The sequence below is a fragment of the Copadichromis virginalis genome, linkage group LG4 (assembly GCF_057382275.1).
Source record: "Copadichromis virginalis isolate Kocher_CV1m ecotype Utaka linkage group LG4, C_Virginalis_male_GT1.1, whole genome shotgun sequence".
NCBI lineage: Eukaryota > Metazoa > Chordata > Actinopteri > Cichliformes > Cichlidae > Copadichromis > Copadichromis virginalis.
The window spans coordinates 29,420,167-29,631,991 of NC_140621.1; the positions used below are offsets into that span (position 1 = coordinate 29,420,167).

The 211,825-nt window shown below is 40.0% G+C and overlaps 11 protein-coding genes, 1 long non-coding RNA gene and 1 other non-coding gene across 19 annotated transcripts; 6 read left to right on the forward strand and 7 right to left on the reverse strand.

The window, feature by feature from the left end:
* Nucleotides 1-3,619: 3,619 nt before the first annotated feature.
* On the forward strand, nucleotides 3,620-30,880 carry vat1 (vesicle amine transport 1). Its single transcript, XM_085454781.1, has 6 exons — nucleotides 3,620-4,262; nucleotides 10,506-10,713; nucleotides 21,759-21,929; nucleotides 23,065-23,154; nucleotides 24,898-25,139; nucleotides 30,201-30,880. Exons 1-6 carry the CDS (start codon nucleotides 3,837-3,839, stop codon nucleotides 30,495-30,497), a joined length of 1,434 nt encoding a protein of 477 aa, XP_085310907.1. The 5' UTR covers nucleotides 3,620-3,836; the 3' UTR covers nucleotides 30,498-30,880.
* A 5,453-nt stretch (nucleotides 30,881-36,333) lies between these two features.
* Nucleotides 36,334-42,339, reverse strand: LOC146711783 (uncharacterized). Of its 3 annotated transcripts, none has more exons than XM_085454778.1 (6): nucleotides 42,244-42,339; nucleotides 41,127-41,310; nucleotides 40,626-40,729; nucleotides 37,796-40,528; nucleotides 37,032-37,240; nucleotides 36,334-36,931 (listed from the first exon to the last, which is right to left on the reverse strand). In XM_085454778.1, exons 2-6 carry the CDS (start codon nucleotides 41,308-41,310, stop codon nucleotides 36,838-36,840), a joined length of 3,324 nt encoding a protein of 1,107 aa, XP_085310904.1. In that variant the 5' UTR covers nucleotides 42,244-42,339; the 3' UTR covers nucleotides 36,334-36,837. The 3 variants fall into 3 exon arrangements, with proteins under 3 accessions (XP_085310904.1, XP_085310905.1, XP_085310906.1); XM_085454779.1 differs by having other exon boundaries at nucleotides 41,127-41,313; XM_085454780.1 differs by lacking the exon at nucleotides 42,244-42,339 and adding an exon at nucleotides 41,814-42,144 and having other exon boundaries at nucleotides 41,127-41,313.
* A 1,116-nt stretch (nucleotides 42,340-43,455) lies between these two features.
* Nucleotides 43,456-48,759, forward strand: phb1 (prohibitin 1). Its single transcript, XM_085454782.1, has 7 exons — nucleotides 43,456-43,537; nucleotides 44,085-44,178; nucleotides 44,850-45,011; nucleotides 47,149-47,291; nucleotides 47,379-47,495; nucleotides 47,590-47,685; nucleotides 47,775-48,759. Exons 2-7 carry the CDS (start codon nucleotides 44,094-44,096, stop codon nucleotides 47,985-47,987), a joined length of 816 nt encoding a protein of 271 aa, XP_085310908.1. The 5' UTR covers nucleotides 43,456-43,537; nucleotides 44,085-44,093; the 3' UTR covers nucleotides 47,988-48,759.
* Nucleotides 48,760-49,384: 625 nt separating this feature from the next.
* Nucleotides 49,385-65,718, forward strand: znf652 (zinc finger protein 652). The gene is made up of 6 exons (XM_085454783.1): nucleotides 49,385-49,703; nucleotides 53,773-55,258; nucleotides 58,255-58,402; nucleotides 58,702-58,817; nucleotides 61,363-61,507; nucleotides 63,399-65,718. The coding sequence occupies exons 2-6, from the start codon at nucleotides 54,251-54,253 to the stop codon at nucleotides 64,016-64,018; spliced, it is 2,037 nt and encodes a 678-aa protein (XP_085310909.1). The 5' UTR covers nucleotides 49,385-49,703; nucleotides 53,773-54,250; the 3' UTR covers nucleotides 64,019-65,718.
* A 14-nt stretch (nucleotides 65,719-65,732) lies between these two features.
* phospho1 (phosphoethanolamine/phosphocholine phosphatase 1) lies at nucleotides 65,733-71,467 on the forward strand. 2 transcript variants are annotated; one of them, XM_085454784.1, is made up of 3 exons: nucleotides 65,733-69,004; nucleotides 69,350-69,423; nucleotides 69,745-71,467. In XM_085454784.1, the coding sequence occupies exon 3, from the start codon at nucleotides 69,858-69,860 to the stop codon at nucleotides 70,710-70,712; it is 855 nt and encodes a 284-aa protein (XP_085310910.1). In that variant the 5' UTR covers nucleotides 65,733-69,004; nucleotides 69,350-69,423; nucleotides 69,745-69,857; the 3' UTR covers nucleotides 70,713-71,467. The 2 variants fall into 2 exon arrangements, with proteins under 2 accessions (XP_085310910.1, XP_085310911.1); XM_085454785.1 differs by having other exon boundaries at nucleotides 69,907-71,467.
* An 867-nt stretch (nucleotides 71,468-72,334) lies between these two features.
* On the forward strand, nucleotides 72,335-86,844 carry eftud2 (elongation factor Tu GTP binding domain containing 2). Its single transcript, XM_085454786.1, has 28 exons — nucleotides 72,335-72,483; nucleotides 73,142-73,257; nucleotides 73,355-73,517; nucleotides 74,107-74,185; nucleotides 74,338-74,413; nucleotides 74,631-74,696; nucleotides 74,796-74,831; nucleotides 74,991-75,081; nucleotides 75,209-75,291; nucleotides 75,412-75,578; nucleotides 75,930-76,054; nucleotides 76,679-76,742; nucleotides 76,833-76,923; nucleotides 77,079-77,214; nucleotides 77,469-77,596; nucleotides 77,841-78,034; nucleotides 78,118-78,229; nucleotides 78,325-78,465; nucleotides 78,670-78,771; nucleotides 79,107-79,189; nucleotides 79,476-79,562; nucleotides 81,789-81,915; nucleotides 83,143-83,230; nucleotides 83,416-83,534; nucleotides 83,852-83,946; nucleotides 84,063-84,216; nucleotides 86,259-86,366; nucleotides 86,469-86,844. The coding sequence occupies exons 2-28, from the start codon at nucleotides 73,153-73,155 to the stop codon at nucleotides 86,562-86,564; spliced, it is 2,916 nt and encodes a 971-aa protein (XP_085310912.1). The 5' UTR covers nucleotides 72,335-72,483; nucleotides 73,142-73,152; the 3' UTR covers nucleotides 86,565-86,844.
* A 4,353-nt stretch (nucleotides 86,845-91,197) lies between these two features.
* Nucleotides 91,198-92,153, reverse strand: LOC146711788 (uncharacterized). The gene is made up of 2 exons (XR_014920203.1): nucleotides 91,473-92,153; nucleotides 91,198-91,265 (listed from the first exon to the last, which is right to left on the reverse strand). It is a non-coding gene; the product is annotated as an uncharacterized LOC146711788 (long non-coding RNA).
* A 6,369-nt stretch (nucleotides 92,154-98,522) lies between these two features.
* On the forward strand, nucleotides 98,523-144,979 carry gjc1 (gap junction protein gamma 1). Of its 3 annotated transcripts, XM_085454788.1 has the most exons (3): nucleotides 123,014-123,128; nucleotides 125,361-125,458; nucleotides 140,948-144,979. In XM_085454788.1, exon 3 carries the CDS (start codon nucleotides 141,002-141,004, stop codon nucleotides 142,457-142,459), a length of 1,458 nt encoding a protein of 485 aa, XP_085310914.1. In that variant the 5' UTR covers nucleotides 123,014-123,128; nucleotides 125,361-125,458; nucleotides 140,948-141,001; the 3' UTR covers nucleotides 142,460-144,979. The 3 variants fall into 3 exon arrangements, with proteins under 3 accessions (XP_085310915.1, XP_085310914.1, XP_085310916.1); XM_085454789.1 differs by lacking the exons at nucleotides 123,014-123,128; nucleotides 125,361-125,458 and adding an exon at nucleotides 98,523-99,272; XM_085454790.1 differs by lacking the exons at nucleotides 123,014-123,128; nucleotides 125,361-125,458 and adding an exon at nucleotides 134,598-134,785.
* trnac-gca (transfer RNA cysteine (anticodon GCA)) lies at nucleotides 128,601-128,672 on the reverse strand. The gene has a single exon. It is a non-coding gene; the product is annotated as a tRNA-Cys (tRNA).
* Nucleotides 144,980-154,005: 9,026 nt separating the features above from the next.
* LOC146711791 (alpha-2,8-sialyltransferase 8F-like) lies at nucleotides 154,006-171,468 on the reverse strand. The gene is made up of 7 exons (XM_085454791.1): nucleotides 171,387-171,468; nucleotides 160,694-160,768; nucleotides 160,484-160,558; nucleotides 159,432-159,573; nucleotides 157,150-157,262; nucleotides 156,974-157,066; nucleotides 154,006-156,484 (listed from the first exon to the last, which is right to left on the reverse strand). Exons 1-7 carry the CDS (start codon nucleotides 171,449-171,451, stop codon nucleotides 156,007-156,009), a joined length of 1,041 nt encoding a protein of 346 aa, XP_085310917.1. The 5' UTR covers nucleotides 171,452-171,468; the 3' UTR covers nucleotides 154,006-156,006.
* Nucleotides 171,469-176,245: 4,777 nt separating this feature from the next.
* On the reverse strand, nucleotides 176,246-193,948 carry LOC146711792 (alpha-2,8-sialyltransferase 8F-like). 2 transcript variants are annotated; one of them, XR_014920204.1, is made up of 8 exons: nucleotides 193,201-193,948; nucleotides 185,318-185,392; nucleotides 185,112-185,186; nucleotides 183,836-183,980; nucleotides 181,691-181,803; nucleotides 181,515-181,607; nucleotides 179,713-181,436; nucleotides 176,246-178,577 (listed from the first exon to the last, which is right to left on the reverse strand). XR_014920204.1 is itself a non-coding variant. In XM_085454793.1 (7 exons), the coding sequence occupies exons 1-7, from the start codon at nucleotides 193,299-193,301 to the stop codon at nucleotides 180,959-180,961; spliced, it is 1,080 nt and encodes a 359-aa protein (XP_085310919.1). In that variant the 5' UTR covers nucleotides 193,302-193,948; the 3' UTR covers nucleotides 178,831-180,958. The 2 variants fall into 2 exon arrangements, 1 of the variants encoding a protein (XP_085310919.1); XM_085454793.1 differs by lacking the exon at nucleotides 176,246-178,577 and having other exon boundaries at nucleotides 178,831-181,436.
* Nucleotides 187,833-192,399, reverse strand: LOC146711793 (zinc finger BED domain-containing protein 4-like). Its single transcript, XM_085454792.1, has 4 exons — nucleotides 191,350-192,399; nucleotides 189,327-190,387; nucleotides 188,865-189,181; nucleotides 187,833-188,656 (listed from the first exon to the last, which is right to left on the reverse strand). The coding sequence occupies exons 1-4, from the start codon at nucleotides 191,551-191,553 to the stop codon at nucleotides 188,301-188,303; spliced, it is 1,938 nt and encodes a 645-aa protein (XP_085310918.1). The 5' UTR covers nucleotides 191,554-192,399; the 3' UTR covers nucleotides 187,833-188,300.
* Nucleotides 193,949-202,014: 8,066 nt separating the features above from the next.
* On the reverse strand, nucleotides 202,015-205,223 carry rpl19 (ribosomal protein L19). Its single transcript, XM_085454794.1, has 6 exons — nucleotides 205,142-205,223; nucleotides 204,653-204,759; nucleotides 203,895-204,017; nucleotides 203,647-203,767; nucleotides 203,304-203,414; nucleotides 202,015-202,207 (listed from the first exon to the last, which is right to left on the reverse strand). Exons 1-6 carry the CDS (start codon nucleotides 205,144-205,146, stop codon nucleotides 202,084-202,086), a joined length of 591 nt encoding a protein of 196 aa, XP_085310920.1. The 5' UTR covers nucleotides 205,147-205,223; the 3' UTR covers nucleotides 202,015-202,083.
* Between the last annotated feature and the right edge of the window lie 6,602 nt (nucleotides 205,224-211,825).

Genomic DNA, 211,825 nt, shown 5'->3' on the forward strand with positions numbered 1-211,825 from the left:
ATAAAAGAAGAAGTGGCAGGCCTAAAAAACTATCTACAGCATTTCAAAAGTATCTAAATCTCATGTCCTAGAAACAGGAAAGAATTCAGCAAAGACCAAACACAGGACCTGAGAGATGCATGTGGCTCTTCAGTTTTCAGAAGCCTCATTAGAAATGGTGTCAATAGACGAGTGGATGTCAGGAAGCCATTCCTAAGGAAGAGAAACAGGAAGAAAGGTTGAAATATGCCAACATACACAGGAACTGGATTGAAAATTAGTGACATCAGGCCTTACGGTCTTATCAATCCATATTTGAACATTTTCATTCAACTTATCATCAATATGTATGAAAGAAGTCCGGAGAAAGGTAAAACTGTGATTGTCTACGATTATCTGTAAAACATGGTCCTCTTTCATAGTTTGGGGCTATAATTTAGCAGTGCTATTAAAAGCATACCTGAACAGAAAAACAAACAATGGATTGGCTTTCCGAGAGCTTGGACCTCATCTTGAGAGAGAACAGAGCAAAAGACATCCAACATCCAAAGAACAGCTTTGAATGTCCCTCAAGAGGCCTGGAGAACTATTCTTGAAAAAAGAAATGATGAGAAAGAGAGTTCAGGCTGTGCTGAAGAATAAAGATGCTCATACCAAATATTGACTTTCAAACTTGTTGGAATTGTACAATTTGTTTTGCCCTGTGTACTATGTATATTTATTTCAATTAATTTGAGTGAAATGAATCTTTAAAAAAGTAAATGCTTCATGTTGGAGTCATTAGAGCAGCAGGTGGCAGTATTCATTCATTTTTAAAGCAGGCTTTTGTTTTGTTTTACTCGGGGAACAAAGACCTGTAGCATGCAGAAATTTAGGATGTTTTCAAGATCATTATCAGTTTAAGAAAACTTGTGTACATTATAATAACTATATCTAAAGATTTCATGGAGTTTAATTTTACTTAAACAGCATACCTCTGTTAAGGGACCTGGAGACCTGGTTTGTTAAAATAGCTGAACACGAGGGAAACAATACCTCACACAAGAAAAAGAGACAGCCTTACTCTGCAGAATGCACAAACCACTCACATTACCCACATTGCATTTATTTGCATAAAAGTGTTTGTAGTAAAAAGTGGGAGATTTGCATTCACCGTAATGTTGACGGTTCAGTCTGCTTTACCTGCCATTGCCAGTTTATCATTATGACTGTGCTGAATACTGCTAAATGCTAAGAGATGCTTGACAGTCTACTCAGCCAGCAAATTCATTACACCCATGGATTAATAGTGCAGATATGGCAGTGGATCATTCGACACCAAACTATAACCAATTTTTGGAAATGCCCAGTGGGTGATCATCTTATTTCCAAGCTTTCAGTTTCTGTAAATGTGCCAAGTACAACTGATTGAGACTGAAGGCTTTACAGTGAAATTATTACAGTCTGCATTTTATTTCAAACCCAACATAAAAACTGAACCGTGTTGCCTTTTTGCTTTGAAATACTCGCATTTCGAACCTCCCTCCAGGTCAGCCTTTGTGGCAGTTGTACCTGTAATGCTAAGATCAAAAAGTTTTGGGTGGATCTAATGGATTAAGGCACACACATACACTTTTTAGCACAATTAGCTTCTTAACCTCCTCCCGTCACAGAAATTGCACAGATCATAGGTCTGTCACGGAGATTCTGATTCTTGGGGTTTGAACTGGTCAAGATAAAATCTTAAATAGTGAAAAGAATTTTACTCTTCAAGTCCCTGAAGAGAATCGATATGATACAGCCAGAGTAGGATAAATTCAAAGTAACAGTTTAACTTTTCACAATCCACAGTCAAAAATAGTTGCCTATGAACCTTATCTTAATGATAGGGTTCATAAGCAAAAAGGGCTGAAACCACAGATTAAGCAAGAAGCCAGTTCTGAAAATGATTTCCTCCTCAAGGATAATGTAACCAAACCATACAGGAAAAAAACTACCTTTGTTTTATTAACAAGGTAAAAAATTCACCAATAAGCTGATAAGTCACCATAGCCACACAGCTGTATTCATTTCATACATTTGCAGTAATAATTCATGCTGACAGCCACGTGGAGGGTTTAAGTGAGCTCTCATTGATTTTTTTTTCTCATAGATTTGTTGTTAGTCCCACAATTTGCCCAGTTTTAATGGAAATGAAAATATGTGTGTGTTTGTAGTTCACACACACACATCCTCGGTGACTAGCCAGACTCCCTGCAGACTCGGTCTATTATTTCCTGGCAGTGTGGTGACACAGTACTTTATTCAGGCTGAATTACACCACCGAGCAACATAGTGCATTCAGTAACCTACTTAGACAATAGAGAAAGTCTCCACACTACACCAGGTGTCCAGTACATCTTTGGTCCTACTTTCCTTTAATTGCAAGCCTATTCTGTGATGGACATGTTTTCGAAGCCCCTTTGTCGCTGCTACATGAAGCCATTTTCCTGACTTGTCATAGTTAAAGTGAAGAAAGGCCTCTCAGATGTGAGAAACCTGAACATAGCGATGTACAGAGTGGCTCAGTGCTGTTGGGAAACAATAGACATCTGCCTTATAACATTGTGTCAAAGTGACAGATCAATAATGCCTGCATCCTACATCATTACACTGCTGTGGGATATTGATTGCTGAGTTTGTGCTGAGTGGCACTTTACAGCCACAAGGTGTCTCACCACTCCTCTTGTGGTCACAGCTCTCTGAACACTGGGCTAGGCCCTCAACTCTAAAGGCATTGAGCTGATGAGTGGAAATGTTTCTGTTTGGGACAAAATATAAGCAGCTACGTGTGCTACTTGCTGTATGTTTTTGTTCGCAACAAGCGTCTAAAAAATTCTAAAATTATACAGCGAATAATATTCACAGTAAAGCTGGGAATGTTATGAGTGCCAGTGTTCCACTTTTGGAAGAGTCATCCTGCCCCGTGGCTCTGGATCCTCCTTTCTGTGGAAGGATAACACAAAGCAGGTTATATCGTTTCATCAAACACTGGCTTGACCTCAACACAAGCTCATATTTTTTTCTGAGCTGTCTGTGCAGGGAAGTTACAACAATGAGCAGTAAGCAGGTCCAAAGTTCCTGCAAATCCTACTGCAGAATAGGCAGCATAAACAGACGTTTCCTGTGACTCCTGGTGTTCCACAAACCTCACTGTTAAACAGGCTGCAGTAAACAGCCAACACATTCCTGCTAAAAGAAATATTAAATAAACATGTTTATATAATTCAGTGCCTAAAATGAAAAGCCTACTGAATCTATGGTGGTATTTTTGTGTCACATGGTGTAGTTAATCTTGTATTAATCTTTAACTGCAGCTTTCTTTGAAGTGCTTTTCTATTTTTAAAGCTACTTTTTCCTTTAACCACAGCACCTTAATATTCTTAAGAGGATTGGAAGGAATAGCAGGCTTGAACGTTTTTCCAAGGATTGCTTTACTTGCCTTTCAGTCTTAATTGACATTTTTTGTAAATCATCCCTCTGCTTAATGCAATATAGGCTCATTCTATAGTCAAAGACAGACAGCCAAATCCACCCAGTCATACAAGCCAATCCCCAAGCTTCATCAGCACTCCGTGTTTTCCAGACTGCCTATGTCTCGTCCCACTCACACTCTCTGTCAGAGCGCGGCGTTGACAACCACTGGCCACTGATCAGCCCACTTTGCACGGGTCGCGTCTCCATGCTAGACTGCTGAAAAAGGAGCTCTGTCCCTCACATTTTCTTTTACTTGCAAGTCAAGCATCTGACTGAAAGCAGCAAGCCCGTCCACGGCAACAAAAGCACAAGAAGTCAAAAAAACCTCCAAGTGATTTTCTAGGCTCATCACTGTCTGCACAATGTCTGGAGAAGACGCACCTGCTCAGCAGCAAAACGCCGTGGACCAAAAGCAGGAAACCAAACCTACCGAGGAGCCCAAAACCGAGCCACCCAAGACGGAGTCCCCACCCGCCGCCGCCGCAGAGGCAGCGGCCACCCCGGCGGCGACCACCGAGAAGGTCCCTGAAGAGGAGACCTTCACCTACCGCGCTCTGGTGCTCACCGGCTACGGGGGGTATGATAAAGTCAAGCTGCAGGTGAAGAAAGGCAAGCCGACACTCAAGGCTGGTGAGGTCCTGGTTCGGGTCAAGGCATGCGGACTGAACTTCGCCGACTTGATGGCCAGACAGGGGCTGTACGACCGGCTGCCGTCCCCGCCGGTTACCCCGGGAATGGAGTGCTCCGGGGTGGTGGAGGCTGTAGGGGAGGAAGTAACAGACAGAAAAGTAAGCACAAACTAGCTGTTGCCTTTTCTTTCTTTTACTGTGTCATATAAAAAAAACTTGCTGTGCTTGTTTTAATGTTTTGGTGATATGTATTTCATTCAGTTTGGGGCCGAACTGTTACATCTGGGCATGGGCGTGTCAGGCTTTTCTCCCTTCACTGGAAAAAAGTAGCGGTCGGGTTTCCATTTCCACGATTAAATTAATTTAACGTCATCAATCGATTGCAGGGCAATTCATCCAAAATACGGGGATAATATAAATCGGCTTTTTGGTTTAATATTGAGCTAATGTGGTTTCACATCCATTCATTCACTTCTGCGTAGAAAGCAGATGGCACTTGTTGTCTTAACGTGAAAAGCAATAAAGCATGTCAGTGTGCTCATGTTGATTTTTCATCTCTTTTGAAGAAGCCAAAAGTGTGTTAATGAGGCAAGTTGTGCACAATGCGGCCAACAGAGGCGTCGCCCCTCTTGTCTCCCCGGTTTTCGAATTGCGCTACCAGTGCGCACTTAGATTGAGCAACTTCAAGTACAAACTAGTTGCTGAGATTGAGAAGGATTCTCTGTTCACACCAAACATTCATGTTGAAAGTCTAAATCTATATAAACACATGTAATCTGTGGGATGCCTTCCATCCTTGCTGCACCTACGCTATGCTGCGCTTTGATGTGCGCCATGGTGCGGCGTGTTGCGTCAAGTTAGCTGGAGACACCGTGGACAAGACCGGAAATGAGTGTGTTCTGCCTTCAGAATTAAAGCTACTAACGCGTTCATGTGTTTATTAGCCTATCATATTTTGTTAAGAAAAAGAAGGAAGCAATTAGGTGTAAGAAAACGAGCACTTTTGATGGAAAATTATTTAAAAGAGTGGCTAATGGGTATACAAACATGGCTCTACTTGCAAAATGTTAGGCTAATTAATAGGCATTTTATTTTGGAGAATATGGAACGCTGTCACAGTAAATATTATGACTTGACACCGGTGGCGGAGACCGAAGTCACCGACGCCTTTTGTTACCGGGAGCGACGATGGCGCACACACGAATGGAAAGGGCGAGGCGCGACGCAACAGACAGCATGGTGTGAGAAACTGAATCAGTCGCACTATGTTCCAACAGATATCGAATCATATGTCCTGTGCTCAGAGATCTCTTTAACCCAGTGTTTCAACATCAAAAGTTCAAACCAGTGCGCTCTCAGACAATTAAGTAAATTAAACAGAATATTGAAGCCCCTTCCACCTTGATTGTCATCCACAAAGAACGATGCGTTGTGATGGCAGCAGGATTATTGGTGTCTGTCTTAAATTGCACGATGAGCCATATGAATCTATGTCTTGTCTCCTAGCAGCATGGCATCACCACGGTAACGCCTTTTAAAGGTTTTTAAACAAAAAAAAAAAGAACCCAAGCGTTACAAAGCAGCCAAAGATGACTCACGCTGCTTGTTGTACTAGTACCAGATTTTCTCACATCGTCCAGTTAATATCTGTGGACAACACCATGTGATGCAAGTGCAGAATCAGTCCATCTGACAGGGAGTGGCACATATGTCTGTAAGGTGTGGATCCCTAGATGGATGGCTAATCTATTGCAGGATAACAGTAATAGGGTTAATTAAATGATTGGTGATGGGTGAACTTACAGCAGCCAGACATCATAGAAAGCGAAGACCCCTGTGTTTCAAGAATACTTCATTGCTCCTTTCCACATTGTCAGGGATGTTGATTTGATTTAAAGGTCACAAAGCACACAGAAACACACAGCCTATCGATACGCTCCTACATCCCCTTGCGGCCTTTAGCTTATAGAATTAGGAGACAATCTTCCTAATGGATAGAGATCACTGCAATCTTTTGGCAGCTGACTCACATGGAATGTGCTGACCCCTGATGGCACAGAATTTTTGGGAGGCTCATCACCCACTGCTGCATTATTTGTCTGCCCTGTATCTCTCCCAGATAGACATATGCACACAAAGACATTCAACAGTGGGAGTGTCTGAGTGTCTTTCTTCCCATATATAATACATAAAGGCAATAAATTTATTGCTTCTTAATTAAATAAAGTAAGATAAACAGTGGTTAAGTAGAGTGCAATCCGTTTTATTTCATATTTCCAAAACATTGATATAGCATATTAGATATGCAATGCTTTAGGTTAATTTCTGAAATGCATGAGAACTGCTTTAAAATACAGAAAACTGTGTACAGTAGTGTTTTTGAGTCTTTTTAATGCTTCTACACTTTCTCCCCCCTTTGGCGAGTGCAAAGACTCGTGGGATTCTAAATTTCTCACTTCAAAGCATGACTTTAAAAGTGTTGTTGTGTTTAAACAGGTGGTTTTGTATTTAGACTCTGTTGCCGGTGTGTGAATGGGTTTTTGGTGTTTGTCTGGCCAAAGAGAGAGTTAAGGTTTATCTAGCTATGGGCCACCCTGACTAAGACACCCATAGCAATTAATGACATCTGGTCAGGATTCATCTTCAGGAAGTTTGTTAAAATGCTGAATAGGACAGTATTCACATACACATGTGGTGCAAGAAGTAGGGGAATTGCAAGAACACTGATGTCCTGTTATAAGAAACTTAAGTAAGGAAATGCAGCAAGGACATGTAATTATTCATTAAAGTAATAAACTGTGAAGTTATAGTTTAGAGCTCTCAGCTCTTTATTGTAGTTTACTAAAATTCTTGAAGTATAGATAAAGGCTATTAAACATTTTTAGATTATGTTCAAAGATTAAGCAATATTTGTTTTGAAACTCAAATCAGTACATGGATCAAACAGTCCCGTACGCTGGTTTTTCCTCTATCTTGACCTCCTTTTATTGATTTTTTTTCTCCTCCATTGTCTATCAGTAACTTTCCCTTCAAAGAACTATAAGTTGACTGAAGTATTACAGGAGTTGAGTCACCTGAAATAACCCTAGCAAGCAAATGTGGGGAAAAGTAAAACACTGAGTAAGATCAGAAAAATCATGAATCACCCTGAAGCTCCCGTGACACTAAACATCAGCGTTTTTTTTTTAATGTTTTGTTTTTTGTTTGTTTTTTTTACATCAGACCAGCTTTAAAAATGTTCTCCCTCGGTGAGGATCTCGCCCATATGTTCTCAATTATCTCCCTGGCCCACATTGTCAGTCTGGTATTTCCTCCATCAATCCTCCCCTGCCTTTATCTATAGCTTTTTTTCCTTTCATATAAGCTCTTAATTCTGTCTATGACCGCTGGGCTATCGGCGACTTGCTCTGTCGTGCTGCCTTCACTTATTCTGGCCTTGTAACAGTTGCTGGCTTTCTAAAGAACAGCTTTCTCTATTGTCTTCTTGAGCTTGTAACGCGTGCTTTCCTTTCTCTTCTGGAAATTTCTAAAGGTGAACAACTAGACTTTCTTAATTCATCTGAGGGGAAAAAAGATGATGGATAAAATATAGAGATGCAGCAAGTGAGTGCAAAAAGCAAAAAACAGCTTGCAGACCATCACGTAGTTTGCTGGATGGGAGCTGGGTGTGGCCTTAACACCATACAAACTCCATGTTGAACCTAACGCCTACTGATGCAGCAGAAATATGTATGCTTTAATTTTATTCACAGGAGTCACAAGAGCTGTGTGGGTGTTATGTTTAGCCTTTATCTTTCGCCTGAACCTGACTTTGTTCAACCTTTCTTTTTTTTTAAACTTGATAATTTTTTTGCCTACATCATCAAAGCTCCAAGCCACAAAGCAGCTGACTAGGAGGCTTGCATACCCCAAAATTGAATCACTATCTGATTAAGTCCATTCATATACAATGTCTTTGTTCAAGGTGCCTGCACTCCTCACCCTAACTACATCTGATGCAGCATGAAGGCAGAGAAAGGAAGTGCAAGAAGAGGCTATGCGTTTGTCACACTGTGAAGATGTTGTAACAGAAGTGTCACAAGGCTGGTTTATTTGGCCTTGAATGTTCCTACGCAGCTTCTGTGTGACTGACAGTAACTCACATGCTTTACATGGGCATGGAAGAATGGCTGCAAATGCATTTGTGAGTCATGTTTGTTTCCTGTAAACGCCTGAACTCCCCCGCGTATCGATTTGTACCACACTGCACCCCCAATTAAATCACAGAGGTTGATGAATTTGAAGATCCCAGCGGTAAGAAAAGACAAGGAGATGGAAATGTGAGAGAGCTGTCAGCAAGCCAAGGGAAGTAGCCCGTGGTAAAAAAGTGATAGTATACTCTGAAATATACCAAATGACTCAGCCTTTAGACAGAAAGATGAGGGTATGAAAAGAGAGAGAGATCTCTCTAATTGGAATGGATAGACAGCGAGGCGCATGGCTCCCTCCAGACCATTAGAGAAGCCCGGGTGGAGAGGGTTTGTTCCCAGGAGGCGAGAGCTTGTCTTATGCTCAGCCATGGGGAAGAATCTGGCAGGGACTGTGATGGGTGGAGAGAAGCCAGGGGAGAAGATGGGCCCCATTGTCCTGTCTCACTGATGAGGAAGAGGTGATACGGGACACTCCTCACAAGGGAAAGAAGAAAAAGGATGGTTAAGACAGAAAGAGACAACGGAGGATGAAAGAGGGGATGTCAAAGAAGTCACAGACAGGATGAGACGCGGGACTGGAGAAGGGGAAGGAAGACATTCTATAGTTATAAGAGGAAAAGGAGTCAGGAAGTGAAAGAGAAAGAAGGGAAGAGAAAAAGTGGGGAGAGTGGAAACGAGGTGGGAGGGTGAGCTATGTCAGGAGCTGTGGTTAGGGGGGAGGAAGAAAACAGGAAAAGATTTATAATGCTACAGTTGTCGTTGTTTCTTGTGTCCCTCGACTAAGTTCTCCTGATTGGTTAGTTAGCCCGCTGGGGGGGGGGGTAATATCATGGCTAATTGTGGCTTTTGCGAATTGGAGGATCCTGCTTTGATAAGGATAGTCTGAGAGCGGTAAAAGGACAAGATGGTGATTAGGATATGAAACACACATTGCACCTGGGACCAAAGTTGTTCTAAACCAGTACACTGGCAAAATTATTAAATGCTTCTCACATGTTTTCTCATATTAAGAGCCAAGAGGGCACTTATGATGTAGTGATTGTTTGGTTTTTTCCCCTTCTTGAGTGTTATTTCCTGATCGCATTTAATACTTTAATTCTTTCTCATGTTTTAATACGATGCATGTTGGTTTTTAAAGCTAACAAAATCTTCGTGCAAGCAGTTAACAACTTCAAATCTTTTTTTTCTTCTTTTTCTTTAACTGCATCACTGTTTTTCTTCCTTTATAAACTCGGCGCAGCTCTGGTTACTATTCTTATTCTGCTCTAGTTTATCGCTTTCCTTCTTTGCTTCCACACTTTAAAAGCAAAGTGTTTGAGTTTGGTGACCGAGGTGGCCGCATGTTTGTGTGTGTTGCTATAAGATAAAAATAAACCTTAGTCTAATTATTTCTGTTCTGTGGATTGCATCATTCACACTGCACTAAGGACTATGAGACAAAGATAGCAGGAGATGAACAGACCAGCGCCTCCAGCAGTGAAATGGGTTCATCTCAAGAACTCAGTCGGTTAAAGTATTGCAGAATTTAGACCTTATTTAAGAAAATTGTTTAAAAATCTGTTATACATACATTATTGTAATGTGTCACTCTGCAGTTGATACAATATTGACCCAGAGACAGAAAGGAGAGGTTTTTCCCTGGCTTACATCATTGCAAGGTGGTCCACGGGATTCAGATATATTTTAGTGGGAAACAGATATCTTACTGATTTTCCAGTGCTTTAGGACTTTGGTGTCAATCTTTTTTGTCAGGTGGGATGAACTCAAAAATCCCCTCATCGACACTACTCATCAATAATGCGAATGTGTTCAATTAAATGAATTTTAAATGGGATCTTATTTTAATTCTGCATGTTCCAGTCATTTGTAGAGCTGCAAGTTGCACTGGAAAACTTGTAACCATTTCAGTGATTTATCCATTCATTTTAGCCTACATTCCACTCATCTATACCTTTAGTTTGCTGTTTAAAGTATTGTCCATGATGCTAATTCACTCACTTGTTTTCTCTGCATCCATAATCTCTAATTATTTTTAATGCAGATTCGTTAAGAAAATAAATTGTTCACGTGTTAACTTAATATGTGCATGTAATGTAATCAGACCGTCTATAATAACTATTCATTTACCCCCTAACAAGCTCTGGCCCCCGGGTTACAAGAACTGAATTTACAATTTCTTTCCACCCATGTCTTGCTGTGCTCTTTGTTTCAGGTTGGTGATAAGGTTATGGTGCTGAACCGCTTTGGGCTGTGGCAGGAGGTAGCAGTGGTGCCAGCAAACCACACCTTCCTAATCCCAGAGGGGATGAGTTTTGAGGAGGCAGCAGCCCTGCCTGTCAACTACATCACCGCCTACATGATGCTGTTTGACTTTGGCAACCTGCGACCCAACCAGAGCGTGCTCGTCCATGCGGCTGCAGGTAAAAACTAAGCAGAAACCAGTTTTCAAAAATATAGAGAAATTTTTATGCCCATGTGGAACACACAGACTCCTTGTTTTCTGCTAGGCATAGGTTGAAGAGACATTGATAAAAGGGATTGTTACTTCAACCACTGTGCTTGCAGCTTTGAATAATTGCCTGCATTCCAAAAAGGTCATATGTAAATAAATGTAATCCTACAGCTATTTGTCAGTTTCATCTTAGTTTGCACCATCTCTGTGATTGTGAACTGTGTTTATATCAACCTCTTTAATAGAGTTAAAGAGACCATTTTACAGTTCATCAGAAGAACACAAATCAAAGATACAAAGCTGGTATTACAGACTAAAGAAAACACCCTTTGGCACTTTCACTTCTTGACTTTCTCCTTCTCTGCGTGCCCTGTTTATGCATTTTTCTTTATGAATTATAGCCAATGGAAAAGGTCCCAGACTTCATCTGTATGAGATATGGCTCAGTGTTTTACTCTCTCTAGGACTCCACTAATATAAGAGCACCTGCCACCTGGAGTGTAAACGGTCAACGTTCAGAGCGAGTGGGTGGGAGGGAGAGAGATGGGGATTGAGGGAGTAAAAGCACCTGTTTTGGGGTGTGATCCACAAAGCTTGAGAGCATTTAATTGCTCTGTTTACACAATCAGGCCAGCTGGAGAGAACTGAAGAACACTAGCCAAAATAAGACGCTCTCTCATTCTCCCTTCCCCTTTTCTGCTGTCTACCACTGCACATTTCTCACTTTTTGTCTTATTCCCACTTTAATTGTGTAGAGGGAGCAAGAAAGGGGTCCCTCAGCTTTGGGAGCAGTTTGTGGGTGAGGATTGCTAAGAAACCTGACTGCCAGGTGAATGCATCCCTTGACATTAACACTGAAAAAAGAATGAATTTGTAAACTAAACTGCGATATGCCCCGAGCTGAATGACAGCTAACGTGCTCATAGTTGTGGAACTGGTGGTCTACAGAGGAATCCCAAATGTTTGCATTAATCATATCATCTAGTTGATGCAATTCATCCCTGTGAATACAAAAACTGTATGGCCCAAGGGTTCCTGTGCAGAGTGTGTTGTCGATGAGAGGAATGCTGTGTGGTGTGGTGTAAGACACATTTCCCTGCTGGTTTGGTTGATGCGGCATCTCTGGTTTCTCAGGGCAGGCTGCCAATCCTGGCTCGCCAGCTGTCCGGACATCAGGATTGTAAAAGCACATTGCTGAGGCTATGACAAAAATATTTGCTGAACAGTCTTGCCAGTGCTCTGTCATTCCTTGCATGTGTAAATAATCATTGCAAATAGTGTACGTCCTGCTGCACCGCTCTAAAAGCTAGCAGTGTGTATATTAGTAGTGCCTTTTCTGAATAAGGTGTTAGAGCGTGAGAGCTGCGTGCATCCTTCTCTTAACATCATCATCGGCTGCGTGGCTCAAAGTGCGTGTGTGTGTGCGTGTGTGCGTGCGTGTGTGTGTGTGCGTGTCCCACCCTGAGTCTGTCAAAATTGTTCCTGATGTTCTCTGATTAGTGTGATCAAAGGTGTCTGCTGTGACAGGGTCAAAGAGAGATGGGGGTGGGGTAAGACTGAGTGTCTACAGACCTATCTGCGCTGTTCTTTCAAGTCTGTTTTCCAATAACAAGAAGGAGATTAAAGCCAGGGGTGCTTATGTTCCTTACAAAATGTATTCCACCATTCCAGTGCAACTGGTTATTTCAAATTAAGACCTAACAGGCTTGTCTTTCAACCATCAATGGAAACCGGAGTAACCAAGAGAACTCTCACAGACACAGGGAGAACACACAAACACCATGCAAAAAGCCACAAGCCAGCAGGCTTATGGATTCAAACACAGGACCTTCTTGCTGTGAGGTAACCGTGCAAACCACGGCACCGCTGTGCTCTTCCGCTCAGACAGTAATGAAACTGAACAATTTGCTGTATGTAAGTGTGCGGAAGCTGAAATTTCTGGCCCAGAGTAAGAGAGACAAGCTTTTTGAATACGCACTATTTTTATAAATATATAAAAAATAAAAAGTGGTATCAAAAGTATGCTAGTACATATTAGTCTAAAGCCTTTTACTAAATGAAAGTTTAGCTTGCACAAAAAGACTTGTTGCTTTTATGTCATTCATGTTATTGTAAATGAAATTTCTATAATTTCTGACAGAAAAAGAAAGTGATCTGATGATCATGGGAAACTTTCAGTACTTTCTAACATGTTTATAGACAAAACAATTACCACTTTGTTTTTAGATAATAAACAACTTAACTGCTAACACAGGCATTGCTTCTAGCTTTATAGTAAAGTAATCTAAGGCGATGGTTCCCTTTTTTGGCTAACACTGAAGCAATGTTTACCTGTGACCCCTTTTTGCAGTCCATGATTAAGCACATCACATGATTGAGTTCTGAGCACATCACAACTCAAATATCCCTGGTTTCATTTTGACATGGAGGGGGCAGGGGTTATGACTCTTAGTTGGACTTTCCATATTGTTCATACTCACAAGGCACTCTTATTATGTGTAGTAACTTTGAGAAGATTTATCTTTTATAACATCATTTGTTAGTGCTGGTGTTTGTTATCATCTGTTTCCACAGGTAAAATTAATCGATATGCAATTCCAAGGTACATGCATCTTTTATCCTATGAAGTTATGACACAATAGTGAGTTACAGCTAAACCTTTCTCACAGCTCCACCCATTTGACTAGCATAAATAGGCAAAGGGATTTACATTAGACTCATTAGACTGTCTCAAAATTTTGCAATTGCTGGGTGCATGTGGAAGTGCACCCAAACAAACAACACTGATCTTGTGTGTAAGACATGTCTGCATAACACCACGTTCTTGCAACATTTGTTTATGTTGAGCAAAGATAATATAGTGAGCTTTAAGATGAGATTAACTGGGCCACATAACCCAGGAGTAGCACAGGCAGTGATTGGTTTTTCAACCTCAGTGACAAAGTACAGTTGTAACTACGATATAAACTGGTTATTTTTTCTTTTTATTGAAGGCCAAGATCGACAGCTTTTTACCACATAGACTCTCTGTTTGAGTAATTTTCTTCATTCCTCACCTTCATGTCTTTCTAGTAAATTCTTTGACTCTGACTGACTGTTTTTCTTTCTTTTTTTTTTTTTCTTATAAGAATCTAATCCGCTAATTAATCGCTTTGGAAAATGATTAATTAAATTATATTTAAAGCGTCCCTGAAGGTCCTAAAACCTTTAGTTGAACAATAATTCCTAATAATGAACATCTAATCATATCATTTTTGACAGATTTGGGAGTTTTTCTTATATAAAGGTTACTAACATTGATGTATATCATAGTTTGGATAAGAAGAATAAAATGCAAAAAAAATCTTTAAGTCAGGGGACAAGTAGCAGAGTCCTGGAAGACCAACAGAAGAGGGATCTCCTCTTCTAGAATGGATTTACAATATAGAGAAAATTATGTCATTAAAAAAAAGTTGGTCCCTTTCAAGAAATAATCTGGCTCTTAAATGGTTAACTTGTAATTGTTCCACTTTATTTTAAGACCTGATGAATGAGCTGAAGAAATACTGGTAGGTATACTGGTAGGTTTGTATACTTTCGGATGGAGGAATTTTTTATGCTATTCTAACTCACTATATGTTTATTATAATGACATGAGGGTCATTCTAATTGTTAAACTGTGCATGTGAAATTTCACAGAATCCATCCATTCTCAGCTTCTTATCCTTTTCGGGGTGGCGGGGGAGATGGAGCCTATCCCAGCTATCTTGGACGAGAGGCTGGGCACACCCTGGACAGGTCGCTAGTCTGTCGCAGGGCTAACACACAGATGCAGACAACCATTTAGACTCACATTCACATCTATGGGCAATTTAGAGTTTCCAATTAACTTATCCCCACTAATTGCATGTCTTTGAAAGAAAAAGACATCCAAGTAACCGGAGTAACCAGAGAGAACCCATGTGAACATGGGGAGAACATGCAAACTCCACACAGAAAGACCCTGGCCTGATGGTGGAGCTGAACTCAGGACCTTCTTGCTGTGAGGCAACATTGCTAACCACCGTGCCACCATATTTCAAGATTTAAAGATCGTATGAAACTGAAGTAAAGGTTACCGGTAATGTCAGAAATAATAACATAACCCTTCGCAGCTGGTTGCTTTGAATCAGTGGCTTCTAAAAAAAATTTGCCAGGTCTCACTTCAAAAGCTGGAAAAAAGTTCACACCACACATGTCAAAAAGTTTTATCATTCTGTAGAAATAAAAAGGATTCAACAAGTATTTCAGTGTAATGAAGGCCAGCACTTATTTTTATATATTTTGGCCTCTATTTTCCCTATAAAAATAATTTATTCATTAGTTTTACTCCAAATTTCTCCCAGGTCATTTTCAACCTCATTTTGTGAAAAGTTGCATTAATGGTGGTGATAAATTTTAATACTCTTGCTGATGGAAAGCAGTGACAGATGTTCATGGGAATAACCTGCTGAACTCTGTTGTGAGCGTCTTCAGGGATGGATGCTTTTGTCTCCATGTTTTCTGGTAATGTCACATCAGCATGAAGAGCAACATTTCCTCAAATGTATGGTGACCTTAACCCATCAGGATCAGGTGACCAGATAGGAATGCCTGCCTGGTGTTTAGACTCTGTCTGTCAGTCAGGCCTTTATGTGCATGTAAGTAAACTCTGGTGAATAGTCCTCAGCTGCTTCTCTCGTGGGTCCGCTCCTGTCCTTTCTCTCCAAACAATGGCTTTTTGTATTTCCTCCCATCGTGCCTCTCTACTCCACTGCGTTTCACATCTGCATCCTCCGTTGTCCTCCTCCGCCTCCGGCACTCCGTGACCTCTGCTCCCTCTGCTTGACCTCTCCATATCCGTGCTCTAGTCTTCGTCATCGGGGAACGTACGCACGTTTCCCCTTTTGTTTTCCCCAGAGGGCTTGGGTGGGGACGAAGTTTAGCGGCATTAGGATGCATCTCGTGGGTTTTTCACTGTACCCAGCCAACTGCCTTTCCTCTGACCTCTCCCTGAACTGGCCCTAATGTTTATGAACCCTGGCCAGTCGTCGCCCCCCCCCCCCCCCCCCCCACCACTACCACACCCACACTACACATTCCTGCATACATATGGGGCTCCACTGCTTCCAAACATGACGTCTACCTCTGTTTTATTTATGACTGACTGCGGTCCAGCATTAGGTGTCACGCATTGTGTTGGAGATGTAGAATGCATAATAAGAATTAGGTGGCGCTGTAGGGGAGGATTCTGCTTCTGTGCTTCAGCCATGTCCCCCATGAATGCCTGGATTTCCAGCTCAATCTTTCACTGCTTAAAAAAAAAAATACTCTGCACACTAATAGCACTGTAAGGTGCTTTCGTCTCCATCATATGTTATCAATTATCTCGGCTCATAAAGTTTGAGGTTCGTGTTTTGGATTTTATTTTTCTCAGCGACCAATTATGGTGGCTGCTGCAGCTGCATCTTCCTGGAGTGTATAGGATAGCCTTACGCCAGGGTTACACTGAGGATTAGCTGGCAAGAGTTGAAGTGAGAGGCTTCCAGCTGCTGTATGTTGGTGAAATACACTCTTGACTGTGATGGGGGACAGCTTGAAAGCATGCTTTTAATCTCCATTGCGCCGTGTGAATTGTGAAAGCAATAATGAAACAACTGAAAGTTTCTTAGACCATTTTTTACCTTTGAATCCCTCATGCCTCTGCAAACAACTAATGTGAAGGGATGTTATTTTTAACTGCTTTCATACTTGTCCTGCTTTAGAAGCAGCTGTCGGACAGTTCTCTACATAGCACATTGAAAGGACTTGGGGAACTTGGGTATCTGAAATAATTACAACTTTTCCTTTTTTGTGGGGGGGGTTCTATATGCACCTCAGTATTGCAAGTGTACTGTCAGTGATCTCTGAATGCTTAGTGAGTGAAACAGGTGGCTGGATCTCTCGGGTTTGGTAAATGAGAACCATATCCTGGTATAGATCTTCATGACTGCTGTCAAACCTTCAGGCAATGCCTAAGGCATATGTGTAAGCCACCAGTGTGCAGTTGACTGCAGATGGGACTGGCAAAATGTGTGTTGTTGTTTTTTTTTGGTTTTTTTTGTTTTGGGGTTTTTTGGGGGGGATGTTGTATGATTCCAAGAAAGATTCTTATTTCAGTGTAATTTTCTCCTCCCAGGACTCCCTCACAGATTACTGTTCTCATTAATTATTTACCAGCTAACAAAGTCCCTTGCTGTTTAAGCATTAGCTCATGCGTACTTACATCTCTGGCTCTCACAGATTTGTTGCTCCTTGGAGTGATTACAAAAGTCTGTGTCTTTATAAATGATTTCCCTTCCTCTTCTTTCCAGTCTGTGTGCACAGGAGGTCGTACCCTAGTTTAGCAAATGCTAATTCACTCTGACCACTAAGCGGGAATCTGGGCTGCGTGGTTGAACCGTCTCTGCGTTCCCTGGGCCTGGCATTGCCGGCAGGCAGATCAGCTGCACAGATAGGAAAGAGAAACCAGGGCAACCTCCAACCTAACCCACCAATCACGTTGCTTGTTCGCGCTCTCATTGCTGTAGCCGTTGACAAATGACCCCATCTACCCTCATCCCAACCACCACATACAGTCACAGGTGTATGTGAAACCTTTTTCAGGACACCTGTTTGTGTGATCGTATCTGTATCTGTGTGGCAAAACAGAATAAGTGCACACCAGCTTGTGTTTCATTTTGCGACAAGAAAAGAAGGTCATGTCTATACCTTTACATGCATATTATTATTTGGTCTGTGCTGTGACTGTTTTTGTTAGTGCTACGTGAGAATCATTACTCAGGAAATTACAGGGGCCACCATCACATATGTGCAAGGGATGTTTTTTTTTTTAAATTCACTCACAGTAACTAAAAGTGGATTTCCTGTATGAAACACAGAATTTCAACATTAGAGAGAGCACATTAAACTGCTCTTCAAGCCCACAGTGCAAGTACACACACTAGAACAGTCATTCCAGAAAACACAGAGTTTGTATAATGTAGTATAATACCTCAAAAGTACACATTAACAACAGCCAGCCACAGCTCCTTTTGTCATTACAGGAGTTGTATCTGAAGTCAATTATAGAGCTGAAAAGAACAGCAAGAATCTCAACAAGTTTATTTGGTTCAACTTGTTGAGATTGTAACCCTGCCATGGTGACTCTGGGTAACAAGAGATTCCTGTATTTCAATCTTTGTTAGCCACTAATGATAGGTTAAGGAGGACATGAGTCCTTCTGTGAAGAAATCCCAGAAAAAGAAACAAGGACCAGGGACTAGTCATCTTCTGGTGTTGACAGTAACCGTACGGCCTCCATCCGTCCCCATACTAACACCTGAAATCACAGACTGACTCATACAATTGAGTAACACCGTGACGTGTAAGATGATCTTCATTTGGGCAAGTAACACAAAACGCTGACAAGGATATGGCTTTAAAGTTGATTGACGCTCGACGTGGATATTTCATTTATTTTTATAAATCTGAAAAATATTTCTCATGTCCCCACCCTCCCCTGCTGGTGAACTCTGGGTGTGGAGCAATAATAGTGGCCTCAGTGTCAGTTTGGATTCCACTGTGTTTTGGGGAAAATTCCTCTTCACTCCTAACTCATATTGTGGAAGCCAAGTGCAATTTGTGCCAGAATGTTAGAATGTACGGATTCAGGGAAAGACAAAAACCCTACTGTTTATCCAGCTTCTCCGGAGAGGGAGAGGGAAGAACACAACAGATAGGTGGATGCTTTTTGACATTTCCTAATCGCCGAGTGTAAACAATTCAATTGAATCTTCAGGAGAAGAAATGTAATTAGCAACAAAAATGTACTTAAGCTGCTTTTTGCTTCCCTGAGCAAATGGATCAGTGTTTGTGGCTGGTTCTAAATTAACATGAATTCACACTCTGCTCCTGCCAAGAAACATTATTTTAGTTAAAAGAAATAGATATAAAGGGAAGACTTATAATTCAGGAACACAAGCAAAAGCACTAGGTTAATAAGAGGTTAATATTTTAATCTTGGCATATTTGTGAAGATTAGCAGATACCAGCAGCCATTAAGAGCTGTTCAAAGCTATGGCCCCGCTCCTCTCTCCTTTGTGATCTGTGCATGTATCAATGTGTGTGTCCGTGTGTGTCTGTGTGTGTGTATTTGCGAATCGAGATGGGGTGCAATAAGGGGTTCTGGCACAGCTCAGGAGTCTTGTGATGGAGGATCAGGAGTTTGTTCTCATGGGATTCAGAAACAGGTACCGTTCTCCTCATTGGCCACAATGTTTCTTTGACTGGAAACATTTGTAACCAGCCAATATGAACTAATTTTGTCTTCTCTCGTTATCAAAATATGGGTGTACAATATCATTAAAACAGACACTTATTGCTACGTTTTCCCCTCACTATGTATTACTGCAACAGAAGGGGAAAAAGCCATTGACTAAAAACAGCTCTTAAACCTCCCACATGACAGGCGATGCATATTCAACAATTTCTCACTTTGTCTGCCTTCCCCTCTACCTCACGCAAACTGTTGCGTGTGCACTAGTGCAAAAACTCAAGTCAAGTAGGCATGTTTGCGCTGTGTTCGAATGTGTGGAAACATGCATGCAGCTTTGTGATGAACTGTTTGTTATCACATATTAATTATAACGTAAGATATGATACTAATGACAAACTTGCCCAAAGCAAGAGCAGTTATTGAAACAAAATGGCTCCCTCTGCTCAGTCATTGTCGGCAATTTGGCCGAGGTTTCCTTGGCAACGCAAACTTGGTTTCTCACTGAGGACAAGGAGAGACGGTGCTGTTATAACGCAGCCGTGACGGCACTCACATCCAACAGCAACAGCCTCGATTTTGTTTTCTCGTCAGTTGTACCCTCGGTGTCAGCAGGCGTGATTATAGTAACGAAGAGCGGCTGATTCATCTCTCCTGGACTCGGGCTCTTACATCAACAAAACAACACAGAATACATTTCTTTCTTTACACTGAAATGAAGGTTTGTGAAGGAAGCAAATTAAAATGATTTGGATTTGTCTTTACAAGTTTTTTGACCCTTTTTTGAACCCTGTGAAAGATTCAAATCTAACAGAAAATGAGATCAGAATCATTGCTGTGAACCATGAAGTGTTTGTTTTAAGTCTTTTGAACTGACTAAAGGAATTATTGTGATTTTAAATATGCCGTTCGCTGTAACTACTTTTTTTTTTTTTTTTTTTTTTTTTTTTTTTTTTCTTTAAAAGACGCTCCTTGAATGATTTTGGTGACTGTGTATCAAAAAACAGTTTATTGTTCACTTTCATTTTTACTTCATGTCCAGCAGCAAGAGCTTTGATTCTCATACCCTTCAATAACGTTGGTGTCAGTAGGCTTGATAACACCAATGCAGAGTGATTGATTCACCTCTCCTGGTCGAAGGCTGTCAAATTAAAATCACAAAATAAAAAGAATTTCTTGTCGTCACATTGAAAATAAGGCTTTTGAAGCAGTTGAATTTTAAAAAATTCGGCTTTTATTTCCTGGTTCTTTCTCCTCTATAACACATTTTAGTTACAAAACTTTCATTTATTTTTAACACGGGAGTAAAAGCAAACCATTTTATTTTTCATGCTGGTAAGAGAATGGGGCCTAATCCTATCATTAAATCTTGGTTCAGTTTATTTATTTTTTGCTGTTTTTATGCAATAGTGCATCCGCAGAGAGGAACTGCTGAGACGTTGCTCTGAAAAGACTGGTTCACTGGCTCAGAATAATCTTTACGTTTATATGAAGGGACCAGAGGTGCATCAGTGTCATCTGATGCACAACATTCGCTCTGTGCATCACAAAAGAAACGAAAATTCCAACGTTATCGAAAGCACTGAAAACAACACATCCCACGGCATGTTCAAAACACTTTGCTACTGTGTGCATTTTATCACTGTATGTAAAGATAACTTATTGACAACAATCAATTCCACAAGTCTAATCTTTTGCACAAGGGCAATCAAATGTGTGCTTCTCATGCATGTGTCTGTCTTCCTGTCTTTAAGATGATCTTGCTCTTGATCTTCCATAGTCTACTAAATATTTAAGTGTAGATGTCTATGTAAGCATGCAAATTATTCATCTACTCCAAACCTTTCTAGCAGACAGGCAGCCCAACTATGCAATTAAAAATTTGTTATTTAAATATGTTTTGCTTTACTCTCTGATTCAGATAAGATGCACTCTTTACTTGGTCAGGCATGAATGACCTTTATGGATGCCTTTCAGTTCAAGTCCTCAAGTCAGGCCCTATTTCAAACAAGCCACTGCTTATCAGTAACCTATTACTTCTTGCGCTGGCTGCCTTTGCAAACACTGGCAGAGGCTTTTGCCACAACTATGTACACACTTTGGAATACAGCACACAAAAAACACAGATATCCAAAACATCCAATCTGTCTTTAAAGTCTTGGACAGTGGAGCCCTTTTTGTTTTCATCTGACATGATCATAAGGAACTATTTCATTTGTAATCCAACTGTCATTTTCCAAATGGTGGGGAAAAAAAGACTTGAGCTACTTTTTTTTTTTTTTTTTTTTTTTTTTTGACTTTGGAATTTTTGACAGGTTGTTTCAAATAAGAGAACCAGAAATTCGATGTCATTTGAGCTACAATGGCTACTTTCTCCAGACCTGGATGTGTGTGGGTGTCTATTCACCCCAGGCCAGCTGGGTTAATGTGATTGTGTTTAATGCGCTCCTTACATACCCCTGAGCAAAACACATTCACACTGATATTGACTTGCTTGTTTGGGAGAATTAATAATTAAAATCACATTTACCTGCCATAAGTATGTGTAGAATGGAAATTCCTAGATGCTTGTGTTGAGGTATGTTTTGTTCAGGGTGTTGCCTTGAAAGATTAAGTTGGTTATAAATCCATGCCAAATAGAGTTTGCACTAGAATTCATTACAAATCGTGTTTTTTTGCAGTTCATGATTTCACACATCAAATTAACTCTTGTCTTCCTTCAGGTGGTGTGGGGATTGCAGCTACTCAGCTGTGCAAGACAGTGAAGGATGTGACTGTGTTTGGCACTGCTTCAGCCAGTAAACATGAGACCATCACCCAGGGTGGAGTTACGCATGCCATTGACTATCGCACCAAGGACTATGTGGAGGAAGTCCGCAAGATCAGTCCAAAAGGTAAGAAAATTAGCCATATGCACTGTTAAAGCTGCCTAAATTCATATTGAGACTGTTTCATATTTGAAACTGAAACAATCTGAAATTCAGATTGATATTTTCCCCTGGCAAGAACCAGTACTGTGTGGCTGCAAACACTGAGATGATACATTTTCAACCACATTGTCTTTCTCGACAGAGCTGGCTGCAATGTGCACTAGACGGATAGCATGTAGGGAGTCATTTTCCCTACCCAGCAAACTCATTTCACTAAACAGTGACTGTTTGGATTCTCACTGCCACAAACAACGTATCCACACAGTTTTATGTAGATGGACTCGCCAAGATGAGCACAAAAGAATTCAGCTTTTCAGTAAAATGAAACAATGTTCAGTTCCTGTTTCTCCTTCCAACTACTGCTGTGATCCTAGCAGGATGGAGACTGTTATTATGCTGGTGGCTCATTTCATAGTCCCCTCTTCAGGCCGTCTCTGTTCTTTGTAACATAGAGTTAGACAGACAGGCATTACAGAGACAGATAGCAAGAACTGACACTTTGGACACAATGTATCTAATTAGAAGCCTGGATCAATGTGCAGTCCTGCTCTCTACCTTTCCCTCTGTGTCTTTGGCTGCCTGTCAATTTATGTGTGCTGTGGTCAAGGCGGAGTCCTGCTGTGAGCCTCCCACAACCAATAAAAGCAGGGTTTAATAGAGCAAGGAGGGGTAGCCCAATTTGAGGAGTCCCCTCTGGCGGAAAGGAGCATCATTAGGCCTGAGCTTATATAGTTCACCATTAATAAGCCACAAAGAAACCTTCATAGTTAGATTGCCATCCTTTACCATCTGTTCAGAGGGTAGGTTATTATTCTATCCTCCAAGGAATGGACAGCAACAGAAAGTCATTTTATCCCTCTGGTCTGATCAGTGACAAGAATGAAAGAACATCAAACAAGCAGGCCCTTACTCGACTCTTCTTCTTACGTCTCTTGGAATATATGGGCTCGTCTCTGTGCAAACATGGTGCGACTTGGCCACACTTGCTACTCCCAGTGAACTCTGCCATGCAGAGGTGGCTGCTGAGGAGACTTGGCAGGCTGTTCTCTCTGAATTCACACCAGTGATGACTGTCCCTTTCTTCTCTATTCTGCTCCAGGGATGGACATAATACTGGACCCTCTTGGAGGATCAGATACCCATAAGGCCTACAACCTGCTGAAGCCTATGGGCAAACTTATTACCTATGGTAAGTAGAAAAACAAGGCCAATGCTTGAGAGTCAGTTGGTAATTTTCACGAGACAGCCATCCACAACATTGCTTTGGAAGAACAGGCCAATAATTTGGGCTGTAATTTTTTAACTATACTATTAAGTGGCCACTTTTTTTTTTTTTCTTTTTTTTTCTAAAACTTAAGGTCTAAACCAAAATGTTGGCCATTATAATTGTTGGTGACCTTATTATAGCGTCATGTAACATTAGTAGGAATGCTAAGGCTTCAATTTACTGCTTCATTTTTTTTTAACTGCAACTCTACAGCTTGAAATAAAGCACATCAACAAAAGACAATATACCCAATATAAGACCGATGATGTCAAACCTTTAATTTGTAGCAGACTAGTAGAGTGGTGGGCAGAATAGAGGCCCATGTCATCGGCATGCTGCATGTCATTCGTGGGAAGCCCTTTACACTAGCTGTGTTGAGATGCCAAACTCGAACCAGTATACATGCAGTGGGTGGGGTCGGCATCCATGGAGAACAGGGTGCTCCCTTTGCATGTTGCTCAGAAACCTACTACCCAGCATGGTGCCCTCCACCCTCGCCCATTCATCCATGTCACCCCCACAAAACCCTCCAGCTCCACCCCACCATCCTCTCCCTCAGCTTCTTTTCCAGCTTATCAGAAGTATGCATAGCCGAACAATGAGTGTTTTATGCGCAAGAAACCTGGAATGTGTCTGAATGTAGCAGACTGGGTCCCTCTTTCTGTCAGAGCATGCTTTGTGTCCCCTGTTTCCCTTGAGAAAAGCTCACACAGTGAGGCCATAGGCTACATGAACGCAGGATGAGGGGGAATAGGGATGTGTTGACAGTGACAGCTGAAGTGCTAAAGAGGTTGTTTTTTTTAGGGTGGAAGGTGTAGGTGAGAGTTTGAGGACTGAGGGGAGACAGAAGGGAAACAACAAACTCGATATAACAAGGTGCAGCACTTGACGCTTGACAGAGATATTCAATTTACAGTGACGTAAAACAGCCAAAACGGCAAATCTCCACACTAAATGACCAGTTAAAAAGAAACATTTGTGATCTTTTTGTGTACATTACTTGACAAAAAATTACCTGTCGTCCAATTTTCTGCTCATTTTTTAATACATTAATAGAGTGGGTCTTTCACCACTAAGATGAAAATAGGTTATCAGGAAATGAAAATAGGTTATCAGGTGGGTAAAGCTGTTGCAGATGAAAAAAAACTGAGAAAGTTGGTGGGGGACTGGGAAATTTCATAATTGAATCTCATGGCAAAATTTTGTCCTGGAGAAAATACTGTATTATTACTACCACAAAGAAGATTTAGACTATTTTGGCAGGCGTGCATGCATGTTTCTGTCTGTGGAAAAATAAGTATTAATCCTCACCACTGAGGATGAGAAGTTGAGATCAAAACTGAGGTGTAGTTTGAAAATGGGTGTGGTCTAACAAAAGAGTGCAGAATAAAGGGTTCCAGTTCCTTCCCCATCTATTTACAACTCCCCATATTATATATCTTAATATCTATAGACATATAAATTTGCCAGCCTCAATAACAGTTCAATGGTAGGAGCCAACACAAAGAGTTTTGAGTAGTCTGTGTTTCATGAATTTAAGGTAGTCACAAAACCTTTGACTGCAGGTGTGTAGCTGGCCTGCTCTAAGTTAGTTTCTAGTTGAAAGTCTTTCTTAAGCTTTTTATTCCAGTGATAAGCGATTTAAGCTCTTACTTTTTCTGCCAGGAGCGGCTAACATGCTGGCAGGACAAAAGAAGAACCTGCTTGCTGTGGCAAAGAACTGGTACCACCAGTTCTCCATCCACACACTCAGCTTGATTCAGGGAAACAAGTCGGTGTGTGGCTTCCACCTTGGCTACCTAGATGGGGAGACAGAGCTCATCACCGAGGCAATGAATACCATTCTGGATTTCTACAAGGACGGCAAAATCAAACCCCGCATTGACTCTACTTGGCATCTTGAGCAGGTTTGTGTCTCTGTGCTTGCCTATTTATGCCAGTAATTACTATTAGTCTCATGTGGATTATGTCTTGGTGGATTACGTTCTTTATTCTCACATAAAATAAATTTATAAGTAGAGGCTATGATCGGTTAAATACTATGAGATTATATCATTGTTATTTTTTTTGTTTTTTGAAATTTTGCTTAAAGTGGTCAGTGTAGTTGAGTAGATTAGGTCATTGCAGGGACTATTACAGTGTAGCCTTAGAATTTTTGACATTACATTAATTTAGTATAAATGTAATGGCTTGTATTTATTTAGTTCATTTGTTAATCTAAATTCTATTTTAGATGAATTTCTGCTAATCTTTACAATTTAGCAGAAATTCATCAAATTTTTTTCAAAACTTATATTAATAATAGAAAATCTTCTGTATTTTACAAGATATATGCAGTAGTTTTCCTTTTTAGCTGAATTTGCCACTAAACAGTTTCCATTTCATGTCCTTTATATCTTTTTTTTTTTTTTTTGTAAGACCAGATGATTTATCACAACACGGGTGCATTTACACCTCTAATATATATGCTTATTGACTCACATTTACAACCCCCCCCCCCTTTCTTAAAATGGATGTGAATGCCAGGTGGGCCTGTGTCTGTTTATGCATTTGGTGGTAGGATCTGCAGAAGCTGGGTGTGGCCGTGATTCAATAGGCCTCCCATTCAACAGCCAAAGTTTGTGCAGAAGAAGCGCTCTGTCTCAGTCAGACAGACAGACTCAGATTGTTGCTGACAAAATTAACGCTGCTAACAGATATGAATAGAGATGGTGTGAAAAACACAGATAGACGGAGAGAGAGAGAGTCAGAGGCTGATATCTTCTGTTAAAGTCAGAGCTGGTCAGTATTTTGGCTGTGTGACTGGGACCGGAGAGAAACACCCGCTGCCTTTCTCCGCCATCTGACGCTCTTTCTCTGCCTCTCCATCTGTCTGCTCTTTCTATCAGATTCTTTTTCTCTGTCTTTAGGTTATTGACTCCCTCTCTGTCTCTCTCTGTCTCGCTGTATTCTCTCCTTCTCCCTCCTCACAGTGTATCTTTTTTGCTCTTTCTCTCTTGTTGCTATGGTGACATCCTTTAGTCAGCGTGTGCCTCTGTCTTAGGGAGGGGCCCTGATGTATGAGAAAGAGACTTGGAAGGAGAGTGGAAATACACAGAAGAGAAGGTATAATCTCTGTCTGGCTTGGAGCAAGTTTTTGGACAAAGTCTGCAAACATGGGTTAGATTTACATGAAGCCTAATGATTCTGAAAGGTTTAAAAGCTCCATACAAAGAAATATGAAACGGCTGAAACTGACTGAAATTTAAAATGGTTGCATAGGGTGGGACCTTTTCATAAACTGATCAGAATTTAAAAAGAAATTATAGCACATAAATGATTCCTTTTTTTTTTTCTAAACAAAGGTTGTAAACACTTTTTACGATTTTGTAAAAATGGTGGTTTGAGCTGAATTGGCCCTACGTGGAGTTTGATTTTAAAGAAGATAATAATGGAAACTGCTTCAGATCAGAGAGCTGCTCCAACACCCATCAAAGGGATAAGAACTTTCACAAGAACTTAATGCTAGGAGAAACCAGTTGGATCATTACTTGTACTTGGCATGAAGCAGGTTATGGTCTGCTTTGAATGCCTTCTCGCTTCTGGTAATACGCCTGTAGGAAACTTGACAACCACTCATTTGCTGTACATTCACTCTACTTTTGGCTATGTCATCTTACAATGGCACAGTGAAATATCACAGGACCAGGGAGCTGGCAGGTCAAATTCCGATTAATGTCCAATCCAACTCTCCAATGTTCTTTCCTGGGTAATGCCTGTAAAAATTCAGGGCTGCAGTTTGAGTGAAAATGACTCTGTTTATTACTCTTATGCATGTTACACTGTCCCAGTTTAGTGTTTGTGCATCCATGCATGTAAAACTCAGACCATATTAAATCACATTCCATGTAAACAGCTGACCTGAAATCTTCAGTCAGAAGATGTAACCGTAGCCAGTCACACTTCTGCTAGTAGAAGTAAAAGCTGTGGGTTAATAGGGTTATGTTTTAGTGTACTTTTCAAACGCAGGCACCAAGGCAGAAGATGCATTGCAGAGTATATAATTAAGTTAATTAATTTACAGATGGAGGGAGAAGACCATTAAAGTTAAGGTTTGGGGCAAAGAAATCGATACAGCTTAGTATCCTGATATTTTATGTGGCAATTACGTGGCGATACAGGGAATCCATTTATTTTATTAGATAAATAAAAATACTCTGGGAAAACGATGAACAAGAGGGCTCACCTCATGCGCCACCATCCCGTGATCATGCAACCCGAGCAAATTTACATTTAATCGGCTCAGCAAACTAATGGCTCAGTCATACAAGTTAAAATTGTCCAGAGCTTGGAGGTGTTACGGCCAGTGATCGTGATTACACAGGTCACTTGATAGGAGGCAACCTTTCTGCAAACAGTTGCTGTCAGACTTGGACTGACTGCAATCACTCTGTGGTTGTCAAAGGTTTCATATATTTGCTTAAATAATTTATAAATGCGAACGCACAACTTGAGAGAACTCGACTCAAATGGCTGCCAGGTTGTAACCAGGTTAAACTCATATAGAACAGGTTGCTGAGTTCAAATGTCAATTTATTTCTGGAGAAGAAAAATTAGGGGATTTTTATGATAATTTATCACTGTTAATAACAACAACTTGACCACATGGCAACATTTATGACAGGTTTTAGTGACACTGTTGGTTTGCTTCAGTCTCATTTTGCAGCAAAAAATAAATAACTGAACTGAAAAAACTTTTATCTTATTGGATAAAAATTTCCAAACAGGAGGAGAAAAGAAGGGGAGTCGCCGACAGAAATGGGGAGGGAAAAGTCACAAAGACTAAGTAAAACAGGTCTAAAAGTACATAAAGTAGAGCAGGATGGCAATCAACAGGCGAGGGGAAAAAGGCAAATCAGACCATAAAAATATTGGAAAAAATAATAAAGGCACGAAATAAAATGGACACATACACAACAGAAACTTACAAATAAGAGGAGTTAACTGAAAAAAAGAGACATGGAAAAACTAATGACACAGCAGACCATGACAGATAGTTGATCGATTTTTATGACCTCGGTTGAAATGCCACATCTTGACCCCATTCATCACATCCCATCCCCCCCACTGTCACTCTTTGTTTTTCCTCCAGTAATCAATGAACATGCTAGGACCATGTTTTTTGTAAATTAGACTGTTCCTTCCTTTCCTGTAGTTCCTCAGGATTCATTATCTACATCTGCACCGATTTCCAAGAAGATAATGGTCATGTAAGTAGCCACAAATAGCACACCCTTATCAAGATGCCTGGGAGTGAGAGAGGTTGGCAGATCTTAGAGAGTGAAGCCTAGAAGTCGGTGGAGTCGTTAAAAGGAGGCAGTCTGTGACTTTCATTCACATCGAAGATGATTCTTATAATTCCTGGACTCACCCCTCCCTTTCTTTCATTGCCTGTTCTTCATTTGTGGGATACCAGTTGCTCCCTCCGCCTCCTCCTCTCCCTTTCCCATGTGTCTAAGTCGTCAGGGCCACGTTTCAGCCAGGCTTTACGTTGCTAGGAGATGGCCCTGTTGCCGTGGCATTGGTCGTTAGGTGGTCTGCCTGCCTCGCGCAAATAGCGAGATTTGAGGAAGGAGGGAGGGAGATGTGATGGAGACGGGAACAGACAGTGGACAGAGCCCAGTGGTCAAGAGGAGGGTGGGGCCAGTCTGGCTGGGATTCTCCACTCATCATTATGATGAAGGAGCAGTAGGACCAACATCACCCATCCATCAATATGGAAAGGGGAGCCTGAGGGTTGTAATCTCATCTGTCCCCAACGTGAAATATTTAGTTTTTGGAAAGAAAATCTCATAAATATCAGATTTGCCACTTCATACTTCTTCTTTTTTCTAATCATTTTAACCCAATAAGCACCTCAATAGGACGGTGTAACATTTTTCCAGGCCAACCTTTCAATAAGAATGACATGCCAAATTCTACAGTACCACATATTTTGGTCACTATAATCCTGTTCATTCTAGCCAGCAAAGAAATCTCTTCTTAAAAGAAATTTTACTTGAAGTGATGGAGCATAAAATCCTCAATCCTTGGTCTTAGGAAAGAAAATCAGTTCTTAAGTTTAGGCTTAACGCTTCAGCAATCTGAATTACACAATACTTTGAAAGTTTTACTGCAAAATGTATTTTTAGTGGAAAGTTTCCTTGCACAATATTTCCAAGCTGAGCTGTAGTAGAACCATCAGCTATTATGAAGCTGATGAATGTTTATAAATGTAGATTACATTTTAAAAAGCAATACCTAAGTTGTCATCAGTTGAAAGCCAGTGGCTTCAAGTTTGCATTTCAGCAAAGTATTCCCTCTTTTGCTTTAAACACAAACTACTTACTTCCATGTAATCAACACTCCGTCTTCTTGAGGAAATCTGTTACTTCCTTCCTAATGCGTAGTGATTAAAACATCTTAATATTGTGGGGGGATGTCTGTTATTTGATAGAATGGGTGAATTTGATAAAATGAAGCAAAAAGTGATTTTGATTTTAGTTGGCCCATCATTAAAACATTCACTATTTTTATATTTAAGACACACTGATATTAAATAATGCATGTTTGAAGTGTTCATTATTCCCTCCATTTGCTCCGTTATCCTGTTACCACTTCTTATTTGCTGTGTACTGCTGCAACAATCTAATTTCCCCTCAAAGATTATTAAAGTCTCATCTAAACAAATATAATTTCTCATATACTGCATATTAAAGTCATATTTGAAGAGCAAGCTTGCAATATTTGTTTCCAGGCTGTGGTGTCAAGAAGGGAAATTGGAGGCAGATAATGTAAAGAAACACATATTGCTGTGGAAATGTTTTTGGAGGGATGATACTAGCTTCTTCTGTCTCAAAGAGAACTGTTTAAAAGCTTCCCTTTGCTCCTTTTCGCTATTTGCTCTTTCATCTCGCCTTAAATAATCAGCTTCTCCCTCTCTCCTCCAGGTGGGTGATGCCATGAGAAAGATGCAGGAAAGGAACAACATTGGCAAAGTGATCCTCACTACAGAGCCGATGCCCGAGGAAGAGAAGAAGGAGGAGACCAAGAAGGAGGATAAGAAAGAGGATAAGAAGAAAGAGGATAAGAAGAAGGATGACAAGAAGAAGGACGATGCCAAGAAGGAGGAGAAGAAGGATGACAAGAAGGATGACAAGAAGGATGACAAGAAGAAGGAGGAGCCCAAGAAGGAGGAGAAGAAGGAAGAGGAGAAGAAGGAAGAACCCAAGAAGGAGGAGAAGTGAGAGGGTTGAATGGATGGATAGTCAAGCAGACCAGCAGGGAGTTTGTGTCTTGGGATCTCGGGTGTGGTGTGGGATTGTGGGGATGGATTTGGCAATTTAGATGGATGGGGTGGGGTTGGGGGGGAAGTAAGAATGGGAATGGGTTAGAAGGATGGATTAGAAAATGATCACAGCATTGTCAGTCTTTCACATCCCCTCTCCATCACCTTTTGGGTCCACAATGACAGCGATTACTCAGACCTGGCTCCACCCACCTCCCCCTCCCTTCCTTTTCTTGCATTTATGTCTTAAAGATTCTGATCACATCGAAGCTCCGAACCTATCTTCCTCTCTGACATTGAGTGGAAACGGCCAAAAAACAAAAAAAAAAAAAAAAAACATAACGATAATGGCAGAGACAGAAGGACCATGGAGGATTGTGGGTACGGTCCAGGCCTGGGGCAAATTACTGTTTCCCTGACAACAATGATCCCCACTCTCACACCGGCCCCACCCTCGACCCCGTGCCCCTCTGCACCTCAACTCCCACTGTGCTAAATTGTTCTGCTCTGACTTCCACCTGCCACCTCTGCTTCCCCATCCCCTCACTGTGCTGAGTCCCCACCCTGCCCCCACTCCACACACACACCTCCCACACCACCGCCCCTGCCCACCCACCTTCAGGCCGGACCCACAGACAGGCACAAAGACGGGCAGTAAAATGAGGGAACCACACCCACCCACACGTTGCTCTCAGTGTCCAACGCTTAGTTATGTCACCAAGGATGAGTCAGAGATGCCTGTGATTGGCTGGTGCACCTCCTCTGGAGATATTTGCATCATGGCTTTTATCATGATGTTTTATGGCTCAGACAATAGTGTTAATACTGCAAGACCTAACCCTGGTTGTCATTTATGTGGACTTAGCTTGAAGCTTGTATCGGTGTTCATATAAAGCAAGGCGAAACCTCTTAACAGTGCATTCGTTCCCACCAAATTAAGTGAAGCTAATATAGAATCTGCAGTTTTGCACTAGCCTGAATATGAATTTGCCTCATAATGAGCCTTTCAGTCCAACGTTGAATAGAGAGGCAGAAATCATTGCTCAGCTTCCTTCTCCTTAGTTACAGATTTTTCTAGCTGACCAACTTTTGGCAAGAAGTGCACAGTGCCAATTAAGGGAGAATTTGTTTCTGTTTAAACAAGTACAAACACAAACATAGTGTGATGAATGAAGCACTGTCATGTTGAGATAGCGAATCGTCTGAAATGAGCAAGTTAAGAAGGTGAATACCAGTTTAGTTTTTAGTTCACTCTGGATAAGGCTTTCTTCCTCCTCACTCCTCCTTGAGGAATTCCATGGCTCCTTTCACAGCGACCACTCGCCTGTCGATCATTCTGACCTGAGAGAGGAGAATTCACTTCAAGCTGGCGTACATACTTTCTCTCTCTCTCTCTCTCTCTCTCTCTCTCTCTCTCTCTCTCTCTCTCTCTCTCTCTCTCTCTCTCTCTCTCTCTCTCTCTCCTCTTGCCACTTCCCTCTCTATGGTCGGCATAGCAACAGGCGTCAGGCTCGTCAGAGATGGCACTGTGGTTTGTTTCTCCCCCTCTCCCAGAGTCTCTCCTTTCTGCTTTCTTAGTCTACATTTGCCAACAGTTGGTGCTGTCGACACGTACTTCAACAGGTGTAAAATGTATTGAGAATGAGGAGCTGAAGGCTTAGGCCTTTAAGACTCTCTATATAGAGAGAGCGATGTCTGCCTCCTCTTGAATATGATGAAATTGGACAGCACTTGCTTTAAGGTGGTCAAACTATTTTCCTCAAACTACACATGACACTGTGCAAAAGGAAGAGTGAATCTGCCCATGACAAGAAGCTCATGCTCACAACCAAGTGGTTAGATTAATAGCTTCCTACTTTGCACAGCCAGCTGCACTCTTCTTTTAGTCGGTAGGCGTAGTTGGGTAAAAGGAGAAAAAGTTCCTCAATGAAGCTGTTCTCAAGTTTTGTGGATTTGTTTGCATAACTGGGCCATGATTCCTGGAAAAAGATACTGCTGCTGAGCTGTTCAGATGCATTTCATTTGAGCACCTGAGGCAAGTGCCATATAGTTTCACTGTGTTCAAGAGAAGTTAGACACCTTTACAGCCGGTCTCTTGAAAACTGGGCACTGAGACCATCTAAATAGAAAAGTGGCACTACGGGTCAGAGAAAAGACATTTGTTTCTTTTCATTTTTTTGGAGAGTGAATTATCCCTTCAAGGCCAGTCCTTCATATTTCATTGCACCAAATCCTTCACGTCTGAGTCAATCTACTTTAAACCTTGACTATTTATCCACCTGCCCGCCTCACTGCCTGTCTGTGAGTCTGGCCTCTGTGTCAAGACTCAGATGGTGACTAGTGACTTTGTAAAAAACAAAAAAAACAAAAAAATGTTTCCGAAAAAAAGTTGTTGTGTTAGCATGAGTGGCCTCCCTCATGTGCTGTGTGTGGTGTGCCATTATGTGTGAAGATGTGCGTGTGTCCTCAGGTCATTTGTCAGGTTTTAAAAGCACCCCCCCCCCCCCCCCCCCAACTCCTACCAGACGTTCCCTCCTTACACTACTCTGCTACAGTACGATGTAGCTCTGAAACCAACCAACCAACACATCTTACTCTATCTCTCCCTCCTGTCTGATAAGAGGCCTGTATTATGAGGACAGTTGGTATTAGTATTTTGCACTCTGCTCGCTGATCTTAATGCACTTGCAAGCATGGCGGTCTCACTCCAGTCCAGCACAGGCTTTGATTTTGCTCCAGGTTTGCAGCCCATTTCCCATCATGCGCTCCCACTGTATCTGCTAAAGCTCACTGAAAGCACAGGTGGCACACACACACACAGAAACACACAAACTCATGCAAAAGTCCCCTCATTTTCAGCTTGCCAACTTCTCCTGGGTGGCAGCTAAAATCAAAGCATTCATCCATCCTTGACTGTGGGAAGTAAAACGTGGAGCAGGTCCGAGCGACGTGGGCTGGAGTGCGACCGGCACGCTGGTGTGGGGAGTGATTGTGTCCTGTCAGCCTCTGGTTAGTGTTCTGTTCTAATCTGCTGGGCTCCCTTTGTGAACCTGTGGACGGTGCTTCTGTTCCGAGTGCCATGTGAGAAACAAACGCTTCAGTTTTGAAATGAGAAAAAAAAAAAAAGATGTTTTACTTACTATGTTATTTTGATTTACCTTTATATTTTTGTTTGTTTGTTTGTTTTTTGTTATCCAAGGGTTTAAAGTTCAAAGCTCATACTCTTATGTGGGGACTTGCCAACCTGCACTCCTCTTTAAATGTGATGAAGTCTTTCTGTTGGTTTAAACCATGTGTGCCAAATTGTATGTATATTCCTCTGTCCATGCTTTGAATATTAACAGTGCATAAAAAAAAATATGAAGAAAATTCTGTTGTTGGATGCATTTCCGTCAACCTTGAAGAAAAGAGAAAAAAAAAGAAAAATTCACACAAGTTGTCACATTGTGTCAGATTTATATCCCAAAATGCTCACAGGTGCTGACAGAATTTTGCTGCAGTTTATAAAAGGTTTAACACAATCTGTATTTGGTGATTGGTTGTAGTCTTGCTGAAGCATAGGCCTGCATTGTGCCTCTCTCCTTACCTCAATCTGAGATGTATTTAGTAAATGCTTTTCGCTGTGTTTTACCAGGTCTCACATCATATCAGCCCCAATAGGATGATTCCCTCTGTTGGTTTACAGCTATAACATCAGTATTACAGTGAAGAGGAACAAAACATGGTGGATTTAAGACTCAAAACTCCACCGCACCAAAAGACGGTCGTAAATCTGCAAATTTCCCCCAGCTCCAAAGCTCTGTGCTATTCCTCTCTATGGATTTCTTTTCTTTCAGTTTGTTTCCAAAATGGTTTGTATAACAAGTGAGGGACCAGATGTTTTTTACACAGCTGTGCAGGGAAGCCAGTACTGTAACACAGCTGAGCACAGCCTCTGCTTATTGGCTAATCATAGCTCAGTTCTGGCCTGCCCCAGACACAACATTTCCGCTTTGCAGTTGATCTCAGTTCACTCAAGGATTATTAAGAGTCATTCCTCTTTTCCTGTGCTGCATCTGCAAAACCTCTTGGCCGGTGCAACAGTTGCAGTCCAGCAGCCAGCCAAAAACTCCTCTCCATATCAGCCTCTTCCTTCTGCATACACATTCAAAGAAAATAGAGCATTACTTTGACATCTGGAATTTGAAATTGCATGCATTCATCTGCATGTGGAAAACAGATTAAAATCCCTTTTCTTTTTTCTTTCAACATTTTCCCTGGGGTACTTTTGAACTGAGATGCCTTTGACATGAACTCAATCAGCGGGGTGGGTGTTTCGCGTCTTGAATTCGGGTTCAAGTGGATCCGTCGGTTAAAGTAAAACCCTCCCCTTCCTACTGTGGCCTGCAGCCTGAGAGCTTTTCCACCGTGGTGAAGCTGAATTGTAATCTCATCTTGAAATGGTTTCCCAGTCATTCCAGACACTTATGCAAGAGTACTTAACAACTCAGAAATGCAAGGGAGGAACAAAAAAAAAAAAAGTATTTCAAAGTTTTCCAAAAAAATTAAAGTGTTTTGTTTTTTTGAACATTTTAGATTTGATTATACTGTCACTCATAGTTTTAGATCTAAAGAAAGTGAGTACAGTGAGTGTTGTATTTCCAGCAGCTACTTTTCTATCCGTCTTGGCTTGAAGCTGTAGTCCCCCACACCCACCCACCGTTTGCTTTGTGGTGATTTATTTCTTCTATATGGTTTCTCAGGTCATTCCAAACAGCAGTTTTCCCTATGTAGGAACCCACTTAAATCTCAATTTACTAACACACACATCATTGTTTCACTGAGTTAACTGCACAAACTGTCACACCGATTTTCCTTCACAGTACTCACATTTTAAGTAAGCTTTAGTGTTCTAAGTCAAAACAGGGAGGATGAAAGTGGCTTAGTTCCACATTCAGAGCCACTGTGTTCGCTACACTACGAACTCAAACGATCACATCTGCCTGCAGCTATTATCCTTAGCAGTCGTTTTTGAGATATTGCAATGCAGCTGCATTGCAGAGATGCTAATAATAATAATAATAATAATAATGGATTGGATTTATATAGCGCTTTTCAAGGCACCCAAAGCGCTTTACAATACCACTATAGAAATCAACCTGTTGGGTAAGGAAGTACAACCTGGCTGGGCATGTCATGTACAGTACTAGAATGCATGTTTAGTCAACAACAACAACAAAATAAGGCATGTGTGTATGTACCGTTCTGTGTCTTTCACATTAGTTTAGTAGTCATGTAGTTGTGTGGTGTGTGTGAGAGAGGAGAATGCCAGCCTGCTGCCCCCCTGCGTCACCTGAGACCCTTCAGCATGGGAACCTCCATGGCAAGCTGGTACATTTACAAGACATCTTAACCTATCTCTGGGAATGCTTCAGAAACCCACTTCACATCCATCCTACTACACACCTGTCAGTGACCACTGGTAACTTTCTACAAGGCATACCCAACAGGTTGATTTCTATATTTCCTATACTCTGTCCTTTGTCTTGTTTTGGACAAGAAAGGACAGAAACTCTGTCCTTTCTTTTTTTTTTTTTCCCCTTCTTTGTTTTTAAATGGTTGCAAACACACTTTCTCGTCTCAACTTTGTTTTTTAAACCCTTTGAATTGATGCTGCTTCTGTGCTTGACTCTGGGTTTACTGCGTGGTGCCATGTTCTCCACATGGCCTTTAGAGCTTGTAACGCTTCAGTGTGTAATGTTACCATATGCCTTACATGTTTTCCAGGACTAATAAAAAAAAGCATAATAAAAAAAGACAGGAAATGTGCTTTTTTATTTCTGTGCCCAGAAGCAAAGACAGATTTTTGACAATTAATTTATTAAATTCAGAATATTTTACAAATTACTGTCTGTTGTTCCTAAACTAAATGATGACTACAATCACACAGTGCGGTGCAAATTATTTGGTCTATACAGTACTGTGCATATTGAAGACTTTAATATTCATTTGTTCTGCAAAATAACCTGAAACGGTATTTTAAAAAAATTGTCATGTGAAATACTATAGGCCCTTCACTCTTGAACAACTTGTTAAAAGAAAATTGGTAAAGGACGTTACAAAATTAAAATTCAGTCTTCAATGACTCCATTATTTAAAAGAGACTACAATTAAAGGATGGTCAGATATCAACATCTCACTATAACAAAGTGTGATTGTCAACTAATCAAAACCGCAAAACAGTGCTGTAAACACAAAGATCGCCAATATACTGCTATTTTTATATATAAAACAAGGAAGAAATACATTTTTTACATGTTTTAATCATGGGGCTTTTCTGTTGATTCCTCAATTCCAAGGGAGGTCAAGACCTCAGACAAGCGCGTCAAGTAAGTGGAATCTGGGTACCCATTCCTGAGAGAGACAAAGAGAACATTGTTCAGGTCAGGTCCATGGACTGACTATGACCTTTAATTCTGCAGCTCTCTCAGACATCCTCGCTGGCCTCACTCACCCTGATTTGCCTCCCTGTAAGCTGGTCTTGTGTGGGATGCCGTCCCAGGTCACCCTTGCATCTGTCCCTTTGCCTGTCACTGTGAAGGTGAGTCCCTGCCTGAAGGCTTTCTCCAGCCTGGGCAGCAGCTTCTTTGTCGGCTGACAGTCTGGAAAGTAGGCTTCAAATAGCCCTCCCTTAAATGGTTTTCCAGGAGATGGATGCCCATCCTGATAAAACGCAACACAAAGAGCGCAGTCATGAACAAGGTCTCGGTATTGCAGTGTATAAGCTGAAAGGCAGCCTATAGCTGCATGCTATTTTGCAGGAGAAGGTCAGAATTGTAACTGCAGCCTATTTTATTTTAACAACAAAATAATGAATACTGGCTGATATCTGCAGATCTCAGCCGATCAAGAAACACACATATATGAACTCATAGCAACAATGTGAATCAGAATATGCCTCTGAAGTTTAGCTAATTCTTTCTTGACACCCTGTAGGAGTCAACTAAAACACAGGTAAAAGACAAACTAATGCTTAAAATTAGAGAAATCATAACTCAGAGCTTTAATATGTCTGCACACACCTGATGTGTAACAAGGGCTCTGTACAGAATTGAACTATTTATAACGGATTTAAGAAAAGGTCCTAACTGAGCAGCCTTTCTTATTCTGTCTCATTTGTAGTCTCTGAAATGAAAGCTTAGAAGGTGCGCCAGTGTAATTTCTCATTCAGAGAAAGCACAACAAAATATCAGCGAGAAATGTTTTTAAGCCACTCACCGCTTGGATACCATCAGGAATGCTGTAAGTGATCTTGATAGTACAGAACTTGTTGTAACCTGGCAAAGTGATGTTTAGTTTAGATTTTACAATTTTGCCCAGGATGCCCCGAGGTTTCTGCTCCGTCTCATGACAAACTCTGCAGCGGACATGTACCGTGTCCAAGCACTTTGAGCAAAAAGTAGTTCCACATTTTGTTCTCTGCACAGATATCCCAGTTTCTCCACAAACACAGATGTTCCCCAGCCTCTCCTGGCCTGGTTTGGCTTCCCCTGGGGTGTTCTGGATCTCTGCTTCTTCTTGACCTACACTGCCTATCTGCGTAGCAGGTAAGGTGGTCCCTTTCTCAGTGCGGGTTAATGTTGATCCGACACCATTCAGACCCCTCACACTATCATTTCCTGGTGTAGACTGACTGACAAATGACTTAGCCTTCTGTCCATCCATCTCCATTGGATCTATAGGCTTGACTTTCTCCTTAATGACATGATCTTGCCTTGCCAGACCAATAGATCCACTCACAATCTCCCTCCCACCAAAGTCACTTCTGTAGGTTGTCCTCCATTCCCGACTCCTACTTGTACCATCAGCATTGCCTGGTTGGCTCTCTCTAATCACCTGAGAGTTACTGTTAAAGTGCAAGCTAGTGCTTTTATCTTCATTCATTTGAAAAGAAGTTGGGGAATATTGGTATTTGTCAGGTATTTGAGCCGAGTCTCCAGAAAATACTTCCCGCAGGGTAGCACCTACCTGGGAACACAACTGCCGTGGACCAAGAAGATATAAGCTCTTGGCTAATATCTCGATAGTAACCTTCTTAAAGCGGCTCCGCACTTCAGAACAACAAGCTTGTAAGGTTTCATCTGCTTTGTCAGTGATACCCAGTTCAGACAAGGACACCTCCTGCACAGAGAAGTCTGAACTAACTGAGTCAACCAGCTTCTGCAAACCTAGATGACATGAAGTCACTTTGGATGAGTTTGCTCCTCTTATGGTAACAGTCAGCTCATGACTACCTAAGCTGCTCTCTTTTAACTGGACATCAGAAGCTAGATCTTCCACTCGGTAGCTGTATGATTCTTTTATATGTTTCCACATTATCCTGGATACTGTAAGATCTGCAGTATAGACTTCCTGCTTGTCCCTTCCTGTTTGGGTACTGAAGCTAGAAGACCTGCCCCTGGCTCTGACTGTGGACTTGCTGCTATCTTCTTGACTCTTCTGACTCATAACTTGAGCCTTCTGCTGAGGCGTTCCTGAGAAACTACTGGCTCGCTTCAAGGTGGATCTGGATCCAGCAGACTGAGGTGCAGGACTTCCTGACAAACTGGACTGTGTACCACTAAAAGGGGATGATGAATTCTTAGGTCGAGCATCTGTTAAATCTGGATTCAAAGAGGTTCTATTTTGAAGCGAGGAAGATGCCAAACTAGATCCAGTCTTGAACAAAATGTCTCCTCCTGTGTTTTGGGGTACTGCTCTGGAAACTGCCTCACCAGAAGTCCCTGCTGTTTCTGAGAGTACATCATACCCTAACATTGGCCCTTGGCGTGTTTGTCTGCTGGGAGATGAGTTTGTTCGTAAAGTGAAGTCAGCTGGTCGACTGCTTAACGCAGCTAGCCCAGAATCCTTAAACCGGGCAGCTAATTTATACCTTCTGGCTCCTTCAGCTCTTCGTTCATCTTCCTCTGACTTCAGCATCTCATCTAGCTTATCATCCCCCGATGCTACAGTGGAGGGTGTGGGGAGAGTGAATCTCTCCTCATCAGTCTGAGGGTATAAACTTGAACCATATGAGGGAAATCTCAGGAGACTAGCTACATCTTCCTTTTTATCTCGCTGGTTAACATTGTCCAGGAGAAGAAACTGCTTGGCCTCTGACACATCACTACTGCTTCCAATAATATAAATATTTTTTTCATCTTCATTCAGAATAAGTTTGGGAAGTCTGACACTTAAGTTCTCAATTGCCCTTTGCAGGCCTCCACTGGGGTGCAGGATAGCTTTGGGCAGCTGGGATCGACGGATTTTGGCCTCAATGTCCTCATGAAGCTGACTTATAGCCTTTCTGGCTATCTTCAAGCGCTCCTCCTCTAGACCATCCTCCCCAACTGCTGCTGTAACATGCAGAAACAGAGTGGTCAAACCCTGACTTGTTACATCCACCACTTCAACCCCATACTGCTTCAGGATATGCTGGTATTCCTTCCGGCAGTGTTTCTGTAGGTACTGAAACATGTCTCCATCCATAATTAGTGAGAAATCATCCGCAGAGGTTGTAGAATGCTGCAAAGCAGCTCCATCTGCCTGACCAGTGTCCTCCCAGGTATAACCACCTGGTGTCAGGTCTCTTTCTGAACTTAAACTGTAGTTGTCAGTTGGCCTGTCAATGTGATTTTTTTCTTTGTTGTCTCTTTGCTTGTTGGCTTTTCTGCTCTGATCTTCTGACTCCTGTGTATAATGCTTCTGTGCTTTTTGAACAGACCGGAAACCACTGGAAGTAGGCTGACTCAAGTCTTTTGAGTTTTCTGCTGAGTTTGAGCCTCCAGGATGACCCAGTAGTTGTGCCAAAGCTGCCTGCACTGTGGAGTAAGAGCCAAATATTGTAGAGCATTTCTCAGTAGCAGTATAGTTGATCTGGACATCGTGGTGGCTCTGAAGAAGGCTTGTCAATGCCATGATTCCCCCTGGAAGCTTGCTGTAGTCAATTGTTGCTGATAAGCTTAAGACGACCTATGATGATGAGAAAAAGAAAAGAGAAAAACAAATTAATTACTAATAATTTTACACTGTATCTGTTGAAATTGTGCAGAGCAGCAGCTAAATCTACCTGATCTGGAGCGAAATCTTCACAATGCTCAGTTACCGTGAGCTTATACTTCTTCCCATCCACATCCAGAACGTGTAGCCTGTGGTGAATAACTCTCTGTGCCACTGTGCGAGAGGGGTCAACAGAGAGAAATCAATCACAGTCTGTGAAGCATCCTGACTAAGTGTTTCTACAACTGGCCACTCCATTGACTTCAATGCCAACATTCCAGTTTAGTGTAAATCACTGGTGGCAGCAGACAGTGTAGTACAGTGCATTACTTTTGTAAATGAATGCCATCTTTGGTTGGTTTACAGTTGTTTAGTGTTAATACAGTCAGTATAATATGTAACTAATCCGCCCTATTTTCCTTCGGGATTAATAAAGTATTCTGATTCTGATTAATGAACAGTATTTTTGCAATGAAAGACCGCTGACACAGAACATTTAGTTATTCAGACAGTAATCACTCTGATCTACACAGCAGATGAGGAGACGTGAACATACACTGAACCTACTGACCTCCGCTGTCCTCGAAGGTGATGAGAGCAGCCAGAGGCGTTGCCTTGAGGAAGGTGACAGAGTCTACTTCCCCTCCTCCATTTCTTTTTCTAAGGAAGTAAATCAATAGCTTGTCTTTCAGTGTGTTATCCTCGATGTCTGTGGGCAGTCCACACACCTTCACAGTCCTGCCTGGTTCTGCCATCTGCTGGAAGAAACACAATCACTGTTGCTGTGAGAAGGAAAACTCTCGAAGCTGAATGCAAGGCTAAACACTAAAATGTTTTCATTTTGCATTAATGGTGAACATGAAAATCAAAATGATGATGGCTAAAATTTAGAACATGACATCTCTCAGTGAAAGACCCCACAACTGTGAATAGGAATTGAAACATATTTGATAGTCCAACTCCCTCTGTTGGGGGTTACCAGGAAAGTACATCAACACAGAAAACTATCCTCAGTTTCCATCAACAGAGAATATTTTTCATTAAATTGTAGGGAAAAAATGTCTAGACACTTTGCAGCTGGTTATTTGAAGCAACAGCAGGCTAACACCAAAAAAATATATCATTGTAATGTCAAAACTACTGAGATATCCAGACTGCTATGTGGAAACGAAAGACTAGAAAACGCGTAGACTTCGTGTATTGCGTACATGTTTGTCCAATATCAACAGGAGTGTAAATTTCGTGTGTAAAATTGTACCAGTGAGGTTAACGCCCCTTACTCCCCTTCTTCCTGCTTCCCACGACTAGTCTGTAACTAACTGACAAATAATAAGCTGCTCTAAAATGCCTTTTTAAACCATATGTTGCTTGTAATACACGGCAGATGTTACTGGATTCAAAGTTGCCAACACCTGTGCTAATTGTAAAATAAATCTGATCAAATTAATAAAAAAATTAATTCAACTTGCGAAAAAGAAGCGCTTTTGTGTGCTCGTGTCTACACGATGTGAAAACACATCTGCGAGCGTTAAGAAAAGCCACACTGCAGCCAGACGACTGTCAAGGAAGTAGAGAAAATCAAAAACATCTCGACTTAGCGCATATCGACAGATCTTCTATTTGCACCCGAGGCAGTTACGGTGTGTCGCATTCTTTGGATATCTTTCAGATTTGCAATCATCACTGACCTTAAAACGCTTCCACGACCGTTTCTTGCTTTCTTTCAAAGATCGTCACTCTTTACGAGCAATGGAAGAAAAGTGAAACTACCGGTTGTGCGATTTTTCTTCCCCGCGCTAGGGGGCGACAAAGTGTCATGTGAGTCGGTGCGTGCAGAAGTTTGCGGGTCTATTATCTGTATCATACAAATTCCCAAACTGTTCCTTTATACGTGGTTATTATTATGATTAATATTAGTAGTAGTAGTAGTATTTGTTTGTTTGTTTATTTGTTTCTTCTTTCATCTGCCTTTTTAGGGGTGGCTACGGTGGTTCATCTGCCATCTCAATCTGTCAGCACGATTTTTTGGGCTTAATTTGTGAAAATAAATTAATTAATTAATGTATAAAAATACAGGAAAGGTTCTGGTAGCCCACTGTCCAGATTTCCAAGTAATTATAAAACTGAAAGTTCTTGTTAATTCATAGAAAAAGTAGTTTTTTTTATTTTGCTGTTGACTCATTGTAAAAAAACTGAAACAAGAACTGTCATTTCTTTGCAAATCTAATACTTAATTACATTAATGTAGTATGAAAATGACATGGTCTTTATCAGTAGAAAGAACTGTAAGATTTGTGAAAATGCAGGTAAAAGTCCAAAATTTATGTCCTCCTTCAAGTTTGCCAAATCAGTCTAAGGGGGCAGATTGGAGTAAGGCCCCCGGGCCTTACATTTGACACATTTGACGCTCTGGAGCATACCTCTTACCTCTCTTTTCCAGTTACACCCTACTCTTATACTAGTATTCCTACTACTACTACTACTACTACTACTACTACTACTACTACTACTACTACTACTACTACTAATAATAATAATAATAATAATAATAATAATAATAATAATAATAATAATAATAATAATAATAATAATAATAATAGTCTGACCTCCCTGACATCCTCTAGTTACAACAAGAGCCAAAACGTTATTGTTTAAGGAATGTAAAATACAGTCTTGAGTCTGAGTCTTAGTAACCAGTATACTGATGCTATGTAGCAATATGTGTTCTGTTTTCTACATTTTAATCAGTATAAGCCAAGAGCGGATGATAATAATGTATTTTAATTATATTTAGGCGAGCCGCAGTCAGTAGGTGGCAGTAATTAGTTTGAATACTGACTAAGTCATAGAAGAAGAAGACTGTTTTGTTACGTCCAATCAGATGCTTTGTTGCTTCATCCAGTGCGCAGGCGCTGTGTAGCAGATATTTCATGTGCTGTACGTCGTGTCCGGTGGAGGTCACAGACATCCGAGCAAAGTGAGGTAAGTTATGACATACGTTATGTGTGTGACAGTAAAATTACTTAACTTTTTATCGAAATGTCATTGTATTAGCCATTGGAAGTGAAACGGAGAGACGTTTTATGTGCTATTTACAAGACAGGTAGTGTTACAAGATTAAACGAACACGAGCGACCACTTTGCATCAGCGTGGGATAACATGCGTGCAGTCACCCGGCGTGCAACTTGGATTTACCTGTCGCACGCTTTTTAATCGTTTTACGTATCTTATTGTCTTATCTGTAGTATTGCATCGGCCTTAAATCTAAGCTGCGGTGCTCTGTTTAGTTATATGTGCTTGCAAGATGTCTCAGTTCAGTTAGTAGATAAGCTAATGCTAGCTAGTTAGCCAAATTAGCTAACAACCACAGCCTTGGTGTCAGTCCAGCTCAAGGCCAAAGCCAACTGTTATTTGAAAGAGGGGATTTAGCCTGGATTTCCAAGGTCCGTCACAGGATTATGGTGCATTGCGTAGGTGTAGAGGTGGAGATGTGTAGAAAGACATTCAAAGTGTTTTCATTGTCACCAGGTTGCTGTCATGGCCAAGTTATTTGAGTCCATTGGGAAGTTGGGGCTTGCCCTCGCCATCGGTGGAGGTGTCGTGAACTCAGCCCTTTTCAACGGTGAGTCCTAGAAAGATCCATGGTCTAATGGAATTTTACATGTATAGGAAAACATGCTCAGTCATCAAGCATAAAAATGATTAATTTGGTAAAAATATATATTTTGTATAAACCACATTTCCGAAAGAATTCAAGAGGTTTGGGAAGGCAGCAAAAGCTAATGAATAGCTAGCTACCTGATAGTGTTGCATGCAGATGAGAAAAGCAGTTGTTTTAGTTTTACGAACATGTGTTATTCTGAAGTGAGATTTTGGTATTACACTTAGGGTTACACTTAACCTCTTTTGCTAATTTAGGATGCCTTTGGTCTACTCTGTGTAGCACCTATATTAGTTGCCTTTGTTTGGTTAAGCTGATGAATTCATCAGCATTCCAGATCATAAACGAGAAAAACTGACCTTGAATTTATTCCTATTTATTCTATTTATCCCTTTTGTATACTCTTTATTTATATATGTCTCTGTATTTATATATGTGTATATATGGTATTCTGCTCACGTTCTGTAACTTCTGTTGGTGCTGTGCTATTTGGAAACTGAATTTCCCAGAGGAATCCACCCGAGGGATTAATAAAGTTCTATCTTATCTCTTAATAAAAATAAAATTAAAAAATAAATTTTTCATGTTAAACTACTTTTTCTATATGTGATTCTCTGTCCTCCTCGTTGCAGTTGATGCAGGTCACCGGGCTGTGATCTTTGACAGGTTTCGAGGTGTTCAAGATGTTGTTGTTGGTGAGGGAACCCACTTCCTCATCCCCTGGGTTCAGAAACCTGTCATCTTTGATTGCCGCTCCCGTCCACGCAATGTGCCTGTTATCACAGGCAGCAAAGGTATGCAAGCACTCCAAGGAACTTTAGTTTCTGCAAATTAAGTGTTTGTCAAACTAAGAAGGCTTAGCTTTGTGGTGTGGCGAAGACTTGAATTAGCCACTCTTAAATGTTTAGTTTTTCTAACATTAAAAGACATGTAGAGGGTATGTCAGATGTTTTTGAACACTTAAATTTTCCAGTTGTTACTGAAATTTATATAACTCGGTGTATGCTGAAATAAAGTGTACAACAGTAACAAAAACATTTAGAATTAAAAAATAATAATAAATTAAAAAATCATGGAGTGCCATATTCTAAATTTGAGACACTCTTCAGATGAATCTTGCCATTCCTTCTACAGTGGCAGTGTAGCCAGATTTTTCCCTAGAACTGCGTGCTTTGCTCTTACAAGTTGTTTTGATTTCAACCCAGAATGCTGTGAAGTGGAATTAATGGGTTAGCAAGTTCTGTCTGATGGCTCAATTTTTAACTGGCTAGAATGCCATGGCAACTCTGCACTGAGATCTAAAATGTTCTAAAAGACATTATCATCAGTTTGTTCTAGCTGAAGTTATATTTTGTAAGAGCAATAAAGAGTCTTAACTGAGCAAATATGTTCATACACAAACCTCTTGAGCTGTGTCTTAGTAATATGAACAAAGAAAACCCATTGTTACAGTTGTGTGTGTTGTGTTGCATTCTAATGTAAATGCAGTAAAAAAAAAAAAAAAAGAAGAAGAAAGAAAGAAGAACCACCAACAGAAAGAAAGAAAAAAAAATATTCATATGGTAAAATAAGAATAGCCGTGGGGGCTTTCCATTAAGAATTCAAAAGTCTCTAAAGGGCATTACAAAGTGATGAATACTTTGACCACCTGTCAGTATTGTTTGCATTCTCACAAACCATGGTTATTTAAGTTTTGAGATCTATTATTCGACGTCACACTTGGGGTTGACCTACTTTTTAAATCTATCATCAGTTGTTTGTTGCACACTTGTTTGGTTAAGTTGGTGACTGTGTTTTCACAAGGTATGTGCTTATAGGGCTTTATAAATGTTTTTTTTTATACTTTGTCCTGATTTATGGCAAAGTCTCTTTCATTTGATTTGGTCAAGAACTTAAGTGTTTTCTACTTGACCTTGATTTGCTTAAATGGCCTAAATGGACTTTCTGAATGTACAGAATTAAATGGCAATGTTAAGTTTATTTATTTATTTGGTGAATTCATGACTACAATCATTCTAGTTCTTAGCTGTAGCATTAAAAAGCATTTATAGCTTAATGTCACATACGCCTCTTGACCACTGTTCCCTCTAAGCTGAGCCCGTGAGCAATCATGCACTGCTGACACAGTCTACGCGCACAGAAAATCAGCGAAATAAAATAAATACATGTATTTACTTTCATTCCAATTCAGGCTGGATTTTTTTTTTTTTTTTTTTTGTGCACAGCGCAGATTTTCTGTGTGGGGAGACCATGTTAGCAGTGCGCGATTGCTCACGTACTCAGCTTAGAGCGAACATTGCTCTTGACTAAACTAGGTACATTTTGTACAGAAGAAAAGTGAAATGATGCACTCCCCCCTTCTAGTGTTGCGCACACACACAGCCTGATGAAGAAAGTCTGCCATGATATAAGTTCACAGCCGCTGCATTATTTGTTTTTCCTGGAATTGTAGGTTTTGTTGAACTAGCTAATACAAAGAAAACATTCAATTGTGTTGAATGTCCTTTGTAGTTTTGGCCTCAGTGCATCCCAAAACAGCTGAGGGAATTTAAATCTGGAGACTAAACTTCCTGCCATGTTCTACCTTTTATTTATTTGATTCAGTTGCCCCCCCCCCCCCCCCCCCCACACTATTCTGATAGCTATATTATTGCCCTTATAATGTGTCAGAGGTTACTGTAACATGATTCATTGCAATGCTGCTTTTGTGTTATTTAAACTGTCACAGGTTTGATTTAAAAATGTGGAAAAATAGGAATGTTTGAACCCACAACTCTCATTTGATTTGATAACTGTGTAAACATTCCCAAAGGAGGAACTTGTTTGTTTGTATTTTACACAGAAAATTTTAGTCCATGAACACAAACACTTGTTTTAATGTGTAGGCCAATGTATACAGTGTGATTAAGGTCTGAACCATTCACCCTACAGATCTGCAGAACGTTAACATCACGTTGCGTATCCTCTTCCGGCCGGTGACAAACCAGCTGCCACGCATCTTTACCAGTATTGGTGAGGATTATGATGAGAGGGTGCTGCCATCTATCACCACAGAGGTCTTAAAGGCTGTAGTGGTGAGTAACAATCCATTAAAGGCCAAACAAATTGGCTGAATGTATAATGAACAGAGTGAAAAAGCGCTTAATGTTTCTCTCTCTCAGGCTAGGTTTGATGCTAGTGAGCTCATCACTCAGAGAGAGCTTGTGTCCAGGCAGGTCAGTGAGGACCTCACAGAAAGAGCCTCCACCTTCGGCCTAATCTTGGATGATGTTTCACTGGTATGAAGTTGATGGAAAATTATGCAGCATTGTTCTATACTATCCTTGGGTTGTGTGTTTAACTGCAGTAACCTGCTGTATTGTGTTCTTTCAGACACACTTGACCTTTGGCAAGGAATTCACAGAGGCTGTTGAGATGAAACAGGTGGCCCAGCAAGAGGCAGAGAGAGCCCGTTTCGTTGTAGAAAAGGTACTTCTAACATTGCATGTAATCCCTGTACTATGAGCGCATTCTAAAACTGTGCATACAGCTTTATCGTTTTCATTTTATCATTTTAGGCAGAGCAACAGAAGCAGGCAGCCATCATTTCAGCAGAGGGAGATTCTCAGGCTGCTTTACTCATTGCCAACTCTCTGATGGAGGCTGGTGATGGTCTGGTAGAGCTCCGTAAGCTGGAAGCCGCTGAAGACATCGCCTTTCAGCTGTCACGCTCCCGCAATGTCACTTACCTGCCCTCCGGACAGGGCACATTGCTTCAGTTGCCCCAGTGATAATGTCACACCCATGTCTACCACCTCCCCTCACTGTCTCCAGCCATTACATAGGCCATGGACGTGGTGGTTGGAGGATTCAATAAAGGATTCTCCCAACATCACACACATTCCTCCCACTATTTCTCTAACCAAATCAGGACTGGGCTCCGCTGATGGCAGTATGGTGGGAGACAAAGTGAGAGACCTATGATGGTTAAATTTATGAAGTCCTTTTATGTAAGGAAGTGAAGGGGTTTATTACTCTGTGATAACCTAAAATATATATATAGTACTCTGTTTTGAGAATTGTCAGTGCAGTAAATTCTGTCAAGATTCAAGTTATGTCAAAGTGAAAGCACTTAATGAGTGGAAAGCCAACAGTCACTTGTACATCAAAGAAAACATGTGATTTCTTTAAACAATAAATGTGAATGGTAAATGCCATTCTGTTGTGCTTGGAAATTTCATCAAATTGTGTTTCTGTTTTGAAATCTAAATGAATTGTCAATCTTTCTGATGACTGCAAGGTATGTGTCTTGACATTGTTTATTCATTTGGCTTCAGTCATTCAGGCTTACTAGAGAATTTTATTTTAATTTTTTTAAATGTCTGCCGCCTTCTTTCAGATACCTTTGTCACACTGATGTTACTCCGAATCAATTGGAATATGCTTAGCAAGTGGTACAGGATGGTACTTGATTCTTTTCTTTGCTATCTTCAGTTTGTATGGAAAAAAAATCTAAGCCCCGTGTTGCAGAAAAGAATGAGTTATTAAATCGCCTTTCTGCCACTCAATTGTCAGTCTTTTTGGCCAAGGCACAGAGATGTTTTACACAGGCATAACTGTCACTGGGGTGGGGGGTGGCATCTATTTTGTCTTGCTTTAAGAAAATAAAAGGTACACCATTTTAAAAAAAACTATATACTAAAAAAAGTGTTTCAAACTGGAAGGAATAGTATTTTTTTTAATTAAAGGGAAGATTTATTTTGTATTGACAAAAGTAAACTATGAAGATAATTTGATTCTTTAGAATGAGACATAGTTTCGACACTTTTTTTTCTCCTGTGTTCTTTATATACATCCATGCATTTTTTAAAAATGTTTTAATATCGCAGAAATATGCAGTTCAGTCATTTTCCCGAGAGTCTTCATGGAAATAAACTGGAGGACTTGAGTCAATTAAAACAACTGTTACCAAAAAAAAACCCGAATTAAAATAGAAAAGATATTAAAGTTTAAGAGTCTGTGATAAAAACTGCATTTATTGTAGTTTTAGAATTTTTCCTCTGGGAGGATTAAACGGCCATCGGGGTCTTCTCATTATGATTTCATCAATCAAGGATTTAAGCTCAGCACGTGCGCGCGCGCCGTGCCCTGTCTGCTTTGGAGGGGAGACGAAAAGAATCCAGACCAGACAAGCTGCCGCGCGCCCATCCAGACAGCGGCCTGGATGCCTGGGATGAGCGCGGGACGACGGTAGTACACGCGAGAGCTTGGCCGGGCCACGTAGCGGGGTTGAGGACACCGGTGCGCAGATATCTCCGCAGTCTATAGCGGACATAAACAAATAAGCGCCCACATTTTGCACACAAAGACCAGTGGCAGTGGCCCGTCTAAATGCATATCCGTGAATGAAAAGAGAGCGAGAGAGAGGGAGGGAGAAATGCGTGTGCAACCCTGAATCTGTGCAACTCTGATTGCACGAACGCAAGAAGAAGGTCGCCCTGACGGAGGTAAGCCAGCAAACCGACAACAAAATATCGCTGTTTTAGTTGATTTTAAGCACTTACATGTGTGACACGCATGACAGCTGTCGGAAACGGCAGCCGTGGTTCGCCGGTAGTGCGGGGCCGAAGCTACGGTGAGAGCAGTCTGCGAGCCCGGCTAGCGCTGACTTTATGACAGTGTCGAGTTGAGTGGGTTTACCAGTAGAGCAGTCTGGGTTTTGTTGAGAAAGCGGCATTTTTCATACTGCACCACAGCAAGAGAGAAACACTGATGACAAAGCATGACATCAGCTTTTCGTTTAGCTTCACGAGGGTCCAAAAACTGTCAGACTTTCCCTTCGGAGTGCAGCATCGAAATTAAATGTAACGTTAATGCTAAATATTGACGTTAACGCTAGCTTTGAGCTAACTAGCGCCAACCTGGGCGGTTTATGATTTTTTTTTTTTTTTAAAGTGAAACTACTCTTTTGTTGGAAGCTACTGCCTGTCTGCAAACACCAGCCTTTAGATTGTAGTGCTTGTGTATTAGTATGACTGTTATCCAAATGAAGTGACCTTAACTGCACTAAAACATCTAATGGCTGCACCTTGAGCTAATGTAGCCAAGTTAGCTTGTCATGTGTGTGCAGGTTAGTACCTATGGACTACTGCTAGCTAGCTAAGTAGCCTAAGTTGGCCTGGCCTGCACAACGTTACTGTTCGTTGTACAATGTTGCCTTTTTGTTTTAACCCTTTCTTTGCTTCGAACACACTGCAGCGTTAACAGCAAGTCTTGTAGCTGAATACGCTGCATCCAACCCGACGAAAACAAATTCATATGCGCATGTGATTTACTTTGTTTTGATGCATATGAAGCCCTTTTTTATTATAGTCACGTTTCGGTGTGTTTTCACAGTCTAAATCAGTGTCAAAGTAAGTGCTAAAGGCTACCATGTTTTCTTTCCTTATCCATAATAGAGATATCCCAGAAGTAAACAGCTCAGCAGTGTCTCCTAAAAAGCTGGTGTGGAAGAGATGGGAGCTGACATATTCCTTGACCACTTCGTGTAGTGCCTCAAATGATATGTGCTATATCAAAAACCCTAGGTACTGCTCTCTGACCTCGATTATGGGTTTGAGGGCCAAATACCTACCGAGGCATGGAGCACCCCTGTAGTGCACCACACAGTGAGCTGGTTAAGGTCTTATGAGTTTGGACAGAGTCAAGAATGTGAACCTTCACAAGGTCCTCCACAAGCTGCAAAAGGGAAAGCTCATTAAAGTCTAGACTCAAGAGGGTGCATGGATTTGAGTAGCACTGCTGCATAGTACGAAGCAAACGTGACACATTTTGACTTCAAAGGTCTCCTCTGCTTAACTGTCAAAGTTTAGCCAAGTACTTGTCAGCATGTGTACTATTTAATGCTGATGGGTTTTAAGTGTTGTATGCTGCCGTTGCAGTTACACTCCCATCCTGTGTCATACAAATATCTTAAGCCACAGTAGCATCTATCCGGTATGTGACTGGCTTTGTGGCTTACATATGAAATGAGTTCTGGCTTCTCTGAAACGTGATTGAGGACAGCTATGAATTGGCCATTGCTGAAAAAACTTTGATTTCTCTGCAACTTTTGCTGAGCATTAGTAATTCTCTGGCTGACAGGTCATTTCAGTAATCCAGACATTCATTGATGCTCTTTTTCTTTTTTTTTTGCATCAGGGTACAAAGTTCATCTTTGAAAGCTGTTAAAGCTTCAATAGGCAGTCGCAAAACGATCTACATTTCTAAAAGTTTGACCTCCCTATCCTACAAGGTGAATGTGTAAACTAATTACTCGTGATATTGAGAAGTCTGCGCTCTGCTTGATTCCCACATCAAAGGACTGCATTATTTCACAGAGAGTGAAACCCCAAAATGACTCATCGTTGATAATGATAAGCAATAGAAGGGTTATACTCAACAAGGTTGTATAACCACACTGTTTATGTGCTTTTTTATTTTTATTTTAAAAATGATCTTTTTAATCAGTTTTATATTGGTATAGTAATAAATTGGCTGTGTTGTTGTGCAAGCATGCCTTTTTTTCAAACGAGAATGTAAACCAGCATAATTGCATGTTTAGGCGTGGGGGTTCTCTTGCAGTTTATATTGCTCTGTCATCTAGACACAGGATAATCTATTAGGCTTTGTGTCTAGGACTACCATGTGAGTTAAGTTGCTCTGTCAGTGCCGAGCTTGCCCTCCCCTTGTGGTCTTAATGCTCTGAGCTCCTGTCCAATTCTCAGAAAGGATCAGAGTCAGCCTACACAGGAAGGCAGGTGTGCCTTATATGTGCATACCCAAAGTCTATATAAATGGCTTACTTTTTTGCATGCAAAATGAGGTAGAACCAACTGATTAATCTCTGGCTTAAAAAATTGCTTTAGTTCATCTTATCTCTGCCTTCACTGCAACATGCTTATCTACAGAGGATCAAATTCACCAGATATACGCACCAAGTCTTGAGGTGAAAAGACAATCTTTGGGAAAACGACCAGTGAATTAGAAAGAAAATGTTAAATAAGATGGCTTTAGCTCACATTAAGTTTGGATCACCAAAGTTTCATAGCCTATTTTTAATTAATCTGGTTTTATTCAAGATTATTTTCAGCAGGTGCAGCTTCTGTTGCCAGGTAGGATTAAATCAGTGGTAGTAAATGTAAGACACCACAAATTACACCAACAGTTTAACTGACAAATAATGATCTGGTTAAGCCTCAGAGAACTCATTATGATTAATATTTGATCATGGTAAAATAATTAGGCTTATGCCTTAATTACAAAGTGTGACCCATCGTTTCAGCTGCATTTCCCATTATTTGCACAGTAATGCTCCTTTTTCTGGCATTTACAGAAACTCTTTTCTAATGGTGACTTTAAATTAAACATCAGAACAAAGTAGAGTTCATGGGTGGAGTGGGGGTGTGTGTGAATGTGAAAGTACCTGTTAGCCTGTTTGTGATTTCTTTGTAGACGGTGGTGTGTCAGTTCTTGAAATTTAAGCATAAGATGTTTGTGAAGATTCTGAGGAGAGGATGTTTGCTGTCTCCTGGAAAGGAAATGTAATTTTTGTTTATTGCATGGGGGGAGGTTTTCTAGCGAGCAAACCGCCCTGGTGCACACTCAAAATGGTTTGTAGGGTGTAGGGTTGTTCGAGGTCAGCAACCTGTCATCCAGGGTCAGTTCCAGGATTACATTTACACCAAAGCCAACATCATACATAAGTAATACATTACTCTTTGATTCAATGTTTTTTGAGCTGTTACTTGCATGAGCACAGTGATAATACTGTTTGTTACAAGAAGTGCACTACTTCGGTTTCACTGAAAGGTTGACATACAGTTTCCTGTGGTTGTATTTGCAATACAAGCTCCTAAGCTGTGGTTACACTATACTCTCCAACAGTCAATGGGAGGTTTGTGCATGTGTGATGTTGAAGAAGATCTTGTGTTGTTTAATCAGTGTGCTTTAGAACTTGAATCTGGCTTTTGCTTTCTGAGAAGTATTTCTGTAAATGGTCTCTAACCACCACTGGAACACAGTTAGGACTGAGTGAGTACCAATTTATTTATTAAGTTTCAGATTGTTGGTAGTTTACAGTGATTGCATCTGTGTTTGTGCATAGACAACCGATGTTGTTTAACAAACAGGCTGTTTTCTGCTCTAGCATTGACATCGATCAGATCGTCTTTAAGAAGATATGTTACATATTTTCACTACTGAGAAGAAGTTGTGACTTGTTGCACTTTAGTTGATCTAAATATGTCCTTATTGCAAGCATGAATGTTGATGTGTCACTCTATAAAGCAAACTGTCTCTGCTTTATAATGAGGTGTTTCAGTTGTGGTTTAGAAATATTTAGACTGCTCATTTGTTGAAATTGAATTCACTCGCATTCATGTGTGAAAGCTGTGGTTTCCACTCCTACACACAACACTGAAACATTTGTGGCCAAGTGTGGCACTCACTGTTCAGAACTTGACAATATGGCTGTAGTTTCAGGTCACACGGAACACTCTCATCTATATTATTCTGTTTCTTTGTCTTATCTCATAGGTAATGCACAACAAATGGCTGTTCAAGCAAGACGCAGAGGTCCTTACAGCATTTCCGTTTTTGGTATTCAGCTCATCTTTACCTGCTCTGCTGTTTGAAGACTGGCGCTCTGCAGGGCAGCAGCCTGCAGCTCAACAACTGGAGGGGATAATTTTAAATGTTGAGAATCAACGTTAAGACTTTGGTTTTGCTTTCTGATTCTTAAGCACATGGTACAAAAGTTGGAACTGATTGTATGTCTATACAGCTGCAGTTCTTTGCTTGGACAGCATGGATGCTCTCTTTGAATCCGGTTGACTGTCTCTCACCTCATCCCCTCCTTCCTGTCTTTTCAGTAGAAGGAGGGTGGGGGATTAGTGTGGTGTCCCCTGCCTCTCCTTGTAGGATAGGCTAGTCTACCTAGTTACCACCGCTGTTACTCTTTTCCGTTGCCCTGTGCTCCTACTAACTGTACCCCCTCCATACCTTCTCCCTCTTCATGAAATCCTGTCAAAGCCTCAAGGAAGAGGTTTCCATCCCTAGTCTTGGCGGGATGTCACAGGAGGAAGGACGCAGGGCACCGGTGTCCCAGTCCTACTTTCACTCTCCTAACCCAGACCTGGACTTGACAGGAAAGATTTATAAGAGGGAGGTTGGTGGCAAGCCTTATTCTGTGTTAGTGGACAATAAAATGGCAGCCAAGACATCCATGGGAGATCAGAACATTGGTCAACACCAACATCAGCAGTATTTCAGAGAAGGGGGGGCTGGGCAGGAGGTGGGGATACAGGGGTCCCAGGCAGGCAATGATGGATCCTCTGATGATACTGAAGATGATGATGAAGATGAGGAGGAAGAAGAGGGTGAGGATGGTGAGGAGAGTTTCAAGCGTGAGCAAATCATTGTGGAGGTCAACCTGAACAACCAGACACTTCATGTATCCAAAGGGGACAATAAAACTGGAACCACAGTAGATGACTCTGAAAGAGCTGGAAGTGATGATGACGACGATGAAGAGGAGGAGGAAGAAGAGGAGGAGGAGGAAGATGAGAGCCCTGAGGAGGATGAGGAGGAAGATGAGGAGGAAGATGATGTTGAAAGTCAAAGAACGCGGTCAAAGAGAACCCGTCGAGGGTCTAGTAGTGCAGCTGCTTCCAGCCAGCCACGGAGGAAAAGTCTGCGAACAGCTCTGGGTGCTACCCCTGCTGGAATGACCACCAGAGGGCGACGGAAACGCACAGAGCCTCCAAAGAGCAAAGGCAGGTCAGCTAGGTCAGCTCCCTCCTCTTCTCCTACTGTACCATCAGGAGGGAAAGCAGAGGTGGAGGAGAAGGAGATGCTGGCATGTGAAAAATGTCCTCGAGTATTCAACACACGCTGGTACCTGGAGAAGCACATGAATGTTACACACAGACGAATGCAGATCTGTGACAAGTGCGGCAAGAAGTTTGTCTTGGAGAGTGAGCTAGCCTTGCACCAGCAGACTGACTGTGAGAAGAACATTCAGGTAATCCAAACCTTTATCTGATATTTGTGTAGTTACTCTTGTAAATGTTTTTCTGGAGAAAGAGGTTTAATATATTCTTACGTATAAAGATGTTTAGATAAATTAGAACAAGACTTTCCTCTAAGCCATGAGACTTGTGCACCTGTACTACAGCTTTATCTGATGCTCCAACCCCAGGCTCCTCTTTGACACCTGCGGACACAAATTCTTATGTATTAGTAATTATAATATTGTATTTTTCTGCATATATTTAAGTATATTTCTGGCAGGTTGCAGTTTATTTCTAAATTACATTTGAACTGAAATCAGTCATATTTAACTGATTAGAATTTGTAGTCATGTATTTAAAAAAAAAAAAAAAAAAAAAAAAAAAAAAAATAGGGGAAAAAAAATATATATATCCATCCATCCACCCATCCAATGTAACTGTAGTATTAAGTCAGGGTGCAGTTTTCTGCCACTAAAGGTGGCTGCTTGTTCAAGAAAGGAAAAAAAAAAAAAGGCAAATGATATGTAGTTATGTTTTTTTACAGAATTAACTGTAAATCATTTAGTGGAAGTAATGACCAAAAAATGACTTGGCTTTAAAGTGAGTTATTGTGGTATGTGAAAGCAATCACTTTGTTTAAAACTTTTTAATGTGACCAAACTTGTTACCTGATGACTATGATACCCTCTTGGTTGATGTTGGCATTTATTTTGTTAGAAAATCTAAAGGCAACATTTGACACTTTAAAAAGTTCAATTTTCAAAGAGAAAACAGTGATTGCTAAAAGTTTCAGTAACTTGCTAGCAGCAGCAGATTCGGAGCTCTCTCAGCTCATTTATGTGGCAGTTTGAATGTAGCGGCAGCTGAGAACTGAAAGTGGGTTTTCAGCTGTTAGCTCACAGGAGAAGAGTGTGGCTTTTTAATAACTAAGGTGGCCAACAGTCATTTCACGGGGGATGCAGCTTTCAAGGTGCTTCATGCTAGTGATTTTATGCAGCCATTATACAACATTCATCACTCACTAATTAAAACAGATATCAGTTATGAAATATGCAGAAAGGTCAGTAAAAAGCACATATAACAAGAAATTTAATTTAGCTGAATTAGATATTCCTGAATTCCAGAAGTGTTCGACTTGTCACATTAGCCATGATATTAACCTTGAAATTCTGCAGTATTTCTGTAGCTTTCTTTCTTCTTTTGATATTCATTAAGTTTTGAAAAACGTCTAAAGTTGTCATGGACTGCTATATTAAAAATTCTACCTAGACAATGGTAATTAGAAGTTATTACCATGAAAGTAAAAGCACACAAAAAATGCCATAACATTTTATCTCCTGAAACATAACTTAAGCTGCGGTGTGCTTTGAATGTTTTGAGGGCCATATTGTTTTCAGCCACCACAACAATACAGCTGTAGGAGTTTGTGTTGAATTTACTTCATAAGCTATTGATAACAACATCGTCATGGTTTGTGGTAAAATAGCACAGAAGATTTCTGTCAAATATGCAATCTAAAAATACTAATTGTATTTTGTTTGAAAAGTCATGTGTGCATTACTGGTAATGCTTAAGCAATATTTTAGATACAGGACATCTGAAACTGACGTTATTTAGATCAGCCATCTATTATCAAAAATATTTCAGTGAAAGAAGGTGCATTGTGGTTTTACTTCTCTAAAATTGAAAAAGGCGACTCAGCATCTGAATCCCCAAGGGTTATACAGCTGTTTTTAGCAGCTTTATTTAGCCCTTGGTTTGTTCTGCTTGATTTGCATCTGCAGTTTAAAGAAAATGTTATTTGAGCAGCTTCCTCTGAGCCACCTGAAACAGTTTGAAACAATTACAGGGTATAAAGAAACCTGTTCTCACGTCATGGAGATATAATATGTGTAATTGTGCAACTGTTTCTTTTTTTCTGTTTCTTTTTTGTTTGTTTTCCCCCCTTATTTTTTGTCCTTGAAGCAACTCTCAAATGAGTAATTTCTGTGCATGTGTACTAACAATCTAATTTAAAAGGCTCTGAATTATGAAGTTCAGTTTTTCCACTTTCATGTTTTCTGTCAGCTTTTCTGATAACCAGAGAGAACAGTAGTTATATTACAATATAAAACAAAGGGAAATTAGGAATCTTTTAAACATGTCTATACAACCATTTGTACTATGGCAAAATGTGGATCTTTTTTGAGTAGGCTGACGTTAAAACACGAACATCTGTATATAAACACACTTGTGATGCTACCAGCAGTACCGGTGGCAGCTGTGAAAGAGCTCCAGGGTGAGATGTAAGAGTATGTGCACACAACTGGTTCCACAGTGTTTCATTTTATTATTTGATTGATTTTTTTTAACATGGAAAAAAGGAACGCGTTGTTGGAAATGATTCACATGATATCTTGGCAATCACATGCTAAAAGGCAGCTGGAAGAAACTGTATTTTTTTTAATTTTTATTTTATTTATTTTTTTGGCCACTTTGTTTGTGTGGATACTTTTTCACAGTTCATCTGGTTGTTATCTTGTCACGCTGCAAGATATTTTATTTTAGGGAGACAACAGCCTAATCATAAAACTCATGCTAGACAGAAATTACTGCAACGCCCAGTTTGATGTTTGGTCATGGCCAAACATCAATGTATAGTACTTGTCTGCAACTGTCCAAGTACCACTGATTTATACTTTGAAATTAAAATGGTCTTTTGATCGGGTTGCATTATGTTCGATATGATTTAAGAAGGAAGTATTACTATTGAAGTTTTTTGTTGTTGTTGTTGTTGTTTTTTAAATCAAGAGTAATGATTTAGTTATGATGATTTGGCCGCTTCCGTTTTTACTTTGATGGTAGGATTTAGAGGGATTTCAGCAAGATAAACCCTTGCTGACTTTTTTTGCCCAGCAGAGGGCGCTGGAGTATAATAAAAGAATTCTGGCTGATCAAAACAAAATGCTTAAAATTAATATTTTTTTTTGTCTTCTCTTTATACATTTTTGTTGTTATTGTTCTTCAGTGTGTTTCCTGCAGCAAGTCTTTTAAGAAGCTCTGGTCATTGCATGAGCACATCAAAATTGTGCATGGCTATGCAGAAAAGAAGTTCTCATGTGAAATCTGTGAGAAAAAATTCTACACTATGGCTCACGTCCGAAAGCACATGGTTGGTAAGTTGCGGCTGCTGTCTGTTACTGTGATATCTAGAAGTGTGAGACACCACATGGCTTTCAATTAAATAATATTCACCTGTACAAGATCCATTTTTTTTCTTATAGATACTCAGCATAGTGTCTTTAGTGACAACATGCTGCCTTTTCTTTTTAAATATTGTGAAATGTAAATTCTTTTGTATGATCATGTCTCATCATAGCATTTATTCAAGCAATACCAATTTAGTTAAAACTTTAATTTGATTAGTTTGTTATGATTTAGCCATGTCACTTGCATTTTTTTCTCTTAAATCCAGCTCATACGAAGGACATGCCATTCACCTGTGAAACGTGTGGGAAGTCATTTAAGCGCAGTATGTCTTTGAAAGTTCACTCACTCCAGCACTCTGGAGAGAAGCCCTTTCGTTGTGAGGTAAGATGTCTAACAATAGACTTCAAACAGTGACCGAATCAGTATTTCCCCTACATAAACCATCCAAGTATATTTGGGTGTTATTATTTTTTGTTTGTTTGAGAGAACAATGCATCCACAGTCAGTTTACTTGTGGACAATCCTTTGACCTATATATATAAACTTCAGGGTCTGGGCTTTTCCATCTCCTGTTTTCCTCCAGTCTCCTGTTGTGGACTAGAGCTTATGGCTGTTGTCCTCCCACTCTGGAGATCCTGTGAGCTGAAGGGCTGTTGCAACCAGAACCTGTTTAGGGTGGAGAACAGATTCATGTGCCACTATAGCAAACTCATGGAGGCCTCAGAGGAGTATGGCTGCAGATGGTAGACCAGCAGTTCATCTGCATAATAAGAGACTTAGATGCAGCATTTCTAAGTTATTTATTTGTAGCACATAAAACTTAAAGGGTATTATTTGCTCATTGACTTATTTATTCACTTAATCCAGTGCTTTTGTGTCCCAGTCCCCACCACAACTAAAGTTTAAAACTGTGGTAAAACTTAAGAGGAAATAGATTATTGCTAATCCATGTATCTAGAGGATTTATGTACCTTAGGCACAGATTTCGTTGGTTGGCCTTCTTTGAGTTCCTACTTGTTATGGGAAAAAAAAAAAATTTTAAATCACATCGGGGCGATCATGGCTCAAGAGTTGGGAGTTCGCCTTGTAATCGGAAGGTTGCCGGTTCGAGCCCCGGCTCCTCGGTCGTTGTGTCCTTGGGCAAGACACTTCACCCGTTGCCTACTGGTGGCGTCAGAGGGCCCGGTGGCGCCAGTGTCCGGCAGCCTCGCCTCTGTCAGTGCGCCCCAGGGTGGCTGTGGCTACAATGTAGCTTGCCATCACCAGTGTGTGAATGTGTGTGTGACTGGGTGGATGACAGGTTGTGTAAAGCGCTTTGGGGTCATTAGGGACTAGAAAAGCGCTATACAAATACAGGCCATTTTATTTTTACAATTTCACAGGGTTTTGTTGCAGTTGAAATATTTGTGTTAAAGATCATTTACATAACATGGAGGGCATATAATAGTGGTGGTTTAATTTACATACTGTCTTCAAATACCCTTGAACAAATAAAATTATATAAGGATGAAAGTGCAGTGGCTTTAGAAATTTTTATATAAGCAAACATTTAAATTTCACCACCCCCCTTCTTATTTATTTTTGGTGTGAATTTTACTGTGGATTTTATTTATTTTAATTCAATTATATGTTTTAAACTAGTTTGATCACTTGAATGGAGTGACAGAATTTTTTTTGTGTGCTGTAAAAGCAGACTTACACCAGTAAGTTTCAGCTGGGAGACATCTGTGTCCTGTGGTTTGTGAATAACCTAAAATAGTCAGTGTCTTCCAGATGTTGACTGTGCACTGTGTGTTTTGCATTCAGTGGACAATGTTCTACAGAGGAGCTGAAGCCAGACCATGTCAAATATTAGAAAACCACACAGGAACACAGTTCACCTATTAACTGAAGCGTTAAATAGCTGAAGGAATAAATGTTCAATGTATGCATGTGACGTCTGTGAGAGAAGCGTTTTGTTATGTTGTGTGACGTGATCGTTGCTTTGTTTTGTTTTCCCTGTTCAGCTGGGTTGGGTACAGTTGAAACAGTGTTTTACTTCAGCCAAAGACCTTTACATTCCCCAACTGTTTAAATGGGGGTCAAACCAGAACTATGTATGGAGGTGGAGTTACTCTAATCAGATGTTTGAGGTTGTCATCAAATATTCAACTTTATCCTTAATAAGTATATAGGCTGTTTATAGAAGCAGCTTTTCTTTTTCTTTCTTTTCTTCCCTTACTGACATTTATTTGGTCAGGTGGTGCCACATTAAGATTATGAATACTTCACTTCAAGAAAACCCTGACCAGGAAAGAAAACAGATTGCAAATACAGTGTTGCTCCATGCACCAAAATAACCTGAGCAGTGGTGCTGGATTGTGGAACTAACTGCGTTTCTTAAGCGTGATGCGTCATAAAGCAGTCCCTACACAGCAGTGTACATATAACTCTAAATAATGCCACACAACAGTTATATTTAACAACAACAACAGTTATGAAAATGTTAAATAATAACATTGACATTTTCACAAAATTATCATTTGGGACAAAACAAGGAAGCAGCCAAAAGCAATAAGTGATTTATTGTCAGAGCTGAAGCAGCTTTTGTCACATCAAAAGCTGTTTTATGATTGAACAATGTTACAGTTCTGTCTTAAACCCTTACTGATTTACTTGGGTTACGGTTGTCAAAATAAACATTTCACTTCTAAACTATTTTCACATTAGAAAATGCAGAAAGAGTAACGCATGATAAATGTTTTATCTAAATCAGATTGTCAATTACTGTGTGTCAGCAAGTGTGCTTTTTTTTTTGTGTGTGTGTGTGTGTGTGTGTGTGTGTGTGTGTGCATGCTGTTGTACTGACTGTGTGTGTGTGTGTGTGTGTGTGTGTGTGGACGTGTGTGGACATGTTATCTGAACGCATCTGTTGTTTCTGCTGTAGAACTGTGATGAACGGTTCCAATACAAGTACCAGCTGCGCTCCCACATGAGCATTCACATCGGACACAAGCAGTTCATGTGCCAGTGGTGTGGCAAAGACTTCAACATGAAACAGTACTTTGATGAGCACATGAAGACACACACAGGTGAGAAACAAGTGTGGGTCTTTTAAGTTCCATAAGTGTTCTGGGAAAATCACACATGCCAATCAGGCCAGTGTCCTTTGGGATAATCCATATGGCTGAAACCTATGGACTTTCTGCAAAAATATGAGTGTCAGTATTAACCTGCTTTTTAAATGCAGGAAACCAATTCTAGTTTCAGAGCCCTTTTTAAGTGGTGAGGCATTTCTATGAAATCAGGAAGCTTTATAGAAAACTCATCACTTTGTTTGTAGAAACTGAACGAGGCTGCACTCAAATATAGTACCCTAGTTGTAGTTTCTCCACAGCAGGAGATTCCAGTTTCAAATAATGTAATGTCTCCACTGTGGATTCTTCAGTAAATAATGTCACTAACTGGTTACACACAACCCTCAAGTCTGATATATGTAAACAGTATTTTTTTTTTTTTTGGCATTGATCATAATCTATATAAAAATAAAACTCCCTTTTTTTTCTTTTTTTTTTAATTTACATTTCTTTTTCTGCAGTCAACTAAAACAAAGAAATGACTACTCAGCAGATACTTGCTACTTTAGTCGACAAATGTCTTGCCCTTTTGTTTTCCATGTTTGCATAGTTTCCTCCCAGCTTCTATTTAAATGCAGTCGTGCAGAAGCAAATTACAAAGACCAAGTTGGCCCAGCTGTTGAGGGGAAAATTACATTTCATACAGACCAGTTGTTTCCTAAATCTTTTTTGTCCTTTGCTTGACGGTTACAGCACTTTGTACTCTTATTGAAATATAACAAAAGTCTCAAATGACTATAGATTTATTTTACTTTATAAATCTAAAGTTTATCAAGCATTTACCATCCTTCATTGGCCTGCTTTACCAGCCACCCAGTCACCATACTCATCCTAAAAAAAGAATCAGATGGGGAGTTGCCAACAGGAACATTATAGTGGTAAGAGCAGGAGACTTTGCCCAGAATTTTTAATGAGAGGGATGTTCACATCAAAGAGGAGCCTTGCATATACTGTGGCTTATAATGACTACCCAAACACATGCTGTATTACACCCCTTTGATTTTCTGTCTCTGCTGCATTGCTATTTCTAAGACCACTGCTAAGCAGTGATGCTTGTATGTCCTTCACTGTTTTTCACCAGCCGTGCCTGTCGTGGGTGGACACACTGCACTCCATAGGCTCTCACAGTTCTATTTGTGATGTGTAATTATGCTACCCTCTCCTCTCCCTGCTGCTACCAACCAATTTAACCTCATCCAGGAGGAGACACACCCAGTCATGCTCTGTAATAGGAAGCATACACTTTCAACACCCAAAGTTTGGTTCACTGCATACAGATTTTTTTTTCCATGTGAATTCTCACGAGTGAATGTAAGGTAACAGTTACAGAAGACTAGCACATTAACTGTCACCTTTTGATATTCATTTAGTGTGGAGGAGCTTCACACATAACATGCAAGAATAAGGCATTTAGAGAGCCCTTCAGCAGCCTGTTAATAGATGGCTGTGTGGGTGGTAGCAGGCACATTCAGTGGCTCCATGGAGGGAGGTTAATGAGAGCGACAATCCAACGGAGCTGCTGTTGTTCACTTTCACATCTCCTCTGCTCAAAGTGTGAATTGTAATAGCTTCCTGCGGAGTGGGTGGGTTGACAGCAAAAACTTATTTACATATTTAAAAGAGAACTGTTGCTCTCTGCAGAGGGAAATGGTTAAAGGGGAGGGGGGAGGACAGTTAACTTTGTTGAATATTTAACACTTTCTAACCCTCACTTTTGACACCGAATGATTTTATTGTAATGCATTTTTTCCCCCTGTGCTCCATTCTTCTTGTTAATTGCTAAAAACTGTTCTTTTTTTTTTTTTTTTCTCATTCAGTGTTGTTGTTTTTTTATGAATCTATGCAGGGGAGAAGCCTTTCATTTGTGAGATCTGTGGGAAGAGCTTCACCAGCCGACCCAACATGAAACGCCACCGCCGCACCCACACAGGCGAGAAGCCCTATCCCTGCGAGGTGTGCGGCCAACGCTTCCGCTTCTCCAACATGCTCAAAGCACACAAAGAGAAGTGTTTCCGGGTCACCAGCCCCGTTGTTCTGCAGACTAGCGGCCCACCTGTGCCTGTCCGGATCTTTTCCAACACCTTCTCATCTTCCTCAACCTCTGGCCCTGGGCCCTCAACTGCCACCCTGGCCACCACCTCAGCAACCATGGGCCTCAACCCAACAGGAGGGTCTATTCCTCCTCAAGGCACTGTGGGGCACACATTTTCCCATGTGCCACTCCACTCAGCGCCCTCTCACCATCATCCCCACCCCTCATCAACCCAGCAGCACCTCTCAAGCACACCCCAACATGCCCAACCTCACCCCCACCACCACCTAGCAGTGCCCCCTGTCTCCCACCTCCCCCCACCTCCAGCTCTTTTTAAGAGTGAGCCCCTAAACCACTGTGGGCACGAAGACAGCAGCTACCTGCACCACATGGCCCCTCCCGATAAGGGCCCCGGAGCCCCGCAGCACCACTGAACTGTGCTGCTGGTCTGTAGGCCAGCACCAAACCGCGCCTTGTTCCACGTCTTCTCATAGTCCTGCCTCAGTTTTTTAGTTTCAAGGCCCCCAAAGCCATGTCTACAGAGAAGGCGTAGCGTGACCAGCACCGTTACTCAGTATGTGTCTACACAGGAGACTTCAGGCACTGAAATCAAATGTGTTTTATAAGTGCTCAGAGTCCAATAAACAGCACTGTAATTACGTGCTTTTGTTTAAAACATTTGTGTATATAGTGCAAGTAAAACACAATGCATTACACAGTTGTGCTAACTGTTATGAGTACTTATCTTTTTCCTTTTAGAAAAGGATGAGATGGATCGTGAAAAATGTGGTTGAAGCTCTTTCTGTGTGGACATAAAGCAAAGGTGCTCCTGTCGAACAGATTCATGTAACTCAAACTAAACTTTACACACCCCTGTGTGTTCTGAAGATACAGACTTATGTACCCTCAGTGTACACATCATGTAACACCTCTACTTTAATATCCTGCTCAACTGACAAATATTTTCTTCAACAATTTCTTCTACAGAAAACAATTTTAGTGCAAGTTCTCAGTCTGTACATTATTTTCATCAAAAGCTGCTGATGGAAGTCGTCTCATGTATTACCTGGGCTTCACTGATCAAAAGATCAGTGTCACTGATTTCTCCTTATGTCAACTTGACCATAGGGTTGCACATTGGTCAGGGCTTGAGCTTTCTGAGCAGGTCCTCCCCATAGCAATACTGCACCTGTCCTCCTAGTTGTACTGCAGAGCCTTGGGGCCCCACAGAAACGTTTAATGAATGTTGTAACTGGTTCTACCTGAGCCTTTCTCTGTCTTAAGGTCAAGTCCTGGCCTTTCTGTCAGAGGGGCAACAGAAGTTGTGCAAGATGCAGTGCCATAGGTTACAGTAAGGAAGGGGGGAGGAACTTTGTAAAAGGTTAATTGAATCTGGACTTAGTCTGAGATTCATTACATGATAAAATGGTGCTTTCCATTCCAGTACATGAAATGTTTCTTTTGTTTTTGCTTTTTTCTTAATTTTCAGAAGTATGAACTACATAATAGCATTGTATTGTGTCATACAGAACATGTCTTGCCAGTTGAGCTTTTCTACTGCGCATCCAAGGTTTGACTAGATATTTTGCGATCAAGACAACTCTAGTTATGCAGGACATTGCCTAGGCGCGCACACACTCATTCCTCACACTTTTTCAAGCACACGCATACACACAAAAGACCACATGGTCACTGATTTATTTACTTTAATCAGTGCTGCCTCAGCTTTCAATACTGTTGGCCAACAGAAGCTTTTAGATAACGGATGACTGTCGAGTACTGCCACTGTGAGGGGCCAACCACGTGGCCCCATCAGGATATATCCCACCTCCCTTCGCTGCTGTCGATGATACGGGTTATCATGTTAAAGGTCAATTGACACACACACAGTATACACAACTGGGACCTTTACTCATCAAAGTTCTTAATGGGAAATTATGCATATTCCTCTCAGCCTATATTCCACGGTTTGGTGTGGGGTGGCGTTACTTTTTTATTTTCTTTTGTACTTTGATCGTACTGACATACTTTGATCCACACAGGCAAATGCATGTCTAAAGTTGCTGAAAGTTGCCTACGCAGAATGATGGCCGATAACTCATATGTATGTTTTTTTTTGTTTTTGTTTTTTATTTTTGAGTTTTTTTTTTTTTTTTATTTAATTTTAATGTCTTCTGCTCAGTTTTAAGCTAATGAATGCTTCTGTCATGTAGATATACTGTTATTAGCACATGATAGGAAATGACAGGATAAGAAGCAGTGGTCATACAACTTCTAATACTTGGAATTCTTGTATAGATAAGCATATGTTTGATCAAATCAGCTAAAGAAATTACATTTATTAATGTAATAGCCAACAGTGTGAATGTTACTTGTGTAAAAGAAGAAAAAGGTTGGCTTGCGTTGGAATGAATTTGGGATTGCTTGGTTTTCCCCTTCATCCAGTCTGATCGTGTGTTTAGAGTGTGTCTGTGTGCAAGTGTGTATGAGTGCATGCAGTCTGTGTCTGTCTGATTGTCCCCAGTGCTCTTGTACCAAAAGCTGCTTTTACACAGTGTGCCCCAATGTACGCCTATTTTGGGATACCTGACCTGAACAATAGCAGTAAATCTACCACGACCCTCTTTGTGTCATTCTAATGGTGTTCAGTCTGAAGTGGTTAAGCTCCATTGTTTAGTCTCTTTTTGGATTTGAGACCTGCAATTATCCTGCCATTTCTGTGGGTCTTAATACTGCTGCATTATTTGCTTCTCATCCTGTCCCCTCTGGTTCACTGCTGTGATTCAGCATTTTGCAGTATGGATTTTTGTCTTTTTTTTTTCTTTTTTAAAAAGCCTTTTCACTTGTGTGTATTCTCTGCACTTTACTGCTGCGTGGGTGAGGCGCAGGGAAGGGAGGGAGGGGTGGGACTGACAATGCATTGTGGAACAGAGAGCAGTTGTGGCTGCACGGGAAAGGGCGGAGATGGAGGTGATTACTTTGAGTGGATGTTTTTTAGGCAAGGAAAGGAGGAGAATCCCAGGTGGAGGTGGGTAGTGTGAATTGGACCATGGCAAAATAAAGAACATTTTCTTTCAGTGTCTGCTCAAATCAAATCATTGAAATACACTTTTTGTTTTCTCCAGTATGGGCTCCCTTTAACGTGAAAGGGATGTTCCTCCTGCTTTGGCGACTTTACACTAGCCCCTCCACGCACTTCTTTGTTTTTATCAGTTCATGGAGTTTTCCCCCTTTTCTGTGTCATGTCTTGTTTTCTCGGTTTGCAGAATGATTCTCCTCCTCCTTTCTTTGTTATATAGAATGCACTTTCTACTAAATTTCTTGGGTAGTTAAGGAAAAATAACATTGTATATTCTTTAAAGATGTTTTAAAAAATCAATATACTTTTCCCCTTTGTATTTTTAACCACTTAATGTAGCATTGCGTATTTTATTATTGTATCTGGTACAAAATGTGCAGCTTTATGTCCTGGTTTGACGTCTCTTTTTTTTCTTTTTTTTTTTTTGTATGTTATCTGGGGATTGAGGAGAAGTTGGGGGGGGAAGTTGGGCCTTTTTTGATAATGTACATTTAACTGACTGCTAACTTTAAAAGTAAAAACAAGTAGCCATGATTATTACATCTGAGTTTGTTTGTTTTGCTTTGCTGGATGCAGATGGTTATGAAATGCAGCAGGTCTGTTTAACTTTCATACCTTACTTTCCTGAAAAGTGTAGCTTGCTGCCACTGCGGCTCTTACTCTACTATTTTTAGGTTCACTGGGTTCTTGGCACAACATGTTACCTAACAATGGCTGCGGGCTACACATGACCCTCAGGGTTCAACAACAGCTTTGCTTTGCTGAGCATTTATTTGACAAGAGAAGTTTTAGATCCTCTTCTTTGTGAGCACTTCCTGTTCACTTTAAAGTCACAGCAGGCTTTATTGTATTTGAGGGCAGTGATCTTGACAGTCAAGTACCCACATTGTACCTCTTAGATATGCAAATGCACCTTGAGGCCATATAACTACTTACATAGATTACAAGAGTGTGTTTAAAATCGACTTCTTGGATATCTCTTGTTGCATCTCAGCCAGGTTTATTCATGCATTAACAGCGTGCACCTCCACTGATGTCACATTAAGGCATTTATTGTTGCTAGAATACCTCCTAAAATGCTGTGTATCCTCCATCACCATAGGAGGTTTTAAGTGGTGCACCAATGAGTCACATAATCCTATAAGGTAGCAGAGCGGGCTGATGGGTAGAGAAAAGTGTGAGTGACTCACTGTTGGTGAGTGGGTGGTCAGGTACCAAGGCTCACTCCATGAGCAGGGGAGATAATAACACACCGTCTGTACATCTCCATTCCCATTTGGGCTTCAAAATAGTCGGCCTCCCCAGCTGTTAGTCATTACGCCTTGCGGTGTTGAGGAGGGAGGAGGCCCCCCCTCCGTCTGTCAGCAGGCAGATAAAGAGAGGAGGGCTTCATGCCATGTTTTTGTAGGCAAGTGTGCACCGCTCTGAAACTTGCAGTGCGGTTCATTAATCAGTATACTTGCAGGGTTTTATCTAGACTGCTGTCTCGTGGAGAAACAAGCAGGCAACACAAACTCCCTTGCTGCGATGCTAATGTTTCCCTGTAGTTAATAAACGAAAACACAACACTGCTCTCAGATGTGAAATGATTTCGTTCCAGTCATCCTCACAAATGTCTCGCATGTGGTACTTTGCCCCCGTTCCCTGTGCCGCCTTTGCAACAGAGTATTTATTGGCCGGAAATCCAGATCATCCTGGATGAGGGAAGGTGCTTGTTCTCTTTGTAAGAACATGAGAGAGCATTAAAACTGTTCTGTTTTAAGTGAATGTGGCTGAGTTACTTTAGCAAATTCAGATGAGATGGGGTTATTCAGATGTTATCCCTGATTCTCCACTCCAAATTGGAATTACACAAAGACGTATAAATGGGAAAACTTGAGAGCTTGACCTTGTCCCATTGACCTCCCACTGCTACCAGAAGTGCTTATTCTCCACAACTTTTCTTTTTTTTCGGTAAATGCTCCATTGTGTGGATGTGGCTATGCCACGTTTGGAGCCATGTATAAATACTAATGGGCTACATTTACGAGACTGGCGCACATTTCTTCTATGGTTATATTCAAGGAACGGACTATTTACTCTCGATGGGTTTTTCTTCTTCCTTCCTCCCTCCCCCTACTCCCACAATCCCCTCCCCCCTCCACCTTTTTATATCGTGAACGCGCGCAATAGGCTGCTATTAAATGGGCGGACTCGGAGGCGCGGTCACGTTCAGAGCGGCTCCGGTGGGTTTGAGTGGCACATAAAAGTGCGCGAGCCACCGGCCGACCGGCGGAACTCTACCTCTCCTCTATGAGACCGGATCGGAGCTGACTGACACCGGGGATCGGAACCAGAGCCGGTGACTCATCTGTTATTATTATTATTATTAGTAGTAGTAGTAGTAGTAGTAGTAGTAGTATTTTAAACCTCAATCCAGCGCACATCGCCTTGACTGCATGATGTTTGTGCTGCTGTTATGTAAAACAAAACCCTTCTAGATTAGCAGCTTGATAAGTAGCCATGGCTTTTCTTACTAATTATTATTTAAAGAAAAGTCTAAAATCCCTATTAATAGTTGTTTTGTTTTTTTTATGTGTGCTTTATGAGCTCTCTGACCTTTTTTCGGCATTTGTCTGCCTTTTAAGTTTGTCCCGTACTGCGTTTCCACTGATTCAGCATTCATTGTATTTTTCTTCCCATAAAGGAGCAAACCAGCTACAGTTTGAAGTCAACTGGTTTGATCTGGACATCCACTGTAGACATCCGGGAAAATCCAAGGTAAGCACACGTCCTGTGAAAAAGTTGAATAGGGCTGACCTGCCCGGATATGTAATCTGTAGCTTATCGTTTTGCTTGCTGCATAAGTGAGTCTTACCTTGTTTTTCGCTCTTCTACACAATACTTGACCCCCTCCACAAATCCATAATTTGCTGCCGCCTCTTGTCTGACACAGTTGTTGGTTGGCTGCTTTATATTATATTTATAGATTTTTTTCGTGCCTTTTCATTGAAATTATATTATTGCTATGAAATCTATATTTGACTTCTTTGCCTCCACCCAAACCCCCACACCCTCCTTTATTGCATTGATGTTTCCCAGAAGGTCACCCTCCACCTCACCGCGGCCCATTGCGTGGGATGCTGGAGAGCAGAAGAGCGGGGGTGGAGATTTGATGCCACTTGGCAATATTAAAAGTTGTGGCGTAGTAAATCATGGGGGATTCAATCTTCAACTGCTGTTATGTCCCACCCCATCCCCCAGGCGAGGAGGAACCCCAGAGACCCAGGCGCTCAGAGATCATGGCCTCCCACCCAGCTCACATCTCCCCTGACAAGCGCTTCCTGATCTTCTTTGACTTCGACGAGACCATCGTGGATGAAACCAGCGATGACATGGTCGTGCAGGCCGTCCCGGGTCAGCACCTCCCCGGGTGGCTGACGGACACTTATCAGCCCGGCCGCTACAACGAATACATGCAGCGGGTGCTGGCCTACCTGGCGGAGCAGGGGGTCACCGAGAGCGACATACGCAGCGTCATGGAGAAGATACCGGCCACACCCGGCATGCTCACCCTCTTCCAGTTCCTCCGCAACCGGCCCGCGAAGGACTTTGAGGTGATACTGGTGTCCGACGCCAACACTTACTTCATAGAGTGCTGGCTCCGGCGCGTCGGGGCCCGCCAGCTGTTCCACCGGATCTTTTCGAACCCCGCGACCTTCAACAAGGACGGGCGGCTGGTGCTGCGGCCCTTCCACTCTCACGACTGCCCCCGGTGCCCAGACAACATGTGCAAGCAGGTGATCGTCAAGGACTACGTGGCCCGCAGGACGCAGGAGCGGGGGCGCCCGTACCAGAGAATCTTCTACGTCGGGGACGGAGCTAATGACTTCTGCCCCGCGCTCTCCCTCGGTCCCCGCGACGTGGCCTTCCCGCGGAGGGACTTCCCCATGCACCGGCTGATCACCGAGACCCACGAATCCCAGCCAGGGGAGTTCAAGGCTGTCACGGTGCCTTGGGTGAGCGCGGAGGATGTGGTGCAGCGGCTCCGGAAACTGGTGGCAGATTAAAGGGCCACACACTTAGAGAGTGTAACACAGAGGGGGGGTAATCAAGGGGCCAGCTGACACTTTAAGTCATATTCTCAGGTAAAATATTCCCAGAAATTGTTGTGCACGGCAATAAGATATTTGTACCATCTGCAAGGGTCATTGTGTCTATCTGGCAACCAAGACGTGCCTCAGTCCAGAATCTCACGTTTTTGTTCCCCAGCCCTGAAATAGAAACCCGGTTTAATCATTAGACATCAAGACCTCAGCTGTTACCCAAAGTGGGGAATCAAATGTAATGATATAAGCATATTACAGCATATTTCAGTGTAACTATAAAGTTTGAGAGCATCTGATTAAATATCCTTCAGTGTGGAACATGGAGTGATCGTAAATGTTAAAGTGGGTCAGTGGTGTGAGGAATCACTGCAGCAGTCAATAAAAATCTTATAAATAACATGACAAATATATCAACCAACTGACTTGAGTGCTCCCGAATAGCAGTTATAACTGTTTTATTACAAACTGCACATTTTTGAATATGCAACATTAAATCCATTAAATAAAATTCAGACTTACACTGCCATGTGATGGCAAAGGGCATTGAAACTGACCAAACAGTATTTTCTACGTTCCCCAGACACTACCTTCTGTCTAATTGAGAACTGTATGAATGACCGTGTATCAAGAGTGTGTGTTTATGTTTATCAGTCTGTCTTTATTGTGTAGGCTTCGCCTACTGAAACTATCAACACCAGCAGGAATAAAGCCATCGACTGAAACTGTGTCTGTGCACTTTTTATTACATTGCCAGAATCCACGAGCAGCAGCGAACGCCCCCCATATCGTTCATAACGGCGGGACATAGTGTCACATTTTCTGTTGCAACGCTGACAACTGCTAGGATATCCCTCGTCTGAAATTTTTAGACTGCCTTAACTCCCATCACAAACTCACACGCACCCACAATTTGCATGCCATAACAATTACAAAGTCATTTGAAAGAGACTGCAATTAAAAACGGGCTTGAAATGACACCTGAAAGCTACATTAAAACACAAACCAATGATTTTTTTTTTTCCAGAATGACGTCTTATACGTTGATATTTGTTTAAAAAAAGTATTTTCATCCTTTATTAGAAGGCATGCCTGACTTTTAGTGTATAAAAATATTACAAAATGTCTTTACTTTCATCTCCTTTATCTCCTCACGAGCATATTCATTGCTGTCTAGTGTCCTCTTGTGGCTAAAGGGTGTAACTGCATACGCGATGTTGTTAAGGTCTTCATTCAGGTCACCGATTAAGATTTATGTCTACAACACGGTAACGTTTACATTTTCCGAGTCTTTCGGCTAATATATTCTAAAAGTAGTTATCAAAATAACTCTAAAAATAGAGGAAGTTGTAGTTGCATATGAGGATCACCTGAGGGCAACAATTGCACACGGACGTCAGTGAAGATATAAAAAAATAAAAACAAATCATTACATAAATGCTCTGTGAGTACACACGTTTTATTTTGCAGCAAGTGTCATTTGTGGATGGTGAAGCGATTTAGCAATGAACCCTTCGTTTTGAAAACGTGTGCAGTAGTGGCTTTGTAGCCCAAATGGGGGAAGTAGTGAGCTTTGACATTCATTGTTAACCGCCTTCATATTAAACAGCCGAAGAAGAAAACCGGAAGTGTCTGGTGCGCATGGCGCTCTTTGAATAATATTTTCTTCTCTGCTTATAAACACAACTCTCGGTTTGCGCGAAATCGATAATTAAGTTATTCCCACAGGATACAGGTACGTGTATTTAGCAGCATGCAGCACTGAGTTATCTTTAACTAAAATCTCTGAACAACAACAACGTAACTCAAACGTCGCTTTCAAGCCATTCATTTCTGTGCTTGTTAGCCGGCTAGCACGGTCGTCTTAGGATCGCTAGTGCAGTAATAGAAGAGCTGCTTATGTCAAACGGAAACGTCTTAGTCAAGATGCATTTTCTGTGCTGATTATCTGTGGACCGAAAACTCGAGTGAACTTGATAAAAGTACCTGAACTGCGACCCTGCATGCTATGCAGCGGTTAGCGTTAGCATTCGCTTTAGCGGTGACTTACAGTGACATATACTTTCTCATGAATGTTAACCGCCACTGGCAGACAGAAAACAAGCTAAAGCTAACTTATATTAAAAGTACATTTCATTTTCCAGTGAAGCATTAAAGTGAAGAAGTTACTGATGTGTTATTGATGACTCAGTGACACGTTGCGTTTTGGCTAACTTTAAACAGCAATAAGATACGTTATACATTTTAAATATCTCGTCTTTTCCCCCTCTCATATATATATATATATTTCTGCTGAAACGTTATGCGTTTTGTATGCTACAGTGGATCGTATTTATTAAATTAACTTTGCCACCAGATTCACTTGCTCATTGATATATCAACCCCTCATTTAGTTCTCTGCGATATGGAGGCTGATTTGTATGACGAGTTTGGGAACTACATCGGTCCAGAGCTGGACTCTGACGACGATGATGATGACCTGGATGCAGAGGACAGAGACGTCGACGAGGTATGCTTAACACTCAAGAACCAGCAGTAATTACCAGGTAGTACCGAAGTTCGTGTTTGCAGTGTATACATGAGTTTGTGGTATTTACAATTTGCAGGGTGATGAAGATGACGAGGATGAGCCAGCGGATGCTGATGATGATGTCCCTGGCATGGAGGTGGTCCTGCATGAGGACAAGAAGTACTATCCTACAGCAGAGGAGGTCTATGGGCCTGAAGTGGAAACTATTGTACAGGAGGAAGATACACAACCACTTACAGGTAGGGCTGCTTAAATTGATCTAAAGATGGAAAAAAAAAAACCTTGTTGACCAAAATCCAAGGTTTCTACATACAGAAAAGAGGTTTTTGCCTTCTCTCAACAGAAAATTACCAGCACCATGACTAACATTATTATAAATGTAAAGTCGGCATTATTTTAAAAATGGGCTTTAATTTAGTCAAAAATAAAAAAAATGATAGGAAAATGCTTAGACTTCTGTCAAGTAACAGATGCTCATGGCTTTAACTTTATGAGGACCAATCATGCTTACATGTGTAGTCACTAACGAGAAACCCCGAAGGTCTTGTCATCTTGGTCGAGCTGAACTTAACAGTGAATTTAGGTTTGTTAGGAAGCAGCATAAGTGGAAGAACATAGATGGATGAAAACAGGTGCAATAGTACACTGGGCAAAATTAAAGGAAAATGTAAATGTTTTGAAAACCCACAGATTCCCTCTCTGTATTTTCAGATACATTTTAACAGTAGACTGGATTTTTCTGTACTGTAAACATAGTCAAGGAGTGCAGTCTTAAAAATGCTTCTTTTCATAATCCTGTACACAATATTGTCTTTTTACTCCTTCCAGAGCCGATCATCAAGCCTGTGAAGAACAAGCAGTTCACCCTGATGGAACAGGAGTTGCCTGCCACAGTTTACGATATGGAGTAAGAAATTTTCAAGTGTTTCGTTGCATCTGAAAATGCAATTCAGCGTTTCACAGACTGATCTCGTGTAATATTCTTTACACATTAGTCCATCTACATGCATTTACAGTGTGTCTTTAGCAAGCAGCATTAACCCTCTTCTCCCTCGCCAGATTTCTCGCAGATCTGATGGACGGGCCAGAGCTGATTCGTAACGTCACCCTCTGCGGTCACCTTCACCACGGCAAGGTTAGAGTCTGCCTTATTCCTGCTCCGGGCTCAGGCTTCTTTAAATATGCTCTTCCAGTCGTGGTCCTCCTCCAGCATGTAGCCAAGCGAACATGTGTTCCTAAGATGAAAAATTGAACAGATTTGGAACATTTTGGAGCATATGCTAATAACATGGCTGCACTTTAGAGCCATCTGTGGCTCACGGGAATCTAATGAATGTGTTTATTCCATTCAGACCTGTTTTGTGGATTGCCTGATTGAGCAGACACACCCAGAAATCAGGAAGAGAGATGATGTGGATGTGAGTGTTGTGTACAATAATTCAAAATGTTTGCAGTCTGTTATACATAAATTCTGTATATGACAGCTGAGACCAACATGATCTGTTTTACTTTTTCAGCTCCGGTACACAGACATCCTCTTTACCGAACAAGAGGTGAGTGGCTTGGTTTAACTGCTGTAATGCTACATAGCATTCATTACTAAATAATTCTATCAATATTTATAAGTATCCAGAGTCTATTTAGCCTGAATATCTTCTTTAGAAGACTGTATTGATGTTTTCCTTGCTTTTGCCTGATCCATGTTTTTATAGAGAGGGGTTGGCATCAAAAGTACCCCTGTCACAATGGTCCTGCCTGACTCCAGAGGAAAATCCTACCTTTTCAATATAATGGATACACCAGGTATTGTATTCACACTGGATCCTTTAGTTGTTAGATGCATATTTTGAGATTTTATAGAATGAGCTAAAAGTTGCTGACAAAAAACATAAAAACTAACAAGTCTACTTTTGTGCTTGTCCTCCCATAGGCCACGTGAATTTCTCTGACGAGGTCACATCTAGCATCCGCCTCTCAGATGGCGTTGTCCTCTTCATAGATGCAGCAGAAGGAGTGAGTCAACTCCTATTTGCGGTTCTCCCAAACCAACACCATCTATATCTTTTTATGTCATTATACGTGTGTTCTTCAGCTGCCCATAGATCTCACAGATATTTGTGTATCTCTGCCCAGGTGATGCTGAACACAGAGCGTCTCATCAAGCATGCAGTTCAGGAGCGAATGGCGATCACCATCTGCATCAACAAGGTTGATCGTCTCATTCTGGAGCTCAAACTGCCGCCCACAGATGCTTATTATAAACTTCGCCACATTGTAGATGAGGTCAATGGTTTGCTGAGGTAATTAATACTGGGAACCCCTCGCTAACAGTGTCTGAAGTGTTTTATGTGATTTTTTTTTTTTCCCCCCCCCAAAGGAAATTACCATAAAAATATTTGTTAATAATAAATATTATTGTCTTGGTGTATGTTAAGTTACTACGTTTAAATATTTTCTAATATGATATCTTGGTGGTATGAGGTAGTGTGAAGCTTGCTAGCACTGCACTGCTGACAATAGCAGGATTCTTTATTTTGTCAGGCGGTAAACATGGTCGCAGCAAGAATTTCTTTTAAAGGAAAGCCACATTAATCTGGAACTGACCACCCAGTGACACTGGTTGCTGATTGGCTATTTCTCTTCCCTCTCAGCACATATTCTACAGATGAGAACTTGGTGGTGTCTCCTCTCCTTGGAAATGTCTGCTTTGCCAGCTCTCAGTACAGCATCTGTTTCACCCTGGGGTCCTTTGCAAAGATCTACTCAGATACCTATGGTGAGATGACTTTTGGGCTTATAAAGTAGTGAAATCAGTGCTTCACTACAGCAGTATTAATATATTGCTGTTTTTAACCATAAAGCTTTGTCTGAATATAGAACCATGTGTATTTCTGCTATTTTGACCCAATTTAATTCATTTAAAACATGTAAATGCATAAGAAACATGGCATCCTTATACAGTTTATCTATTTCAGTTTTTATGTGTTGTTTATGTTTTGTTAAATGAACCTTTTTTGTTTACATAGCATAGTTGATGGATTAAATAATTTCTGGTTTCTAAAGTACATTCGATAAGCTAAAACCATAAGATTACAAAATACTCTGAAGTTAGGGGGCTTTTAGGTTGTAAATCTAACAAGTGCTTATGGCTTTTACTGAAAGCTGATGTATAATATATCGTTTTGATATTTTTCTGTCTTGAAAAATAATCTTAACACACGTGATTTTGATTTTTAAAATGGTTCAGGAAGCCTGAAAAACAAATGTCAGAACTGAAGAATCTTAGTTCAGTCTGGGGGCTTCAAAGCTTCGACTTTCATGTGACCAGCCCTACAAAAAGCCATGACTTTATTTCATACACTGCACAGTATCCTCTTACCCTTTCTCTCTCTGTTTGTAGGTGACATCAACTATAATGAGTTTGCCAAGAGGCTCTGGGGAGATATTTATTTCAACCCCAAAACGTGAGTAGCTAATGTGGATACGCAGCTACGCTCTTAATACACCATTACTATTATTACTACTACAGCAGTTTTCTCCTCTTCCTAATTCAGTCGCAAGTTCACGAAAAAAGCTCCCAGTAGTAACTCCCAGCGCAGCTTTGTGGAATTTGTTCTGGAGCCTCTCTACAAGATCCTCTCACAGGTTCGATGCATTTAACGTCTTATTTATTTATTTATTTATTTATTTTTTTAACATATGCACAACCAGGTAGCTCGGTACATTCTGGCTGCAGGAAGGGTGGGATGAACTCGCAAAGCTCTGTGTGTAATCCTTACCTAAATCCTCTTTGTGCCTAGGTGGTTGGGGATGTGGACACGTCTCTCCCTCGAGTTTTGGATGAGCTTGGTATCCATCTGACTAAGGAGGAGCTGAAGCTGAACATTAGACCCTTGCTGAGGCTCGTCTGTAATCGCTTCTTTGGAGAGTTCACTGGTATTGCCCGATTTATTTATTTTGTTTTGTTTATATATATATATATATTATTATTTCTTTCTTTTTTCAACTTAAAATACTATACAGGCTTGTATGCTTGGCTGCGTAATCAATAAAGTAGTAATAATACTATAGACTATTAGCTTGTCTGTATTTTGTAGCTGTAATCTGTAGATTAATGGTCATTCTTTAGAAAATCTGAGTCTCATATCTCCAGTACATCAAATATTGAAATCTTGGCGCTTTTCTTGCAGGCTTTGTAGACATGTGCGTGCAACACATTCCTTCACCACAAGAGGGTGCTAGGAACAAGATCGAGCACACCTACACCGGAGGTCTTGACTCAGACTTGGGGGAAGTCATGGCAGAGTGTGATCCTGATGTAAGTTTAATGGAAGGTCAGGTTTGTTGTGTGCTGAGAAGATGCAGCAGTTAATTACTAAAGGTGGCAGTCTCCTTCCAGTGGAATTCTTTCAGGTCTGATGCAAAAAAAGTCAAAGGGCTCCTTGAATTGCTTGAAAAAAACAAATTGTTAATTGATACCTTTACTAAAAGTTATGTTCCAGTGGTTAAAACTTTCCACTTCTTCATCATTCCTCTTATGTTCTCATGTCTGTCGTCCTCAGGGTCCTCTGATGTGCCACACCACTAAGATGTACAGTACAGAGGATGGCGTTCAGTTCCATGCTTTCGGTCGGGTTCTGAGTGGGACCATTCAGGCAGGTCAGCCCGTCAAGGTCTTGGGAGAGAACTACACACTTGAAGATGAGGAGGACTCTCAGGTCTGCACTGTGGGGCGTCTCTGGATTTCTGTGGCCAGGTATACTTTTAAAGCTTGAATTCTTTGTTTTGTCACAAATCAGGGATTGGTTATTAAAATTTCAGTTCATCCCACTATTTTAGGTATCAGATTGAAGTGAATCGAGTGCCCGCCGGCAACTGGGTTCTCATTGAGGGCTGTGACCAGCCGATCGTCAAGACCGCCACAATCACAGAGCCCAGAGGGAACGAAGAGGTGGGAGATCGGCAGAAAAATATGCCCAACGTCTTAGAAAAATAAAAAAAGAGTCAAATCCAGATTCTCATGTTTTTTTTAACTCTGCCTTTTAGGCTCAGATTTTTAGGCCGTTGAAGTTCAACACAGCATCAGTCATCAAGATCGCAGTGGAGCCAGTGAATCCATCAGAGCTGCCCAAAATGCTCGACGGACTGAGGAAGGTTAACAAGAGCTATCCTTCTCTCACCACAAAGGTATGACATCACACATATTTCAATAGTTTTCTTCTTTTCTTTTTTTTTTAAATAACAGCCTGAGCCTGTTATTTTAAAGTCAGTATGTTTTAAAAGATTTCAGTGTAGTTTTACCTTTGAAAGGACAAACATTGGAAGTGTCACTGCTCCAGACTGTAATCTAAACAACAGTTAAATGAATTGACTGGTGTGTTTGTCTTTCAGGTGGAGGAGTCTGGAGAGCATGTCATCCTGGGGACAGGAGAGCTTTACTTGGACTGCGTCATGCACGACTTGAGGAAGATGTACTCTGAAATCGACATTAAAGTAATTTTTCCTCCGCATTGCTTTACTAATGATGTACAACTTGTGGCATTTATTTCACGTCTCGTAATGACAACTTTAGGGACCACGAGAATTAGTAAGAAAATTTAAATGATGAGATTTAGTTTTTGCTGCAATTTCCCTGAAAGTTATTAGGCTGTAGCTGGAATGTTAGTCTGTTAAAGGGGAGGAAACGGTGTGTTATCCACTCCGCTGCCAACCCAGATGTGCTTTGATGTTTTTGAAGAAGTTTTTTATTTTGTGGTTTTTATTTACTTTTTTGGTAGAAAAATGAAACATTGCTTTCTATTTGTAATTTCGCTCCTCGTCCCCCTCAGGTTGCCGACCCTGTTGTGACTTTCTGTGAAACGGTTGTGGAGACATCGTCCCTGAAGTGCTTTGCTGAGACGCCTAATAAAAAGTACGTGTCGAGGGTAATATTTTTAGATCTTATCCAAACAAACAACAGCATGAGGGCAGTCTGGGATAGATTATTAATATAATTTAGAGCACCCGGCTCTAAAATAATTTTCTTTTTAAGTTTTAAAGTTTCAAATCTAATGCATGCTGTTTTGCAGTTTGTAGTGTTTGATGTTGAGAAGTTAAATATGTGCACTGTTCAGAGTGTTTCAGTCAGTCTTTCCCTTGAGCTGAGTGTCTCTCCAACCCATAATTAGTGATTGATAGATGTATGATATGATTGACAGGAATAAGATCACCATGATTGCCGAGCCCTTGGAGAAGGGGCTGGCCGAGGACATCGAGAATGAAGTAGTGCAGATATCTTGGAACAGGTAGGTGAAGACATTACTCTTATCCTCACACGTATAGAAGATAGAATGAACTAAAATTATGTAATTTACTTTTTTATTTTAGACGTGTTAATTTCTTCCTTTTCCTTCTAATATGATACCAGGGTTATAAAATACTTAATACTTCAGCGCCATCCTGACCAATATTTTATTTTCATTTATCTTATTGTAAAAGTCTACAGTCAAGCGGCGCTTCACAAATCTAAATAGTTTACAACATGGAAACTGCTGGCAACACTCAAGAAACAGAAACAGATCAAATTTAGATTTTCCAGAAAAGACCTAAAAAGGAAAGAAATGCCCAGTTGATTAATGGTTTGGGGTTTTTTTTATTTGTAAATGAAAGTAAAATGAACTCATGCCAGAATGGTGGGCACATAGAATGAAAAAGGAAGGAAAGAAAGGGTTCATGATCCAAACAATACCACATTATCTATCAAACGCAGTGAAGGCAGTGTTATGTTAGCGGAATGCATGGCATCCAGAGGCACTGGGTCACCGATTGCTACTGATTTTGTGACTGCAGCAAGAAGTAGCAAGATGTTTTTAAGTTATAGAACTATAGTTTCTGCTCACATTCAGTTAAATACTGCAAAACTAATTTGAACATTACAAGAAAAGATGCAGAAAAACGCATTGGAGCAGCTTTTTAAGGTAAAAGACATGCACGTGTTCTTAGATGGCTAACTCGGTCACCTGACCTCAATACGGCCGAGTATGATTTTGGTTTTTTTTTTGTATATATATTTTTATTGAAGGAAAAAAAAGGACTTGTTACAATAAGGTGCATTGCTATTATTTAGTCCCCCCCCCCCCCCCCCCCCCCAAAAAAAAAACAAAGAGAGAGGAAAAAAAAGAAGAAGACTTTTTCTTAGTCCTTTTGTTTTACATTCAGATAGCGAAGAAATGAACTCGGTGGCTTGACAGTACATATTATGAAGTTGAGGGTCAACCTGACATTGTACGATACATGGGAGATACACCAATTCAGGGCTGGTCTTACCTAAATTCAGGGCGGATGGGGGACACAAAGCTAATCCATTTATTCCATATTTTGTAGAATTTGTCTTTTCGAATTTTTAAAAAGAATGTCAATTTTTCCATTTCAAATATTTCAAAAAACACATTAAACCAATCCTCAAGTGTTAGCGGAGTTGGATTTAACCACTTTCTGGTTATTGGTTTTTTGCTGGCCACTAATAGTGCTTGTAAGAGCTTTGTGTCCCCTCCCCGGACCGAGCCAGCAACCAAGCCCAAGTACAAATTTACAAATTTATCTTAAAAACCTCACACAGAGTTTTATGAATTCCCAGCCAGTAATTTTTTAAGTTAGGGCAGTCCCAAAAGATATAGTAATGATGTGCCTCTTCTGATCCACATCTTCTCCAGCATTCCGCTGTCCCATTTTTATATTTAGATCTATATATCTATTTATTTAGATTACTGAAGCCAAAACTAAAAGCACAAGGCCAGGAAAAGCATCTCAAGAGAGAGAACTATTTTTTTGTGCCAGACTTTATACAATCAATGCTGGTATTTTACATTAAGGTATTAAAAATAATCCATGCATTTAAAATTTGGACAAACATTTTACAGTTGGTTCTATTGGTTTGTCGATTTTTCTAGCGCTTGCACAAATGAAGGGACACTGTATTAACAAAAAAACCCTCAATGGTCAATGAAAGTCTATATTTTAGTCACATCTTAATTGCCTCTTATGTTTCTTTTTCTTTAAAATGTATTACTGGTATTCAAGACTATTGGGTGAAGGAAATGTGAAATACAAAAGCAGCTACTGTCACCAATATATCTATTTAAAGTGTATATAAACAACTTTCTGTATTTTAACATTAAGGCAATATGAAGAACAAACGTCTGTGCATTATGAATGTATGTCTTCATTTTTTTTTTAAATCCTCCATGCTATATTGATCAAGTCACTTACAGTAATTGAATCATTCACTAAAAGCATGGATGAATTTCTTCCTCTCTCTGACATGATTACATGCATGAGTGTGTATGGTGCTCGAGAAAGGCTTCCAGTCAGTACATGTCTGAGCTCATTGGTACCCAGCAGAGCCAGCATGGGATACTCTTCCTCTTCCATTAACCCCTTTACCCCCCAGCGAGCCAATATCTTTAATGTTACACAGTTGCACAGTGGTGCAGCCCTCTTTTCAACTGGGCTCTGTTCTTTTCTCATGACAGGAAGAAGCTGGGAGAGTTTTTCCAGACCAAGTACGACTGGGATTTGCTGGCTGCCAGATCTATTTGGGCCTTCGGACCAGACACTACAGGACCAAACATTCTTGTAGACGACACACTGCCTTCTGAGGTGAGGTTTTAATTCAGCCATGCAGCTCAGTCACAACAGTGTGTGCGCCTGTTTGTCTATGCAAAGATTTAATGCTAGACGCTTTTTCCTACTTGAGCACAGACTCTTCAAAACAAAATAAAACTCTTTGACAGTTTAAAAAAGCATCCAAAAACATAACAGAAAATGGGGCTTTTAAAAGCACAAAATTCAAATTGTTTTTATGCAAAAGAATTTGTCATTTGAAAAGCTGAAACCCTGTGAGTATTTGGCAGTTTGACTTTTTTCAGTCTTGCCGAAATTCATGCATTAACAATAGAAACCCAGAGGAGCATACTTGCACCAAATCTCAAAATCCCCCATATTCATATGAACATCTGGATCTGAATTAGTTTGTGATACTTCAAGGTGATGACACTATTTCTTCACTTTTCAAATTAACATTTGTGTATATGAGACATATGGTCTCGTTTTTGCTCGATTCCAATCGGGAATTTCAATCACTTCTAAACTGGTCCAAGGTCCACATCTGGTTTAAAAAAAAAATCATGCAAATGAGCACAGTTTTTTGAGTAGCTTAGAGACCGACAAACTGAACCAATCAGAACTTGTTGGCAGTGCTCTTAAACCAGGGGTCTCAAACTCCAGTTCTCGAGAGCCGCTGTCCTGAAAACTTTTCCATGTGTCCCTGTTGCAACTCACCTGAATACAGTTAGCAGGTTATTAGCAAGACTCTATAGAACTTGACTGCATGCTGAGGTGGCAATTCAGCCATTTGATTCATGTTACAGCAGCTCATGAGTGAATGAACACGGTGCAATAAAAGAACTTTTGGAAGTACATTTTTCCAAACACTTACATTTACTTAAATTGACTTGAGTAGGGTTTGGGGTTGCCACTTAAGCATGCAGTCAAGTTTTGTTCTCTCTGAATGACCTACTAATTTATTCAGGTGTGTTGCAACAGGGACACATGGAAAACTTTCAGGACACTGGCCCTCGAGGACTGGAGTTTGAGATCCCTGCCTTAAACTATGCCGTTATATGAAATTTGTGACAGTAGTTTAGTTATCGATGATTTATTTTAATTTTTATTCTATAAGATCAAAAAAATACATTTCAAAGAAACAAAAGTTTAGAACATCCACTCTTGGCTAGCTGTGCTTAGTTTCTACCCGTCAAATCATACAAGGATATTGAACTGTCAAGGTTTTAGCCAATCCTCCATCAACTTGTGTTTCACCTACAGGTGGACAAAGCACTGCTTGGTTCAGTCAAAGACAGTATTGTGCAAGGCTTCCAGTGGGGCACCAGGGAAGGACCTCTGTGTGACGAACGTAAGTTCTCTCTTTGATCCCCGCACCACTGAAACACGCTGCTTCTATGGAGAAAATCTTTGTTTTGTTTGGATTGCATCTGGTGCTGGAATTTCCTCCTAACCTTGTAGAAACTGTACTCTGTCAAAATGTGCCTTTCCTCATCAGTGTTATTTAACCATAATCGTGTGTTTTGCTGCCTTCAGCCATCAGAAATGTCAAGTTCAAGATCCTGGACGCGGTCATAGCTCAGGAGCCTCTCCACAGAGGAGGAGGTCAGGTCATCCCAACAGCAAGGAGAGTGGTGTACTCTGCTTTCCTCATGGTGAGCTCATTCTTCCCCCGATCCCCATTCTTCTCATCTGCCATTAGCTTCTCCAGTTTTTCCTTTCACCTGCACTTTCTTTAATGTTCCATTACCTTGATTAGAGTATGGATCTTTGCTGATGTGCGGTCTTTTTAATTGCAGTGTGACAATATTTCTCTTTCATGATGTTGGCTTCTTTCCTCATCTTCTTTGGCTTGTATGCTGCTATTTTCATAAATCTGTCAGTCAGCTGTACATGCCATTGCCGTATTTTTAATTTTTTTTTCTCCAGGCTTTTGTCCTTGCTTTAATGTATACTGTCCCTTATGTCTCAGGCCACTCCGAGGTTGATGGAGCCATATTACTTTGTAGAGGTTCAGGCTCCAGCTGATTGTGTGTCTGCAGTTTACACAGTGCTGGCTCGAAGGAGGTTTGTCTGTTTTCATTATATATCGATGTAGGGTTTAGTGCAAAGCAGTGCAAATATTAGTAAATACAAATTCCTTCTGCTTTTTAATTATTGGTGTCGTGTTTGTCATTAATCAGGGGTCACGTCACCCAGGATGCACCAATTCCAGGCTCTCCGCTCTACACAATTAAGGCCTTCATCCCAGCCATCGACTCGTTCGGCTTTGAGACAGACCTTCGCACGCACACACAGGGTCAGGCCTTTGCTCTGTCTGTGTTCCACCACTGGCAGGTAAGATTTAAAGACATTAACTTGCTTTCCAGCTCATGTTTGTTCAGTAAAGTCAGTAACAACATCAGTGAAAATCCAGGTGGAAATGCTAAGAAAACGCAGACATTCAAGGAGCTTTGGAGACGTCTAGAGGTGTCAGACTTACACATGGAGTTTGGTATGCGCTGTACTTTAATACAAGTAAAGAAAAAGCTTAGATTCATTGAGAATGAAATAATGGCCAACCCTCACCTGCTTGCACCTGAGGAGCGGAATAAGATTTTATCAAAAGAGACAAAAAAAAAACCACCCCAAAGATACGGTTAATTTGTGAATTTCATAGTGAATATTCACTAAACGACAGCGTGATTTTTGGTTCGTCTGCTGAAACCCATGCACTTACTTGCACGGACAAACTCTGACACCACATAAAATTATGGCAGCTTGTGCAGCAGAGTGACCCACGTCGTGCACATGTCTGCCACTCTGGTTAAAACGCTTTTGATGTGGAGTAGAGGGGAGTGTTGAGTCATTACGTTTTAAGTATAACGTGGCTGTCCGGGTATCTTTCTGCACATGTCTGACATGTGTTTGTGTCTGCACTCTGCAGAGCTGTGTCAGGGAAAATTAACTCTACTTAGTGTAGATTAATACTTTGCTGCTCTGAAATTAATCTGAAAGAAAAAAGGATTATCCTGGATGGAAATATTAAGTATTTTTATACTCCTAAGTTTTGTTTTATCCTCTTGAGGTGAAAATGAAAGTGTGACAAGAAGCTAGGCATGAATTATTTATTCATAAGCTTGTTGAAATACTGTAAAAAGATGTATTATAGGTACACTGATCCTTTGGGACATGAAAAATAAATGAAACCCACTGATGACAAATGCACACAGGGTTTTTTTTTCCTCCCTCGTAACTTATTTCAGTCAACTTGTTAGGTTCCAAAGTATTGTGTGTAGTTTTTTTCCCTGAGAATATAAATTACCCTTCATGTTTTAGGGCAGTTACCAACTCAGATTTCCCCTGGGAAAATTCCTAATTTTATTTTCATTTTTAAAACTGCAGCAGAAATATTTTGATATTTTGCAATTATGTGAACCAGTGTGATGAATTATTTCCACCTAGCTCAGTTGTAGAGTGTTTGGAGAAACCCTCCCTCAAAAAACAAGGGAAGTCCCCCCCAGCAGACTTCCAAGATGAAGTACCAATCACCATGACCACCTATCCTTTAATGACTCTTCAAAAGGCAGCCTCTCTTTCTGTAACCGATACAATCAACAGTATGAATGTTCACTGCTGACTAGTCCTGCCAGCACATATAGATTCAGCTGTCCCAGATAATAAGAATATAGCACAGTGAGCTATGCTGTTTGCCACATTTAACTCAAGAGGCTATATTGTGCCTCCCTCATTAGTTTGATCATGTAGTGCCAGTATTGGCATGCTATCAGTGCGCTGCTGACTTATTCTTGTTCGAGGCTCCCATCCATCTGTTGATTAGGCTTCAGCCATGCTATTGATGATATTTTTCCCCTTTTCCTCTACTTTTAATCTCTCCTCGAGGCTGAGAAAGTCTTAGTTACTTGCCTCACACTACTTACTTCAGATTCAAGCTTTCCTCTTCTTCCTGGATTTAAGAACTGTATCACATCTCACTAAAAACTTTCAAAGGTTATCCAATGAGTTAGTGGATTTAATAAATTGTTTAAAAACCTTCAAACTAATTTCTTCTGACTCAACTTGTTAACAAGACGCTGATGCCATGTCGGTCACAGACGAAAAGAGTGACAGCACTTTCACGTTGCGCTTTCCATCATGTTGATGGACGCATCCCTGACTCAGTAACAAAGGGACAGACTTGCAACTGAATCAGATATTTAATGAAATGCCCACTCAGCTTGTTAATGCTCTGAGTTTGATGTGCTTCGTGTTGTCAGATTATTTCACAGATTGTGCACAGTTGAGTAAAAAGGGGAAGAATTGCCATGTTGACCAGTCACAGCTGCCATTTGCTCTTTCTCTCTTTATTTTTCACCATGACGATCGTGTTTGTCTTTCAGATTGTGCCCGGTGACCCTTTAGATAAGAGCATTGTGATCAGGCCCCTCGAGCCTCAGCCTGCCCCCCATCTAGCCAGAGAGTTCATGATCAAGACCCGAAGACGCAAAGTGAGCCTTTTGACCACTTGTTCATCGATACTTCTATAAAATGTGCTTGTAAATTGTCTTATTTTCTTTATGCTATCTAATTATTTTTTGGGTTCTCCGAAGGGCCTGAGCGAGGATGTGAGCATCAGCAAGTTCTTCGACGACCCTATGTTGTTGGAGCTGGCCAAACAAGACGTGGTGCTCAACTATCCCATGTGAGATCACAGCATTCACTGCAAACTCCAGCAACACCACCAAGACCTCTGCTGCTCAATGAACAGCAAATCCTGCTTGTTTTAGAAGTTATGGGGTATAATGTTGCTACACCTTACCCATTGCAGAGCAGCTGTAGTTGTCAAACATCGCAGAAGTTTGTTGCTTCATCAATCTCTTGTATTTTTATTTTTTATATGTACAAACTGTCATTGTTTTTGTAGAGGAAAAAGAGACATATGGTGTTCGATCTAGCGTATGTCTAAATAAAAGTTTGTAAGTCAAAGGTTGAGATGTCTGGTTCTTTCTAGTGCTGCAATCTTTTAACTTAATTTTACATTTCAAAGTCAACGTATGGGTGTATTGGATTTGAAACACCTGGATGGGAATCTTCAGTGTTTGTGTCTGTGGGTGAAAATGTTGCTTAGTTGGACTTTTTGCTGATGGCTTGAGTGAGCGGTGCGTGTCTGTCTGGAACTCAGTGTGGGCAGTGACTGATAGGTTGTGGGATGATTTGAGGCAGCCAGGAAGGAAGCAAAGGTTAGGGTCACGTGACCAAATAAAAGGGGGAACAAAGGAATGATGGAGCATATCAAAGGAGACAGATGTCATTGGATTAAATGTTTGGTCTTCCTTCATCTTGAGTGTGTGCTGTAAACTTAAAAGGCCTGGAAGTGACACAACCCAACAAATGACTTCTTCCTATGGATGTAGTTTCAATGGTGTGTAGAGAATGTGGAGTGGCTCAGGTAATTTCAGGTAATTAGACAAAGGGGTAGGGTTATCCAAATTTGTGTCAGGCTAATCAGCAGTACATTTACAGTGAAATAAAATTGGCCCGCTGTGTAACTTTTCTGTAGCTGTGAAGTTGTGTGAATTCAAATTTAACAGGAAGGAGCTAAGAATGTAAAATGAACAATGCCAGGATTTTTTTTTAAAGGTGTCAATAACTTATATAATGCTGTCATATAAAATCCACTTTAATGATGTGATTGGGTTTTTAAGGATGCTTCATAAATCATAAATCCATATATAATAGTTTCTAAAGGCCTTGGTTATGAGTTTTCAGTTGCCCAAGTAAGAGCTCATCTATAGGCAGGATAAAATTTGGCAAACAATACAAACTGCCTTCTCAACTGATGGGATCACCAGAAGTCAGTTTATGTAACTTACAGAGTATAGCATTACTTAAATGCAGGTTTGATATTTTTGGGGGGGTTTTGTATGGGAATTGTTTTCCAAAAGTTTGGTGGTGCAGTATCCCAAATAACTCCTTCTGAAAAATCCAATAAAAGCATGAAGAACTGCCTGCAACTCAGCATTTAGGAGACCGTCTTTTTGAGCAGTTTAAAGTTACACAATGAGTGATCCTCCAGCCAAATCAGCAGCAGAGAAGTGGATAATGCTGCAGGAGCAGTTTGAGAGGCACCATCTGCTGTGAAACTTGATTTCAAACTGACCACAGCCACTGCTCTTGGTGAAAGATGAAACTTTCAAGCCTGTAGGGTGTAAGCATTTGAACACAAAACCTATATACTGAGTACATTATCACTCTAAAGAGCAGCTTTTAACTTCACTTCAGGACACATTGGTTGGCGTATCTTGTCACACCTTCGGAGCACAGCAGTGTCTGAACAGCTCGGTCCTTCATCACTCACCACTGACAATCCCTCAAACAGTCCCGGAGGTGATGGAGATTGGGAAGGTTAGCCCTGGAATAGGAAGAGTTGAAAATGGCAAGCTACTTTTGACATTTGGACTGAATGTCAATCCTGTTCAGGGTGACAAGTGATTTTTGTGTATTTATTTATTTTTGGCAAATGTGGGTAGATAGCAGGGGTGGGGTGGGGGTTTCTCTGCCCTTTACAAATGCTTCAGGGAAGGAGAATTGAAAGGAATTGGATATTTGTGAACAAGAACTCACTAATATGAGCAGCGAAGCTTCCTTTCTCATTGATGTATTTAGATGCAGGTTCTGTCAGAGGTTTACATCCAGTTACCTCTGTTCTAAAAGAATATGATCAACTCTGCGCATTTGTTAAGTAAGCGTGCACTCAGACACGGTCCCATCACTCCTCCCTTATGTGCTGGCGTGAGATCGTGCCTGGCCCTGGGCGCAGAGACGGATGGCAGCAGTTCTTGCCGGTCTGAACACAAGGCCCCGGAGCAGTCATTACAATCTGTGGTCCCTGTGCTAAATATAGACAGGAGCAAGGTTCTGCCGTGGTATAGGGCCAACTAGGGGCACTCTCCTCCTCCTCAGTCAGGCCTTTTCCTTTGCATCTTCATCTGATTTAAACATCTCATCAATCACCCTTTCCCACAGTTTGTCCGTCCTCTGCTCTTACTTTTTTATTCGTGCTTTCCTTTCTCACTGCAACTACACACCTCTCAGGCTCTGCCATGTGTCTATGACTCAATCACACTTGTCTCTTCCTGCTAACATCATGAGCGAATCTCTCCCTCTGGATTATCCGGCACAACGTGGACAGCTATAGGCACTGAGAGTCCAGGCAGACAGTTTCATAATAAGAATCTGTTTATAGCGAAGATGTAGCCACAATTATCTACTCGCTGAAGGAAGATGATGAAGGTTGAGTCAGCCTCCAAACAATGTCATGACTACAGCAACTACAAAGAAGGCATTTGATCTGGCACACAAAGAAACACATGACTGTGTGACTCCTGCACCCGCGGGCACCCAAAGAACCAACAGTACTGATTCATTTCCTATCAGGGGATCCAGAGGTTAGTTCATGCCAGAGTTTAGCTCACATACTCATTGAGGCTGCACATGCATGGGTGCCTGCAGAATCAGAGAGGGTGGATGGACTCGTGAGCCACCCCGCCTTTAGAACAATGAAGCTGCAACCTCAAAGCTGCTAGCTGTCTCAATTTGCCAAATGAACCATATGTGTTCCCATGCTTGAGGCCTTCTAAACAAGCAGATTGAGACCAGACGTGGGCCCTCACTCAGTGGTGCGATTGAGATGGTAATGAATGGTAGAACACCTTGAAGTGATCCAAATCATTTCACGAATTACTCATCTGTAAGCCCCTTTTCACTGTAAGGAATCGAAGAACCCTGATCCCTTCAGTCACTTCCTTGGATATCGTTTTTGTTTTTTGCCCTTCTCCCCCGTCCCTCTTCTCAGCTGTTTTTCTTTCCCTCTTTCTTTCTTTCTTTCTCCCCCTCTTTCCCCCAGTCAAGTCTGTCCCGTATTCAGCAAGTGAAAATAAAATAAACAATAAAAGGTGAATCAAATGGACCATTACGGCAAGGCTGGGATGGTCAATTTGGTAAAGTAAATCCGTTGGGCATCTTTCTTCGGCTTTAGACAATAATTCTGATGGCAAAAGAGCCAAACGGGACAGGCAAAAAAAAAAAAAAAAGGATATCATTTGCAGCCCAATAATTATTCATTGTTTTTTGTCAATGGTTAAATTAATTAACCTAGTTTTTTTTCCCATATAAAAAGCCAAGTACGTCAAATTGACACTTTATTTGTTCTTTATGGATTTGGACCACAAACGAAACTACACCAGACTAGACCAAGACTAATCTTGCTAAATAAAGACAGTTTTAACTTTGCATTTCTTTCTTTATTTTTTAGGGGTTTTTTTGTATTTCTCCAGTTTGCTTTTATGGGAAGAGAAGTGTCCCCCATTTGCTCTGAATTAAATTTCCTCTTGACTGCTGTAAATATTTTTATAATGTAAACAAAACATTTTTTTAGCAAAACATTACAAACATTCTGAGCATGTTTTGAAATTTTTTGATTTTATTTTTAGATTTATTTCATAAAATGTCTTCTTTCAGACTAGCTGAAAGAAAATTCACATCTACACTCACCGGCCTCTTTATTAGTAACGCCTTGCTACTACTTGCTCTGTTGGATCCTCCTTTGCCTTCAGAACCGCCGTTATTCTTTGTGGTATAGATTCACCGAGGTGCTGGAAACATCAAGAGATTCTGGTTCATTTTGACATCATAGCATCACAGTTCTGCTTTAGGTTTGTTGATTGCACATCCATGATGGGAATCCTCCTTCCTGTCACATCCCTAAAGTAGCTTATTTGGATTGATATCTGGTGACTGTGGAGGCCATTTGAGTACAGTGATCTAATTTTCATGTTCAAGAAACCAGACTAAGATGATTTCAGCTTTGTGACATGACCACCATAATTTACATGGTGGTCATAAAGGAGTGGTCATGGCAGATCCATGTTTTCATGCTGTTTAGTATAAATTCTGATCCTATTTAAATGTTGGAGCAGAAACTCAAACTTAGACCAGGCCACATTTTGAAGTTTTCTGTTGTCCAGGTCTTGTGAGCTCGGCTGCTGTAGCCCACTGGCTTCAAGGTTCAGCGTGTTGTACATTCAGAGATGCTCTGCATTCTCTGTAAATCCTCGAGATGGCTGTTTGGGAAAATCCCAGCAGATCAGCAGTTTCTGAAATACTCAGACCAGCCAGACTGACACCAACAGCCATGCCATGTTCAAAATAACATATGACATTGTCTCCTCATTCCGATGCTCAGTTAGAACTTAAGCAGGCCTTGTTGACCATGCCTGATTGCTTCCATGTGATTGGCTGTGTAGCAGCCCTTGGCATCAAGAACGACAGAAGAGTCTCTAACGGGTGCAGCCATTTATTTCCTCACCACACACGGCTCATTCTCTGGACGTTGAGCACCGTGAAAACTATAAAATAAGAAAAAATTGATACCCGTACAGTACCCTTTGAACTATAACAATGAGCTTAAGTTAATTCAGGCAAGTTCAAACAAGTAATTCTGAGATATACAGTCACAGATTAAATAAAACAAAAGGGGTTACTTCAAACAGCATCAAGGGATTACACAGTTCAGTTAAATAAAATATAACAACAGATCATCTCTCATCACATACCTCAGTCCGCTTGCCAAGGGTGCAAAACTCCGGTAAACACTTAAACACTTCGGCCCGTTTCTCATGGGGTGCTGCTAGCTTGCATGACACACATGACTAGCTAAAAAATAGCACATGGATGTAAGTAACGTAAATAAAGAATAAAAGGGTTTTCAGATAGCTCACAATACAAACGCAGCAACATACCTTACATTAGAAACACACTTATCATACTTATCAAAGTATTATCGTAACTTACATGGACTTTGTACAACTTATTCCTGCCGCGACAGACTGCTCTATACGCGTTACGGGGCATGCCTCTGATCACATCTGTCCTTAGTGCGACTGCGCATACAGTTCCGACAACCCCCGCAAGGATGACTTATGGTACAGATCAGCGGTTCATTACACTCCCACCAATCATGCTATGATTTACAAACTAGCTAATCATACATGATTTGAACAACAACAAAATGAGACCACTTCAACCAATATACAGGTGTACAAACATCATAGAGCAGGTGCCACCTGGACTGTTACATTGTTTATGTCAGTATGTCAGTTCCTCTCAGATAATAACATGGTTGTTATTATTCTCTTTCAACAAGAACCACCAGTTTTTGAATAGGCCGCTCGATGATGGGGGGCTTGAAAGCACGGTCCTGTTTCTTGGTCTGACTTTGGACTCCTACTTGAACTTTGACCTGACGGACTAAACCATCATCGCCTTCGATAGTTTCAACGATACGCCCCAGTTGCCACTGACACCTTGGTAACATATCTTCCTTGATGATAACAATGTCATTCACTTTTAGATTACGGCGGGTTTTGTGCCACTTCTGTCTTGTGGAGACATTCATGAGGTATTCTCTTTTCCACCTACCCCAGAACTGCTCAGTTAAGTATTGTACTCTACGCCACCTCTTCGCTGCATACAAGTCTTCTCTCACAAATTTCCCAGGTGGTGGTAGAGCAACTTTGGACTTCATCAGTATAAGATGGTTCGGAGTAAGAGGTTCAGGTGCCTTTGGGTCACAGATACTGCCCACAGTCAAGGGGCGGCTATTTACAATAGCCATGGCCTCATAAAACAAAGTTCTAAGAGAGGCATCGTCTAGTCTTCCTGCACACTGAGCAGTAGTGGCATTTAGCACATTACGAATGGTTCTAATTTGGCGTTCCCAGATGCCACCAGCATGACTTGCAGAAGGAGCATTGAAAACAAACTCACACTGTTTGTCTGCCAGGAAAGCCTCCAGTGCCTGCATGTCACATTGTTTGAGAGCCTCTCTGAACTCATTTCTGGCTCCTACAAAGTTTGTGCCTTGGTCACAGCGGAGTTGGCAAACAGCTCCTCTGAGGCTGATGAAGCATCTAAGGGCATTGATGAATGCATCTGTTGATAGGTCTTCTAGCATCTCGATATGAACAGCACGTGAAGACAGGCATGTAAAGATAAGCCCATACCTTTTGTACTCCTTACGGCCCCGCTTGATGGAAAATGGACCAAAGCAATCCATACCAGAGTACGAGAAAGGAGCGGAGGCTTCAGTCCTTTCTTTCGGGAGCTCTGCCATGCGTTGCTCCTCGGTGGGGCGCCGAAGTTTTCGACATTGCACACATTTATGTATTAACTTGGCAACTGCTTTGCTTCCCCCAAGCACCCAAAACCCATTTGCTCTGAGTTCTGCTAGGGTTTGACTGCGACCCTGATGACAGATGGTGGCATGGTAATGAGACAGTATTAGTCTTGTAATGTGACTTTCCTTTGGAAGGATAACCGGGTGTTTTAGTTCTCGACTGAGCGTTGCCTTTGTCAGTCTTCCACCTACACGAAGAAGTCCTTCATCTAAGATGGGATCAAGACAACTTAGGGGGCTAGAGCATGGAAGAGAGTTGCCCTTCTGAAGTGTCTTTATGTCTTGCAAAAAGGCTTGTCGCTGAACCAGACTGATTACTAGTTCACAAGCTTTTCTCCTAAAGCGGCAGAGAACTCCTACTAGAGAGTTTATCAGATCAGGGCCAGTCAATAAGGTGTCATTCAGAGAGATGCCCAGAAACTTGGCTGAACAGTCGAAGACCACCCTAAGTTTATCTGGTTTCCTAGGATGGTACACCCCATGATGTGGGATGTACCAAATTGTCTCTCCCTCATGTGCTGGGGGGGCTGGTTCTGCAACACCTTTGCTGATGGTTTCCTCCATGAATGCTGTGTAATGGTCATGGTACTGCCTGTTGGACCTTAACTTCCTCTTGAGGTGTTGCAAACGAGCTTCAGCCAGTCGCTTGTTGTTTGGCACCATAGGTGGAGAGCTGCCCTTGAAAGGAAGTGGCATCTCATAGTGTCCATCCTTCCTTTTTGTGATTGTGCTGCTGAGGAGTTTTACAAAATGAACATCATCTTGAGAAACATATTTATCTTGATAGTTTCTTTCGCTGAAATCCATTTCTAGGACCTTCAACACATCATTGACCGGAGGCAATGGCATTTCCTTTACTGCCACTCTGTGTACAAAGCTTTGATGTTCCTTTCTATCAAGATATGGATTTGCTGATCCTATGATGCTCCAGCCAAGCACGGTTCTTTGAGCAAATGGATGGTTTTCTGACCCTACAATGACTTCTAGAGGGGCCAGTGCTGATGGGCAATCATAGCCAATCAGCAATCCCACTTCACAGTCTTGAAGTGGCTGCAGCTTGTTTGCCAGTTGCCTCAGATGTGGCCACTGAAGTGCGGTGTCCTTTGTAGGAATGTGAGACTTATCGACTGGGATGAAATCCCTTGTATATGCCGGGCGTAGCTGAACATGCGACTCACTATGGAGCCCACGAACTTGCAATCCACAAGCCACTTTGCTAGCTATGACTGTGTCTACTGCTGTCATTGTACTGAGCCTTAATTGCACTGGCTGAGTCTTCACATTTAGTGCAGAGACCAGATCTCCCAAGATGAAAGTTGAATCGCTCTGTGTGTCGAGCAGAGCATATGTGAGAATCTCACTGTGGGAGTCTTCTGCCAATGACACAAAAACTGGAACAATGCTAGACGTAGCTGAGGAGTATCTTGTCAATGTGTGTGACATGACATTGCGGACTTCCTTTGTCTCATTTCCTGCAGATGGTGAATCACTGTTTAACATTTCACTGGCTCCCTCAATTCTCTCTATGTGCAAGCAAGTTGGATGATTTCGACCACATATAGTGCATGTGTGCCTTCTTTTGCATTCTTTACTAGTGTGACCCTTTCTTAAACAGCCAAAGCAAAGACGGTTTTCCCGAATGAAAGCTCTCTTTTCATCAGGAAGCCTTGTGGCAAAGGTTGGGCACTTGGCGACACCGTGTGTTTCATCGTTGCAGACGAAGCATGGTGGTCTTGGCTTTGAAATTAAGGTCCCTGGTTTACCTGCAGAGTGCTTAGCTTGAGCATTGGTGCTGAGTGCCTTGGTTCTCTTAGGAAGCCTTTCATCTGTAACTTTAGTGGTTAATAAGAAGGGAGAAGCAATGGGGTTGCAGGCTATTCTAGCTTCCCTTTGTAGAAATCTGGTGAAATGAGCAAATGGTGGATACTCTTGACATCTGTCTAGTTCATCCACAACAACACGACCCCATCTGCGTACCAGCCATTCGGGCAGTTTTTTGAGAAGTTTATGATTTTCTTCACAATCATTTAGAATTGCCAGCCCTTTAACATGAGGGATGGCCTCGGCACAACTTTGAAGGAAATCTGAAAACTCTCTGAGGGCTACTGGGTCATTGGGAGCTATTTTTGGCCATTTCATCAGTTTATCTCTGAAAGCCTTTTGGACGACAAATGAACTTCCATACCTCTCCTGAAGAATCTCCCAGGCACCCTGATATGCATCTTCTGAGTTTCGATAGAAGAATCCTTCGACCGCCTTCCGTGCCTCACCAGCAAGATAACTTTTCAAGTACAACATTTTTTCGCCTGCGGGGAGGGGTTTGTGGCCAATCAATGCCATAAAGGATATCTTCCAGTCTATAAACTTTAAAGGGTTACCAGTGAACACTGTGGGTTCAGGTGCAGGCAGACGGTTGGAGACGAACAAGCTTGCAAGCTCCTGTGTTAAGCTGACCTCCTGTTGCCTTTGCAAAATCTCAGGTGGTGCACACTGAGGTCGAAATGATTCAGCCTGTGGATTCAATGGATTCTGAGATTCAATGATTTGGCTATCAAGTTGTGATTTGTCATCTGCTTCATACTTAAGGCTTTCCAATCCATCGTAGTTGTTGTAAGCTCTCACTCTGGCTGCTGCTACTTTTACCTCATTTTCTGCCTGTAGCTGTTGCAGTTTAGTTCTCTCTTCCTCTAGCTTTGCTGTCATTTCTGCAATCATTTGTGCTTCCTTGATTTTCCACTCATGCTCTAAGCTACTCAACTTGGCTTGCTGTTCATGTATTCGTTGCATTGCCTTCGCCTGTTCTAGTTTAGCTGCAAGGTCAGCTTCGGCATCCACACGTTTGCTAGAAGTCGTAGATGTGGCTCCAGAGTATGAATCTGAGCCCTTTGAATGCTCTGAAATAACTGTTTCTGTTTCAGTTTTCCCAAAAACAGATCCATACTCCTCCTTACTTAATATCATCCTTACACGCTCCTTCTCGAGCCTGTCATTAAAAGTCTTATCTATATCTTCTAGTCGTTTACTAATGAGATCACAAATTTCTGTTGTTAGGGCAACACACGCATCCATTTTCTTGACAACATCTGGAGTAGAAGTATGATTACGTCGGATAGGCTCATACAGTTCATGCATTAATGCTTCTTTAGCCTTAATGTCCGTTTGTGTTCTAACAAGGTCTTCGTTTGAGCAGAAACCTTTCAGCCTTGTTCTAACTCCTCTTGCTAACTCCTTCCAGGACTCATATGTCTTGCTAAATGACCTTTCATTTTTCTTGGCCTCCTGTTCATGCATCTCCTGCCCCTTTTCTGTTAGTCTTCGCTCTCTGGAGCTGGACCTGGCCTTTTGTGCCTCTGTAGATTTGTCTATTTCTTCAACAGGGGACAACATTATTATTAATTTTATTTTTGGCTTGTTGCACCTGCCCTTTTAAGTGTATATATCTTAACTCAAATGGGTTGAGTGGTGGTTTCAAACTTATTAACACTCAACTTAGATATTTACACCTTTAACCTCACAGACTGGCAACAAAACCAAAATAATACTGATGATGCCCTCAAATCAGACAATTTGCCACTTAAGTTTTTACAGAAGTACAACTGATAGCATAAAGCCCAGATTCAGTCTTAGACATTCTGATGCAAGAAATGTGGGATATTCAGCATCACAACTTTACATGCTACTGTGTTAAATACAGAAGAGGTCTTTCTTTCTTGCATTACTTTAGACTGCCATGTTGAAGATCATTTGCTCACACAGCTTACAAGATGAAGGTGTGCATGACATTGTATTTATAATGTCCTTATTTTGAGTCCTTTACTGATCCAGTAGTCTCTAGATGATGCGATACACTCCTTTACTCACAGTTCGACGAAAGAATAAGATGAGTGTAGATGGCTGCAAGGCAGCGATGAGTTTTCACTGTAGCAGCCCTTGGCATCAAGAACGACAGAAGAGTCTCTAACGGGTGCAGCCATTTATTTCCTCACCACACACGGCTCATTCTCTGGACGTTGAGCACCGTGAAAACTATAAAATAAGAAAAAATTGATACCCGTACAGTACCCTTTGAACTATAACAATGAGCTTAAGTTAATTCAGGCAAGTTCAAACAAGTAATTCTGAGATATACAGTCACAGATTAAATAAAACAAAAGGGGTTACTTCAAACAGCATCAAGGGATTACACAGTTCAGTTAAATAAAATATAACAACAGATCATCTCTCATCACATACCTCAGTCCGCTTGCCAAGGGTGCAAAACTCCGGTAAACACTTAAACACTTCGGCCCGTTTCTCATGGGGTGCTGCTAGCTTGCATGACACACATGTCTAGCTAAAAAATAGCACATGGATGTAAGTAACGTAAATAAAGAATAAAAGGGTTTTCAGATAGCTCACAATACAAACGCAGCAACATACCTTACATTAGAAACACACTTATCATACTTATCAAAGTATTATCGTAACTTACATGGACTTTGTACAACTTATTCCTGCCGCGACAGACTGCTCTATACGCGTTACGGGGCATGCCTCTGATCACATCTGTCCTTAGTGCGACTGCGCATACAGTTCCGACAACCCCCGCAAGGATGACTTATGGTACAGATCAGCGGTTCATTACAGGCTGATAGATTAGATTTGCACTGATGAGTAGAAAACATGTTATTTTTATTGCACTATGACAGGCTTGCAAAACAGAAAGAAGTATAATTACTATAAGTCATTAATGGAGCAAAATCAACTGTGAGGACTATTTGTTGTTTGTGAAAAATGGATAGAATTTTCCCCAAAGCCCATATTTTCCCAAATCACGGTCAAAATACATTTTTTTTTTTTTACCCTTCTATTAAATTTAATAGGTAATAAAAATATATTTCCAAAACCGAATCTGTAAATCTTCCACCCCAGTGTGCCAACAAAAATGAAACGATGCCTTTGAAACTGGGTTTATCTAATATTGCCCATATAAGTGTTCCAGAGTGACACACATTTTATTTATAATGCCTCATTGCCATACTAAGGAAATACACTTGCAGTACAATAGCACATTCCACCCCCCACCCCCCCGTCCCCGCCCCCAATATATCTGAGACCCCACCAGCGTCTTCCGGTAATTGTGGATAAGCAGATTAAGAACATAAACTCATGGCAATACTAATTTGAATAAATAAATAAGTATTACCTCTAACATTCCCAGTGCTTTTTTATAAAAATATATTAAATGTTGTATTCAAATGATACCATAGCAGATAATTATCCTATTGATTATTCCATTATAAAACAGCAGAAATACGCCGAGCCTCTAACTGTGATATCTGAACGGCTGCACCACAAACAAAGACTACAAGTACAAACTGCCCTTTCCTTAGGCAGATGTTTATGGACCCGAGATGTGTGACCTGTCGGGTACGCGCACTACCAAAGACACGTACGCGCAACATCGCTGCTCCCCTCCTGCAAAGATGGGTCTCCAAGCTTACAGTCAGAGACTCCAGCTGTCACTCATCGATATCCGCGTTCAGCTAATGTCAGACTGCATGTGGAAAACGGCGAAGGCTCCGTTCCCGATAAATACGAGACAAGGACACCGCTGGATGGAGGTGGACCTCCAGTGATCAACAGATCAGCAACTCCACTGTTCACTCCCCCTGTGAGGACAAGACGAGGAACCCGAAAGACAACGCTGGAGCCAAATGGCACATGTGAGCCGCTGACGTATTTATTAGCAAATTCTCGAGCCGGTCATAGTGATATGGACAAACTAGCGCTGAAGATTTGGTTTTAAAAAGCCGATACAGCTGTTATCAGAGCTGGTGTGGGTTCGGTTCTTGTCAAGATGACCAGACTATTGTTTAGCATCGCTGTAATGGAATGGGCCCGCAGGAATTTTGGCACCGGTTTTACGCAACAGACCACATAGTTGAATCGACGTAGCTCGACCGAAGACAGAATAGCGTGGCTGGCATGGACAAAGACTGCTTACACATCTCGTAGTGATGCTCTGAGACTAAATTGAAACCCAATAGTGAAACATCCTGCTGGTTCCTCCCGAGAAGTGGAGCTGATAATCAACGTCGGGATTCAAGTTTGGACCTCACCAAGTCCAAAACGACCTTTCCCTCCCAAAAAACGGATCATCTTATATCTTAAAGCATCCTCACAGACTCGCATAGCGGTAAGAATACGCCTGTCAATTGCTGTAATAGTGTTACAGTGTCCCTCCTTTGTTCCTAAAGGGGCTAATTTAACCCAGCGGGCACCCTGCTAAGGTTGCTTGGGGGGTCATAGACGCACCATTTGGCACCATAACGCACAGAAGACGGTTTCAGCTTTTCGTTTCATTTCTGTTGGACCGAATCTCCTCTGTTGTTTGGCATGTGTAACAGAGTGGTCAAGGCCAAGCTGTGAGCAACAAGAAATCAACTTCTTTGTACAAGTGTGCTTTGGGGAAGGAGCTGCAAACGACACGTCTAATTAATATAAACTGTCAATTCAGAGACACATATCCGCACAACAGAAAACAAATATAGGTTAAAAATCCACGCTGTGTATGCTTTGAGAAACAAAACCAAACCCATTTATTCTCAAATCATATCAGCATGTAGATGATGTAGAGGGCGGTGCAGGGATTCTCCTCAGGGTTTCGTTAAATCCCGCAGGAGCTTTTGAGATTAGTTGAATCGCATGCAGATTCTATAATGGCATTATTGGTAAAATCTTTGTTTTGTATAATTAATGAATTGATTTCACAAGTATTGGACGTATATGTATAGCTTTTAGGAGGTTTGCATTGATTTAAATTTATGAATAGAATTTTGGCAACATTTGAATTATTTAAATTAGACCAAAAATGTTATCTGCATCAGTAAAGCTCATTATAATTCAGGTTTATTTCTTATGAAATGTGCTTAAACTAAAAGAATATAACAATAAGGTTGTTCATACCATTCCAGATGTAAATAACTGTGTATTTAAAAAATATATATTTTAATATAAAAAAAATCAATTCAAATCAGAATATAAAGACAGCAAATTAAAAAATAAATAAATACCTAAAAGCACTCCCCAGGTTTTTGTGAGTGTCTTTATCCGTGGTGCTCCATACCTACATATATTCGCTGATTCAGGGATTATTTCATAAATCCAGAAGTCAATATATCAAAAGTAACATTCCCACCACTTAAAGCTGAGAAGCAGCCAGCACCCAGCATTATTCACCATGATGAGAAACCCTTTCATTGTGCTGGACGTCTTTGAATTATGCCGCATTGGCTTCTCTGTCGAGCATTTGTCAATGCCATACGAGCAGTGTCTCACATATGAGCCTCCATAATGACTTTCTCCCCCTGTGCTTCAGAAAAATCCTCGCTATATGTGCAGCTATTGTGATGGATTTGGGATATTGCCAGTGAAAGAGCTTAGGGCTAGTGAGTGATGCTTACTTTGCACATAACATATGGATGCTATGTATTTATTTTGAATTTATTCCTTGGTAGGATTCTAAGAGCAACATGTCAACCTCCATTTGCCCTCCATTCTTTGTTCTATATTTCCATCAAGTAAATGCAGTTTTGGCATTTCACAGCCTTGCAAACTATAGATTTAATTAACATTTTCTGCATGTGAAACTACTCTGCAAGGCAGTCCATCTGTGCTGTTGGATTCTCCCCCCACCTTTTTACCCTTGTACCCCACTGGAGACCATTATTTAACTCTCACTGTGCAATGGGGGTGGAACCTACGCCAGTATGGGAGGAAGGGAAGGGAAGTCCCCCCCTGTGTACTCCAGCACTGCGAGAAAGATGAGGAGCACATTCTCTTTGGCAGCAAGAAAATGCCCCATCAGTTAGTATCATGATGAATGCGTTACTGTCCTCTTTTTATATTCAATACAATGCTTTTTTGCATTATTTCACCCCTGGGGACACTAAAGAAACTCATGACCTGGCAGATATAAGTGATAAATTGTGCATGGATGTTTACTAAATGACCAGAAGATGTCCCAGAAAAGTTGGAGATATGTTACATTAGGTGTCTGGTAAGTTGATTTATCCAATCGATCAAAGCAAAAAAAAGAGAAAAAAGCAAAAAAAAAAAAAGGAAAAAAATGAAGTAAGAAAGAAGAAAAGTGCTGAGCCTTTACAGTAATCCCCCCAAAAATGTAACTTTAAGTCAAGTCCAGAAGAGACAAACAAAAGAAAAGAAAAAGACCAAGCAGGCTATCCGCTCTGCTGAAAAAGCATGTGATGATTTCCAAATCGCAAGATCAAAGCTTGAAATTTAGAGTGTACACTACAGAATGTCACGTACCTGAAATGAAAGAAATGCACTAGTTATTGAGGACGTGTTAAGCTTAAGCTTTGATTATATATGCATTAAAATATGTATATTTGAATGTACCTGTACAAATATGTACATATGTAAGAAACATTTTACCTTTGTAGCTGGTGGACGTGGGGCTATATTCCTAAATACTTTAAAGCTGCACATTTTAAAAGCTCCATGTGTAAAAAATGAAAAAGTTAATACATGTTATTAGTCGGATTGTTTCAGTTGAATGAGTCTATTCCTGTTGCTTGGCTCAGGACCAAGCCACAGGATACAGTGTATTAAATGTTCATGTATAGATCTCATTATGGCTTACTATGAATGGTCAGTACTGCAGTATAATGTAGAATGCATTAGCATTGTCTTCTTTCAATTTACAGTTAAAATTTAGTATGATGCTCCTTAATTAAAATGAAGATGCATTCAAGTTTCTTGAGCCTTTGTAGGACTTTTGACGAAAACAATATTTTGCATAGTTTGAGGATCACAGCTCAATGGCGGAGAAGTCAATAATAATTTTTTTCGGATTCAAAATAAAATCTTTGATGCCAATATTACTACACAAGAGTGGAAATGTAAGAAAAGTTTATAGATGTCAGTTGGATGTTTGAATCATAAAGAAGTGAAATATGTTTGCTTCCGAAAGTCTACATACATCTTATTGTATGATTCATTATCTGTTTTGTAAAATTTCACAATGTATTTTTATTCTATGAAACAGGTTAAAAATTAGCAAAACATGTTTTCTTGTATTAAGTTATTTTGCATTAGTTTGATGCTCCTGCCCATTTTAGGTTTGACACCACAGTATTACATACTACAGTATTACATGTCTGTGAAGGTTCTCAGTCATCCAGGTCATCGTAGTCAAAGGAGCTTGCAAAGAAAAGCATCTGGACTTCTTTAAGTTACTTGAAGATGTTTTACTTCTCATCCGAGAAGCTTCTTCAGTTCTAAGGTCACTCCTCCAGATGGTTTGAAAGAGGAGTGAAAGAAGCCATCTATGTCCACTGTGAGCGACCATCTTTGAACAGAGGCGGTGGTTTATGACACCAACTGTCTGCCATCTATAATCCAGTTTTGAGTTCCCTCCCCAGACGCCTTAACGCCCACTCACATCCTGGGCCATCTGACCTCAGGAATTCACATGATAAGGTGGGGCCAGGTTTCACAATGAGCTCACCTGAAACCCTGGCTGATTGGGACCCACACCCAGATCATCAGGGGGTCCTTTTGTCCCTCTGTGGGGGGATACTCCCACTAGGCTTATATCTGGGACTCTCCACCATTTGACCTTAGAACTGAAGAAGCTTCTCGGATGAGAGGTGAAACGTCTTCAAGTAACTTATAGAAGTCCAGACGCTTTTCTTTGCAAGCTCCTTTGACTACAGTATTACAGTGTATTTTGTTAGGCACCCAAGATAACAGCAACAATGAAGCCCTGCAACTCTTCAAATGTAAATAATAGCAGTAAAGAATCATTAATACAAAGTAGTTTTAAAACCATGAAATTCCTCTTTTAGTTTCCACCGCTGAAAACTGCCTTAATCTCTAAAATATATTATGTGTATCAAATTATCTACCTTTGTGCTGTTATTCGAACGTTATTTTACGATAATCACTTGCAACTAAATCAGCCGTCTGCAATTACCATAATTGTCAGCTGAAATATCTGCGGGATGTGTTTAAGTCAATTACATGCTTTATGGCAGCTATCTTGAATAAATGAAGTAATTCACTTCCTGCTTTTTCCAGTTCTTTCCTTCAGAATGTGTGATGTGGAGCCAGTACAGTAAGAGCTAAATTTTATGCTTTCAGCCACTACTTCAAAAAAACCTATCCCTACTTGCATATTAGAAGCAGGTGTTGTGCAGCACAAAACCGTCAGTCATCAAAACATGCAATGTTACTGGAACCTCAAAGAAAACTGTTTGAGTGACGAGGGAGTGCAGTGTAGTAGATAAAGTGGGAAAAATGTAGAGATGTTGGGAGATTCTTCGCCACTGCAGCGTCTCCTAACTGGCTTTGCCCAACATGAAACATCAAGGTATTATGTCTATATCTTGTTTAGCAGACGTGAGCACACAGGTAGGCTTAATCCTCAGAGTGCAGCACACTGAGGGAAAAGTGTCTTTATGCCTGCCAACTAGTCTGGATTCCCTCTGCTTGACACTGTGTACTCTGCTCTGCAATTTCTGGTTGCCAGTTCCTGTAAATGACTTTAAAGTAAGAGCAGAAGGAAGGTGGCTTGCTCTCTTTGTAATTACCGAGCGTTTAGAATTTTAAGAAGTCACCAAATGCAAATGATAGTTAGAGCAGAATGTGCGTTTTGCTGCATTACTTCCATGTTTGCTCTATAAATGCACATTTGTACTTTGTTTATAACTTGGCTGTCTTTGGTAGTACAGTTGGGATCTAATTTACGGATTTGCATGATGTGGTGGAAATGTTTCTGCAATGAGCAAATGATTCTGGGAGAATAATTTCATTTAGAAGATTTAGTGAAAATATTGAAATTTGTTTCACAACACTGATATAAAAATAACTGGTAACTAACTGCATCTGGTCTCTTAAGATAACTTTGAAGATTTTAATATGTTTTGCAAATACTTTTCGTTAAGCTAAACTAAACAGATTTTGACCTTCACGTGCTTCCCAAATTAAGTAAGTTCAGTGGTGAGATTATTGTAGTTTGATGTGTGCATGTGAGTGCAGTTGAGCATGCTCTGTGTCCTGCGTGCCTGATATTTAAGGGGAGACCTTAAATATTGGGCATCAAAGAGTAGGGGAGGGTTGTGCATGCTCTCTGTGACTCAGGATGACTCTGGAAAACGAGCCCTGGAGTCGGCCCTGACCCCTCGCAGTTGTGTCGGTGCACGTGTCGCCGTGATGCCACAGCAGATCTCCGAATCTTTAGCTAAAAACAGGCGATGGGGAGTGTCTGATTTTGTCTAACAAAGGGAATCCTGAACACCAGGATTTTTGTGTCATCCTAGTTGTATTGCTGCAGCATGTCGTAGTCGTGCAATACACGTGTCCAGATCGCAAAGTCCCTGCAATGCAGTAGTGCTGTGTACTTTGATTTAAAACTGCAGTATTGCGATATAATTCTATGACACACTCTTTCCCTGTAGAGTTTGATTAATATGTTGATTAGTAAACAGGAAATTAAGTAGCAACAATTTTCATAAGTGGGCATTAATTCTAACTGTAGAATAACAAACTTAATTTATAAAGCAATTTCCCAATAAAGCTGCAAAGTGCTTCACAGAAAGAAAGTAAACACTTACAAAAACAACAAATAGGAGCAAAAAATAATATTAAAATATATATGCCATAAATCAAACATCTATAAAGCCCTTTCAATAAAAGAATTTTTAAAGTAGAATCTTTCAGGGAAATAAAGTTGCCATTCTGCTCTTAATTGGCAGATTGAAAACCAGCAGAATACTTTTAAAGATCAAGATAAATGCCCAGGTGGATAAGAGGTTAGTAGGTCTATGATGTATTCGGGAGCAAGGCCATTCAATATTTAATGATTCTTTTCAAATTAATGCTTTAAAATAATGAGTAGGATTTTATGAAGCAAAAAGCCAGTTCTCCATTGTGAGGATTTTTGACTTTTTCCCATTAACCCTCTCAAGGCAGGCGTTGCAGATTTGCAACAGTTAAAAACTAACAACCTGCTTACCCCACATACATATTTTATGAGTTTTTTTACTCAGAAGTACCACTAAAGGACTTGGTTGTGCATTAGCAACAAAAGGTTTAATTTGAGCCTGAGAGGGTTAAAATATAACTTCCATTTTTGGAGTGGAATAACTAATGGAATAACTAATAATTAGTCACAGCACTAACTAGGTATGTCAACAGCTTTAGCTTGTTGGATTTTATAGTTTTTGAAAGTGAATTTTTCTGCCATTCAATGTGATGTAAATGCTAAGAAGGAAGTAAATTTATTCAGCTTTAATTGAAATAAATGGCACAGTTACATCCTTAATTACTAGCACCCATTCCGGTATGACATATTCAAAACAGACCACAGGTAAAATCATTTATACTGATGTGAAACAGAGAAAACTAGTAAATGCCTCCTTGCAGAAGGCACAATAGGGGACATTTATTGTAAGAGAAGAAGATATAGGCAGACAGAGAGAACCCCCCGTGAGTGTGGATGAAATTGGATGTCACTTTCACCTACCCAGCACTCATGAAGACATACGGGCAGTCCAGCAAATGAAAACAGTCGTGAGGGACCTTCCCACTGGGAATGTCACTATGACATACTGGGATCAGCTTAGACATACATACCATGAGCCTGGAAACATACATGCAGATGTACCGAGACCTGCATGTACAGAGATGTTTGCGCTTCAGTCAGTGTTGCACATGCATATTCAAACTGATATGTCCTGCTCACGAATCTGTGTATGCTGACACATTTACATATGAGCATAGCTGTCATAGCCCAGGCTGTGATTTGGGGTGACAGGTCTTATGCCACTTCCCTCGGGTCATCGGAGGGGCGGAGTCACAACGTGACAGGGATGGGGGCAGAGAGATGTCTTTCATTCACTGTCACTCACCAATGACACAACCTTTCCTGTGGTTTACTCACATTCCCGGGTTCAGCAGTGATGAGGTAACGTTTGAGCTTCTGCACTGTGTGCTCATGTGACTCATACCTGTTGTTTTGGTTTTGTCTGCGGTTGCTCATCTTAATCTCCTCTTGTTGGTAAACTTGTATTAATGTAAAGTGTCAGTCTGACAATCATCAGAAGTTCTTTAGTATCTCAAATTATATATATGTGAAGGCATCTTTAATATATCTGACCAAACTCTCTTGGGTTTCTTTGCTTCCGATTATTAGAAATCTAACAATTACTGTGCCTGTGTATACTCTTAGTTGATTCATTTAATTTTTCTTTCAAAATTTTGGAAAATACCCATTATAACATTTTAAAGGCTGAGGGAATGTACCCAAAACAAAGAATTTAAATTAATCATCATATGTTTAAATATACTTGAAAAAAATATTGAAAAGCTCGACATTCTTCTTCTTCTTTGGAAAAAAGACTGAAATAAGTTTTTTGCAATTACCATAGAAAAATGTTCTATTGAGTGTGTTTTAAACATGTTTTAGTTTGATAGAATGCAGGTTAATTTTAAGGAACATTTCTTTATGAGAATGAAAAGCTTGTAATGTTTTATCTTAAATTTTGTTTCAAAAATTGCCATGGTTCCCCCTAAGAGTAGTCAGTAAAGAGTACAGGAAGTATTGTGGCCTGGGGGACCTCTGACATCCCTCACATTACTCTCCTGTCTGTTCTTTTTAACCTTTTTACTCCCCATTTGAAATATCATTGTCTTGGGTGTAATATTTTTAAGGACAGATGTCATCCATGATAAGAAGAAATGAACATTAAATTCAAATAAACTTAAAATAATGTTATTTTGAAAAATGTATTAAATACACTTCAATCCATTAATTAAAGTAAGTGGGATCGATATTGAAAGAGTAAATGAAAACAAATTTCTGTGGGTAATGGCAGATGAGAGACTTAGTTGAAAAGCACACATTAAATATGTCAATTTTGAAGATTAAAGAAGCACTGTAATAATAAAAGGACATTGCATCTACTTTTTCTTCTTCTTCTTAAAAACGCACAGTTTGGATTTTTTACTATGAGTGTTGTTGGGATTATACAAATTGACTATTTTTACAGCTTGAGACATTTAAATATGCAGATCTCGTGAAATTCTGAACAACATAAATTTGTTCAGAGGAAAAAATAATGAACTACAGGGAAACATTCAAGGCATGCTTTCTACAAGAATAAGCATCTCTTATGTAAATGTATAAGGATAGGATTAAAATGAATGTAGATAATAACAGGTAATGTAAAGGTTAAATTTAAGGACTGTTGATGTGACTTTTCTTCAGTAAAATTCTTTGCATGGCGTTTATACTGTTTCCTCTGCATGAAGTGATCTCATTTTTTTCCAAGACCAACATGAAAAACAGTCATTGATATGATAAACTATCATTGCACTCAGATGAACCCTAAATACTACCTCAGTGAATGAGTTTTTGCTATATCTAAAAATAGCCATGTACTATTTCAGTGTATAACTCATCTTCTTCATGTGCTTTGTTAAAATAAAATCTAAAAATCACACAAATGCATTTAATGTCCTTTATTTTATAAATAATACAAAATTATTTTGTGTACAATAGACAGTTTCCCATTCAATGAAAAAATACAAAATACCACAATGATTAAAATCATGTTTTTTAAATTAAATTTGGCAGAGCTGTATTTGAGGTTTCACAGAATGGGTTCAATGATGTCATCGTTATCAACTCTAATACATCAGCTCTAATCTACAGATTTGAATAAGTTCAAATTTATTCTAGTTTTCAGATGTCACTCTGACCTGGTGATGGAATTGTGGCCTCACAATGTTACAGCTGGATCTGACTAAATCTGGATGTGTTTCAGGTCAAAAGAAAAAAAAAAGAGAGCCCTGGACAGTCACACAGGCCCAGAGACCGGTTGACAAAAACGGTGTATTTCAAACAGTTGCAATTGGTTGCTTGCAGTAACTGTAAAAAGTGATTGCTAAAGCTCCGTTCACACGGGTAAGCGATTCCCTGGTCACAAGGAAAAAGTGCTTATTCCACGAACAGTCGGCAAGTGGCTGCTGTACTGTTTATTGCTGGCAGTCACCAGTATGAAATTCCTATAAAGAGAAATATATCTCGCTGCATCCAAAATGTGCTTATGATTACTTTGGTTGCCAGCATACTCCCGCAAACTCCCATAGTTTTGTAGAAGGTTCTGACTTATGTGTAAACAGTCGCAAACTGCTCGACATGTGTTTGTGAAACTTAAAGAAGTGCAATGCAAAAAAGAAACTGAGAATGTTGACCTTCAAAATAAAAGTTGTGTCTTAATTCAAAAGAGACAGCTTTTCCTTTAAAGGCAAACATTCTCTGTCTCCAGTTTACATTTAACGGTGAATTTACATTGAAATTGTTTCACTACAGCTGAAAAATAGGTGAGGCACCCTTTGTTATTTTGGATAATTTGGGAAATCCTAAAAAAAACCCTCATTTTTGACCCAAAAGGTCACTGATATCAGATTTTGGAGGGCCATAATAATCAAAATCAAAGTTTTCATAGCAAACGCACATACGGTTACACTAGAAGCCTGTTTTTCAGCCATGTGATCACATAATGCTGTTAAACATTATCAGCACAGGTGCAGTGAAGGAGGGCACACATATTTTTTAATGAAACACACAGAGTTACCTTTATTATCTGAGCAAACACATGCAAGTCATCAGCAGAATGCCACTACAACTGTGGAGAGCATGTTAGGGGATCTGTGCCACAGAGCTGCACATGGCAAAAGGCATGCGCTGATGTGACCGTAAGCGCTCACGCCCGATTGGCTCAGCTGGGGCAGCCACGGCTGGGTGATGTCCCCCTCGCTCTCTGTCACAGGCGGAGCTAAACAGAGCAGCCAGGTTCACAGACCGCGGCCAAAACCCTGTCACTGCCTTGCCTGACAGACTCTGCCACACTCTGAGAGGCACACACACACACACACACACACACACACACACACACACACACACACACACACACACACAGGCTAAAATGAGATGAAAGCTAGATGCAGGGCAGACTGCATGAAGTGCGATATGTAAGACGTTTTTTTTTTATTTTTTTGTTGCCTGCATGTGTAGTCTTAATGATTTATCCACAATAACCCTGTGAACATATTACTTCAATTTCATCCCACGCCTTCTTTTCACAATACCCCTGAAGGTCACCACCTCCATTACTGGGTCACAAAGCTCATAATCATTAGCTGCTGATAGACTCACTGAGGTGTCTCCAATCATCATTCATGAAATGCCTTTATTGATGCATTCTTACATTATAAAAACCTCCAGCTCCGTCTTTTTCTTTAACGTGTTTGAAACATAAACCAGAATAGTGTCCCTTTGATTTACTTTTAAAGGAATTTTGTTGAATTGAACAACTGCAGGGGGTTACACTAATAAAAAGATAGAAAGAGACAAGCTAACACTGGGTTATTTTTAGCCACTGTTCCATATACAACATGTTCCTCCTGACACAAAGATGCTCTGGGGTCATGTTCAGTGTTTATACAGCCTCCAATGGAGATGTCATACCTAAGACTAACTGGATTATTGGTTAAAACTCAGACAGAGGAAAGTAGGTTTTGAAAATATGCTGCAACCTGACTCCTGGCTTCCTCTAATACCTGTGAATATATATTCATAATGACTGGTGTTTTCTGCTAATCTTTTACAGACCATGTGGATCAGGTAAGTAATGATAGAAACTTTCTGTCCTGTCTTCTGTCCCGTTTCGTTAACCAGTTAAATCATGAGAAACTCTTCTTGATTTTTGGAGTATGTTTTATTGCTAGACTGTGATAGCACCACAGAACTTCTACTTACATTCAGATACTTTACAGTTGTGTGAGGAAAGCCCCACACACAACCTCTCAGCTTCTTCTTGTCTGCATCATTTTTGGGCACCAAAACACCGAGTCTTTTTTTCCTCCACTTTCTTGTTACATCACCCACACGTGACGTGTCTTCCAGGACATTCCTGTCCCGTCCTTTCCTCTCTGTGTCTTCTCCTGGAGTCATGTTTAAACAAAGTAACATTCATACATGAGTGGGTTTCTATGACTACGAGGCCCCAGGATTTTTTGAGCCGTAGACCATCATGGTGCGATGGGTATAGGAAAAAGCCCAAAGGCGAGCACAGATGCTCTCGTGCTACTAGTGTTGCCTTGATAATAGCCTTATGGGCTAAAATTTGAGACTCCACATCTAAAATGAAAGAAAAAAAAAAAGGAAAAAGCTGATTCACTTGACAGAAGTGCTTAAGGCCTAACTTTAAATAGCTCATTGCAATTTCTGTTTCCTCTTCTTCTGTTTGTTTTTTTTTTGTCCTTCTGTTGGACGTAGGACTGTCTTTAACTCTTATGAAGCCTTAGGGCGGCCTGTTTAAATAAAGGGTAACTCAGGTGAAGATCATGTTTGTTCGAAATGATAATGATTTAGTAAATGCATGCGCAGACGGCAGGGAGAGCAACATCAGTTTCCTCGACTGGAACAGTGCAGTACTTTCTGGATTTTATCACAGCTCCTGTCTCCAGCTTGGTGTGGGAAAAGATGAGCAGTCTAGAACCAGCTGTCTGCTCAAACCTCCAGAAGTAGTTCCCCTTAAGGTTTGAAAAAACATAATCCTTTATGTATGTACACATTCTTATTTGTGTTGTCTTTAGACTTGTAATCCCCACAGTTTCAGATTTGGCACATTTTGCATTACCACGATAGCAGCAGACAGCATAGTTTAGGACTGCTGCAGACAAAACAAGCCATTTCCACCCTGAAGGGGTCCCTGCACTGAAGCCAGTTTGTATCTGTTATTAAAGATACACATTGTGACCTTCTACAAATGGCATTTCTAGAGGGGTGCAGAGTGTGGCACGTTCAGTTAAGAGGCTGAATAGTACTAATATGATTCAAGTAGATACAGCTTTGTTATGCTTTAATTATGTTCGATCAATTTTGATGGAAATACAGATGAGACGATTGCATCAGGACTATATGATTTTAGTGATAATATAACGCCATTCAAAACAGAGATTACCCTAAGCTACTTGTGCAAATGCTGACATTGCTATACAAAGCTTTGATGGTGTTTAAAGTTTCCATGACTATAACAGCTTATATAAAAACAGGCAATAATAGGTCACCTCTAAGTGACATTGGTGAGTTGGCATGATAGTGTTTTCCTATGGCTCCTTTAATGAGAAGCAGATTGAGCCAGATGTTGCATTAGCATTAACAATCATAATTAGCAGGTGGACATCTGAATGCACACAATCACACACACTCATATAAAGAGAAAAATCAGAAAATACACTGTGTTGTTACTGCCCATAATAAACAGCTATAAAAACTTATCTAGAGAGTATTGTCTATGTATGAGTAGAAATCAAAACAACTCTGGTCTGTAACCCTTCTTACGTTTTGCACTCATCTTTACTTTATCGCTTATTATACCAGGAGCCGTTCATAGCACTAACAAGAAGAGACTTGATTCTGTTTACTTTATTCTTGATGTAGATACAAACATTGGGTTGTGTGGTCTTCAGAGTGATGAAGGAGATTTCATTAGGCCTTTGGTGGTTGTATAAGCAGGGTGCCTAGTCTGTGAGGTACCCTGAAGGATTTGCCTTAGGCAATAATGTATTTATGGAGTTAATATTTTTGGCTTAAAAAATATATTTTTCTTGAGCCACTCCTTAATAAGACACTTCTTTTTATAGGTTTACATACACATGTAACCTCAAAAGACCAATTTCTGAGGGTATAAAAACTGTTACTCTATTATTTTCTCTGTCCTTTCCCCCTTTTCCTCTTGTTGGGTAATTGTCGTTCGATAGTATCCACACTGTAGCTGTGAATGCAGGCTTTTCTTCTTTTACTCCTGGGTTTTAGATCCAATATCAGTGAGAGCACGATCAATTATTTTGCACAACCAGACCTGTCAGTTAGCATGGCAAGCCCGATTGCATCATTAAACTTGTATTGGAACAAGTGTAACTGCAGGCAAGAACATATTGCTGGAATAGGGCTCGTTTTGTTCCCCTTTCCTTTCAGTATGTTTCCTTCTCAGCTCTCCAATCCTCTTATGCCTTTTCAGTCTTTTCTCTTCTCCCCCCTTCTGCATCCATAAAGTGTTTTGTAGGAAATTTGATTGCCAAGTTCCGTTTACATTCACCCACCATCTGCTGAAATTGGCTGCAACTGTGAATCATTTCTTAATATTGGCCGCTTTGCATTGACTTGCCTCCTTATTTTTCCTCCATTTCATCTTTTCCCAATGTCTGGCATGCTTTGACCTATTAGTAGTGAGCAAAAACAACTGTCCAATCCGTAACTCTCAATAAAAGACAGCTCACAGGAACAACACTTGAACCATAAGTGGTTGGACTGTAGAGATAAAAGTTTTTTACTGGGAGTATATGCTAGCAGATCACACATGAAGTATGAAACTGTCTGCTTTTGAAGTGGTGCAGTCAATATTTTTCCAGCGAGTGATTCAAAGAACTCATTGATATTCATATAACACATTAAAACTACAGTTTGTTGTTTTTTTTTTTACAACAAATCCATGCTTAACTTTATGTTATTTATGTTATTTATGCTTAACATTTATATCATCGGTAGAGGATAGAGGATACAATTTGTGCTACTCTGTTACTATGTCACATGTAATATTACTTCCCTGAAAATACTATAAACCGCTGGGAAGCTTCATTTATCAAAAACATCACCTTTGAAACTCTTGATCTCATTTGTTTACATTTTTTAACAAAGCTAAAGTTGTACAATCAAGTACAACATTACAAGTACAACTATTATAAGATGCAGTTGAGTAGAAGTGGAAAGTAGAATCAAAAATGTAACTAAAGTTAACTCAAGGAAAGTAAAGAAAGCAATTACCAGAAGTACAGCCCTTCAGTAAATACTTTGGTATGCTTAAGTGCCACATCAGCATGCTAATATCCTTACACAATATTAATATGTGCCTGTTTAATGGCTTCTGCGTGCTATATGCCCACTATCTTAGATTACCAAATGTGCTAATGCTAAACAAACTAATCACAAAGTAGTGCCCTGTTATAAACCTTTGGTTAGAGTCATGTAGTTATAACTCAATGTACTGAGTGAAATTGTAATCGGTTGTATATGGATGCTGCTATTGCATGTCATTAATTTTATCCGCTCCCTCCTATAGATTGCGCTCCTCTTTCCAGCTTCTTTTCCCCCTTTATCCTCAACCCAAGGTTTCAACTGTTCACGGTCTCTTTGTTTTAAAAGAGGTTTTCCTTCCCCACAGTCATAAAGTGCTCGCTCACACCTGACCGTTTTCTCTGGAGGTTCTTTGGCTTACATTATGAAGTGCTTTGAAATGACTATTATGAACTGGTACTGTATAAATAAAATGGAGTGTTACTTAATGTAACGCCATCATTAAGTCTTGAATGTGAAGGAGTGTCTGACAAATTTAGAGTTCTCGATCCTGTAGAGATTGAGATGCTTCAGATTGGATCATAGTGGCTTATTAAAAACCGACCAAGAGGCCAACATTGCCATAGCTACATCTGCACTGGTATCTTGGGAACAATTAAGGTCATTGCCACTCACCGTTACACATTTACCTCTTGGGTCTCACCTGTTAATTTGGTATTTACAGTGACCCGAGTGTCACTGTGTGGTGGCAGTTTGTGAAGGATTTTTTAGTTTGAACTCTATTTCAACTCTGTCTCTGAGTGTTATCCTTTGATAAACCTTGGCCCTTCCTTTACTCCTCAAGGAAAATACAGTGACAGTGGAGTGATCGCATCCATGGTGCAGTCAGATGAAAGTGAATGAAGGCTGATGAATGCTGTGACACTGACAGAGACTTGTTATCTAGATATTAAAGTATAATAACTTGAAAAATCCGTGTCCTCTGCCAGTCAGTTTCCCAGTGCTGGCCTGTTATATTTATGACTGATGTCTTCTGGATTTGTCAGATGAAACAGGAACAGGGTCAGAGTTTTGTGTTCAAATGTTTTGGCTGGCTGGTGCATCCTTGAGCAAGACACTTGACCTCTAACAGCTCCTAGCACAGGGTGAAGTATTGCCTCGAAGCAAACAAGTCATGAAGAGAGAAGATGCAGGGGGAAAGCAAGAGATCAGTATTCAGGGCTTACGAAAGTAATTCTAAGATTTATTATCAAATTTAATTATTAGAAAATTAAGATGAATTAAGGATTTCTGTTCAAAAGCTATTTTAAAACACTGAAGATGTTGGTAGTCATTCAGTATTCTGGCTGCACACCACAGGTGGCAAGATTATCGGTGTTAACTAAATAATTTATTCTAACAGAAGATTCAGTTGCAGATTATCAAGGGTCCGTGTCATTAACTTAACCCAAATAAAATCTTAATGAGAGCACTGGGAGCTCCTCTATGCATCGTGTGTGCACATGCTCCCATGCATGTTTGTGAATGCACTCACATTTATGCCACCGTGAACCCTGAATGCAGCGGGATCCCTCCTCCTTTCTCCACACAAACTGAGCCAAAATCATCATCTCGGCGTTCAGTCACTGTGATGGCAAGGATGTCTCTACTTATCTGCAGTAAACAAATTCAACCGTGGCTGGCAGTGGCATTTGGCCTCTGTGTGCTCTCCTTCCTGGCAGCATGTGTGAGTGGAGCTGCTGCAACTGGAGCAACAGAGGATCCTGAAGCCGACGGTTTCTCCTCTAACGTGTCTGATTTAAACAGTGCGGCGCCGCAGGCTGAAAGTCACATTTCATTAAACAATGCTAATTAATTTTTGCGGGAAGTCATGCGTGTTTCAAACTGATTGACTCATTGTCACACCCTAAATAGATGAAGCATTAACGGTCCACCACATGTGATGCTTTGAGTGTCAATTTCACGCCAGCTGTAGGGGTGGAAGTTATGGTCTTAATGTTTGTAAAGTCAAATTTTGGGTATTAAGAAAAGGGTAGCTTCATAGGGCCGCTGCTAATCAGTCACTCATTAGTGTTGTTGCATTGTAATAATCCTCTGGGACCTGTTTGTGCTTTATGTTCCATTAACAGCGAGTCTGTCATCTGTATGGAGAGCGCTGACAGAGTTAGCTCTGACAGCAGGGGGGCGGATGAGCGCTGTTGGCAGGTATCAGGTCTGCTTTGGCTCGAGACAATGAGCTTCATGGTGAATCTGGGCTTCTGCACAGGAGCAGCCTAATGCTCTTAAGACTCCCTTCATCTCATTCCCTCTTTCCCACTTTACCTTGCTTAACCCATATGTCTTTTCCCCATGCATTCCCACTATCATTCCTCTAAGGTCAGTGTAGCTGAGCTCAGGGACCCATTATTCATGGTCAGTCATAAGCCAGCTCTTTAATCATATGACTGAGTGCAAGAAATCAGTTTCATCAATAAGTGGAGAATTTGTGCTTTCTGTGTGTGTGCATGTTTGTGTGTGGTAATTGACCCTTGTGTTGCAGTTGGCATATCTTTTTGCACTGTGGTGGATTATTCCTGTCTCCCTGGGCTTGTTAGTGGTTTGTTTCACATCGGTTCCATGTCACACTGAAAGCACACAAAGCCCCGCGTGGATAAGAGCGCGATAGTGTGTCTGCTCTGGGTTCCATCGACACAAAAAAAAAGAAGTTAAGAAAAAAAAGAAAAAGCCATAGCTAATTGACATTAAAACGGCATCATTTCAGCCTCATTTGTTCCTGAAAAACCTCAAGGCAATTTGTCTCCAGCAAAAAAAGTTAAGTTAATTGCTGCTTCTTTTATGCTTTTTGTGTGCATAGCTAAAGGCTTTGTTATCCCTCAACGATGCAACTTGTGGCTGACATCAAAATGAAACATTTTACAAAACAAGAAAGAGCTAGTGTGCCTCCATTTTCCTACTGCAGTGTCTGCTTTAAAAAAAATATCATAGCGCAGCCATTACTATTAAAATGTTGCCTTGAATCACGGTCCTCTGTGATGGTACAGCACAGAAAAGAACGATGGAAGAATCCCCTCATGAAAACAACATTTGATTTTGACAACTTTACATTCCCCACTAATATACAATGGCAAATGTGTACTCACCAGCCACTTTATTAGGTATGCTGTTCAGTGGCTCGTTAATGCAAATATCTAATCAGCCAAGTAGACATGGCTAACAAGACCAGCTGAAGTTCAACTGAGCTTCAGAATGCCGCTTTCAGAGTCACTTACTTTGAAAGAAAATGGAGAAGGCATGGGTTTTGGTGCCTGATGGGCTTGTAAGAGTATTTTAGAAACTGCTGATCTAATAGGATTTTCCCACACAACCAGAGAATTACAGCGAATGGGCCGAGTGGGTGAAAACACCTTGTTGAGGCCAGAGATGAGAGGAGAATGGACAGTCTGCTTCAAGCTAATAGGAAAACAGTAGTAACTCAAATAAACACGTCTTACAACGAAAGAATAAGAAAGCATTTCTGACCTTGAAGTAAATGCACTATGGCAGCAGAAGACCACACCTAGTGCCACTTCTGTTAGCTAAGAACAGCAAACTGAGGTTACAATTCACAAACACTCGCCAGAAGTGGTCAGCATATTTCTCGCACCTTGTTGAATCTATGCCACTGAGAATCAAGGCAGTTCTAAAGGTAAAAGAGGGTCCAGCCCACTGCTAGCAAAATGTAGTTAGCAAAGTTTCCAGTGAGTGTACATTAGAGATGAAATGAACACACTGTTTCATACCACTCTCCACTTTTATTTGAAATCTTAATTTACCAACACAGCAGAGAAAAAGGAAATATTGCCCTTGTGAAGCAGGTGGCATTTAAGGAGTCCCCTACATAGTTAGCATCTGGAAAAAACAACAGCTCTATACTCTTTTCTAAACTTCAATCACATTTGATTGAGTGAATGGTTTATAAGGATTAGGAGGTGGGCTGAATATTGGAATAAATAAGGATCCATAATGGGTCCAGAGGGAAAGTGTCTCAGTGAGCTTCAGCCACACCGTCCCTCTGTGCTAGCTGAAAGAGAAGGAGAAACAGTGTTTAGAGGAAGGGCTTTGAGTATTACCAAGCAGGTAAGTGAAGGAGAATTAATATGACATGTGGTGTTGTTCCAAAATTTAAGTTGTAATAACCTGATTTAATACTTTCTATATCTGTAACACGTTTGGCTGTCAGATTAATAAAAATCTCTAGCATGATGTATTTTTTCTTCTTAGCCAATCAGCTTGTGAAACCAATAAAAAAATAGAAAGAAACCTTATTACTAGCATAGAGTGGACTTGAAAAGAGAAGACTTGCTGGCTAATTCTCAACTTTGGAGTTGGAATCCCCTAAAGGAAAACAGGAGGTGGCAGGAGGTGAACTTAGATTTGTGATTGCTGTTGTTAAGTTGCGCAGAGCAAATGCAAGTGCAGCACAGATACCCAATAAATGTTGAAGAAGTCCAAATCATTTAGAATTGCACCTGGATTCTTGTGCTCTAATATTAAAGCTGATTCACCAAATTGATCGATTTGTTTTTATCTTATGGGATTACACACTACACTAAATGTCTTTTGCAAACATTCTTCAGACATAGTGAAACAAGCAAACTGGATATTTTTTGGGCTTTAGGAAACGGTGACATGTTTTTTTTTCTAATAATATATGATTTAAGGAAAAAGTGTTTTTTTTAAAGGAATTAATTTAAATAATTCATAGTTGAAGAGGCACATCACATGTAAAGTCAAATTTGGACTCTAGTGTGAATGCAGCTTTTTTCTAAACTTGTAGTATAATTAAATTGTCTATATAAGGGGCTGTTGGCTTCACGTGGACTCAGACTAATGGAATAAGCCATTATGCAAATCAAGCAGTGTATCTGATATGTAGGAAGCGAGAGTCAGTCCTTATGGTTCTTGATGGATGATGAAGAGAAGGAAGTGGAAGAGGGGGGGATGGAGATGGCAAACAGCAGGAAGAGTGACTGTATTGGGATTTGTGGGGGTGGGCAGTGAGATAGGGGGGATTGTGGGGGAAGGAAACACTAGTCAGCCAAGTCCTTGCATTTCATTTATTATAATACCTCTATACTTTGAGCCAGCCTTTGAGTAAGCTTCATTTTTTTTGCTGTCTGTGCATTGGCACTGACTGGGATGTTGCATGAGAGCGTTGTCTCTGCTCAGCTCTCAGTGCCATGAGCTGAAACAGGGGACTCCATTCATGCGCTCTGATTTTGTCTCATTAGCCTGTGGTTACCATAGTGGCTCCATAGTGTAGTAGCTTACAACGAGTGAAAGAGTCTCAGTTTGGATCTAGGAGGAGACATAAATCCCTTTGAGTTGCATCATCTCGCAAATCTGGCAAATCCAACATGCAGAGTTACCCACTGTGGCGGCCCCTTGTGAACACAGGTGGAACCTAAAGTATCTTAGACTGTGGGTGCCATATGTGCTGAGCTGCCTTTATGCATTTGTATGTTGTTTCTATAGAATAAGAGAATTTACATTGCTGGAAGTGTTTTCCAATTTATCATATTTGTAAACTGGACATATGTCAGCAACCATTATTTTTTAAGATGGCAGACAGATGATAGCAACGAATCAGGGAAGGTGGAAGGAGCTGGTGTACTCGTTTCAATTTCTGTCAAGATTTTGCCGCCCTCTGGTCAAGAGTTTTGAAATTGACCCTTGTGTTCCCCTTGTCCAAAAAGCCTACTTTAGCTCTTGATCCGGAAGAGTGGTTTTTGTTTTTCCTTTCACACTGATGTCAAATTACAAGCAGCAGAGAGGGAACAAGTGTGTTTGAAACACACCATCAGAGCTCTCCTCTGGTTCATCTCCATCACCATTCTGCTCTTTGTTCCTATCAGTCTTTCAGACAGCAGAATGGCCCCTACAGTATAGACCGAGGCTGAAAGCTGCAGCTGCTGCACACACTGAGCAGAGGCGAGGGACAGCACTCCCCCAGTTACTACACACACACACACACACACACACACGGATGGAGGAGAGAGCTGCTCCTCCCTGTTTGTCTGATGTTTTGCTTTGCTTTAATAGCAAGACTGATGCCATTTAAAACTTTCGCTTCATTTCACTCAATGCAAATCCAGCTGCATTAGTGGGTTGCCAAAGTCCTTCACTGACATAGGACAGTACATGCAGTGGCTCTACACAGCCAGCTCAACCTAATTAGTCCTAATGTTAGTTAAAAAAAAGTACAGCTATGCAGAGACTTTTTTTTTGCATATGACTAAAATCTATATTTAAAAATACCTTTCTTGCCCCCAGAATTATATTACATAATTTTAAATACATCACATCTACCACGTCCTGAATAAAGAATCATTAGTGTGTGAAATTAGCAGGGTTTTTTTTTCTTGCTGTTTGTTTTTCAACCAGACAAACAAAACTGAACATAAAAAACAAACAAAAAAAAGCTGTCTTCTAAGACCTTTTCCCCTATGTGCACATTTTGACAGTTGTTCAAGGTGACAAGTAATATTTATAATAGTTACTTTTAATAGAAATGATATCAACACTTAAATAAAAAAGAAAAAAACACTGACACTTAAAATGTTTGAGCAACTTTGCTGATTTTGTTAAAAGTTTAAAATGTTCTTATCATTGTCACACAACTTTGGATTTGAGGACCCAAATACAGACTACAGGGGAAAAAAGCCCCAAAAGTCAAAGTCTAAACATGAGGAGCCAAGGACGAAATGGAATAATCAGAATCAGAATACTTTATTGATCCCTGGGGGAAATTATTTTTTGTTACAGTGCTCCATTTTAAACCAACATTAAGACAAGACAGACAATACGCTAACTAAGAATAGTACAATATATACATATATATACATACATACATACATACATAAGTCACTTATAAATAAATATTTGGAAAAGAAACATGTGTAGCTGTAGCAGCAAACAGTGTGTTAAGTGGATGCGTTGTAGAGGGAGATGGCCACAGGCAGGAAAGATTTCCTGTGTCGTTCAGTGGTGCTTTTCGGTAATCTCAGTCTCTCACTGAACGAGCTCCTGTGGCTGACCAACATGTCATGGAGTGGGTGGGAGGTGTTATCCAACATTGTCTTTATCTTGGACAGCATCCGCCTCTCCGACACCACCTTGAGGGAGTCCAGCTCCATCCCCACAACATTGCTGGCCTTACGGATCAGTTTATTAAGTCTGTTGGCATCTGCGACCCTCAAACTTGGGCCCAGCTCCAGAAGACAGGTTCAACAAAGCCTGAGTCTAATCCTTGGTGGAAAACTCTTAGTTTTCAGTTGCAGAAAAGCTGGAAAAATGAAGCCATCATCACTGGATTTCTGATAGCATTCACCATGACAATGAGTAAATGAAGAACAGCGGCTTCATTTTTATGAAGCTATGTGAATGATGCCATTTGGGCGATCGTGGCTCAAGAGTTGGGAGTTCGCCTTGTAATCGGAAGGTTGCCGGTTCGAGCCCCGGCTCTGACAGTCTCGGTCGTTGTGTCCTTGTGCAAGACACTTCACCCGTTGCCTACTGGTGGTGGTCAGAGGGCCCGGTGGCGCCAGTGTCCGGCAGCCTCGCCTCTGTCAGTGCGCCCCAGGGTGGCTGTGGCTACAATGTAGCTGCCATCACCAGTGTGTGAATGGGTGGATGACTGGGCTTGTAAAGCGTTTTGGGGTCCTTAGGGACTAGTAAAGCGCTATACAAATACAGGCCATTTACCATTCATCATAAACACCAGGGGAGAAAAATGTAATTGTCATCTATGCAGTCATCCAAATTTACCTTTACAGGTAAAGGTGAAACCCGACCAAATTTTACTTTTGATCTTTAAGTTAAAACTATCCAGCTTCACCCTGACAAGGACAAAATGCAGGTCCTAAAGGACAAATATGAAATAATGAGATAAAAAAATAGATTACTTTGACATGCGATATTATTTAGATTCATTAAAATTCATTTAGTTTATTTTCAATAAAAACAATGGTTCAGACTTTGCACAACATAATTTGATGACTATATTTGAATATATGAAAATATTTCAGCATAAAATCCAGTGACACAGACTGCCTGTATTCAAAAACCTCACTTTGAACTACATTTAGTCTCACATTACAACTTTCAACTAAAATATTCACAAAATCTCCAACTGATAAACAATGACAGGTATTTATTCACCATTGTGACTGATACTACTACTTCTTCTTCTTCTTCTTCTTCTTAAAATGCTGATGAATACACTAATCCATGCTAAATGTTTTAATGTAGAGAAACTAGCAGACAACCTGACAACTGCCTTACTGACCCGAGTCATGGAGATACAGACTTCATATTTTATTTTGCTATATTTTATTCAGCGATCATCATCTGTGCCCTTGCATAGATGACCAATTAGTAAAAAAAATGCTAATTATTAAACACAACCAATATCTAACCAGGGTTTCAGTGCTTGTGAAGGTGCTTGGACATCAGTTACACAAATGAAAAAGCAGGAGTGAAGGAGTCAAAGAGAAACTTTGTTGACCCTGGCACCTGACACAGTTCTTGTGGGGCAGGGATAGCTCAGTAGGTAGAGTGGTGGCCCCATGATCGGAAGGTCGGGGGTTCGACTCCACTGAACGGCTACCCTAAGGTACCCCTGAGCAAGGTACCGTCCCTACACACTGCTCCCCGGGCGCTGCACTGGTGGCTGCCCACTGCTTCACTGGGTGAATGGGTTAAATGCAGAGGAACTATTTCCCTATGGGGACTAACACGCACACTTTACTTTACACAGTTTAAGTTTAAAGTCTCTTTCTAGAACAAAAAAGCCAGAAATTTCTCTCATGTGTCAACAAACTCAGAACTTTCACTAAACTTGCTTTCTGGAACAAAGCCTTGGGAAACACACTGAGACAAAAAGTTGGACTGGACTATATATACAGAGATCACTGATTAGGGATTAGACAAAGGAGGGGAATGAGATGCAGAGGAATGCAAATAACAACAGTTAATCAGAAAACAAAATAATCAGAGAATCAAGGCAGGCTGTCACAAAGCATCTTTAACTCAGGACATAGAAGAAAACGAACCTTCAAGCATTTAAAATCTGGAGAAAAAACCCCGGACAAAACAAAAGAGAGTACCATAGACTTGAATATTAACACTTAATAAGGGAACACAAAGGGACGAACATGGGAACAAAAAGAAAGGAAGGCAGACAGAAACAGAAACACTCGGGCAACTGCTGCTACTGACAGTAACAGACATGAACCAAAACACAAGATAACACAAAAATGAAGAAACAAAGCTCAAGAAAGGGATAAGATATAAGGCAAGTTTAACATAGACAAATTTCTTAGTTTCTTAGTTGTCTTCACTAAACATAAAACCTCAGAGATAATGAACATTTCCACACGGGCAATCGATCTTCTTTGTTTTCACTAGCCCAGCCTTTCTTCTTCAGGCTCTGCTTGCGCTCACATAGAAGGGACGTTTGATGTATTATTTGACTCTTCTTCTGCACAATGTTGACCAGTTGAATCTCTCCCCCCCCCCCCTCCCCCCCAACTCCAAGGCAGATGCATTATTGGAGGAATGTGTGACAGAGCTCTCTAAAAGAAAAGAAAAATATAGCAGTAAAAGGGAAGATTGCCATTGCAGATAGGACAAGAGAGTAATGCTGCAGATCAAAAGAAGCATGCAGAGAAGTTAGAAAAAATGTATATGTTAACTCAAGATAATATGCAATATTTATTTTATTGTGTGTGTTCTTACTTAATTCTGACATGACAGCAGTACATGAATTCTCACTGTGTCATATACTAATAAACAGGAGGTTGAAATCACTTACGCTTGTTGTCAGATTCTTCTCAAATTAATCTTACTGATTGGTGATAAACAGTCTACATGTTATGTGTTCAGCATGTGTTACCATGGTAACACCGTAAAAAGACAGCCATATTTGTTGTTCTGGCTGTTAGCTTCATAGTATGCCTCTCCAGGCCCGGTAATACAGAGCAACTCCAACACACCCAGGATATCTTTCCACCGTCTGGTTTCACTTACCCTGACAGCAGCAGTTGGGTTCAGGATCATAAGCAGGTTATTATCACCTTGATAAATCTATCATGGGATTCCAAATCTAGCAATCAGTACACTTAAAAAAGTGTTAAAAAAGTGGTGCTGACTTTACAAAGAAACTATAGTACTGTGGAAAAGTCTTGAGCCACCCTTCACTTCTTTACATTTTGTTTAAAAAAATGAGATTCTAACAATTCTAACAAAGTCAGCATTTGGTACGACCACTTTTATTCTTCAGCTCAGACTGAATTCTCTTAGTAAGTCATTCTTGTCATTTCGTTAAGTAGTCCTCAGGAACAGTTCTCAGGGCTTCTTGAATGACATTCGAAGCTCTTCTTTGTTGGGTGTCTTTTTTTCCATTCTCTGTTAAGACGATCCCACACTGCTTCCATAATGTTGAGGTCTTGGTCTGTCCAGGTGTGCTTTTACCACATTGGCAGTATGTTTGGGATAACTGTCGCCGTTTCCAATCAATTAATTTCTGGATCTGGCATCATGAATCAAAAGCTGATGGTACGTTGGAACACTTTTGTATTCATAATTTCATCAATTTTGACAGTATCCCCAACACCACTGGCTAAAATCCAGCAGCAAACCATTCCAGAGCCATTGTGTTTTACAGGTAGACACTCACTGTTATACCTTTTCTCCTGACCTCTGTAGATATTGATGATGGTTTAAACCAGATATTTGAAATTTGGATTCATCACTCCGTAAGTCCTCTTGGCACTGATTTTCAGTCAACATCAGCCTTTTCTCCCTGTTTCCCTTCATTAATAATAGCTATTTGACAGCCACTTTCCCACTGAGACCATTTTGGGGGACATTTTTCTCTGTTATTGGGTAGTGCAGCAGTGATAAATAAACAAGAAGGAAGGGGAGACATGCAGTGAAGTGCCACTGGTCAGACTTGAACATCTGCCTTATGGAATATGGTCGCCTGCTCACCCAGTGAGCTAAACTGGCTTTTTTCTTTCTTACTTTCTTTTTTTTTTGTCTGGTCATAGCTGAATTTTTTTCCTTTCTTAAGGGCATCACTCTCATACATGGTTTTTCAACAGTTTATTTTTTTAGGCTTGCCACTTCTTCTTTTGTCATCCACTGTACAGTTTAGACCCACACTACATGCCGTTCTGTGTATGTACTGTATGGGGTAGGTACAAAATTGGCTAGGTACAAGGAGTGGACTGTAAACAAGACATCAATCAGCCAATGTCCAGAGAACAACTTTGAAAGACCTTTAGAAAGATTGGAGAACTATTGCTCACACCACTTAAAAAAAAAAAAAGTCTGGCTTCTTGGATGCAAAATAAAGATATAATAAGGAAAAGATGGCGGGTTCAAGGCTTTTCTACAGTACTGCATACTACGGGGAAAGTATGAAGAAGTTAAACACAGGGGTTTTAAGAATTTTCACCAGTGGGCCTGAAAAAGATGGACCATATTAATAAAGTTTAACTTTAACCAGGAAGGAAAGTCAACAAAGATTCTGCATGGTTATATTTGAGATTTTGCATATTAGTCTATTTATATTGGCGTAATATATTATGCTTATTATGTGAACACAACTATGTTTAGAACTCCTTGTCAAAGACCAGTTTCCCCATGGGACAAAAAAGTTTATTTTTAGCTTATCTTAAAGTTCCCTCACTGTATCTGTATATTTACTACTAAGATATGTTCCAGGCAGGACCTTTTTCTTTTTTAAAGTAGCCTGTTGGGTAATATATTAAGCAAAAAGCCCGGCATACTTGACTCCAGACAATTCACCAGTCTAATGGGAGCTGAACCATTAAATTGCCTGTTAATTGGAATTTCAGCACTAACATTTAAGTATATATAATGTATTTAATATACCATGGCACAAAGAAAAAAACTGCCCGTGGCTTTCCTCAGTGTATCTGAAGTGTCAGATTACTGTGTAGGTTCTGGCTTTCAGAAGGCTTTACGGTCACAGTATACCTATATTGCGTATTTAATGCAGAAGTACAAATCTCTTGTTAGCATTTATTAGAGGTAGTCCTACTCCACTTGGAAGCTGTGACTCTTTTGTGTCACATAAAGCCATAAAAATACATGCACACATATTACCATTTGCATTAATGTGCAGCATGTTTTTGCCATCCCGCAAATTAAATTCCTATTTTGCAGCAATAGTTTGGGAACCAGTGGTGTGGTATTTATAATGCACTTCTATGTTTTATCATATTTAAAGAACTGTTCTCTTCCTTTATCTATCTTCCCTCTGCCCAGCTTTTCAGCTCCTGCGGTATTAAAGATACGCTGCTGTAAAAGAAGTCATCTGTAATCCTACATGTGCTGTATGGCCCCTCTAAAGAAGGCTCATCAAGGTGAAACTCTTGTATGATTTTTTTAGACACTAAAAGCATGATAGCAGGTTTTTTGGGATGAGAGGGAAAAGCACACACTGTGCATCCAGGTGTGTGATATTTAGCAGCAGCAATCGCCTCAGGAGCAGAACCGTCAAACAAGTGAGCGCACTGTAATGAAAGACTAGCCACTTCCCTGGAGAATGTGAATAATGTGAATAGGAATAAATGACATACAGTACTTTGCAGGAAAATACACACACACACACACACGCACACACACACACTTTTTCTGCCCTTAGAACCTGTCACCAGTGGGTAAGGTGCTCCGCATGCGCACACACAGGCAAGCACGCACACTGAATACATCCATGCCTGAAGACACAACAAGAAATAATAATTGTGAGTCAGCCTCACATATGCATACAGACACACACATACAGTATATACACAGACACCGCCAATAGCCAATCTGCTTTTTCCATAGGAACACATTTTGTTGTTACGGGAGACATTTCAAATTAACCACACATTTTATTCTCATTGAGTGGATATTTTACACACCTTTGATTCAATAATACAGACCCACAGATTCTTCCTCAGCTCCATCTGCCCTGCTCCTCTTCCTCAGTCCTTCTCTGACAGGTCTCTATATTTGCAGGTGAGCCCGAGGAGATGATAGCAGTGTGTTTTTGTGTGCGTGGGTGTTTTGGGGACTTGCTCTGCATGATTATGTATGATAACATACGCATGCTGAAGTATCCATTCAACTCAGGTTAACTCGTCTCCTCAACACTAATTACAGATGTTAATCTAATCTGCGGCCGATGAGTTAAATGAGGCTTTTTATGGCGAGGCATGAGATGAAGTGTGGCTCAGTGATGTACGTGTGATAGGAACACACAACCTAAACCTTTTAAGAATTTACTATCTCAAAAAAAAGCAGTTGTCTGTTTTACTCCAACTAATGGCTGCAGCTATATGAGAGTCAAACAGCAAATATGAATTTCTGCACTTTTTGTCTCTTTTCTATGCCATTTGCAGCATAGATTATCTCTTCTAAAATTAAAAAAATGCTGTCACTGGTTTGCAAAATCTTGTTCACTGTCACTGGCATTAGCTTGCTTTATAACTAATGCATTTAGAGTAGATAAATGCACGCCCATCTAAAGCCTTATTATCCACACAGCTATAACTGTGTGATGATAGCATTATAAGATAAAATACGTTTATTTTAAGATGTTTAAATGCAGGGTTTTTATGGTTGAATTCTGCTAAAAGAAGATATATGAAAAGAAACGAGCAGCAACAAAATGCAGATCTAAGGAGCACATTCAGAGAATATGTGGTATTAGCCTGTCTCCCCTAAAGCCTTTCCACAGAGCAGAAAGCTTTTCTATTGTCTGCCACCGTGTTGCCTCTGACATGCAGCAGAGCTTTATCACATGTGCAAAGATTCCTGTTTACATACAGCAATTGAAGAGGCAAAATGGGAACCTGTTGATCTACAGATAAATGTTCCACCACTGAGCTGTACTCCCTCATGATTTGTACGTGCTTTATCTGTGAATTCAGCTCTGTTTGATAATGAATTGTATCCACAAAGCCTGAGTCAAGGAGGCAGCCTCTCTCTGAACTGCAAATATTTAACAGCCCAAATGTGTTTGTTCACTCGTGAGTCTTTGCATGTTTGTGTATGATAATGAACCTGCGCTTGTAGCATCCATCCTCCCTCTATTAATTAATTTGCTCCATGGCACAGATAAAAATCAACAATAGTTTATTATTTCCCAGGATTTTTGCTTTTTATCGTGGAGGAAAAAAGGCTTTTAAACATTTCCACACATAAGATGAAGATACATGAACCTTACAGAGAACTCATATACAACATGCTCTATAATAGCCAATAAAAGGATCAGAAGTCACCTGAATATGAATGTAATTTATATAATGATCTTTAAAAGAATACCTGACACTATTATTTTTTTTAGCTTGAGAGATACAGTATGAACAATAATTAATTTATTTCTTTTTTTGGACATGGGCATTCTGTACTCTGGATTATATAGCAGGCTGGTCAGTTCATTACTGTTTAATGCTATTTAGAGTGTGCATTCATTTATGGCATGCTTTCTTAGGCTCCAGTAGTTGCCTGGAAAAAATACATACAAAGACAAATCTGAGTGCCCCCTGTGTTTACTTTATATGCCCATAAGTCCATGAGCGCTGCTTACGGTAGACTGAGGTTCATTTAATATTACCTCCTGTAGAGAGGCTGGAATGCCCTGAATGCAACAAGCAGGGGAAATTATTGTCGCAGAGCGAGAACTACTGGCATTGTTATACAGGACAGGAGATTGTATAACAACTCAGCCACAGGTGCCAAACTGGATCCTATCAACTTCTTAAAATCTGCAATTTTCTGTTCTAATTTCATTTATTCACTGGAAGGGTTTTTCACAGAGGAAATAGATTTTGCAGATGATCAAATTAAACAGATGACTATAATGATCAAGCATTTTCAGACAAAACTGATGAAGCCCAGCTGAGTGACCCCACCCCCTTTTTTAAACTTGTGTTTAAACATTCATGCGTGATAATGTCACATTATGTGTGATAATGTCATAGTTAGAAAAGGGCATTTTGATCCATAGTCTGACGCTTTATCTTTGTGCTGTTCCTCCTTGTTCTTCTAATTTAGGGTTCACATATAGTTCAATCCATGAATAATGTAGAAAATTAAATTTCCCTTTGCTCTCTCTGATGTATTTAATGTTTCTATAGTGGTGGCTGCCTATGTATCCAGCTCATTTCCTACAAATCTAAGAAAAAGAGTACTTCCTATGATAAGGGTGATTTCAGAAAGGCATGAAATGATTTTTCGCTACAAAGGCAGCATTGATTGACTGGTGATAAAGATTCTTAAAGGAACACTGCAGCCTCTATAAGCACCCATGATTTTAATTAATATAGGATTTTTTTTAAGTACAAATGATCTGTTCTGCTAGTCATAACTCTAACCCTTTGCACTGCAGATGTGCCATACAGTATATGCATTGCCAAACTTCATTACAATAACATATGCTACGTCATCATTTACTTTGCAGCTTTCGGATCGTGTGATGTTGTTACCATTTTTTCATACTACCACTGTAGTGCAAAAAGGGGGCACCCAGATTTGAACTGGGGACCTCTTGATCTGCAGTCAATTGCTCTACCACTGAGCTATACCCCCTTGGTGTTAGCCCAGGAAATGACCTGTATATAAAGGCAAATGTAGATCAAACAAATGACGGGTTTTTACATGTTCTTCATTTGTAAACAAATAAAAGTTGTTTACATCCATGTAATGAACCCACTGACCTGCTGTACTTCCTGATTGGTTCAGTGGGATGGTTGCATCCACTTAAACTTTGGTTGTGAATATATAAAACCTATTAATCCCTGTGAAGGGAGACGAAAGTGGTAGCTAAAGTTAAACTGGAGCAGTATAAACTACTCAGACCACAAGAATGTCTCTTGCTCCCTGATTAATGTTAATCAGGTGAAGAAACTCTGCAATAGCACTAGAATGGACACAGAAGGCAGCAAGTAACCCAATAAGAAGAGGGGCTGGTTTGGTATTTATTGTAGAAATAGATTGCAGCTGAAGTGAAGTGTAGAGTCACTGGAGATGCCGAGATTTGAACAGCAAACCATTAAATTTAAAGGGAAATATTTTGTTTAATACCACCTTCTGCACAAGACATGCAAACATGCTTTCTGATACAAACTGCTAAGCCAACCCAAACATTAAAAAATGATACTTGCTTCTGAGTTTCTTTCTACATGCTGGCCCCATTAGATACATGGCCTTTAAAAGTAAAATGAAATATATATAAGATATCAAAGATTAAATATCTTTAAGTATCCCTATCTTTTCACAATTTTCCTTACCTACACGTGAGACTAATGTAGTAAAACAGAGAAAATAAGATCCCGCCACATTTATTGACAATGCATAAGATTAGAATTTAGGGAATTTTAAGGTTCTCCGTTTGCATTTTATTCTAAAAATCTAAACATGAATTAGAAACTCAAAGAAACTCGATCACTGAAGCACACACAAGCAGTCAGACCAGCCTCTCCTCTTTTTATTAGAACGTCAGAAAAAAAATGACAATTTATTCCTTGTTTGGTATTTTTTGTTTGTTTGTTTACATAAATAAAAACATTTCCACTACTAATTGATGTGGAAACGGCATTAACGTGGAAAAAAAAAATAACTAAAATGAAATGTCAAACTTTCAAAATTTCTTTGAGGATGATCTCCTTAAATGTTTCCCTCCTGTTTAAACATCTGTGTGTCAGTGTGTCATCTCAAATTTCTGTTTGTTGATTCATATGTTTACAGCAACAGCCTGCCTCCACTCTGTGAGGTGTTCAACCCACCATTGAAGAGCTTAATTTGACGGCTGGCATTTGAAAAATTGTGGTACTTTAATTTGGTAAAATTACGACAGTCTTGAGAAAGTTTACCATCAGGAAGTCATCGATCAAATTTAACTTTCTTGTTTAAACTTGGAAATTCCACACTGCATATGCAAATGGGTCCAAAACACTCCACACATCTTGTACAATTTTTTCATAAAGCTAAACTTTTTGATGAAACCCATATTTTAAGATGACTCGGCTGTCTTGGGCTTCATGCATATTAATAGCTACTCATCAGTAGTGTTGTCGAATTTCCCAGAGGAACCCACCCGAGGGATTAATAAAATTCTATCTTATCTTATCTTATCTCATCATTCTACGGCTCTGAAAGAGAGTTCTTTAATGGCCCGGGTGGAAGTATGTTGCAAAAATACAGACAAGAAGCCAAATGACAACTTTGTCGCTTAAGCCTCTTCTTTAAGTGCTTCACTGTTTACATGGACGATACACAGTAAAATGAGCCAAATTAGTTTGGTTTATGCAAGCCGAGTGAGGGATTATGGGTGTTAAGCGGTCCCAATCTCCTCAATCCATCTATGAGCAGCCTGTGTTATGACGTGCTCATATATACACATTTTCTGAAGGCTGCTCATATGCGCTCAGAATATAAAATGCACACAGAAGACTTAGAAGAACCCAGTGTTGATGACTTGCCTCAAATGCTAAGCAGTGAAACTGTTGATTGTTTGCTTTGGTGCTGTATGGAAAATGAAAGGCTTTTCCTTTGCAGTATGACAAGATCTGCATGTTATCTAGCAGCACGCATGACTACTGCATATATATGCAAGCATATGCATGTGTGACACAGATGTTTGCAGTTCAAAAAAAAGGCATGTTATTATGGATGGTTTTTGCACATGCTATTGGTGTTAACAAATTCTGGTTTCTAGTTTACTCTTATTTGAGTAATTGTATAGTGTGCTTCACATAGGGTGCAAATGGAATTGCATTAAGGATCTCTTGATTTGATTTGTGTACTCACCTTACAGTATAATGTGTCATGCTGAGAGACGTTGTTGTCAATGTGGTGCTATTTAAGTAAATACTGAAATTAAAACGAAAAACTGTGGACAAGGGAAGCAGTTAAAGACAGTCAAAGTTTGTGGCCTTCACAGAGGGCAACCAGAGTTGAACTGGGGACATGTTGAGCTGCAGTCATATGCTGTAACCCACAGCTAAACCCCTCTGCGTGGCAAACTAGCACTGACAGTAACATGGAGTATGTCCATTTCATGTCAGCAGGGAAAAGAATGAAACCATCTCTCCCCCTCAATGTCTGTGTAATCACACAAACACAGATGGTATTTCAACAGAATGACTTACTGTGTATTACTTGAATGCTAAAGTTTGTCACATAGTCTGATTAGAAGTAGCTGTAAATCACGATAAGCGTGCTTAAAAAACTATCACAAATTTGACTTAGCTCCAGTTAAGGACTTGGGTGTTCATTCCCATCATTACTCTGAACTTCAGCATCAGCACCATCATTAAAAACAACTCAAATGAATTGACATCAAAGGAAAGAATGTTCCCAGAGTTACTGCCAACATTAAAAAAGACTCACACATAGGAAGGAAACTTGGCAAAAAAACATTTTTAACCAAAGCTGTGGCTTTTGAGCGACATGATATGAATTTAAAGAAGAATTATACTCTGTGCTTTCTCAGCGTATGATCTGTGAAATTCGGCGATAGGAATTGGTCCGCTCAAAGGAGAGCGATAAGAAAAGAGGCTGCGATAGCGTGCAGTCCTAATTTGAGCAACCACCACTGGTGAGTGGATTTGGACAATATCAGACGAACATCTTTTATTGTTCGTAGCGTGCATGATTATGACTCATGAGGAAGCGAGGGGAGGGGAAAGAGGGAAGGAGTGAGGAGGGCATGTGGACGCTGGAAGAGATGGAGGATTATGATTGAGTCTTCATGCTTCTGAAAGCACCAACTAAAGTCCATAAACGTTGGCAATAAATGTTCATGTTTTATGTTTCCCAACCTTCAATCGAGAGTACACTTTGTTCTTTCATTGTTGCCCATATGATGTTGGGAAGGGATGGTGTGAGTGTGTGTGTAGTTATCCACTGACAATAACTGACTAAACCTTTGGGTCTGAAAAGTAAACACAAGTGAAGTGAAAAGCCTGTATGTGGAAACACTGGGAACTTCATTTAGTGTACCCACTTCATTAGATACTCTTTATCTTCTTGTTAATGCAAATATCCAATCAGCTGATCATATGTTGTAAACATAGTCAAAACCTGCTGAAGTTCAAACCAAGCATCAGAATTAGGAGGAGATGTGATTTAAGTGTCTTACTAGGAAGGCAACAGTAACTCAAATAAACACTACTGACAAGCAAAGTATTGAGTATTGTATAGTATACATACTAAATTGAGTATTGTTTAAATAGCACAGCCTACCTGAATGTTATTGCTGATCATGTCCATCCTGTGAACATAACAATGAGTTTATTGTGATCAAATGACCCACACAGTAACAAGATCTCCATCCAGCACTGTGGAATATCATGGAATAAGAGATTTGCATCGTGGATGTGCAGCCGACATATCGGAAGGATCTGCATCGTGTTTTATTTCAATATTAGGCCAGTTTTGAAGACAAAAGGGGGTCCTAACTGGTGCTAGCAACATATAGTGAATATAAAAAATAGTTTAGTGTGCGTCTACATTAGTTGTCCATGTCTATGGGTTAGTTTATGCTGGGGGAAAAAAATCGAACAAACAAAAACCCCACAAAGAAACAAAAGAACAAGTTCATGTAAAGTTATTGTTTTGATTGTTGTCTTTATTTTTATTTTTTTATTGATTATATTCATAGTTTAGTAAGTGTTATGTTTTCTTCTCTTTTCTTCTGTCCTGGTGAAATCTGCAGCATTTAACATTCAGTTTTTATGGTGCTTTATAAACAGAGCGTTACTTCTGTTTTCGTCTTTTTCGTCTTCTCCTTCTTCTTCTAAATATAGAGCAAATGAAGCATGTTATAAGTCTGTAGAAGAGGGAATTAGTGTAAGTGTGAGACATGCTTACCTCTTTTGCCTCTCCTTTGCCTTTGTTCTGAAAGGTCACATAGAATAAACATGTAAAGCCTGTTTTAGTAGCTGTAGCAGCAAGTAGTACTTATGGCTTAAGGGTATAGTCAGTACTGTCACAGTTACTAATTATATGAGATTGGACATCCAAACCAGGCAGCACGGTGGCACGGTGGTTAGCACTGTTGCCGCACAGCAAGAGTTCAATTCCAACATCAGGCCGGGGTCTTTCTGTGTGGAGTTTGTATGTTCTCCCCGTGTTTGCGTGGGTTCTCTCCGGGTACTCCGGCTTCCTCCCACTGTCCAAAGACATGCAACTTGTGGGAATAGGTTAATTGGATAATCCAAATTGCCACTAGGTGTGAATGTGCGAGTGAATGTGAGTGTGAATGGTTGTCTGTCCCTATGTGTTAGCCCTGCGACAGACTGGCGACCTGTCCAGGGTGTACCCTGCCTCTTGCCCAATGACAGCTGGGATAGGCTTCAGCGTCCCCCGCGACCCTGAAAAGGACAAGCAGAAGCGAATGGATGGATGGATGGACATCCAAACCTCCCATGTCATGAACAGCTGACAGTGAACTGGCTAAACAACAACAGCTGGTTAAGCTGTTTTGCATTATTGTACTAACCAAAATAAAAATTTCCCCCTGATAAAGAGTTTAATTACATCCTCACAACGTATGAGACTTTATTTACCATGTGTCCATGAGTGCAACAATGTTAGACCCACTTCAAAGAAAGTTTGAATAACAACAACTAACAGCAGCTAACTCCAGATGCTAACAGCAGTGGCAAAAGCAGTAGCGCTTATTGACATTGACAAGTTCAGGATATCTTCAACAGCTCATCTCAGTATCGCTGTCATCACATAGAAGTTAGCTTCACTAACTCTTCCACTTGTATTAGTGTCCTTTTACAAAGTTTTACTGCCTCTTCCTGATTAAATAGACATGGATTCATATTGACAGCTGAATTAAACGGTGGATTGACATCCGCTGTAGCTTGGATTATGCACTTGAATTGGGAGGGTTAAGAAAAACGAATTCAGTTGACAGCAGTGAGGTTTCACATACTGTAACCTTCAATATAGAGATTAAATATCCTGTAGATATACAAACACATTAGTCATTTCAACATTCAGCTTTGTTTTTCTCAGTTCAGTTAAAGCAGACAGCACAACTTGTGGCCCTTAAACAATGCTGCAAAAGCACAAAGAGCTCTAATTACAAACCTACCTTTAGATTTGCTGAAATCCTCCTCATGTCCTGCTTCTCTCCAGTGGCTAGAGGTCTCACAAAATCAGTGAGTTGAGAATTATTTACCTCCAAAAGCCCTCCTATGTTTTGACTGTCTGTCAGTCCTAGACCTCCCCCCCTCCTTTACCCCTCCAAGGGGTATTAACCCCCCCACCACCACCACCACCTCTTCCTCATCATCACCACACATACAAACACACCCCCACCCCCAACCATGACCCAGTTTGGAGGGGATGAGGGGGGTAAGTGAGGACCATTGTGTGAGTACCACAGGGAGAGAGGCAAGATGCTCTGCCTCTCTCATTCCTCTCCCTTTCAGGAAGGACTCACACTTGGTTAAGCACACACACTGAGACTCTTCATAAGAGAACGTCCAGAAAGCCGAGTGTTTTGTTGTGAGGTTTTTGTTGTCGAAATGCCGCTTTTGATTTTAGGTTAGGTTTGTTTGATGTCAGGCGAGGTTAAGAGCCTGTAAAGGAGACTATAAGTGAGACGAGGAGATAGAGATGAGCGGGCCTCATGTTGAGAGACAAAGGACACAGTACCTGGCATCCGGGAGAGAAGGAGTAGAGTGAGTATGCTGCTTCATCACTTTACTTTGCTCCTTGTGTTGTTTTTTATAAAATTTCCAAGTATTTTTTTAATCTGAAACGATGTCAGGTTGCCTGACCAAAGATCCAGTATTTCCAAAACGAGACAGCAGATGAATGACTTCCTGAACTTGTTTGTAATCTTCTGGAGAACTTACATTACTATTTCTAACAGCGTAAGGCACAGATGCACGTGGAGAGGCTGCTCCTGCCTCAGAGATTCTTCCTGTAACATATGGAACTAGTTTTCCGTTGTGTTCCTTCCCTTCGGAAACTATTAATGAGGGATTTTTTCTTTTTTTGCCACAAACGCAGAGAGGCATGCTTCTTGAAAACCCGCCTCTTATATGTAAAATGAAAAGGACTTAATTTAAGCAACGAGCTCCTCATTTTGAGATCTCCTTATAGGCCGGGGTCCATGACCATTTTTCTTTTTTTAAAAAACTGTCAGCAGTTTCTGTTTTTATCTCTCACTACTGAGATTGATTTGAATTCCTTTATCTTTTCTGCTGCACGTTTTATGAACCAGAGGCCCAAATCGGGGTGCAGTGCCTACTTAACTCTTTGGAATTCATAGTTTATTTGTGTTTCATGGCTGCCCACATTGATCACTCTGCAAGTAAGTTTGATGTCTGTTTGTATGTGTGTGTCTGTGTAGAAACATGAACCATAGAATCTGAAAATAGATGTTAATTATAGTGTTCAAAACCATTTGTCATTGAACCTAATGCTAAGTCACTCTTGATGTGCATGATTTTAATCACTTGAGAGAATTTTTTAAACAGAGTTACTGCTCAGGAAAAACAGAAGATAGTCAGAAAATGTTGGTAAGAATTTCCTTTTTAGCTATGCTGGATTTTTGGATGATTTGAAACACAGTACAGAAAATCCCTTTTCTATTTAATCCACACATTTGCCAGCTGTCAGTCCTCTACTGAAGCTGTAGACATTAAGATTTATTGTAATTATTATATCATGATATAGTTGTTATCTTTTAGTCAAACTGCAGATTCACAAAGCAGAAGCAGAAGCTAATGACCTTGTTGTGACTTAAATTTGGTGGTTTTATGTTCGGGTCTTATTGCTACAAAACAGCCATGATTAAACCCAAATATGACGATCCAGGGGGTTATCATGGACAGATGTCTGGCCAGCTACTGCGTGAGCAGATTAGTTTGATCTGTGCCGTCTGCGTAGGACAAGTTGGGACTGTGAAGGGCAACGGTGAAGCCTGAAGATGCCACTGGCAGAACAGAGGGAGAGGGCACTACGGTGCTGACCCCCACACAAGGACAGGCAGAGGAGTTCTGACTCTAGAAGATGCTCTTGGTTTTTCCTCTGATAACTCTGAGGCTTCCTTTTTAATGTTAACAGAACAATCAGCATTTATGGTGAATTGTGGAATAAGACATGTCACTCTCTTGGTATGATATAAAATGCAATAGCAGAAAAGACTAATGACAGGCTACAACACATACACAACTGACTTCACTGTGCCTGAATTCCCATTGCAACGCAAATTAATTATTAGCTGCAGTGTTCATTCTTTGGAAAGAAATATGTCTTTTTTGTGATTAAGCTTTCCAAGGACAGCATATTAAATTTCTGAACACACTACAGCATTTAGAGCACGGGCAGCTTGGAACTCAAGCACTGGAACTCCGCTGATTAAATTCCTGTTAATATAAAAATTGAAAATGTGACTTTATGACAAGCAAGCAGTGCAATTAACTCTTCTCCCAGTGGAATAGTTCTTTTTCTCTTGCTGGTTTGCCTGCCTGTCAGCCACGATATTCTGCTTTAGCAATAACTGCTGAATGTTTATTTTCACTATATGACTTTGTAGATGTGATTTTTATTTGGTGAAAGAAGATAACCCATCAGCTCAACTCTATAAGTACTAAGTACTAGTATTGTACTTGTCTTGTTGGATTTAGTAAGTACTAAATGCAACAAAACCTTGACACGGGGCATTGTTGAAGACAAGTAATATAAATAAAATATAAATAAAATACAGAGGACAAAAAGGGAAGCAGACATAAAGTTTAGGTAGCATTGTTTTCACAACACGTTGCTCACCTAAAACTGCTGCAAAAACAAAATATAATACAGGTTGAAATTATTTAACCTTTTACATTAACATGCTGTGATTGTCAATGTGATAACGCTTCTGGTTAGATACTGAAAAGAAAGAGAAACTTTGTCTGCCACTAACATCTACAGATAGGTCCCAGAAGGCAGTAAAAGTTCAAATGAGGAGTGTTTTAAAGGCAGCAGTCCAACAGCAGATCAGCAGGATCAGGAGCCAAATCAGCGTCGACTGAATAAAACGCTGACAGTGATATTTTTTTTCTTTACAATCACTTTAAAAACACTAAGAGAGATCTAATTGATGATTAGCAGACTAAGAAAATTAATTCCCTGTGGGAAAACAGTCTGTACTTTAATGGCTGTGGACTGACTGATCAATGACCACTACTGTAATTGTACAGGTTTGCTGGTCTGTGAATGAGTACAGTCGGAGTAAAGTGCAATATGTTAATTATGGAAAATGTTCCCAAAAAAATCAATGCAATCGCAATATGCATTTCTAAATATGGTGACCAGTAATAGAGTCATGCATTTATACAAACAGAAACAAATGTATAAATATACGCATTAGTGTGCTTCACTTGATTAAAGTTCAACCAAACGCTAATAAATCTATTAGCTTTACATGCGATCATTAGAGGTTTTTCTTTTCTCTGTTTTACAGTACATTTATTATTCAAACTGCCCTGAAACGTAGCAAAAAACCATTAGACATTCAGTCCTTCTTGTCAGGGTAGTACATAAAGTATAAAATAAACCTATGCAAAACATGATATATATGTAATTTAAGTACAGCGTTCAATATTTAAATGCACAACTTGCTCCAAAAATACTCCAAGTTAGTGTGTGCCAAGTCACAGGCAGGAAACTGAGGGGGCCTTTGAACTTGTAAGTGTGTCTGCTTGTCTGTCGGTCTACATACTATATCTGGATATGAGTCTCTGTGGATCCTGCAGGAGAAGAGTTAGTGACTGAGGGGATCCCTGCGGTGACGCTCACTGTAACTGTCTGTTTGATTCAGTACGTAAGGGCTGTGATGTGGAGTTTTCAACCCCCGAGAAGTGATCGTGTTAACTTCTGACCTTGTACTTCAGCGTGGCTCCGATATATCAAAGAGAGACTGATATATCTGTGTTTGTTGACCTGTGATTACACAGCCATGACCTTTTCGCAGATGGCTGTGGAGCCATTGATCCTGACTGTGATTCACTTTCAAAGCTCATTAGTTGAAAATTGCTGTGTTTACACTGGAGGGGATTTCCTTGTGACTCTTACCATTTTTAACTTTTGAACTAGAGTCTGCTGTGCTTTTTGGCGTTTTCTTGTGTGACATGATTTCCACCAATTTGCTGTTCATTCTTCATATCAAAATTTTTGACAGAAAGTCTGCCTGTTGTGTCTGCACGGTGCTATTCGGGAGGCTGACTCACCTCGGTAACTTAATGCACAGAGTCAGCTTCTTACCCCTAACTGCCCCACTAGCTCCTGAAGACGTAAATTGGATGAGAAAGCAAAATGCCAGGTTATATGCAACTAAGGTAGCAGGAGGATTAAAAACAGGCAGCTATGTGCCTGGATCAGAGCATCTCTCCTGGTCAGGGTGAAGCTTTTCAATTCCTGGTGCAAAAATTACCTAAGGACTTAACACGGGTGAACAAGGGCCCATCAAAGGACATAGTGAAGTTCCTCTATTACTTGTGGATTTTCAATGATTGTTTTAACCTAAGCCTTAAGCTAAATGCATAAAAGGGTTGTCATGCATGTTTTACAAACCTACAGAACATTTTTTTAATCTTTTTTTGTATCTATAATTGAAAACTATGGTGGGTTAACTATATTATCAGTATGTTTGGATAAAAGGGTGCAGTATTGCTTTATCAGCTATAATGCTTAACCAGTAACACAATTTTTAACAGATGAATAACATAGCAAAGTAGAAAAACAGCTGCAGAAACCAAAATTGTTTTATATATCAGTCTGTGCTCTGATATAGATGTACTCACCTCTGCTCTGGAATTTGGGTATTTCACCACCTGAGTCAGTAGGAGTTAACTCTGTTTTAGAGCCAATTGAGGAAGTGCAGTTTTGGGCTTCATTCGCTAAATTTCTTTAACCACATGATTAGAATAGACCAAATAGAGCTTATATCAGATATCGGGGAAAAAAAGATTTGCAAATACAAGCCAGTAAATTAAATAATAAATAAAGCAAGCTTGCAGTTCAAGTGTCTGGGATCTGTAAAATTCAAAATAAATCAGCTCCATGACTAAACAAGTCAAAGTAGTGCTGGACCATAATGCATATTACTCCCAGGAGCTGTAAAGTGACCGCATATCAAAAATTACTGTGTGAATAACACCCCAAATCAGCAGTACCTGTTAGGTGAAGAGGTCACAGCAGAAAAGGTAAAAAATATAGCAAAAGGTCCGATGTGAAAATACCAGTACCATAAAATAAGAAGTAGAAAAGTAAAGAAAGTAGACAGAGAGAAAAGATAGAGTAAGATAGATAGAATAGCCTTATTTATTCAAACTTTCACCTCTGTGGTTGCTTTTTTGTCTGTGGAACTGGATATTATTAGCTAAAGGACAACTGTGCAGAAGAATTATGTAAAGAAATGCTGTGATGTAATGCAGGAACAGTCAGACAGAGCTCCACGATGAAAGGACACTGTTATGACTCTTTGTGCTTATGGCAACCTCTTGCTCCGCTCCGGCCATGTGCTGCTTACTCATATTTGTTGCTCACATACTCTTAGAGTTGGCGCTCTTTCAAGGACTTCAATGCTTACTCTAACTGCAAAAACACTCTCAGAAGGAGCTGTTGTGCACTCACGTGTTGGTAATACGCACACCGGAGCGTACTCACACAGAGGATTCCTGACATTTACCTCCTGTGTCTCAGGCATGCCCTTATATGGTCAGAATGATCAATACTTACGACATGTTTTATCACAAGCCTTCTTCCAAACATTCCCGCCCTCTTGACTCCTACTGGAGACACAAAGCAGAGGGCTGGGAGCTCATGCGTCTCTGCTATAGCTACATTTTCTCTCTTAATGTAGCTCATTTGAACTAAGCTCTCAACCTGCTTGGTAAGGATATCGTCCCTGGAAGCCCTTTAAAGCCCAAACTAAGCTCGTATTCATGCCTGGATTTTCCTCTCAGTCAAGCTGACAATAAGCCATGCGCTACTGTGGCTTCATAAGGGGGAAAGTTCTGTGGAGGTGCCACACTCATCCCCCAAAGCCACCCTCAGGGACAGCAGTGTTTGGGTTCAGCTCCACTGCCTGAGATAATGTGGGTCTGCTGTCTGAAATCCCGCTCCAGTGGCTTGTGCCTGGCCACCTGCTGGTTCTGCTGGTGAGGATGGACAGCCTGGAGCCCAGACCTAACCTACATAGGCAACATGTCTCTATCCCTGAACTGCACATGCACACATGCAGCAGAGTAGAGTTCAATTCCAGTTAATACAATCCTGAAAACTGCACCTCATACAGAAGAAGGCTCACTAAGAGGATTTATTTCTTCTGAAAGAGATAGGCTGTTAAATAAAGTGTGTGTGTATTTGGTGATAGCAAATTCCCTATTTGGATTATTTCAGCTCCTTCTCAGTGCTGTTTGATGGTATTTTTTTTAATACTGAGATCCTCTTTCCACCCTGTTTGGTCTGCTAATTCTCTAAAAAGCCCAAAGTTGACAGCAACCTCACTGTGGCACTGAGCTAAAATCAGTGGGCTTGCATTTGAAATGTATAGAGCAACAGATCAAATTAAGAACTTAGTGACTCCGTGAGATCAGAGGGGAACATTCATTTTAATTAAGGCAATTATTATGTCACACCCTTAACCATCTTGCTGCTAAACTTGCAGGGCTAATGCTATTTCTGCATGAATTAAAGTCTTATTAATATTTGGACAAAAGTGACTAAATGCTTTGATCGTGTTTTGAAATGTTGGTGATACTCGTGTGGAGGCATTTACTGTCAGCTCACTGTACCTTCCTTGTTTCACTCTTGTCTTGACACTTTTTCTCTTTCTTTACTTTCTCCAGAGTCTGTGAACAGGTGAGAGAGGGACACTGTCTGCCCCACTGTCCAGCGACACCATGAGCTGGAGCTTCCTCACGCGGCTGCTGGAGGAGATCCACAACCACTCCACCTTCGTGGGGAAGCTGTGGCTCACCGTGCTCATCGTCTTCCGCATTGTTCTTACTGCCGTTGGGGGAGAGTCCATCTACTACGACGAACAGAGCAAGTTTGTTTGCAACTCAGGCCAGCCAGGCTGTGAGAATGTCTGCTATGATGCCTTCGCCCCTCTGTCTCACGTCCGCTTTTGGGTCTTCCAGATTATCTTGGTGGCAATGCCTTCTCTCATGTACATGGGCTATGCTGTCAACAGAATTGCACGATTAGATGAAGCCAAAGGAGGAGCTGGATCTGTTGCTGTTAGGACAGGAGGAGGGGGCTACACGCACAGAAAACCTAGGAAAATGTGCTTTGGAGCAAGACAGCACCGAGGCATTGAGGAGACAGAGGAAGACCAGGAGGATGATCCAATGATCTATGAGGTGCCGGAGATCGAGCCCCCAAAAAGGCCACGGGACCCACTGCAGCCCACACCCAGACCCAAAATCCGACATGATGGGCGTAAGCGAATCCGAGATGAAGGGCTAATGCGGGTCTATGTTTTGCAGCTGGTGACTCGTACGGTGTTGGAGGCTGGTTTCCTTACAGGCCAGTATTTGCTGTATGGTTTCCGTGTGATGCCCATATTTGTGTGCTCAGGGAAACCTTGTCCACACAGTGTTGATTGCTTTGTGTCGAGGCCTACAGAGAAGACCATTTTCCTGCGCATCATGTATGGTGTCACTGTCCTTTGCCTCACACTCAATGTTTGGGAAATGCTCCATTTGGGCATTGGTTCCATTTGTGACATTCTTCGCCGTCGCCGCTGCCCACCTCAGGAGGATGAGTACCAGCTGGGCCTGTTGGGTACCAGTGGGGGTGTGGAGGGCTCAGTAGGGGCAGCAGGTCCTGAGGCAGGTTCTGAGGGAGGCGTAGGAGGAGATGGTGCTGCCGATTATGTTGGCTACCCCTTCTCGTGGAACACCCCGTCAGCTCCACCTGGTTACAACATTGTTGTGAAGCCAGAACAGATGCCCTACACAGATCTTAGCAACGCTAAGATGGCATGCAAACAGAACAGGGCTAACATTGCCCAGGAGGAGCAGCAGCAGTTTGGCAGCAATGAGGACAATTTCCCCACTGGAGGAGAGGCCCGTGTAGCCCTGAACAAAGACATGATCCAGCAGGCTCATGAGCAACTGGAGGCAGCTATCCAGGCCTACAGTCAGCAGCACCGGGCAGAGGAGCAGCTTGGGGACAACCAGGATGACAAGCCCCAAAGTAACATTATCCAGGCCCAACCTCAGCCACAACCCCAGCCTCAGAAAGAGCGCAAGCATAGATTTAAGCATGGGAAAGGCGGGAGCAGTGGAGGTGGAAGCAGCAGCAACAGTAGCAGCAGCAAATCAGGAGAGGGCAAGCCCTCTGTATGGATTTAACCCCAGAAACAGTGACCCGTATTGAAAACATGTAAATATTGGAGACTGGATGATGAGCTGTTGCAATGTTACTTGGATATTTAAACACCATTATGCCTTACAGAATCCTGCAAGCTGGAGAAGATGCGTGTTTGCGTATAATGGTGTGTAAAGAAAAAAAAAGAGAGAAAAAAACATGTGATATTGCAGCTGACAAATTGTTTTGTCTGGGTAATCACTGTTTAACTTGAAACATCACACCAACACAAACTATGTTAGGCTACAGTCTGTCGTTTACATGTGTCGTTCTTCTCAAGTCCCAAAGCAGATTATTGACCTCTGTTTTCTTCCCGTTCACCCTTTCAGGAGAATCCCAGGATCATAATGTGTTCTCTTGCAAAATTAGACTGATTCCAAATTTCGATGATCACAATGTAAATGCAATAAAATGATGCATGATTCCATGGTGCCGCCCAAAGGATTGGCTTTATAGTGCAGTGAGAAGATCAGCTTCCTGAAGGTTGTGTCCTGTCACTCATGTTCCATGTCTGCTTCATTAATAATGTTATATTGCTGTGACTTTGCATTTGACCGTGTGTTTGTAAATGTTTGTTGTGTATTTTTTGATAACAGTAGTACACCAGCTGCTACAGAAACCTATGAGTACAGCTGGTGGATTTTTATCCAGTCTACATCTGAAATTATCTGTGAAAAAATAAATAATAAGGTGCAGAAGCAATCCAGATTTTATAGTTTATTCTTAAATATCTCATTTTCTCCTTATGGCTTTTCATGGCTCAGTACCATCGTTCCTCTATCTGCCTTGTGTTTGGCTGCCCCCTGGTGGTGTCTTCAATGGGGCTTGATACTGAGGAGAAGATACCAGTTGCCAATGCTACCTGCATCCAGCAACACCTTAACCAGCTGTAATGTTCCTTTTCTATTGACAATACTTGTGTCACTTATGTCTTCCCAGTGCTACAAGTCCAGTGTTAGATGCACAAGGCTGCAATATTACAACATTGTAATGGAAAAGGTTTAAAGCCATTACTATAACACAGTGAGACCAAACACTGTCTGTGTGATGCAAGTTGTCAGTGCCAAGATTTTATGCTAGGCTGCCACGAAGCCTGGTTGTTTGTAGCTTTGGAATACTGTGGCCATGCTACTCCACTTGTGGAAATATGCCTATGTGAGACCAACCCTTTTGTAAAAGTCATTTTTCTTTTTTTTTCCTTCTTTTTTTGTACAACAGTATGTCTTGCATTTTTTCATATGGGATTTAAAATGATAAAACTTCAAAATGGAGTCAAATTTTATGTTCCAGACAGTGTTTTATATGAAAACACTCTGTTTTTCAATTAAAGTTTTGTTTTGTTTTGTAAAATAAATAAACAAAAAACAAGATCTTTTGAAAATGAATTAGCTGTATGAATATTTATGTTTATTGTGATTTAAATTGCCTTCTAATTGTAAAGAAAATGTTAAATAGGACATAGTATATTTTTATAATATGTTAACTACAGTGACTTAAAGAAGTAAAGAAAAAACAGTCTTTTCCTTGTATGTTGCCGTATCAGTATTTAATGTATGTAAAAAAAAACCTCTGGGCTGTATTTTAATAAACAGTGTCACTCCTTTTTCAACACTGGTCTGAGATCTGCTGAACACCGTTGTGGGTCATTGAATCCAAGTGCCAAGTAATTCAAATAATTCGAGCTCCACAGTAGCTTCCCAAACAAGCTGTATGAAGGCAGGAGGAAAAACAATTAAAAAAGAAAGTAAATAAAGCTGATTTAATACATTTCATGTTAAAAGTCTACAATTCTCTCAGTAAACATTAAATGAGTTAAACAAAGCATCACTCGTGAAGCAGTGGCTGAACACATAGCTTTCTAAATATGGAATACAGTGCAGCAGAGTGCTTGAAAAACCTTTTTGGATTGTTCACCACTGGGCTCCACATGTCTATTCATCAAGCCCAGCCATCATTAGACAGACATAAGTCACCCGAGGCAATCCAACCAGCCTTACCCAAAGCAGTGATTGGCTTGTCTGAAGCGACCCTAATCCCAAAGAGCCATAGGTGATTTACTGAGAATTTGCCGGTCCCTGTCAGTCTTTTCCCTACAAGGCATATCAACCCTCATTACATTCTTCTCCAGTAAGCAAAGTTTCTCCACTGCTGCTGTTTTTTTGAGAGAAGGCAATAAGATCCAGCAGGGACCACAAGAGGGCGACATCCTGTTAAATAAATGACATCTTCAGGAGTGAATGAGAGCGAGTAAAGGCCAATCTGTTAGAGTGCCACGAGGGTACTCAGCGACCCCATCTGCTTAGATCTTGATGACTGCCCGCTTGTGTTTATATATTCAAAACATCTCCAAGTTGTATTGTTGAGAAACTGAGAAATTTGGCCAGCTATCCAGGTCAAAAGAACTACCCTGTGGCACATTTGTGTGTTTGGCATGACCTGTTTTCTATTCTGTGCTGAGTGACTGGAGAAAAAAAATAGAATACTAAAACAGAAAGTGTTCACAAATGGAGTTTATGCATATATATATATATATATATATATATATATATATATACATAATCCAAATACATATAGATTGCTTTAAAAAACCTCCTATTATATCTTGTCACATCACTGTGCCAATTCATGTTAATGAAAAATAGTAGCAGTATGAAGCATTTTAACAATTAAAATGATTAACGATATATATCAGTATAAATCTGGGATCATAAATAATCCCACTTGGTCACTTGAGGGTTAAAAATACTAAATTAACTTGAATGACAGTGGCTGGATTGGCAGTACTGGCAAAATGATGAGGTGCGGGTATTTATACTCAAACATTTTATGACATAATGTAGTGAGAGAAAGATTTTGCAGTTAAAGACAATAGAAATTCCAGGAAACATAAACACACCTTGTGATTTTCAAGAAACTTTAAGGCTGAAAGACTCTCGTCACAGTTGGAAGATTTTGGTCTCAGTTGAATTATCAAAGAAAAAGAAAGAGGTATGTGGGAACTTTTCTGGAAAACCACAACTGGTCTTGTCAGCATCTGGGGGAGGAGCAATGTTCGCACATTTAAAAAAATATTTTTTTTTAAATGGCTGTTTCGGATTAAATGTTTTGTGATTGTTCACAAAAACAGCTGTGTTGTTCCCTTAGATGTTTCCTCTAGTTAATTGTGTAGGTTGTGACAAATGAAAGAAAATGTGCTGAAAAACTCAGATTCTCATTTGAGTGTTTTTCTATGCCTTTTTGTAAAATATATATTTCTTTGAGTGCCATTGTTGTGTCCCTTTTTTCATATTCTTCAGCGAATGCATTTGATTTGCATGTGAAAGGGCCTATTTTACTATAAAAAAATAAATCAAAAGATACATTACATAAAGTCTCTGCATCTTTTGTTTTGGGTTCACAGCCAGTAAAATGGTTTCCCTGTCCTGACACACTGAGTGTTGTCCTCTTCCTGTTGTCAACACAAGATTTGTGTTTGATTTTGATTGGTGAAAAGCAGGAGGCCCCCACCATCCTATCAGGAGAATTACAGTCACACAAGTTGATATCACCGGCAGGAACAACCAACGAGATTGAAGAGATGTCATTTCAGTTTGTGTCACCCCTGACATTTTGTTTGTCGCTTTGGTTTGTCGTTCACTTGGTGAGTTTGTGAGGAGAGAACATGTGAGTCTTTGAGGCCTAGTGTTTCCTCCAAATAGCCCCTGACTCAAAAAGCTTTTATATAAAAATGAATATATCCTCACTCTCTTTTTTCATCAAGTTCAGAGTCTAGAGAATACACAACAAAAAATGGAAAGTAGACAGTGCATTTTTGTTATTTGCTGATATAAAAAGGGTCCCTGGAGAGAGTAGCCTGGGGGAACAAGTGGAGTGCTGCAGCTGGGTGTTCAAACAAGGTCACTGCTACTATGACTGGAATCCCACGAGCAATGTCTGGGATAGGAACTTGTGGCAGCGGGCTATTTTGTCTATAAAGAAACAAACATTAGAGCCCCTAATTGGCTAGATGCACTGACCCTATTTGTATGTCATTTTAAAGAAATTTTACACAGTTTCTCTAAGCGGGCATGGGGCTGCCCTAGTAGCCTACTTTTGGAATTTGTTTTACAAAGTCTATGAATTCACAACCACATGTTTGAATGTGTGCTTCATTTACAAGAAGGGAAGAAGAATGTGCAGTAAAATATAGGCCATCAATATCACAACTGGACAAAAATATGATCAAATATTAATTCTAATAATAAATTAAGAACACAATGTACCCATCTTCTCCCAGCAGAATAAGAAAACATGTACAAAAAGCTCAAATAATCTCAACATGCCACAACTCACTATACGCAATGGCCTCCACAGTCACCAGATCTCAATCAGATAAGCTTTTGGATATGGTGGAATAAAACATTTACATCATGGATGTGCAGTTGATGAATCTCCATCACATCAATATTGAACACAATATTTGAGGAATGTTTCCAGCACTTTGTTGAAAGGTACTTCTGAAGTGAACAAAGGGGCTGTACTGTTTATATGATTATAATTACACATCACTAATCAAAATTAAAATCTGGAAAGCTGCACAGCACCTCACGATGAAACCTATAAAAAGAAATGATTCATGTTTCCTTTATTACCTACCTGGGGGATATAGCTATCTATCTATAGATAACATAGACAAAAGTCATACGTCAGAAGTGACCAAAGCAGGTGGGTCATTACAGTATATGAGAGATTTAAAAGTGAAATACTGTACATTATATATACAGTGGAGAATTTGCTAAATTTGCTGTCCAGTTTTGGGTGCTATGGGAAAAGGCATGATCTGTAACTCAGGAACAATAGGATGTAGCAAGCGGTTTGGAGATGAAGGAAATAACTGTGCACTCACTTAAATATGAGTGAGGGTTTAATATTTGATGTTATTTAAATGTTTTTGTATTTTTTTACTTCAAGTTTCTGATGCAAAGGATCAAGATAACATTCAAGTCATCTTTAAGCTGACAGAGTAACTATGCTCAAACAGCACTGCCAATCCCACGGTCAAAGTGCTGTGTTTTTGAGCAGGTGTATGTTTTTATAATGAAGTATGTAAAAATAATTTCAAGTTAAAATTTGGAAAATTGGAAACAACAATAACTTAAATAATAATTTAACCACTTGATTTAATGTATGCTTGTTTTACCCGACAGTAAATGTTAAATAAAATGGTTAAATAACTTAATACATTCTTAAAAGTCTTTTAATTCTTTTTTTAAATGAAAAAAGTTAATTTATGGTCCATTTCTAACTTTTGAAGTAAAGCACTGTGTGTCTGTGATCATTTCAAAGGTTGTGGACACAAGTAATGATTAATGGTTTGAGTTAAAAGTATATAAAACAGTGAAATAAAATAAATAATCTGCTCACTTGGAAAAGATGTTGCTGTCCTGCCAAAAACACACGTTTCTATTGCTAAATTAAAATACATCTTGCTTGCTTGGAAGTGCAAACAGTGTGGTATTTCTGGTTACAGTGGTTATGGACTGCATTTTTTTTAGCCGTGCGTGTCAGTGCAAATGAACCCACATCAAGATACCATCGGCCATCCTGACAAACTGAACCAACTGCATATAAATGTCTTTTCTTTTGCTTAAAAATTTCCATTGCCTTTGTTTGTATTGGCAGAATTTAGAAAATGATACCAGTCTATAGTGATTCTATTTATCACATTATAGTTTGCATCCAAACATCATGTCACATTTGGCCTCTGAGCTGAGTCTGTACAACATACTTGTGTTTTTGCTCCCTACCAAGAATTAACACCACAGTTCTTGACTGTTGCTCATTTTTGTTCATTTTTATTCTGACAGCTTGGTCCTTCAAGCTGGATCTCAACATCTCCCCCACTCGCCTCGGGAACATGACTGAAACAGTGCATGGGGGAGTCTGGGGCTCCTTAAGATAAAAGACCTCCACCCCAGTGGTTTTAAAAATGCTGTTTCAGGATGTAAAAAGCAGGACGTGATATATGCTGAGGTGTAACCTCTGAGGGAAATCTAAATATTTTGCAATGGATTTTAACTGCTATTTGTTTGTCCGGCTTGATTTGGTGATGGGCAATTTAAAGATTCTTCTCTTCTGAATGTCAAGGTAATCATGCAGAAGGAAAAGCCTCCATGAGGTTGTCTCCTCCATGGAATGTTTCATTACAAGATATAGTTAAATGTGCAAGTTATCCTCTGACTGTTCTTTATGATGTACCCATGGCTAAGACATAAACAATTTACCTTTACTCTGTCTTCTCGGAAGGCTTTCTGACATTAATAGGAGGAAAGTGTTTGTGCCAATACATCAGAAATTCCTTCATATCTGATAATCTGTGCTGGTTCTCCCAGTAGAGCTATTTTTTTTAAAGTTCATCCATCCATTATCTTCCACTTATCCTTATCAGAGCAGCAGAGGCCAGGAGCTTATCACAGCTACATATGAGCCGGGGCAAACCCTGGACAGGTCGCCAATGTGACACAGGGCTAACACAGAAAGCCTCTGCAACCTTCTTGCTGTGAGGCAACAGTGCTAACCATCGTGCCACCACGTTGACTGCAAATAACAGATTAGTTGTATGAGGTTAAAATGTAGTGGCACATTGTTGCAGCAAACAGTCACCTCACAACAAGAAGGTTCTGTTTTTGAGTTCACTGGTAATTGGGGCCTTTTCATCTGAAGTTTGCATGTTCTTGCTCTGCCCCTGTGGGTTCTCGCCCAGGTACTCTGACTTCCATCCACAGTTCAATGACAGACCGTTTAGGAAATTACATTAAATCACATTCTAATCTCAAATCTCAGCAGGTTTTCAGTCTGTTAATGGCTTCACGACTCTAAATCATCAAATCATAATACTTTTTCTGTCAGTTTAGACAAGAGAATCCCACCACAGCCTTCTTACATGCTTTGCGTGATATTTATTAGCCTGAATGTAATTTTCCCTCCCATATTGTGCTTTTCATTAAAAAACATATACACACACTCACATTCAAAAACATTCAATTTTTTTTTTATTTAACACACCAAGAATGACCAAGTTTTGTAATTTTTACATTATATTACCAAAAATATTTCCTCACCAACATAAATAATTAAATCCAGGCCACTGCCCCTTCCAGGAAAACAGTACTTGTCTGTCCGCACTGTGCGAAGTCTCAGGTGGAAACATTTGGACATTTGAATTTGTTCCTCCCAAGGCCACAGAAATGGTATTGCTTCTGTTCTCTCGTCTGTCCCCAAGAACTAGTTGTCACCTGTTTTACAATCACCCAAGTGAAGCCTGAGCACGCCTTGATTGTGCATCTGCAACATCTGGTCAAATTCAGCTGGCATTTTATGGAAATACTTATTAACTTGTCTGTCATCATAGTAGTGGTTAGTCAGAGTCATGCCCATTTGATGCTTTCAGTAATCTGCAGTACCAGTAGAGGTAGATATTTTATGAAATCATGGGAAAGCTTTTAAAGAGACATCATTAAAACTTTTACATATAAATACATATTAGCTTAATCATTTCTGGCTATGGTTACAAGCGACTTCTTGCCTTTAAATATGGTAAATGGACTGATTCTTATATAGCCACATTCACCCAATCACACCCATTCTCTCAAGCACTTTTTCTATACTGAGTGCTTTTCTAACTTCATTCACACACATTCATACTCCAGTGGATGCATCGGAGAGCAACTTGGGGTTAGTATCTTGCCCAAGGATACTTGACATGCAGACTGGAGGAGCCAAGGGTCAAACCACCAACCTGACATGCATGAACTTCTGCATGCATGTCAAGTTCATACAAGAGAGAGGCAAAGCATGATAATGGATAAGAATTAACTGCAATTTTAGTGGGTGCAGAAAACATGTACAAGTCCCACATGCAAGGTTATTCTCTTTTATTGCACAGAGTACATAGCAGTAAGTCTTTTTTAAAAGGTTTGTATTCTATGTGTTAGCTAAAGTTGAATCAATATTGACAATTAATGCTGAGTTTACCTTGTGCCTTATATGAGTGGTCAATGGAGCTCCAATACCAGGATTCATCATGGAGCAAAGCCTCCATTTTAATCTAGTTGACCAAGAATATGAATATGTGTGGACCCTGATGAGGGAAGAATTAATTTTAATTACCTCATCATATACATCATCATCATAGACAGCATAAAGATTTGTGATACATTTGATTTTCAAATCGAATTATTCAGCTGTAACATGACAAACTGTACAAAATGAAGGTGACAGAAAATCAAGATAAAAATATGGGGAAACAGATACAATGCAGTTTGAAACGTTTATTTTTTTCAGTAATTATTCTGTAAAATTTTAACGGACTGATGGGATGTAACGATCTAAATCTGGATCCATGATCCTTATCCGTTCTGGATACATCTTGCAGTGCAAGTCGGCCCATACATCATTTGATGGTCCATTGTCATACCTGTGATACCTGCAGGTATCACACGTTCTGAGTAGAGCCACTGAGACTGATTTAGGTTTTCAGTGGAAAATATGTTGAGGTTCAGAATCAGAATTTCAGAAACTTAAAATGTTGTTTGACATAATTTAAAACTGAATCTCAATCTGTGAACTAATTTCAACATGAAATGTTCAGAACACGACCACGCTCTGTGCAGGCTGCATTTAAAAAGTATGTTTGAATTTAATTTAATTCCGTTTTAAAATCATTTCAACCTTAACTTCACTCAAATATTCACATCATCTCCAAACCCCAACCATCAGAGACATCTTTCCATTAGTGTGAACAGTTAAAACACAACAAATAAGTGATCAGTAATCATCAAACTTTACATGGATGTTGTGTTTTTGTTTTGTTTATTGTGATTACAACAGTAACTTACAGTAAGTGTTTCCAGTGCAGGGAAGCTGGCAGACAGTGTGACAGCTGCTTTACAGTCCACATGGAGTGATAAGTATGAATGAGGAAATGAGGGTTCTCACTAATCTTGATTACTGGAATGATGGTTTGACTACAATAAGATAGTCAGATCGACAAACATACTGACTCTAAAAAGTAATTCATCAGGCCTTTTACCACCACTTGATTAAATCCATGGCTGCAACATAAAAATTCTAATTTATTGATTAAGATAGACCTTCTAAGTTGCAAACTTTATTTTTTTGGGTTGTGTTGAATTAATAATGTTGGTAATTACATTGAATTAATTTTATATGTAATTTGAAATTAAATCCCAATGTTAGTGGGTTCAAAATAAAATTCAAGTTGTAATTACTTAAAGAAATTTAATACATAACTTATTTTTTTCCACTGTAACTTCTGATTTCAAATTCCCTCCCCTACTGACTTAACTAGCCCGGGCAAATTCACACATGTTGCGTTGCATGGTGCAAGCTTTTGTAAAAGACACATCAAGGTAAGTAACATTTCATTTACAAATAACAGTTCTACCAAAGCAAAACATTTGTGCTAGTCACCTGTAGTGGATTTGTGTATGATGTGATGCTCATACAGATAAGGAAATACTTTGCACTACCACATGTAGCTAATGCTAGCCATTCTAAACTTTAGCACAGCAGAGGATAAGACTTAGAAAGTTTCATTTGACAAAAGTCTTCAGCTAGAGAGTGCAACTGTGGCTGGGAAAAGCATGGTTAAAGTTTTGCTACACAGTGCAATCTAATTTCGATCATAGGCTGATTTTGTTTTTCTTTTTACCAAAATTAGAAGCCTTTAAACTGTGAATAGTTTTGTCAGAGGGATAACCTAGAGGCTTCTTTTTTCCATCTGGGGTAGCCTTAGATCACATCTATCCTCTTTAAATAATGTATTAGAGCATTCATTAATGCAGTATAGCTAATAGTCTGCAAGGTTTAATTCTTCTCTTTCTGTGGTCTACAGATAAAGGAGGAGTTCAAGAGAATAACCACTGTAAGCCTTGAATAGCTACACTTGACCATTGCACCCCAAAACTGATGGATGTCATTTTATCAAGGGGAGGAGCTAAGGGAGTGAGAATCAGGCAGATCAAGGACATGCTTCTTGAGGTAGGACAACTATTTAGACTTTGGGTAGCTTTGAAATGCACTTTGTTGGCAGTCAGCCATGTATTTTATACTCATACTTTATTTTTTCTTAAATAGCACAATACAATTGAAACACGCAGAGAAGTAGCCATCTGCTGCCTTATCACTTTCCTTGGAGAGAAGGAAGAGATCCTTTTCATGGAGTTCGGTATAAGTAATTCAGCATTGTGTGTGTGTGTGTGTGTGTGTGTGTGTGTGTGTGTGTGTGTGTGTGTGTGTGTGTGTGTTCCATTGATCATCTGAATTCATTAAGTTTCAGTAAGTATAAAAGTCTAATCTGTAATTCACTAACCTATTAATTCCTTAACTTAAGGTTGGCCTTAAGTTAACGCCGAAGAACTTAAGGCCAACCTTGAAAGGCGGGTGATGAAAACTGCCATCATCAGTGACCGGTACACCCCTGGATCTAACCATAAGACTGCAACCATTGTGGTGGAGGAAACAAAAATCATGGAGGGCCAGAATTTCCCAAGGTGCTGTGTTTTGCTCATGGGCATAATATATGCTCTCAATCTGAGCTAATGCAAGGATCTGAAATATACTTTTGAAGTTGTTCAGAAGCTGTTCCTTGACCTTGATGGAACCATCATTATGTTAAAGATGTTGACTCTTTTTCAAAAATTGTTAACTGTTTTGAATCCTGTATGTGTAACATTGATCTTAAAGGTGTTTGCTGCATTGTGTAATAGAAAGATGCAAGATCTTGTAAAGTTTGGTAGGCATTGAAAGTTAACATTTACTGAACAGTTGCATGGAAGTATTACTGTAACAAAATGTTTTCTAAGTAGATTTTTTTTTTTTACCAATTGAACACATTTGTTTCTGTGGTGTTGGCTGAGATGGTATAAATCTAAATTTCTGGTTTATTTTCACTTTTTAAATACAAAGTGTTGAAATGCCTACAGTTAAAAAATAAAGTTTTTTGATAAAAACAAATGTTGAATGAATTCCTTTCTTAAAAGCTATTACAATAAAAAAATAAGAGAAAGCTAAAATGATGATAATAATGATGAAAATCAACAACTTAATATTTTAAATAATGAACTTTAAAAAATAGTTTTTGTAATTGCTGTAATTAATTAAATAACACTTAAAAATCATTTTAAATAATGTGGAAAAAGTAATTGGAGGAAGAAAATTTTTACGAGTAAACAACTTAAAAATATGTTTTTAAGATACCAAATATTACATAAATGGTAATTAAAATCACCTTTGATTATGGAGGAAAAGTTAATTCCCCTAACTCAATATAGTTTGTTGGTTCAATCTAATTTCAACATAAGTTATCGTAACTCAAAAAGAGTAATGGAAACTGTTGCGTTAATTTTTTTTTGTTGAGCTTAAACAATAGTTTTTAGAGTGCACTGCCAGTATGTCAAGACAAATATCCACACCTACTGTAAGGAGATAGTAGTCAGTGATTGTTAGAGACAATGTCATATTTATCACAGTTTAATAAAGTCCATTTTCTGAGTGATAGCAATCAAAAGGCTGTTGATGGTCACTGCTGGGACATATGCTGACTCCACAATTGTCAGCATTTTGTTTGTGTTATAAAAGTACATAGTACAGTTTGTATCAGACACAGTCACTATGATTGATGATTTACAATTAGAGTAATTTAAAAGTAGTTCACAGTGTTGGGGGGGTTTGTAACATTAATAAACAACATATATAGATTTGCCAACATCTTCCCTTGGCTGCTTGCTTTAGGGGTTGCCACACTGGATCATCTGCTTTTAGCATGCAGCTCCTGTACGTAGGGCTCGAAGCAAAGAATAAACAAAGCAAAGCTAAAAACAAACAAACAAACAAACAAAAAAACAAAAACAAAAACAAAAAAAAACCTTTCCACCTTATATATGTAACTACATCAAAGCAAAACAACCAAGAGTTTGAGTATTATTATTATTGATCTTTTCAGTTTTTTTTTTGTTTTGTTTTTTAAAGAAACCTGTTCCCCTTATGTCATATTGACTCTCTCTGACTTTAAACAGCTTCTGAGTACTGCGCCAAAGAAAGTTATTTTGTGCTTTATACATTATCTGTGCCATTTTATATTCAACGAAATCATAAAATTTCAGGGTATTCAAATTAATAAACAAAATGTTAGTTGGTTCTATATAACATTTTGTTTATTAATCTGAATACCCTGAAATTTTATGATGTGATGGCATGATGGCTTTTCTTTTGATCTGAACATTCACATTAAAATATGTGAATTCTCTCACCTCAAGACATGTGTTTAGACAAATTGAATACTTGGTATTGACTACATCATAACATTTAAATGGTTGATCGCTCTAAATACCTTGGATTCTGAAATAACTACCCACAAGTGAATGTCAACATATCCACAATTCCGAAATCTTTTGATAAGTACTTATTCACGTTCACTTAATTTTCCCTCTCCTTTCATACTGTTTATGAAACAACAACAGCCATGAACAGTTCCAGTATGACCAGAATACACCTAACCCGCAGTGCCCTGCCAACACACGTATCTGATATCCACATTCCTGTGTTGTTCCTGGATCAAGAGAAAAATGTTGGTCTAGGATCAACATTGCAACAGACAAATCAATGCCAAAACTTTGAGATTTTTGCTGAATTTGAATAAACTTAGAGTGGCGTTGGGCAGAAATACTGTGGGACTGGGCAAAAGTGACAGAAACGGGAGCGAGCAGTAGTGGTCACAAATTCAGCGGCGCTGGGATTTTAAAAATTGTTTTGCAAAGGACCGATAAAAAGATAAATTGACACAAACCATTACCTTTGCCTGCATCATATGTAGAAATAATGTGTAATTTGTACTATACAGAGACTATGGTGTAGCTTATGAAAGCGGCCAGCAAAGTTCTCTATTCAAGTTCATCCATTCCCTTGCAGTCAATTTAGAAAATGGCAGCAGTAAAAGAAGTAGCTGGAAATGCCTAGGAAATGACAGTACTGATCTAGCCAATCACAGTCATTGTAGACTTCATCCACTCAGTGTTTAATTTAATTTCAATGGAGGTGCAGGCTCAGTTACTGAATTATGGCATTGGGTTTCAGGGAGGTTTGAAGTTATGCTGTACATTACCTGTGGTGCAGATTTAACACAGAAGCATGAATCTCACTTAAAATCAGACAAATGTGGTAGTTGTGTGATATGATTTTTGCACTTTTATCAGGCACTATACATTTATCTTCTGCTGGTACCAAAGTACTTTTCATGGTTACATTTTTTAAGATATTGTCAAAATAGTCCTTAGAGTTTTGTTTTCTAAAAATCAAGAGAATGTAATTGAGGTATTTCAGAATACAGGGTGAGAGATATTTGTAATAAAGCACTAAAATGTACAGAGCAATGGCCTTATAAAGGCAAAAAAGTTACTGGATTCATCCTGAGGCTATAGAGAAGGCATTTGACGCTGTACTTTGCTTCTGTGCTGTTGTCTATCCCTGGGAACTATTTTTTATCTGATTTACAGTCTCCCAGGTGAAGCCTGAGTACCCCTTCAGTGTGCAGCTGCAACAAGTGTTCAAACTCAGCCGGCATTGCGTGAAAAAACGTTTTAACCGGTACATCATCATAGTAGTGGTTAGTCAGGGTATAGAGGTCATATGGGTGGTTACTAAAGGGCCAGAATCCATACAGATGTACATTTTCACACAATTCCAGGGCCATGCTAACCATAATGAATCCAGTGCTGAGCCACCTTTCTTTCAGGCCTTCAGAGCTCCAGAATTGATCCAGACTGTGGAGGTACTGAGCGTTGGAGAAAACAGGTCGAATAGGGCTTTCAAAGTCCTCTATTGTATATGCAGCCCGCTGACACATAGCAGTATTCCTGCCAAAGGAGAAGGCAGGAAGGAGCAGCAGAGAGTTGCCGTACTTGTGCAGACTCTCCACAAATGGAAGGCGACGTCCAGTCAGCGCACCATACCTGTGCAAAAGAAACAGCTGACTTTGAGCAACAACGCATACATAATGTGAGGTGACAAGTAGGGATAGGAATCGAGAGCTGGTTCTCTAAAAGAACTAGTTCCCAGTGTTTGCCTATCAGTCACATTTGTTGTACTTGTCATCAGCTGTTTTAAGTTCATGTGCCAGAGGAGAAAAAAATAGCGGTGTGGCCTACAGTGTAGATTTGGACATTTAATTATTTTTTATTTAATTATTTTTGTTTTTATTGGGAAATACCTCAAATATATACAAAAATTTTAACAACAGCATGCAATTAAGTTGCAGAATGTAATGTCTTTGACATGCTGCTTAGCGGTGACTCAATGTGAAAACAATGAGGACCCAACGAGCCTCAATAAGAGAGTTGATAAGAAATCAAATTGGAAGGTGATTCTGATAATAGAATCAGAATCGTTAAATTCTTATCAGTTCCCTTCCCTAGTGACAAGGAATTATTTCTTTTGCTCACTTTTGGAAAATGATGCTTGGATTTGCTGTCGCAAGGCTAGTTTTGCTGCCAACATCTTTCTCATATCCATTTTCCAAAGGAGGTAAGTTGCACCTGAACAAACAAAAAAGTAGACACAGAAATGGTTAAGTGGAATTTCCACTCTGGATTTGGTCTACATTGGACACTTTTCTCACCTGATAACAAAGTCAGCAGAATCAATCATTTTTCCACAGCCACTGTCAAACAGGATCCCACCATTCCCAACAACCGAACAAGTGTCCCATTGTTTATTTGAGAAAGGATTCTCCTGGAATAGACAGCGAAAGACAAGGCATTATGAAAACACATTTACATTGTTGCTGATTTCACATGTTGAAGGAAAAAGGATTTTAAAAAGACATTTTATTCTAGTTTTATAGTCTGATGCTTTTTATGCTTGCTATTGCTAATGATAGGTCTGTCGTTTTTATAGATTACAACCATGGGAATATTATATCCAAAAGAACAATGATCACAAAAGTGTATATAAATAGTCATAATTATTAGAAATTATTTAAAAAAATGACAAATAACTTTGTTTATTGTGTGGGTTTTTTTCTCTTTTGGAAAAAAAAATGGGCAGCACGGTGGCACGGTGGTTAGCACTGTTGCCGCACAGCAAGAAGGTCCTGAGTTCAATTCCACCATCAGGCCGGGGTCTTTCTGTGTGGAGTTTGCATGTTCTCCCCGTGTTTGCGTGGGTTCTCTCCGGGTACTCCGGCTTCCTCCCACCGTCCAAAGACATGCAGCTTGTGGGGATAGGTTAATTGGATAATCCAAATTGCCACTAGGTGTGAATGTGCGAGTGAATGTGAGTGTGAATGGTTGTCTGTCCCTATGTGTTAGCCCTGCGACAGACTGGCGACCTGTCCAGGGTGTACCCTGCCTCTCGCCCAATGACTGCTGGGATAGGCTCCAGTGCCCCCCGCGACCCTGAAAAGGACAAGCGGAAGCGGATGGATGGATGGATGGAAAAAAAAATTACACACAAAAGTAAATAGAGCTGAAACAGACTATATAAATACAGCGTCTTATAAATGCAATAGCTCCTCTAATGGACAGTGTATCAATTGGGATATGCTCTGATATTAAGCATCTCCAAATAAGATCATATTTAAGCTGTTTGGCCTTTTTAGCAGAGATGCAAAATGCTCCAGGCTTTTAATAACAATTTTGCTTAAACATGTTAACGGTACAGATTTTCAGACAGTTTCTCTCTTGTATGGCTCTGCAGACCGGTCAAGTTTGAGGCTTGAGGCAGACCAGACTACAAAACGTGTATAATTATATAATCACAAATGATGAATTATATTTGAGTTTCTTTCTGTGCAGCTATAAATTGATACAGAAAATGGTTCATCATAAAAATGTATGTTGTCATTGAGGCTGTAACATGTTGCTTTTCAGTTTCATAACCATTTTGATTTTGAGGTTGAAAAAAAATTCAATGCTAGGGACGGTCGTGGCTCAAGAGTTGGGAGTTCGCCTTGTAATCAGAAGGTTGCCGGTTCGAGCCCCGGCTTGGACAGTCTCGTCGTTGTGTCCTTGGGCAAGACACTTCACCCGTTGCCTACTGGTGGTGGTCAGAGGGCCCGGTGGCGCCAGTGTTCGGCAGCCTCGCCTCTGTCAGTGCGCCCCAGGGTGGCTGTGGCTACAATGTAGCTTGCCATCACCAGTGTGTGAATGTGTGTGTGAATGGGTGAATGACAGGTTGTGTAAAGCGCTTTGGGGTCCTTAGGGGCTAGAAAAGCGCTATACAAATACAGACCATTTAGATTTCAGTAAATTGCAGATTGCAGTCACTTCAATTCTGTTTTCTTATTCCTCCTAGTTTGAGTGCATAATCCTTGCTATAACGGCTGCTATACAACAAACAAACTGCTGTTTGTGTAAAAATCTGTATATTTTAACCTATTTGAACCGAGAAGGCTGACAGAGAAAGTTCTATTTGCCAAATAAGACTGAAACCAATTAAGTGCAGTGCCACCAATACCCACTACATCATTTAATCGAGAAATTAGAATATTGTGGTCTACTGTGTCAAAGGCAGCAGTTAAATCAAGCAAGACCAGAACATTGTGGTTACCAGAATCAAATACCAGTAGGATGTCATTAAAAACCCTTAATAATGCAGATTCTGTGCTATGTATTTAGTTATAAATACTATATACACCATATACACATGCAGAACCCAAGAAAATCAATTGAGATAAAAAAAAAAAAAAAAAATACTGTTCACACTTTTTCAGGTTAGAACAGCACAAACAAAATTATCTCCAAAAGCTCATTTCAAAAGCAAAAGAGAGTTCAGTTGAAGATACAAAAAAATAGAAAAGTTGCGAAATAATCACTGTGTCAGTCAAATAAAACATAAGAGAACCAATGAAGATATCAAAGAAGCAGCACAAACAGTTTCCATGAATGAAAATGAACCTACCTTCAAAAACAAGTCGAATAAGTCCTTGTTCACCTGAAGAGTCCTCTTTTCCCCACTGTAAACAATATTCGATCCTATAGGAGTATTGTTCTGTGTCACAATGGCGTTGTCAAAGCCATTGCATGCAACTCTCAGATTAGTTCTGTAAAACAACAAACACTCAGTTAACACTGACTGACTTTTTACCAGATGAGTAGGTTCATACACTTCTGATGTTGCTGCATGTTTAACTTATGTTAGTAGTTATTGCCAACAAAAGGAAAGGTCAGTAATCTGTTTCTGAATGTCATGGCAAGGAACAATATTTTTTTCTGTTTATCATGTTCAATGGAAAGATAACACTCGACAGAGAGATAACATGGAAGGACACCTACAGAGAAGGGTGAGCAAACAAAAGGTTATTTGCTCACCTGTTGTTTGATCTTAACTATCCAACACCATCTTATTAAGATAGTTAAGATCCACAGTTAAACAAGGGAAGATGAAAAAAGGAGCAAACAAAACAGTTAGATCCAGTAAAAATAATAGCATAAAAAAGTTAACCCCATATGTTACTAGAATTTTCTCATTTTATTTTCTAGGGTTTAGATTAGTGACTACCACCACTGCGAGTGTTGACTCCAAAAGCTGTAAGCAATAAAGACAAATGCAACTCCTGATAATGTTTTTTCCAGCTCAAAACCTCTCCATTATATACTTATAACATCATTTGTCCATATGGCAAATATCTCTCTGCTCTTTGTTGTGCCATCAGTTTTCTTACAGTTCCTCTGTCCTAAACTCCTTGTGCGTCTTTACTCTTTCTTTCTTGTCTGTAGTTGATTCAGTTCATATAAAAGGTGTATATATATGTATATGTATATATGTATGTATGTATATGTATATATGTATGTATAAACCAGCCCATCATTATCATTTCCCCTCCGGTTGATATACTGGATATCATAGCATTATATCTCATATGCAAGACTAGGCTCCTGTTTGCTGTATGGTAATCTTTTTACATCCAATTCGTATTCTTCATAGAAGAAATATTAAGCATTAGTACTTACCTGAATTTTAAGTAATTTTTCTCGTTCTTCTTCCAGGTTTGATTGTAACGCCGATGTACTTTGTCAATGATTTCCCTGTGACACACACACACACGTCCAAACACAGTCAGCAGATCATACCTGTACAGCTGACATGACTTCATTTTTGATGATGGCATAAACAAAGAGGTTTCTCAGGGAAACAGTGTGACAAATCATGCTTTTTCTCACTTGCAGGGTTTGAAAATTTCTGACAGCTTTGGGGCATGTTTCTTTTGAGGAGGTGGTTGGAAAGGTTCCTCACAACTGCAAAAGAAAATATTTTGTTGACAGATCAGACAGTTGAAAAATGCAGATACTGCAGTTAGATCTGCACAATAGCTAAGATTACATATTACAACAGCATTTTTTTTTTTACTATGGTCGGTTGAGCATGATGTCAAAGTGCTGTTTGAAATTCAACATTGTTGTGCGTTTCTTCATTTTTTCATTTTTTGTTTCGTATGTATTAAAACACGATTCTTTGATCCCCATGATAGAACAGAGAAAACCCGACTCATAGTGTCCAAAATATTTATAATTCTTTTTATTCAATCATCTTCCGGAAGAAAGAGCCCTGCACAGCCCCAAAAGCCAGTTGCAGAAACTCTAACATTAGAATTTAAAAACGTCTCACATATAGGTGTTATTTTGGTACTTTACACGTCACACAGTTTTGATACAAACACTCCTTATATGGTACAAGTTCCTCTTTTCTGTCTGGCTTCCTGTATTTATTAATATACTTGTATAGCTCTACACTAACTTCCTGTTTTTCAGTCTGGCTGAGCACTTAGTTTATGAGTCAAAAGTGGCCTTGCTTTACAAACCTTCATTATTAAAGTACATAAAACAATATAATAAGAAAATAAGCACTAAGGATATATTAATTACATGACAGTTCTCCCCCTTTTCGTGTTTCCTAAGAAACACGACATAATTTCTAATTTATCCCATTAAGTTTACTTGCATGTTAAAAAGCTAAAATATAACAAAAGAGATTATGCTAAACAAAACGAAACCTTTGAATTGCCCAACCCTGTCTGTCCCCTCAAAGGGTTGTATGTTTTCAATGTTTCCTTATTATTTTGTCATAATTACTTCTATCCACAACAAATAAATCAAGCTCTAAGACAGCACCTGTGAAATGTGAAATATCCTAAATCTACTTCCTACACCCCCTTTTTACCCAGAATCCCAATTTAAACCCACTTCTGACTTCCCTCAGTGCTCACTGTAAACTCCAAAAAGATACAATTAGCTTTTTCTGGTAAAAGGTCCTAGATTATTTTGTCAATCTTTTGGAAAACATCCTCTATAGAGTTAACCCGTTTCATCTTTAAAACTTAGTCCTGGTTTCTTCGCCCCCTTTAACAGGTAGCGCATATCCGGACTGAACACTGTGTTTGGGCAATTTACATAACATAGAAATCCTACAAACTATTCAATCTACACAACAAATTGTCTGAAACTGGGCGATTCTCTCTGCTCTGTGCTTCTTTTGAGTCCCCCTTTCTCTGGTTGGTTCCGTTCGGTCTGGGGCTTCCAGGATTCTCGCCACCCCTGTGGTTGCTGTGGTCCTGAAATCTTCTCCTGTAAAGGATAGAAAACAAAACGCCTCTCTCTGCTACACCTTAATAACCTACTGTGTTCATCTATTGTTCCCTTAATTATTCAAAGTTGGTTCAAAATATCATGTTCTGGGCTCTATCCTTTATATTAACTTTACTTAATCTTTACTTAATCTTAATTTACTTACTCTCAATGTTCTTTATGTGTGTTAGCAACACTTTTAATTTTATTAAACACACCCAGAGTAAGATATACACCATCACCATATCAGCATAGAAACAGACAGAGACGTTCCTCTTTCTGTCACATTCTTCCATACATGGCAATTTGTTTCACCTCCCTTATGATTCCTTGGGACTTACAATTTCTTGACTCTTCTAGGCAGCTCAAATGCAGTTAGAAGCTAAATGAATTCCAGGCCCTCCGCCTGGCCTAAGTTTAAATCATTTGTGTTTGTAAGCATGTATGCGGTTTAACCTTCTATTGCTCCAAGTCACTTACACAATAGATCGTCGGGTCATCGCTCCAAACGAAGCTTAAGACCTTGAATAGACTGAGCAACAACTCTTTCATGAGCACGATCTGCAATGTGTGTATACAATGATTATAGCTGCACCTTTAATAAAAGTTTTAGTCTGATGTCAGTAGCTTTAAAAAACATTGTAATGCAATGTTAAAGCCTATATTGCAGCAGTAAAATATTTTCTTTATTCCCAGGATTATCCTTCCCTCTCTTGACCTTTCAAAAAGAAATGTCACCGCACTTTGTGTCGTGTCACTCCTCGGCCCATTCGGTCCATCAATGGCATCATGGCCACCGGAACTACTGCTCCGGGGTCCACTGCCCTCGTTATTACCTTTTCCAGCAGTCCTCTGGCACAAGGAATGAGACAACAACCGCAGGTGACCAGTATCCCTAAAAAAAAAGCGGCAGTAGAAAACATTGCAGACACGAAAATCCCCTTCCATTTCCCAAACACGGAGGTCATCCAGCTGTCCAGCGGATTGTCGATTCCCGAGTGTTCATGCATGGTTTTAGACAGAGTTTTCAGCCCCTCCAGAACTCGGGTTACTGAGCCATCTGGAGCAGTATTGTTTGGGATGAAGGTACAACACGTCTCCCTCTAGTACCAGCTCTTTTAATAATTTACTTTTTTAAAGGGAAAAAACCATGGTCACTTGGACAAGTCTTTGTTATTCTATAACTGCATTTTTATATGAAAAGTCTAGCGATCCCCTATTTGACTCATAAATATTACTTGGGTTGTAATTATTTTCCTCTATCAAATTTAATTTACTGCTACAGTGGCCTGCTTTTGTTAATAGTAACATGAGTAACATCCAACATTTTCTCCCCTTTAACATTTGGTATTTCCCCACTATATAATGTACTACCATAATCTATACACCCAGTCAATAAAACAGAATTTTCTCAAAGCAAACATCAGCAACCCAAAATCAGCAGCCCCAGAATTAAGTCTTCCGCTCCTCCTGCTCATGGCAAAACAAAACAAAACAAAGCAAAGCGAAGCAAAGCATCCCCTTTCTCTTGCCAGCGTGGTGAATTGTTTGTCAACATTTATTCATCCCACCCTTGGTCCAGTCTTTATCTCAGTGTCCAGTCAGTCCAACCTTTAGTCCACAGCATCAGTCCAGTCACAGTCCATTCACACACATTCACTCAGATATTGCTGATAGTGGAGACTCCGCGCAAATAATCAGATTCTCCACCCTCAGCAACATGAGCTCATTCATTTGTTTTATTTTGTTTGGTTTTTTTGTTTTTTAGGAAAAGAGTTCTTTATGCTCTTGGACTGGATTGACTCGCTGCAATCCTTTTAGACAGGGACTTACAACCTGATCAGGTCCCCACAGGTAGCCTTTTCCTCGGCCCATTGTAATCTGGAAAAGCTCCCCTTAAATTTATTCTCCCAAAAATATTTACAGCGCTGTTAATTCAATCTTTCAGGCCTGCTTAGAACAAAAATGAGAAAAAGAGAGCTGATTATTAGCTCATCAAAGCACAAAACATAATCACCTGACAGGATTTCTCTTAAGTGCACTATTACAATTTTAAAGGGCCCAGTTCTAACCATGTCCATGATTAATAAAACTCCCTCTATTAAAATAAGAAAACAACCCCTCTGGCACAAGGAATGAGACAACAACCGCAGGTGACCAGTATCCCTAAATCAACCGACAGAATCAACCCATCACTAAAACAACAACCCCAAAAAATCTTAATCACAGCAAAGTTTTGCTTACTAATTTAACCATATGTTGGCCTCAGGTTCTTCAGCGTCCTGACAGTCTGAGGTCAACTGACATAATTTCACCTGCTAAATACACAGATAATCTTGTTAAAAGCCACACAGTTTTGCACACCATTGATATTCTCATTAAGCCCTTTCTAAAGACGTTATAACAATCTATCATCACTAAATACTAAATTTCCTTTCCAAATTTGGACTACTGCACTTAGTCACAGACCTGACCACTTTATTTAATTATCCTGTATGTTACCAAGCCATTCTTCTCACACAGTCACAGTGTGTCTTTCAGTGCAAGCTTCACTCATCCAGTCAGACAGGAAACCCAAGTTCTCCTTTTTCATTTCCCGTCCCCAGTCATTCAACTAATTTGCATACTGAGTCAAATCTCAAGAAGTTGCGGTTTTGATGAATCTGTGCAGCAGCACTTCTAATTCACTATTCTAAAAACGACTTTAAGCTTTAATCACCTTTTCCTTTTCACAAAAATCACTCTATTGTCATTGAACTTCCCTGAGTTATTCCTCAACTTCAGGCTTTAAGTGTGTTAAATTCACACTATTTTAACACTAATGAAAGATAGCAAGCTGATTTTCATTCCATGTGTGTGTGTGTTATTAATCAGGTTTAATCAATGTCTATGCAGTGGAGCTGCAGATCCACCAGGGCATGTTCTCAAAGCTGCCTTTCCTACACATTTCTCTGCTATAATTGGATCATTTTCTAACTACTTTGCTATTAGTCCACTGGTCTTTGCATCACTTTTCATCACACTAAGCGACTTGGACAATATGATAAACAGACTCACATGCTCAAGATGCTGTCTAATCTTCATGAGCTCTCTTGTATTTGTAAGTGTTAGTAAGGTTAATACATTTTCTGTTTGTGTGTGTGATTTTGTATATGTTTCTTTTTGCAGTGTTTCAGACTCCTTCACAATTTTCCCACTTAAGCAGTCAGTTTTCTTTTTCCCAGGTTTGCTAACCCAAATTTTGATTTCCCACATTAAATAACAGCATTCCAACAGTCCAATACCAGGCAGTTCTCTTTCCGCTTTGTCCTGCATTCTCAACTGTTTCTCTTTAACTGCCATGTGAGAGCTCGCTTGTCAGGTTTGGTGACACATGGCACTGCAAATAATTCAACCAGAAACTTGGCCTGAACATTTCCAGTGATCTTAACCTATAACTTTCTTCCAACTTCTGCTGGTTGAATTGTTTACAGCGCCATGTTTACACTCTCTCTGCAGGAGGGGGAGATACAGGAGAGGTGGAGGAAGATCTCAGCCTGGGCGTTTACTGTCTTATGTAGTCTGGAAGATGAGTGGATGGTGGGGTGGGTGCAGTTTTCTCTGTGGTGGGGTTGGGTGGACTGTCCCGGGCTCTGTGGGGCCGGGAGGCGCTGCTGCACTGGGCCCCGGTCTGGATGGGCCTGGGCCCCCTTTCCCTGGCGGGTCGCGGAGTGTGGGAGTGCCTACTGGGGTCAGCGGGGGAGCTGGCCCCAGGGAGGGGTTACCTGCCCCTCCCTTCCTTCCCCCCCCCCCCATCTCCAGCTGCCTCTCTCTTCCCGCTCCACCACAACCACCCACACATGCAGGGCCTTGGAGTAGGGGTATGTCACCAGGGTGCAGAGGAGGCTACCCCCCCCCCCCCCCTGTCCCCTTCTGGCTGCCTCTGCCTCAATTTTATCCCACAACTTAGACATTCACATTATTCACACTCTCATTACACATACATATAGGATCTTGGGGGTGGGCACAATCATGGAGTCCAAATTACCATCAGGGTGTACACCTCACCCCTGGCGTCGTTGCCCACCTCTCAATTTTAAATACACTTAGACATTGAGGGCTATCAGGAGGGACTATGCGCTTACCTGCTGCTCCTTGGCAGGTAGCTCCATGCCCCCTGGGTTTTAATTGCACCTTAGAACACACATGCATCAACACTACAATGAGCGGGTGGAGGGAGGTTTGGAGTCTTCTCCCACCCCCCATTCTCTGCGGCCTGCTGGAGCGGGAGGGCTAGGTGGAGTTGGCCGTCCGACTGCGGTCTGGAGTGTGGGGCCTCCCTGCTGCTACGGAGTCGGGGTGGTCTACCTCTCCCCACCGCAGGGAAAAGGGTAACACCACCTGGGTCTGGGTGCAGTTCCCCCCTCCAGGGGCAAGGGTACCTAGACCCGGTTTGTAGAGTACGCTTGGGGAGTGTGATTGTGTGTACAGCGTCTCTTTATGTCTGTCTCCATGTTGGTTGAGTGTGGAGTGAGTGCATATGAGAGTATGAGGGTGGGAATGGATGTTTGTGTCTGTGTGTGCCTGTATGTCTGTGTCTATATGTCAGGTTGGGTATCAGACGCCACCTCTCTGGGGACACCTCAGGCCCTCCAAGGTTTGGAGGCCTATCTCCACCTACCACCACTTCCCCTGCCGGTTGCGGACTCCCTCAGGTGTCGGTGCGTTGGTGGTTCTTTGTGTCTGGGGGTGGGCGTCCAGGTACACACCGGCTCACTCCTTGGCGGCCGCTTATCGGGGCCTGGAGCCTGGGGCTCGCTCGGGCCCCTTCGGGGGTGGGGTGCCCCCGGCCTCTCGGCCTGGGGCTCGGTCACTCAGGCACAGCTGGCGGCCGGCGGAGCTCACGGGCGCGTCACTGCAACTCCCCCTGGCTTCTGCTCCACGGCTGCTGAGTGAACCCTCATCTGGGACTCTCCTCAGCTCTTACTGGAACAGTGGCGTGGCTGCCCCTCTGTTGGTCTTCCATGGTTTCTTGTGTTCTGGGGGCCTCTGGATGTCTGGAGTTTTGATCTCCTCCATACCTGCTTCACACCCTGGAGGACGGGGCTGTGGCCCCCCACACTCCCTAGCAGATCGTTACTTGGAGAAACCTTTGGAATACAAGCGCGCTGATCCACACAGGTATGCACACGGGTGTTCACTGCTCGTAGACCCAAATTACACCTTTCTTGGCTGCTACCTCGAAGCACATCTGTCCTGCGTGCTGCACAACAACATTGAATATTTAGTATTTACTGCTGTTTACACTTAGCTAGATTAATGCGATGGTGTTGTGTTTAGTATGTTGCTTTGTTTTTTGTTTTTTTTTTGTCTTTTTTTGCTTGTTTTCTATTCTTCTCTCAACAGGTGATCCAGGAGATTTTTATTTTTTTTCTCCCCCCCTTTCTCACTGTCCCTCTCCCCTTCTGTTTTTCCTTTCCTTCCTCTTTCTTTCTCCCTTTCCTATCTCTCACTCATGTCTGTCCCGTCTGTAACATCTGAAAATAAAATATAATAAATAATAAAAACAAAGATCGACCAAATGGACCAATACAGCAATGCCACAATGATCCATTTGGCAAAGTAAATCCATTGGGTATCCTTGTTGGTCTTCAGACAACAATTCTGATGGCTAAAGAACCAAATGGGACAGGCGAAAAAAAAAAAAAGAAAAAAAAAGAAAAAAGAAAATCACCTGGGATTTTCACAATTTACCCTGGGTGCTTTTTCTTTTACCTGTGTTAGAACTATGTGTGGAGTTCATAGTTGAACACCTCTCTATGCTCTGACAGTATTCTGCTTCTTTGCATGGAGATTTCACTTCATGCATTACCTTTTTAAGCATTCTGAGGACTCAAATCACATGCTGTAATGAATCCATTTTTGTTCACCTAATGTGTTAATGTTAACATTTTTTGGAATAGTGACACAGATTGAAATAAGATTTGGTATAATGTTCTTTGACCAGTGTTCTGTTTAATTAAATTTTGGAATTCTGCATTTTCTAGGCCACAGATGAAGCCATTATCCAACGATCTAATAAGGAAACAACCATGGGAATTTACATCATAAAGTCAAGAGATGCCAATGGCAGCCCTGAGGACATCGGGATAGTCCTTGAAGGCCAGAGAGTCTGGCAGGATTTGGATAACTATACCCTAGCAGCTGCAATGCTGTTTGGACTAATGTACACTTTGAACCTCACCTACCCACTGGAAAAGTATACCTTCGAGGTATTATAGAAACTGGTTATGGAGCTCAAACAGAACAGCCTTTCAAAGAAGGCCCAGGTTTTCAGGACCAGACTGTATGATTGAACAGTTTTCCAGTTATGATGTGGGAACAACATGTTTACCTCTTTGAATATGTACCATCCTTTCTTTTAAGCCAGCACTGGTAAAGTTGCAGTACATAGTGAAACTTATTTTTCTGGCACTTTTCAACTTGGGGCCTTTATTACTGCAGTTTTCACTTTTCAAGCCATTGCTCTTTTAAAAAAAAATATCTAACTTTGAATGTCCATTTTTCTCAATGGAAATGGTGCCTTGCACCAATTTCACCAGTTTGCAATTTTTTTCCCAAGGTGCACCACTACAAACAGATTGCATCGTGTAGTATTAGTGGTTGTGATGTTTAGTGATAGAAGCAAGCCAATACTAATCAGTTTAGGTCTCTTGGTTGTGTGCCTGTGGGTTATAATGTTATTTTAAGTCTCTTCTTTGTGTCACTTTAATAATTACACCCCTGTTGCCATATTACCTTATGGCTCTTACATTTAAAAAACCATTTTTTACATAAGCGCGATGTCATAAGGCCCCACAATGTTGAATTCAGGTTACAGCAGATAACTTTGAGGAATGTTGTGGAATGTTTTTCAAGAGATGCATTGTACAAATATGACTCATGTATATTTTGGAAGCCTGAATTGAAAGTCCATTGTTACAACTGTGTAGTATTTTCAAAAATACAGGTCATTGTTCAAAAATGTTTTGCTTATTTCTTTGATTGAGAGAAAGTGTACAGTACATACAGTAAGATCAGCCTTAATTTAGTTTTATTTATTGAACACTCAATTATATATTAGATTATATATTATATATTAGAAATTTGTTATAAAATAAAATAAGCTTACCATAAAATAATCTTGTCAATATAACACATAGTAGTCCAATACAATTAACACAAAAAGTTCATGTCTGATAAACAAGTGGTTTCTATAAATATTTGACCGGAATGAAAAACATAACAACAACATAAAAAAGTCATGTTCGTGTTACCGGAAAAATGTCTGCAGGTATAACATAAAAAACTAAGGTTAACCAAATATAACTTAATTTCGTGCAACCGCTTACAATAATTTTTTTATGTTTATCCCACTGATTATTTTTTTCAGTGTAGGTCGGGCCCTTGTTCGCATGGTACTCTCAACAACTAAGTGATACACCTATCTTTTGTCTTCCTATGGAATCACAACAATTAAATGATACCCGCGGTGGGCTTTTGCAATCCTGAACAATTTCAAACAATTAACCGGCTGTTGAAAAGACGGAGCGGGTCTGTGCGACTGGTTTTAGAAGTATCACTGCAGCGTTTATTTTCTAAAGGGCTGAATGTTATTTGTATGGAAGCCCGTTTCCGCCACTAAAAAAAAAAAAAAAAGGATCCATAACTCAAAATTTCGAGTTATTATCTCGAAATTTCGACATATTAACTCAAAATTTTGAGAAAAGCAACTTGAAATTTCGAGTTAGCGCTGCCAATCAGTAATCTACGTGAATGACGTCATTTCCATGTTACCCGGAAGCTGAAGCCCTCAGCTACAAATGCTACAGCTAAGCTACCGGTATTACATCCAGTCGTGAATGCACAGATTGCTGAGTGTTTTCAGCCTGGCTTCACAAATGATGAAATCCCTGTGTTATTAGCTGAATCACATGGTGTTACTATCAGCAAACATACTTTAATTTGTTGGGATCCGTTTTTGAGTGCGCGGTCCTGCGCCATATGCTTCCGGGTAACAAGAAAGCGACCTCATTCACGTATATTTTTGATTGGCAGAGCTAACTCGAAATTTCGAGAAAAGTAACTCGAAATTTCGAGTTATATTTCTCGAAATTTCGAGAAAAGTAACTCGAAATTTCGAGTTATATTTCTCGAAATTTCGAGATAATAACTCGAAATTTCGAGTTATGGATACTAGCTTTTTTTTTTTTTAGTGGCGGAAACGGGCTTCCATATATTTGCGACCATCTGTTGTGTTAAAAACTATTCTGAAACCATGAAACCCCTTACGGAAGAAATTCCCGTTTGATCCATTTTTAAATAAATAAAATGCTTGCATCACTGCATGCTGTGACATCAGAATCACAAAATGAGTGTGATTAAAACACAATTAGTTTGAAAGAGCGATACTGGCTGCTTTGGGGGGAAAGGTGACATCGTGTTCAATGTGTTTTAGAAGTAGCCCAATAGCGTTTATTTTCTAAAGGGCTGAATGTTATTTGTGACCATTTACTGTGTTAAAAAACTAGCTGGCTCTGTCTCTCTCATAGTTCAACATTCCGAAATCCCGATTTTTAAATAAAATGATCGCATCAACCCGTGAACAAAAACCCCAGTAGATGCGTAAAAACTAGTTAGATTAAAAACTAGTGGTTTGATTAAATGAAACGCTTGTGAACAGGCTGACATTGCCCATTCAGAAGAAATTCCCATTTGTGCCGTTTTTAAAATAAAATGCTTGCATCGCTGCATGCTGAGACATTGTCAGAATCACAAAATTAGTGTGATTAAAACACTGTTACCAACACTTTTGACTAGATGTAAATAAAAAGCATTCCAGCTTTGTTAATGCGCACTGTGAAGCAAAACGGCTTCCACCCCTCCATACAAAAACAAAGAATTGCTCTTAAGAACACATATGTCTGCATAACTGAATGTTGAGGCACGCAAAAGCCATAAAATAGTTTAATTAAAAACCCTATGGTTTGTTTAAATTAAAACCCAGTTAAAAACACATAAACTCATATAACCTCTCTGACGCCCTGTGTGTTTCCACACATGAACTCGCGTACCCAGAGCACACCTGAACGCACACACGCACGAAACCATCAAACAGGTTGCCAACCTTTTGCCATCGTTTTACTACTAACACTGAAGAAGCGCTTTACTTTTGACACTTTAATTAATTTAATGATACTATGTTTATTATAATACTTCTTCAAGAGCCTCTTTAGTTTTTGCTCTTTGAGCACAAAGGTAGTTATGTACTTACTTGCTGTCCAACATGTACCAGATAAGGGTGGTCATCACGGTCCCCAAACTGAGGAAAGTGAACATGAAAGACAAGAAAGACTTCATACCTCTCCCCTCTCATACCTCTCCCCTCCTGTTAGTCTTACACTTCAGTCTGTCCAAATTTTCTCTCCCCCTCTTCTTCCTTCTCCCGCTTTTACCTTTCACAAAACTCACTTTTTTTTTATCTGCCCTATTCCAGTTGCTTAGGTTTTCAGTTTTTTCCCACTCCTACTCAGATTGCTCTACCTCAAGCATTACATGCCAGCTCAATGAAGACTATGAATCCCATTATGAACCCTAGCCTGTTTGGCGCCCTGGGCGAACACTCCCTCCCCAATGAGAACAGGACAAATCAACAATTGACAATGACTAATTAATACTAAAATCTGTAGCATATTGTATTGTTTGGAGTTTAGTCTGTTACTGTTGCTAGTTTTACCATTTCTTCTTGGATCGACTGTAACCCACATAATTTCCTTAGGGATTAATAAAGTATTCTGATTCTGATTGTTTCAGGATACATGAGCTGCCATTATCCAATCACACATCTGCTTACTTGTATCTTTTGCTCGTTTCTCCTTCTCCTCTTTTCTATTTTTTTCTAAACAGAGCACCTGATGGCTTTGAACTTTTCTTGTCCATCTTCCATTGATTTTCATTTTGCACTCCAATATGAACACCCATCTCTCAACCCGAGGATCACCACAACATAACCTAACAGACCTACACTTTAGTTCACAGGTTCACTTTGTCTAGGGTGCATTTCTGAGATTTCACACAACCCAGGATTCAAATCATGAATACATAATGGTCTTGGATTTACAACATTATAAATGAAATGTGCTCTATTTGGAAGCAGCCGGCCTTTTCGACGGGTTGTGTGTGAGACTTTAAATCATCAAACTGTAAATTTTAAATTGTTATTGATCCCTTTACCTCTAGTCCTAAAGCGTATATTTATTTTCTTACTCTTCTTATATATATTGTTTGTTTACTTGCACTGCTGTAACTGGAGCCTCGTCGTCTCGTCTCTCTATATATTGGATTGTATGTAGCGGAGATGACAATAAAGTTTACTTTGACTTCGGCAGAAAGCAGGCGCACCGAGGGCTCTAGCGCTCACTTTTCGCGTATAGAATTTCGAAAAAACATCAGTGCAAATTATAAGTCTGTATTATAATGTCTGGTGTTTTCGTGTTTGTTGCTTTGTTTTTATTTTGTTTTATTTTGCAAGTTGGTTATTAGATGCTGCTCCAGCCGGTCAGTGAATCCCCCGCCGCCCCGCCCTCTCCTCCCTGCGCCGCAAGCAGCAGGCGCACCTCGCAAACGAAGGGCGCCCTTACTCCCCGCAAATGGGCGATAGAAAACCGATCGGTGCGTATGCCATTCCCAATGTGTGCTGGCTGACGTCGGGGGAGCTTGAGTACAAGCATTTTTTTTTTGGCCAATGCCCGTTATGCCGCCCAATCAATCAGATGAACTCTTAATACCAACCAAACGCTTATGAACACATAAAAGCTTTCAGCTGGTGTTTCTCTAACTAAGTAACGAACAGCTGGAAAAATGAGAGAAGTGGGAAGTGATGATTTACTTGCTCTCTGTTGCCAAATGACTAATGTTAGCAGAATTAAATTCTTGCAGTGATTAGATTAATACTGGCAAAGCACTTTTTTCAAAATTAACTAAAAAAAAGCATGCCTTTAAAAACACATCTGATAATGTATTAATATTTTAAAATTGTATAATATTTTACTTAAAACTACATTATACAAGCATTTCACATATCAGTACATGCAAGTGTCCACTTTGTGGCAGCATTTCTTCACCACTATGTTGTCACTGTTGCATATATATTATACCTGCACATTGTTACTGCTCTTTTGAAACAGATGCCTCCCAAAACAAATATTTTTAATCAACTATTTGCTCAAATTACCACAGATATTCAGATATTCTTGTGTATTATGCTTTTGGTCCCTACCAAGAACTAACGCCCCAGTTCTTGACTGTTGTTTATTTTTGTTCCTTTTTTTCTGGCAGCTTGGTCCTTCAAGCTGGATCTCAACATTTCCCCCACTCACCTCGGGAACATGACCGAGACCGTGCATACGGGAGTCTGGGGCTCCACCCCAGTATTGGGGTTAGAAGTGCTGTTTCAGAATGTAGAGAGCGGGGGCTAGAGGCAACTGAAAGAGTGACGAGAATCATAAACTAGAGGAGCAACTAGAATTGGGAGCAAGTGGCCTGGAACCGCGAAAAGGAAACCTCACATGGAAAATAAGATAGGCCTGCTACTAGAATCCTAGAATCTGACTTTTCTAGACTTTTCTAAGAGAGACTAGTCATTTAAAAGGGTGTGATCAAAGCCCAATGATCAAACACCACTTGTTGTAGAGACCCACCTTTTAGCACATCCCAGCACACCCACTCACTTCACCAGATGCACCTTGTTTAGTTCTCTCACCTTTGATTGGGTGTGGTGCTTGTCCTTAATTGCACTCACCTGTCACACATTATATAAGGACTGCATTCACTTTTGGCTCACTTTTTCTTCACTCCCACACGGAGCGGCAGCAGAGCAATGGCAGTCCATGTGTGTCCTTCCTTCCTTCCTTCCTTCCTTCCTTTATTGATTTGGAGAATAAAAGGAAAACCCTGTGAATGATTAGATGACTGCTTATTCTTATTCTAATCGGATGAGCCCATGATGCTGATTACTTAAGCCCTGAGCCTTCCTTCCTTCAAAACACCACTGATCAAAGCCCACTGATCAATGGCCATGAGTACCATTCACAGAGAGTTGGGGAATGACTGCAATCACAGCATTGTAAGATGGCGAAAGATGTACCCTTAGGCCCCCACCTCGATTCAGAGATGGTCTTTCCCTTTTCACGTAAATAGCCTCCAGAGGAACCAGTGTTCCTCTGGTTTGAGCGCTGGCCTGTGTGGACTCCTAGCCTGACGAGTTAGCTCTTCTGTGTTGTGCCATCTGCTTCACCAGAGGTTGTTTGGTTTCCCTGATCTATAAATCTTGGCAATTCTCCTGGCACTAAACAGCGTACACTATGTTACTCTGTTTGTATCGGGTGACCCGATCCTTGGGGTGGACCAGTTTTTGGTGCAGCGTGTTTTGGGGTTTAAAAGCCACAGAGACATGGCGTTTAGAAAAAATGCATCTCAGCTGGTCTGATACTCCTGACATGTACGGGGTCATTAAGTGTTTTCCCTTAGGCAGCAGTTGTCCTTCTCTCCTGGATCAGCTGGAGCTTTCTTTTGGTGCCTTACCAGTTTTGACACATGTCCAGCTGGGATAACCACATTTACGAGGGGGCTTCTTGATGTGATGTTCATCTGCTTCCCTGGCTGCTGTGGCTGTGGGTGGGGATGGTGTTCGCTCTGTGTTGTAGTGTCCTGATGACACCCAGATGAACAGAATCAATCTTTTGGGATTTACTTACCTGGATGATTGAGCATGCATCAAGACATGTCATTTAAGGGAATGAAACACATGAAAAAAATGTTGAATAACAAAACTGTGATTTCCTCAAATTCTGTTCCACAGCAGGAACCAGGACCTTCAACAGAAAAGGGTGAAGCCAGGAGACTGGGTGTTCCTTAAAGTCATTAAGAGCAGTGAAAATAGTGGAGAGAAGAACCTGGATGTGTCTAAGCCATTGTAAGTCTGCCACACATGTCAACCACAAAGACAACAAATAAAGCTGAGGTAAAGCAACACTTTCAAATGCACTTTAAAACTATCTATGCAATGGAACCTGTACTTGTGCCCTAGTTTATCTGGTTATATCTTTTACTGTGGTTTTAGGCCTAAAGGCAAACACTTTGGCATCAGAAAGTAAACTTTCTCACAAATTCTATAAAGGAGACCTACCCACAGTTGAATGGCACGTGTATATATATATATATATAGACCCCATGGGGGTTCCAAGAGGACTCCCAGATGACTTTAAAGCACATAACCAGATAGCTGCAGGGTTTTAATCCATGTTCTGGTAGCTAACTATTATTAAAATGTTGATTGGATAAATTAACTGTATTACAAACAACAAAGATTCTTGAATTACTTTAGAGTTGCAAATAAGAGACTTTTGGAAGAGCAGAAAGATAATATACTTTAAAGGCATGTTGAAAGTCTTATCTTCAAAAATAATAAAAATAAATAGAAGCTTAGCAAGAGAAAGAACTCTTACTCTTCCCAAAGAGCCTGAAACAAGAAAAGTGGAGAAAATGAGGAGGAAAATCTTGTCCTAAAGGAATTGCTAGACAATATAAACCCTTGTTTTAAGGGGGGGAAAAGACAACATTATTCCAAACTTATTAGACTATAGTGGGCGGGATGCAGATGTTGAATTCATCTATCACAGGGGTGGGGAACGCCAGACCTCAAGGGCCAGTGTCCTGCAGGTTTTAGATGTGTCCTTGAACACAGCTGATTTAAATGGATAAATGACCTCCTCAACATGTCTTGAAGTTTCCCAGAGGCCTTGTAATGAACTACTCATTACTACTGATTCAGGTGTGTTGACCCAGGGTGATATCTCGAACCTGCAGGACACTGGCCCTCAGGGCCTGGAGTTCCCCCACCCCTGATCTATCAGAATAACTCTGTGACAGGATGTCACATGTTGGATTTGATTAAATATTTGTAGGTTTCACATAAGACCAAACAAAGTCACAGTGTAGGATGATTTGTTTTCCACCTTCAGTAGCAGGTAATTCAATTGCACATCAGCAGATTCTGCTGATCGACGCCATGCAGGACACCACAACATGACACATCAACAGGAGACGAGCATTTTAATAACCTGATCTTCCTTCATAACAATATCATGCACATCAGTTATATCGTTTTACAAAAATTGACATCATGGCATAATTTTACTGGCAGCTAACCCACGCTGGTTTTGTTTTCCAGAATTGTCAAGATGATTTTAGAGTAACATATTCAGGTGGAAATCTAAAAAGAAAATTATAAATAAATAAAAAGGTCCCATTCCCAGAGTTAAAGATGATTATTGTACTTCAGGTTTATGTCTTGCAAAAATGAGCCAACATTCCCTTCTCTAAGCAATCTTGCCAAGAAACATCTGGAACTTATTACATCATCTGTACCTTCAGTTAGGATTTTCTCAAAGACAAAGTTAGTGAGCTAGAAAAGAAGTACAAGAAAACATTTATTTTCCATTAATAATTTGTACACTTTATTTTAAAAAGACACAAGTGCAATAACAGGGAAAATGTCTTATTATATTATTGTTTCTGAACAAAAAAGTGGAGTGTGCCATGTGAGATTTAGAGCAACAAATACTTCCCTAGCAGTCTGTCTAATTAAATATCCAGGCCTAGTGTGTGGTTTCACCTCATTACAGGCTACAACTTGGCATGCCAACGCACTCAGTACACTCTGACAGCGCCTCAGACAGCAGCTCCATTACAGACTACGGGAACCTGGACACCAGTATCTCATAAGGGTGGAAGTACAATACTGTACAATAGAATACAATCAAACTTTCAAAATAAGATCCCACAGGTTTCAAAGTGTCCGTGATGGGGTTGAATTAGGATTGTGATTTCATGCATGAGGTGGGAAGTTGTATTTTCTAAAATATTTGACCAATAATATTTAAGAAATCTACTATCAGATCAATTTATTAGACATGCAGTTCTTTAAGGTAATCAAAAATGCACCTCTCTGAGAGAATCATACATTGTCGTGGTCCCTCGGTCCTACCTGGCTGACATATCAGGGTTTGTTTTGTCTCTCTCTAGGCTTCCGTTTCTTTCTCCTCTCTTCTGTCTGTTATTGTTTGTTGTTGTCTGTGCTGTGAGGCAGTACTCATTCGTGTTCCTACCCTTGAGTCTACACACCTGAAGATAATCAACCCCCTCTGGCCTCTGATCTCATCATCAGCCATTACTTAAGGTAGTCATTACTGGATTGTTGAACTACCTTGTTAGTTAAGCACTGGCTCCTAGCTTGTATTTTGCTCGTGTGTGTTTGCCTCAAAGGATCCGACATTGTCTTCTCCCTCTGCACAGACCTTCCCTTTCCCCTTCCTGGACTGTGGTGAGTGTGCCTATTTTGAGAGAGTATTGTACTGGAGAGACAATTGAATGTTTTCGGATGCAGTTTCACCATGGACCCCTGGAGACCCATTTTTCCACCTGCACTGTTAGCATATTCTGGTGAAAACGCTGTAAATAGAATGCACTAAACTTTAAAATCATAAAACATAAATTATCTGTCTGCATCACTAACAGCTTTAAGCATAAGAAAATTAAGTTGTTGTGAACCCATGCTTTCATTTAGTGTGAAACATGTTTAACAACCATTTAGTAAATACAATAACTGAGGCCTTGGTTATAAATTCCACGTTACTTTCCATGTCCGCAGGTCTGCTGGACTCTACTTGAGTCAGAGTGACTTAACTTCAGGAACAGCTATGAGGGTGTGTGCATGGCATCATGGGCCTGCCAGTTTTTTGTCACTAATTGCACATTCACCCCAGATGGCAAACTTCAGATAAGTATGACGAACAGTTACTCAGCCATGGTGTCTCCAGCTCTCTGCACCAAGGTTTAAGTGACTAAGCTCCCTTAACCTTATAGTTAGAAGAGAAGGTTGTATGTTACTTTTCTCTGGTAGGGTGTCCCTAGGCAAATTAGACAATTTTCATTTCTTCCTATGTTGAATGCATAGCCATCTATCATGAAATCTTCTGTCTATTAGGAAGTATCTCCAATGGTATTAAGTCAAGTGTCTTAGTGCCCTAGTGGTCAGTATATTGATAGGAGTTCCACAGAGATATATTTTAAGAGCTCTATTATTTACCATTTATATAAAGAATAAATATGTCATGTATATCTTTACACTATTTTATATGACACTTGAGAGCTTTTTCTTTTATCTGGACATTGCAAAACTGTTGTATTCTTTTGCTATATTTCAAATCTACCAAGAAGAGGCCAAGAAATCTATCAAGAAATGGAATGCTCATCATTGCTACAGTAATTACAATCGCTGGTCATAGGACTTTCTAATATTAGCTGTGCTTCTTATTGAAATCTGTATTTAAAAACACAAAACAGGATTATAAAAATAATAAAAGGGAAACAATGCATATAAATATATGTATATATATACACTAACCTAGGGCTGCTCGATTATGGCAAAAATGATAATCACGATTATTTTCACTGAAATTGAGATCACGATTATTTGACGATATTTATTTAACCCTTTAAGACCTACTATAGAACCAAGTCCACCAGAGCTTATATTATTTTTTTACATGCTGTAGTGCCATTTGTGGGAGCATTTCAAGTTGCTATACATCAATACAACTGTTATAGCCCATATTTTAATAATATGTATGCATTAAGTGCATAGTAATTACATAAATTGCAAAAAAGTGCAATAAACTGCAAAAAAAATTGAAAATCGCTTTTGTTTTGTTTACATATATTTCTACTTGGAGAAATTTAAGAGGTTTATCCCTCAAAACTTTAAATACAATAAAGTTGCAAAAAATAGTTTCCCACCACAGGAAATTTATTTTGAGTGTCTTCATAGTTTTATTTTGGAGATACAGCAATTTTTATATACTGCAGGAAAAACAAAAAACAATCCTATGATGCAAATTTGCAAAGAAAACAGCAGGTGCATCATTTCACTGTGGGAAGTGTTACGAACAGCTGATAGGAACGGCAAAGCGTGTTTCTGGAATATTATGTTTTTGTTCCTGCAAGCGCTTTTTATGCAATTTTTGCAAAGCTATATGTGGAACGAAACCGTGACCGAGGACAAGCTGATGGCATCAGATGTAAGTACAACTCCTCCGGTTTCATATGCAAAACAAATTATTGCGCTAGCTTACGCGGTTCAGGTTCTACAGGGATTTAAAAATAGTTACGCAAAACGGAGCGTGCTGCTCTGACCGGCTTTAAAGGGTTAACAATGACTTAAAAAAAATAATATAAAATAGTGTGCAACACCACTGAAGTTTTTTTTTTTTTTAACTCTTTTCAACCAACGGCAGTCACTCTCCAAATAACTTCTGCTTAGCTTTCCGAGCTTCCCTCGGGTCCTCTTAATCAGCGGTCTCCAACCTTTTTTGCGCCACGGACCGGTTTATGCCCGACAATATTTTCACGGACCGGCCTTTAAGGTGTCGCGGATAAATGAGGGAGGGGCTAATAATCGGCTCAGTCATTTTTAATGATCGTTGAAAGCCCAGATCGTAATCGTGATTAAAATTCGATTAATTGAGCAGCCCTACACTAACCACAAAAATGCCCAAAAGACAGCAAGTTTTTAAGCACTTGAGATACTAAATCTTCCAACTGAGACATCCAGATAAATCTTTCCCCACCTGGTTAGAGAAGTGAAAGGCACCACACTTTTTGATATTTATGTATTCATTTGAATTTCATTTTCCTTTTATAACATACTGTTAAAAACAAAATATACAAATGTTCACAATATGTTGCCGTTGCTACAAGAGATGTCAGGTGTGATAATTCACAGCTTTATAATGCAGTGTTATGCTAAGAAACCTTGCATAATACTCCACGTAACTTGGCATGCACCTCACAAAACACGTAACTACACATCAGCGCCAATGTGTAGTTACACCAGAGGATACCCACAAAGGTCTAATGTCTCTTGTGGAAGCAAAAGCGGGACCTTAATGGCAGGAGGCATGTCATTTTAACATCGTGGCTTATTAGGGGCATTTCTGCATGACAAAAATCAATGCTAATACTTTAAAAATACCAGCCTAAAAGGCAACATTCCCATCTACATCAGACACACCTAAATACTGGTACAAATATTGCATAAGAAATTGTTCTGAACAGAGGTTTTCACTCTAAGTGCAAATTTTACAATTACATTTTTACATTTACAATTAACAATGAGATAAAAAGAACTTACACAACTAACATTTTACCAATAAATGTATGTTGCCACTTTGTGGCAGTAAGTTTTTTATCACCGTCTGGTCACTGCAGTGACGAAGCATAACACACATTTGTGTGATTTTATCAGGCACTACACATTCATTACCAGCTGGTACTAAAATACAAAGAGGTTAATAGTTTAAAAAATGTCAAAATAGGCCTTACATTCAGTGTATTCGTTTTCTTTCTAAAAAGCTTTTCAGCACGAACGTCTTCATGTAATGGAGGTATTTCAGAATATAAGGTGAGATCAATCTTTCATGAGGCACTAGACTGAGAGCAACTGCCTTACACAGGCATCAAACTGCATTAAAATCATTCCAGACTCCAAATGGAACATCTGTTTAATAAATAGGGTTAAAGAGGCACTCATCAGTGCAAATGTCTTGGTTGCTGGAAGGTAAGGAAGGTGTCTATGTGGCCATTTTCCATCTTTCCACTAACCAAAAATAATGTCTAAATTTTCTTAAACACATATGAAATGAATTGAGTGTCTAACTTCATCCTGAGGCTATAGAGAAGGCACTTAATTCTGCACTTTGCTTCTGTGCTGTTGTCTATCCCTGGGAACTATTTTTCATCTGATTCACAGTCTCCCAGGTGAAGCCTGAGTACCCCTTCAGTGTGCAGCTGCAACAAGCGGTTAAATTCAGCTGGCATTGCATGAAAACTCGCTTTAGCTGGTTTGTCATCATAGTAGTGGTTAGTCAGGGTATAGAGGCCATATGGGTGATTACTAAAGGGCCAGAATCCATACAGATGTACATTTTCACACAATTCCAGGGCCATGCTAACCATAATTAATCCAGTGCTGAGCCGCCTTTCTTTCAGGCCTTCAGAGCTCCAGAATTGAGCCAGACTGTCAAGGTACTGAGGGTTAAAGAAAACAGGTTGAATAGGGCTTTTAAAGTCCTCTATTGTATATGCAACTCGCTGACACACAGCAGTATTTATACCAAAGGAGAAGGCAGGAAGGAGCAGCAGAGAGTTGCCGTACTTGCGAAGACTCTCCACGAATGGAAGGCGGCGTCCCACCAGGGAGCCATACCTGTGCAAAAGAAATAGCTGACTTTGAGCAACAACTCATAAGTAATGTGAGGTGGCAGCAACTTTTTTTCTTGCTTACCTCTGTGTGAAGATGCTTGGATTTGCTGTCACAAGGGTAGTTTTGCTGCCAACATCTTTCTCATATCCATTTTCCAAAGGAGGTAAGTTGCACCTGAACAAACAAAAAAGTAGACACAGGAATGGTTATGTGGAATTTCCACTCTGAATTTGGTCTACATTGGACACTTTTCTCACCTGATAACAAAGTCAGCTGAATCAATCATTTTTCCACAGCTGCTCTCAGACAGGATCCCACCATTCCCAACTACTGAACAAGTGTCCCATTTCTTACTTGAAAAAGGATTCTCCTGGAATAGACAGCGACAAATAAGGCATTATAAAAAAAACATTTACCATTGTTGCTGATGTCAAATGTTGAAGCAAAAAGGATTTATATATAATCTTTCCTCTTCAATTCACACATGTTTTCTGTCAATTTAAACTGATACTGAACTAAATCAGCATTTGTTGCTTTGCTGGTTGAGATGCTACTATATCACCTTAGCTTTTGTGGTTTGGTAGCTTACATATTTTTATATCTCTCATTCTGGATTTGACTTTATTTTTGAAACACTTCATAACAACTGACCGAATTGCAGTCGAAACAGAGTAATTAAAATGTTTAAAAAAAAAAAGATAACAAGAACAGAAGAATAAATCAGTACAGGTACAAACAAAGAGCAAGAGGTTAAACACAGATAACAACTCACACTGGGTTAAAAGCCAAGGAGAAAAGCTGTGTTCTTAAATGATTTTTAAAAACAGCAAGAGATGGAGCCTGCCTGGCAGCTCATTCCACATTTTAGGAGGCAAAACTGCAAAGGCTGTGCCTCCTCTGGATTTACAAAATGTCTACGGGACAATCAAAAGCATTTGGTTATCTGATGTAAGAGCGTGAAGGCATGTAAAGGTGAAGCAGCTCAGACAAATAAGAAGGGGCAAGACCATTAAGACACTTAAAAACAAATAAAAGAATTTGAAATGGATGAAATGACTGCATGTCTGTTATTACTATGCAGTTTTTCTGCTTCTCCTTTTTTTATACTGGTGTATACTTTATAGAGCTGGGCGATATATCGAGTTTTTAAAACATATCGATATATTTTTATACGAGATATAAGATGTGACAATATCCTTTATATCGATATAGTCTATGTTACGTTATAATTATAGTTGTGGAGCCGCAAGTTTGCCTCTCTTTCGTCCACTTTTGTCTCTACGCAACGTTACTCCGCCTCGCCTTCACTGAAGACAACTCCCCCTCCTACCCCATCGCTTCACGTGCAGGCAGCGACAAGACGGACACGGCAAATCTCCGTTAACGAGTTACTGCGCATCGCCCCATGCGTGGGGCTGGACGGCGTCAACGTGCTAACGAGCTAAACATGCTAACGAGCTAACCGCGCTAACGAGCTAACCGCGCTAACCCTAAAATCCTTTCATTCTCTCAAAAGTTGATAGCGCGCCTTATGTATGAATTCTGGTTGTGCTTGGTGGCCGCGAACCGATATTATGTGGTACACGGCGTTCAGCAATCTGTCAAAAATGTTTGAGTACGACTTTGGTAAGCTACGGCGCTGCACCGCTTGATAGATTGTCGGCGCATTACGGCTACCGAGGAGCTTCGCGGAGTGATACGTACTGTGCATCAACGTAATATTACCGTATTGTGTGTGTATAAGGACCATAAATGGCACCTGTAAGAGACGTGGTTATGAAGCGGATTTCAAACTCCAGGCTGTCAGTCACACAGTAAAACTTGGGAACAGAGCAGCTGTGAAATCTGTCTGTCTTTGTTATTACGCTCAGCGTCTTTTAGTTTACATTTTGACTGCACAATTGTGAGCTCTTTGTTTAGCACAAAAACAACCTTGTTTTCTTTTATTTATGGAGCATTATTATTTAATGAATGCTCATAATTTAATTTTGAGTAATTTTTCATGTACATCTGTGCTGTATGTTAATAAAAGTGCCTGTGTGACATCTGGGACACAGCTTTGACTAAGAACTCTTTTTGTTCTTACTTTATGGCTTAAAAAAAATATCGAGATATATATCTTATATCGCCATCCAGCTAAAAAATATCGAGATATGAATTTTGGGTCATATCGCCCAGCCCTAATACTTTATACTTAGTTTGTATCCGTTTGAGGGGGTGTAGCATTTAAGTTCCTGTTTGTAATACTTCTAAAAACATATTTTTAAAAGTGATGGTGCATTACTTACATATGGCTGTGTATGTATTTACATAAGCAAGCCCCAGCCCCTCCCGCCTCTCTCACACACACACACACAAACAAACAAACAAACAAACAAACAAACAAAAACAAAAAACCCTACCTTTGTAAAAATGCTGAACAGCTCTTTGTTCACCTGTAGAGTCCTCTTCTTTTCCCCATCATAAACGAGCTTCAACCCCACTGGAGTGTTATTCTTGGTAATGATTGCTTTGTCAATGCCATTGCACTTAAGTCTCAGATCAGTTCTGGGGAATATAAAACACTTTGTTGACACAGGCTAGCTATTTACCAGACAAACCGGTTCGCAGTTATTAACTGGGAACAGAAATATTGCTTTTCTCAAAATACAAGCTATCTGGATTGTCATATACGGTAATTTCATATTATGCAGTAAATTAGAAGAATATTTTAGGAAATAACATTAGTTTATTAAAAACATGACAATGGTTGGATCTCGAATAAAAATAAATTTTAATGCCATTATAAGAAATGCATATTAGCCATGTGTCTGAAAGCCTGTGTGACATCTAAGAAAACTGTCAATATTTAAAGTTGATGCTTGTTTAATTTATACTAACAGACATTGCCAATCTAAATGAAACCACTGCTATCGGTCCCTTAACGTAATGCCAAGGAATACCATTTCTTTAATGCTTTTGATTCTCTTCATGTTCATTGACGTGTTCAGTGAAATAGTTCAGTGTGAATAAATAGACAGAGAGAGATGAGACATCAGTACACCCACAGGGCAGGAGAGCATACAACAGGTGAGTGAGGGGAGGAACAAACATTGATCAATATAAAGTTAAACAGGAAAAGGTTAAAAATAAAATAAAAGAGCAGTGTATTACAACACAGTTAGCTTTAGTAATCGGTATAAAAAAATCTTTCTTTCAGCTGTAGGTAACAAATACAACAACAACTCCTGTTAATGTTTTATGCAGCTCGAGCTAATAGAAAGTCTCAGTCACATAGTCTTAAAGAGATATTTACCCACATGGTAAATATCTCAAGTATTCTTTGTTGTGCCTACAGAGATATTATGTCAAAGTCATCGTCCCTCATTGCAGGGCTCCTTTGGTTTAAGCTACTGGCTCACTGACTCCTACATGAGGCTGATGACACCTGATACCTGATAGGCTGATACCTCAATCAAATCTTTGCATAAAAAAATCCTGTTATCGATACACTATTTGAATATATTGTGGTAGGGATCATATTATGCTTGCAGAGCTCATCTGTGACTTTAATTTTATTTTATTTTTAATTAAAAATTTACTCGAGCAGACACACACACTCCTATTTAGTAAAACATTTTACTTTGATCTGTAATTTCTATAGAAAAAAATTGGAAGTGTTTGCAAATTGGTTCTTACCTGAATTTTAAGTATTTCTCCTCCTGCTTCTTCCAGGTTTGATTGTAACGCTCTTGTACCTTGCTAATGATTTCCCTGTGAAACACACAAACACACAGTCAACAGAATCATATCTGCACAGCTGACTTTGCACAGCTCATTTTTGACGATGGCATAAACAAAGAGGTTTCTCAGGGAAATTCTGAGACTGTTATGTTTTCTCTCACTTGCAGCCTTTGCAAATTTCTGAGGGCTTTGCGGCATGTTTCTTTTGAGAAGCTGGTTGGTGAGGCTTCACATGTCTGCAAAAAAACACAAACAAACAACAAAAACAAAGAAAACTGGTCAGATTAAGTAATACAGATCAGGAAAATGCAGAAAAAAGAGATGACATATTATAACAGCATTTCATTGTTGTTGTCAGTTGTTCACACATCCTGGTGTGAACAACTTAGTGATTCAGAGTGACGTATTGTTCCAGTCAGTGTCAAGCACTGTACTTAAAACTTGCTTGTTGTCCTTTTTTTCCAGTTTGTGCAACTAAATAATTATAATACGTAATATAATATAATTATATTACATCATATCACAGCAACTGTTCCTAATTTTTACTCAACTAAACTGATCCGACAACTTAAGTAATTATTTACAAAGGACAGTTGGACTGAATGATATGTTATCCTGGCTGTTATCCTTCCAACCTCCATAAAGATTAAATAATCTTGCATGCAATTGGTGTTCATGACTTAAACACTTCTTCGTGCAAATGATAGCCTCAGTTTCCTGTTCCTAGCTGGCAGCAGTGACAGTGTGTGGTCACCTGCTGCTGTAGCCCACCTGCTTCAAGGTTCAATATGCTGTAAGGAACCTTGGAGTCATTTTTGACCAAGACATGTCCTTCAATGCACATATTAAACAAATATGTAAATATGTAATATGCTTTCTTCCATTTGCACAACATCTCTAAAATTAGAAATATCCTGTCTCACAGTTACGCTGAAAAACTAGTTCGTGCATTTATTACTTCCAGGCTGGACGACTGCAATTCATTATTATCAGGATGTCCTAAAACCTCCCTGAAAAGCCTTCAGTTAATCCAAAATGCTACAGCAAGAGTTACTGACAGGGACTAGAAAGAGAGAGCATATTTCTCCTATATTGGCTTCCCTTCATTGGCTCCCTGTTAAATCCAGAATTGAATTCAAAATCCTGCTCCTCACATACAAGGTCTTAAATAATAAATAAAAAAAATAATGATAAAAAGAAACATTTTATTGCTATTAATAGTAGCTATGTGATATTATATCAAGACTTATGTTTGGATAGGGTTTAAAATATTTAGTTTAATGAATCAAAACTAATTCAGTCCTACCTAAGTGGTAAAACGGAATATACACAATAATGCAACAGCCATCATATACAGCACACCATATCTATGTCAATCTTTGACAGGGGTGCGTTGGTCTAAATAAGGCTTGCTATTCAAATAATAAATAAATAAAGCAATGCATATTTACATTTACAAATTTAGCCACAGTTATAAAACTATAGAATTATCTGTCTTAGATTGCAGAAAATTTGTTTTGCAAGCTGATCGATGAATATCTTTCATTTCATAGAGACTTGGGGGGTATTTCTCAAAGTCTGTCCTGCTTAAGCTCAATGTATGTCTCAGTCCGGGGGTTACGACTGCTGCAGAAGGATCGAACTAGAGTGAAACGAATTAAACTGAGCAATGAATACAAAACTGCATGAATTAGTGTAACTTACAGTTTAAGTGTATCAGCAGAATTCAGCTAAAGGGCCACAGTAACTTTCCTGGGCGAGCCTGGACTCCCGAGGTCCTTAACCCTTACGCTGTCTCACTCAACAGCCTAATATCTAAATGTAGCTTTAATACAAGAATTTTATCATGTCTTTTTCAACACTTAACACCTTTTAATTTTCATATTTCAAAAGGTTATTACATTTTCATATTTCAGATTTGAGGTATATTTCTTCAGCTCCAAAAAGGCTGAATATATTATTTAAATATCTAGGCTACAGGTCCATATGTCCCCAAACCTTGACCCCAAAACGCTGGCAGTCGCATTATTTATCAGAAAACATCATAACAGAAATACTGAAAAAGTCCTTTACTTTTGACACTTTAGCTTCACTTTAAGGAAATGTGCTTAAGTGTGCCTATGGCACACTTATTACTATTTGGCAGATTTATTATTGTTATTATTATTATTACCGTTATTCCCACCCCATGCAGCAGACTGTGACAGCACTGAGCAGCTCCTTCAGTGGGAGACTGCGGCACCCACGGTGTGGGACGGAGAGATTTCACAGGTCTTTCCTCCCCACTGCTGTCAGACTCCACAATAAAGACTTTAACTGATCAAACGCACACATCCACACATGTGCAATAACACTAAGTGCAATAATCTTTTCTGGCATCGTTGTTTTTTTACTCAGTTGTATATAGCATTTGTATTCTATTTTTATCTTATTGTATATTTTTTTCTACTGTATATAATATTTTATTTTATTCTATTCTGTACAGTTGTGTACTGTATTTATTCTTATTGTATTCTAATTTTTGCTTCATAACTTTTGCACTGTCCACTTCCTGCTGTGACAAAACAAATTTCCAACATGTGGGAATAATAAAGGTTATCTTATCTTATCTTATTCCGCTTAAAATTTTGATCACGCCCCACAGCTTTGAGACAACCCCCATATTTATTATACCGTTTCATACAGCTCGATAGGGAATGGTGTGCTATGGGCAGAGGTGGAAAGAGTACTCAAAATTTGTACTCAAGTACAAGTACTGTTACACTGGTTAAATTGTACTCAATTACAAGTAAAAGTACTGGTGTTAAAAAAATACTTGAGTAAAAGTACAAAGTACTGTTCTCAAAAACTACTCAGAGTATTAATTACTTTTTAACAGACTGATGTTTTATTCTGTTGTCAATAGCAGGCATTCAACTTGATTCACCAGTATAAATATTTATGTTCAAAGCACATTTTTCAGATGAACAAGGTATAGAAAGGTAACTTGTTTTGTAAATAAATGTAGATATAAAAGGAGGAATTTTGTTTGTTAAAACAATGACAAAAATGTTTCTGAACATGCGTAGAACCATTTAAACTTTTCCCCATACACTGAACAACAGGCAGGTAAGTGTCTTAAAGTCTTAGCATTTCTTTCACACTTTACTTTCTGAACCTTTTGTTCAGTTTCAGCAAGAGCTGGTTTTCTAAATTAACAGAGGCAATCCGACTTCGTTTGGCAGTGAAGAGTAGACCAGCACAGCTAAAAAGTCGTTCACACGCAGCAGAAGCAGGCAGAGCTGTGTTCAGTTTAAGAGAGAGGTTTTTGATGGCTGAGAAGGAGTGCAGCAGCTCCATGGTGTCTGTGGCACAAGCAAGATAACCATCAAGCTCAACTGCACTTTGCAGCCTTCTGGAGATTGGTCTGGAGAAGAATTCATCTTCATCAGATGACTCTCTTTGCTGATCCTCACTCTCATGCTCTGTCGTTTCAAGATGTTGTTTGATGTATGTCAAGGCTGTAATTGCAAGTAGATAACACAATTTTGTTATTTAAATTTCAGTGATTATTCCTGAACACAAATTTAAAATCGGCAAATTCTCAAAAAGGATTGTTTAGTATTCAGGACAGACCATCAATAACTTACAATGTATTAGGTGAAATACTCACTTAAGCATGTGTTCAAATGTAAAAATACACAAAAATGGGATCACATGAATCCTTACCAGCCTCTGTTACATCTGCTCTGTCAGTCCAGGAAGTCTTGAACTTGGGTAAGAGGACTGCAGCTGCAGCCAACTCTGGATCCTCCATCATCGCTCCAAAACGCTTTTGAAGGCCATTTTGCAGGGCTCTGATGAGTGGCACGCATGTCTTGCTTGATGTCTCCAGCCTGCTAAGTTTGGACAGTAGTTGTTGGATTACTGGCAGGAGCCATCCCATAAAGGAAGTGGACTCAGACTGAAGGATGTTTGAAGCTTTCACCAGTGGCTTCATGGTGGTACAGTACTCCCTTAGGAATGCAACTTCTGCAGGACTCAACCTGTAAGACACAACAACAAAACCCACCATGACTATAATAGGGATCTTCTGATTTAATATTAAGAGTCTGCTCACGTTTTTAACCATCCATTAAGGAAAATTCACAAAATTTGAAACCATATTGGTAGGTGTCCAATTTTACTCACATTTTCACCTTGAACTCCTCACAAATGCTCCTGATGGCATCTTCCCCCTTCTCATCAATGATGCGTATTATCCTTTCAATGGCAAGGTAGGTTGAATTCCATCGTGTTGCATTGGGACGAATGATCTGTAGCTCACACTTGTCCTCTACCACTTCATTAGCCAAATGAGATCGGCCAGTTTTGTTCCAAATGGCCTGGCATTTTGCAAAGGTTGCACGGGAGAGCCTCTTGTAGGTTTCATTCATGCTCTCTGCTAGGGCAGCATCAGTTGTTGCCACAAGGTTTAGCAGGTGACATGCACATCGCTGATGAGGCGGAAGTTGATACTCCAAACCAGAGTCTTCATCAAGAATTGCACTTGCCTCATGGTAGTCCCTATGGTCAGTCAGGTCAATAATTTCTGGGTCTGCTTCATCTTCAGCTTCATCTGCATCATTTTGTGCCCCAAACATGTGGAAGGCCTTGACAAAGTTGGATCCACTATCAGTTGTGGTTCTTACAACTTTGCCTCTAATCTTGTATTGGCAATGGATATCATCAAGCGCACCAGCAAGCATGTCAAATGTGTGAGACCCTCTCAATCTTTTGCATGCTAGTGCTGCAGATCTTCTTTCCAGGGACGCTTCCTCTATCCAATGGCATGTGACTCCAAGGTAACTTTTCTGATGAGCTGACCAACAATCAGTAGTGGTAGCAACAAATTTGACTTTATCCAATGCTGCAACCAAAGTCATCTTCATGTGATCAGCAGCTTCACAGATTCTGGCACGGACAGTGGGTCTGGAGATGACTTTGGCTTGAGGTTGTAATGTGGTAACCAATTCTTTGAAAGATGGCTGTTCTACCACTGCAAATGGCTGTAGACCCTCACATATGAAATTGATGACAAGCTTGTCAACAGTTGCTTGTGGAACATGTTTGTTTGCAGCTCTCAACATCAGGTCTGGTAACTTGGCTTGTGTATTTGCTGAGAGCTTGTTTGGTGTGGCTGTGGTCTTTCGCTGTCGAGATGTTGATGCCACAGTGATATTGTACTGCTCAGTCTTCGATGGATGTTTCCTCTGTAGAGATAAATATTATCATACGTCAGGTTCATACATTACTTCATAACATCACTGTGATTAACACTAAAAGAAAACACATTTTTAAAACATTATTCAACTAGACTTGAGCTAATCTTTGATTGTTGAGCATAGTATAAAAGAGTGGTGAATTGGTCAAATTTTGCAGATATATTGCTATATTTATTCACAAGTGTAAACCAATTTTGAACGATCATTGCAAAAAACATGAATTTCTGTATACATTCTAAGTTCTGTAATCTGTATACTATCTGTAAAAAGAGTATTGACCAATGTATCAGTATCTAAATTTTTAACTCCTTTTTATCAGTATCACCCTAAAGTTTTCAGTATTAGTCAGGTCCTAAAAATACTAAGAGAGCAAAATATGTGTATCTAGCAAATCTAATTTAAGAAAAGGGATCACATACACAAAAATGCTGCCCATACAGCTAACAAATAAAACCAATCCACATTATGTTCTTTAAAAAAAGATATCATATTGGGAAACATATAACCCTACTGATTAAGAGCCATGTCACTATGATAGACCTATATCAGGCCAATGATACTGATCAACTGATCCATCAATCGGGCTCTGGTACATGTCAGCTGAGAGCTGGAAGATTAATTTGAGATGCAGCTCAGCACTGTGTTCAAGTTTGTTTGTTTTTTTGTTTGTTTGTTTTTTTAAATAGGCCAGCTGATTGTAGGCCTGTGAGTTTTAAATGACTACAAGTTTAATTTATTGTAATGACGGTGGTTATCCAAATAATAAGCTAAAACATTCCTACAAATTGTAGCTCAATTATGCATGCACACACGCACATTAGCTAGCTCCGTCTTATTTTAATATCAGGCTAACCAATGGCGGTGACAATATCTTAGCCAAACTAGTAACCTTAACACACATGAAAAATAAGAAAGCAATATCATACACGTATAGTTGTAAAACCTCTTACCTCAATGTGTTTTTTTAGATTAGATGCTGAAGTCTTGTAAGCTGAAATGACTGTAGAGGTCAAACAAAGTTTGCACTGCATCTGGACGCTGTCTCCTTTTCTTCCTCTGTACACGAAAAATTCCTCCAGGTATAGCCACGGGCACGCGTCCTCCGTCTTTTCTACGTCGTTTTCATGGTTGACAGTGTTGTCCTCTGTCTCCATTTTGGCTTCTTTGTCTCCAAATCTTTCGTCTATAAAGTAGTTTATACTCCACCATTTAGCACCTCCAGACACCTGTGCCTGCTGCTGCAGCGGAGTTTATTCTTTGCTTACGTCTTAAATTGGCGCGGTTGCGATTGCACGGCCTTATTGGCTGCAAAAATGCAGACGAAAGGTTTGAATATTAATTCAAATTGTGGGCGTACTCAGTAGTGACTTTTGATTTTATAAGTAGCGAAGTAGATTACATGGTGTAAGTTGTACTCAAGTATGAGTAAAATTACACACTTGAAAAATTACTCGTAAAAGTACAAGTACCCAAAAAATGTACTTAATTACAGTAACGTGAGTATTTGTAATTCGTTACTTCCACCCCTGGCTATGGGAAAGGGCCTGAAAAAAGGTCCCAACCCAGGCCACTTTGAAGGTCCACCGCTCGGCCATACTTTGTCATAGAAACATCATTTAAACTTCTACAGGTCACAAGACTTTGGACTTTTATTGACCAAATCCATGTTGTGAGTCTGGAGAATAATTTGAAAAAAAGGTCTTTCTCTTCCTTTCCCACCCAAACCGTTTGCCCTACATGTATAATTTATACATCAAAACGTAGCTATCGTTGTCTACTTTCATCCAGTGTCTTCCTCACTGAGATCATATTTACGGTTTTCACACAAATGCCATCAAAGCGCAGCCTCCTCCCTCTCTGTCCCCATAGACGGCCATTCTAAACCTGCTCTCAATTTTCGGTTCAAATTTAACATCAGAGCGTGTCTTTACACTGTCACCACGTCAGTATAATACACTCTACAGGCATGGAAATTTATTATGTTGTAGTCTGGAAGTTCCTACCACTCACAGTGAAAGAATCTTTGTGATCGGACCTACAGTTTTCTCTTGGGAACAATTTGTTTCAGAGTTTAATTCCTGTTTGCCGTTCTCTGTGTTTGACCCCAAATGCAGTGTGTGTGTGTCCCAGCGCCTCCTGCCACTCACACGAGTTACTATAGCAACCAGCCTTAACAGCTATGAACTGATGACTTTTTAAAACTCAACAGTTTTTTCCTCCAACCACATAGATCCTGTCTTCTGACAACTACCTTTGTTAATATGAGCTCAAAACATACTCTGACGAGTAAAATTAAGTGCAAAACCGTCATACCATTGTGAATGTAACCTACAAGCATACTTTAACAGCAAAAATTAAGTGGCAGATCACCCTACCTTTGTTAATAAGCGCTAGAAACACACTGACGGGTACAATTAAGTTCCAAGCCATGCTACTTTTGTGAATGTGACCTACAAGCATACTTAAACCGGTAAAATGAAGTGGCAAACCGTCCTGGCTTTATGGATATGAGCTACAAGCATACTCTGATGGCCAAAAGTGGCAAACCGTCAAACCTACTTAAATTTATGCTGGAATTACTCTGTGACAGCAGAAATGTGCATAAACTACTTACGGTAGGACGTTTTGCCAAAGTAGGATGGTTTATCAGAACACCGGCATAGGCACAATTAAAGTTTCTTCAGAAATGTTCGCTTTCTAGTTTCACATCTTTGTTGCTACTTTTATACGGTGAGCACAATCGTTCTTCCACAGCCGCTTTAGTTTTTGCTCTCTAGGCACAAATGTAGTTATGCACTCACTTGCCGTCCGACTTGTACCAGATGAGAGTGGTCATCAGGCTCCCCAGACAGACGAGAGTGATCATGAGAGACAAGAAAGACTTCGAGAGCTGTCCCCTCATACCTCTCCCCTCCTGTTAGTCTTTCCCTTTAGAGGCCCACCTTTGTCTGTCTCTCTCCCTCTCTTCCTCCTTGCCCTGCTTTTACCTTGCGCAACACGCGCTTGTTTTATCTACCCTGTCCCGTTGCCTATGTTCTCATATTTCCAAACTCGGTTTGCACTGCCACGAAGTACTTCACAAGCACACACGCCGGCTCAGTGAAGGCTGTTAATCTTTTTCCTCATGCATGTCTGCTGTTTTACGCACTCATCACTCCCGCCTCCCTCGCTCACTCTCTTCCTGTCTCATTTGCCTCTGTGGTTCAAATCCCTCCTCGATAAATTAAGCACCAGAAATTCAGTCATTTCTCTCTGTCTAGTATGATTTCTTTTCCGCCAGACTGGTCGAGACAAGTTTGAGCCCCTGTGCGCACTTCTGTTACTCTTGTTTCCTCTTGTTACACTTTGGTGGCAGTCAGCCGAGATGAAACCAATAGAACGTTCCTCCACATCCCTCTTAAATTCTCGCCACTTCTGCTTTGCTCGTCCGTTTCTTTATGTTGTCGCGCACCTTTTTTGTCATTTGCTCACACGATGAAAGTCCGCCATTTCTTCTCAACTACAGCTCTGTTTTAGCCCCATTCTCTCGGGCTTCTGTGTGTACTTTCCCCTCCCTCTGCCCACATTGGCTAAACCCCTCTGCACTAAAAGCACGTAGTAACATGAGTGCCCTGTACTGAATTAGCTCACAGTTGTCTCTTGACTCGACTGGTTCGTGTGTTGGTGAGTGTGTGTGTGTGATAAGAAAAACGTTCAAAATCAATGAGAGTCAGAGGAGGCAGGAGCCTATGATCGCCCCTCCAATCAGAGGGGCTCTTAAAACCTACCAAACTCTTATTAACGCACACAAAAGCTTCTTTGATTCGCGTGTGAAACTTTGCAAGCTTACAGCTGGTCTTTCTCTATGTAACTAACAGCTGGAAAAAATGAGAGAAAGAGGAAGCCATAATTTCTAACTTTTTCTATGTTGCCAATTGTGTGGTGGAAGTGGAATTAAATTCTTGGAGTAAATCATAATGAGGATTATGTTAAACTACATTTATGGGAATTTTTTTTCACAATAAATAACCATAAACAGATGGTTACTCCCACACTAATTCCAGTTGTCAGTGGTAAATTTCTTTCTCTCTCTCTCTCTTTCTTTGCAATAAAGGCATAATTCCTACATGCTATGGGATACCAGTTGTATATCACAGCAACTTCACTTTAAGTTTTTTAAGTTCTTTCGAGTTTTGCATCCATGTTTATTATAAGGCGTTTTCTGTTTGGTTTCAGCTGCAGCTCATAGGAGATGATGTCATTTCCACTCAAACACCCCATTAGCTATTTAAGCACATTAAACATTCATAATGTTTTAACAGAGGAGTTTTCCTCAGCCTTATGCAGTCCTGTGCGTGTAAGAAGCCTCAAGTCTCTCTAATGATGGAGGATTGTGTTGTTAACTTTTTATTGTACACCTGTCATGAGTAGTAATGAACAGGGTTGTAGCTGTGAATGTCTATATGTTCCCAAAGCTGCTCTGTTGGATTAAAATCTGATAATTTTGGAGGCCATTTGAGTACAGTGAACTCATTGTCATGTTCGAGAAACCATTTGTGAAACGGCATGTTATCCAACTGAACATATTAGCAGATAATGTACACTGGAACATGGTTAGCACAAACAGGGTGGGGATTTGAGACTTTGCTCAGTTGGAACTAAAGGAGCCAAAGTGTGCCAAGAAAATATCCCTCACATTGATACACCCCGACAGCAGCAGTCTGAACTGTTATACTGTTGATACAAGACGGGATGAATCCATGTTTTCATGTTGTTTACACAAATTCTGACTCTACCATCTTAATGTCACAGTAGAGATCAAGATTTTTCCAATCTTCTTGTCCAATTTTGCTGTTCCTATGTGAATAGTAGCTGCAGTTTTACATTCTTTGGCCATGATTATACTCAGCTGCAGACACTGACGCAAACAGCTGGAGGCTCCAAGTCTGAGTAGTCAATGGCGATGTCAGCGTCAACCTCAATTTTATTTCTCTAGGACATTTCATTGTATGAAGACATAAAGATAAAAGCATGAAAATCAGGTCTACAATGGCTTAAGGCAATAAAATAACAACAAAATAAAACTTTACACAGATAAAATACAATTTAGTGTTCACATACACGCACAGATACACACAATTTTTGACAGTAGCCCCAACGTGTGAGAATAAAAAGTGTTTGAATATGGTTTTTTTTAATGTAGATAAAGTTCTAAGTCAGTGGGCAGATTGTTTTTAAGAAACAGTAACTGAAAGCACCCTGAGAAGAGTTTTGCACCTGATGACCTGAGGGTCCAACTGGGTTATAAACACTAAACAGTCAGAGATGCACTCTGAGAGCAAACCACTGAGTTCTTTATGAACTAATACAGCTCTTCCTGTTGTATTTCTTTGAATTCCACTGCCTGAGGCGAATGCATAGTTCATGCATGGTTCATGATGCTGTTTTGTTTGCTTTAAAGAACAGTAACTAATAACATGAGTGCATCATCTTATCTTTTTAATGATTGTTTGAATTTTTGTTTTTTATTTACACTACAGGGCTTAATAAAACTAAATAACTCTTCAAGTCATTCAGCTTTATGAGATTCATGATTCCTTTGATTTCTTTATTCTAAGAATGAGTTTGATTTCTTGTGACTAAAATGTTGTTTCCCAGTCATGTTTTCACAGTTATTGTAGAAAGATGACCCTAGTATTCCAGTTTTGTTTCCTGTCAGGTTTTATGGCATTTGAGATGCCTGATAAATAGGTTTCTGTTTAACTTTTAGTTCAGAATTGCTGTTTTTCAACTCCTACTTAGAGTTTATTTGTGTTTAACTTCTTTAGTCTGTCTTGTCTTCCTATGGTTATACTTAGGGGTGTGAGTGTGTGTAAAAATGATAAGGCATGCGTCACTGGGTGAATGAGACTTGATTTTTATTTAGTTTAGTTCTTTTTTTTTTTGTCGTGCATTTGGTTCTTCCTGCACACCCTCCAAACCCATGATTGGGAAGTAAAAGCAACATTTAACCCAATTTGTACATCAAATACACAGTGATTTCTTCACTGATAGACAGATCATGTGACTCCGGACTCCAGTAAGCAGCTGTAATGTGTTTGTCACAGTATGTAAAACTTCCAAGTGTCAAGTGTTTTGCAGATAGCTAAAGTCCTGGGAAGATAATGTGCATTTACACTTGGCATACATCATGAGGCACTAGCAGAAACATAGGTAAAATGTTGTTGTTGTTTTCCATTTGCATGGAATAACCACAATAAGGACTAGGCCACGACTAGAAAAGGGGAAGCCAGTGTCACTAGGTATCATAGGGCAGTCAGACAAACACTTTGCTTCAGTTGCTGTCTGATTATTCAATAACCCAGACGTCTGGTTTTCCATCATTACAGGCTGCCCTGCTGCCTCCCACAGCAGTCATTAGCTTGTTACAGACAATGCCAATTCCATCCAAAGACTCCATTAGCAATTTAACCACATTAAAGGCAAAGAAGTAACTTTTCATAATGACATTCATAATCTTGTAAAACAACAGAGTTCCTCACCACCGTGTAACCCTGTGCCTGTGTGAAGCCCTCAGGCTCTCTAATGACATAAGATCGTGTTATTAACTTTTAATTATACATATGTCAGGAGTAGAAGGAGAAATTGGCAAATAAATAAATAAAAATAAAAAAGTTCTGTGCAAATTTTTCACATGTCTAAATTGGCTTACACAGGATCAGCTGTGAAGGTCTGTATGTTCTTAAAAATTGGTAAACACAGTTAAAATGTGCATGTGAGAGGACAAAAGCAAATTTATTACAGTTTATTGCAGCAGGGAGGGTGACAGTGGATGAGCGATGGGTTGGAGGAAGCAAAGGATGGAAGGTGTGCAAAGTACTTCCTCCATAAAGTCATGCTATATGCAAATGTAACAAGACAGAGATTCTTTGTTGTGCAACAAGTCACCTTTTAATAACAAATAACTTGCTGGTTATCTGATTCCTCTGTAAAACTGTGTCATTAATGGTGTAATAAAAGACCAAATGTAAGCCTGTTCCTCCATGTCTATACAAGGTGGGACTTTTTCTGAAAGTACACTGAGCTTCCTTTCAGGCTTTTAAGGTCAAGAGGCCGCATGCTGCAAACATCACCAATCTGCATGTTTCCTGCCAGCTTGCATGTTATTCTTTGCAGTGCATTCTCCTTCACGATGCTTTAATAGACAGCAGAATTCATGGCTCCATTTAACACAGCAAGTCTGTCAGGTCCCAAGGCATATAAACAGCCCCAGACCATCACACCTCCACCACCATATTTTACTGTTGCTATGATGTTCCTTTTCTGAAATGCTGTGTTACTTTTACACCAGGCCTCAAACTTTCCAAAGAGTTCAGCTATTTTCTCATCAGTTCACAAAATATTTTCCCAAAAGTTTTGAGTTTCAAATGTGAGATGAGCCTTTGTTCTTTTTGGTCAGCAGTGGTTTTCTCCTTGAAATCTCCCATGGATGCCATTTTTGCTCAGTCTGTTTCTTATTGTTGTATCACGAACTCTGACCTTAACTGAGACAAGTGAAGCCTGCGGTTCTTTAATGTTGTTCTGGGTTCTTTTATGTCCTCCTGGATGAGTTGTCGATGTGTTCTTGAAGTAAGTTTAGTAGGCTGATCACTCCTGGGAATGTTCACCACTGTTCCAAGTTTTCTCCACTGTGGTTCACTGGAGCCTTAGAAATAACTTTGTAACTCTTTCCAGGCTGATAAATGTCAGTGACTTTGTTTCTCGGGTGTTTCTTTAGATCATGACGTAATGTGTTGCTTTTTAAACTCTTTTGGCCTGGTTCACTTTGTATTTACTCAGGCTATCTTTGTCTAATATTTACAATTTGTTTAATGATCTGAAACATGTAAATGTGACAAATATCCGAAACTCTAGGAAATCAGGAAGGGGGCAAACACTTTTTCACACCACTGTATACATCAAATGGGGACACAGTATATTTCCAGAGTTTCAGAAACACAACCAAAACACCAAAATAAACAAAACAAAGAAATAATCTTTATGTCCAAGCAAATTAATCATAGCATCTTACTTATCAACAATTACATGACATGCATGAAATATTACTTATCTTATCAACACAAGGGGAAGTCCCAGTGATTCTGGTGTTGGTGGTGGTGATAAGCGTGCAGTAGTAGTAGCCAAATTAGTTATTAGATATTCTGGTTCCAGCTTCTTGTATGTAAAGATTTTTCCATCTTTGTTATAAGCAGTATTTATGTGGGTTGTTGTTTATAAATTCAGGCCATTCGTGCTTATTGTTACTTTTTCTTTTTACTAAATTTTATTCTATTTATTGAAGACATAAATGCAGGATGTTGATAACACAATTAACCTAAGGCAAGCTTTTAATGCTAATGACAAAGTCCAGCAGGAATCCAGGAAACTCAGGACTCAGGAAGACAGAATGAATGTAAACACCCAGGCAAGACTAGAAAACCAGACATTGGAAACACAAAGCTGGAAACAAACAGCAAGCATCAGAAAACAAGGAAAAGAGAGGGATGACTCAACAAAGGATCAGGGGAGACAGAGATAACAGACACTAACATGCAAACTTGGCACAGAAGTGCAGAAAGGGGAAAGCTAAGGAAACAATAAGAGAATGTACAAAATAAATCTGAGGCAGAGAACCAAAAACTAACAAAAAGACTCTGGATACTTAGAATAAATAATAATTATCAAACTAAAAACCAAAAGGAATGTTAAATAATAAAAAAGAATTCAAGCCCTCTTGAAAAACCCTCTGTCCAACGCCCAGGACCACGACATTCATAATTAATTCAGGTTTGGAACAACTAAACCTTATTTATTATTTTGATTGTGCTTTTTTCTCCCTAATTGGTTCCATCTGCCGAGGCTTGGCTCAAAACTTTCTCTTGGATGTCATTATGGCCTTTGGGACTTCTTGGTCACTTTATGGAATATTTGGTGGATTTTCTCAAGCTGCAATCCTTTAAATTTAAATTGTCAACTTCCACGGCTGTGACTATCGAATGTCTCCACATGGGAGTGTTGCAGAAGACATGGGCCTTAGGGAGGGAATATTGGGGTCGTGTGGTTTGGAACAGCTGATCCTTGTGCATTCCAAAGCTGTTTAGTGGTTGGTATTTTTATGCCTCAGTGATCTATTGCCTCCCTGTACAGCTCAGAAAAATCACAACCAAAACACAAAATAGTCAAATGATATCAACAGGCAAGCACATCTTGAAAAGGAACAAACAAACACAGATTCCGAGAAACAGTAGTTCACTGTGCAACGCAGTGCACCTGCAGATGCTGTTCATTTAACTGTGGTTAAAAGTTGCAAGAGTGAAACATCTCTGGCAGGTGGTTCAAATCAAACTTTTGAGAAATCCCATGCTGCAACCACTAGATGCCAACAAACCTTGAAAATTAACAAAGTTTATTTGCCCATTTATGGATCAAAATTATGTACACATTTGACAGGTTCATTGAGAACACATGGAAAATCCATCAGTTTGAGCTGGTTTGGGTTGTGGGTCAGTAGAAGTCATAACAGCGGCCTAAGAGAGTTCACTGAAGGATTACTGTTCTTCAGAAAGCAGGAAATAAAATTAATCACAACAGGATTAGTCACGGGGGGAAAGGCATAGGGGATGAAGTTAAATTGTATAGCCACATGGAAAACTAATTTAGAGAGAAACATGACTAAGCAAGTTCCAAAGGATGTGAAACCCATGATCCAAACATGGATCCACAAAAAACAAGCACATTCATACACATTCAGTCAGTGACAATTTTCTGCTTCTTAAGACTTACAAGTATTACAGATTTTATTTACCTTTGTGATTTTTCTCATTTTAATTTTTCTACCACAAACAACTGTAAAAATGAAAAGAAAAGAAAAAACATATCTTTGTAGAATGCAGTTTCTATACTGAATAAATAAAACGATAGATGGATAGATATGTTGAATTGAATTTAAGGGGTAATTTTCTGGTTCACATTCATGTCCTTGCTCACAAGATAGATATTTGCCCTGTGTATGCATATCAGTGTGTAGGTATGAACATACTTGTGTTTGTGTACATGGGCGACTGACAGGACAGCTACAAGTAAGATGAATATTGCTTTCAATCATTAAACAGAATGCACTGGCCCCCCCCGGGCCATGAAAATGAATGCTTGTTTACTTTGGAAACATCAGTTTGACAAAACAATCAATTTAAAGGCTACTTTTTTTAACCTTTTAATAACATTTTCTTTTCATCATTAAAATGATAAGCTAATTTTGATTGAATTCTTTTCTACCAAAGTTACCCAGGATGATAAAGGAGGTGAAAATTTAGTGCTTAATAAGTGTGCGACAGTCGTTGAGAGTACTTCTTGCTCTTCTAACTTTCAATGTATAGCATGGTGCAACTTTCAAGTACAATCTAGAATAATACAAAAACAGTAAGCACTGACTGATAGAAAGAAAAAGAGCAGCAGCAGATTCTTATTTCACTACTTAATATACTACTTTTGTAAAATAACTGGGTATAAAATATTACAATTATTACAAACACACAAGCCTTATATAAACTGCATAGACCACCTCACAATTAACTTTATCCATCCAGGTCCAGAGCTGCATCGTCCTCCACCAACAAACTGCAGTATGGACAAACAACTCAAAGGTTGACTGAGTTGTTTCAGTAATAGTTCTATTTCTGGTAAAAATGCAAAGCTGTCTTTCACAGTGTATACAAATTGATACTGTTAAACATTTTAATTTGCATTACAAGCAACAAGCAAATATGCTGCTTAAACATGTTCACCACTATGCTGTGTGAACATGTAAACTCCACCTATACTGTTTTATCACTGGTGTAACTCTGTTGCAGAGTAAATTAGGAATAAGGCCATATTGTTACAGCTTTGGGAGCCCATTATCACTTTGTGGAAGCTAGAGTAACTTAAATAATACAAGAACTTCTTTCATTGCCACTCTGGGAACTACCGATAGCAGTGGTTAACTTTGGGACCAGCAATGTTGTGCCACCCTGCTGGGTTTTGCTTTTTTTTTTTTTTTTTTTTTTTTTTTTTTTAAAAATCAACAGATCCAATATATTTTTATATACATTGAACCAGCACTAAATTAAGTGGAGAAATGCTAAACATCAACTTTCAGCAAAAGAATGTAATCACTTGGCACACATACTTCATAACAGGTGTTATTAAGTATATGCGTTTGGTTTTTATTGCCCATTTATTGAATGTACATGCACAGACAGATGAATATTTGGTCGCATGTAATAAAACATGTCACCGTGTGTTAAGCCTTCAGGTTTTCTCAATTAAAAGATATTGCTAATGCATTAGTGCAGGGGTGGGCAATTCCAGGCCCTGAGAGCCAGTGTCCTGCAGGTTTTAGATCTCACCTTGGGTCAACACACCTGAATCGCAAGATTAGTTCGTTACCAGGCCTCTGGAGAACTTCAGGACATGTTGAGGAGCTCATTTAGCCATTTAAATCAGCCGTGTTGGTTCAAAGACATCTAAAACCTGCAGGGACACCGGCCGTCGAGGCCTGGAGTTGCCCACCCCTGCATTAATGTCATCATGATGGAAGTAAACACACAAGACTACTGTTGTGTTTATGTACACTTTTATTATCAGCACTTGACAGGTGGCAGTCAGGCAGGACATAAAAAGCCAGATTACTTCTTTGTCTCCTCCTCCTTGGACAAGTTCTTGATGATCTCCTCCTTCTTGGCCTGGAGACGCTCCTCTCGGCGCTTGCGGGCCTCTCTTGTCTTGGAACGACGAGCCTCGGCCTGATCGCTGCAGGACAAACAGGAGAGACACCCGTGTTCATACAGTGCATAATCACAGCCACCACAGCTATTTTACCACAGATGTTTAACATCAGTGTGTTTTCTTTTTAGTTGACTAAATCCTTAAAACTGACACACTAAAGACTGAAAACATCCTTTATGTAAGGGCGGAACAAAAACACTGATCTTTTAGTTCTTCCCTCACAACAGGAGGACAAAGGAGGGGGGAACAACTAAGCTGTAGTGCCTCTGCACCTCACTGTACAATACCTTGTGCAATACTTTTTGTAAATAGTCAACAGTGCAATAGACTCAATACTTGAAATGTGCAATTCACTTGTATTTTTAATTCCTATTTATTCTATTTATCCCCTTTGTATATTTTATTTATATTTGTCTCTGTATTTATGTGTGTGTGTGTGTGTGTGTGTGTGTGTATATATATATAACAGTTCTGTAACTGTAACTTCGGTCGTTGCTGTGCTTTTTTGGGAAGTCGAATTTCCCAGAGGAACCCACCCGAGGGATTAATAAAGTTCTATCTTATCTTATCTTAAAGATGCAGGTATAGTCAACACAATCCACAGATCATTAGCATTGCTAACACCCAACAAACAAGACTCCTTCACAGTCGCTATGGAGTTTTTCGAACAAACCGATCTAGCGTAACCAACCCTCTGCACTTAAGCTGCACAGGCAGCAGAGCACTTTCTCTAACAGACTGATTTAGGTTTTTTTGTCACAAGAACAGACACCGGAAATCTTTCAGACCTCAAGCAGTAACTCTCCACAGAGCACATCTGTGTAGCAGATAAATCTCTGCTCTTGTCTGAAGAGCTTTATTTCAACCCTCCACAGCTACTTGTGCTTCTGTATTTATCGAGCCATTTTACTTCAGGTTTTGCCCTGCAGTTGATTTAGATTTTAATTTGCTGAGCTTATTCATTTCTATTTTAGCTTTTCTTTTGACTTTACTGAAATGTTTTGTTTCGTCTTTCTAGACTTTTCGTGGTCAGGGCACATGTTTTAACCTGGGCTTTCAAAACAATCCAGATGCCACAAATAGACGTCACTGTGCCAATTAAAGATGTAAAAATACTTACGCCAGGAGCTTCTTGCGGGCCTTGTCTGCCTTCAGCTTGTGAATGTGCTCCATAAGGATGCGCTTGTTCTTGAACACATTACCCTTAGCTCTCAGGTAGAGGCTGTGGTACCTGAAACGGATCATGTGGAAAATAAATGAAGGGCATCACAATTAAATAAAACAAAAAACAAGAACAACGCCCACCCACACAAAGTGAGGGAAAAGGATTTAAAAGCAAATTCTTTAGCCCAAGAATAATTCTATAAATACCAGCACATTTCACTGAGCTGACTTTATTAACTAAAAATCAACTAGATTTTAGAGTGTTCAGAGAGTCTTTATTTAACCACTGCAGAACCTACATGTGCCTGTCAATCTTCTTGGACTCCCTGTAGCGACGCAGCAGACGACGCAAGATCCTCATGCGGCGCATCCAGGTCAGCTTCTCGGGCATACGAGCGTTGGCAGTACCCTTTCTCTTACCTGGACACACAATAAAGACACATCAAGTACCGATGATAACGCAAACAAAATTTAAATTAGCTTTGTCTTTCAATTTCATCTTAAAAATGTAATCACTTTCTGCTTTGCTTTGCAAGTTTTAACCTACCGTAGCCTGTGTGTCTTCCCTTGCGACGCGCTAGTGTGTTCTTGCGGCAGCGGGCCCTGGAGTGGACCGTAACAGGTTTGCGGATGATAAGACCATCCTTTACCAGTTTACGGATCTGCTGGCCTGAAAATGGAAGAAAATAAAATGAGACGATGGGATGCAATGAATACCACCTTTGTGGTTTCTACCTATCAAAGCAGTGCTGAGTATGATCCTCGGATATCCGCAATTCATTCACCAAGTACAGAAGAGTGTTAACTAATATTAAAAATTTCCACCCCCAAAAAAACCAAACTAGAAAGTAGAACTGCTCCAGAGCGCTTATGCTGCAGTTAAATACTAGATAATTGTTTTGGTCAACACTGTAATGAATTACTTAACAATCATTAACCTAACAAACTATTAAATTATTGAAATTTTAAAAAATGAAACCAAGATTAAATATTTAGCAGCTCCACCTAAATCCCTTCAGATGGGCGTCTGACATAAAAACTGCCAAATCAAACTGAGGAGGCCTGCTGCGTTAGTTTCCAGTGTTGATACACATTAACACTGGAGTTCACCTGTAAGATTGTGATGTTATAAATTCACTGTGCATCGAGTATGCAGGGCACTTAGTTTATTTAGCTGAGCTGATCCTCTGGCTCAGTTTTGGTCACACACGTGTAGATAACTTTGCATGAGCCGGTGAACTTTTAAACTGAGCCGCTAACAAGGCGTTAAGGACAAACTACAAAACTACTTTTTGTTCTGCTTACGGGAGTTGGCGTTGGCGATCTCGTTGGTCTCATTGGGGTCCAGCCAGACCTTCTTCTTGCCGCAGCGTAGTACGCTGGAGGCCAGCCTCTTCTGGAGCCTGAGCATGCTGCGGGAGGCACAAACAACCACCGGTCAGAATTACAGCTGAGATTAGACCCCCAAAATTTGTTCCTGTAGTCTTAAAAGCAGAATGTCTTTTTAAGGCTGTAAAAGTGTTGTTAACACACCAAAGAATTACGAGAGGATTAGTTAAAAGCTAGCTGTACGGCTAACTACCAGCCGGGCTGACAACATGGCCTCTCCGTCTGCTACATCGTGTTACACAAAGCACCGTAAAAACATGCCATGCTAACTTTGGACAGATCTATAAACTTTATATATTGATAAAAAGGGACTTTGCGTGTCTTAATAAAATGGTACGATACTGAAAGCTGCGCATTTTAACGCTTAAATTTTGACTTTTACTATGGAATCGCCTCGGCTCCTACCTCATGGCTGCTACTTCAGTAGGAAAAGGAAGGCTTCAGAGACGGACCGGAAGCTACCATTTCTGAGGAGAGTCCATCTCTGATCTGTGAAACAGCTCGATGTCGACCCATACAATAATGGACATTATTATCACTTTAATTTTTACATAATGATACTATATATCCATATTGGAGCAATAAATACATAGGAAAGTGACAGAGAGAAAGGAAGTCTTTATCGCATTTTAAAAGTTTATACCGGTGACATCCCCTTTTGCCAAATAATGGCACTGCCCGGCATTGCTGCACTGCATTATGGGTGGAGAGGTAATTGGGTGTTTTCTGACGTTACACCACATGATAGCGGTGTTGAGACAAAAACTCGAACAAACCATGAACGTTAAAAAATATTTAAATACATTTTTCTATTCTTAGTTTCACTTTGAATCCTAAAGGTTTGTTTTTCCTTTTAAAAAAATTACAGGACAGCCCCCTTTTATTATCCTGCAAGTGGCGTTGCGTTCGAGTCAATGAAAGGACAACGTAACTAAAATGACAATGACATTTTTTTTAATATTAAAAAATTAATATGACATATAGTAGTATATCATCAAGTCATTAAACGTCTGGAATATTGATGTGGTCATATTAGCAGTTGTTAATCAGTTTCAGCTGCTTTGGTGATAATCAAACCAACAACAGGTGCACTAGACGAGAAGCAATGAGACATAACCCATGAACAGGAATGGTGTTACAGGTCACTGACAATTTTTCACTCCTCATCTTATCTTTTGACTCTTTTTTCAGTAATCTCACATTTGACTAGGGTCAGTGTTAAGACAAACGCAAAACCTGGACCATACCGAAGTGGCACAGGTATGGTCAAGGTTTTGACGTCAAGTCCTCAGGCCACCATCATGAGGAGTATTTGTGATTGCTTAGGCAGAGACATTAACACCAGTGGCCTGCTGAAGATCATTTTGTAGGGCTCTTGCAGTGCTCAATCTGTTGCTTTAACAAAAGACCAGACACTGGTCATTCAGATGGTTTAAGGACCTTCTTCAGTTCTGTCTAGCTCTTCAGAGAGCTATGTTGGGAGAGACTGCAAACCTTCTGGCAATGGCATCCTCTAATGATCCCTGTGCCTCTCACATATCAGAGTAGGTTCACACTGAGCACACGTGATAGATCTGGAAGTGTCTGGAGAAGCTGTGGAGAACGTTATGCTGCCTGTTACATCATTCTTCATGACTGGTTTGGTGGTGGTCAGTGATGTTGTGGAGAGACATATCCATAGAAGAACACACAGTGCTGGTGCAGTAGGTCCTGGGTTCCTCTTGGCGCATAACAACGCTCAACCACGTGGAAACAGTATGCACTCTCACCTGACTTAAATCCAGTTGAACACATCTGGGTCATTATCTTTCTGTCCATCTAAAACCACCAAGTTGCACTCAGACAGTCCAAGATCTCAGTGATGGCTTGGTTCAGATATGGGAGAATATCCAACCAGAATGCATCCTTCATTTATTAGTTTAGCTTTTCTCACAACATTGTCAGGCATGCACACAAACACGTAGGAACCATACAAACTACTGAGTACCATTTTGAGTTGCTGCAATAAAATTTTGACAAAACAGACTAGCCTGAGGTATCGCTGTTCACTTTTATTTTTTATTTTTTATTGGTTATCTTTGAATTTAGCCCTCTGTAGGTTGATCATTTTCACTGACATCAAACAATGTGGTCTCCTTTTGTTCCATAACCAGTGTAGAAAAATAATTGCTATTTCCAACAAAAAGAAATTGCAAGGAGAAACGTTTCCCATAATATTGCACAAAATATAATTATCTTCACACTGTCTGAACTGTGAGTGATGTAGTGTGAAATTCACCATGTAAAGGTGTAAAAGCCGCTGAGTAAATAATTAACCTGCTGAGTAAAATAGCAAAAGTGTGATTGAGAACCAGGAGTGTCAAGAATGACAAATAAAGATCATTTTCAGCTACTTGAAAACATATAGTTTGAGCTTTGTTATTCTACTAGAAGCAGTCTTTGGAAGATGGGTACACTGTGCTCATAAAGGGATGAACATGGTCAGCAACAATACTCAAGTAGGGTGGTATTTGAATAATGTCTGATGGGCACAAAATGTGCCACAAAGTATCCCCCATACCATCACATCACCGCCAGCAACCTGAACCACTGATATACAGGATGGGCCATTTATATGGATACAGCGTAATAAAATGGGAATGATTGCTGATATGATATTAAAGTCCTGTTTGTGGCACATTAGTATATGTGAGGGGGCAAACTCCTCAAGATGGGTGGTGACCATGGTGGCCATTTAGAAGTCGGCCATCTTGGATACAACTTTGTTTTTTCAATAGGAAGAGGGCCATGTGACACATCAAACTTATTGGTAATGTCACAAGAAAAACAATGGTGTGCTTGGTTTCAACGTAATTTTATTCTTTCATGAGCTATTTACAAGTTTCTCTTTGTTCACAGCCATTGACATGTCGAAGAAGTTAACACGTGAGGAGCGGATCGAAATTGTGTTGATATCTGGTGAACGCACTAACCGAGTCATTGCAGCAGATTTCAATGCAAGACACCCTACGAGACCACCCATCTCCCATGCTACAGTTAGCAAACTGCTTGCTAATATTCGTCCAAAATGCAGCTGCTCACCTTCTTACAGAACCCATAAGCTGAAGCATATCTCCCCTGTTCTGGCCTCCCTTCACTGGCTTCCTTTGTGTCTTTAAGCATTTATTGTATGTTTTTAAACCCCTTAATGGATTAATATTACCTTGCTGATCTTTTAACACTTATATATCAACTTATATATGAGTGTCTTCTTTAAAAATAAAGTTGGTTAGTGAGTGGGATTCTTGTGAATAGACTTACAAAAAATAGCCATCTGATACATTACCATTTGACCGGCCACTTAGTAAGAATGCTGTTATAGTATCCTCTGCTTTTCATCCACACCAGGAGCAGCAGCCCATCACTATGGCAACACTGCAAACCTGTTGTGTGGGTGAATGAGGACCACTTGTGTGACTTCTTCACCTCAGGTAATACGAGTGAAAATCACCATCTGAGGGGGAAGTTCAACACAAAGTACTAGATCATCAACTCTCCTCCTCACTGCAGAGGAATGTGTCATCCAGCAAGAGAGAAAACAATCTATAAACTCCATGAACTTTGTGTTGGGCCACTGTCTGCCCAGGAAGAGAAGCAATATAGCTCATCTGAACTGCCATAGCTTTTGGAGGCCTCGGTGCGTAGTCTCTGTTGTCCTCTGGTGCAAATAACACCCCAGTTTGAGTTACGTTTTTGCTTTGCAGGGGAAACAAAAATGCCTTCCCTTAACAAATATCGAACAAAAGGCTGCTCATTTGCAATGCAATCTTGCATCTAATTAGCATTATTGGAACCTAATGCTTCAAACAAATTATAATAATGCCAATCTTGATTCTATCTAATAATTCAGTAAATGTGCATAGATGTACAATGAGCATCTCTCATTTCTTCTGAATCCACAGCTTAGAATAAATAAGTGTTTCCATAGCATTTGTTCACTCACTCCTGACCGAGACACATTTTCAAATTTAAATCAGCCCTGCACTCTTGCTTCCCTTAAGATTTGAATCCCTGCCATTAAGAGGTGCAATTAATTGGCTGTTGTTATACTTTAACATTTAATGGGTCAAAAAGTATTGATTTGTCTTCTGTAGTATCAACATCACTGAAAGTCTTTCTTCACTGAGCCAGTAAGGAATCTACTGAATCCTCCTATGAGCACCGGGATGCTACAGTGAGTGATATTTTTAATGTTGAAATCATCAGGATGTCAATCATAGTGAGTTTGAACTCCTATTTGTGAGATTTCATTCATATTGTTTATGAAATCATCACTCACATAAAAGGACACAAAAACACAGCAGGCAGAAACCAAAGAGCCGAGAAAATCACCATGTACTGAATTAAAATGTCGTGGCTGCACATTTATTATAGTGTTGATCCTTGTGGAAAAGTAAATGGATACTAGAGCTGACTACCTTGAGCTACCTTGGGTAGCAGTAGAGAGATTAAAAAAAAAAACACGAAAGGCTAGATAGAAAGTCCTGTTCTCCTGCTGCACATTATGTTCTTCTTGAAGGAGGATGTCAGCCAGTTGCTGCAGGAGAGTTAAAGGGACTATTCAGAGACATGACTACCATAATTTCAGTAAATATGTAAAATATGATAAAATATGAATATAAGTAAAATATGATCCGTTTTTGCTCCTTCCTCCTATGCAAAACTGAGCTCAGCGGAAGTATGACCTGCAGCCGCAGAGGACGATCTTGTGAGTGGGCATCAACACTGAATCAGGACGTCACACTGATTTCCCCCCAGAAGGGCTTTATCAAAGACTGCTGCAGGTGTGGGGTTCATTTTCCTTTATGACTGGTTGATACAAGAGGAGGAGGTGGATGAATCATCCCTTTGTTTATTCAGATTTACACGGATATCATCAATGCTCTTGTAACAGTTGCTATCGTAATGCAGTGTATCACCACATGGCGGCGCCTCCTGTCTCACGACTGGTGTCACCCCCTTTTTGTTCTTCTTCGCACTCCTCCTGTAATGGATGCTCCCGTGTGTACGCGGACTAGTGTGCTCTTCAGTAATGTGTGGTAGAGGTAGCACTTATTTTTGATATTGTAAATAAATGAGTACTTTTTGGAAAGTCAGAAGCTGTTGCTCATTCGCTATCCACCTGCACACCTCCGCGGCTGGCTTCATCTCCACCGCACGTTACACTCTGTGAACTCAGTGTTTATTACACTTCCGTGACTGTCGTCATCTAAAACTCATCAACACCCAAACCTAACGATAATTTTGGGAACTGGCTGCTCATTTCGATTTCAGCCATGCACTTGAGGTGGGAATAATTCGCTATAACAGTTGGCCGTATAAACATCTGAAAATGCCACACTGAATAATATGCAGGAATCAAATACCAAATGGACCCTCAGAGACTTGCACTTGCACTTGACTTTTTACAGCCTTTTAAGGTGTTTCGGGTCCTTTTTTTAGGGGACGCTCTTTGACTTTACAATCTCCATGAAGTATCACAGAAATGTGGAAGTTTGCATCAATAGATGTGAGTTAAAACTGCATGATGAGCTTCAGCGAACAGCTAAAAAAGCTGAAAAACAGATGCATCAGACAGCATGAAAAAAACATTTTGAGATTAAACTTTTCTAAAGATCTTGAATAGTATAAATATTTTTTGGTCAGATTCAGTATACAAGACCTTTATTGTCAGTGTGGAAGCAACGTCACATAATGTATAGGAACAGAAGTGTTGGACCACACCACTTAATCTTTCAATTAAAGCAAAGCAAAGTGGATATTTGTAGGAGCCAAAGCAACTCAGACACAAAGTGGGAGATCAAATAAAGTTAGTGGGTCCCTAACTAGTGTGCAAAAGTGGCCAACCATCTGCTGACAGAGTTCTAAATGTCCTTTGTCTTTAACATCAGCAGAAAAACTGTGCACCAAGTGCTTCATGGCATGGGTGTCCATGGCTAAGTAGCTTCTGGTGCACAGTTTTTGTCATACACCGGTAAAATTGAACATAAGAATATTGCACATCAGGACTGTACATGAAGTACAGTTCAGTGGTGTTGCAGCTGTTGTGAAGAATTTGAGTTTCAATCTGTTTGTGGATGCTTTTATAGCACTAAAGCACCCGCCTGCTGCAAGGAACTTGAACAAATGGTGTCCAGCATGTGTCTTTGTGAAGTTGCTCAGCACTCTTCAAGCAGTGAGTGATGCAGAGATGTTCCAGAGATGGCTGGCAACAATGTTTTGTGCTGTTTTCAAAACACACTGGAGTGGCTTTTTGTCAGCTTTGGTGCTGCTACCTTACCAGGCTGTCATGCAGCTTGTGAGCGCAGTCTGTAAAATTTGGCAAGCCATTATAGGGGGGAGTTGGCTCTCTTTGACTTTTTTAATAAATAAAGGTGTCATCATCCCAGGAAAGGTGCTCAGTGATGTGAACCCCCAGAAACCAGAAGCTGAGGGCTCTTTTCATGGTCTCTGTATTGATGTATAGAGGTGTCTGTGGTTTTCTTTGTAGTCCTTGTTTGGTGGCATATTTGGTGTGATTATGTCCATGATTTCCTCAGTAAATGCATGCTAATAATTCTTTATTACTGAGGTGGGAGTACTGTACAATAACGTTGTTTTTTTTGTTTTTTAATATATCAAAAATACTAGCGGACAAGAGAGTAGCAGAGGAGGAATATTCCAGCATCCAGAGCACATTGCCAAAAAAAGAATTTCTAAAAAAGAAGAAACTAAGAACTGTGACCTGATGCCTGAGTCGAGTTCAGCAGAACACTTTCGCAGCATTTTAAAGAGAAAGACAAACCAACCAAACCCTTCAGCAAAGAGGGTTTAAAAAATAGTTTGAACAGCGGAACAGCAACAAGATCTGTACTGTCCTGCATGTCAAAGACAATTTAATCTGTCATCAAAAGCAAAGGCAGAACAGGATGCAAATTAATGAAATAAATAAAAGATTTAAGTAATTAAAGTTGTACTGTTACACTGAGTCTCTACTGTGGAGCCTGCACTTATTACAGTAAACGCAGTTAAATCAAATCATGAGACTGCAAAAGTTTCCCCTCTACTCAT

What these genes read in the sequence shown, in the direction of transcription:
- vat1 (XM_085454781.1), top strand. Translation starts at nt 3,837, where the DNA reads ATGTCTGGAGAAGACGCACCTGCTCAGCAGCAAAACGCCGTGGACCAA. An exon ending in GCTCGTCCATGCGGCTGCAG is followed by an intron (nt 10,714 to 21,758) that starts GTAAAAACTAAG and finishes GTCTTCCTTCAG; the next exon opens with GTGGTGTGGGGATTGCAGCT. An exon ending in CCGCAAGATCAGTCCAAAAG is followed by an intron (nt 21,930 to 23,064) that starts GTAAGAAAATTA and finishes ATTCTGCTCCAG; the next exon opens with GGATGGACATAATACTGGAC.
- LOC146711792 (XM_085454793.1), bottom strand. Translation starts at nt 193,301, where the DNA reads ATGAGGGGACAGCTCTCGAAGTCTTTCTTGTCTCTCATGATCACTCTC. An exon ending in GAAATTTGCAAAGGCTGCAA is followed by an intron (nt 185,187 to 185,317) that starts GTGAGAGAAAAC and finishes TGTGTTTCACAG; the next exon opens with GGAAATCATTAGCAAGGTAC. An exon ending in TGTTCAGCATTTTTACAAAG is followed by an intron (nt 181,804 to 183,835) that starts GTAGGGTTTTTT and finishes TGTCTATTCCAG; the next exon opens with GAGAATCCTTTTTCAAGTAA.
- LOC146711791 (XM_085454791.1), bottom strand. Translation starts at nt 171,451, where the DNA reads ATGTTCACTTTCCTCAGTTTGGGGACCGTGATGACCACCCTTATCTGG. An exon ending in GAAATTTTCAAACCCTGCAA is followed by an intron (nt 160,559 to 160,693) that starts GTGAGAAAAAGC and finishes TGTGTGTCACAG; the next exon opens with GGAAATCATTGACAAAGTAC. An exon ending in TATTCGACTTGTTTTTGAAG is followed by an intron (nt 157,263 to 159,431) that starts GTAGGTTCATTT and finishes TGTCTATTCCAG; the next exon opens with GAGAATCCTTTCTCAAATAA.
- rpl19 (XM_085454794.1), bottom strand. An exon ending in GATCGCCAACGCCAACTCCC is followed by an intron (nt 204,018 to 204,652) that starts GTAAGCAGAACA and finishes TTCCATTTTCAG; the next exon opens with GCCAGCAGATCCGTAAACTG. An exon ending in AAGAAGATTGACAGGCACAT is followed by an intron (nt 203,415 to 203,646) that starts GTAGGTTCTGCA and finishes GATCCGTTTCAG; the next exon opens with GTACCACAGCCTCTACCTGA.
- LOC146711793 (XM_085454792.1), bottom strand. Translation starts at nt 191,553, where the DNA reads ATGGAGACAGAGGACAACACTGTCAACCATGAAAACGACGTAGAAAAG. An exon ending in GAGGAGTTCAAGGTGAAAAT is followed by an intron (nt 189,182 to 189,326) that starts GTGAGTAAAATT and finishes TGTGTCTTACAG; the next exon opens with GTTGAGTCCTGCAGAAGTTG. An exon ending in AGCAGATGTAACAGAGGCTG is followed by an intron (nt 188,657 to 188,864) that starts GTAAGGATTCAT and finishes TTGCAATTACAG; the next exon opens with CCTTGACATACATCAAACAA.
- eftud2 (XM_085454786.1), top strand. Translation starts at nt 73,153, where the DNA reads ATGGAGGCTGATTTGTATGACGAGTTTGGGAACTACATCGGTCCAGAG. An exon ending in AGGACCTCTGTGTGACGAAC is followed by an intron (nt 83,231 to 83,415) that starts GTAAGTTCTCTC and finishes TGCTGCCTTCAG; the next exon opens with CCATCAGAAATGTCAAGTTC. An exon ending in TGTACTCTGCTTTCCTCATG is followed by an intron (nt 83,535 to 83,851) that starts GTGAGCTCATTC and finishes CTTATGTCTCAG; the next exon opens with GCCACTCCGAGGTTGATGGA.
- phospho1 (XM_085454784.1), top strand. Translation starts at nt 69,858, where the DNA reads ATGGGGGATTCAATCTTCAACTGCTGTTATGTCCCACCCCATCCCCCA.
- gjc1 (XM_085454789.1), top strand. Translation starts at nt 141,002, where the DNA reads ATGAGCTGGAGCTTCCTCACGCGGCTGCTGGAGGAGATCCACAACCAC.
- znf652 (XM_085454783.1), top strand. Translation starts at nt 54,251, where the DNA reads ATGAAATCCTGTCAAAGCCTCAAGGAAGAGGTTTCCATCCCTAGTCTT. An exon ending in ACTGTGAGAAGAACATTCAG is followed by an intron (nt 55,259 to 58,254) that starts GTAATCCAAACC and finishes ATTGTTCTTCAG; the next exon opens with TGTGTTTCCTGCAGCAAGTC. An exon ending in CGTCCGAAAGCACATGGTTG is followed by an intron (nt 58,403 to 58,701) that starts GTAAGTTGCGGC and finishes TCTTAAATCCAG; the next exon opens with CTCATACGAAGGACATGCCA.
- LOC146711783 (XM_085454778.1), bottom strand. Translation starts at nt 41,310, where the DNA reads ATGGCAGAACCAGGCAGGACTGTGAAGGTGTGTGGACTGCCCACAGAC. An exon ending in CACCTTCGAGGACAGCGGAG is followed by an intron (nt 40,730 to 41,126) that starts GTCAGTAGGTTC and finishes CCTCTCGCACAG; the next exon opens with TGGCACAGAGAGTTATTCAC. An exon ending in TTCCTGATGGTATCCAAGCG is followed by an intron (nt 37,241 to 37,795) that starts GTGAGTGGCTTA and finishes GCGTTTTATCAG; the next exon opens with GATGGGCATCCATCTCCTGG.
- phb1 (XM_085454782.1), top strand. Translation starts at nt 44,094, where the DNA reads ATGGCCAAGTTATTTGAGTCCATTGGGAAGTTGGGGCTTGCCCTCGCC. An exon ending in TGTTATCACAGGCAGCAAAG is followed by an intron (nt 45,012 to 47,148) that starts GTATGCAAGCAC and finishes TTCACCCTACAG; the next exon opens with ATCTGCAGAACGTTAACATC. An exon ending in CCCGTTTCGTTGTAGAAAAG is followed by an intron (nt 47,686 to 47,774) that starts GTACTTCTAACA and finishes TTATCATTTTAG; the next exon opens with GCAGAGCAACAGAAGCAGGC.